This window comes from Pseudophryne corroboree, chromosome 1 (assembly GCF_028390025.1).
Source record: "Pseudophryne corroboree isolate aPseCor3 chromosome 1, aPseCor3.hap2, whole genome shotgun sequence".
Classification (NCBI taxonomy): domain Eukaryota; kingdom Metazoa; phylum Chordata; class Amphibia; order Anura; family Myobatrachidae; genus Pseudophryne; species Pseudophryne corroboree.
The window spans coordinates 1229237548-1229525905 of record NC_086444.1 but is presented as its reverse complement, the minus strand read 5'-3'; the positions used below and the strand labels follow the sequence as shown (position 1 = coordinate 1229525905).

Here is a 288358-nt window from a genome sequence, read left to right as displayed (position 1 = left end):
CCGCCCTCCCTGCTGTGTCCGTCCATCCCCCCCCGCCCTCCCTGCTGTGTCCGTCCATCCCCCCCCACCCTCCCTGCTGTGTCCGCCCGGCCGTGTCCGCCCGTCCTGCTGTGTCCGTCCTCCGATGCTGTGTCCGTCCTCCTCCCGCCCGTCCTGCTGTGTCCGTCCTCCGCCCTCCCTGCTGTGTACGCCCATCCCCCCCCACCCTCCCTGCTGTGTACGCCCACCCCCCCCACCCTCCTTGCTGTGTACGCCCATCCCTCCCTGCTGTGTACGCCCATCCCCCCCTGCTCTCCCTGCTGTGCACGCCCATCCCCCCCGCCCTCCCTGCTGTGTACGCCCACCCCCCCGCCCTCCCTGCTGTGTACGCCCATCCCCCCCCGCCCTCCCTGCTGTGTACGCCCATCCCGCCCGCCCTCCCTGCTGTGTACGCCCATCCCCCCCGCCCTCCCTGCTGTGTACGCCCATCCCCCCCGCCCTCCCTGCTGTGTACGCCCACCCCCCCGCCCTCCCTGCTGTGTACGCCCACCCCCCCCCCCGCCCTCCCTGCTGTGTACGCCCACCCCCCCGCCCTCCCTGCTGTGTACGCCCATCCCCCCCGCCCTCCCTGCTGTGTACGCCCATCCCCCCCGCCCTCCCTGCTGTGTACGCCCCCCCCGCCCTCCCTGCTGTGTACGCCCATCCCCCCCCGCCCTCCCTGCTGTGTACGCCCATCCCCCCCGCCCTCCCTGCTGTGTCCGCCCATCCCCCCCCGCCCTCCCTGCTGTGTCCGCCCATCCCCCCCGCCCTCCCTGCTGTGTACGCCCATTCCCCCCCCCCGCCCTCCCTGCTGTGTACGCCCATTCCCCCCCGCCCTCCCTGCTGTGTACGCCCATTCCCCCCCCGCCCTCCCTGCTGTGTACGCCCATTCCCCCCCGCCCTCCCTGCTGTGTACGTCCACCCCCCCCGCCCTCCCTGCTGTGTCCGTCCACCCCCCCCGCCCTCCCTGCTGTGTCCGTCCATCCCCCCCCACCCTCCCTGCTGTGTCCGTCCATCCCCCCCCACCCTCCCTGCTGTGTCCGTCCATCCCCCCCCCACCCTCCCTGCTGTGTCCGTCCATCCCCCCCCCCCGCCCTCCCTGCAGTGTCCGTCCATCCCCCCCGCCCTCCCTGCTGTGTCCGTCCATCCCCCCCGCCCTCCCTGCTGTGTCCGTCCATCCCCCCCCGCCCTCCCTGCTGTGTCCGTCCATCCCCCCCCGCCCTCCCTGCTGTGTCCGTCCATCCCCCCCCCGCCCTCCCTGCTGTGTCCGTCCAACCCCCCCCCGCCCTCCCTGCTGTGTCCGTCCATCCCCCCCGCCCTCCCTGCTGTGTCCGTCCATCCCCCCCGCCCTCCCTGCTGTGTCCGTCCATCCCTCCCCGCCGTCCCCAGACGCAGCACCTGACACTCACACGGACCTGACACACACGCACACATTCACACGCAGCGCCTGACACACACAGTCGCGCAGTGCCTGACACACACAGACGCGCAGCGCCTGACACACAGACGCGCAGCGCCTGACACACACAGACGCGCAGCGCCTGACACACACAGACGCGCAGCGCCTGACACACACAGACGCGCAGCGCCTGACACACACAGACGCGCAGCGCCTGACACACACAGACGCAGCACCTGACACACACACACACACACACACGCAGCACCTGACACACACACGCAGCACCTGACACACACACACGCAGCACCTGACACACACGCAGACACGCAGCACCTGACGCAGACACGCAGCACCTGACACACACACACATGCAGCACCTGACACACACACGCAGCACCTGACACACGCAGCACCTGACACACGCAGACACGCAGCACCTGACACACGCAGACACGCAGCACTTGACATGCAGCACCTGACACACACACGCAGCACTTGACACACACACACACACACACAGCACCTGACATTCAGACATGCAGCGCCTGACACACACACACACGCAGACATGCAGCGCCTGACATGCAGCACCTGACAGACACACACACACCCACACACACAGACATGCAGCACCTGACACACACACACACACACACACATACACACACAAATATGCAGCACTTGACACACCCACACACATACAGACATGCAGCACCTGACAAACACACACACACACACACAGGCAGCACCTGACACACACACACAGACGCAGCACATGACACTCACACGGACCTGACACACGCACACACTCACACGCAGCACCTGACACACACACACAGACGCACAGCGCATGACACACACACAGACGCGCAGCGCATGACACACACACAGACGCGCAGCAGCTGACACACACACACAGACGCGCAGCAGCTGACACACACACAGACGCGCAGCTCCTGACACACACACACACACAGACGCGCAGCGCCTGACACACACACACAGACGTGCAGCGCCTGACACACAGACACGCAGCGCCTGACACACGCAGCACCTGACAGACACGCGCACTCACACGCAGCGCCTGACAGACACGCGCGCACGCACTCACACGCAGCACCTGACAGGCACACGCACTCACACGCAGCGCCTGACAGACACGCGCACTCACAGGCAGCGCCTGTCACACACGCGCACTCACAGGCAGCGCCTGACACGCACACACACTCACACGCAGCGCCTGACACGCACACACACTCACATGCAGCGCCTGACACGCACACGCACATACTAGTGATGAGTGGGTTCGGTTCGTCGGAATCCGGACCCCCCGAACTTCACCCATTTTACACGAGGCAGGCTCGAACCTTCCCGTCTTGCTCGGCTAACCCAAGCGCGCCCGAACGTCATCATCCTGCTGTCGGATTCTCACGAGATTCGGATGTCTGCATTCGTGGAAAGGGGTCCCATGTGTAAACATGGGACCCCTTTCAGTCCGTCTGGTCCGGGTGTTCGGTTTTATTGTTTTGCCAAGTACGTGGATTTAATCTGGAACCTGGATCAGGTGAGTATAATTATCTTTTATTTTCAGGTACCCGTGGATTCTACTTGGAGAAGAGGACCGACTGCTTCGTGTCAACATAGGTAAGTATGTGTGTGTCGGCAGGTGTGAAATAAAGTTATACTTTCACGGTGTCTGTGTCCTGTTTTTATTTGGGTATTTTTTTTCCAGTAGAACTACAGGTACCAGCGGGCCCGTTTTTCTCCCGCATGCTGGTACTTCTGGTTCTCAAAGTACCAGCTTGCGGGGGAGGCTTGCTGGGACTTGTAGTACTACTGGAAAAAACTATATTATTTCAATTTTCTCAAGGCTATCAGCCTCCCATCCGCAGCCCTTGGATGGGGGGGACAGCCTCGGGCTTCACCCCTGGCCCTTGGGTGGCTGGGGGGGGGACCCCTTGATTGAAGGGGTCCCCACTCCCCCAGGGTACCCCGGCCAGGGGTGACTAGTTGGATATTTAATGCCACGGCTGCAGGGCACTGTATAAAAGTGACCCCCGGCTGTGGCATTATCTGTCCAGCTAGTGGAGCCCGATGCTGGTGTAAAAAATACGGGGGACCCCTACTCTTTTTGTCCCCCGTATTTTTTGCACCAGCACCAGGCGCAGAGCCCGGTGCTGGTTTTAAAAATACGGGGGATCCTCTGTCCGTTTTTCCCCCGGATTTTTAGAACCAGGACCGGCTCGAAGAGCCCGAGGCTGGTTATGCTTTGGAGGGGGGACCCCACGCAATTTTTTTTTCCGGGTTTTTTACATTCCATTTAAAAAAAAAAAATCTTTTAAAAAATATATAAATAATACTTGTGCCTCCAAAAAAGACAAACCAAGTACCTAATCCCTTCTAATATAGATATGCTATTACCAAAAAAAACAACAACTTTTATTTATTAGATTCCGCCTGCAAAGTGTGGCGGATTGAAAATGACGAATTTACTGTTTAAAAGAACTGTTGTCGAATTTACAAACTTCAATTGAATATACTTTTGTCGAATTGCTGCATTTGTACCATTGCAGAAAAGTCGAATTTGTCAAATGTCGAATTTTAAAAAGTCGAATTTTGAAAGCCTGTAAGAATAGGCCCCGTCCCCTTCTTCACATCAGCCGTCCCCTTCTACCCCTGTACCTTGCTCTCTCTCCTGTCTGTGTTCTCTCCCGTCTGTAGGACTAGGCCCCGCCCCCTTCTTACCCTCCAGTGACTGCTCTCTCCTGACAAGTGGACCAGGCCTGCCCCCTACACGCTGCTGGTGTCTTCATTGTTACTTGGTCTGGAGCTCCGTTGGGGAGAGAACTCACGTGAGCTCATTAAGAATGAGGAACTGGGATGTTTTAATTTTATTGTGAGTAGTGTAGTGTGGTGATGTAGTATGTTGTATGGGGGGTATAGTGTAATTATGAAGTGCAGCATATGGGAGGGCTATAGCATAGTGATGTAGTGTGGCATATGGGGGGTGGTAGCGCATAGGCGTGCGTACAGGGGGTGCCTGGTGCGCACAGGCACTCCCTAATGTCCAGCACCGCTACACGCCACGCTTGCTGTAGCACAGTGATCGCTGAGTGTGTGATCGGTGGAGCCTAGCCTGCAGCCGGCCACCCCCCTCCCTGCCGTGTGTCCGGCCACCCTCCCCTCCCTGCCGTGTGTCCGGCCACCCTCCCCTCCCTGCCGTGTGTCCGGCCACCCTCCCCTCCCTGCCGTGTGTCCGGCCACCCTCCCCTCCCTGCCGTGTGTCCGGCCTACCCCCCTCCTCCCTGCTGTGTGTCCGGTCACCCTCCCCTACCCTGCTGTGTATTCGCCCAGCCCCACTCCTCCCGCTATGTCCGCCCCTCCCCTCCCTGCTGTGTGTCCGGCCACCCTCTCCTCCCCTGCTGAGTGTCCGGCCACCTCCCCTGCTGAGTGTCCGGCCACCTCCCCTGCTGAGTGTCCGGCCACCTCCCCTGCTGAGTGTCCGGCCACCTCCCCTGCTGAGTGTCCGGCCACCTCCCCTGCTGAGTGTCCGGCCACCTCCCCTGCTGAGTGTCCGGCCACCTCCCCTGCTGAGTGTCCGGCCACCTCCCCTGCTGTGTGTCCGGCCACCCTCCCCTCCCCTGCTGTGTGTTAGGCCACCCTCCCTCCTCCCTGCTGTTTGTCTGGCCACCCTCCCCTGCTGTTTGTCCGGCCACCCTCCCCTCCCCTGCTGTGTGTTCGGCCACCCCCCCCCTCTTCCCGCTGTGTCTGGACACTCCCTACCCCCTCCCCTCCCTGCTGTGTGTCCGGTCACCCTCCCCTCCCTGCTGTGTGTCCAGCCGCCCCCCCTTCCCTCCCTGTTGTGTGTCCGGCCACCCCTCCCTGTTGTGTGTCCGGCCACCCCCTCCTCCCTGTTGTGTGTCCGGCCACCCCCCCCCCTCCCTGCTGTGTGTCCGGCCACCCCCCCCTCCCTGCTGTGTGTCCGGCCACCCCCCCCCCCCTCCCTGCTGCGTTTCCGGCCACCCCCCCAGACATGCAGCGCCTGACACACACGCAGCACCTGACACACACAGACACAGCACCTGACACTCACACGGACCTGACACACACGCACACGCAGCACCTGATGCACTCACATGCACCTGACACTCACACGCAGTACCTGACACACGCAGCACCTGACATAATCACACGCAGCACATGACACGCAGACACGCAGCACCTGACACACACGCAGCACCTGACACACACGCAGCACCTGACACACACGCAGCACCTGACACACACGCAGCACCTGACACACACGCAGCACCTGACACACACGCAGACACGCAGCACCTGACACACACGCAGACACGCAGCACCTGACACACACGCAGACACGCAACACCTGACACACACACACACGCAGCACCTGACACACACGCAGCACCTGACACACACGCAGACACGCAGCACCTGACACACACGCACACACGTAGCACCTGACACACACGCAGCACCTGACACACACGCAGACACGCAGCACCTGACACACACGCAGACACGCAGCACCTGACACACGCACACACGCAGCACCTGACACACACACGCAGCACCTGACACACACGCACACACGCAGCACCTGACACACACACACACACACAGCACCTGACACACAGACATGCAGCGCCTGACACACACACGCAGACATTCAGCGCCTGACACACACATGCAGCACCTGACAGACACACGCACACACAAAGACACCTAGCACCTGACACACACACACAGCACCTGACACACACACGCAGACATGCAGCACCTGACACAGACATGCAGCACCTGACAGACACACCCACACAGACATGCAGCACCTGACACACCCACACACACAGACATGCAGCACCTGACACACACACACAGGCAGCACCTGACATATATACATGTGGCATTTAACGCACACAAGCACAGCACCTGACACACAATCATATACACACGCAGCACCTGCTACTCACACATATATACACATGCAGCACCTGCCACTCCCACATACATGAACAGCACCTAACACACACATATATACATGCAGCACCTGACACACACATACACGCGCAGCACCTGACAGTCGCACACATACAGATGCGACACCTGACACAAACACATACACGCTCAACACCTGACACCCACGTGGCAGCTGACGCATACAAATGCAGCACCTGAGATACACACATATACACGTGCAGCACCTGAGACACACACACACACACACACATGTATGTACACGCGCGGCTCCATGCACACACATACGTACGTACGTACACACGTGGCACTTGATACACACACGTACACGCGCGGCACCTGACACACACACACACGTATGCACACGCGTGGCTCCTGACACACATACACACATGTACGTACACGCGCGGCTCCTGACACACACATATATGTACGTATACGCGCGGCACCTGACACCTACACGTATGTACGTACACGCGCGGCTCCTGACACCCACACACATGTACATGCGCGGCTCCTGGCACACACACACGTACACGTGCGGCACCTGACACATACTCGCGTGTACGTACACACATGCACAGCACCTGACATACACACATGTAGGTACGCGCCACCTGACACACACACGCATGACACCTGACACACGTACGTACACGCACGGCACCTGACACACACACGTACATGCATGCACGGCACCTGACGCACACGTACATACTAGTGATGAGTGGGTTCGGTTCGTTGGAATCCGAACCCCTCGAACTTCACCCATTTTACACGGGTCCGAGGCAGGTTCGAACCTTCTCGCCTTGCTCGGCTAACCCGAGCGCGCCCGAACATTGTCATCCCGCTGTCGGATTCTCGCGAGATTCGGATGTCTGCATTCGTGGACATGGGACCCCTTTCAGTCCGTCTGGTCCGGGTGTTCGGTTTGTTGTTTTGCCAAGTACGTGGATTTAATCTGGAACCTGGATCAGGTGAGTATAATTATCTGGATTCTACTTGGAGAAGAGGACCGACTGCTTCGTGTCAACATAGGTAAGTATGTGTGTGTCGGCAGGTGTGAAATAAAGTTATACTTTCACGGTGTCTGTGTCCTGTTTTTATTTGGGTATTTTTTTTCCAGTAGAACTACAGGTACCAGCGGGCCCGTTTTTCTCCAGCATGCTGGTACTTGTGGTTCTCAAAGTACCAGCTTGCGGGGGAGGCTTGCTGGGACTTGTAGTACTACTGGAAAAACCAATATTCTTTCCATTTTCTCAAGGCTATCAGCCTCCCATACGCAGCCCTTGGATGGGGGGGACAGCCTCGGGCTTCACCCCTGGCCCTTGGGTGGCTGGGGGGGGGACCCCTTGATTGAAGGGGTCCCCACTCCCCCAGGGTACCCTGGCCAGGTGTGACTAGTTGGATATTTAATGCCACGGCCGCAGGGCACTGTATAAAAGTGACCCCCGGCTGTGGCATTATCTGTCCAGCTAGTGGAGCCCGATGCTGGTGTAAAAAATACGGAGGACCCCTACTCTTTTTGTCCCCCGTATTTTTTGCACCAGGCGCAGAGCCCGGTGCTGGTTTTAAAAATACGGGGATCCCCTGTCCGTTTTTTCCCCGGATTTTTAGAACCAGGACCGGCTCGAAGAGCCCGAGGCTGGTTATGCTTTAAGGGGGGACCCCACGCAATTTTTTTTCCGGGTTTTTCACATTCCATTTAAAAAATAATAATAATCTTTTAAAAAATATATAAATAATACTTGTGCCTCAAAAAAGACAAACCAAGTACCTAATCCCTTCTAATATAAATAGATATGCTATTACCAAAAAAGGAAACTGCAAAAAAAACATGTTTTTAAATTTTTTTATTAGATTCCGCCAGCAAAGTGTGGCGGATTGAAAATGACGAATTTACTGTTTAAAAGCACTGATGTCGAATTTACAAACTTCAATTGAATATACTTTTGTCGAATTGCCGCATTTGTACCATTGCAGAAAAGTCGAATTTGTCAAATGTCGAATTTATAAAAAAATCGAATTTTGAAAGCCTGTAAGAATAGGCCCCGCCCCCTTCTACCCCTGTACCTTGCTCTCTCCTGTCTGTGCTCTCTCCCGTCTGTAGGACTAGGCCCCGCCCCCTTCTTATCCTCCAGTGACTGCTCTCTCCTGACAAGTGGACCAGGCCTGCCCCCTACACGCTGCTGGTGTCTTCATTGTTACTTGGTCTGGAGCTCCGTTGGGGAGAGAACTCACGTGAGCTCATTAAGAATGAGAAACTGGGATGTTTTAATTTTATTGTGAGTAGTGTAGTGTGGTGATGTAGTATGTTGTATGGGGGGTATAGTGTAATTATGAAGTGCAGCATATGGGAGGGCTATAGCATAGTGATGTAGTGTGGCATATGGGGGGTGGTAGCGCATAGGCGTGCGTACAGGGGGTGCCTGGTGCGCACAGGCACTCCCTAATGTCCAGCACCGCTGCACGCCACGATTGCTGTAGCACAGTGATCGCTGAGTGTGTGATCGGTGGAGCCTAGCCTGCAGCTCATTTCCGTACCTCCCACCACCGATGCACCCGCCCCCCCTCTGCCTGCTGCTAATACTATGCTGAGTGCATTCGTCGGCGGCCTCACTGGGGGGACTGGCATCACCTTGCAATGTGACGTGGTGATGTCCGCCCATGCTCTCCTCCCGCCCACCTGTGCTTTCCTCCCGCTGCGGTCTCTCAGTCCTAGTGTGCCGCGGCCGCCACACCACTGGGGACTGGGAGCCGCCGGCAGACACATTCTGCTGAGACTTACTTGTCAGTGCGGGTTCCGGACGGCAGGCGGCGGGTGGGAGGGCAGACGGGGAGCAGGTGTCACAAGGAGTGTGTGGGTAACTAATTCACAATACTTCCGCTCAACTTGGCACTGCTGGTCCTTCATCTCCCATGTCTCTTCACCAGATGGCGGGCGGCCCGGAAATTAAGTGATGTGTTGTGCAGCAGTCAGTGTGAAGTGACTGTGAGTAACACTGGTGGTGCTGATGATGCTGCTGCAGAATCGGGAAGCAATTAATTCATAAATATAATGTACTCTATCAATGTATTATACATACATAAACATGGACATACGTGTATTTGTGTATGCATGTATATACATGAGTGTGTGTGTGTGTGTGTGTATATATATATATATATATATATATATATATATGACTTGGGGTTTGTTTTATTAGATAGAGCATGTCCCAGTGAAGTGCCTTTTGGGGTTGTGGTTTTCCAGAAAGTTACAGGTTTTTAAAAAAAAAGAGAAATATGCCCCATTATAGAGATCGGGCATTTCAAATTGTTGCGCCTGCACAGTGGCCGCCAGCAGGGGGTGTATTAGAGTGCCTTCACTTGAGAGCCGCAATATGGCCCCCTTATCCCCGGTTATTCTGTAAATAGGAAAATAACCTCACAGGTTAACATAGGGCAGAGTTGCCACCACTAGTGCAGGGCTGTAACGTACAGTACTAAGGAAAAGCCATATACTAAAGCGGCACGGTGACCTCACCCCTCTCAGAGACACCAGGGCGCAGCACACTGTACGGGGTACACTTGGTACACACACCTGTTAGCTCAGGGCAGCACTATAGGACCCTCCTGTAATGCTGTGCTGGCGGCGTGTAGTGATCAGGGCACTGGGAGACTGGCAGGCTGGTCTCAGTCTCTGCTCCTGGCTGGCTGGTCTCAGTCTCTGCTGCCTATAGAACTTCCACCTCGTTATATATCAGGGCTGCTCTCCTGTGTGTTCTCTTCCTCTCCTACCTCACACTGGAACTGGCCGCCCAGAGAACGAGAGGGCAGCGGCTGACATCAGAGAGGGTGCAGCAATCTATGTGGGCAGAGCCCCTCACAGCAAGGTGTCCTTATGCTGTGCCCCATGTAATCACTGTGATCGATACAGACTCTCACCCTGGTATGCTCTCTATTTATTATTTATTTTTGTACACTGCAGCATGCTCGAGGGAAGGGAGCAGGCACCCCCCCCCCCCACCCCACCGCCACTACTCCTCCGTCAGCATCACTGCCGAGCCGGTCAGTGTTCCGGTGGCAATGAGCAGTGGGCAGCCACCAGCAACAACAGCCAGGAAGCTGTTACTCCTGGCAGCAGTAGCGTCAAGCTGCAATTCAGCCAGCGGCACGATGATCCGGGAGACAGTGGCAGCACAGGGAAGCAGTACCCCCTCCAATCGCAGCACCAACCTGGAGACTGAGGCAGCAACCCACCCCCAGCAGCAGCACCACCCTGATGATAGGTAAGATGCATTTTTGGTGTCAAAAGAAGGTGGCCGGAGTAGTGGCTGGCTGTGGTCACACCCCGGGCAAAAGTGATAGTGATTTCAGTGTTCCCTTGCGCGGGGATTGGATACGTAGATGTATGGAGGCTATGTTTGTATAGATGTGAGCGGCAGTGTGCGGATGTATGAGAGCGGCAATGTACGGCTGTAAGAGTGCGATGGTGTGCGGCTGTAAGAGTGCGATGGTGTGCGGCTGGAAGTGCAATGGTGTGCGGCTGGAAGTGCGATGGTGTGCGGCTGTAAGAGTGCGATGGTGTGCGGCTGTAAGAGCGATGGTGTGCGCCTGTATGAGAGCGGGGTTGTACGGATGTATGAGAGCGGCAGTGTATGGATGTATGAGAGCAGCAGTGTACAGTTGTGTGAGAGCGGCAGTGTATGGATGTATGAGAGCGGCAGTGTACAGTTGTGTGAGAGCGGCAGTGTATGGATGTATGAGAGCAGCAGTGTACAGTTGTGTGAGAGCGGCAGTGTGCGGATGTATGAGAGCGGCAGTGTGCGGATGTATGAGAGCGGCAGTGTGCGGATGTATGAGAGCGGCAGTGTGCGGATGTATGAGAGCGGCAGTGTATGGATGGCAGCGTCATAGGGAGGGATGTCGGAATGCTGTTATAGGGTTCCTAATACAAAATGGAATCCGTATAGTGGGCGGGGCTGGCACCATGGCACCACGTTGGGCTTGATGGGCAGGTAGTGCGGCAAGCACACCCAAATTGGCGTCTGACGTTGCCTGCAGTCCACACTGTTGTGAGGAGTCAGAGTTAATTTTGACTGTGTAGTGCACTCACAGAGGACCTACCGCCCGTCCCCTCCTCGCATCTGAGCAGCAGGTCAGTCTCTTATTTTCTTTTTAATCAGGAGAGGCCGAGTGAACTGTGAGCAGGGGGGCAGAGCTACATGGGACCCAGAGGGGCTGCTGTGCTGTCAGAGAGGAAGAGAGAGATGAAGCTACTGCAGATCCCCAGCTGATTGTGAGGTGCCGGGTTGAAGGGTGATGTGATCACCCTTCTCCCTCGCTGCCGCTGGGGACCGCATCTAGGCTTCCTCCATCGAGGGCATGCGGCGCAGCAGTGGGCAGCGTGTAATGAGTTTGTCTGACTCATTATACTGCTGCCTGTTGTGGACACCTCCGTCCGTACGGACTGGTGTACTTGCCCAGCACAGAGGTGACAGTGTTGGTAGAAGTGCTGCCCAGCTCTGACCCTGCAGGCCTCCCTGATCTGGCTGCGGCCGCTGCTGCTGTGGCCTGAAACCCCTGCCGGTCCCCTCCATAGACTTCCGCCTGGCCAGCGCTGAGGTGCTAGGGGTAGCCCAGCTGCGGGAAGGGTATGTCTCTTGCTTTCTCTCCGGCAGGGGAAGGTGACAGCGGCGGAGGAAGTGCTGCCCAACTCAGACACTACAGGCCTCCCCGATCCAGCTGCGGCCACAGCTGATGCTGCCAGAACCCCCTGCTGGTCTCCTTTGTTGACTGCCGCATGGCCAGTGCTGAAGTACTGGGGGTAGGCCAGCTACGGGAAGAGTGTCTCTGCCTCGGGCTCTCTCTCTCTGGCTGGGGAAGGAAGGGCTGATTCTCTGGCACAACAGGGAGGGCTGGGCTGCAGGAACACAGCACTGGAAGAAACAGGAGGCCGAACTCATGACCAAAAAGTGAGCAGTGCAGTGATCAGCCCCCTGGTCTTTCCCTCTCTCTGGGTGCAGAGCTGTATTCTATAGAGAGAGCTGGGATGGGAAGAAGGGGAACGGCACCTGACACACACATACACGCGCAGCACCTGACACACACACATATACACGTGCGGCACCTGACACACACACACGTAGCATCAGACACAATAAAATAAACATGCAGCACCTGACACATGCATATACACGCAGCACCTGACACATACATATACACGCACACCATCAGACACACACATACACATGCAGCACCTTACTCACACACACATAGACACGTGTAGCACCTGACGCACACACATGTACACGCGCAGCACCTGACGCACACTCATGTACACACGCAGCACCTGACGCACACTCATGTACACGCGCAGCACCTAATGCACACTCATGTACACACGCAGCACCCGACGCACACTCATGTACACGCGCAGCACCTAATGCACACTCATGTACACGCGCAGCACCTGATGCACACATGTACACGCGCAGCACCTGACACAGACATACGTATTCATGCACAGCACCAGACCTACACTTGTACACACGCGGAGCACCTGATACTCACACACATATACACCCGCAACACCTGACACACACATACGTGCGGCAGCTGACGCATACACACGCACCATCAGACACACTCATATATACACGCAGCACCTGACACACACATACACACACACACACAGGAGCTGATACACAGGCAGCACCTGACACACACACATACACACGCAGCACCTGACACCACGCACTCACACGTACAAGCAATGCATTTCACGCCTACCTCCAGCCTCAGTCACAGGCTGCTGCCACCTACCCCCCTCCCTGCATCATCTGCAAAGGCAGCAAAATATTTTGACCAAAGTCTAAAGGCCCATACACATTAAACGATGTCGCTCTGTGAGCGACATCGTCTAATGTTTCCCCCTCCCGGGCCGGCCGGCGGCCGACTGTACACACTGAGCGATATGACCGCTCATATCGCTCAGTGACGTCACGCCCCCGCCAGCCCTGCATGAAGGTCGTGGACGACAGTCCACATCCTTCATGCATGACCTACCGACAGCGACGATTGTTGCCGACCCGCGGGGCGGCGCATCGTTCGTCGCTGGCGGCATACACACTTAACGATAAAACGAGCGACGTCACTCAAGGAGGGGGAAAATGCTCATTAAATCGTTAAGTGTGTATGGACCTTAAACAATTCGGTTTGGTTAATAAAATAATTTTGCACAGAATAGTAATTTTATACGAACATTTTCATTAAACATTTAAAAAATCAAATGTTTATTCTTACAGTGAAATTTTAAATTTCTGAATAAAAAAAATAAATTAAAAAAAAGCGATGAAATTCCATAGACAAAAAACCTTACGGTTTCACATGTCCCATTAAGGCTTCTTAGACATGATCGAAATTTCAGAAACCTGTTGTAACTCTTCCACTCAAACTCCAAAAAGCAATGAAATTCCGATCATTAAGGCTGACGCCTTAATGGACGTGTCCCTTGCGCAATACAGATATGGTATGCCATCACAGCCTGTGGGTAAGTGCAGATTCAGCACTCTCACAGAGTGAGATTGCTGTCACTCACACAATGGTGGAGCTGCTAATTCACAGATTTGTGTGCTCATTGGAATACACACATGCAGTCTATGCAACTGAAGGTCTGAGCGGAAGACAAAGCTGCTCAGATGAGGTAAGAGTGTTGTTGATTGGAGGGAGGAGAGCGGTGTGGATGGGGGAACAGAAGTGTGTGGATAGAGTTGAACACTAAGCAGCACTGATGGGGGGGTCAAAGAAACACAGGGGGTAATTCAGACCGCAGCAGCAGCAATCGCAGTCTGAATTAGTTTGTGAGGTGCGCACGTGCAATGGCCGCACTGCGCGTGCGTACCCCAGGAGCCCAGAGAGATGCTATCAGCATCTCACTGGCTGCGATCACCCTGCCTGATTGATAGGCAGAGGTGGTTGCGGGGAAGGAGGGGGGCGTGCAAACAGCGTTAGCATGCCATTGGCAGGGCATGGTCTGCACAACGGAGGCGTTTCCGGACCACTGGGGGGTGGGCTGTAGCGGATATCCCCCTGCCAAGAGTGCATGATCCACAAAATTTACCTTCAGGATGTCCGCTACATGAATGGGGTAAGAGTGGTGTGGATAGGGGGTAGATTAAGTAGCAAGTATGGGAAGGGAGACAGAGCGGTGCAGATTGGTTGAAAACACTGGCATGGATGGGTAGAAAACTGGTGCAGATGGGAGAGAAGATAGTGTGCCATGTACTGAAGGAGGCAGAGTGACGTTGAACACTGAGCAGCACAGAGAGAAGTAAACGGTGGTACAGACAAGGCACAGGTGGGGAAAGACAGATGGTGCAGATAAGTTAGTACAGACTAGCACAGATGGGAGAACACAGAAGTAGGGATTGGGGAAGACAGGGCAGCATGGGGGTGTATAGGGGAAGTAAGTGTAGATGCATAGACCGTAGATAGGGTATTATAGTTTTAGCAATTAACCAAGATGTTTGAGGGAGCTAAATGTGTATACTATGTGAGATGGATGTATGGAGTCAGAAGGATGTTGTAACAAGGTGGGATGGTTGTGGTGACCGAATGGGATGGTTGTAGGCACTGTGTGGGATGGGAGCACCACAAAACTGCTCAGACCTTCAGTTGCATAGACTGCATGTGTGTATTCCAATGAGCACACAAATCTGTGAATTAGCAGCTCCACCATTGTGTGAGTGACAGCAATCTCACTCTGTGAGAGTGCTGAATCTGCACTTACCCACAGGCTGTGATGGCATACCATATCTGTATTGCGCAAGGGACACGTCCATTAAGGCGTCAGCCTTAATGATCGGAATTTCATTGCTTTTTGGAGTTTGAGTGGAAGAGTTACAACAGGTTTCTGAAATTTCGATCATGTCTAAGAAGCCTTAATGGGACATGTGAAACCGTAAGGTTTTTTGTCTATGGAATATATATATATATATATATAGCAATTTCAGACCGGCACTCCACGGAAAATTCAAATAACTGCGCCGGTGCCTCCACATATACCAAAAAGTATAGATATAGTCTTGCAATGGTGTGGCACTCGGCTTGATAAATAAGCAATAAACCAGTCAGGTCTTACAACGTTTCAGTGCTTTATTGCACTATCGTCAGGATACAAAGCAAATGAATAATGTTACATACCTTTATATTCCTACACCCAGAGTGAATTCGCGCCAGGAGGTCCGTTTGAACTTCCCACTCGCGTCAAATACGTCTTACCTCATCACGTTAGTGACACCCTAACTAACGTGATGAGGTAAGACGTATTTGACGCGAGTGGGAAGTTCAAACGGACCTCCTGGCGCGAATTCACTCTGGGTGTAGGAATATAAAGGTATGTAACATTATTCATTTGCTTTGTATCCTGACGATAGTGCAATAAAGCACTGAAACGTTGTAAGACCTGACTGGTTTATTGCTTATTTATCAAGCCGAGTGCCACACCATTGCAAGACTATATATATATATATATATATATATATATATATATATATATATATATATTTTACCACACTATAGACCTGTTATTTTACCTATATTATAGATGCAACATAAATTATGAATTTAAAAATGGTATTTATATTTTATTCATTTTATAATACCCATATATATTTATTATTAAATCTGATATTATATAGGATATATAATAATACATGGCTACACTTACATCAGGGGTGGGGAATGTCCGGCCCGCGGGCCTTATAAGACCTGCAAAGCCACTTGATCCGGCCCAGCCAGGCTCACCTAACCGAGGGAGATTCTGGGCACCCGCTGAGATTGTGTTATCAGCGGGCGCCAGCTCCTTCCCCTCAGCGGCAGCCGAAAGCCGGAGCGCTTTCGGCTCTGACAGTGTGCGGCTGTCCAGTGCTATGGGAGAGATGTCATGACGTCTCTTCCATAGTTCCGAGGAGCAGGCGGCCAGGCGGAGGGCAGCGGTCTAGAAGTAGGAGTGGGGTTGGTGAGTATTGTGTTTTAGTTTTTTTTAATGTGTGTGTGTAAGCGGCACTACTAGAGGGGGCATATCTAATTGGGCAAGACAAGTGACTGGGGGCATATCTAATGGGGCATAACAAGTGACTGGGGGCATATCTAATGGGGCATAACAAGTGACTGGGGGCATATCTACTGTGGCATAACAAGTAACTGGGGGCAAATCTACTGGGGCATAACAACTGACTGGGTATTTTTACTGGGGCATAACAACTGACTGGGGACATAACTACTGGGGGCAGGCTAATTTTTAAGTTGATACCTTTTGGATGGCCCCCGAAGGATTTGATAAATGGTGGTCATTCCGATTTGTTCGCTCGTTGCCGTTTTTCGCAACGCAGCGATTAGGTGGAAAATGCGCATGTGCATGGTACGCAGTGCGCATGCGCTTAGTAATTTAACACAAAACTTAGTAGATTTACTCAAGCTCGAGCGACGTTTTTTCCTCGCTCGAGTGATCGGAGTGTGATTGACAGGAAGTGGGTGTTTCTGGGCGGAAACTGGCCGTTTTCAGGGAGTGTGCTAAAAAACGCAGGCGTTCCAGGCAAAAACGCAGGAGTGACTGGAGAAATGGGGGAGTGGCTGGACGAACGCAGGGCGTGTTTGTGACGTTAAACCAGGAACTAAACGGACCGAGGTGATCACAATCTAGGAGTAGGTCTGGAGCTACTCAGAAACTGGAAGAAAATATTTAGTAGCAGTTCTGCTAATCTCTCGTTCGCTATTCTGCAAAGCTAAGATACACTCCCAGAGGGCGGCGGCCTAGCGTGTGCAATGCTGCTAAAATCAGCTAGCGAGCGAACAACTCGGAATGAGGGCCCTTATCCAAATGGCTCTTGGTAGAAAAAGGTTCCCCACCCCTGCCTTACATGAAACATAGTTAGCGTACATAGTTGGCGTAAGGTAAGCTAAAACATCAATGTAACTATTTGTAGCACGGACGTCTGTCAGGGAAATTATATTGTTTTTTGACATAAATAGAAAACACTACATTATAATTTCAATGTCTTTATTTAAAATTTCAGTTTACAACTTTCAGTTAGAGAAATGAGCCACAAGGTGGCGATAGAGCTCAACCAATCACAGCAACTCTTGTAAGGAATTTCTTTAATTGCTAAATGTGGTTAATGAACATTTGAGTGTAACATGCCACCTTCAAGCCTGCATCCTAAGCACGTCAGCTAACACATAAGGAGCAGGTTTTGTGTAAATGTTGGTATACAATCTAACCCATACTTACCGACCCCGAAGAGGAGACACTGCAGACACTTCAGGGGGCGTGGCTTCCTTATCTCTAAGGCCCGCCCTCACACAGCAAAAAGCCGTGATTCACTGGTCTGCGAGAAGGAATCAGCTTTGTGATTTCCCCACTGTGCTCTATATTACACTTCCGTGTATTGCTCATCATGACCAGTGTAGCTTCAGTAGTGCAACCAAGATGGCCGCCTCACCTGGTACTCTTGTGTATAGGCTGAACATTGCGTGGAAGTGATGATTATGTAAGGATCGTGTATTGTGCTTTAGTATTCTGTTGCTCCCCCATTACATGCAATCACTTGCAGACACAGCCTGTTCTGCCCACTGTCATCCATGTAGTACTCCCAAGATGGCTGACTCCCCAGGAAATGGCTGCATCAACCCCAGTATTATGTGATGGTTTCTATAAAGCATCTTAAGTTCCTTCTGGAGTAAAACGTTTGCTATATAAATAAAATAATTATTATCCTTCTGTGAAAAGGACTTCTCTCTGCATGTAACTCTTAAAACGGAATAGCTCCCATAATAATCTCACAAAGTGCAGGAACAAAACAAACGGACAATTATTTCCTATAGGTAACAAATGTCCTCACTTATATAAATGGAAATACAGCTTTATTCAGGTATTTTGGCAAGGCAAAAAAGCACACTAATGGGTAAAACCATGTGCACTGCAGGTGGGGCAGATGTAACATGTGCAGAGAGAGTTAGATTTGGGTGGGGTGTGTTCGAACTGAAATCTAAATTGCAGTGTAAAAATAAAGCAGCCAGTATTTACCCTGCACAGAAACAATACAACCCACCCAAATCTAACTCTCTCTGCACATGTTACATCTGCCCCCACCCCTCTGCAGTGCAGTTCTTCGCAGCGCAGCGATAAGGTCAGAACTGCGCATGCGCCGCAGCCACAGTGCGTGGGTGCATGGCTGACAGCCGACGGCTGTCATTGCCTATCGATCACCTCTGCCTGATTGACAGGCAGAGGCGGTCGCTGGGCGGGAGGGGGCAGCATTTGACCGCCGTATTGTGGGCGCGGTCCAGCCAATGCATGCGTGGCCAGACCGCTTGGGGTGGCGGGCCGCAGCGGCTGTGTGACGTCACACGCAGCCACTGTGACCCGGGCAGCGACAAGTAGCTCTTGGCCAGCACGCAAAAGCTGCGCTGGCCGGGAGCTGCCTCTGAAATGCAAAAACATCGCCGCTGTGCAATACTTTTGCAGTTCTGTGATGGGACAGGGACTGACATGTGGGGCGGGCTAGCCCTGTGCTGGGCCCCCCCCCCCCCCCCCCCCCCCCCCCCCTCCCCCGCATGTCTCTGTTCCTGATCGTAGCTGTGCTAAATTTATTGTTGGTTTTTTTACAGAACAAAACTGGGCAAAAACAGACAGATATAGAGGTAGGAAGGCCCTGCTCGCACGCTTACACTCTATAGGGAAATAGGCATTGATACACAAGGATAGATGCTACATATTGCATATTGGTCCACCAGATTGCTAGGTTCTTAATAGAGATGAGCGGGTTCAGTTTTATTCGGTTCTCAAAACGGCATCTTATTGGCTCACGGACGTCACGTGTTTTGGATAGCCAATAAGAAACATCCGGATAAAACCGAACTGGCGTTAATTCTGCCGTTACATTCGAACCCGCTCATCTCTAGTTCTTAATGGGTTGTATGATATGATCACCCAGCAATGTTGGCCAAGTGTCAGGAGGGTGTGAGAGTAAAGAAATACAAGATATGTGACTTAGGGTGACATTTACTAAGTAGTGATAAGAGCAGAGAAGTGAGCCAGTGGACCAACCAATCAGCAGCTCATTTTATAGTATGCAAATTATAGATGTTACTTCAGTGCTGACTGGTTGCCATGGGCAACTTCTCCACTGGCTCACTTCTCCGCTCTTATCACTGCTTAGTAAATGTCCCCCTTACTCCTACAGTGCGATGAGAAGAGGCTGACGTCAGACACTATCCCTGACAATGCTTGGACACGCCTGCGTTTTTCCAAACACTCCCTATAAACGGTCACTTACCACCCACAAATGGCTTCCTCCTTCAATCACTGTGCAAACGCCCGTGCGATCGGATTTTTTGCACCATTCTGTTGTTGACCAGAGATGCCCTTTGTTGTTGTCTGACACGCGTGCGAATTGCGCAGGGCCGGTCCTGGCGCTCTGTGCACCCCGGGCGGCAATAGGGGGCATGGCTTCGTACAGGGGGCGTGGTCATTTACGCCCCCTGTACAGACTGAAATGATGTGCGGTGTGCGATGGCGTCATCGCGCACCGCACAGCAAAGGACCTCTCCAGAAAGGGAACTAGACACTACGCGTCTAGTTTCCCTTCACAGCGGCAGCGGGGGGGCAGCTGGGGCACACAGCAGCAGCGGATCTTGCCCTGGTGCCCAAAAGTCCTGCTTGCCCGTGGCAAGATCCGCTACTGGAATTGCGGTGCATGCGCAGTTAGTACCTAATCGCCCGCTGTGCAGAAACGCACAGCAGCAAACAGGTCTGTATCATCCCCTTAGTATACATGGAAATCACTCATTTCATCAAGCACACAATGCCAGAAAATGACTTCTTATTTACAGCATAGAGAGGGAATGGAATGTCCAATTTTCTGCACAGCATTTTTCTTTAAAAAGTAAGGGAATTTGTCTTCAACGGCCCACTCATTTTCATGGGACTAAATGTACAAATGTTACTGAAATGAATGGTGCCATGTTTGGAGCAGTACAAAGTCAGTGTTAGGAGAGTGAGTCTCGGGGTTTAGTTGTGGGCAGACTCTCTCTACGTCCGCGTCAGCGATACTAACCTGCTCCAATCCAGCGACAGTGAAATGTTTTCCACACAGAACCCGTAAGAAAGTGCCGCAGCTATGAACAACTATTTTGTTGAATTTGTGTGACGTCAGCTCCGCCCCCGATCAGCCGGTGTGTATCGCTCTGTAGGAGTAGGTCCTGGGCTGCGCACAGACTGGAATAATCATGGGATGGTGAGTGAGGTGCAAATGGATTTGCAGATGTCCGCTGTCTGGTGAAGTTTTCGGACGGCGTACGCGTGCATTCGCACGCTTGCACGGGACGGGTTTTCACTCTCTGTGGGCGGACCTATCTGATCTCAGGAATATGGTTTTTTCTCTAACGTCCTAGTGGATGCTGGGGACTCCGTCAGGACCATGGGGAATAGCGGCTCCGCAGGAGACAGGGCACAAAAGCAAGCTTTTTAGGATCACATGGTGTGCACTGGCTCCTCCCCCTATGACCCTCCTCCAAGCCTCAGTTAGGTTTTTGTGCCCGTCCGAGTAGGGTGCAATCTAGGTGGCTCTCTTAAAGAGTTACTTAGAAAAAGTTTTTAGGTTCTTTATTTTCAGTGAGTCCTGCTGGCAACAGGCTCACTGCATCGAGGGACTTAGGGGAGAGATTTTCAACTCACCTGCGTGCAGGATGGATTGGATTCTTAGGCTACTGGACACCATTAGCTCCAGAGGGAGTCGGAACACAGGGCTCGCCCTGGGGTTCGTCCCGGAGCCGCGCCGCCGACCCCCCTTGCAGATGCTGAAGATGAAGAGGTCCGGAACCAGGCGGCAGAAGACTTTCAGTCTTCATCAGGTAGCGCACAGCACTGCAGCTGTGCGCCATTGTTGTCAGCACACTTCTCACAGCAGTCACGGAGGGTGCAGGGCGCTGGGGGGGGGGCGCCCTGGGCAGCAATGTATAATACCTGTATGGCGAAAAATACATCACATATAGCCCTTGAGGCTATATGGATGTATTTAACCCCTGCCAGATATCAAAAACTCCGGAGAAGAAGCCCGCCGAAAAGGGGGCGGGGCCTATTCTCCTCAGCACACAGCGCCATTTTCCCTCACAGAAATGCTGGTGGGAAGGCTCCCAGGCTCTCCCCTGCACTGCACTACAGAAACAGGGTTAAAACAGAGAGGGGGGGCACTGATTTGGCGATATGTACATATATTAAAATGCTATAAGGGAGGAACACTTATATAAAGGTTGTCCCTGGATAATTATAGCGTTTTGGTGTGTGCTGGCAAACTCTCCCTCTGTCTCCCCAAAGGGCTAGTGGGTCCTGTCCTCTATCAGAGCATTCCCTATGTGTGTGCTGTATGTCGGTACGTGTGTGTCGACATGTATGAGGTAAATGTTGGTGAGGAGGCGGAGCAAATTGCCTGTAATGGTGATGTCACTCTCTAGGGAGTCGACACCGGAATGGATGGCTTATTTATGGAATTACGTGATAATGTCAACACGCTGTAAGCCGGTTGACGACATGAGAGGGCCGGCGAACAAATTAGTATCTGTCCAGGCGTCTCAAACACCGTCAGGGGCTGTAAAATGCCCATTTACCTCAGTCGGTCGACACAGACCCAGACAAGGACACTGATTTCAGTGTCGACGGTGAAGAAACAAACGTATTTTCCTTTAGGGCCACACGTTAAGGGCAATGAAGGAGGTGTTACATATTTCTGATACTCCAAGTACCACAAAAAAGGGTATTATGTGTGAGGTGAAAAAACTACCTGTAGTTTTTCCTGAATCAGATAAATTATATGAAGTGTGTGATGATGCGTGGGTTTCCCCCGATAGAAAATTATTGGCGGTATACCTTTTCCCGCCAGAAGTTAAGGCGCATTGGGAAACACCCCTCAGGGTGGATAAGGCGCTCACACGCTTATCAGAACAAGTGGCGGTACCATCTACAGATAGGACCGTACTTAATGAGCCAGCTAATAGGAGGCTGAAAAATATCCTAAAATGTATACACACACATGCTGGTGTTATACTGTGACCAGCGATCGCCTCAGCCTGGATGTGCAGACCTGAGGTGGCTTGGTCGGATTCCCTGACTAAAAATATTGATACCCTTGACAGGGACAGTATTTTATTGACTATAGAGCATTTAAAGGATGCATTTCTATATATGCGAGATGCGCAGAGGGATATTGCACTCTGGCATCAAGAGTAAATGCGATGTCCATATCTGCAAGAAGATGTTATGGACACGACAGTGGTCAGGTGATGCAGATTCTAAACGGCACAAAGATGTATTGCCGTATAAAGGGGAGGAGTTATTTGGGGTCGGTCCATGGGACCTGGTGGCCACGGCAACTGCTGGAAAATCCACCGTTATTTACCCTAAGTCACATCTCTGCAGAAAAAGACACCGTCTTTTCAGCCTCAGTCTTTTCGTCCCTATAAGAGTCATATCTGCCCAGGGATAGAGAAAAGGGAAGAAGACTGCAGCAGGCAGCCCATTCCCAGGAATAGAAGCCCTTCGCCGCTTCTACTAAGTTCTCAGCATGACGCTGGGACCGTACAGGACCCCTGGATCCTACAAGTAGTATCCAAGGGGTACAGATTGGAATGTCGAGGCGTTTCCCCCCTCGCAGGTTCCTGTAGTCTGCTGTACCAATGTCTCCCTCCGACAGGGAGGCAGTATTGAAAATAATTCACAAGCTGTATTCCCAGCAGGTGATAATAAAAATACCCCTCCTACAACAAGGAAAGGGGTATTGTTCCACACTATATGGTGGTACTGAAGCCAGAAGGCTAGGTGAGACCGATTCTAAATCAAAAAATTTTTTTGAACACTTACAAAGGTTCAAATTCAGATGGAGTCACTCAGAGCAGTGATAGCAAACAAGGGGACTATATAGTGTCCCGGGACATCAGGGATGCTTACCTCCATGTCCCAAAAATTTGCTTTTCTCACCAAGGGTACCTCAGGTTCGTGGTACAGAACTGTCACTATCAGTTTCAGACGATGCCGTTGGATTGTCCAAGGCACCCCGGGTCCTTACCAAGGTAATGACCGAAATGAGGATTCGTCGTCAAAGAGAATGGACGACCTCCTGATAAGAACAAGGTCCAGAGAACAGTTGGAGGTCGGAGTAGCACTATCTCAAGTAGTTCTACGACAGCACGGGTGGATTCTAAATATTCCATAACCGCAGTTGTTCCGACGACACGTCTGCTGGTCCTAGGGATGATTCTGGACACAGTCCAGGAAAAGGTGTTTCTCCCAGAGGAGAAAGCCAGGGAGTTATCCGAGCTAATCGGGATCCTCCTAAAACCAGGAAAAGTGTCAGTGCATCATTGCACAAGAGTCCTGGTAAAAATGGTGGCTTATTACGAAGCGCTTCCATTCGGCAGATTTCACACAAGAACTCTTCAGTGGGATCTGCTGGACAAATGGTCCGGATCGCATCTTCAGATGCATCAGCGGATAACCCTATATCCAAGGACAAGGGTGTCTCTCCTGTGGTGATTACAGAGTGCTCATCTTCTAGAGGGCCGCAGATTCGGCATTCAGGATTGGATGCTGGTAACCACGGAGGCCAGCCTGAGAGGCTGGGGAGCAGTCACACAGGGAAAAAATTTCCAGGGAGTGTGATCAAGTCTGGAGAATTCTCTCCACATAAATATACTGGAGCTAAGAGCAAATTTATAATGCTCTAAGTTTAGCAAGGCCTCTGCTTCAAGGTCAGCCGGTATTGATCCAGTGGGATAACATCACGGCAGTCGCCCACGTAAACAGAAAGGGCGGCACAAGAAGCAGGAGGGCAGTGGTCAAAACTGCAAGGATTTTTCGCTAGGCGGAAAATCATGTGTTAGCACTGTCAGCAGTGTTCATTCCGGGAGTGGATGACTGGGAAGCAGACTTCCTCAGCAGGCACGACCTCCACCCGGGAGAGTGGGAACTTCATCGGGAAGTTTTCCGCATGATTGTGAACCGTTGGGAAAGACCAAAGGTGGACATGATGGCGTCCCGCCCGAACAAAAAACGTGACAGGTATTGCGCCAGGTCACGAGACCTTCAGGCGATAGCTGTGGACGTCCTGGTAACACCGTGGGTGTAACAGTCGGTGTATGTGTTCCCTCCTCTGTTTCTCATAACCAAGGTATTGAGAATTATAAGACGTAGAGGAGTAAGAACTATACTCGTGGCTCCGGATTGGCCAAGAGGGACTTGGTACCCGGAACTTCAAGAGATGCTCACAGAGGACTAATGGCCTCGGGAGCTAAGATGGGATTTGCTTTCAGCAAGAACCATGTCTGTTCCAAGAGGAACCGTGGCATCTGCCTCTAAGAAAGGACCTGCTCCAGCAGGGACCTTGTCTGTTCCAAGACTTACCGCGACTGCGTTTGACGGCATGGCGGTTGAACGCCGGATCCTAAGGGAAAAGGCATTCCGGAAGAAGTCATACCTACCCTGGTCAAAGCCAGGAAGGAGGTGACCGTACAACGTTATCACCACATGTGGTGAAAATATATTGCGTGGGTGAGGCCAGGAAGGCCCCACGGAAAAATTTCGACTAGGTCGATTTCTGCACTTCCTGAAAACAGGAGTGTCTATGAGCCTCAAATTGGGGTCCATTAAGGTTCAAGTTTCGGCCCTGTAGATTTTCTTCCAGAAAAAATTGGCTTCAATTCCTGAAGTCCAGACGTTTGTCAAGGGAGTATTGCATATACAGCCCCTTGTGTGCCTCCAGTGGCACCGTGGGATCTCAACGTAGTGTTGGGATTCCTAAAATCATATTGGTTTGAACCGCTCAAATCTGTGGATTTGAAATATCTCACATGGAAAGTGACCATGTTGTGGCCCTGGCCTCGGCCAGACGATTGTCAGAATTGGGGGCTTTGTCTTAAAAAAGCCCATATTTGTTTTTCCAGTCGGACAAGGCAGAACTGCGGACTCGTCCCCAGTTTCTTCCTAAGGTGGTGTCAGCGTTTCACCTGAAACAACATATTGTGGTGCCTGCGGCTACTAGGGACTTGGAGGACTCCAAGTTGCTAGACGTTGTCGGGGCCCTAAAAATATATATATATATATATATATATATTTCCAGGACGGCTGGAGTCAGAAATTCTGACTTGCTGTTTATATTGTATGCACCCAAAAAGCTGGGTGCTCCTGCTTCTAAGCAGACTATTGCTTGTTGGATTTGTAGTACAATTCAGCTTGCACATTCTGTGGCAGGCCTGCCACAGCCAAAATCTGTAAGTGCCCATTCCACAAGGAAGGTGGGCTCATCTTGGGCGGATGCCCGAGGGGGTCTCGGCTTTAAAATTTTGCCGAGCAGTTACGTGGTCAGGGGGGAACACGTTTGTAAAATTCTACAAATTTGATACCCTGGCTGAGGAGGACCTGGAGTTCTCTCATTCGGTGCTGCAGAGTCATCCGCACTCTCCCGCCCGTTTGGGAGCTTTGGTATAATCCCCATGGTCCTGACGGAGTCCCCAGCATCCACTAGGACGTTAGAGAAAATAAGATTTTACTTACCGATAAATCTATTTCTCGTAGTCCGTAGTGGATGCTGGGCGCCCATCCCAAGTGCGGATTGTCTGCATTACTTGTACATAGTTATTGTTACAAAAATCGGGTTATTATTGTTGTGAGCCATCTTTTTTAGAGGCTACTTCATTGTTATCATACTGTTAACTGGGTTCAGATCACAAGTTGTACGGTGTGATTGGTGTGGCTGGTATGAGTCTTACCCGGGATTCAAGATCCTTCCTTATTGTGTACGCTCGTCCGGGCACAGTACCTAACTGAGGCTTGGAGGAGGGTCATAGGGGGAGGAGCCAGTGCACACCATGTGATCCTAAAAAGCTTGCTTTTGTGCCCTGTCTCCTGCGGAGCCGCTATTCCCCATGGTCCTGACGGAGTCCCCAGCATCCACTACGGACTACGAGAAATAGATTTATCGGTAAGTAAAATCTTATTTTTTTGAGTATTACTTGGCGCTTCAATATACACGGTGGCAGCCTCTTTACTTCACGATCGGACTTATCCTAATGTAGTCCAATAGATTCTAGTGAAAAAGTGTAAAGGTTGTGAAGAAGTTGGCGCTACTGTGTCTGTGAGGAAAAAGGTAAAGGAAGAAAAGACCCAAGATATACTTATCTCTATTGCTGAGGGTCTTTTTTCCGGATGTAGTCTCTTCTCTGGATATTTGGATATGCTCAGAGATACATAAAGAGAATGATAAAAAAGAAAAAAAACGTGTAGGAATGTTTCAATTGGCGATGTGTGTTACAGTGACAATAAAACACTTTTCGAGTGCATGAATAAATTCTGAAGACCGTGTCTGATGATCTTTTGTGGTTATGAGGGCTGTATAATGATGCTAGTTGGTCATATGCGTACCTCACTTACATAGTGAGAAGCACATTGGAGCACATCAAGATATCTTTATATAACAAATTTGTTTTTTCATACACGAAATATGGGTATGGTATCTGACCACAGCGTACCTCACTTACTCAGTGAGAAGAGAATTAATGCACATAGCAGTTTCTTTATCATATTAGTAGGAACAGGTCGGAGCACATTCAGTTTTTCATATGAACACTATGGGTTTGATGTCTAACCACAGCGTACCTCACTTACTCAGTAAGAGGGAGGTAGGTGTATATAATGGTTTCTTTATCACATGCAATAAGGCGTACCATTACTCACAGTAAAAAAGATGGGGATCCTCATATCATGGTATCTTTACATCAACCACGTTGGTTTCACGATGTATAGCCAGAAAAATGTATTTTACAAAACACAATATAAAAGGTTAAAAATAAACATAAAATTCCAGCATTGAGCAGGGGAGATGTGCAGATCTGATATGGAGACCCTGGATTTGAAGAGCAAAGTTCCGGTTCTATGCTCTGGATCGAATTTCTAAATAAATATAAGATGGGGTCTTACCTTCTCAGAGGTGCACATAAAGTCCACCTGCACCAAGGCCTCCTGAGCCAACGCGTTTTGAGTAAAGAACTCTTTTTCAAGGCATCTGATCACAGACCTATCTGATCGCAAATTTGCCGCACAGCGATCAGGTCTGAATTAGGCCCATAGTTCACAGTCAGAAAGTTTGGGAAAATATGCAGCTTCATAAATTCTAATTGTGCTGATCCAGAGGAAGGTGGACTCCCGGTGGGACTCTCCAGTTTGTCCTCACAGTGTAATAAATGTTATTGACTCAAAAAGCAGCAATTAGATAAATTCACTGGATTACATAAATTTTCTCCTTTCGTTATACATTCAGTAACTTCTCATTGTCCAGTGTCCTCACACTCAGTGACTCCTCCTGCCCTCCCTCGTTGTCCACAAAGTCCTCACATTCAGTGACTCCTCCTGCCCCTCCTTCATTGTCCACAGAGTCCTCACACTCAGTGACTCCTCCTGCCCCTCCCTCATTGTCCACAGAGTCCTCACACTCAGGGACTCCTTCTGCCCCTCCCTCATTGTCCACAGAGTCCTCACACTCAGGGACTCCTTCTGCCCCTCCCTTGTTGTCCACAGAGTCCTCACACTCAGTGACTCCTCCTGCCCCTCCTTCATTGTCCACAGAGTCCTCACACTCAGTGACTCCTCCTGTCTCTCCCTCATTGTCCACAGAGTCCTCACACTCAGGGACTCCTCCTGCCCCTCCCTCGTTGCCCACAAAGTCCTCACACTCAGTGACTCCTCCAGTACCTCCCTTATTATCCAGAGAATCCTCACACTCAGAGACTCCTCCCGTGCCTCCATCATTACACATGAGGGTTTCTGGATGGACAATCAAGTGATCTGTCTCTTCTGATACTGTGTTGTTACTTTCTGCTTGTCCCTTATTTGATCCACTGTTATTTTCATCATTCTCCGGAGACTGTGATGAGGATCCTTTCTGCAGCTCTTGAGAAGGTGTTGCATTATTTGGTATCTCGCCTATAATGACATAATGCATTATAAGTTATTTTATTTTTATCAAATTTTATTTATGTAGCGCCAGCATAGTCTAATGTTCTCTACAATTGGAAACAAGCTCAGCAATATAACAATACTGGGTAATGAGAGGTGAGAGGACCCTGCTCGCTGGCTTGCACTCTGTAGGATAACAGAAGTTTTATACATGAGGATAAGTGCAATTTGGTCCGAACGATGGTAGAGGACCTTGGTGGGCTGATGTCACAAAGCAAAGTTGGCTTGGAGTCATTGACTATAGAAGAGAACACGTATGATTAGTGCAAACTATGTACAGAGTCAATCTGGAATAATAGAGGGGAGGTTATTAGGTAAGACAGCGTACGGAGGTTACAATCACGTAGTGGGTATTTTACAGGCTGTCAGAAGAGGTGGGTTTTCAATCAACGCTGTGAGGGATGGAGGCTAGAAGACACTCTCACAGACAGGGAGCCGCATCACAAATGTCCTGTAACCGGAATAGTATCAGTTCACAGATACTGGTGTTTCCTGATCTGGAGAGATCCATACAGATGTCCTGGTGTGAGTGCAAAGACCCTGCTACATGCCGCAACTAGTGGGCGTTCCACCAAAATACAGTACTATGGGACTTTATGTAGTACATCTGATTATGAATTTATAATGGGGGTCATAGGCAAATCTGTATGCAATGGTTAATCAAGACTTTTCTTCAAACATCTTATAAGAGAACCTGACCTCTCAGTATATAGCATCTAAACTGAAATATATTTAATTATGTTTACATTTAATTTTAGTAATACTCACATTGTGGAAGATAAAACTTTTATATACATTATTCCAAGTAACACCGAGAGGCATGATGGTGACCACTGAGGGAACATTGCCTAATGAAGGTTGAGAGCAGATGAGACTGGGAGAAATTATTGTGCATACTGAGGGAACATGGACTAATGAAGGGGGAGAAGGTGAGACGGAGAGGACTGATGGTGACTACTGAGGGAACATGGCCTAATGAAGGTGGAGAGCAGATGAGACTGGGAGAAATTATTGTGCATACTGAGGGAACATGGACTAATGAAGGGGAAGAGCAGGTGAGATGAGAGGACTGATGGTGACTACTGAAGAAACATGGGTTAATGAAGGGGGAGAGCAGGTGAGACAGAGAGGACTGATGGTGACCACTGAAGGAACATGGGTTAATGAAGGGGGAGAGCAGGTGAGACGGAGAGGACTGATGGCGACCACTGAGGGAACATGGGCTAATGAAGGTGGGGAGCAGGTGAGACGGAGAGGGCTGATGATGACCGCTGAAGGAACATGGGCTAATGAAGAGGGAGAGCAGGTGAGAGGGAGAGGACTGATGGTGACCACTGAAAGAACATGGGCTAATTAAGGGGAAAGCAGGTGAGACGGAGAGGACTGATGGTGACCACTGAGGGAACATGGCCTAATGAAGGTGGAGAGCAGATGAGACAGAGAGGACTGATGATGACCGCTGAAGGAACATGGGCTAATGAAGAGGGAGAGCAGGTGAGAGGGAGAGGACTGATGGTGACCACTGAAAGAACATGGGCTAATGAAGGGGAAAGCAGGTGAGACGGAGAGGACTGATGGTGACCACTGAGGGAACATGGCCTAATGAAGGTGGAGAGCAGATGAGACAGAGAGGACTGATGGTGACCACTGAAGGAACATGGGTTAATGAAGGGGGAGAGCAGGTGAGACAGAGAGGACTGATGGTGACCACTGAAGGAACATGGGTTAATGAAGGGGGAGAGCAGGTGAGACGAAGAGGACTGATGGCGACCATTGAAGGAACATGGGCTAATGAAGGTGGGGAGCAGGTGTGACTGAGAGGACTGGTGGCGACCACTGAGGGAACATGGGCTAATGAAGGTGGGGAGCAGGTGAGACGGAGAGGGCTGATGATGACCGCTGAAGGAACATGGGCTAATGAAGAGGGGGAGCAGGTGAGAGGGAGAGGACTGATGGTGACCACTGAAGGAACATGGGCTAATGAAGGGGAAAGCAGGTGAGACAGAGAGGACTGATGGTGACCACTGAGGGAACATGGACTAATGAAGGGGAGGAGCAGGGGAGACCGAGAGGACTGATGGTGACCACTGAGGGAACATGACCTAATGAAGGTGGAGAGCAGGTAAGACTGAGAGGAAAGGTGATGATCTCTGAGGGAACATGAACTAATGAAAGTTGGGAACAGGTGAGACTGAGAGAAGTGATGAGGACCACTGAGGATACATGGACTAATGAAGGTGGACAGCAGGTTAGACTGAGAGGACTGATGGTGACTGCTGAGTGAACATGGCCTAATGAAGAAGGAGAGCAGGTGAGACTGAGAGGACTGATCATCACCACTGAGGGAACATGGACTATTGAAGGTTGGGAGCAGGTGAGATTTAGTGGAGTGATGATGAAAACTGAGGGAACATGGACTAATGAAGGTTGGTAGCAGATGAAACTGAGAGGACTGATGGTAAACATACGCACAGAAATAATTCTTCCCCAAAATCACAGCCACCAGGACAGGCATGGCCATGGGAAGGTAGCAGAACACGCTCCATCTTCTCAGCATTTTTATCCCACACAAGTCAGATTCTGGAAGAAGCAGAGATGATCCTGAGTCAGTGAATACATTTCCCTGTGGCCCCAGAGCAATTACTTGGGCCACCAATCAAATCACTGATAATAGAAGGAGTGGCTTCATGGGATCTGGGACTCAGGGTCGACAGTGTCTAGGTTGACACACATTAGGTCAAAACCCATTGGTCATCAGTGAGTAGGTCAACACTGGAAATAGGTCGACATGGCATATAGGTCGACATGAACATGGTCAACATGGAAAAAGGTCAACAGGATTTTAAAATCTTTTTTGGTGTGGTTTTCTTTGTAAAGTGACTGGGAACCCCAATTAATGTACCGTCTCCCTTTGCATGGCGAGTGAATGCCTCACTCCACTCCCGCTGCGCTTGGCAAAGGTTACCGTTCCCAATTGTAGTCCACGTGGATCATAAAATTTATAAAAGTTCAAATAAAAGAATAAAATGTGAAAAACTCATGTCGACCCTTTTTCATGTCGACCTAATGGCAGTGTTGGCCTAGTTTCAGTGTCGACATACTCACTGTTGACCAATAGGTGTTGACCTAATGTGTGTTGACCTAGACACTGTTGACCCAGAGTCCAGATATGGTTTTATGCATGCACAGTATATAATGGTACACTTCTATACCTGCTCACATATTAACCCTATAATGTATACAGCCCATAAAGTGTTTATTCTAACTCATGCTCCTCAGGGGACATAACGTTACAGCTATGGGAATTAAAGTGAAGAATCCTTGAGAGTAAGGTGAAACGTGCGTAAGGTGAAACGTGCATAATTTTATAGCCAAACGCAGAACGGGGTGATTATGTAGAGAGGAATACAGCGCTGTGACTCATAAGAGGCATGAATAATACTCCCAACTGTACGATTAATGGGGGACAGCTTTGCCCAGATTGGCTGTATGCACGGGTGAATTTAGGGGGCAGTGCACCCCTAGGCACAATAGTAACCCCCCTGCTGCCCAATTGTATTTTTTCATGGGTTATAAGCCCTCATTTAATTATTTGCAACATATTATAGTAATAAAGAATGCATGAACTATGAAATGTTGTTTTATTTTTTAAAATGTATACATATTTACTAAGTAGGAGAACTTATAGGGACAGTCTCTGCATGTCCTCTCTGTTTCTACTCTTCACGATGGCTTATGGTACAGTAAAGTGGAAATATTTTGTAGTTACTGCTAAATTTCAGACATTACTGAAACAAGCATCAAAGTGCCAGCCCCCCCCCCCCCCCCCCAACAAGTGGTGTCATTGGGAGCTGCGCACACTGGCATGGTGTAGGATAGGCGGTACTGTTAGGGAAGGGAATGGGGTGTAGCTGTTCCAGAGCACTGGTCACACACCCTGAGGTGCTCACGCTGCTGTCCCGATTCTCGCAGACCATTTGCTGGGGGGTTATGAGGTACATGATGATGTACTGGGCCGGTAGCACATATTATTATAGTGGGTCAGGAACTCACCTTGGCAGTAGAGGACTATTTCTGTGATGAAAATCAGTGGGATAAACCCCATATCGGCACTAAGGAGCACAGACTCCACCACTGCGAGTAGCATCTTTGGAGGATCACCACCTGTCAGTAAATGTGTCGGTCAGTAAATCATTTTCTTGCTGCATTAGTTTATATTAAGATAACAACACCAGGAAAGATGGCCCCTGAGGTACAGAGGTTTAGGGGTATATTTACTAATGGTCGATTTAAAACTTGGGTAATATGGACACTGAGTCTTATTCCGAGAAGTACGCAAAAGCCAGTGTTTCACAGAACGCTGCCATTATCGGCAGTCCGCGCTTGTGCCGTGTTCATTTTGCGCATGCTTCAAGGTGCCGCTGCGATCCTGCCCGCAATGAGGATTCTGTCACAAAGTGACTGGAAGTGACTGTTAGGGGGTGTTAGCGGGGAGAGGATGCAAAAACACAGGCGTGTCATGGCTGTTTTCGGGATGTGTATCTGACGTCAGCTGTGAGCTCTAATGTACAGAAACATGGTGCCTGTATGACTACTGCAGGGTCCAGTCTGCGTAGCCATAGGTCAGAGCTGGCCCTAGGTAAAGGAAAACTAGGCAAATGTCTAGGGCATTTGGAATGCCATGGGGCACAAGCAGCTTCTGCTGATTAAAATGATATGCAGCATGCCTATATTCTGTGTGTGATTGCAGCTCTATCTGCATACGAAATGCATTACTAATGTGTGGCATTATGTGTATAAGGGGTACTACAGTACTTTGTGGAGAAACATAGAAAGGGCACTACTGTGTGGTCTAATGTGAATAAAGAGCAATATGGTGTGATGTAATGTGAATAAGGGGCACTACTGCATGATATACAGTAATGTGGATAAAGTTGCAGTACTGGGTGGCATAATTTCAACTGGGGGTATTATTGTGTGGCCATGTCCCTTCCCAACAAGCACACGTCCCATTTTGGGCTGCAGTCCGAATGTGCACACTGTTCCTATTTAAAATATAGGTGGTAGGAGCACCAAAATGAGGACTGCTACGGGTGAGGGGTGATGGTGATGGGAAAGGGGTGCAGGGTCAGAGGCGGAACTAGCGTCTGTGCAAGGGGGTGGGGTTGAACAATTTTATGCTACTGCGTCCGCGCAAAAATCCCTACACATTCTTGCGGCACATGTGCTACACAGAGTGTCCACACAGAGGCGCTATCGTAATGAGACACCCAGTATCAGAAATGTCTTGGAATAGTCTCTGGGTGTTCACTGGGAGATGGTCAATGCTATGGGCGTGCCGCAGGCGTGTCGCTGAAGTGTTTGCATACTCAGATGCTTAATCGTTCAATTTAGAGGCCATATCGCCTTATTCAGTGTTGGAAACAGCCGCTGGGTCTCCATGCAGCGTCCGTGTCCATAGGGGAGGGTCTTTGTAGTGCCATTTGCACAAAGTCGCAGACGTGCGCCCACTGACTCACCCACATCCCCGTCCGCCACTGAATCAGCCCCTTAGAGTATAAGCCTGTGAGCAGGGCCCTTCTCCCCCTTTGTCTCTTATTACCCAGTCTGCTTTATTACTCTTTCCTTCCCATTTGTGCAGCACAACAGAATATGATGGCACTATATATGTAAGTGTAAATAAATAAATAACACATTTATCCTTAGAAGCAATCCAATATCATTGATGACCCAGGGTCTGACTGTAAGGTGGATGCAGCGCTGGTGTCTGCTCAATTGTAACTGCGCAAGTGTAAATAATCCAGATAATCCAGATAATCCCTACGGCGCATGGGTTCTGCTGACCACGCAGAGAGCACTGCTGTATACGGAGCTGCTTGCCCTAGATCCAGCGGCGCACAGATATGGGCGTTTCTGGTCAGTGACCTGAAGTGTCCCCCCCCCAAAGAAAGCCTTTTCATGGGCGCATCATTGACGGGACACATCTGGACACATCTGGAAGGCCCCACCTGTCCATGAGGAGTTGAAACACTTCTGGATGGAGGCTCCACTCTCCAGCATGTACGTCCTAACGACTGAGAAAGTCCGCTTCCCAGTTTTGGACCCCCAGAATGAATACTGCCGATATGGCTGGCAGATGGCGTTCCACCCACTGAAGAATCCGTGATACTTCCCTCATTACTATGCGGCTTCAAGTGCCGCCTTGATGATTGATGTATGCCACCGTGGTGGCATTGTCCGACTGTACTTAAACAGGTCTGTTCTGTATTAAATGCTGGGCCAAGTTCAATGAGTTGAACACCGCCCGCAATTCAAGAATGTTTATCGGGAGGAGAGACTCCTCCTTGGTCCACCGACCCCGAAGGGAGTGTTGCTCCAACACCGCGCCACAACCTCTCAGACTGGCATCCGTCATCAGAAGGACCCAGTTCGAGATCCAGAAGGGATGACCCCCTGCTCAATCGTTGGTCCTGAAGCCACCAGCTCAGTGACAGGCGGACCTCCAGAGACAATGAGATAATTTGAGACCTGATACGGTGAGGCAGGCCATCCTACTTGGCAAGAATCAGCTTCTGCAGAGGGCAGGAATGGAATTGAGCGAACTCCACCATGTCGAAAGCCGACACCATGAGACTTGGATCTAGCACTTGCACATGAGACTAGCACTTGCATCGCTGAATGTATCGACACTTGCGGACGAGATAGGAAGCATTCAATCCTGTCCTGAAGATTCAGGACTTTCTCCAGAGACAAGAACAACCTCTGGTTGTGAGTGTCCAACAACGCCCCCAGGTGCACCATGCTCTGAGCAGGGAAGATTTCTTCCAGTTGATGAGCCACCCGTGGGCTTGCAGAAACTGCATGGTCAGATCCAGATGGCGTAGGAGAACTTCTGGGAAATTTGCCAGGATCAACAAGTCGTCCAAGTACGGTAGGATCATGATCCCTTGACGGCGGAGTAGAGCCGTCATTACCGCCATGACCTTGGTAAAGACTCGTGGAGCCGTGGTCAAACCAAAAGGTAACGCCCAAAATTGGTAATGGAGGTTGCCAATCGCAAACCTCAGGTACTGCTGATGCAACATTGGAATGGGACTATGCAGGTAAGCATCCTGTGCGTCCAGAGAGACCATATAATCCCCAGGTTCCAAGGCCAGAACAATAGAGCGAAGAGTTGCCATACGAAACTTGGAGACCCTCACAAATTTGTTCAAGGACTTGAGGTTGAGAATGGGCCGGGAGGACTAGGAACAGCGGTGAATAGTACCCCTTGCCTCTCTAAGCTAGAGGCACCTGTACTACCACTCCTGTGTCCAGGAGGGACTGTACCACTGAATTAATAGTTTTTGCCTTCACCTGATCCAAAGGGACGTCTGTCAGCCAAAATCGATGAGGGGGACGATTTTTGAAGGATACAGCGTAACCTCAAGTAACGACTTCCCGTACCCAGGCATCGGAAGTGGTCTTCAACCATTCCTGGGTATACCCTAGAAGTCGTCCCCCCACCCTGGGATCCCCCAGAGGGAGGCCTGCCCCGTCATGCGGCAGGCTTGTCAGTCTTGGAAGCAGGCTGATAGCCAGCCCTGACCCGTTTTGGGTTTGGGCTTATTGGGTTTGGAAGTGCGAGTCTGTTTCGGGTACGCCTGACTCTTTGCTTTCCCTGAAGTACGAAAGTAGCGAAAGGACGTACTCTTAGCCTTCGGTCATGTCAGTGTGAATGATCATAGCTGTGCTAAATTTAGCACAGCTACGATCATCTCGGAATGACCCCCTATACCTGCAAAACTACCACTGATTTGGGCTGCGGCGAGGTGAGATAAAGCTCTCTATTGATCTAGCCGGTCCGGCTCTCTGTCAGTGATTGCACTCTTTACTGAGATACCAGATGAGAGAAGCCAAATGGTGAGATAAATAGCCGGTTGCTTGTTATTACTTCCATCAGCCATTCAGTCTGGACATTTAAATTGGATCCAGAGACTTCATTGTCGCTACATACAGCCTTGTCTTCCGGACCTAAATTATGTTCTTATCAGTCCAAGCTGTCTGCATATGATTCTCAGCCTCACAAGGGAACATTAAAGCTGGACATTATCATTATTGGCTACACAGGTGGAAACATAAGGTGTCTGAGGTTAATACAGCTATAAAAGCGGTAACTAGGAATAGCTGTATAATTATGGGCTGTTATGCTTATATATTAATTGTCAATCATTCTACATAACAGCTAATTAGAAACTGCAGTGTTTCAATAGCACTTTTGTGTTCATTTGCATCTGTATGATTAAATAATGTTTAAAAAGCATTTTTAAAGAGTATTTTAATGTACAATAGATATGTTTAAAATTTTATGCGCTCTCTTATGTATATATATCTATTCTCGCCACACACCCTGCACCTGTTACAAATACACCTATGATTTCAAGACAGTAAGAAATGAGAAGAGCGTATGGAAGTATGTGAGAGTCTGGGACATATAAGAGATATAGGAGTGGTGCTATTACTCTCTATGCTGAGTACTGTATAGATACAGCTGGCACAGTACTTACACTGCCTCTGGACACAGAATGGGCCGATCCGGGCCAGCACAATGAGTGCATAAGTTATTTCCATTAATATCAGACCCGTCCTTTGCTCCTGGAAATAAACACCTGGAATTACAACAAAAATGCAGCATTAAGCGAACAAAACAGGAATGTTACTCACTGGAACCATTACCCAGATTGCTACAGGTATAGACATCCAGCAATTATCGTCACAGTGCTAATTCTGGGCACCTATAGCGCGATACAGACTCACGCTCCCACAAAGGCGCTCTCCTAGGTGCTGATCCTGAGTCATACACAATGAGAAGTGCTAATTTCCGGGACTTGATAAATAAACCATAAAATCCCTTGCCAGGGCGGGAAGTAACAGCTTGGTCGCCCCCTTGTGGGTGAGGCAGGTGATGCCTCTGTAAATCTCTACATCTTTATTTCATGCTGTCCTGTAAATGAGCATTTGCGGATAAGTGACTAAACACGTTGGGGGGTCCCAAAGTCCGGCGTATGACGACTTTAGATGCTGCGTCATAGATGCAAAATTCAGAACTAAGGGGCAGATGTACTAAGCTTTGGAGAGTGATAAAGTGGGGAGAGATAAAGTACCAACCAATCAGCTCCTTTCATTAATCAAGCACAGCCTGTAACATGGCAGTTATTAGCTAATTGGTTGGTACTTTATCTCCATCCACTTTATCACTCTGCAAGGCTTAGTACATATCCCCTGTAAGTATGAATGACCGGGAATCACGTCCCATGGCAAAGTGCCTGAGTTGTGCAATGTGTCCTGTGTCATATGGACCAAAGGTGTATAAGGACGGAGACATCTGTAATTCCCCGTATTGGCTCAGATACATGAGGTTCCCTATCTGCAGTACTGCAGGGGGATATTACCTGCAGCCATTTACTCCTGTACCTGTGCAATGTGTGTAATACAGGCACTTAGCAACACTCCTTCTCACCGTATAACAGCAAGATGGCCAGGGCTGCCGCTTCCAGGGCGTATCGGCAAAACGTTACAAGACCTGTTCATACAAATGAGAGAAATCCCAGTTATTTTCAGACAGATCCTAGTCACTGTGATTGCGATGTCGCCCCAGAAACACAGCATAGTATTCCTCTGAGTGCATAGGTCAGTGAGAGGCGTAACTATAACATAACAAGCATTGTTACCCCTGTCAGCCTCCCAATACTCCCAGGCCTCGCTGATATAGTGGATCCTGTATAAGCAGGGACTGGTCATCAAACACTACAATCCCTGGGTCTTCTATCACTGTCCTATCCCATTCTCATCCTACTAATAAAACGGCCCCTCCAGTGTTTATCTGTGGATCTGCCTCCTCTCCGCCAAGCCGGCCCTAACCAATATGATGTCCTAGGCAAGATTCTGGCTGGTGCCCCCCCAGCACTGCCACTAGCTCCAACTCTGACCCTGCACCTGTTTCCCAGCACCATCACTCCTCACCTATAGCAGTCCTCATTTTGGTGCTCCTACCCCCTATATTTTAAATAGGAACAGTGCGCACATTCAGCGCACAACTCAAACACAGATGTTGTTCTTGCTGGCAAGGGGCATGGCCACACAATAGTACCCCCAATTCAAATTACGCCACACAGTACTGCAGCTTTATTCACATTATATCATGAATAGTGTCCCTAATTCACGTTACATCACACAGTAGTACCAGTTTACCTTATGGCCCTCATTCCGAGTTGATCGGTCGCAAGGCGATTTTAGCAGAGTTACACACGCTAAGCCGCCGCCTACTGGGAGTGAATCTTAGCTTCTTAAAATTGCGAACGATGTATTCGCAATATTGCGATTACAAACTTCTTAGCAGTTTCAGAGTAGCTTCTGACTTACTCAGCATCTGCGATCAGTTCAGTGCTTGTCGTTCCTGGTTTGACGTCACAAACACACCCAGCGTTCGCCCAGACACTCCTCCGTTTCTCCAGCCACTCCCGCGTTTTTCCCAGAAACGGTAGCGTTTTTTCCCACACGCCCATAAAACGGCCAGTTTCCGCCCAGTAACACCCATTTCCTGTCAATCACACTACGATCGCCGAAGCGAAGAAAAAGCCGTGAGTAAAAATACTATCTTCATTGTAAAATTACTTGGCGCAGTCGCAGTGCGGACATTACGCATGCGCAATAAGCGGAAAATCACTGCGATGCGATGAAATTTACCGAGCGAACGACTCGGAATGAGGGTCAATATACATTACTCTCCACAGTAATGCCCCTTATTCACATTAGATCACACTGAATTGCTCCTTATTCACATTACACCACACCCTATTGCTCTTTATTCACATTGGACCACACAGTAGTGCCCTTTCTATATGTTACGCCACACAGTAGAGTACCTTATACTCATAATACCACACAGTAATGCCCCTTACACATATGGCACATTATTAATGTCTTTATAACTATAATGCACCTTAAAGATTATGCCAACCTTTATCAATTCCCTTATATAAATAAGCAGTAAGGGTTGGGGGTGGTTTCAGCGGCAGGTTTGATGTCCCGCGGGCGGTAGGGGGTGTTCTATCTTCCGCTCAGCATGTAGGTACTGGAGCAGTAATTTCTGCTCATTACTCCTTTACTGCACAGATGGTGGGAGATGGGGCGGGCGGGAGGGAGAGCATTGTAGGGGGCATTAGGCTAAAAGAAGGGGCCCTGGTACATAACTTCCAGGGTGGTAGGGAGTGTGTAATACGTAGGGGAGGGGTGTATACTGGAGTGGGCTTAAAATGTATAATTTTCTGGTGGGAGGGCAGCTTGTTTGACTGCAGATATCTCCAGTTCCTGGAAATAGATTTTGTTATCTTTCACTGGATAAAAATCTAGTGAGTCCTACATTTCAGGAGGTACTGGGGACACCTGTCATGAGGTACTGGGGAAACCTTTCAGGAGGTACTGGGGACACCTGTCAGGAAGTACTGGGGACACCTGTCAGGAAGTACTGGGGACACCTGTCAGGAGGTACTGGGGACACCTGTCAGGAAGTACTGGGGACACCTGTCAGGAGGTACTGCGGACGCCTTTCAGGAGGTACTGGGGAAGCCTGTCAGGAGGTACTGGGGACGCCTTTCAGGAGGTACTGGGGACACCTTTCATGAGGTACTGGGGAAACATTTCCGGAGCTACTGGGGACACCTTTCAAGAGGTACTGGGGACACCTGTCAGGAGGTACTGGGGACGCCTTTCAGGAGGTACTGGGGACACCTGTCAGGAAGTACTGGGGACACCTGTCAGGAGGTACTGGGGACGCCTTTCAGGAGGTACTGGGGACACCTGTCAGGAGGTACTGGGGACGCCTTTCAGGAGGTACTGGGGACACCTGTCAGGAGGTACTGGGGAAACATTTCCGGAGGTACTGTGGACACCTTTCAAGAGGTACTGGGGACACCTGTCAGGAGGTACTGGGGACGCCTTTCAGGAGGTACTGGGGACACCTTTCAGGAGGTACTGGGAACACCTTTCAGGAGGAACTGGGGACACCTGTCAGGAGGTACTGGGGACACCTGTCAGGAGGTACTGGGGACGCCTTTCAGGAGGTGCTGGGGACGCCTTTCAGGAGGTGCTGGGGACACCTTTCAGGCAGTACTGGGGACACCTTTCAGGAGGTACTGGGGACACCTTTCAGGAAGTGCTGGGGACACCATTCAGGAGGTGCTGGGGACACCTTTCAGGCGGTACTGGGGACGCCTTTCATGAGGTACTGGGGATACCTTTCAGGAGGTACTGGGACACCGTTCATGAGATGCTGGGGACACCTTTCAGGAGGTACTGGGGACACCTGTCAGGAGATGCTGGGGACACCTGTCAGGAGATGCTGGGGACACCTTTCAGGAGGTAGTGGGGACACCTTCCAGGAGGTAGTGGGGACACCTTTCAGGAGGTAGTGGGGACACCTTCCAGGAGGTAGTGGGGACACCTTTCAGGAGGTAGTGGGGACACTTTTCAGGAGGTAGTGGGGACACCTGTCAGGTGGTGCTTGGGACTTCGGGATCAGAGTTCAGGAGCCAGAGCAATCTACCAAGGAACATATAAAACTGCATACCAGGCGTGTGGAGCTGGAGCAGGGACCGGCTGCTGGAAGGCTGATGTCTCTGCTTCTGGGCATAGTAGAGACAAGCTGCCAGTGTCCAGTGAAAGGGGAGAGTTCTAGCTTTTGGAGTATACCCTCAGAAAAGCTCTAAGGGGGTAATTCAGACCTGATTGCTGGGCAGCGATTTTTTCACTGCTGCGATCAGATAGTTGCCGCCCATTGGGGAGTGTATTTTAGCTGTGCAAGTGTAAAAACGCATGTGTAGCAGAGCTGTAAAAGCAGATTTTCTGTAGTCTCTGCGCATCCCAGGACTTACTCAGCCGCTGCGATCACTTCAGCCTGTTCGGATCCTGATTTGACGTCAGACACCCGCCCTGCAAACGCTTGGACACGCCTGCATTTTTTCAACCACTCCCTGAAAACGCTCAGTTGCTCAATCTCCTTGCGATCGCCTGTGCGAATGGATCCGTCACACAAACCCGTCGTTGACTGGTGATCTGCTTTGCAGCCATGCAACATGCACGTGCATTGCGGTGCATAAGCATGCGCAGTTTGGGTCTGATCCCCGCTGTCCGAAAATGCACACCAGCGATCAGATCTGAATTACCCCCTAAGTCAGACAGAACCCGAGATATCTGGCTGTGAAGAGCAATTAACAGGCTTGGATGGGGACAACTGCTTTGAAATCAGTTATCTCCGGTTCCCCCAGGCAGATTTTCAAATTCTGGTAACACTGGAAAAAGGGGACTCTCAGCTATCAGCCTATGGCCTTCTGGGGCTCTTGGGCAACTGCCCACTGAGCCCATACGAAAAGACGGCCCTGATTTACATTGCTGTTGTGGCTAGGATGCACAAGCAGCTTCTGCTGATTAAAATGATATGCAGCGTGCCTATATTCTGTGTGTGACTGTGGATGTATCTGCATACAAAGTGCTACATTACAGTAATTTCCAGGAATACACTGTAACGTAGTATTTCGGCTGCAGATACAGCCGCAGTCACACACAGAATATAGGCATGCCGCATATCATTTTAATCAGCAGAAGCGGCTTGTGCCCGTCCGTATCATGTATCATCCACAGCTCTAACTTCCATCTATAGTGGAGGCTAATCCCCGCTAGCACTGATTCCATCATACTGTAGTATTATTATCCTTTATATACCGCCACAAGGGATCCGCAGCGCCCATTACTGTATAAGACAATTTCCAGGGATAACCTGCTGCTCGGCACTTTACACAAGATCCGTCTCTCCAGACCTCGCAGGCCCACATCCACCCTACGTCACTCTCTGCAGGATGTGATAATACCATCAGCCTTTTGTATTTTAAATACTTCTTCTACATATGTAATAACTAATAAACCCCAGAGGACAGGAACAGAGGGTAGAAATGTGGCACCTAGCGTACTGAGGGGTCATTCTGAGTTGATCGCTCAATAGCAACTTTTTGCTGCGCTGCAGAACTCGGCAAAACTACGCAGGCATCACAATGCGCAGGCGCGTCGTATGGGTACAAAGAGGATCGTTGCTCGGCGATGGGTTTTACGAAGAATCCATTCGCACAGCCGATCGCAAGGAGATTGACAGGAAGAAGGCGTTTGTGGGTGTCAACTGACAGTTTTCAGGGAGTGTTTGGAAAAACGCAGGCGTGTCCAAGCGTTTGCAGGGCAGGTGTCTGACGTCAATTCTTGGACCGGACAGGCTGAAGTGATCGCAGCGGCTGAGAAAGTCCAGAGCTACTCAGAAACTGCACTAACCGTTTTTGTAATGCTCGGCTGCACATGCGATCGCACACTTGCAAAGCAAAAATACACTCCCCCATAGGCAGCGACTATCTACTCGCAGCGCTGCAAAAAGTTGCTAGTGAGCTATCAACTCGGAATGACCCCCTGAGAGACAGCAGTTTCATGGCACAGATGATATTTATCAATAGGGTCCTTGTCAGGTCAAAGTTTGTGCATTCTCTGGAGAATTCAGGCAGGTGTCACATATAAATATATTTAAGGGAGACTGCGCTGATACATCCCAAACTGATTGTATAAGACAGATGTCGTATATGTCATAGACCAGCCACCGTATGCGTCTACATCAGCCAATTGCCCACAGAATGAGCCCTATCTGCTGAAGATCATTCTATAAATGTGAGGGTGATATGACCACTACTGATCCGTTATCCTCCTTTATATACTGTATAATAAGCCCCACAGACGCCAATAGAAAGCTGGTGGAACGAGTAGGAGGCCAACACTAGGGTGACCCAGTAGCCACTCACATCATAGACAAGGCATTACTAAAGGCGCTGGTAAAAGGACCGAGTTTAGTGGCAATTATGTATTCAAAATATTAATAGAAAAACACATTGTAAGCAATTGACTAAATAAAAATGATGTATTCAATAAGAAAACCATTAGACTAATAACATACACATTGACCTGTAAGCATTACACCACTATATCCTTATATAATACACATGGTGCTGAATTACTGTATCACACTCACATTTGCAGATACAGGTATAACCTTGTTTAAAGAAGCTGGATCTGTAGACACCAAGGGCTGGATGTATTGGAGAGCCAGGCGGCCAGAGCTTCGAGACTTCGGCTGAACTCGTACGTTTTTCAGACCTGATCGGTAGGCTGCGTTTTCTCACAGCCTGCGATCAGATTTGAACTGCACATGCGTATGCACAGCAGCAACGGGGATCGTCGGTCAGCGACTGCACCCATTCCAGCCACCCTCCAACATCTGCTTCCCACCACTAGAGGTAGAGCACCAGGAAAGAGGAGAACTTGTTCTTACCAATGAATCTGGTGACGATACTCATTACCTGGACACACGTTTCAGCATTCGGGCCAGCAGCACCTGAGCTTAGAAGAAGAGCAGAAGTTAGTGACAAATACAGGGACAGCTAGGCGAGTACAGGACAATCTACCAACTGCCCTGGTTCTGGTGGGACAGCCCCTACTTTGGATGACCGTGTTTTAGCCCTGAACTAGCAATACAGGTGCGTAACTAAAATATATACGAGGATTTATTTGTGTGGAAAAGATGCCATTGAACATCCTGACGTTTGATCACTGTTTTAGGGTTCTGTACCCGTAAGGGGGACACGTAGCCTACATCTAAATGCCCCTCTTCATAGGGGATCAAAGACATAACTGAACCCCCATCATCAGTTTCAGGTCTGAGGGGACGCATCCTGCACACTTTGGTGGCATGGTGTAGGAACCCCCTTTAGATATCCTGATACTCAGTCTCATTTTATCACTGACTTAGCAGCCTATTTATCAAATCATGTTTGCAGGATATCCTCGTAAACACCCATTTTCCAGGGGTACCAGCAAATAATATGTTTCGACCCCATGGAGGAACCACAAGAGATATCTCTTATCTCTGCCACAGTCCCTCCAATGGCAGGAACTTCCGGGGGCTACCAGGCTGTTGAATTATCAAGATTCACATTCTAGAGTTTGGCAGCGGTAACCAAAGCCATCTCCAGATGGCATTATCCGCTGTAGCCTTTGGGCTACTTATCACAGGAATTACCGGGAGCAGGTTCTGTAGGAACCTTACCTGGCCTCCGCACATCAGCGGGTCATGCTTGTGCAGTAGCCAGCCGGGTTCCCCATCCCTGCATATGATTAATAATACATTCAGGTGATCCTTAGCGAATAGCAGAGATGATAATTTATAATTACAAGGTCTAAAACCCAATAAATGGTAAATATGCTCCTTAAGTTGGCCGCGGGCCATACCCCAAACCAACATTCCGCAGACAAGCCATCTGGTTGGGTGGGTGGTTGGTTGGTTGGTTGGTGGGGTGGGTGGGTGGTTGGTTGGTTGGGTGAGTGGTTGGTTGGTTGGAATGAAAATCCAGTAATGTATGGGAGCAAAGAAGTCTACAATTTGCTCCCAAACCCCGAAAAAAGGACAAAACTGTCGCACAGAAAAGCTGTTAAACTCAAACAGATTTAATAAACTTGGATGGTTGGAGGAAAGTTGGTCTGGTGTATGGCCGGGAAGTTGATCTGGTGTATGGCCGGGAAGTTGGTCTGGTGTAAGGCTGTGAAGATGGTCTGGTGTATGGCCGGGAAGTTGGTCTGGTGTATGGCCGGGAAGTTGGTCTGGTGTATGGCCGGGAAGTTGGCCTGGAATATGGCCGGGAAGTTGGGTTGGTCTGGTGTATGGCCGGGAAGTTGGTCTGGTGTATGGCCGGGAAGTTGGGTTGGTCTGGTGTAGGAAGTTGGTCTGGTGTATGGCTGGGAAGTTGGTCTGGTGTATGGCCAGGAAATTGGGTTGGTCTGGTGTATGGCCGTGAAGTTGGTCTGGTGTATGGCCGGGAAGTTGGGTTGGTCTGGTGTATGGCCGGGAAGTTGGTCTGGTGTATGGCCGGGAAGTTGGTCTGGTGTATGGCTGGGAAGTTGGGTTGGTCTGGTGTATGGCCGGGAAGTTGGGTTGGTCTGGTGTATGGCCGGGAAGTTGGTCTGGTGTATGGCCGGGAAGTTGGTCTGGTGTATGGCCGGGAGGTTGGGTTGGTCTGGTGTATGGCCGTGAAGTTGGTCTGGTGTATGGCCGGGAAGTTGGTCTGGTGTATGGACGGGAAGTTGGGTTGGTCTGGTGTAGGAGGTTGGTCTGGTGTATGGCCGGGAAGTTGGTCTGGTGTATGGCCAGGAAGTTGGGTTGGTCTGTTGTATGGCCGTGAAGTTGGTCTGGTGTATGGCCGGGAAGTTGGTCTGGTGTATGGCCGGGAAGTTGGTCTGGTGTATGGCCGGGAAGTTGGTCTGGAGTATGGCCGGGAAGTTGATCTGGTGTATGGCCGGGAAGTTGGTCTGGTGTATGGCCGGGAAGTTGGGTTGGTCTGGTGTATGGCCATGAAGTTGGTCTGGTGTATGGCCGGGAAGTTGGTCTGGTGTATGGCCGGGAAGTTGGTCTGGTGTATGGCCGGGAAGTTGGGTTGGTCTGGTGTATGGCCGGGAAGTTGGTCTGGTGTATGGCCGGGAAGTTGGGTTGGTCTGGTGTATGGCCGTGAAGTTGGGTTGGTCTGGTGTATGGCCGGGAAGTTGGTCTGGTGTATGGCCGGGAAGTTGGTCTGGTGTATGGCCAGGAAGTTGGGTTGGTCTGCGGTATGGCCGGGAAGTTGGTCTGGTGTATGGCCGGGAAGTTGGTCTGGTGTATGGCCGGGAAGTTGGTCTGGTGTATGGCCGGGAAGTTGGGTTGGTCTGGTGTAGGAAGTTGGTCTGGTGTATGGCCGGGAAGTTGGTCTGGTGTATGGCCAGGAAGTTGGGTTGGTCTGTTGTATGGCCGTGAAGTTGGTCTGGTGTATGGCCGGGAAGTTGGTCTGGTGTATGGCCGGGAAGTTGGTCTGGTGTATGGCCGGGAAGTTGGTCTGGTGTATGGCCGGGAAGTTGGGTTGGTCTGGTGTATGGCTGGGAAGTTGGGTTGGTCTGGTGTATGGCCGGGAAGTTGGTCTGGTGTATGGCCGGGAAGTTGGTCTGGTGCATGGCCGGGAAGTTGGTCTGGTGTATGGCCAGGAAGTTGGGTTGGTCTGGTGTATGGCCGTGAAGTTGGTCTGGTGTATGGCTGGGAAGTTGGTCTGGTGTATGGCCGGGAAGTTGGTCTGGTGTATGGCCGGGAAGTTGGTCTGGTGTAAGGCTGGGAAGATGGTCTGGTGTATGGCCGGGAAGTTGGTCTGGTGTATGGCCGGGAAGTTTGTCTGGTGTATGGCCGGGAAGTTGGGTTGGTCTGGTGTATGGCCGTGAAGTTGGTCTCATGTATGGCCGGGAAGTTGGGTTGGTCTGGTGTAGGAAGTTGGTCTGGTGTATGGCTGGGAAGTTGGTCTGGTGTATGGCCAGGAAGTTGGGTTGGTCTGGTGTATGGCCGTGAATTTGGTCTGGTGTATGGCCGTGAGTTGGTCTGGTGTATGGCCGGGAAGTTGGTCTGGTGTATGGCCGGGAAGTTGGTCTGGTGTATGGCTGGGAAGTTGATCTGGTGTATGGCCGGGAAGTTGGTCTGGTGTATGGCCGGGAAGTTGGTCTGGTGTATGGCCGGGAAGTTGGTCTGGTGTATGGCCAGGAAGTTGGGTTGGTCTGGTGTATGGCCGTGAAGTTGGTCTGGTGTATGGCCGGGAAGTTGGTCTGGTGTATGGCCGGGAAGTTGGGTTGGTCTGGTGTATGGCCGGGAAGTTGGTCTGGTTTATGGCCGGGAAGTTGGGTTGGTCTGGTGTATGGCCGGGAAGTTGAGTTTGGTCTGGTGTATGGCCGGGAAGTTGGTCTGGTGTATGGCCGGGAAGTTGGGTTGGTCTGCGGTATGGCCGGGAAGTTGGTCTGGTGTATGGCCGGGAAGTTGGTCTGGTGTATGGCCGGGAAGTTGGTCTGGTGTATGGCTGGGAAGTTGGTCTGGTGTATGGCCGTCGTAGCTCCCAATAGAGTACAATGGCACTTGCTATAAATACATGTATAATAATAAACAGCGTGTGTGTGTGTGTGTGTGGGGGGGGGGGGTTGAGGAGGTCACACTAATCACTGTTCATGAATGATGGATTGTTGTACCTGTCAGACACCTAACACACCATTATGTCACTGTAATATTGTTACCCGTCCCTAGTACTTACCGTTAGTGCATTTTATTCTCTGGACAACAGCACATATGACTGGGACGAACCAGATGATTAGCCCGATGCAGCTGATACTGATGGACACATACTCTTGTGGGATTCCTGCAGGAGACATACATAGAGAGGTGAGAGGCTCCGCTGTACCTGCCGCTGCTGCCAGCTATCTCTCACTGGCTGTGGGACAACGCAGGGTGCAGGCCATGCACAGAGTAACCCCGAGGGATAGTGTGACTGGTGCAGGGGTTTCAGGGCCCCAGGAATCACAGCTCTGTACAGTAAGGGGTACATTTACTAAGAATCGTGTCTCACGTGTTTGTCTGAGGTTAAACACAGGTGGAATCGATCGAACACGGGAGCATTTTTTTAAATGAAATCTGGAAATTTACTTTGCTCCCGTGTTTTTTTTTGGGGGGGGGGATGTTTTCTGACGGTGTATGCAATCGTATTTTACAGGCGTGTTTCGGGCAAGAATCACCAAACACTCCTGTAAATGGTTGGTTTGAGTGCGGTCTGTGTTTTTCAACTGTGCCCGTCTTCTGGTCCGTGTTTGCAAAATGGTTACATGAGAAATTTTTGTTGTAAGTGATGAAATTATAATGGCCGATTTTGCAAACACGCTGCTGGTGAGGGGGTGCATTTGAAACTTCTATTTTGGGGGGCGTTTGGAGAATTCACGGCTGTGTTTACTGAGGAAGTTGTACTGACACAGGCGGCCATGGTCATACAGCGGTGTGCCGATAATGTGTCTTTGTGCGCACGTCAGCTGATTCGCACCTCAGACAGTGGGTGTCTGGAGAGGATGTACATTGGATGTATCATTAACGTAAAGATACTGTAGAGACACTTTAAGATGCATACAGCGTATAAAGCCTATGCCACTGATGTACCATCATATATCACCTTCAGGCCGCACCATGACGTGCTGGGAGATCTTCCAACTGACGGGGTTGGTCAGGTTACAGGTATAATTGCCCCAGGTTTGAGGATCAGCGCCGTCAAGAACCAAAACGCTGACACCGGAACTCCTGGAGACATTCCCATTTATTTCCATCCCATTATTCAAGAACGTTGCATTGAGAGGATCTCCGCCAAGGCCGGAGCATTGGAGAATAATCTGACAGCTTCCATTGTTGTCTTTTAGCCGAGTCAGCTCAGACTTCTCCACCGGGTCTGAAGTGAGAATGTGGAAACTTAATCTCTGTTTATTAAACACCAAACCCTGTTCTTCGCCAAATGACCACTCTCATGAAACAATGTATACACAGATATAGAAACGCAATCCAAATAGGCTGTAAAAGCCCTGGACATAGGGCGAGGTGTATCAAGCCTTGGAGGGAGAAAAAGTGGAGAAGTTGCCCAAAGCGGCTCATCGCTTTCTAATAGTCATTTATATAGCACTTGTCTATGATTGGTGTGGCCAATTTCTCTATGTATCACTACCCAAGGCTTGATACATCTCCCCTACAGAGTAAAAATTTGTAGACTGTTCTATAAACTCTCATCTTCCAGCAACTTGTTATATAACTTCACTGAGCTGCTTAGTGCGCCATCTTGAGCAGCTCAGTGAGGAAATAGGTGGCATGCTCAATAGGTAATGAAGGCATAGTGGTGCCAGGGAAGAGTGGTGGGGTCTTCTCTGCTCTTTGAGGAACTTTGAGTTGTTCTTGTTCTATTTAAGGAAGACACTGTAAGTATCAGCGGGTTACAAGGCATCAAGTGAAGCAGAAATTGTATCATTGCCTATTTCCAAAAACCAAAATTCTAGCCTACAGCTTATAATGGAACGTCTTCTGTTACCATCATCATCATCATCATGGTTTATATATACAGTATAAGGCACCACAGAATTGGCACAACTGTACAATCCACAAAATCTAAACAAAACAAAATACAAAAATATAAGGGTCAAAAGAATCATTAGTGTCAGCAATCGGCAATTTAAGACATGGTAATATAGAGGCTAACTACAGTATGACACAAATAGAACCAGCTAAAGAAGATGAGGAGACAGGAGGTAGGGGTGGCCATGGGTGGGAGAGCTTACAGTAGTGGTGAAGAGGATGGTGGCAACAGTGTTGGAGGGAAATGAGTGGAAAGGAAGATAGAGTGAGAGGGGGAAGTATCTTAGAATGGGAAAGGGAAGGGACATCAAGACAATGGCTGTGGAGAAAAAGGAGAGGAAGGGGCACAGAAATAAAGAGCGTAAAAAGGTAAATTTGGAGGCTGATATGATGAACTTTTATTGGGTACTTGCAATAAGTCCAGAAGTCGCTAATCAAGGATGGACACCATGTTTTTCTCTATGGTCATCAACAGTTGCAGCCAGCTATTCTGACACTTTGAGGTCTGATTTGTCAGTGTAATTTTGTTCCATTTTCCCATTATGGCAATCAAGAACATTGTATTGACAATCATTGAGCCACTGATAAGACTCATATGTCCTAAAATGTTTGTTACCTATGCGGTCAATAGAAATAGACATGAATATAGAGATGTGTAAATGTTACATGCCTTCTCTTCTTCATTACACCTGCAGGCAATGGTCCATGTACGATGCTGTGAGTGAACATATCACATAGGAAGAGGAATGGCAGGATTAGCAATACCCTACTGCCACAGATTGCAGGGGCACTGATGAATGACAGGCAGGCCTGGGAGGACAGTACAATAATCAAGGTAGGAGATGACATGAAAATGGACAATGGTCTTGGTAACAGCCACGGAAAGGAAAAGAGGAACCATGCTGTTGCAAACGTGGAGGTGACTGAATTGATTGAGAAACTAGATGTGGAGAGGAAAGTCAACAACGGAGTCAATAATGACATCCCAGCCATAGTAGTGACCATGGTGAAGAAGGTAGAGGGTGTGACACCATTAACCTTAAAGAAGATGGTTGGAGGGGAGGTGGCAGTTGTTTAAGTACAGTATTCTTGGCTTTGGATATGCTGAGCTTGAGGCAGCATTCAGCCATCCAAGTGGAGATGCTAGAGAGATAGCCATACAAGCTGGAGAGGAGAGAAGTACAAAGCTCAGGGGAGGAAAGATATATTTGGTAGAGGATGAATAGTCAAGAGAGAAGGTATAAAGAGAGAAAGGCATTGGGTAAAGAACACAGCTATGAGGAACCCTAATAAATAGGGCAAAAGAGGCGTGCAGATGCCAGAGGAAGAGAAGCTGAAGAAACATTCTGAGGACGTAGGAGATTAACCAGATTGGAAGGTAGGAGAGAGGTAGGAAAAGACAGTGCCGCAAAGGCCAATGGTGTGTAGTGTGTTAATGACAAGTCAGTGGTCAACTGTGTCCAAGAAGACATAGGGTTCAAGGAGCAAGAGTTGAAAGAGATGTCCTTTTTATTTACCCATAAGTAGATCATTTGTCACCATGGTGAGCGCAATCTTGGTGTAGTGGAGAGGGAAGAAGTCCAATTATAAGGGATCAAGTAGAGAATGAATAGTGAAAAACAGTTGTAGACTAGCCATTTGGTAGGTATCCAAAGGAATGGGAGTAGATATATAGGGCAATACAGTAGCTGGATAGAGAGGCAGGCTCAAGAGATGGTTTCGGGACAATAGTAGTGAGAATGCTTGCTCGAGGTGAAGATGCCAAAAGAGAGGGACAAGTGGAAAAAGTGGTCAACGTGCCTCTAAGTGTCAGAGCAGGGAGAGTGGAACAAGTGGGAAAGAGAACCTTTCTAAGACTACACAGAAGGAGGACCCCACTCACTGTCTAGCCTGGAATAATAATGTCCTGAGACAACACTCACCTGTTACACTCAGGATCACTCTGAGCTGAGGGTGGGGGATAATGAGAGCACTCATCTGTCACACTCAGGATCCCTCTGAGCTGAGTGCGGGGGATAATGATAGCACTCACCTGTCACACTCAGGATCCCTCTGAGCTGAGTGCGGAGGATAATGATAGCACTCACCTGTCACACTCAGGATCCCTCTGAGCTGAGGGTGGGGGATAATGAGAGCACTCATCTGTCACACTCAGGATCACTCTGAGCTGAGTGCGGGGGATAATAAGAGCACTCACCTGTCACACTCAGGATCACTCTGAGCTGAGTGCGGGGGATAATGAGAGCACTCACCTGCCACACTCAGGATCACTCTGAGCTGAGTGCGGGGGATAACGATAGCACTCACCTGTCACACTCAGGATCACTCTGAGCTGAGTGCAGGGGATAGTGAGAGAGCACTCACCTATCACACTCAGGATCACTCTGAGCTGAGTGGCGTAATTGACCTGTTGCTCATATATCCCGCTATCCTCCTTAGTCAGACCGTGTAGCAGAAAGGATTTATTCTCTGGGAAGAATTGCCCCCGCCTGACGTAGGCATCATGCACTTTGGGTCCACCGTGGTACTGAGCCAGCCACTTTGGGGTCCCATCCACTTTCTTCAACTCATGGAACATGTCATTGTCAAACTTCACTCCACCGGCTTCCACTCCAGGGATCAGCACTGAGGAACCGGTGCGCCGAAACATCCAGTGTATCTCAACGTCCACATCACCCACTGCAATCCACAGACAGAGGGACAGGAATTATTGTCAGCAGTCCATGGGAACAGTAATAACAGGACATTACACACAGCTGGTATATGAGAAACTGTCAGTAAATTTACTTACAAGCACTGGTCAGCAAGAGAACAATGAAAGTCTGGGAAAATCTGGCAATTTCCAGACCTTACTGCGCTGCGTACAGAAGTGACCCGTAAGCCCTCGCTACGTACACAACCCTTTCCTTATACAGCGCAAGGGAATTATTTTTTAATAGTCTGAGTATGTCTAGTGTCATTTGTGAGCTCAGTCATGTTGGGGCCCTATAGCAACATATGTAAGGGCCCCATGTATCGCACAGTGCTCCCCCACAAACAATAGGGGTCTAATTCTTATTGAATATTTGCAGCATATAGTCCACAAATTAGGTAGGCGCAATCGCATCATCACGGCACCACCCCTATACAAATACCTGGACCCTCCTGCGTTTTTCCAGACCCTTCCCTAAAACGGTCAGTTGCCACCCACTAACGGCCTCTTCCTGTCAATCTCCTTGCGATCGCTTTTTTCGCACCATCCCGTCGCTGCCTGGCGCTGCGGACTGACGCGTCTGCGCATTGCGGTGCATGCGCAGTTCAGACCTGATCACAGGCTGTATGAAAACGCAGTATGTATGAATTACCCCCAAAGTCACAGAAAAAATTTATAAAGCTCCCACAGGACAGAGCTGGATGAGGCCAGAGTATCAGAGACGCTGACACAACACGTCCTGTACCTGACTTTGCCATAAAATATCAGTGACCGAGCCAATGGGTTTGCAGAACTGAGAGCAGACATGACGTGTCCAGCAGGGGGCGCTGCTCTCCAGTCAGTAGTCTTGCATTACACTGCAAGTATCATATGTCACAGAGGCCCTCATTCCGAGTTGATCGGTCGCAAGGCGAATTTAGCAGAGTTGCTCACGCTAAGCCGCCGCCTACTGGGAGTGTATCTTAGCTTCTTAAATTTGCGACCGAAGTATTCGCAATATTGCGATTACAAACTACTTAGCAGTTTCAGAGTAGCTTCAGACTTACTCGGCATCTGCGATCAGTTCAGTGCTTGTCGTTCCTGGTTTGATGTCATAAACACTCCCAGCGTTCGCCCAGACAGTCACTCCCCCGTTTCTCCGGCCACTCCTGCGTTTTTTCCGGAAACGGTAGCGTTTTCAACCACACGCCCATAAAACGCCGTGTTTCCGCCCAGTAACACCCATTTCCTGTCAATCACACTACGATCGCCGGTGCGATGAAAAAGCCATGAGTAAAAATACTATCTTCATAGCAAAATAACTTGGCGCAGTCGCAGTGCGAATATTGCGCATGCGTACTAGACCCCGTAGGTACAAGGCAGTGTGCGCTGACACGCCTGTTGTGGTCGATGTGATTTCCTTAATGTGAGAATGTGACGTTAGCCCCGGGTTATATTGCTTTGCACAATTAGTGTACAGCGGACACAAAGGAACGTATTAATTAATGAGAGTGGAATTACTGTGCTGTATTGTACTGCCCTTATACAGGGGGTATAGCTGTATATATTGGGGGATAGAGCACCCGTCACTGTATATGTATCCTGTATTATTCCACACTTTGCACATCTCAGATCACTTACTGTATACAGTAGGTGGGTGTTTGGTGTTTACTTATTCCATGTATTTCATACAAAGGACCAGCGTCTAATCCAGGGATGGGGAACCTTCGGCTCTCCAGCTGTTGTTGAACTACACATACCAGCATGCCTTGCTACAGTTTTGCTATTTGGCCATGCTAAAACTGTTGCAAGGCATGCTGGGATGTGTAGTTCAACAGCAGCTGGAGGACCGAAGGTTCCCCATCCCTGGTCTAATCCGTCACTCATACACCACAATCCCATCCCCAACCCTGTGTATCCACCTTGTGTGTGCTGTAATGTAGCCTACATGTGATTTATCTCCTGTATAGAGATCCAGTACAGGCGTCAGCTCATTACAGTATACTGCAAATGACTATTTACACCACAGGAGCCATTAACTATAATTTTTATGAACCACATAAAATAATTTAAATGCACGTTTTGTTTTTTAAATGAATTTCATAACTTAAAACTGCCTGTGTTACCCCAGTTTCAGGCTCACCCCACCTAGGGGTAAATTTAATAAGACGGGAGTTCTATTTAAGATGTGATGTTGCCCATAGCAACCAATCAGATTCCAGGTATTATGTTCTAGAAGGTGCTAGATAAATGAGAACTAGAATCTGATTGGTTGCTATGGCCAACATCCCATCTTAAATAGAACTCCCATCTTAGTAAATTTACCCCCTAGACTCAACCCACCTGGAATCACACCCCCTGACTGTACTAACCTGATTATCAGTGCCTCCATGAGTGGATGTGGCAGCTGATAGAGAGAATATGGTGGTAGTCAGTCAGAGGGCCATTATTTGGGCAGGTGGGACTCACCTGTGGAGATGAGGAACGTGGATATGAGCAGAGACACGGGAGCGATCATCCTTCAGCTACACCTGGGCCAGGTGAGTAGAACACTGAGGACTCTGCTCCTCGGCTCATGTCTTGTGTGGGAATTCCAGGGGACTTTCTCCTGGCACCTCTCACCAGCCTGTACTCTGCAGACTGAGGACAGGTCCTGTGTGTGTGACATTACCCATCGTCTACATACCACACAGGGGGAGGGGAGTTTATACACAAGTACTGAGTCACAGGGAGGCTGAAGGAAGACAGCCAGGGAGAAACTAGGTGGGTGAGGAAATGTCAAAGCCTCAGGCTTGTGGTGAAGAGATGACATAAGGCAAAGAGACAGTAAGCAATGATACAGCTTACAGGACGTGGCGCTATGTAAGGGGGTGACAGAGGAAATGGCACAACAAACTATTTGCGGCGTGATTAATTTCTCAGCATGCACATCATCCATCTTCCCCAAACTGCGATATCGGCAGTGTTTGCCCTTGAACTCCCGGGAAATGCATAACGCTAACGATATCGTTCAGTGACGTCGTCCTGCCGCATCCCCAAACATGCAGCTTCTTACGCTATCGGGAGGTCACCGGCATTGTAAAGCAACCATCTTGCCCTTGCACTGCCCACCTATTTTGTGCCATACCCCCCACAGTGGCCACTTGGGGGGGGGGGGGGGGACAGACGGAAAGTTGGCAAGCAGTTTTGCTCCTGGAACAAACAATATTACACTACAAGGGGGCAAATACATTTATTATTCTATATGCAGGGTAAATACTGTCTGCTTTTGCATGTAGCCCACAGGTGCTGGACATATTTATTAATAGGCCTCAATCCCATTATGAGCGAGTGTTCTGAAGCAAATTTACATTAATAAACTCGCAAATTTTGCTCTAATGCGCCCACCCAAGAAATGCGCAATCCAGTTCCAGATGCAAGTTCTGAGGTTGCGTAAATTGTGTACAAAAAATTGTGTACAAAAAGCAAACTGGGAGAAGGGCATGAAAAAAGTGGTGGAAAGGGATGACACAGGGCCGATTCAGCATGGAACGCCGCTACAACAGCATTCGCGTGAATTCCAACCGCAGCGTGCGCACGCATCTCACATGTGCAAATGCCTCTGCCTGAATGACAAGCAAAGGCGTCCGCGGGAAGGCAGGGGCATTGCGGTGGCTTTTTAGGGGCGTGGTCTTGACAACACAGGCGTGTCCGGACATTTTCTGGGGCAGGCCGCGGTGGCCGCGTGACATCACAAGCAGCCGCTGCGAGACAAAAGATGGCGGCGGGTAGCCGTCATGTGATGCATGTTTGCAGGGAGGGTGTGTGTGATTTAGATCCAGTATGCAGGGCGGACTTTCCCTATGCTGGGCGTCCCCCGCACATGTAATGAGTTGTAGATGTGCGTTTTTTCTGAATCAGGCCCAGAGAGAGTAGGACCATGTATAAGGCTCTTAGTGGTCATTTGGAAAGTGTTAGAGGTTCTTAAAATATTTCCAAAAAATAAAAAACTTAAACAAAAACTAACCTTTTGCTTAAATACAAACAAAACAAAAACACCAAAAAAATAATAAAAAGGTGATTTTGGGGTAATTTGGCCCTCGTTCTTTTTTTTTTTTAAGTAATAAAACAATAAAAATAAATAGTTTCTTGCTTAAATAATTACTTTTATATTTTGGGTGCATAAAAATTTAAAAAAGTTAATTTTGGGGTAATTTGAGGACATATTTTTAACCCCAATAATGACAAGTAATTATTAGCCCAATTTAGATAATTGAAAACTGGCAATTGTCAAATTAGTCATTGGGGGGGATAGTCTCAAGGGGTCCTGAATCAGGGCCCTCATTCCGAGTTTATCACTCGCTAGCTGCTTTTAGCAGCATTGTACACGCTAAGCCGCCGCCCTCTGGGAGTGTATCTTAGCTTAGCAGAATAGCGAACGAAAGATTCGCAAAATAGCGAAAAGAAACTTCTTAGCAGTTTCTGAGTAGCTCCAGACTTACTCCTACACTGCGATCAGTTCAGTCCTTTTCGTTCCTGGTTTGACGTCACAAACACACCCAGCGTTCGCCCAGCCACTCCCCCGTTTCTGCAGCCACTCCTGCGTTTTTACACACACTCCCATAAAACGGCCAGTTTCCGCCCAGAAACACCCACTTCCTGTCAATCACATTACGATCAGCAGAACGATGAAAAAACCTTGTAACGCCGTGACTAAAATACCAAACTCTTGAGCAAATTTACTTGGCACAGCCGCACTGCGAACATTGCGCATGCGCACTTTGCGACTAATCGCTCTGAATCGAAGAAAGATAACGAGCGAACAACTCGGAATGAGGGCCCAAGTCCCAACATATTTACCTTACAATAAAGATATTTCCTACCTTTTCACCCGTTCAGAGGGTGCGCACATAAAAACGCGATTTTGCAGTGAGAATGGAAAGTGAATGTGCAATTAGATTGTCACTTGTATTTGCAGAGTGAGCTTGCTATGAAAATGACTCAGACATGCCAACGCGCACCTAACTGGTTTGACTGCCATTTAGATCTGAGCTAGGACACGCTCCTCCCAAATCTAATACCCGTTTTACACCGCAATCCCGGGTGCAGCCTGCGTCACTGGACACGGGTGGACCCAGACTTTTGCCTCGGCTTTTTCTGAGCCGGCGTTTGGAGATGACAATCTCTTCAAGAGCTGGTGAGCTGGGTCTCCATAGAGCTTGAACGGGATCCGGGTCAGACAGCCCAGGTTACCCGTTCACGCTGCCCTATAACACGGGTAACTCCTGTGTTAAACCCTGCAAGTGACCCGCATTGAAAAGATGCGGAACTCGACCCGGGTTATTTTACAAGACCAAAACCCAAACCAGGTCGACCCTGGAATAACCCGGGTCACAAGGGCGGTGTAAAAGGGGTATATTGCTCTCTCTGCACGTGTTACATCTACCCCACCTGCAGTGCAGCATGCTGTTACAAAAGTGCAACGTTACTGTACTGGTTCTTATTGTTCAGCTGTGCTCTAAACTCTGAATCAGCTCCTTAAGTTGGGGCAGCTCTGCGTGGGAGAGTCGGGGGCGGAGGGGACATAAAGGTTACAGAGTTCTTTCTCTTTCAGTTACAGTTTTGCATTGTGTGTAATTAGAGAAGTGCGTCTATTTTATTTGTTGTCTACTTTGGTTTTTGCATTTATTATTTTTTTCTTCAGATATCTTAGTTTCCAGAAGCCGCTTGCAGATGCCCCTAGGACCATCGGCCAACCACAGCGGAGCAGATTACCAGCCCCTTGTGCGGTGGTGTGACTGGGGCGCTGGGTTTACTCTCTCATCTGTGGCCCAAATCTGGTCCTGTACTGGCAATGTCATTATCCAGACTGGTGGGAAGCCGCAGCCAGGACAGTGCGTCAGTGGGATGAGATCTCCCTATGAGTGCAGGACAGGGTCTCTCTTCCAGCAAACACATCACAAGCGCTGACAACGATCGCCTTTCATCTCTAAGGGGTCTATTCATGAAGCAGTGAAAAGTGTGGAGAAGTTGCCCATGGCAACCAATCAGCATTGAAGTAACATTTATAATTTTCATACTATACAATTGTACGGAGCAGCTGATTGGTTGCCATGGCAGTGGCGCACCCAGGGGGGGTTTCCGAGTACCCAGAAACCCCCCTCCAATAAAAAATAAAAAAAATAAAAAAAATTTTTTGTTGTTGCTGCATGAGTATTATTAATGACTGTCTAGCGTCCTCTGCAGCCTGCTGTCTTCCTGGTGGCACTTGCAAGTGCAATAAAAGTTTACTTTATTTTACTTATAGTACATATATATCCATGTGCCTACATATATACACATGTATATTATACATACATACATATAAACACACACACACACACACACACACACACATGATAGATAGATATATATATATATATATATATATACACATGTGTATATATATATGTGTACTGTATGTGTGTGTGTATATATATATATATATATATATATATATATGTATGCATGTTTAATATGCTATGTATATGTGTATATGGGTTCACTATGATCTCCCGGCGGCCGGCCTCCCGGTAACCAGCATACCGGCGCCGGGAGGCCGTCCGCCGGCTTACCAACAGTGTGGCGAGCGCAAATGAGCCCCTTGCGGGCTCGCTGCGCTCGCCACGCTACGCGCGCCACACTATTCTATTCTCCCTCCAGGGGGGTCGTGGACCACCACGAGGGAGAATAAGTGTCGGTATGCCGGCGGTCAGGCTCCCGGCGCCGGTATGCTGGTCGCCGGGAGCCCGACCGCCGGCATACTGAAGACCACCCGTGTATATGTATGTGTGTGTGTATGTATATATATATGTGTGTGTAGATATATGTATATATATATATATATATATACACACACACACACACACACACACACACACACACACACAGACACACTAGTTTTACGGACCCAGCATATACTGGGTCACCTCAGTCCCCACACCCGTGATTGGCTCCGCCCAGTTCTGGAAACCCCCCCCATGCAAATCCTGCGTTTGCCACTGCATGGGCAACTTCTCCACTGGCTCACTTCTCCACACTTTTCACTGTTTCAAGAATAGACCCCCTAAGTCTCACACTGAAGAGTCTACCAACAGTAACTAGTGCGGCGCTGGGTGTGCGACCCTAGGGCGCAAGGTTGTGAATGAGTCAGGATGTTTTATAACTGACCGTATTTTGGTTTCGGATTCGTTTTCTCAGATAAACCTAGAAAACCACCAACACTCACCGGCTTCCTCCAGAAATCAGCAGCGTAGAAGGATCCTGAACTACTGTAGATAGATATAGACTCAAATTACTTCTGTATTAACATTGTGTGGTCTATTCATTATGCTAATTATCAGGGGACTCCTTATCCACTAATGTCCCGGGTCTGACCCAGGATTTGGAAAACAGGTCAGACCCTTTAACTTACCCCTTTGCCACTGCGGTGCCAACCCAGAATATTCCCTGGTTGGTGCCATTTACACTGCGCACGGGTACAGGGGGTCATTCTGAGTTGATCGCTAGCTGCCGTTGTTTGCAGCGCAGCGATCAGGCTAAAAATCGGCATTTCTGCGCATGCGTATGCACCGCAATGCGCACACATGATGTACTGGTACAAAGTCCTTTGTGGTTTTGCACAGGTTCTAGCGAAGCTTTCCGTCGCAAGGCACAACGTAAGAAGATTGACAGGAAAGGGGCGTTTCTGGGTGTCAACTGATCATTTTCAGGGAGTGCTTAGAAAAACGCAGGCGTGCCAGGGAAAACGCAGGCGTGGCTGGGCGAACGCTGGGCGGGTGTGTGACGTCAAAAGCCAATCCTCCAACGTTAGAATCAACGCACACGAAGAGTAAGTCCAGGGCTGGTCTTGTTTTGCACAAAATGTTTTTGCAGGCGCTCTGCTGCACAGGCGTTCGCACTTCTGTAAAGCAAAAATACACTCCCCAGTGGGCGGTGACTATGCGTTTGCACGGCTCCTAAAAGCTGCTAGCTAGCGATCAACTCGGAATGACCCCCACAGTCTCCTTAGGCCGGTGCTTAGAGAGGACTTAGAGAGGACGGTGCTTAGAGAGGAGGGTGCTTAGAGAGGACTTAGAGAGGATGGTGCTTAGAGAGGACTTAGAGAGTGCTTAGAGAGGACTTAGAGAGGACGGTGCTTAGAGAGGACTTAGAGAGGACGTTGCTTAGAGAGGACTTAGAGAGGATGGTGCTTAGAGAGGACGGTGCTTAGAGAGGACTTAGAGAGGATGGTGCTTAGAGAGGACGGTGCTTAGAGAGGACGGTGCTTAGAGAGGACGGTGCTTAGAGAGGACGGTGCTTAGAGAGGACTTAGAGAGGATGGTGCTTAGAGAGGACAGTGCTTAGAGAGGACTTAGAGAGGACGGTGCTTAGAGAGGATGGTGCTTAGAGAGGACGGTGCTTAGAGAGGACGGTGCTTAGAGAGGACGGTGCTTAGAGAGGACGGTGCTTAGAGAGGACAGTGCTTAGAGAGGACAGTGCTTAGAGAGGACTTAGAGAGGACGGTGCTTAGAGAGGACGGTGCTTAGAGAGGACTTAGAGAGGACGGTGCTTAGAGAGTACTTAGAGAGGACGGTGCTTAGAGAGGACTTAAAGAGGACGGTGCTTAGAGAGGACGGTGCTTAGAGAGGACGGTGCTTAGAGAGTACTTAGAGAGGATGGTGCTTAGAGAGGACGGTGCTTAGAGAGGACGGTGCTTAGAGAGTACTTAGAGAGGACGGTGCTTAGAGAGGACGGTGCTTAGAGAGGACTTAGAGAGGATGGTGCTTAGAGAGGACAGTGCTTAGAGAGGACTTAGAGAGGACGGTGCTTAGAGAGGACGGTGCTTAGAGAGGACGGTGCTTAGAGAGGACGGTGCTTAGAGAGGACGGTGCTTAGAGAGGACAGTGCTTAGAGAGGACAGTGCTTAGAGAGGACTTAGAGAGGACGGTGCTTAGAGAGGACAGTGCTTAGAGAGGACTTAGAGAGGACGGTGCTTAGAGAGTACTTAGAGAGGACGGTGCTTAGAGAGGACTTAAAGAGGACGGTGCTTAGAGAGGACGGTGCTTAGAGAGGACGGTGCTTAGAGAGGACGGTGCTTAGAGAGGACGGTGCTTAGAGAGGACAGTGCTTAGAGAGGACAGTGCTTAGGGAGGACTTAGAGAGGACGGTGCTTAGAGAGGACGGTGCTTAGAGAGGACTTAGAGAGGACGGTGCTTAGAGAGGACTTAGAGAGGACGTTGCTTAGAGAGGACTTAGAGAGGATGGTGCTTAGAGAGGACGGTGCTTAGAGAGGACTTAGAGAGGATGGTGCTTAGAGAGGACGGTGCTTAGAGAGGACGGTGCTTAGAGAGGACGGTGCTTAGAGAGGACGGTGCTTAGAGAGGACTTAGAGAGGATGGTGCTTAGAGAGGACAGTGCTTAGAGAGGACTTAGAGAGGACGGTGCTTAGAGAGGATGGTGCTTAGAGAGGACGGTGCTTAGAGAGGACGGTGCTTAGAGAGGACGGTGCTTAGAGAGGACGGTGCTTAGAGAGGACAGTGCTTAGAGAGGACAGTGCTTAGAGAGGACTTAGAGAGGACGGTGCTTAGAGAGGACGGTGCTTAGAGAGGACTTAGAGAGGACGGTGCTTAGAGAGTACTTAGAGAGGACGGTGCTTAGAGAGGACTTAAAGAGGACGGTGCTTAGAGAGGACGGTGCTTAGAGAGGACGGTGCTTAGAGAGTACTTAGAGAGGATGGTGCTTAGAGAGGACGGTGCTTAGAGAGGACGGTGCTTAGAGAGTACTTAGAGAGGACGGTGCTTAGAGAGGACGGTGCTTAGAGAGGACTTAGAGAGGATGGTGCTTAGAGAGGACAGTGCTTAGAGAGGACTTAGAGAGGACGGTGCTTAGAGAGGACGGTGCTTAGAGAGGACGGTGCTTAGAGAGGACGGTGCTTAGAGAGGACGGTGCTTAGAGAGGACAGTGCTTAGAGAGGACAGTGCTTAGAGAGGACTTAGAGAGGACGGTGCTTAGAGAGGACAGTGCTTAGAGAGGACTTAGAGAGGACGGTGCTTAGAGAGTACTTAGAGAGGACGGTGCTTAGAGAGGACTTAAAGAGGACGGTGCTTAGAGAGGACGGTGCTTAGAGAGGACGGTGCTTAGAGAGGACGGTGCTTAGAGAGGACGGTGCTTAGAGAGGACGGTGCTTAGAGAGGACAGTGCTTAGAGAGGACAGTGCTTAGGGAGGACTTAGAGAGGACGGTGCTTAGAGAGGACGGTGCTTAGAGAGGACTTAGAGAGGACGGTGCTTAGAGAGGACTTAAAGAGGACGGTGCTTAGAGAGGACTTAGAGAGGACGGTGCTTAGAGAGGACGGTGCTTAGAGAGGACGGTGCTTAGAGAGGACGGTGCTTAGAGAGGACAGTGCTTAGAGAGGACAGTGCTTAGAGAGGACTTAGAGAGGACGGTGCTTAGAGAGGACGGTGCTTAGAGAGGACTTAGAGAGGACGGTGCTTAGAGAGTACTTAGAGAGGACGGTGCTTAGAGAGGACTTAAAGAGGATGGTGCTTAGAGAGGACGGTGCTTAGAGAGGACGGTGCTTAGAGAGTACTTAGAGAGGATGGTGCTTAGAGAGGACGGTGCTTAGAGAGGACGGTGCTTAGAGAGTACTTAGAGAGGATGGTGCTTAGAGAGGACGGTGCTTAGAGAGGACTTAGAGAGGATGGTGCTTAGAGAGGACAGTGCTTAGAGAGGACTTAGAGAGGACGGTGCTTAGAGAGGACGGTGCTTAGAGAGGACGGTGCTTAGAGAGGACGGTGCTTAGAGAGGACGGTGCTTAGAGAGGACGGTGCTTAGAGAGGACGGTGCTTAGAGAGGACAGTGCTTAGAGAGGACTTAGAGAGGACGGTGCTTAGAGAGGACAGTGCTTAGAGAGGACTTAGAGAGGACGGTGCTTAGAGAGTACTTAGAGAGGACGGTGCTTAGAGAGGACTTAAAGAGGACGGTGCTTAGAGAGGACGGTGCTTAGAGAGGACGGTGCTTAGAGAGGACGGTGCTTAGAGAGGACGGTGCTTAGAGAGGACGGTGCTTAGAGAGGACAGTGCTTAGAGAGGACAGTGCTTAGGGAGGACTTAGAGAGGACGGTGCTTAGAGAGGACGGTGCTTAGAGAGGACTTAGAGAGGACGGTGCTTAGAGAGGACTTAAAGAGGACGGTGCTTAGAGAGGACGGTGCTTAGAGAGTACTTAGAGAGGACGGTGGTTAGAGAGAACTTAGAGAGGATGGTGCTTAGACAGGACAGTGCTTAGAGAGGACTTAGAGAGGATGGTGCTGAGAGAGGACGGTGCTTAGAGAGGACTTAGAGAGGATGGTGCTTAGAGAGGATGGTGCTTAGAGAGGACTTAGAGAGGATGGTGCTTAGAGAGGACAGTGTTTAGAGAGGACGGTGCTTAGAGAGAACTTAGAGAGGATGGTGCTTAGAGAGGACGGTGCTCAGAGAGAACTTAGAGAGGATGGTGCTTAGAGAGAACTTAGAGAGGATGGTGCTTAGAGAGGACTTAGAGAGGATGGTGCTTAGAGTGGACTTAGAGAGGATGGTGCTTAGAGTGGACTTAGAGAGGATGGTGCTTAGAGAGGACGGTGCTTAGAGAGAACTTAGAGAGGATGGTGCTTAGAGAGAACTTAGAGAGGATGGTGCTTAGAGAGGACTTAGAGAGGATGGTGCTTAGAGAGGACTTAGAGAGGATGGTGCTTAGAGTGGACTTAGAGAGGACGGTGTTTAGAGAGGACGGTGCTTAGAGAGAACTTAGAGAGGATGGTGCTTAGAGAGAACTTAGAGAGGATGGTGCTTAGAGAGGACAGTGCTTAGAGAGAACTTAGAGAGGACGGTGCTTAGAGAGAACTTAGAGAGGATGGTGCTTAGAGAGGACTTAGAGAGGATGGTGCTTAGAGAGGACTTAGAGAGGACGGTGTTTAGAGAGGACGGTGCTTAGAAAGGACTTAGAGAGGACTTAGAGAGGACGGTGCTTAGAGAGGACGGTGCTTAGAGAGGACGGTGCTTAGAGAGGACGGTGCTTAGAGAGGACTTAGAGAGGACTTAGTGTTATGCACACCAGTGCCAGCAGGAATGTACAGGTGTCTGAACGGAGAGGGATGCAAAACAAATGAACTCACAGACAGACTGGGGAATATGACATTACATACACAGAAGGTGATAGGGTAACAAAATAAACACAAAGTGAACAGAGAAGCCCAAAGGCTAAGAAACTGGGTGTCTCCCTAGTATTAGGAATGCTCAGATGGAAAGAAGCGAGATGTTGTGATTTAATACGTAGAGAACCCGAAATGCTGTTGCTAAGGGCAACAGCAAAACCCTAAAGGGTTACCAACGGGTGTGGCAGTAAACTCCTTGGTCAGAGATGGAATAATAGACACAAGGAGAGTCTCCACAATCCTAGTCCTCACTTGCAGTGCACTGGTTCAGCTTACTGCCACTAAACTGACACCTGAACACCTTGCACAGTGAGAAAGGATTTTGGCAGGCAAGTCTGAGAATACAGCCGCAAACTTGCTAGGTTCACAGAGTAGCAAAAGAACCCCAGCAGGTTAAACGACTGACTCCAGTCTTACTGCTAGGTCTGGATTGGCAAAGTGTAATACCAAATCCCAAGGCCTATTTGCAGTAAGCAACAAACAAATACAAAGTTTACACAGTACTAGCTAGCTTTCAGGAACTGACTAACCAACAAAGATTCAGCAGCATCTGCCTAACCTGAGAAGAGGGTTTATATAGCAGGTGCTGTCCACGCCCCACTCAGACTTCACAGACTGTGAGCACAAAAACCAGCACCGGATCCCCTGCCGTGCACAGAGCCTGTAACCACTGCACAGCAAAAGACCCGAACCGGAGTATCAGCTACGCTCAGGTTACTCCGCTAGCACTTGTCTCCCGGTTGCCATGACGACGTGGCAGCACAGAGCAGGAGACCCTAACACTTAGAGAGGACGGTGCTTAGAGAGGACGGTGCTTAGAGAGGACTTAGAGAGGACGGGACTTAGAGAGGACTTAGCGAGGATGGTGCTTAGAGAGGACTTAGAGAGGACAGTGTTTACAGACGACAGTGCTTAGAGAGGACGGTGCTTAGAGAGGCGGGTGCTCAGAGAGGACGGTGCGGGTTCGGGAGATAGTGCTTCTCCACATGCTGTAAACGGGAAGCAGTCAGTATCCCGGCAGTTAGAATACCTACAACAGAATACTGACCCTATTCTGAATGCCGACACCGGCATCCAGAATGGGTACCGACAACCGGAACCCCGAACGAACACACATCACGGCTCAACACAGGTAAGCCACCGGGAGGAGGTTAGGTTTAGGCTGCGTGGGGGAGGATTAGGGTTAGGATGCATCCTGGGGGGTTAGGGTTAGGCTACTGGGAGGTGGGGTTAGGGTTATGCACCCCCCTCGGAATGTTTGGGTTAGGCTGTGGGGAAGGTTAGGTTCAGGCAGCGGCGATGGGGGTTAGGTTTAGGCACCTCCGGGGGGTGGTTGTGGTTAGGCACCAAGGGGGGAGGTTAGGGTTAGGCTGCAGGTAGGTAGGGTTAGGGGGTTGGGGAGATGGGAGAACACCCCTTACACACCCCTGTTGGCTTTTTCAAATTCGGGTTACCGGGAATTGGTATTTCGAGCGCTGGGAACTTATACTGATCCCCTATAAACAGTTCCGAGGTCAGATGACCCGGGTTACCCATTTACACTGCCCCTTAACCCATCTGGAGATGGTAAAAGTTCCTGCAGTCAAGCTCCAAAAATGTTGTATTTTCAAAACTTGATGAATTTAGGTCCAGATCGGGAGTGATAGTTTCTCTCCTGTGTTACCTGTATAATGAATGGCCCTGACACTCCAATTATATAAAAGTAGGTGACAATGTTCATTTTTATCCTGCCTTTATATAACTGAAGTGACGATGATGATGGATCTATATTACGTATGTATAAAACTGCCTGTGTGCAAACTCATATATACTCCACGCGGCCTTATTTACACCCTGGAGTGCCGGGGACACAGCTATCGTCAGATTAGTGAAGTAACATCTGGAAAGAAAAAGGAAAAGAGGAGGACGCGCCCCAGTTGTACAATATCCTCAATAACACACCAAAGTGCCACAAATATGTCATCACTTGCAAATGAATCCTCACTGTGACCATAATCGTAATGCAATCACCGTGTGTGCGCTCAACTTAGTATACAACTATGAATGAGTCTCCATAATGCTTAGATGACCTCAAAATGTCTTGTTCTCCCGGGAACGCCTCCAGTGCACAAGCGTAAATCACTCAGAAATGGCCACGTCTGCCATTTTCCAAGTTTGTGTCCGCAGTGCGGTGCTGCCGCCACGGGACTCCGGAGGGCTAAGTATAATATATGGGTGCAGTGTGTACGGTGAACAAATACTGAGCTGCCATTTGCACTGCCCTGCTCATGGCATAGAGAGGGGGTAATGCTGAGGAAATGGGCAGAGAAACCGCTGACGAGTACCCGCTGTCCTCTAATCTCGCAGAGTTGTCACAGATCTCCAGTGCCCTTAATGTGAGGAATCGCTCTGAGAATCTGCCCCTGATCCACCATACACAGACCCTCGGAATCTGGGTCTGCACACAGGATAAAAGCCAACGTCTTTTTTTTCCTAGAATGAAACCTCGCCCTGCACTCCGACCAGTGTTGGACTGGGGCATGTAGGGCCCACCGGGGGAATGCAGTGGTGGGGGCCTGTGTTAGGGGTGTGGCCAGTCTGCAGAAGGGGTGTGGCCTGCCACCTCGTTGGTTTGACTAACCATTAGAGAGTGCAATGTCTGGGCCCCTTCATAAATATATACAGTAAATTCAATTAATATCAGATTAATTAACAGCAATGCACTGTAGAAAATACACCATAGTCCAGTATAAGGTAACATATGTATAATGTATAATTCAAGTGCACAGTCTGGAACCTGACCCTTAGAGCAGGAGGTGGGCCCCCAGGCAGTAGGGCCCACCGGTGGTTTCCCCTGCACACCTGTGGGCCAGTTCAAGCCTGGCCCCCGCCCATTTCTTCCTCCTGGTTGGAGTGATAAAGTACACAATACAGGAGGCAAACAAGAAAGATGTAGAATCCGTCTAGAGTGCGCAAACAGAAGCAGCTTGATAAGAATAGACACCTAGAGGTATCTCTCTAAAATACCTCTCACCTAAAAATTAGGAGTAAGTGCAAGAAGAGAAGTGGTGTCTATACATACAACCAAGCGCATGTTAAAGGAACCAATGTTGTCTGTAGTCCTATTTCCTGCAGATCTCCAGGGTAATGTTGTTAACCCCAGTAGGAAAAAGCAGATATAAAGTGCATATAGTGAAGCACTGTTTGGAAAATAAAGTGCAAGTGCTGGCACAATATCAAACAACAATTTAATAATTCATCAAAGTAACATATAAAATCTTGTAGCAGCATGTAAGAATATATCTCAAATAGCAGCACATAAAATCCTATAGCAGCATCACAACGTCCTTATGGAAGGTCCTATAAAGTGCAATTACCAGAAGCCAGTAGGTATGAGTGTATCTCAATCAGTCTCCCATAGGCACCTCCTGCTCTGCAACTGCTGGACCTCCGCAATGGATCTCCCAGTCCGGTCTCAGTGCTGGATAAGTCAAGGCTTGACTTATCCAGCACTGAGACCGGACTGGGAGATCCATTGCGGAGGTCCAGCAGTTGCAGAGCAGGAGGTGCCTATGGGAGACTGATTGAGATACACTCATACCTACTGGCTTCTGGTAATTGCACTTTATAGGACCTTCCATAAGGACGTTGTGATGCTGCTATAGGATTTTATGTGCTGCTATTTGAGATATATTCTTACATGCTGCTACAAGATTTTATATGTTACTTTGATGAATTATTAAATTGTTGTTTGATATTGTGCCAGCACTTGCACTTTATTTTCCAAACAGTGCTTCACTATATGCACTTTATATCTGCTTTTTCCTACTGGGGTTAACAACATTACCCTGGAGATCTGCAGGAAATAGGACTACAGACAACATTGGTTCCTTTAACATGCGCTTGGTTGTATGTATAGACACCACTTCTCTTCTTGCACAATACAGGAGGCGATCGTGTGATAACTCGGTGCCTCATTGGGAGTTAGACATAGATTCATCAGGAAGGTGCATTGTACAGGTGTACAGTTGGGAGGAGGCGCGACCTACCTCACCTCTATAACCCCGTGTAAGATAAAGCTGCATAGTACAGTGCATCCAGAAAGTATTCACAGTGCTTCACTTTTTCCACATTTTGTGAATACTTTCCGGATGCACTGTATGTGTGTTACATATAGAGCAGCCCGTACTCTCCCTGCTGGCACAATATAATGGGGCTCATTTATCAATAAATGATAATAGCCGCTGTGAGTGATAATAGTCGCTGTGAATGATAACTGTCGTGTTTGAAAAATGACAGTTGGGAGCTGATTGGCTGGAGCACCGTTTATCATACGCAACAACTTTTATCAATCACAGCGAGTTTTATTACTCGTTGATAAATAGGCCCCATAGTATTTACATACCATATGACAACGCAGGAGTAAATGTACTAAGATGGGAGTTCCGTTTAAGATGGGATGTTGCCCATAGCAACCAATCACATTCCAGGTATTATCTTCTAGAAGGTGCTAGATAAATGAGAAGTAAAATCTGATTGGTTGCTATGGGCAACAACCCATCTTAAATAGAACTCCCATCTTAGTAAATATGCCCCATAGTCTGTCCGGGTACAAATCCACACCCCTTACACCCGTTATCGTACGCTCCCCTATCTGTACTTTATACGTATACATCTGATGTCCCGTTAGACAGAGTGAAAGGAACATGTGACTGCCAGTACATACAGTTATGGTCACTGTGTGCAGTTTCTGTTCCCAGCAGTGAGGTCACTGGGGTTTACATTCTGTGTTCTCTTGTGAGGAGGTGAAACTTCCACATTCGGGAGACGCCCCATTTACAAACCTGACCCTTTTTTGTAGTAGAAGCAGCTGTTCCCTGCTCACAAAGGAATGCCACAAACGCTCGCCCTCAACACCTCAAGAGGGTTCTGCTGACAAATGTTCACCTGCTTTTGTAGAAATTTCTATTCATTATAAAGATGACGGATATCGCCTGCTGACCTTTCACTCCGGATCTGACCCTTTCTCCCCATACACTAAAGTATGGGGACCTAAATTCATCAAGCTCCGAAAATACAACACTGTTGGAGCTTGACAGCGGGAAACTTGGCACTGACGGCACTTTTCCATAAACTACTTTTACATACACTACTGAAACATGTCCGTCTGATATGTCGCAGGTGACCGCTGGCAGCCTCCCGGTGGGCAGGATCGCCCAAGATACATCGTATGCTGTCCTTTTGCATACGATATATCTTGGTCGATCCCAGCCACGCCTGTGGAGTCCGACATATCATGAGTGCAGCACATTCAATCTGGAGGATCCGATCCGATGCTCACGGGGCCGCGCATCGGATCGGATTAGATCGGATACACAGCCAAAATGCCCGATTTCACCTAATATATGGGGCCGAAAGCCCGAAATTGGGCATAATCGTTCTAGTGTTCTAGTTACTCCTGGCGTGGAGTCAGAGCCTCAGCTGTTATACTTCAGTATTCTCCAGGGTATAAAAAGGATTAGAATAATACAAAGAAGATATTTAATCCCTAGAAATATCATCTTTGTGTTATTCTAATAATTTTGAATCGCAGAGAGTTGGGTAATAAATAATTAGGGGCCACCAGGCCACTGAGAATGAATGAGCCCCTAAACATTTTCCTTACTCATTGAGATTAAAAGAGCCTCAATGACTTGGGCCCCTCTGTAGCCCTGGATGGTGGGAGGGGGGGCTGGGGGGAATATACTGATCCAGTTACAGACTAATACCCCTTTTCCACTAGCTGTTTTTACCCGTGTTTTTGCACGGGGGCGCGCATCGACACGGATTTTTAGTAGGTGGAAACGGGTCAACACGGGTTGAGTGACCCGGGAATCCAACCCGGCTATTTACCTGGGTAGAACACGGTAATGACACGGATAGCGGTGCAGTGGAAACGGTCATTACACGTGTTTTCAGACCCGAGTAACGCTCTGAGACGCTGATTGGCTGCTTCTGGGGCACTGGAAGATGATGTCATCCCTGGGAGACACGCTGGGCACATGCAGGCACCGCAGCAGCAAACAACACTACGCTGGGCACATGCAGGCATTGAGGCAGCAAACAAAACACTCTGAAGTCGCGCTGGGTACATACAGATATTTTTATTGCAGCAGCTTCCAAACAAACAGACAATATACAGCAGCAGAAGCTCCAGCACAGCAACATGGCTAGCCATACCTGGTCAGACACAGAGATCAAAGAGCTGCTTAATATTCGGGGAGAGGAAGAAATAAGAAGGCAGGTGACTGGAACAGTTAAGGATGCTATCGTCTACAAGAACATATCCCTTATGCTGGCAGAAAGGGGCATCCAAAAAAACCCAGCAACAAGTCGTTAACAAATTGAAGGCACTACGCAGACAATTCACCAAAGTACACGACCATAACCGCAAGAAAAGTGGTGCTGGGCGTATGGAATGGGCATATTATGACCTATGCTATAGTGTCTTCGGCAAAACTGCGATAACAAATCCCATAGCACTATCGTCATCCAGCTCTGCCAGTCGCCAGATGTCAGTCGACGAGGACTGTGACGAAACACAGCGCAGCCTTCCCAGCTCACAATGCAGCCCATCATCCCCGCTGCTTATATCGGACAGCAGTTTCGAAGACTCGACCGTCAATGATGATTCCATCAGTGCCACTATTGAGGACGTACCACAGTCTCAGGCGGAGACGTCGCAACCCCCCAAGACCACGACTTTGCGCTCAAATAGTAAGTATTACCATTACAAATACAGTTGCAGCAGTCCCTATATGTAAAGGCATGGTAATGTTGCAGAGTATAGCTAGTGTGCAGGTGGGAGAAGGCCACAAACACGTATATGCTACTACTGCTATTTTTATATTGTTGCTTACATTCTGTTTCATCTCCTTCACAGTCTACAACGTTCCACAGCGGAAAAAGAAACTGAACAAAACAGAACAAACGGTCAAAGCAATGAAGTCCATTATCGTGGATCACCTGCGTGAGGCAGATAGTGAGCTCAGGAAGATGCACGGCTTGAGAGATTTCTTGCGTCAGAAAAAGAAATGCATCAAACTTTTATGAGTCGGTTAATGACCATGCATGATAGGCAGATGACATTTTTTGAACGCACGTTTGCACGTACCATAGGGAATACCACACAAACACAACAGCAAGACACAGCCTACCCACAGCACCCATATGGTCCATTAGAGATGAGCGGGTTCGGTTTCTCTGAATCCGAACCCGCACGAACTTCATGTTTTTTTCACGGGTCCGAGCAGACTCGGATCCTCCCGCCTTGCTCGGTTAACCCGAGCGCGCCCGAACGTCATCATGACGCTGTCGGATTCTCGCGAGACTCGGATTCTATATAAGGAGCCGCGCGTCGCCGCCATTTTCACACGTGCATTGAGATTGATAGGGAGAGGACGTGGCTGGCGTCCTCTCCATTTAGATTAGGGTTGAGAGAGAGAGAGAGAGATTGACCTGAGGCTGTGATACTGTAGAAGAGAGTGCAGAGTTTAGTGACTGACGACCACAGTGACCACCAGACAGTGCAGTTGTTTGTTTTATTTAATATATCCGTTCTCTGCCTGAAAAAAACGATACACACAGTGACTCAGTCACATACCATATCTGTGTGCACTGCTCAGCCCAGTGTGCTGCATCAATGTATATATATATCTGACTGTGCTCAGCTCACACAGCTTATAATTGTGGGGGAGACTGGGGAGCACTGCAGGGCCAGTTATAGGTTATAGCAGGAGCCAGGAGTACATAATATTATATTAAAATTAAACAGTGCACACTTTTGCTGCAGGAGTGCCACTGCCAGTGTGACTAGTGACCAGTGACCTGACCACCAGTATATATAATATTAGTAGTATACTATCTCTTTATCAACCAGTCTATATTAGCAGCAGACACAGTACAGTGCGGTAGTTCACGGCTGTGGCTACCTCTGTGTTGGCACTCGGCAGCCCGTCCATAATTGTATATACCACCTAACCGTGGTTTTTTTTTCTTTCTTTATAGTCATACTAGTTACGAGTATACTATCTCTTTATCAACCAGTCTATATTAGCAGCAGACACAGTACAGTGCGGTAGTTCACGGCTGTGGCTACCTCTGTGTCGGCACTCGGCAGCCCGTCCATAATTGTATATACCACCTAACCGTGGTTTTTTTTTCTTTCTTTATACATACATACTAGTTACGAGTATACTATCTCTTTATCAACCAGTCTATATTAGCAGCAGACACAGTACAGTGCGGTAGTTCACGGCTGTGGCTACCTCTGTGTCGGCACTCGGCAGCCCGTCCATAATTGTATATACCACCTAACCGTGGTTTTTTTTTCTTTCTTTATACATACATACTAGTTACGAGTATACTATCTCTTTATCAACCAGTCTATATATTAGCAGCAGACACAGTACAGTGCGGTAGTTCACGGCTGTGGCTACCTCTGTGTCGGCACTCGGCAGCCCGTCCATAATTGTATATACCACCTAACCGTGGTTTTTTTTCCTTTCTTTATACATACATACTAGTTACGAGTATACTATCTCTTTATCAACCAGTCTATATATTAGCAGCAGACACAGTACAGTGCGGTAGTTCACGGCTGTGGCTACCTCTGTGTCGGCACTCGGCAGCCCGTCCATAATTGTATATACCACCTAACCGTGGTTTTTTTTTCTTTCTTTATACATACATACTAGTTACGAGTATACTATCTCTTTATCAACCAGTCTATATTAGCAGCAGACACAGTACAGTGCGGTAGTTCACGGCTGTGGCTACCTCTGTGTCGGCACTCGGCAGCCCGTCCATAATTGTATATACCACCTAACCGTGGTTTTTTTTTCTTTCTTTATACATACATACTAGTTACGAGTATACTATCTCTTTATCAACCAGTCTATATATTAGCAGCAGACACAGTACAGTGCGGTAGTTCACGGCTGTGGCTACCTCTGTGTCGGCACTCGGCAGCCCGTCCATAATTGTATATACCACCTAACCGTGGTTTTTTTTTCTTTCTTTATAGTCATACTAGTTACGAGTATACTATCTCTTTATCAACCAGTCTATATTAGCAGCAGACACAGTACAGTGCGGTAGTTCACGGCTGTGGCTACCTCTGTGTCGGCACTCGGCAGCCCGTCCATAATTGTATATACCACCTAACCGTGGTTTTTTTTTCTTTCTTTATACATACATACTAGTTACGAGTATACTATCTCTTTATCAACCAGTCTATATATTAGCAGCAGACACAGTACAGTGCGGTAGTTCACGGCTGTGGCTACCTCTGTGTCGGCACTCGGCAGCCCGTCCATAATTGTATATACCACCTAACCGTGGTTTTTTTTTCTTTCTTTATAGTCATACTAGTTACGAGTATACTATCTCTTTATCAACCAGTCTATATTAGCAGCAGACACAGTACAGTGCGGTAGTTCACGGCTGTGGCTACCTCTGTGTCGGCACTCGGCAGCCCGTCCATAATTGTATATACCACCTAACCGTGGTTTTTTTTTCTTTCTTTATACATACATACTAGTTACGAGTATACTATCTCTTTATCAACCAGTCTATATTAGCAGCAGACACAGTACAGTGCGGTAGTTCACGGCTGTGGCTACCTCTGTGTCGGCACTCGGCAGCCCGTCCATAATTGTATATACCACCTAACCGTGGTTTTTTTTTCTTTCTTTATACATACATACTAGTTACGAGTATACTATCTCTTTATCAACCAGTCTATATATTAGCAGCAGACACAGTACAGTGCGGTAGTTCACGGCTGTGGCTACCTCTGTGTCGGCACTCGGCAGCCCGTCCATAATTGTATACTAGTATCCAATCCATCCATCTCCATTGTTTACCTGAGGTGCCTTTTAGTTGTGCCTATTAAAATATGGAGAACAAAAATGTTGAGGTTCCAAAATTAGGGAAAGATCAAGATCCACTTCCACCTCGTGCTGACGCTGCTGCCACTAGTCATGGCCGAGACGATGAAATGCCAGCAACGTCGTCTGCCAAGGCCGATGCCCAATGTCATAGTACAGAGCATGTCAAATCCAAAACACCAAATATCAGTAAAAAAAGGACTCCAAAACCTAAAATAAAATTGTCGGAGGAGAAGCGTAAACTTGCCAATATGCCATTTACCACACGGAGTGGCAAGGAACGGCTGAGGCCCTGGCCTATGTTCATGGCTAGTGGTTCAGCTTCACATGAGGATGGAAGCACTCAGCCTCTCGCTAGAAAAATGAAAAGACTAAAGCTGGCAAAAGCAGTAGCACCGCAAAGAACTGTGCGTTCTTCGAAATCCCATATCCACAAGGAGAGTCCGACTCCAATTGTGTCGGTTGCGATGCCTGACCTTCCCAACACTGGACGTGAAGAGCATGCGCCTTTCACCATTTGCACGCCCCCTGCAAGTGATGGAAGGAGCACCCGCAGTCCAGTTCCTGATAGTCAGATTGAAGATGTCAGTGTTGAAGTACACCAGGATGAGGAGGATATGGGTGTTGCTGGCGCTGGGGAGGAAATTGACCAGGAGGATTCTGATGGTGAGGTGGTTTGTTTAAGTCAGGCACCCGGGGAGACACCTGTTGTCCGTGGTAGGAATATGGCCGTTGACATGCCTGGTGAAAATACCAAAAAAATCAGCTCTTCGGTGTGGAAGTATTTCATCAGAAATGCGGACAACAGGTGTCAAGCCGTGTGTTCCCTTTGTCAAGCTGTAATAAGTAGGGGTAAGGACGTTAACCACCTCGGAACATCCTCCCTTATACGTCACCTGCAGCGCATTCATAATAAGTCAGTGACAAGTTCAAAAACTTTGGGTGACAGCGGAAGCAGTCCACTGACCAGTAAATCCCTTCCTCTTGTAACCAAGCTCACGCAAACCACCCCACCAACTCCCTCAGTGTCAATTTCCTCCTTCCCCAGGAATGCCAATAGTCCTGCAGGCAATGTCACTGGCAATTCTGACGAGTCCTCTCCTGCCTGGGATTCCTCCGATGCATCCTTGCGTGTAACGCCTACTGCTGCTGGCGCTGCTGTTGTTGCTGCTGGGAGTCGATGGTCATCCCAGAAGGGAAGTCGTAAGCACACTTTTACTACTTCCACCAAGCAATTGACTGTCCAACAGTCCTTTGCGAGGAAGATGAAATATCACAGCAGTCATCCTGTTGCAAAGCGGATAACTGAGGCCTTGACAACTATGTTGGTGTTAGACGTGCGTCCGGTATCCGCCGTTAGTTCACAGGGAACTAGACAATTTCTTGAGGTAGTGTGCCCCCGTTACCAAATACCATCTAGGTTCCACTTCTCTAGGCAGGCGATACCGAGAATGTACACGGACGTCAGAAAAAGACTCACCAGTGTCCTAAAAAATGCAGTTGTACCCAATGTCCACTTAACCACGTACATGTGGACAAGTGGAGCAGGGCAGGGTCAGGACTATATGACTGTGACAGCCCACTGGGTAGATGTATGGACTCCCGCCGCAAGAACAGCAGCGGCGGCACCAGTAGCAGCATCTCGCAAACGCCAACTCTTTCCTAGGCAGGCTACGCTTTGTATCACCGGTTTCCAGAATACGCACACAGCTGAAAACCTCTTACGGCAACTGAGGAAGATCATCGCGGAATGGCTTACCCCAATTGGACTCTCCTGTGGATTTGTGGCATCGGACAACGCCAGCAATATTGTGTGTGCATTAAATCTGGGCCAATTCCAGCACGTCCCATGTTTTGCACATACCTTGAATTTGGTGGTGCAGAATTTTTTAAAAAACGACAGGGGCGTGCAAGAGATGCTGTCGGTGGCCAGAAGAATTGCGGGACACTTTCGGCGTACAGGCACCACGTACAGAAAACTGGAGCACCACCAAAAACTACTGAACCTGCCCTGCCATCATCTGAAGCAAGAAGTGGTAACGAGGTGGAATTCAACCCTGTATATGCTTCAGAGGTTGGAGGAGCAGCAAAAGGCCATTCAAGCCTATACAATTGAGCACGATATAGGAGGTGGGATGCACCTGTCTCAAGCGCAGTGGAGAATGATTTCAACGTTGTGCAAGGTTCTGATGCCCTTTGAACTTGCCACACGTGAAGTCAGTTCAGACACTGCCAGCCTGAGTCAGGTCATTCCCCTCATCAGGCTTTTGCAGAAGAAGCTGGAGACATTGAAGGAGGAGCTAACACGGAGCGATTCCGCTAGGCATGTGGGACTTGTGGATGGAGCCCTTAATTCGCTTAGCAAGGATTCACGGGTGGTCAATCTGTTGAAATCAGAGCACTACATTTTGGCCACCGTGCTCGATCCTAGATTTAAAGCCTACCTTGGATCTCTCTTTCCGGCAGACACAAGTCTGCTGGGGTTCAAACACCTGCTGATGAGTAAATTGTCAAGTCAAGCGGAACGCGACCTGTCAACAACATCTCCTCCTTCACATTCTCCCGCAACTGGGGGTGCGAGGAAAAGGCTCAGAATTCCGAGCCCACCCGCTGGCGGTGATGCAGGGCAGTCTGGAGCGACTGCTGATGCTGACATCTGGTCCGGACTGAAGGACCTGACAACGATTACGGACATGTCGTCTACTGTCACTGCATATGATTCTCTCCCCATTGAAAGAATGGTGGAGGATTATATGAGTGACCGCATCCAAGTAGGCACGTCACACAGTCCGTACTTATACTGGCAGGAAAAAGAGGCAATTTGGAGGCCCTTGCACAAACTGGCTTTATTCTACCTAAGTTGCCCTCCCACAAGTGTGTACTCCGAAAGAGTGTTTAGTGCCGCCGCTCACCTTGTCAGCAATCGGCGTACGAGGTTACATCCAGAAAATGTGGAGAAGATGATGTTCATTAAAATGAATTATAATCAATTCCTCCGCGGAGACATTGACCAGCAGCAATTGCCTCCACAAAGTACACAGGGAGCTGAGATGGTGGATTCCAGTGGGGACAAATTGATAATCTGTGAGGAGGGGGATGTACACGGTGATATATCGGAGGATGATGATGAGGTGGACATCTTGCCTCTGTAGAGCCAGTTTGTGCAAGGAGAGATTAATTGCTTCTTTTTTGGTGGGGGTCCAAACCAACCCGTCATATCAGTCACAGTCGTGTGGCAGACCCTGTCACTGAAATGATGGGTTGGTTAAAGTGTGCATGTCCTGTTTATACAACATAAGGGTGGGTGGGAGGGCCCAAGGACAATTCCATCTTGCACCTCTTTTTTCTTTTCTTTTTCTTTGCGTCATGTGCTGTTTGGGGAGGGTTTTTTGGAAGGGACATCCTGCGTGACACTGCAGTGCCACTCCTAGATGGGCCCGGTGTTTGTGTCGGCCACTAGGGTCGCTTATCTTACTCACACAGCTACCTCATTGCGCCTCTTTTTTTCTTTGCGTCATGTGCTGTTTGGGGAGGGTTTTTTGGAAGGGACATCCTGCGTGACACTGCAGTGACACTCCTAGATGGGCCCGGTGTTTGTGTCGGCCACTAGGGTCGCTTATCTTACTCACACAGCTACCTCATTGCGCCTCTTTTTTTCTTTGCGTCATGTGCTGTTTGGGGAGGGTTTTTTGGAAGGGACATCCTGCGTGACACTGCAGTGCCACTCCTAGATGGGCCCGGTGTTTGTGTCGGCCACTAGGGTCGCTAATCTTACTCACACAGCTACCTCATTGCGCCTCTTTTTTTCTTTGCGTCATGTGCTGTTTGGGGAGGGTTTTTTGGAAGGGCCATCCTGCGTGACACTGCAGTGCCACTCCTAGATGGGCCCGGTGTTTGTGTCGGCCACTAGGGTCGCTTATCTTACTCACACAGCGACCTCGGTGCAAATTTTAGGACTAAAAATAATATTGTGAGGTGTGAGGTATTCAGAATAGACTGAAAATGAGTGGAAATTATGGTTTTTGAGGTTAATAATACTTTGGGATCAAAATGACCGCCAAATTCTATGATTTAAGCTGTTTTTTAGGTTTTTTGGAAAAAAACACCCGAATCCAAAACACACCCGAATCCGACAAAAAAAATTCGGTGAGGTTTTGCCAAAACGCGGTCGAACCCAAAACACGGCCGCGGAACCGAACCGAACCCAAAACCAAAACACAAAACCCGAAAAATTTCCGGCGCTCATCTCTATGGTCCATACAACTATGAACCTCCCTCAAATCCCCCAACACAAATCCCGCAATCCTCAGAATTTCGGGTATATAGACAACTGCCTTAGAGCAGCGGGTTATAAAACAATGTTTGTGTTTTAAGGTTCTGTTTGCACTGTATCCTCAACCCTGATACATACAAATGCAAACATTATTTTGATTTTACAGAGTGCCCTTTAAACTTTTATATTGTTACCTCAGAAAATGGGCAGTGGGATCCAGATATTGGAGCTACCTTTTTATATTGTTACCTCAGGAAATGTGCGGCAGTGTGATCCAAATATTGGGGGTAACCCGATACCTGCCAAACCAAACATTAGGGGTTTTTTTTTACAGAGTGCCCTGTTTGCACTTTTCTCTTTTACCTCAGGGCAGGTGTCTTCACCATGTGGCCCTCTAGCTGTTGTGGAAACACATAGCAACACATGCTGGTACATGTTGTTCCACAACAGCTGGAGCTTGAACCAAATTTTTATAACTGAAAATCGAAATAAACAAAAATTGTTTGCACACAAAAACTTGTCTGTCTTCTCTACTGCAACATTGTTTGAAGATTAGCTGCAATGGTGGCCCTTATGCACTCGCTGGCAGCGTCATGCCCCCCCACCAAGCCTGGTGCATCATGTACAGCGACCCCCGCCCCATGATCATGTATATTCCACTCGGGGAGAAAGTTTTCCTTTTGAATCTCACATATGTTATGGAGAATGCAGCAGGCCGCTACTATATCTGGCATTATTTTCAAGTCCACATCATTCCTCTTCATGAGGCAGCGCCAGCGTCCTTTTAAACGCCCAAACGCATTCTCCACTGCCATACGGGCCGAACTTAGGGCATGGGTATATGATGTCTGTTCGGGGGATAAGTGAAGATGCTGGGTGTAGCCCTTCATTAGCCAGCGCTGTAATGGGTATGCTGCATCACCAATGAGATGGACCGGGATGTCCACACCATGTACGATCACCGATTTCTGTTAATAAAACATTAATATTATTACAGGGGTAAAACTTGACTATTGGTTTATGGGCAAACATTTCAGTTTAAGTAGTAAATAATCTTACCTCTCGAGGGAAAAGCCATCCACCAAGCTTGTCCTCAGCAATACTGTAAAGATCGGAGTTGGCGAGAACCCTTGCATCATGTGACCGTCCGGGCCACCCTATGAAGACATCTGTGAAACTAAAAATAAAGGTTTATGCATTATCATAAAACAGGCCAAGCCTATTTCAAACACATTAGTGAAACAGTACTTACCAGTATTTGTGGTCCACTACCGCTTGCAGAACAATGGAATGCCAACCCTTACGATTATAATAGTCTGCTGGGTTGTCACGGGGGGCGATGATGGGGATGTGGGTCCCATCTATGGCACCAGCACACTGTGGGTAGCCACGCTTCTTAAACCCTTTTATAGTCTCATCTAGCCGCTGTCCTTGTGGCAAGGAAATAAAGCGATGGTACATGGTATCCAGCAATGCCCGCGTGACCTGGTAGACAATCTTGCAGACCGTGCCAATCCCTACTCCAAATAAACTGGAAACTGTGCGATACTCTCCAGGGGTAGCATACCACCAGAGAGCAATCGCTAATCTCCTGGCTGGCTCAATGGGCTTACGGAACCTGGTGGTCTGCATGGTTATTGCGGGGGACAGTAGTTCCAAAACATACTCGAATGTAGCGCGAGACATCCTGAAGTTTGCCATCCACTGCTCCTCCTGATATGCTAGAATAGTCTGCATGAATGCTTCCCCATGTCTGCGATCTCTCATCCACATTCTTCGGCTTGGTGTAGAGTTCATTGTTATGAGAGAAATAACAACAGTGGATGATATACGCGCTCTCCTCCTTTTCAAATATTTGCGTCGATAGGTAGCCCTCTCTGCAAAGAATTGAGCTCTCCTTCTCCAGCTCTGCAGTAGGTAGCACAAGGTGAAAAGCTGCATCAAGCTGTCTGTAGCAGAAAGCAGCAGTAAACTGCAAACAGTCTGCGACTCCATGCTAAACACAGCTACTGCACCGGCGTCTATTGCTGCAATGCTGTGAGCAGGCCCCACCCCTCTGTTTTCATCCTTTTGATGACATCATCTTGATGAGACCGTAAAAAGTCCATTTGTAATGACAGCAATAGGCTTTTACAGAGCTTACCCGGGTTAGGTGGAAACAGATCAGACACGGGAATAACCCGTGTCGAAGTGTAGTGGAAACGGGGGAGCCGACACGGGTTGTAGCCGTGTTAAACATCCCGGATCGGACACGGTACGTAGGTGGAAAAGGGGTATTATACTGTTTCAGTACTCTGCAGAAGTTTCTCCAGCTCAGAAGGAAATGCTCCGGGTTTGCTCAGATTAGTCTGGTCAGGCAGGAAGCGTGACTTCCATTAACCAGCTCACTTACTGTACCTTTAATGTAAAGGCACAGGCTTCATGAATTTCAGTACAGCTGGGGTAACCCGATTAAGGTGATGGCACAGATGGGGTGGAGTGGGAGCAAGTTGGAGTTACCCCTCTGGTAGAACAACCTTCTGGCTCCTTTACTATCCAACTCAGAGCACACCCCCAGCAGAGAGGCAAGGGTTCTTCCCCCAGACACAGTAAATGCACGATCAGGCTAGCAAGCACAAGAATAATGGAATATTTAATGTAGCTGACCCCATGTGACAACTGGAAGATGGTTGTAATTAGTGATGAGCGGGTTCGGTTCGTCGGAATCCGTACCTGCCCGAACTTCACCTTTATTTGCACGGGTCCGAGCAACTCGGATTCTCCCGCCTTGCTCGGTTAACCCGAGCGCGCCCGAACATCATCATCCCGCGGTCGGATTCTCGCGAGATTCGTATTCTATATAAGGAGCCGTGCGTCGCCACCGTTTTTCACTCGTGCATTGGAGATGATCGTGAGAGGACGTGGCTGGCGTCCTCTCAGTTTCTATGTTCAGGGGGCTGCAAATATCTGTGCTCAGTGTGCTGCAAATATCTGTGCTCAGTGTGCTGCAAATATCTGTGCTCAGTGTGCTGCAAATATCTGTGCTCAGTGTGCTTTATTGTGGGGACTGGGGACCACCAGTATTATATAGGAGTACAGTGCAGAGTTTTGCTGACCAGTGACCACCAGTATTATACGTTCTCTGCCTGAAAAACGCTCCATATCTGTGCTGCATTGTAGTATATATGGTAGGAGTACATTGCATAATTTTGTTGACCACCAGTATATAATATATAGCAGAACGGTACAGTAGGCCACTGCTCTACCTACCTCTGTGTTGTCAAGTATACTATCCATCCATACCTGCGGTGCATTTCAGTTTTGCACAGTTTGCTGACCACCAGTATATAATATATAGCAGTACGGTACAGAAGGCCACTGCTTTACCTACCTCTGTGTTGTCAAGTATACTATCCATCCATACCTGTGGTGCATTTCAGTTTTGCACAGTTTGCTGACCACCAGTATATAATATATAGCAGTACGGTACAGGAGGCCACTGCTCTACCTACCACTGTGTCGTCAAGTATAATATCCATCCATACCTGTGGTGCATTTCAGTTTTGCACAGTTTGCTGACCACCAGTATAACTATATATAGAAGTACGGTACAGAAGGCCACTGCTCTACCTACCTCTGTGTCGTAAGGTATACTATCCATCCATACCTGTGGTGCATTTCAGTTTTGCACAGTTTGCTGACCACCAGTATATAATATATAGCAGTACGGTACATTAGGCCACTGCTCTACCTACCTCTGTGTCGTCAAGTATACTATCCATCCATACCTGCGGTGCATTTCAGTTTTGCACAGTTTGCTGACCACCAGTATATAATATATAGCAGTACGGTACAGAAGGCCACTGCTCTACCTACCTCTGTGTCGTCAAGTATACTATCCATCCATACCTGTGGTGCTTTCAGTTTTGCACAGTTTGCTGACCACCAGTATATAATATATAGCAGTACGGTACAGTAGGCCACTGCTCTACCTACCTCTGTGTCGTCAAGTATACTATCCATCCATACCTGCGGTGCATTTCAGTTTTGCACAGTTTGCTGACCAGTGACCACCAGTATATAACATATATAGCAGTACGGTACAGTAGGCCACTGCTCTACCTACCTCTGTGTCGTCAAGTATACTATCCATCCATACCTGTGGTGCATTTCAGTTTTGCACAGTTTGCGGACTACCAGTATATAATATATAGCAGTACGGTACAGTAGGCCACTGCTCTACCTACCTCTGTCGTCAAGTATACTATCCATCCATACCTGTGGTGCATTTCAGATGTGCGCAGTATATATAGTAGTAGGCCATTGCTATTGATACTGGAATATAATTCCACACATTAAAAAATGGAGAACAAAAATGTGGAGGGTAAAATAGGGAAAGATCAAGATCCACTACCACCTCGTGCTGAAGCTGCTGCCACTAGTCATGGCTGAGATGATGAAATGCCATCAACGTCGTCTGCCAAGGCTGATGCCCAATGTTATAGTAGAGAGCATGTAAAATCCAAAAAACAAAAGTTCAGTAAAATGACCCAAAAATCTAAATTAAAAGCATCTGATGAGAAACGTAAACTTGCCAATATGCCATTTACGACACGGAGTGGCAAGGAACGGCTGAGGCCCTGTCCTATGTTCATGGCTAGTGGTTCAGCTTCACATGAGGATGGAAGCATTCATCATCTCGCTAGAAAAATGAAAAGACTTAAGCTGGCAAAAGCACAGCAAAGAACTGTGCGTTCTTCTAAATCACAAATCCCCAAGGAGAGTCCAATTGTGTCGGTTGCGATGCCTGACCTTCCCAACACTGGACGGGAAGAGGTGGCGCCTTCCACCATTTGCACGCCCCCTGCAAGTGCTGGAAGGAGCACCCGCAGTCCAGTTCCTGATAGTCAAATTGAAGATGTCACTGTTGAAGTACACCAGGATGAGGATATGGGTGTTGCTGGCGCTGAGGAGGAAATTGACAAGGAGGATTCTGATGGTGAGGTGGTTTGTTTAAGTCAGGCACCCGGGGAGACACCTGTTGTCCATGGGACGAATATGGCCATTGACATGCCTGGTCAAATTACAAAAAAAATCACCTCTTCGGTGTGGAATTATTTAAACAGAAATGCGGACAACTGGTGTCAAGCCGTGTGTTGCCTTTGTCAAGCTGTAATAAGTAGGGGTAAGGACGTTAACCACCTAGGAACATCCTCCCTTATACGTCACATGGACCGCATTCATCAGAAGTCATTGACAAGTTCAAAAACTTTGGGTGACAGCGGAAGCAGTCCACTGCCAACTAAATCCCTTCCTCTTGTAACCAAGCTCCTGCAAACCACACCACCAACTCCCTCAGTGTCAATTTCCTCCTTACACAGGAAAGCCAATAGTCCTGCAGGCCATGTCACTGTCAAGTCTGACGAGTCCTCTCCTGCCTGGGATTCCTCCGATGAATCCTTGAGTGTAACACCTACTGCTGCTGGCGCTGCTGTTGTTGCTGCTGGGAGTCGATCGTCATCCCAGAGGGGAAGTCGGAAGACCACTTGTACTACTTCCAGTAAGCAATTGACTGTCCAACAGTCCTTTGCGAGGAAGATGAAATATCACAGCAGTCATCCTGCTGCAAAGCGGATAACTCAGGCCTTTGCAGCCTGGGTGGTGAAAAACGTGTTTCCGGTATCCACCGTTAATTCACAGGGAACTAGAGAATTTCTTGAGGTAGTGTGTCCCCGGTACCAAATACCATCTAGGTTCCATTTCTCTAGGCAGGTGATACAGAGAATGTACACAGACCTCAGAAAAAGAGTTACCAGTGTCCTAAAAAATGCAGTTGTACCCAATGTCCACTTAACCACGGACATGTGGACAAGTGGAGCAGGGCAGACTCAGGACTATATGAGTGTGACAGCCCACTGGGTAGATGTATTGCCTCCCGCAGCAAGAACAGCAGCGGCGGCACCAGTAGCAGCATCTCGCAAATGCCAACTCGTTCCTAGGCAGGCTACGCTTTGTATCACCGCTTTCCATAAGAGGCACACAGCTGACAACCTCTTACGGAAACTGAGGAACATCATCGCAGAATGGCTTACCCCAATTGGACTCTCCTGGGGATTTGTGACATCGGACAACGCCACCAATATTGTGCGTGCATTACATGTGGGCAAATTCCAGCACGTCCCATGTTTTGCACATACATTGAATTTGGTGGTGCAGAATTTTTAAAAAAACGACAGGGGCGTGCAAGAGATGCTGTCGGTGGACCGAAGAATTGCGGGCCACTTTCGGCGTTCAGCCACCGCGTGCCGAAGACTGGAGCACCAGCAAACACTCCTGAACCTGCCCTGCCATCATCTGAAGCAAGAGGTGGTAACGAGGTGGAATTCAACCCTCTATATGCTTCAGAGGATGGAGGAGCAGCAAAAGGCCATTCAAGCCTATACAGCTAGCTACGATATCGGCAAAGGAGGGGGAATGCACCTGACTCAAGCGCAGTGGTGAATGATTTCAACGTTGTGCAAGGTTCTGCAACCCTTTGAACTTGCCACACGTGAAGTCAGTTCAGACACTGCCAGCCTGAGTCAGGTCATTCCCCTCATCAGGCTTTTGCAGAAGAAGCTGGAGAGATTGAAGGAGGAGCTAAAACAGAGCGATTCCGCTAGGCATGTGGGACTTGTGGATGGAGCCCTTAATTCGCTTAACCAGGATCCACGGGTGGTCAATCTGTTGAAATCAGAGCACTACATTTTGGCCACCGTGCTCGATCCTAGATTTAAAACCTACGTTGTATCTCTCTTTCCGGCAGACACAAGTCTGCAGAGGTTCAAAGACCTGCTGGTGAGAAAATTGTCAAGTCAAGCGGAACGTGACCCGTCAACAGCTCCTCCTTCACATTCTCCCGCAACTGGGGTTGCGAGGAAAAGGCTAAGAATTCCGAGCCCACCCGCTGGCGGTGATGCAGGGCAGTCTGGAGCGAGTGCTGACATCTGGTCCGGACTGAAGGACCTGCCAACGATTACTGACATGTCGTCTACTGTCACTGCATATGATTCTGTCATCATTGAAAGAAAGGTGGAGGATTATATGAGTGACCGCATCCAAGTAGGCACGTCAGACAGTCCGAACGTATACTGGCAGGAAAAAGAGGCAATTTGGAGGCCCTTGCAGAAACTGGCTTTATTTTACCTAAGTTGCCCCCCCTCCAGTGTGTACTCCAAAAGAGTGTTTAGTGCAGCCGCTCACCTTGTCAGCAATCGGCGTACAAGGTTACTTCCAGAAAATGTGGAGAAGATAATGTTCATCAAAATGAATTATAATCAATTCCTCCGTGGAGACATTCACCAGCAATTGCACCCAGAAAGTACACAGGGACCTGAGATGATGGATTCCAGTGGGGACGAATTAATAATCTGTGAGGAGGGGGATGTACACAGTGAAAGGGGTGAGGAATCGGAGGATGAGGAGGAGGTGGACATCTTGCCTCTGTAGAGCCAGTTTGTGCAAGGAGAGATTGATTGCTTCTTTTTTGGTGGGGGCCCAAACCAACCAGTCATTTCAGTCACAGTCGTGTGGCAGACCCTGGGGCTGAAATGATGGGTTTGTTAAAGTGTGCATGTCCTGTTTATACAACATAAGGGTGGGTGGGAGGGCCCAAGGACAATTCCATCTTGCACCTCTTTTATCTTTAATTTTTCTGTGCATCATGTGCTGTTTGGGGACTATTTTTTGAAGTGCCATCCTGTCTGACACTGCAGTGCCACTCCTAGATGGGCCAGGTGTTTGTGTCGGCCACTTGGGTCGCTTAGCTTAGTCACACAGCTACCTCATTGCGCCTCTTTTTTTCTTCGCATCATGTGCTGTTTGGGGACTATTTTTTAAATCTGCCATCCTGTCTGACACTGCAGTGCCACTCCTAGATGGGCCAGATGTTTGTGTCGGCCACTTGGGTCGCTTAGCTTAGCCATCCAGCGACCTTGGTGCACCTCTTTTTTTCTTTGCATCATGTGCTGTTTGGGGACTATTTTTTTGAAGGGCCATCCTGCCTGACACTACAGTGCCACTCCTAGATGGGCCAGGTGTTTGTGTCCGCCACTTGGGTCGCTTAGCTTAGTCACACAGCGACCTCGGTGCAAATTTTAGGACTAAAAATAATATTGTGAGGTGTGAGGTGTTCAGAATAGACTGAAAATGAGTGTAAATTATGGTTATTGAGGTTAATAATACTATGGGATCAAAATGACCCCCAAATTCTATGATTTAAGCTGTTTTTGAGGGTTTTTTGTAAAAAAACACCCGAATCCAAAACACACCCGTATCCGACAAAAAAATTTCAGGGAGGTTTTGCCAAAACGCGTCCGAATCCAAAACACGGCCGCGGAACCGAATCCAAAACCAAAACACAAAACCCGAAAAATTTCCGGTGCACATCACTAGTTGTAATAAATAAAAGAAGATTTACATGTACATTACATTTACAATAAGAAATGCAGTCTCACAGTAACAGGTGACATGTACTATCACTATAAAACTACAGAATGTTTATTGAAGATAAATTCTCTATACATAAAATACACAAACTGGTTCTTCACATACCTGAATGTCCCTATCAGAAATGAAGGGTCCCGTACCCCAAATACGAATGTCCGCAACACTATGAAATCTGATAAAGACTCAAAATGACGCGAATACTGGTAATCTGGGTCACATTTGAGCCTTCATGGGCATGTTGGCACTCTTAGATTGTAAATACAACTAGCACTCAGATAGCAACGTTGCAGAACTGGTATGTATATAACAGTGACGTGCGGTGAGTTCCATCAGTAGCGGATCTTGACACGGGCAAGCAGGACTTTTGCCCGGGACGCCACCTTCTGGAGGGCGCTGGCGCCATCCAGAGGGCGCCGCACCATGGCAAGATCCGCTACTGTGCCCCCCCTGCCGCTGTGTGCCCCGCTGGTCCCCCCGCAGTGAAGGGAACTAGACGCTACCCGTCTAGTTTCCCTTAGTGGAGAGGACCTTTGCTGTGCGGTGCGCGATGACGTCATCGCGCACCGCAGAGCATTGTGGGACTGGCACAGACGCTAGGGGTCATGATTGACCTCTAGTGTCTATGCTGTGCTATGGGAGAGACGTCATGACGTCTCTCCCATAGATCCGAGGAGAGAATCGGTGCCGGCGGAGGTCTGCAATGGTCTCCAGTGGCGCTACTGGGGGCACAAATGCGGGCGCTACTGGGGGCACAAATGTGGGCGCTACTGGGGGCACAAATGAGGGCAAAACTCTACAGGGGGTGTAACTGACCACGCCCCTGTATGAAGCCACGCCCCTATTTTCCGCCTGGGGCGCCACAAGGGCTAGAACCATCCCTGAGTTCCATGGCTGGGGAAGTAATGGATAATTAACCCCAGCCCCCCAAATTAACAATAACCAGCACCAAGCTCAACCAGCCAGGGGGGGTAATGCCATAGCAGGGGGGACACTCAGTGTGGGGTCCCCCTTCATCACATTAACCACCCTCAAACTGGTCAGCCCTGGGTTGGAATTCCTCAGAAAGTGAGGACCCCCCAAAACACAAAATGAGGTCCCCCCTCTCAAGCAAAAATCAGCACTGGGTTGATAGCCCAGTTCTATGCCCCGCACCCATAGTGACGGTAAATTGCGGGGCCCGTGGGAAGTTAATATTGTTCTATACAGAAGGCCTACAGTTCCCAGCAAGCCTGTCCCAGCATGGGCCCTTGGAGAACCACAAGTGCCAGCATACCATGACATTAAGGGCACCCGCTACCTAACTCTGCAGAATGGCTGGCAGAAAGTGGATCCTCCAAGATCCAGACTTGCCACCCTGCCTTCTATATACACTGTTTCCCGTCGCCACATATGCCCGCTTTCCAACGGATCCAATCACATCTGCCTGACAGGGGCGTACCTTTATGTGGGCTGAAGGCACCTCCCTGTCATAGAGGCAGAGATACTGGTGCCGCTTTTCCCTATGTTTATAATGGACATTTACAGCCCATGGCTTGGCCCCACCTCCCGCTTTATACACTTTTATTACTGACTGCCTCCCAGCCTGATATGCGGGGAAATGATTCGCATAATACAAAGAAGATTTCTATGACACAGAATCGCCGGGTCCTCCATGTGCTGAGCTGTGACCCCCGTTTCATTAAAGTGACATTGCAAAACATGGGGGGTCACAGCAGCGCACAGGAGCCGGCGCCCGGCAGCCCAGCACCAGCAGCGATCACCAGCTCTCTGGACTGGTGAGTATATTTACCATGCTCGAGGGCGTCCGTGGCGTGGGGGGGTGGGGGGTTGACCCGGTGGCTATGGTAGCGGTGATGTCGGCGGTGGCAGTGCATGCGCATCAGGACATTGGGGTATTTTTCCACAGCCGCCAGCTTCTGGGTCCTTGCCTCCTCTGCCATTGACAGCCCTGGATGCCGGATCAGATGTCTCTGCCCTGCGCCCTCAGGAACTGCTACCTGGGGCGGACTCGGGCAGGAAGAAGAAGAGGAAATGCTTGCCAGCTGGTCATAGGTAAGTATAAGAACGCAAACTATGGATACAGCGTGCCCAATCCGTGTTTGCTTAAAATTGGAAGGCTGCTAACTCGGGGTTAAACCAGTTCCCCTTTAGAAAATTTTTATAAACCACTATCAGCAAAATAAGTAGCGCCTTAACCAATTCTATAGTTCAAAAATCCAACTCATGTATCAAAAATAACACTGTTTAATAGAATAAATAACAAATCAATTTACATAGACAATCAACAGTAAAATATTATTGGATAGAGCAGAATAAACATCGCTTGAAATTATAAACAGCATATAAATGCATAAAGTGCCCTTCTGTTTGTGAGCCAAGGGGTCTGGTCTGTGTTCCTTAGTGCCTCAGCGGGTCTGCTGGTGGCATGAACAGTCCACAATGCCAGATGATGATCTATTATATACCATTGCTATTGTTGTCATAATTTGAGCCACTTGCCAAGAGCAGTGGGTTTCTGGGCAACCAGAAACCCCCCCTGCGTTTGCCTATGGGGCAGATGTATTAAGCCTGGAGAAGTGATTAAGCAGTGATAAAGAAGTGGTAAGTGGAAAGTGATAACGCACCAACCAATCATTAAGGGTTTGAAAAATGACAGTTAGGAGCTGATTGGCTGGTGCTTTATCACCTTCCACTCATCACTGCATAATCACTTCTCCAGGCTTTATACATCTGCGCCCATTGAGGGTCACTCCGAGTTGATCGCTAGCTTCCGTTGTTCGCAGCACAGCGATCAGGCTAAAAATCGGCTGTTCTGCGCATGCGTATGGGCCGCAGTACGCACGCGCAAAGTACTTTCACACAAAACTATGCCGTTTTACACAAGGCCAAGCGACTCTTTTCAGTCGCTCGGCTGATCGGTGAGTGATTGACAGGAAAGGGGCGTTTCTGGGTGGTAACTGACCGTTTTCCGGGCGTGTCAGAAGATAACGCAGGCGTGGCTGGGGAAACGGGGGAGTGGCTGGCCGAACGCAGGGCGTGTATGTGACGTCAACACAGGAACTAAATAGTCTGCAGTGATCGCAAGGTAGGAGTAGGTCTGAAGCTGCTCAGAAACTGCCTGAAAAATTTTTCAAGCAGTTCTGCTAACCTTTTGTTCGCACTTCTGCTAAGCTAATATACACTCCCAGAGGGCGGCGGCCTAGCGTGTGCAATGCTGCTAAAAGCAGCTAGCGAGCGAACAACTCGGAGTAAGGGCCATTGGCCCTCATTCCGAGTTGATCGCTCGCAAGGCGATTTTAGCAGAGTTACACACGCTAAGCCGCCGCCTACTGGGAGTGAATCTTAGCTTCTTAAAATTGCGAACGATGTAATCGCAATATTGCGATTACAAACTACTTAGCAGTTTCAGAGTAGCTTCAGACTTACTCGGCATCTGCGATCAGTTCAGTGCTTGTCGTTCCTGGTTTGACGTCACAAACACACCCAGCGTTCGCCCAGACACTCCCCCGTTTCTCCGGCCACTCCTGCGTTTTTTCCGGAAACGGTAGCGTTTTTATCCACACGCCCATAAAACGCCGTGTTTCCGCCCAGTAACACCCATTTCCTGTCAATCACACTACGATCGCCGGAGCGAAGAAAAAGCCGTGAGTAAAAATACTATCTTCATTGTTAAATTACTTGGCGCAGTCGCAGTGCGAATATTGCGCATGCGTACTAAGCGGAATTTCACTGCGATGCGATGAAAATTACCGAGCGAACGACTCGGAATGAGGGCCATTGTCTCAAATATTCTTTAGAAAGTAACAACAGGTGTTTTTTCCGCAGAACCTTTCTTTATCACAGCAATCCCGGATATAAAATCACATCATATACTGTACATCTCATTTACATGATATGTGTTTTATAACTTTTAATTCATTTTTCTGTCTTCAAATTGCATTTTAAATGACTGTATTTTTATGTGTATAAATGATGCTTCATTAAATCTGTTTATCTGTCTATATTTTGCGCTCTCAGTCTTTAGCTGTTTCTTTCAGCAAACATAGCGCCTGCAGACAACAGAAGCAAATGCACCAAGATATATACGCCAGGAGGTGATGATAAGTCAGCACACAGTCCTTAAATGCTACAGTCACTGTCATTACTGACTGATAATGTCACCGGGATCATGGAAAACCCAAAACTGAACAAAACGTAAGTTTACTTTGACTACACATTAATAAATATGTCAGTCGCTTTCCCCGTGAATATCCGACCAGCAAACACGCTCTAGCCCTCATTACAGACCACTGTGCAAACATCCGCTTACTAAGATATCAGCAAAAATGGGTGGGACTTGGATGCATTCAGCCAATAAGATGCTTGTATCGGTTCATTATCAGTTTGCAACTTGCACCAGGGGACAAGAACCTGCAAGTGATCTGCCTACATATAGGCAGTGCCGTTTCTTGCGGCGGGCGAGCCGTGCAACCGCACGGGGCGCCCGCCGCGGCACTTTGCAGGTCCCGGTTTTCCTGTCCTCCGTCTTTCCGAGTACTCTTGCTCGGGGGTCGGAGTTTCGTGGAATGACGCGGTTGCGTCTTGACGTCACGACGCATTTGTGTCATTCCGCGAAACTCCGCCCCCCAAGCAGGAGTACTCGGGAAGACGGAGGAGGGCTGGAAGGAGGAGGCGCGAGGAAGCTGGAAGGAGGAGGCGCCGCGCAAGGAAGGAGAGACGGCCAACCCGAAGAGCGGGAAGAACCTTCATATGTAAAAGTTGTCTCTCTCTCCCTTCCTTCCCCCCCACTTGACACTTGCCTGCCACACTGTGTAAAATTTGGATTCTTGCCTGCGGCACTGTGTAATTGGGGACACTTGCCTACTGCACTGGGAATTGGGGACACTTGCCTGCTGCACTGTGTAATCGGGCACACTTACCTGCCGCATTGTGTAAATTAGGGACACTTGCCTGCCGCATTGTGTAAATTAGGGACACTTGCCTGCCGCATTGTGTAAATTAGGGACACTTGCCTGCCGCATTGTGTAAATTAGGGACACTTGCCTGCCGCATTGTGTAAATTAGGGACACTTGCCTGCTGCACTGTGTAAATTGGGGACACTTGCCTGCCATAATGTGTAAAATGGGGACACTTGCCTGCCGTACTGTGTAATTGGGGACACTTACCTGCTGCACTGTGTAAATTGGGGACACTTGCCTGCCGCATTGTGTAAATTAGGGACACTTGCCTGCCGTACTGTGTAATTGGGGACACTTACCTGCTGCACTGTGTAAATTGGGGACACTTGCCTGCCGCACTGTGTAAATTAGGGACACTTGCCTGCTGCACTGTGTAAATTGGGGACACTTGCTTGCCGCAATGTGTAAAATGGGGACACTTGCCTGCCGTACTGTGTAATTGGGGACACTTACCTGCTGCACTGTGTAAATTGGGGACACTTGCCTGCCATAATGTGTAAAATGGGGACACTTGCCTGCCGTACTGTGTAAATTGGGGACTCTTGCTTGCCGCAATGTGTAAAATGGGGACTCTTGTCTGCCGCAATATGTAAAATGGGGACTCTTGCCTGCATACTGTGTAAATTGGGGACTCTTGCTTGCCGCAATGTGTAAAATGGGGACACGTGCCTGCCGCAATGTGTAAAATGGGGACTCTTGCCTGCCTACTGTGTAAAATGGGGACATGTGCCTGCCGCACTAAGTAAAATGGGGACATGTGCCTGCGTAATGTGTAAAATGGGGACTCTTGCCTGCCATAGTGTGTAAAATGGGGCCTTTTTTTTCCCCCTGTGGTGGCCGTGATATCAGATGAGGCCACGCCCATTTTAATGAGACCACAACCCCTTGTCGGGAGAGTGCACGCCCTCGGCGCGCGCATTTTTTGTTTTTAGATCTATGGGGGGGGGGGGGGGCGCATTTTTAAATCTCGCACTGGGAGCCAAATTGGCTAGAAACAGCCCTGCATATAGGTGCATATGTGATTTGCATTGTGTGAAATCTTACTGTACTTTAGCTCATCCCCATCCTGTCCCTCACACATGTACAGTATATCAAGTGTGTCTCTGTAATTAAATCCTGCTGATTTAAATCTCATTGCTCATTAAACTCAAAATATAACTACTAAAGATGAGCGGACTGGATTTTAGGAAATCCGCAACCCACCGGATCTTCCAGAATTCAAGTCAATCCGTGCCGTGACAGGGTTTTCTGCCAGGCTCGGATTCCAAATCAAGGAAAAACGTCATCCTCCCGGCATTGGATTCTCGTGGGATTTGGACTCTATTTAAGGGTACCGCTGCCGAGACTCTGTGCTATTTGACTCCAGGCACGCTGCTGTGTGCTGCGCTGTATGCTGCTGGATAAATGGTTAAATTGGCTGTGCTGTGTCCAGACTCATAGTGGCTGTGCTGTGTATGCAAGTGGATGTGCCGTGTCCAGACTCATAGTGGCTGTACTGTGTATAGAAGTGGATGTGCCGTGTCCAGACTCATAGTGGCTGTGCTGTGTATGCAAGTGGCTGTGCCGTGTCCAGACTCATAGTGGCTGTGCTGTGTATACAAGTGGCTGTGCTGTGTCCAGACTTATAGTGGCTGTGCTGTGTATGCAAGTGGATGTGCCGTGTCCAGACTCATAGTGGCTGTGCTGTGTATGCAAGTGGATGTGCCGTGTCCAGACTCATAGTGGCTGTGCTGTGTATGCAAGTGGCTGTGCCGTGTCCAGACTCATAGTGGCTGTGCTGTGTATGCAAGTGGCTGTGCCGTGTCCAGAGACTCATAGTGGCTGTGCTGTGTATGCAAGTAGATGTGCTGTGTCCAGACTCATAGTGGCTGTGCTGTGTCTAGACTCATAGTGGATGTGCTGTGTCTAGACTCATAGTGACTGTGCTGTGTCTAGACTCATAGTGGCTGTGCTGTGTCTAGACTCATAGTGGATGTGCTGTGTCTAGACTCATAGTGGCTGTGCTGTGTCTAGACTCATAGTGGCTGTGCTGTGTATGCAAGTGGATGTGCTGTGTCCAGACTCATAGTGGCTGTGCTGTGTCCAGACTCATAGTGGCTGTGCTGTGTCTAGACTCATAGTGGATGTGCTGTGTCTAGACTCATAGTGGCTGTGCTGTGTCTAGACTCATAGTGGCTGTGCTGTGTATGCAAGTGGATGTGCTGTGTCCAGACTCATAGTGGATGTGCTGTGTCTAGACTCATAGTGGCTGTGCTGTGTATGCAAGTGGATGTGCTGTGTCCAGACTCATAGTGGATGTGCTATGTCTAGACTCATAGTGGATGTGCTATGTCTAGACTCATAGTGGCTGTGCTGTGTATGCAAGTGGCTGTGCTGTGGAATCCAGACTCCATACAAGTGGCTGTGCTATGTCCAGACTCATAGGGTTAAATTGACTAAGTTGGGAGATTTTTTTAGAACTGGTGATGTTGCCTATAGCAACCATCAGATTCTATCTTTTATCGTCTAGAAGCAACTAGATAAATGTTAAGTCAAATCTGATTGGTTGCTATGAGCAACTTCACCAATTCTAAAAAAAACTCCCGTCTTAGTAGATTTACCCCATAGTGGCTGTGCTGTGTCCAGACTCCATACAAGTGGCTGTGCTGGGTCCGGAATCATAGTGTCTGTGCTGTGTATACAAGTGGCTGTGCTGTGTCTAGACTCAGTGGCTGTGCTGTGTATGCAAGTGGTTGTGCTGTGTCCAGACTCGTAGTGGCTGTGCTGTGATCAGACTTATAGTGGCTGTGCTGTGTATACAAGTGGCTGTGCTGTGTCTAGACTCATAGTGGATGTGCTGTGTCCAGACTCATAGTGGCTGTGCTGTGTCTAGACTCATAGTGGATGTGCTGTGTCTAGACTCATAGTGGCTGTGCTGTGTCTAGACTCATAGTGGCTGTGCTGTGTCTAGACTCATAGTGGCTGTGCTGTGTCTAGACTCATAGTGGCTGTGCTGTGTCTAGACTCATAGTGGCTGTGCTGTGTCTAGACTCATAGTGGCTGTGCTGTGTCTAGACTCATAGTGGCTGTGCTGTGTATGCAAGTGGATGTGCTGTGTCCAGACTCATAGTGGCTGTGCTGTGTCCAGACTCATAGTGGATGTGCTGTGTCTAGACTCATAGTGGCTGTGCTGTGTCTAGACTCATAGTGGCTGTGCTGTGTATGCAAGTGGATGTGCTGTGTCCAGACTCATAGTGGATGTGCTGTGTCTAGACTCATAGTGGCTGTGCTGTGTATGCAAGTGGATGTGCTGTGTCCAGACTCATAGTGGATGTGCTGTGTCTAGACTCATAGTGGCTGTGCTGTGTATGCAAGTGGCTGTGCTGTGGAATCCAGACTCCATACAAGTGGCTGTGCTATGTCCAGACTCATAGGGTTAAATTGACTAAGTTGGGAGATTTTTTTAGAACTGGTGATGTTGCCTATAGCAACCATCAGATTCTATCTTTTATCGTCTAGAAGCAACTAGATAAATGTTAAGTCAAATCTGATTGGTTGCTATGAGCAACTTCACCAATTCTAAAAAAAACTCCCGTCTTAGTAGATTTACCCCATAGTGGCTGTGCTGTGTCCAGACTCCATACAAGTGGCTGTGCTGGGTCCGGAATCATAGTGTCTGTGCTGTGTATACAAGTGGCTGTGCTGTGTCTAGACTCAGTGGCTGTGCTGTGTATGCAAGTGGTTGTGCTGTGTCCAGACTCGTAGTGGCTGTGCTGTGATCAGACTTATAGTGGCTGTGCTGTGTATACAAGTGGCTGTGCTGTGTCCAGACTTATAGTGGCTGTGCTGTGTGTACAACTGGCTGTGCTGTTGAATCCAGACTCCATAAAAGTGTCTATGCTGTATCCAGACTCGTACAAGTGGCTGTGCCATAGTATACAAGTGGCTGTGCTGTGTCCAGACTCATAGTGGCTGTGCTGTGTATACAAGTGGCTGTGCTGTGGACTCCGGACTCCATATATGTGGCTGTGCTGTGTCCAGACTCATAGGGGTAAATTGACTAAGGTGGGAGGTGTTTTTTTAGAACTGGGTATGTTGCCTATAGCAACCATCAGATTCTTTTATCTTCTAGAAGCAACTAGATAAATGTTAAGTAAAATCTGATTGGTTGCTATGAGCAACTTCACCAATTCTAAAAAAAAACCCTCCTGTCTCAGTAGATTTACACCATAGTGGCTGTGCTGTGTCCAGACTCCATAAATTGGCTGTGCTGTGTCCAGACTCCATACAAGTGGCTGTGCTGTGTCCAGACTCATAGTTGCTGTGCTGTGTATACAAGTGGCTGGGCTGTGTACAGACTCATAGTGGCTGTGCTGTGTATACAAATGGATGTGCTGTGTCCAGAATCATAGTGGCTGTGCTGTGTATACAAGTTGCTGTGCTGTGTCTAGACTCATAGTGGATGTACTGTGTCTAGACTCATAGTGGCTGTGCTGTGTCCAGGCTCATAGTTGCTGTGCTGTGTATACAAGTGGCTGGGCTGTGTACAGACTCATAGTGGCTGTGCTGTGTATACAAATGGATGTGCTGTGTCCAGAATCATAGTGGCTGTGCTGTGTATACAAGTTGCTGTGCTGTGTCTAGACTCATAGTGGATGTACTGTGTCTAGACTCATAGTGGCTGTGCTGTGTATACAAGTTGCTGTGCTGTGTCTAGACTCATAGTGGCTGTGCTGTGTATGCAAGTGGATGTGCTGTGTCCAGACTCATAGTGGCTGTGCTGTGTCCAGACTCATAGTGGCTGTGCTGTGTATACAAATGGCTGTGCTGGGTCCGGAATCATAGTGTTTGTGCTGTGTATACAAGTGGCTGTGCTGTGTCTAGACTCATAGTGGCTGTGCCATGTATGCAAGTGGATGTGCTGTGTCCAGACTCATAGTGGCTGTGCTGTGTATGCAAGTGGATGTGCTGGGTCCGGAATCATAGTGTTTGTGCTGTGTATACAAGTGGCTGTGCTGTGTCTAGACTCATAGTGGCTGTGCCGTGTATGCAAGTGGATGTGCTGTGTCCAGACTCATAGTGGCTGTGCTGTGTATGCAAGTGGATGTGCTGTGTCCAGACTCATAGTGGCTGTGCCATGTCCAGACTCATAGTGGCAGTGCTGTGTATACAAGTGGCTGTGCTGTGTCCAGACTCATAGTGGCTGTGCTGTGTATACAAATGGCTGTGCTGGGTCCGGAATCATAGTGTTTGTGCTGTGTATACAAGTGGCTGTGCTGTGTCCAGAATCATAGTGGCTGTGCTGTGTATACAAGTTGCTGTGTCCAGACTCATAGTGGCTGTGCTGTGTCCAGACTAGACTCATAGTGGCTGTGCTGTGTATACAAGTGGCTGTGCTGTGGACTCCAGACTCCATGCAAGTGGCTGTGCTGTGTCCAGACTCATAGGGTTAAATTGACTAAGGTGGGAATTTTTTTTAGAACTGGTGATGTTGCCTATAGCAACCATCAGATTCTATTATCTTCTAGACGCAACTAGATAAATGTTAAGTCAAATCTGATTGGTTGCTATGAGCAACTTCACCAATTCTAAAAAAAATTCCCTGTCTTAGATTTACCCCATAGTGGCTGTGCTGTGTCTAGACTCCATACAAGTGGCTGTACTGTGTATACAAGTGGCTGTGCTGTGTCCAGACTCATAGTGGCTGTGCTGTGTCCAGACTCATAGTGGCTGTGCTGGGTCCGGAATCATAGTGGCTGTGCTGTGTATACAAATGGCTGTGCTGGGTCTGGAATCATAGTGTCTGTGCTGTGTATATAAGTGGATGTGCTGTGTCTAGACTCATAGTGGCTGTGCTGTGTATGCAAGTGGCTGTGCTGTGTCTATACTCATAGTGGCTGTGCTGTGTGTACAAGTGGCTGTGCTGTTGATTCCAGATTCCATACAAGTGGCTGTACCATAGTATACAAGTGGCTGTGCTGTGTCCAGACTCATAGTGGCTGTGCTGTGTCCAGACTCATAGTGGCTGTGCTGTGTATACAAGTGGCTGTTCTGTGTCCCGACTCATAGCGGCTGTTCTGTGTATACAAGTGGCTGTGCTGTTGAATCCAGACTCCATACAAGTGGCTGTGCCATATTACAGAAGTGGCTGTGCTGTGTCCAGACTCATAGGGTTAAATTGACTAAAGTGGGAGGTTTTCTTTTTTAGAACTAGTGATGTTGCCTATAGCACCCATCAGATTCTATCTATCATCTTATAGAAGCAATTCAAGCAACTAGATAAATGTTAAGTAAAATCTGATTGGTTGCTATGAGCAACTTCACCAATTCTAAAAAAAAACTCCAGTCTTAGTAGATTTACCCCATAGTTGCTGTGCTGTGTCCAGACTCCATACAAGTGTCTGTGCTGTGTATACAAGTGGATGTGCTGTGTCCAGACTCATAGTTGCTGTGCTGTATATACAGGTGACAAATGGCTGTGCTGTGTCCAGACTCCATACAAGTGGCTGTGCTGTGTCCAGACTCCATACAAGTGGCTGTGCTGTGTCCAGACGCCATACAAGTGGCTGTGCTGTGTCCAGACGCCATACAAGTGGCTGTGCTGTGTCCAGACTCCATACAAGTGGCTGTGCTGTGTCCAGACGCCATACAAGTGGCTGTGCTGTGTCCAGACTCCATACAAGTGGCTGTGCTGTGTCCAGACGCCATACAAGTGGCTGTGCTGTGTCCAGACGCCATACAAATGGCTGTGCTGTGTCCAGACGCCATACAAGTGGCTGTGCTGTGTCCAGACGCCATACAAGTGGCTGTGCTGTGTCCAGACGCCATACAAGTGGCTGTGCTGTGTCCAGACGCCATACAAGTGGCTGTGCTGTGTCCAGACTCCATACAAGTGGCTGTGCTGTGTCCAGACTCCATACAAGTGAATGTGTTGTACCCAGACTCCATACAAGTGGCTGTGCTGTGTCCAGACGCCATACAAGTGGCTGTGCTGTGTCCAGACTCCATACAAGTGGCTGTGCTGTGTGCAGACTCCATACAAATGACTGTGCTGTGTCCAGACGCCATACAAGTGGCTGTGCTGTGTATACAAGTGGATGTGCTGTGTCTAGACTCATAGTGGCTGTGCTGCGTATGCAAGTGGCTGTGCTGTGTCCAGACTCGTAGTGGCTGTGCTGTGTGTACAAGTGACTGTGCTGTATCCAGACTCATACAAGTGGCTCTGCTATAGTATACAAGTGTGTGTGCTGTGTATTCAAGTGGCTGTGCTGTGGACTCGACTCCATACAAGTGGCTGTGCTGTGGACTCCAGACTCCATACAAGTGGCTGTGCTATGTCCAGACTCATAGGGTTAAATTGACTAAAGTGGGAGTTTTTTTTAGAACTAGTGATGTTGCCTATAGCAACCATCAGATTCTATCTATCATCTTCTAGAAGCAACTAGATAAATGTTAAGTAAAATCTGATTGGTTGCTATGAGCAACTTCACCAATTCTAAAAAAAAACTCCCGTCTTAGATTTACCCCATAGTGGCTGTGCTGTGTCCAGACGCCATACAAGTGGCTGTGCTGTGTCCAGACGCCATACAAGTGGCTGTGCTGTGTCCAGACGCCATACAAGTGGCTGTGCTGTGTCCAGGCGCCATACAAGTGGCTGTGCTGTGTCCAGACGCCATACAAGTGGCTGTGCTGTGTCCAGACGCCATACAAGTGGCTGTGCTGTGTCCAGACTCCATACAAGTGGCTGTGCTGTGTCCAGACGCCATACAAGTGGCTGTGCTGTGTCCAGACTCCATACAAGTGGCTGTGCTGTGTCCAGACTCCATACAAGTGGCTGTGCGGTGTCCAGACTCCATACAAATGGCTGTGCTGTGTCCAGACGCCATACAAGTGGCTGTGCTGTGTATACAAGTGGATGTGCTGTGTCTAGACTCATAGTGGCTGTGCTGCGTATGCAAATGACTGTGTTGTGTCCAGACTTGTAGTGGCTGTGCTGTGTCAGACTCGTAGTGGCTGTGCTGTGTGTACAATTGACTGTGCTGTATCCAGACTCATACAAGTGGCTCTGCTATAGTATACAAGTGGCTGTGCTGTGTACAGACTCATAGTGGCTGTGCTGTGTATACAAGTGGTTGTGCTGTGGACTCCAGACTCCATACAAGTGGCTGTGCTATGTCCAGACTCATAGGGTTAAATTGACTAAAGTGGGAGGTTTTTTTAGAACTAGTGATGTTGCCTATAGCAACCATCAGATTCTATCTATCATCTTCTAGAAGCAACTAGATAAATGTTAAGTAAAATCTGATTGGTTGCTATGAGCAACTTCACCAATTCTAAAAAAAAACTCCCGTCTTAGATTTACCCCATAGTGGCTGTGCTGTGTCCAGACGCCATACAAGTGGCTGTGCTGTGTCCAGACTCATAGTGGCTGTGCTGTGTATACAAATGGCTGTGCTGTGACCAGAATCATAGTGGCTGTGCTGTGTATACAAGTGGTTGTGCTGTGGACTCCAGAGATGTGGCTGTGCTGTATCCAGGCTCATAGGGATAAATTGACTAACGTAGGAGGTTTTTTAAAACTGGTGATGTTGCCTATAGCAACCATCAGATTATATATTTTATCTTCTAGAAGCAACTAGATAAATGTTAAGTAAAATCTGATTGGTTGCTATGAGCAACTTTACCAATTCTAAAAAAAACTCCAGTCTTAGTAGATTTACCCCATAGTTGCTGTGCTGTGTCCAGACTCCATACAAGTGTCTGTGCTGTGTATACAAGTGGATGTGCTGTGTCCAGACTCCATACAAGTGTCTGTGCTGTGTATACAAGTGGATGTGCTGTGTCCAGACTCCATACAAGTGTCTGTGCTGTGTATACAAGTGGATGTGCTGTGTCCAGACTCCATACAAGTGGTTGTGCTGTGTCCAGACTCATAGTCGCTGTGCTGTGTATACAAGTGGATGTGCTGTGTCCAGACTCCATACAAGTGGCTGTGCTGTGTACAGACTCATAGTGGCTGTGCTGTGTATACAAGTGGTTGTGCTGTGGACTCCAGTCTCCATACAAGTGGCTGTGCTGTATCCAGACTCATAGGGATAAATTGACTAACGTGGGAGGTTTTTTAAAACTGGTGATGTTGCCTATAGCAACCATCAGATTATATCTATTATCTTCTAGAAGCAACTAGATAAATGTTAAGTAAAATCTGATTGGTTGCTATGAGCAACTTCACCAATTCTAAAAAAAACTCCAGTCTTAGTAGATTTACCCCATAGTTGCTGTGCTGTGTCCAGACTCCATATAAAGTGGCTGTGCTGTGTCCAGACTCCATATAAAGTGGCTGTGCTGTGTATACAAATGGCTGTGCTGTGTCCAGACTCCATACACGTGGCTGTGCTGTGTCCAGACTCCATACAAGTGTCTGTGCTGTGTATACAAGTGGATGTGCTGTGTCCAGACTCATAGTGGCAGTGCTGTGTGTACAGGTGACTGTACTGTGTATAGAAGTGGATGTGCCATGTCCACACTCATAGTGGCTGTGCTGTGGACTCCAGACTCATACAAGTAGCTGTGCTATAATATACAAGTGGCTGTGCTGTGTCCAGGACTCATAGTGGCTGTGCTGTGTATACAAGTGGCTGTGCTGTGTCCAGACTCATAGTGGCTGTGCTGTGTATACAAGTGGCTGTGCTGTGGAATACAGACTCCATACAAGTGGCTGTGCTGTGTCCATCTAAGTGGCTTTGTACCCACATATAAGCAGCACTACAGTGGGGTACATTTACTAAGCAGTGATAAGAGCGGAGAAGTGAGCCAGTGTAGAAGTTGCCCATGGCAACCAATCAGCACTGAAGTAACATCTATAATTTGCATACTATAAAATGATACAGAGATGCTGATTGGTTGATGGGGAAATATCTCCACTGGCTCACTTCTCCGCTCTTATCACTGCTTAGTAAATGTCCCCCAGTGTGTATTGTTGACACTGACTTGCAAAAAGAGTGAAAAGATTATTTTAAGTCTTACAACCTGTGTGCACTGTATCCCTGTGTTTATTATTCCCGTACATATAAAAGGAAGCCCTTTTAATTGCTGCAGTTGATTTGAGCTGCAAGGTGAAAATTAAGTATACTGTTCTATTGTTTGCACTGTTCTGGCACACTTTACCCCTGTGTGTTTATTATTCATACTGAATTGCCACAGTTTGAGTTAAGCTGTGAAGTGAAAAATACATATATTGTTCTATTGTTTGTACTGTCCTTGTGCACTGTACTCCAATTAATATGGTCACTATGGTCACCATGCAAAGAATGGTGGAGGATTATTTTAATGACAGCGTACAAACAGGCATGTCACAGAGTCCCTGTGACTACTGGAAGAAAAAAAAAGCAGTTTTGGAGGCCCTTATACAAACTGGCTTTGCATTAGTTAAGCTGCTCACCCTCCAGTGTAACCTAAGAGAGAGTTTTTATCACTGCCGGGAACCTTGTCAGCGATCGGTGTAGGAGGCCACTTCCTCAAAATTTAAAAAAGATGATGTTCATCAAAATTAACTTTAAATTCCATGAGGAAGGCCTTTCCCGTCAATTACACCATAGTACAGAGACTTCTGTAATGGTGGAAACCAGCGCGGATGATATTGTGTGAGGATGATGTACACACTGATGAGGGTGAGGATGGTAGTAATGATAACATCTTGCCACTGCAGAGCTGTAAGATTAGCTGCCTCAAGCCCATTGGAAGCTTGTTTTGTGGGGGCCCAAACAAACCAAGCACTTCAGCCACAAAAGTGGCAGTCTCTGTCACTGAAGGTCTGTTAAACTGTGCATGTCCTTTTTAATATTCCACATAAGGGTGGGTGGGAGAGCCCAAGAACAATTACATCTTGCACACCTTTCATTTCTGCCACTTCTGTATGGCAGTGATTCATAGATGTGCAATAAACTGCAATATGTTTGTGCCGCTGCTCTGTCACTTAGTAACTAGCCAGCTCACTTTGCCCTAAAGCAGATGAAAACAACATTGTGAGGTGGTCAAAATTGGCTGGAAATTAATGTTATTGAAGTTAATAATACTGTAAGAACAAAAAAGAAGCCCAAATTATGTGTTTTTTTGCTTAACTGTCTTTTTTTTTTAAATAATACAAAACCAGAACTAGTCACAGCGTTTAGGGAAAACCAAAACCAGCAATAATACACGCCAATTGTAGGAGGTCATTCAGGTGTGGTCGGATGTGCATCACTGCTGCTTCCATGGAAGCCTCAATTATAGCGCTGTATGGTGACGAGTAGGTGTCTATTACACGCAGGCGCCTCCTGCTGCACTAGGATCAAACCACCCACCATCGAGCGGCTTACAGCATCTATGGTGCAGCGCAAGCCACCCATCGCAGAGGTCAGGAAATCTCTGTCCTATGATGGAGATCCCTGGCCTCTTCCCACCACCAAAACGGCATCTCCGTTTTCACAAATGGTGACCACCGCCGCCCCCAAAATGGAATCAGACTGCGAATCAAAGACCGTCTGATGCTGGGCTGTGTCCTGTGCAGCAGGTCCTGCGCATGTGCAAAGAACCGAAAATTGGTACTTTGCGCAAATGGTTGCAGGAGCAACCACACCTGAATGTTCTCCGTAAGTATTACTTTATAAATACTGCCTTGGTTATCGGCTACAAGTATGATATATATATATATATTCATTTTATGGAATTTTGCAGATTATTTTTCCCCTGCAACGTAGAGAAAAATAGAAGTTGTTGGTTGAAAAAGAGCACAGGCGTGCGCCAGACAATGACGCCGTTATATCAGACATGCTTCCAGTACTCCTGCTGCTAAAGCATTATATATGGAGATGGCTCATCATCCCTACGTGTTGGGTAGACATTGCCAGGATCTCAGCCGCCAGAATGCCAGCAGGGGGGCGAGCACAATGAAGCCCCTTGTGGGCTCAGTGGCTCGCTGCAGGTTCTATTCCCACTCTACGGATGTCACGGACACCCACCAGTGGGAATAGCCCCATTACCTGGTATTCCGGGTGGCGGTATTGTGAGTGTTCGGGATCCCGGCGTCGGTATGCTGATCGCCAGGATCCCAGCCGACGGCAACGTGACCACATCCCCTCACTACAGTAGCTCCAGCTGGAGAAACGATGTAGCCGTAAAAGTATCCAATGCGTTGTTCTGCATTCATTTAATGTGTTTTTCTTTTCCTTTTTATATGTGAACTTTTAATGTATTCATACTTATTATTATTGTCTGTAAACTAAATGTTACTGTCACAGCTAACAATGGGAAACACGTCACCCATGCCACAGATTCTACCACTAATGGCGCTATGGTGGAACTTTACTAAGGTGCCGATTTTCATACAAAAATGCAACTCGGAAATTTACTAAAACTAAATCACGGTAGTGCTGGAGCAATTCGTATTGAGATACACTGCCGTCCACACAAATAAGGATCAGTATAACATCGGTCAAACACGGTTGTTTTTTTCACAAATACCTCATACAACATGTGTATTTACAAAGAATTTGTATTCTCAATCACTGCCGGCAATAACCAAACACTGCAGGAAAAGCATGGAATGCGTACAGAAATAGAACCTTCAAATAGACCTGCTTCTGGCTGGCGTGTTTGGAGAATCATGCATGGATCAGTGATATCTATGCATGCTTCTCTTTTAAAAAATGTAGTATGGGGCCCCCCCTCCTAAGCATAACTAGCCCCTGGCTCTTTGAGCCGGTCCTGGTTGTTAAAAATACCAGGAAAAAATACTTAGGGTCCCTAGTATTTAGATAACCAGCACTGGGCTCTTGGACTGGTCCTGGTTCCAAAAATACAGGGGGAAAAGGATATAGGGGTCCCTCATATTTTTGAAACCAGCACCGGGCTTCACTAGTCTAGAAGATAATGCCACAGCCGTGGGACACATTTATATAGGTGCCTGCGGACGTATCATTACCCCCCCGACTTGTCACACCTGACCGGGGTTACCCAGGGAAGTGGGGACCCCTATAATAAAGGTGTCTCCATCCTCCAGGCACCCAAGGGCCAATGATGAAGCCAGGTAATGTCCCTGCCACCCGTGGGCTGTGGATGGCAGGCTGATAGCTGGAAAATGTGTAAAAAAGAAGAAATAGTCTTTGAAGTGGAACTACAAGTCCCAGCAAGCCTTCCCCACATGTTGGTACTTGGAGAAGTTCATTGTCAGTGGTGGCCCCACCTGTACACCTCTACTAGTCCTGTTTCACTGAACAAAAGTATATTTGTCAGAAGAATAACAATAGTTTAGATGTAGATAAGAACACACTGATGTGAACATGACCTGTGCCCTCCTTCCATGGAGAAAGTCCCTGAGGGGAGTTCCAAGAAGCTGACACTGCTGAACAGGGGCTTTCTCCAGCCACAGAGCTCAGACGTGACGTGTAAAGGCTGCACGTTACAGAGCTACCAGTGCTGTCTGCTCCTCATTCCTGGTGTTACCCAGGGAACATAAGGGCCTGCCTCTGCTCTGGCCAGTTAGACAGGAATGGCAGTAAAACTCTAGTTGCCTCCGCGTTCAGACTTGCATGTGACTCAGATTCGGGGCATTATGTAGGGGTGTCAAATCTGTATCCGTTCATTTACATTATTAAATAAAGAAAGATAAGATATTGTACAGAGACACCTATAGCGCATTGCTGCTAGTGGACAGATTGTCTAGTAGGGCTTCTTGTTGAGTAGATGAGGGTTATGCTCCTTCTCTGCAACAACTGACGCATTTTGCCTCCAATCAAACTGCAGTTTCATCGGCTGGGAGATGACACTTATCATGCTGAAATTGGATTGAAATGCACTTTATAGACGACCAATGTTACGGTGGGAATGAAAGCGACATTCCTACAGAGATAACATCAAAGCAAATCCCATATGGGGAACAGTGGGAGCGGGGGATGGGGAAAAATAGTGAAAGACAGAAAGTGCAGTGAAGTAAAGTGATGCTGGGTACACACTGGCCGATACATCACAGGCCTAGGGTCAGATTAAGACTTGTGGGAGCCCTGGGCAATGAAGGTGGGGGCCCCTACTACTAAAATTGTTGTTAAAGCCCCCCCACACTCACCAACACACATACACACATAGTGCGCTGCGGGTGTCCCTGTCCGAGCGAAGAACCACACATGCAGTTACTCATCCTCCAGGAGCTGCTGCTGTTATGGGGGCACAACCAAGGGGGTAGTAATACTGTATCACTCACTGGGCACCAGGAGCCGGCGACAGGAAGCCACACCTCTGACACGCCGACAACTCCGGCAGCCGTTGTCAGGCTCAGCGCGATGGAGTCAGAGAGTACCCATGCAGCCTGGTGCCGTACTTACCTGCGTACTTTGCCTAATTGTCCCTGAAGACCCTCCCTTAATCCGACCCTGTGTGGGCCCATCGGCAGGTGTCTACCAGCGTTATGTCTGTGAACGGCGTCGTTCACAGACATATCACGGCAGCCCAGGAGCACAGTCGATGAGCGATATATATCCGCAGATCTATCAGCGCATCTAGCTGTGTGGACAGAGGTCACATGGTTGCCATAAATGATATGAATTAAAAATATATTTTTAATTTCCTCACACAGTGATGCCGCTTTTCTACTTTTAGGCATTTTGTGAGACATTGGGGCCTATAGTGTATTGAGTGTACATTCCCATATGTCACTGGACACACTCACACTACATTGGCCACACCTCCTCAACTTCTCACAATAGGCCCTTGATCATTTTCATCCCCGGGCCTATGTGGACCTTAATCCAGCTTGGACAATGGAAATATATTAAAGTGAATGGCCGAACTCAGTCTCGGACTAGGGCATGAAGTACCCACCAAGGGAATGCAGTAGTAGGGGCCCAAGCTTAGGGGTGTGGCTACTCTCCAGAGGGGGTGTGGCCATCTGCCACAGAAGCTTGGCTACCCATTAGAGAATGCATGGTCAAAGCCCCTTGATGTATATAGTAAATACTGCTAGTGCATGCAGGGTAATATACTAGATTAAGAACAGCAATATACTGTAGACAATACACCATAGTGCTGTGCAGTATAAGGTCAGATATGTATAACGTATATTTCAAGTGCACAGTCTGTAACCTGATCCCTAGAGGAGTGGGTGGGCCCCCAGACAGTGGGGCTCACTGGGCGTTTCCCAGTCCGCCCCCCACATGTCCTCTGCATCTGGCCAGCACCCTGACACCAGAAGACCTTTTCGGAGTATCCAAAGGATGTATTGGACAGCACCCCGCAGTGTGTACAGCTGTATAGAGGGTCCGGGCAGCTATCCACTGTCTAAAACAGGCGACCCGCAGCTAGTAAGTATACGAGTAAGGGGTGCAGGTATCAGCGATGCAGCTAGTACTGCGCTACGCGGCGCATGGTGCTAAAAGGGCACCCAGCTGGGCGGACTAGGCTGCAGGGCCATTCTCTGCATTCCAGCACAGTACAGGACACACGGATGATGAGAGAGCACAGTACAGGACACACGGATGATGAGAGAGCACAGTACAGGACACACGGATGATGGGAGAGCACAGTACAGGACACACGGATGATGGGAGAGCACAGTACAGGACACACAGATGGGGGAGAGCACAGTACAGGACACACAGATGGGGGAGAGCACAGTACAGGATACACAGATGGGGGAGAGCACAGTACAATACACATAGATGGGGGAGAGCACAGTACAGGACACACAGTTGGGGGAGAGCACAGTACAATACACATAGATGGGGGAGAGCACAGTACAGGATACAAAGTGGGGGGAGAGCACAGTACAATACACATAGATGGGGAGAGCACAGTACAGGATACAAAGTGGGGGGAGAGCACAGTACAATACACATAGATGGGGAGAGCACAGTACAGGACACACGGATGATGAGAGAGCACAGTACAGGACACACAGATGAGGGAGAGCACAGTACAGGACACACAGATGGGGGAGAGCACAGTACAGGACACACGGATGAGAGAGCACAGTACAGGGCACACAGATGGGGGGGGAGCACAGTACAGGACACACGGATGAGAGAGCACAGTACAGGACACACAGATGAGAGAGCACAGTACAGTACACACAGATGGAAGAGCACAGTACAGGTTACACGGATGGGGGAGAGCACAGTACAGGACACACGGATGGGAGAGCACAGTACAGGACACACAGATGAGAGAGCACAGTACAGGACACACAGATGAGAGAGCACAGTACAGGACACACGGCTGAGGGAGAGCACCAAACAGGACACACGGATGGAAGAGCACAGTACAGTACACACAGATGGAAGAGCACAGTACAGGTTACACGGATGGGGGAGAGCACAGTACAGGACACACGGATGGGAGAGCACAGTACAGGTTACACAGATGGTGGAGAGCACCGTACAGGACACACAGATGGGAGAGCACAGTACAGGACACACAGATGGGGGAGAGCACCGTACAGGACACACGGACGGGGGAGAGCTCCGTACAGGACACACGGAAGGGAGAGCACAGTACAGGACACACGGATGGAAGAGCACAGTACAGTACACACAGATGGGGAGAGCACAGTACAGGACACACAGATGGGGGGAGAGCACAGTACAGAATACACAGATGGAGGAGAGCACCATACAGGACACACGGATGGGGAGAGCACAGAACAGGATACACAGATGGGGGGAGAGCACAGTACAGGATACACGGATGGGGGAGAGCACAGTACAATACACACAGATGGAAGAGCACAGTACAGGTTACACGAATGGGGGAGAGCACAGTACAGGATACACGGATGGGGGGAGAGCACAGTACAGGACACACAGATGGGGGACAGCACCGTACAGGGCACACAGATGGGGTGAGAGCACAGTACAGGACACACAGATGGGGGGACAGCACAGTACAGGACACACAGATGGAGGAGAGTACAGTACAGGACACACAGATGGGGTGAGAGCACAGTACAGGACACACAGATGGGGGACAGCACCGTACAGGGCACACAGATGGGGTGAGAGCACAGTACAGGGCATATAGATAAGGGAGAGCACAGTACAGGACACACAGATGGGGGAGAGCACAGTACAGGACACACAGATAAGGGAGAGCACAGTACAGGACACACAGATGGGGAGAGAGCACAGTACAGGACACACAGATGAGGGAGAGCACAGTACAGGACACACAGATGAGGGAGAGCACAGTACAGGACACACAGATGGGGGGAGAGCACAGTACAGGACACACAGATGGGGAGAGAGCACAGTACAGGACACACAGATGAGGGAGAGCACAGTACAGGACACACAGATGGGGGGAGAGCACAGTACAGGACACACAGATGGGGAGAGCACAATACAGTACACACAGATGGGGGAGAGCACAGTACAGGACACACAGATGGGGAGAGCACAGTACAGGACACACAGATGGGGAGAGCACAGTACAGGACACACAGATGAGGGAGAGCACAGTACAGGACACACAGATGGGGAGAGCACAGTACAGGACACACAGATGGGGAGAGCACAATACAGTACACACAGATGGGGGAGAGCACAGTACAGGACACACAGATGGGGAGAGCACAGTACAGGACACACAGATGGGGGAGAGCACAGTACAGGACACACAGATGAGGGAGAGCACAGTACAGGACACACAGATGAGGGAGAGCACAGTACAGGACACACAGATGGGGGAGAGCACAGTACAGGACACACAGATGAGGGAGAGCACAGTACAGGACACACAGATGGGGGAGAGCACAGTACAGGACACACAGATTAGGGAGAGCACAGTACAGGACACACAGATGGGGGGAAAGCACAGTACAGGACACACATATGGGGAGAGCATAGTACAGGACACACAGATGGGGAGAGCACAATACAGTACACACAGATGGGGGAGAGCACAATACAGTACACACAGATGGGGGAGAGCACAGTACAGGGCACACAGATGATGGGAGAGCACAGTACAGGGCACACAGATGGGGAGGAGAGCACAGTACAGGACACAAAGATGGGGAGAGCACAGTACAGGACACACAGATGGGGAGAGCACAGTACAGGACACACAGATGAGGGAGAGCACAGTACAGGACACACAGATGGGGAGAGTACAGTACAGGACACACAGATGGGGAGAGCACAATACAGTACACACAGATGGGGGAGAGCACAGTACAGGAAACACAGATGGGGAGAGCACAGTACAGGACACACAGATGGGGGAGAGCACAGTACAGGACACACAGATGAGGGAGAGCACAGTACAGGACACACAGATGAGGGAGAGCACAGTACAGGACACACAGATGGGGGAGAGCACAGTACAGGACACACAGATAAGGGAGAGCACAGTACAGGACACACAGATGGGGGAGAGCACAGTACAGGACACACATATGGGGAGAGCACAGTACAGGACACACATATGGGGAGAGCACAGTACAGGACACACAGATAAGGGAGAGCACAGTACAGGACACACAGATGGGGGGAGAGCACAGTACAGGATACACACATGAGAGAGCACAGGACACACGGAAGGGAGAGCACCAAACAGGACGCACAGATGGGGGAGAGCACAGTACAGGACACACAGATGATGGGAGAGCACAGTACAGGGCACACAGATGGGGGGAGAGCACAGTACAGGACACACAGATGGGGGAGAGCACAGTACAGGACACACAGATGATGGGAGAGCACAGTACAGGATACACAGATGGGGAGAGCACAGTACAGGACACACAGATGGGGGAGAGCACAGTACAGGACACAGATGGGGAGAGCACAGTACAGTACACACAGATAAGGGAGAGCACAGTACAGGACACACGGATGGGGGGAGAGCACAGTACAGGACACACAGATGGGGGAGAGCACAGTACAGGACACACAGATGGGGGAGAGCACAGTATAGGACACACATATGGGGAGAGCACAGTACAGGACACACAGATGGGGGAGAGCACAGTACAGGACACACAGATAAGGGAGAGCACAGTACAGGACACACAGATGAGGGAGAGCACAATACAGGACACACAGATGGGGGGAGAGCACAGTACAGGATACACAGATGAGAGAGCACAGGACACACGGAAGAGAGAGCACCAAACAGGACACACAGATGGGGGGAGAGCACAGTACAGGATACACAGATGAGAGAGCACAGGACACACGGAAGGGAGAGCACCAAACAGGACACACAGATGGGGGAGAGCACAGTACAGGATACACAGATGGGGAGAGCACAGTACAGGATACACAGATGGGGAGAGCACAGTACAGGACACACAGATGGGGAGAGCACAGTACAGTACACACAGATAAGGGAGAGCACAGTACAGGACACACGGATAAGGGAGAGCACAGTACAGGACACACGGATAAGGGAGAGCACAGTACAGGACACACAGATGGGGGAGAGCACAGTACAGGACACACAGATGGGGGAGAGCACAGTACAGGACACACAGATAAGGGAGAGCACAGTACAGGACACACGGATAAGGGAGAGCACAGTACAGGACACACGGATGATGGGAGGGCACACAGTACAGGACACACAGATGGGGGAGAGCACAGTACAGGACACACAGATGGGGGGAGAGCACAGTACAGGACACACAGATGGGGGGAGAGCACAGTACAGGACACACAGATGGGGGAGAACACAGAACAGGACACACAGATGAGGGAGAGCACAGTACAGGACACACAGATGGGGGGAGAGCACAGTACAGGACACACAGATGGGGAAGAGCACAGTACAGGACACACAGACGGGGGGAGAGCACAGTACAGGACACACAGATGGGGTAGAGCACAGTACAGGACACACAGATAAGGGAGAGCACAGTACAGGACACACAGATGAGAGAGCACAGGACACACGGAAGGGAGAGCACAGTACACACAGATGGAAGAGCACAGTACAGGTTACACGGATGGGGGAAAGCACAGTACAGGACACACAGATGGGGAGAGCACAGTACAGGACACACAGATGGGGAGAGCACAGTACAGGACACACGGATGAGAGAGCACAGTACAGGACACACGGATGGGAGAGTACAGTACAGGTTACACAGATGGGGGAGAGCACAGTACAGGACACACAGATGGGGGGAGAGCACAGTACAGGACACAGATGAGAGAGCACAGTACAGGACACACGGATGGGAGAGCACAGTACAGGTTACACAGATGGGGAGAGCACAGTACAGGACACACAGATGGGGGAGAGCACAGTACAGGACACACAGATGGGGGAGAGCACAGTACAGTACACACAGATGGAAGAGCACAGTACAGGACACACAGATGGGGGAGAGCACAGTACAGGACACACAGATGGAAGAGCACAGTAAAGATTACACGGATGGGGGAGAGCACAGTACAGGACACACAGATGGGAGAGCACCATACAGGACACACGGATGGGGGAGAGCACCGTACAGGACACACAGATGGGGGAGAGCACCGTACAGGACACACAGATGGGAGAGCACCATACAGGACACACGGATGGGGGAGAGCACCGTACAGGACACACGGAAGGGAGAGCACCATACAGGACACACGGATGGAAGAGCACAGTACAGGTTACACGGATGGGGGAGAACACAGTACAGGATACACAGATGGGGAGAGCACAGTACAGGACACACAGATGGGGGGAAAGCACACTACAGAATACACGGACGGAGGAGAGCACCATACAGGACACACGGATGGGGAGAGCACAGAACAGGATACACGGATGGGGGAGAGCACAGTACAGTACACACAGATGGAAAAGCACAGTACAGGTTACACGGATGGGGGAGAGCACAGTACAGGACACACAGATGGGGGGAGAGCACAGTACAGGGCACACAGATGGGGGACAGCACCGTACAGGGCACACAGATGGGGGACAGCACCGTACAGGGCACACAGATGGGGGACAGCACCGTACAGGGCACACAGATGGGGTGAGAGCACAGTACAGGACACACAGATGGGGGAGAGCACAGTACAGGACACACAGATAAGGGAGAGCACAGTACAGGACACACAGATGGGGAGAGAGCACAGTACAGGACACACAGATGAGGGAGAGCACAGTACAGGACACACAGATGGGGAGAGCACAATACAGTACACACAGATGGGGGGAGAGCACAATACAGTACACACAGATGGGGGAGAGCACAGTACAGGACACACAGATGGGGAGAGCACAATACAGTACACACAGATGTGGGAGAGCACAATACAGTACACACAGATGGGGGAGAGCACAGTACAGGGCACACAGATGATGTGAGAGCACAGTACAGGGCACACAGATGGGGAGGAGAGCACAGTACAGTACACACAGATGGGGAGAGCACAGTACAGGACACACAGATGAGGGAGAGCACAGTACAGGACACACAGATGGGGAGAGCACAGTACAGGACACACAGATGGGGGAGAGCACAGTACAGGACACACAGATGGGGAGAGCACAGTACAGGACACACAGATGGGGAGAGCACAGTACAGGACACACAGATGAGGGAGAGCACAGTACAGGACACACAGATGGGGAGAGCACAATACAGTACACACAGATGGGGGAGAGCACAGTACAGGACACACAGATGGGGAGAGCACAGTACAGGACACACGGATGGGGAGAGCACAGTACAGGACACACAGATAAGGGAGAGCACAGTACAGGACACACAGATGGGGGAGAGCACAGTACAGGACACACAGATGAGGGAGAGCACAGAACAGGACACACAGATGAGGGAGAGCACAGTACAGGACACACAGATAAGGGAGAGCACAGTACAGGACACACGGATAAGGGAGAGCACAGTACAGGACACACAGATGGGGGGAGAGCACAGTACAGGATACACAGATGAGAGAGCACAGGACACACGGAAGGGAGAGCACCAAACAGGACGCACAGATGGGGGAGAGCACAGTACAGGACACACAGATGGGGGGAGAGCACAGTACAGGACACACAGATGGGGGAGAGCACAGTACAGGACACACAGATGATGGGAGAGCACAGTACAGGATACACAGATGGGGAGAGCACAGTACAGGACACACAGATGGGGAGAGCACAGTACAGTACACACAGATAAGGGAGAGCACAGTACAGGACACACGGATAAGGGAGAGCACAGTACAGGACACACACATGGGGGAGAGCACAGTACAGGACACACAGATGGAGGAGAGCACAGTACAGGACACACAGATGGGGGAGAGCACAGTACAGGACACACGGATGATGGGAGGGCACAGTACAGGACACACAGATGGGGGGAGAGCACAGTACAGGACACACAGATGGGGGGAGAGCACAGTACAGGACACACAGATGGGGGAAGAGCACAGTACAGGACACACAGATGGGGGAAGAGCACAGTACAGGACACACGGATGATGGGAGGGCACAGTACAGGACACACAGATGGGGGGAGAGCACAGTACAGGACACACAGATGGGGGAGAGCACAGTACAGGACACAAAGATGGGGGAGAGCACAGTACAGGACACAAAGATGGGGGAGAGCACAGTACAGGACACACAGATGAGGGAGAGCACAGTACAGGACACACAGATGGGGGGAGAGCACAGTACAGGACACACAGATGGGGGAGAGCACAGTACAGGACACACAGATGGGGGAGAGCACAGTATAGGACACACATATGGGGAGAGCACAGTACAGGACACACAGATGGGGGAGAGCACAGTACAGGACACACAGATAAGGGAGAGCACAGTACAGGACACACAGATGAGGGAGAGCACAATACAGGACACACAGATGGGGGAGAGCACAGTACAGGACACACAGATGGGGAGAGCACAGTACAGGACACACAGATGGGGGAGAGCACAGTACAGGACACACAGATGGGGAGAGCACAGTACAGGACACACAGATAAGGGAGAGCACAGTACAGGACACACGGATAAGGGAGAGCACAGTACAGGACACACAGATGGGGGAGAGCACAGTACAGGACACACAGATGGGGGAGAGCACAGTACAGGACACACAGATAAGGGAGAGCACAGTACAGGACACACAGATAAGGGAGAGCACAGTACAGGACACACGGATAAGGGAGAGCACAGTACAGGACACACGGATGATGGGAGGGCACAGTACAGGACACACAGATGAGGGAGAGCACAGTACAGGACACACAGATGGGGGAGAGCACAGTACAGGACACACAGATGGGGGAGAGCACAGTACAGGACACACAGACGGGGGGAGAGCACAGTACAGGACACACAGATGGGGTAGAGCACAGTACAGGTCACACAGATAAGGGAGAGCACAGTACAGGACACACAGATGGGGGGAGAGCACAGTACAGGACACACAGATGAGAGAGCACAGGACACACGGAAGGGAGAGCACAGTACAGTATACACAGATGGAAGAGCACAGTACAGGTTACACGGATGGGGGAGAGCACAGTACAGGACACACAGATGGGGAGAGCACAGTACAGGACACACAGATGGGGGGAGAGCACAGTACAGGACACACGGATGAGAGAGCACAGTACAGGACACACGGATGGGAGAGCACAGTACAGGTTACACAGATGGGGGAGAGCACAGTACAGGACACACAGATGGGGGGAGAGCACAGTACAGGACACACAGATGAGAGAGCACAGTACAGGACACACGGATGGGAGAGCACAGTACAGGTTACACAGATGGGGGAGAGCACAGTACAGGACACACAGATGGGGGAGAGCACAGTACAGTACACACAGATGGAAGAGCACAGTACAGGACACACAGATGGGGGAGAGCACAGTACAGTACACACAGATGGAAGAGCACAGTACAGGACACACAGATGGAAGAGCACAGTAAAGGTTACACGGATGGGGGAGAGCACCGTACAGGACACATGGATGGGGGAGAGCACAGTACAGGACACACAGATGGGAGAGCACCATACAGGACACACGGATGGGGGAGAGTACCGTACAGGACACACAGATGGGGGAAAGCACCGTACAGGACACACAGATGGGAGAGCACCATACAGGACACACGGATGGGGGAGAGCACCGTACAGGACACACGGAAGGGAGAGCACCATACAGGACACACGGATGGAAGAGCACAGTACAGGTTACACGGATGGGGGAGAACACAGTACAGGATACACAGATGGGGAGAGCACAGTACAGGACACACAGATGGGGGGAAAGCACAGTACAGAATACACGGACGGAGGAGAGCACCATACAGGACACACGGATGGGGAGAGCACAGAACAGGATACACGGATGGGGGAGAGCACAGTACAGTACACACAGATGGAAAAGCACAGTACAGGTTACACGGATGGGGGAGAGCACAGTACAAGACACACAGATGGGGGGAGAGCACAGTACAGGACACACAGATGGGGGACAGTACCGTACAGGGCACACAGATGGGGGGAGAGCACCGTACAGGACACACAGATGGGGGAGAGCACAGTACAGTACACACAGATGAGAGAGCACAGTACAGGACACACGGATGGGGGAGAGCACAGTACAGGACACACGGATGGGGAAGAGGACAGTACAGGACACACAGATGGGGGAGAGCACAGTACAGGACACACAGATGGGGGAGAGCACAGTACAGGACACACGGATGGGGGAGAGCACAGTACAGTACACACAGATGGGGGAGAGCACAGTACAGGACACACGGATGGGGGAGAGCACAGTACAGTACACACAGATGAGAGAGCACAGTACAGGACACACGGATGGGGAGAGCACAGTACAGGACACACAGATGGGGGAGAGCACAGTACAGGACACACGGATATGGGAGAGCACAGTACAGGACATGGATGAGAGAGTACAGTACACACAGATGGGGGAGAGCACAGTACAGGACACACAGATGGGTAGAGCACAGTACAGGACACACAGATGGGGGAGAGCACAGTACAGGACACACAGATGGGGGAGAGCACAGTACAGGACACACAGATGGGGGAGAGCACAGTACAGGACACACGGATGGGGGAGAGCACAGTACAGGACACGGATGAGAGAGCACAGTACAGTACACACAGATGGGGGAGAGCACAGTACAGGACACACAAATGGGTAGAGCACAGTACAGGACACACAGATGGGGAGAGCACAGTACAGGACACACAGATGGGGGAGAGCACAGTACAGGATACACAGATGGGGGAGAGCACAGTACAGTACACACAGATGAGAGAGCACAGTACAGGACACACGGATGGGAGAGCACCGTACAGGACACACGGATGAGAGAGCACAGTACAGGACACACAGATGGGGGAGAGCACAGTACAGGACACACAGATGGGAGAGCACAGTGCAGGACACACAGATGGGGGAGAGCACCGTACAGGACAGACAGATAAGGGAGAGCACAGTACAGGACACACAGATGGGGGAGAGCACAGTACAGGACACACAGATGAGAGAGCACCGTACAGGACACACGGATGAGAGAGCACAGTACAGGACACACAGATGGGGGAGAGCACAGTACAGGACACACAGATGGGAGAGCACAGTGCAGGACACACAGATGGGGGAGAGCACCGTACAGGACAGACAGATAAGGGAGAGCACAGTACAGGACACACAGATGGGGGAGAGCACAGTACAGGACACACAGATGGGGGAGAGCACAGTACAGGACACACAGATGAGAGAGCACAGTACAGGACACACAGATGGGGGAGAGCACAGTACAGGACACACAGATGGGGTAGAGCACAGTACAGGACACACAGATGGGGTAGAGCACAGTACAGGACACACAGATGGGGGAGAGCACCGTACAGGGCACACAGATGATGAGAGAGCACAGTACAGGACACACAGATGGGGGAGAGCACCGTACAGGACAGACAGATAAGGGAGAGCACAGTACAGGACACACAGATGGGGGAGAGCACAGTACAGGACACACAGATGAGAGAGCACAGTACAGGACACACGGATGGGGGAGAGCACCGTACAGGGCACACAGATGATGAGAGAGCACAGTACAGGATACACAGATGGTGAGAGCACAGTACAGGATACACGGATGGTGAGAGCACAGTACAGGATACACGGATGGGGGAGAGCACAGTACAGGATACACAGATGGGGGAGAGCACAGTACAATACACATAGATGGGGGAGAGCACAGTACAGGACACACAGATGGGGGGAGAGCACAGTACAGTACACACAGATGGGGAGAGCACAGTACAGGATACACAGTTGGGGGAAAGCACAGTACAATACACATAGATGGAGGAGAGTACAGTACAGGACACACAGTTGGGGGAGAGCACAGTACAATACACATAAATGGGGGAGAGCACAGTACAGGACACACAGATGAGGGAGAGCACAGTACAGTACACACGGATGAGAGAGCACAATACAGGGCACACAGATGGGGGAGAGCACAGTACAGGACACACGGATGGGAGAGCACAGTACAGGACACACGGATGAGAGAGCACAGTACAGGGCACACAGATGGGGGAGAGCACAGTACAGGGCACACAGATGGGGAGAGCACAGTACAGGACACACGGATGAGAGAGCACAGTACAGGGCACACAGATAAGGGAGAGCACAGTACAGGACACACGGATGGGAGAGCACAGTACAGGACACACGGATGGGGGAGAGTACAGTACAGGACACACAGATGGAGAGAGCACCGTACAGGACACACAGATGAGGGAGAGCACAGTACAGGATACACAGATGGGGGAGAGCACAGTACAGGATACACAGATGGGGGAGAGCACCGTACAGGATACACAGATGGAAGAGCAAAGTACAGGATACACAGATGGGGGAGAGCACAGTATAGGATACACAGATGGGGGAGAGCACCATACAGGATACACAGATGGGGGAGAGCACAGTACAGGATACACAGATGGGGGAGAGCACCGTACAGGATACACAGATGGAAGAGCACAGTACAGGATACACAGATGGGTGAGAGCACAGTACAGGATACACAGATGGGGGAGAGCACTGTACAGGACACACAGATGAGGGAGAGCACAGTACAGGACACACAGATGGGGGAGAGCACAGTACAGGACACACAGATGAGGGAGAGCACAGTACAGGACACACAGATGGGGAGAGCACCGTACAGGACACACAGATGGGGAGAGCACAGTACAGGACACACGGATGGGGGAGAGCACAGTACAGGACACACGGATGGGGGAGAGCACAGTACAGGACACACAGATGGGGGAGAGCACAGTACAGGACACACAGATGGGGGAGAGCACAGTACAGGATACACAGATGAGAGAGCACAGTACAGGACACACAGATGGGGGAGAGCACAGTACAGGACACACAGATGAGGGAGAGCACAGTACAGGACACACAGATGAGGGAGAGCACAGTACAGGACACACAGATGGGGAGAGCACCGTACAGGACACACAGATGGGGAGAGCACAGTACAGGACACACAGATGGGGGAGAGCACAGTACAGGACACACAGATGGGGGAGAGCACAGTACAGGGCACACAGATGGGGGATCACAGTACAGGACACACAGATGAGGGAGAGCACAGTACAGGACACACAGATGGGAGAGAGCACAGTACAGGACACACAGATGGGGGAGCACAGTACAGGACACACAGATGAGGGAGAGCACAGTACAGGACACACAGATGGGGGAGAGCACAGTACAGGACACACAGATGGGGAGAGCACAGTACAGGTTACACAGATGGGGGAGAGCACAGTACAGGACACACAGATGGAGGAGAGCACAGTACAGGACACACAGATGGGGGAGAGCACAGTACAGGACACACAGATGAGAGAGCACAGTACAGTACACACAGATGGGGGAGAGCACAGTACAGGACACACAGATGGGGGAGAGCACAGTACAGGACACACAGATAAGAGAGCACAGTACAGTACACACGGATGGGGAGAGCACAGTACAGGACACACAGATGGAGAGAGCACCGTACAGGACACACAGATGAGGGAGAGCACAGTACAGGATACACAGATGGGGGAGAGCACAGTACAGGACACACAGATGGGGGAGAGCACAGTACAGGACACACAGATGAGAGAGCACAGTACAGTACACACAGATGGGGGAGAGCACAGTACAGGACACACAGATGGGGGAGAGCACAGTACAGGACACACAGATAAGAGAGCACAGTACAGTACACACGGATGGGGAGAGCACAGTACAGGACACACAGATGGAGAGAGCACCGTACAGGACACACAGATGAGGGAGAGCACAGTACAGGATACACAGATGGGGGAGAGCACAGTACAGGACACACAGATGGGGGAGAGCACAGTACAGGACACACAGATGAGAGAGCACAGTACAGGACACACAGATGGGTGAGAGCACAGTACAGGATACACAGATGGGGGAGAGCACCGTACAGGATACACAGATGGAAGAGCACAGTACAGGATACACAGATGGGGGAGAGCACAGTACAGGATACACAGATGGGGGAGAGCACCGTACAGGACACACAGATGAGGGAGAGCACAGTACAGGACACACAGATGAGGGAGAGCACAGTACAGGACACACAGATGAGGGAGAGCACAGTACAGGACACAGATGGGGAGAGCACCGTACAGGACACACAGATGGGGAGAGCATAGTACAGGACACACAGATGGGGGGAGAGCACAGTACAGGACACACAGATGGGGGAGAGCACAGTACAGGACACACAGATGGGGGAGCACAGTACAGGACACACAGATGAGGGAGAGCACAGTACAGGACACACAGATGGGGGAGAGCACAGTACAGGACACACAGATGGGGGAGCACAGTACAGGACACACAGATGAGGAAGAGCACAGTACAGGACACACAGATGGGGGAGAGCACAGTACAGGACACACGGATGGGGGAGAGCACAGTACAGGACACACGGATGGGGAGAGCACAGTACAGGTTACACAGATGGGGGAGAGCACAGTACAGGACACACAGATGGGGGAGAGCACAGTACAGGACACACAGATGGGGGAGAGCACAGTACAGGACACACAGATGAGAGAGCACAGTACAGTACACACAGATGGGGGAGAGCACAGTACAGGACACACAGATGAGAGAGCACAGTACAGGACACACAGATGGGTGAGAGCACAGTACAGGACACACAGATGGGGGAGAGCACAGTACAGTACACACGGATGGGGAGAGCACAGTACAGGACACACAGATGGGGGACAGCACCGTACAGGGCACACAGATGGGGTGAGAGCACAGTACAGGACACACAGATGAGGGAGAGCACAGTAGAGGACACACAGATGGGTGAGAGCACAGTACAGGACACACAGATGGGGGAGAGCACAGTACAAGACACACGGATGGGGAGAGCACAGTACAGGACACACAGATGGGGGACAGCACCGTACAGGGCACACAGATGGGGTGAGAGCACAGTACAGGACACACAGATGAGATAGAGCACAGTACAGGACACACAGATGGGTGAGAGCACAGTACAGGACACACAGATGGGGGAGAGCACAGTACAGGACACACAGATGGGTGAGAGCACAGTACAGGACACACAGATGGGGGAGAGCACAGTACAGGACACACGGATGGGGGAGAGCACAGTACAAGACACACGGATGGGGAGAGCACAGTACAGGACACACAGATGGGTGAGAGCACAGTACAGGACACACAGATGGGGGAGAGCACAGTACAAGACACACGGATGGGGAGAGCACAGTACAGTACACACAGATGGGGGACAGCACCGTACAGGGCACACAGATGGGGTGAGAGCACAGTACAGGACACACAGATGAGGGAGAGCACAGTACAGGACACACAGATGGGTGAGAACACAGTACAGGACACACAGATGGGGGAGAGCACAGTACAGGACACACGGATGGGGAGAGCACAGTACAGGTTACAGGGATGGGGGAGAGCACAGTACAGGACACACAGATGGGGAGAGCACCGTACAGGACACACAGATGGGGGAGAGCACCGTACAGGAAACACGGATTGGGGAGAGCACCGTACAGGACACACGGAAGGGAGAGCATCATACAGGACACACGGATGGAAGAGCACAGTACAGTACACACAGATGGAAGAGCACAGTACAGGTTACACGGATGGGGGAGAGCACAGTACAGGATACACAGATGAGAGAGCACAGTACAGTACACACAGATGGGGGAGAGCACAGTACAGGACACACAGATGGGGGTGAGAACACAGTACAGGACACACAGATGGGGGAGAGCACAGTACAGGACACACAGATGGGGGTGAGAACACAGTACAGGACACACAGATGGGTGAGAACACAGTACAGGACACACGAATGGGGGAGAGCACAGTACAGGACACACGAATGGGGAGAGCACAGTACAGGACACACGAATGGGGAGAGCACAGTACAGGACACACAGATGGGTGAGAACACAGTACAGGACACACAGATGGGGGAGAGCACAGTACAGGACACACAGATGGAGGAGAGCACAGTACAGGACACACAGATGGGGGAGAGCACAGTACAGGACACACAGATGGGGGTGAGAACACAGTACAGGACACACAGATGGGTGAGAACACAGTACAGGACACACAGATGGGGGAGAGCACAGTACAGGACACACGGATGGGGAGAGCACAGTACAGGACACACAGATGAGAGAGCACAGTACAGGACACACGGATGGGGGAGAGCACAGTACAGGACACACGGATGGGGAAGAGCACAGTACAGGACACACAGATGGGGGAGAGCACAGTACAGGACACACAGATGGGGGAGAGCACAGTACAGGACACACAGATGGGGGAGAGCACAGTACAGGACACACAGATGGAGGAGAGCACAGTACAGGACACACAGATGGGGGAGAGCACAGTACAGGACACACAGATGGGGGTGAGAACACAGTACAGGACACACAGATGGGTGAGAACACAGTACAGGACACACAGATGGGGGAGAGCACAGTACAGGACACACGGATGGGGAGAGCACAGTACAGGACACACGGATGGGGAAGAGCACAGTACAGGACACACAGATGGGGGAGAGCACAGTACAGGACACACGGATGGGGAGAGCACAGTACAGGACACACAGATGGGAGAACTCAATACTTGATATACTGGACAGGTGGGCTGAGCAGACTACAGGACATACAGATGGGGAGCATAATACAGGACACAGATCGGAGTGTACAATACAGGACATATAGGCGGGGGTATAATAATACAGAACATATAGACAAAAGAGGGGGAAGCTTAGTGCAAAACATATAGATATGGATCGGTTAAGACAATACAGAACAAGCAAACATCGAGCAGCACATACAAATGGGGCCCAGAGCATATCCTGCACACGGGCCCAGCACTCGCTAGTTCCGCCACTGTTCTGATTGTATCACTAATAAACGTGCAGTCTTACCCAACTGCGCACAATCACTCTTTATTTCTGTAAAGTGACTTCTCAAACAGCGACCCTGCACTAGTCATGTATGTGAATAAATGGGGGAGGTTTTACTCATTTGCGACCAATCGGGACGCAATCATCATTAGCAGCTTCGCAGTCACCTCCAGGTGGTGGGGATTTAGCAGCCATGTTTTTCCTGAGACTACATTGGTTGTGACTGTACGCCACTTTCCTCTTTACACACCCATTCTAGCCCAGGTCTGGAGCCCCTACTGATTACTGGAAGCTGCGTCATGTATTCTGAATTCCTTGTGGTTATGTGACAGCTGGAAATCACCCTCAGTCACTCATTGTTAATGCTCCCTGATCACTCAGCATTCTCTCCCTGGTAATATTGTACAATAACATTCTATATCCTTCCAGGAAGCCAGCGATCAGCGGCTACTGGGCCTATTGTGCTCCCTAGAACAATGATGGGACATGTAGTGGCAACTAACTATACAGAAGGTGGGGCTCAGAGCAACCAATCAGATTGTCATTCAATTAGTACAGGTAAGAAAATAAAAGGCGACATCTCATTGGATGCTATGAGACACCCCTCCATTTTCACGGGTGTGGTATGGAGGGTTGACCACACTTAGGTCAAGTGTCTAGGTCGACCACTATTGGTCGACAGTAACTAGGTCGACAGGGATTCTAAGTCGACATGTTCTAGGTCAACAGGTCAAAGGGTCGACATGAGTTTTTTTTTTTTTAATTGGTGCCGTTTTCTTCATACAGTGACCGGGAACCCCAATTAGTGCACCGTGTTCGGCACAGGTTACTATTCCCAATCGTAATCCATGTGGATCATTAAGTACGAAAAAGTAAAAAAAAAAAAAAAAAAATTTGTGAAAAACTCTTATCGACCTTTTGACCTAGAACATGGCGACCTAGTTACTGTCAACCTAGACATTGTCGACCAAGAAATCTTTTATTTAATTACAAATGTTTTCCCCTTTTTTTAGCAAGACCACCCGACTAACTTTATTCCTAATTTACCAGACACCCGTTTTGGTCGCCCTGTGTCCCAGCGGCCATCATAGAATGGCGGAATGCATTGCCGTCCCTGTGACCTCCGCGGACCATCAGGGCGTTTTACTTGGGAGTCCATATATAAACAAATATACAGGATTGTGTCTGCGCTTATATCAACACCATATAAATTATATTAATATATGTATTTCATAAAACCTGTATTACATAAAAAGCATGACTGTAGTGACATACTTACAAAAGATCACTCTGATACGGTATAACACAATAACTCAGTCGCCAGTCCATAATTAAAAATAGGTCGCTAAATGAACGCAACGATCCATACATAAAGAAGCAATTATATACATTATCTGACAAACTGCTTCCAGCTCTCAGTGCGACACTAGGAAAACGACCAGCAAATGTATTAACGCAGAACAAATCGCCTCTTTGGACGCAGCAACTATGGCCCTCATTCCGAGTTGTTCGCTCGCTAGCTGCTTTTAGCAGCATTGCACACGCTAAGCCGCCGCCTACTGGGAGTGAATCTTAGCTTAGCAGAATTGCGAACGAAAGATTAGCAGAATTGCGAATAGAAATTTCTTAGCAGTTTCTGAGTAGCTCGAGACTTACTCCTACACTGCGATCAGTTCAGTCAGTTTCGTTCCTGGTTTGACGTCACACACACACCCAGCATTCGCCCAGCCACTCCCCCGTTTCTCCAGACACTCCCGCGTTTTTCCCTGAAACGCCTGCGTTTTTCCGCACTCCCATAAAACGTCCTGTTTCCGCCCAGAAACACCCACTTCCTGTCAATCACACTACGATTAGCAGAACGATGAATAAACCTTGTTACGCCATGAGTAAAATACCAAACTTTTGAGCAAATTTACTTGGCGCAGGCGCACTGCGCATGCGCAGTTTGCGACTAATCGCTCCGTAGCGGAAAAAAAAATAAGAATTTACTCACCGGTAATTCTATTTCTCGTAGTCCGTAGTGGATGCTTGGACTCCGTAAGGACCATGGGGAATAGCGGCTCCGCAGGAGACTGGGCACAACTATAAAGAAAGTTTTAGGTCTAACTGGTGTGCACTGGCTCCTCCCACTATGACCCTCCTCCAGACTTTAGTTAGGATACTGTGCCCGGAAGAGCTGACACAAGAAGGAAGGATTTTGAATCCCAGGTAAGACTCATACCAGCCACACCAATCACACCGTATAACTCGTGATACAATACCCAGTTAACAGTATGATAACAACTGAGCCTCTCAACAGATGGCTCAACAATAACCCTGTAGTTAAGCAACAACTATATACAAGTATTGCAGACAATCCGCACTTGGGATGGGCGCCCAGCATCCACTACGGACTACGAGAAATAGAATTACCGGTGAGTAAATTCTTATTTTCTCTGACGTCCTAAGTGGATGCTGGGACTCCGTAAGGACCATGGGGATTATACCAAAGCTCCCAAACGGGCGGGAGAGTGCGGATGACTCTGCAGCACCGAATGGGCAAACTCTAGGTCCTCCTCAGCCAGGGTGTCAAACTTGTAGAATTTTGCAAATGTGTTTGACCCCGACCAAGTAGCTGCTCGGCAAAGTTGTAGAGCCGAGACCCCTCGGGCAGCCGCCCAAGAAGAGCCCACCTTCCTTGTGGAATGGGCTTTCACTGATTTAGGATGCGGCAGTCCAGCCGCAGAATGTGCAAGCTGAATCGTACTACAGATCCAGCGAGCAATAGTCTGCTTTGAAGCAGGTGCACCCAACTTGTTAAGCGCATACAGGATAAATAGCGAGTCAGTCTTTCTGACTCCAGCTGTCCTGGAAACATATATTTTCAGGGCCCTGACTACGTCCAACAACTTGGAAGCCTCCAAGTCTTTTGTAGCCGCAGGCACCACGATAGGTTGGTTCAGATGAAACGCTGATACCACTTTAGGGAGAAACTGGGGACGAGTCCTCAATTCTGCCCTATCCATATGGAAAATCAGATAAGGGCTTTTACATGACAAAGCCGCCAATTCTGATACACGCCTGGCCGAAGCCAAGGCCAACAACATGACCACTTTCCACGTGAGATATTTAAAATCCACGGTTTTAAGTGGCTCAAACCAAATGTGACTTTAGGAAATCCAACACCACGTTGAAATCCCAAGGTGCCACTGGAGGCACAAAAGGGCGCTGAATATGCAGCACTCCCTTAACAAAAGTCTGAACTTCAGGTAGTGAAGCCAGTTCTCTCTGGAAGAAAATCGATAGAGCCGAAATCTGGACCTTAATGGAACCCAATTTAAGGCCCATAGTCACCCCTGACTGTAGGAAGTGCAGGAGACGGCCCAGCTGAAATTCCTCCGTTGGGGCCTTCCTAGCCTCACACCACGCAACATATTTTCGCCATATGCGGTTATAATGGTTTGCGGTTACTTCTTTCCTAGCCTTAATCAGCGTAGGAATGACTTCCTCCGGAATGCCCTTTTCCTTCAGGATCCGGTGTTCAACCGCCATGCCGTCAAACGCAGCCGCGGTAAGTCTTGGAACAGACAGGGCCCCTGCAGCAGCAGGTCCTGTCTGAGCGGTAGAGGCCATGGGTCCTCTGAGATCATTTCTTGAAGTTCCGGGTACCAAGCCCTTCTTGGCCAATCCGGAACAATGAGTATAGTTCTTACTCCTCTTCTCCAGATTATCCTCAGTACCTCTGGTATGAGAGGAAGAAGAGGGAACACATAAACCGACAGGTACACCCACGGTGTCACTAGAGCGTCCACAGCTATCGCCTGCGGGTCTCTTGACCTGGCGCAATACGTTTCTAGCTTTTTGTTTAGGCGGGACGCCATCATGTCCACCTGTGGCCTTTCCCAACGGTTTACAATCATTTGGAAGACTTCTGGATGAAGTCCCCACTCTGGAGGTCGTGCCTGCTGAGGAAGTCTGCTTCCCAGTTGTCCACTCCCGGAATGAACACTGCTGACAGTGCTAACACGTGATTTTCCGCCCATCGGAGAATGCTTGTGGCTTCTGCCATCGCCGTCCTGCTTCTCGTGCCGCCCTGTCGGTTTACATGGGCGACCGCCGTGATGTTGTCTGACTGGATCAGTACCGGCTGGTTTTGAAGCAGGGGTTTTGCCTGACTTAGGGCATTGTAAATGGCCCTTAGTTCCAGAATATTTATGTGCAGGCAAGTCTCCTGACTTGACCATAGTCCTTGGAAGTTTCTTCCCTGTGTGACTGCCCCCCAGCCTCGAAGGCTGGCATCCGTGGTCACCAGGACCCAGTCCTGTATGCCGAATCTGCGGCCCTCTTGAAGATGAGCACTCTGCAGCCACCACAGCAGAGACATCCTTGTCCTTGGAGACAGGGTTATCAGACGATGCATCTGAAGATGCGATCCAGACCACTTGTCCAACAGGTCCCACTGAAAGGTTCTTGCATGAAACCTGCCGAATGGAATCGCTTCGCAGGAAGCTACCATTTTTCCCAGGATCCGCGTGCAGTGATGCACCGACACCTGTTTTGGTTTTAGGAGGCCTCTGACTAGAGATGACAGCTCCTTGGCCTTCTCCTCCGGGAGAAACACTTTTCTCTGTTCTGTGTCCAGAACCATCCCCAGGAACAGTAGACGTGTCGTAGGGACCAGCTGTGACTTTGGAATGTTTAGAATCCAGCCGTGCTGTTGTAGCACTTCCCGAGATAGTGCTACCCCGACCAACAACTGCTCTCTGGACCTCGCCTTTATCAGGAGATCGTCCAAATACGGGATAATTAAAACTCCCTTCTTTCGAAGGAGTATCATCATTTCGGCCATTACCTTGGTAAAGACCCTCGGAGCCGTGGATAGACCGAACGGCAACGTCTGGAATTGGTAATGACAATCCTGTACCACAAATCTGAGGTACTCCTGGTGAGGATGGTAAATGGGGACATGCAGGTAAGCATCCTTGATGTCCAGTGATACCATGTAATCCCCCTCGTCCAGGCTTGCAATAACCGCCCTGAGCGATTCCATCTTGAACTTGAATTTTTTGATATATGTGTTCAAGGATTTCAAATTTAAAATGGGTCTCACTGAACCGTCCGGTTTCGGTACCACAAACATTGTGGAATAGTAACCCCTTCCTTGTTGAAGTAGGGGCACCTTTACTATCACTTGTTGTGAATACAGCTTGTGAATTGCCTGTAACACTGCCTCCCTGCCTGAGGGAGTGGTTGGCAAGGCAGATTTGAGGAAACGGCGGGGGGGAGACGTCTCGAATTCCAGCTTGTACCCCTGAGATACTACTTGAAGGATCCAGGGATCCACCCGTGAGCGAGCCCACTGATTGCTGAAATATTTGAGACGGGCCCCCACCGTACCTGGCTCCGCCTGTGAAGCCCCAGCGTCATGCTGTGGACTTAGAGGAAGCGGGGGAGGACTTTTGCTCCTGGGAACTGGCTGTATGCTGCAGCTTCTTTCCCCTACCTCTGCCTCTGGGCAGAAAGGACGCGCCTTTAACCCGCTTGCCCCTATTGGGCCGAAAGGACTGTACCTGATAATAGAGATGAGCGGGTTCGGTTTCTCTGAATCCGAACCCGCCCGAACTTCATGGTTTTTTTCACGGGTCCGAGCAGACTCGGATCCTCCCGCCTTGCTCGGTTAACCCGAGCGCGCCCGAACGTCATCATGACGCTGTCGGATTCTCGCGAGACTCGGATTCTATATAAGGAGCCGCGCGTCGCCGCCATTTTCACACGTGCATTGAGATTGATAGGGAGAGGACGTGGCTGGCGTCCTCTCCATTTAGATTATAAGAGAGAGAGATTTACTGGAGCTTAGGACTAGGAGGAGTACTGTAGAAGTGTAGAGAGTGCAGAGAGTTTACTAGTGAGTGACCACCAGACAGTGCAGTTTATTTAATATATCCGTTCTCTGCCTGAAAAAAGCGATACACACAGTGACTCAGTCACATACCATATCTGTGTGCACTGCTCAGGCTCAGCCCAGTGTGCTGCATCATCTATATATATTATATATCTGTCTGACTGCTCAGCTCACACAGCTTATAATTGTGGGGGAGACTGGGGAGCACTGCAGTGCCAGTTATAGGTTATAGCAGGAGCCAGGAGTACATAATATTATATTAAAATTAAACAGTGCACACTTTTGCTGCAGGAGTGCCACTGCCAGTGTGACTGACCAGTGACCTGACCACACTGACCACCAGTATAGTTAGTAGTATACTTATATTGTGATTGCCTGAAAAAGTTAAACACTCGTCGTGTGACTTCACTTGTGTGTTGTTGTTTTTTTTATTCTATAAAAATAAAACTCATTCTGCTGACAGACAGTGTCCAGCAGGTCCGTCATTATATAATATATAATATATACCTGTCCGGCTGCAGTAGTGATATATATATATTTTTTATATCATTTATCATCCAGTCGCAGCAGACACAGTACGGTAGTTCACGGCTGTGGCTACCTCTGTGTCTGCACTCGGCAGGCAGTCCGTCCATAATTGTATAACCACCTAACCGTGGTTTTTTTTTTCTTCTTTATACATACATACTACTACGACATCTCTTTATCAACCAGTCTATATTAGCAGCAGACACAGTACAGTACAGTAGTTCACGGCTGTGGCTACCTCTGTGTCTGCACTCGGCAGGCAGTCCGTCCATAATTGTATACCACCTAACCGTGGTTTTTTTTTCTTTCTTCTTTATACATACATAGTTACATAGACATCTCTTTATCAACCAGTCTATATTAGCAGCAGACACAGTACAGTACGGTAGTTCACGGCTGTGGCTACCTCTGTGTCTGCACTCGGCAGGCAGTCCGTCCATAATTGTATACCACCTAACCGTGGTTTTTTTTTCTTTCTTCTTTATACATACATAGTTACATAGACATCTCTTTATCAACCAGTCTATATTAGCAGCAGACACAGTACAGTACGGTAGTTCACGGCTGTGGCTACCTCTGTGTCTGCACTCGGCAGGCAGTCCGTCCATAATTGTATACCACCTAACCGTGGTTTTTTTTTCTTTCTTCTTTATACATAAATAGTTACATAGACATCTCTTTATCAACCAGTCTATATTAGCAGCAGACACAGTACAGTACGGTAGTTCACGGCTGTGGCTACCTCTGTGTCTGCACTCGGCAGGCAGTCCGTCCATAATTGTATACCACCTAACCGTGGTTTTTTTTTCTTTCTTCTTTATACATAAATAGTTACATAGACATCTCTTTATCAACCAGTCTATATTAGCAGCAGACACAGTACAGTACGGTAGTTCACGGCTGTGGCTACCTCTGTGTCTGCACTCGGCAGGCAGTCCATAATTGTATACTAGTATCCATCTCCATTGTTTACCTGAGGTGCCTTTTAGTTGTGCCTATTAAAATATGGAGAACAAAAATGTTGAGGTTCCAAAATTAGGGAAAGATCAAGATCCACTTCCACCTCGTGCTGAAGCTGCTGCCACTAGTCATGGCCGAGACGATGAAATGCCAGCAACGTCGTCTGCCAAGGCCGATGCCCAATGTCATAGTACAGAGCATGTCAAATCCAAAACACCAAATATCAGAAAAAAAAGGACTCCAAAACCTAAAATAAAATTGTCGGAGGAGAAGCGTAAACTTGCCAATATGCCATTTACGACACGGAGTGGCAAGGAACGGCTGAGGCCCTGGCCTATGTTCATGGCTAGTGGTTCAGCTTCACATGAGGATGGAAGCACTCAGCCTCTCGCTAGAAAAATGAAAAGACTCAAGCTGGCAAAAGCAGCACAGCAAAGAACTGTGCATTCTTCGAAATCCCAAATCCACAAGGAGAGTCCAATTGTGTCGGTTGCGATGCCTGACCTTCCCAACACTGGACGTGAAGAGCATGCGCCTTCCACCATTTGCACGCCCCCTGCAAGTGCTGGAAGGAGCACCCGCAGTCCAGTTCCTGATAGTCAGATTGAAGATGTCAGTGTTGAAGTACACCAGGATGAGGAGGATATGGGTGTTGCTGGCGCTGGGGAGGAAATTGACCAGGAGGATTCTGATGGTGAGGTGGTTTGTTTAAGTCAGGCACCCGGGGAGACACCTGTTGTCCGTGGTAGGAATATGGCCGTTGACATGCCAGGTGAAAATACCAAAAAAATCAGCTCTTCGGTGTGGAGGTATTTCAACAGAAATGCGGACAACAGGTGTCAAGCCGTGTGTTCCCTTTGTCAAGCTGTAATAAGTAGGGGTAAGGACGTTAACCACCTCGGAACATCCTCCCTTATACGTCACCTGCAGCGCATTCATAATAAGTCAGTGACAAGTTCAAAAACTTTGGGTGACAGCGGAAGCAGTCCACTGACCAGTAAATCCCTTCCTCTTGTAACCAAGCTCACGCAAACCACCCCACCAACTCCCTCAGTGTCAATTTCCTCCTTCCCCAGGAATGCCAATAGTCCTGCAGGCCATGTCACTGGCAATTCTGACGATTCCTCTCCTGCCTGGGATTCCTCCGATGCATCCTTGCGTGTAACGCCTACTGCTGCTGGCGCTGCTGTTGTTGCTGCTGGGAGTCGATGGTCATCCCAGAGGGGAAGTCGTAAGCCCACTTGTACTACTTCCAGTAAGCAATTGACTGTTCAACAGTCCTTTGCGAGGAAGATGAAATATCACAGCAGTCATCCTGCTGCAAAGCGGATAACTGAGGCCTTGACAACTATGTTGGTGTTAGACGTGCGTCCGGTATCCGCCGTTAGTTCACAGGGAACTAGACAATTTATTGAGGCAGTGTGCCCCCGTTACCAAATACCATCTAGGTTCCACTTCTCTAGGCAGGCGATACCGAGAATGTACACGGACGTCAGAAAAAGACTCACCAGTGTCCTAAAAAATGCAGTTGTACCCAATGTCCACTTAACCACGGACATGTGGACAAGTGGAGCAGGGCAGGGTCAGGACTATATGACTGTGACAGCCCACTGGGTAGATGTATGGACTCCCGCCGCAAGAACAGCAGCGGCGGCACCAGTAGCAGCATCTCGCAAACGCCAACTCTTTCCTAGGCAGGCTACGCTTTGTATCACCGCTTTCCAGAATACGCACACAGCTGAAAACCTCTTACGGCAACTGAGGAAGATCATCGCGGAATGGCTTACCCCAATTGGACTCTCCTGTGGATTTGTGGCATCGGACAACGCCAGCAATATTGTGTGTGCATTAAATATGGGCAAATTCCAGCACGTCCCATGTTTTGCACATACCTTGAATTTGGTGGTGCAGAATTTTTTAAAAAACGACAGGGGCGTGCAAGAGATGCTGTCGGTGGCCAGAAGAATTGCGGGACACTTTCGGCGTACAGGCACCACGTACAGAAGACTGGAGCACCACCAAAAACTACTGAACCTGCCCTGCCATCATCTGAAGCAAGAAGTGGTAACGAGGTGGAATTCAACCCTCTATATGCTTCAGAGGTTGGAGGAGCAGCAAAAGGCCATTCAAGCCTATACAATTGAGCACCATATAGTAGGTGGAATGCACCTGTCTCAAGCGCAGTGGAGAATGATTTCAACGTTGTGCAAGGTTCTGATGCCCTTTGAACTTGCCACACGTGAAGTCAGTTCAGACACTGCCAGCCTGAGTCAGGTCATTCCCCTCATCAGGCTTTTGCAGAAGAAGCTGGAGACATTGAAGGAGGAGCTAACACGGAGCGATTCCGCTAGGCATGTGGGACTTGTGGATGGAGCCCTTAATTCGCTTAACAAGGATTCACGGGTGGTCAATCTGTTGAAATCAGAGCACTACATTTTGGCCACCGTGCTCGATCCTAGATTTAAAGCCTACCTTGGATCTCTCTTTCCGGCAGACACAAGTCTGCTGGGGTTGAAAGACCTGCTGGTGACAAAATTGTCAAGTCAAGCGGAACGCGACCTGTCAACATCTCCTCCTTCACATTCTCCCGCAACTGGGGGTGCGAGGAAAAGGCTCAGAATTCCGAGCCCACCCGCTGGCGGTGATGCAGGGCAGTCTGGAGCGACTGCTGATGCCGACATCTGGTCCGGACTGAAGGACCTGACAACGATTACGGACATGTCGTCTACTGTCACTGCATATGATTCTCTCAACATTGATAGAATGGTGGAGGATTATATGAGTGACCGCATCCAAGTAGGCACGTCACACAGTCCGTACTTATACTGGCAGGAAAAAGAGGCAATTTGGAGGCCCTTGCACAAACTGGCTTTATTCTACCTAAGTTGCCCTCCCACAAGTGTGTACTCCGAAAGAGTGTTTAGTGCCGCCGCTCACCTTGTCAGCAATCGGCGTACGAGGTTACATCCAGAAAATGTGGAGAAGATGAATGAATTATAATCAATTCCTCCGCGGAGACATTGACCAGCAGCAATTGCCTCCACAAAGTACACAGGGAGCTGAGATGGTGGATTCCAGTGGGGACGAATTGATAATCTGTGAGGAGGGGGATGTACACGGTGATATATCGGAGGGTGATGATGAGGTGGACATCTTGCCTCTGTAGAGCCAGTTTGTGCAAGGAGAGATTAATTGCTTCTTTTTTGGGGGGGGTCCAAACCAACCCGTCATATCAGTCACAGTCGTGTGGCAGACCCTGTCACTGAAATGATGGGTTGGTTAAAGTGTGCATGTCCTGTTTTGTTTATACAACATAAGGGTGGGTGGGAGGGCCCAAGGACAATTCCATCTTGCACCTCTTTTTTCTTTTCTTTTTCTTTGCATCATGTGCTGATTGGGGAGGGTTTTTTGGAAGGGACATCCTGCGTGACACTGCAGTGCCACTCCTAAATGGGCCCGGTGTTTGTGTCGGCCACTAGGGTCGCTAATCTTACTCACACAGTCAGCTACCTCATTGCGCCTCTTTTTTTCTTTGCGTCATGTGCTGTTTGGGGAGGGTTTTTTGGAAGGGACATCCTGCGTGACACTGCAGTGCCACTCCTAGATGGGCCCGGTGTTTGTGTCGGCCACTAGGGTCGCTAATCTTACTCACACAGCTACCTCATTGCGCCTCTTTTTTTCTTTGCGTCATGTGCTGTTTGGGGAGGGTTTTTTGGAAGGGCCATCCTGCGTGACACTGCAGTGCCACTCCTAGATGGGCCCGGTGTTTGTGTCGGCCACTAGGGTCGCTAATCTTACTCACACAGCTACCTCATTGCGCCTCTTTTTTTCTTTGCGTCATGTGCTGTTTGGGGAGGGTTTTTTGGAAGGGCCATCCTGCGTGACACTGCAGTGCCACTCCTAGATGGGCCCGGTGTTTGTGTCGGCCACTAGGGTCGCTAATCTTACTCACACAGCTACCTCATTGCGCCTCTTTTTTTCTTTGCGTCATGTGCTGTTTGGGGAGGGTTTTTTGGAAGGGACATCCTGCGTGACACTGCAGTGCCACTCCTAGATGGGCCCGGTGTTTGTGTCGGCCACTAGGGTCGCTTATCTTACTCACACAGCGACCTCGGTGCAAATTTTAGGACTAAAAATAATATTGTGAGGTGTGAGGTATTCAGAATAGACTGAAAATGAGTGTAAATTATGGTTTTTGAGGTTAATAATACTTTGGGATCAAAATGACCCCCAAATTCTATGATTTAAGCTGTTTTTTAGTGTTTTTTGAAAAAAACACCCGAATCCAAAACACACCCGAATCCGACAAAAAAAATTCGGTGAGGTTTTGCCAAAACGCGTTCGAACCCAAAACACGGCCGCGGAACCGAACCCAAAACCAAAACACAGAACCCGAAAAATTTCAGGCGCTCATCTCTACCTGATAATACATGGGGTAAAAATGTAGACTTCCCAGCTGTTGCTGTGGAAACGAGGTCCGAGAGACCATCCCCGAACAACTCCTCACCCTTATAAGGCAGAACTTCCATGTGTCGTTTGGAATCTGCATCTCCTGTCCACTGCTGAGTCCATAACCCTCTCCTGGCAGAAATGGACATTGCACTAAATTTGGATGCCAGCCGGCAAATATCCCTCTGTGCATCCCTCATGTATAAAAGTGCGTCTTTTATATGCTCTACGTTTAGCAATATAGTGTCCCTGTCTAGGTTATCTATATTTTCTGACAGGGAATCTGACCACGCAGCAGCAGCACTGCACATCCAGGCTGAAGCAATAGCCGGTCTCAGTATAACACCTGTGTGTGTATATATAGATTTCAGGATAGCCTCCTGCTTTCTATCAGCAGATTCCTTCAGGGCGGCCGTATCCGGAGACGGTAGTGCCACCTTTTTTGACAAGCGTGTGAGCGCTTTATCCACCCTAGGGGATGTTTCCCAGCGTGACCTATCCTCTGGCGGGAAAGGGTACGCCATTAGTAACCTCTTAGAAATTACCATCTTTTTATCAGGGGAAGCCCACGCTTCTTCACACACTTCATTTAACTCTTCAGATGGAGGAAAAGCTACTGGTAGTTTTTTCTCTCCAAACATAATACCCTTTTTTGTGGTACCGGGGGTAACATCAGAAATGTGCAACACATTTTTCATTGCCTCAATCATGTAACGTGTGGCCCTACTGGAAGTTACATTAGTCTCATCGTCGTCGACACTGGAGTCAGTATCCGTGTCGACATCTGTGTCTGTCATCTGAGGTAGCGGGCGTTTTAGAGCCCCTGATGACTTTTGAGACGCCTGGGCAGGCACAGGCTGAGAAGCCGGCTGTCCCACATTAGGTATGTCGTCAAACCATTTATGCAAGGAGTCGACACTGTCGCGTAATTCCTTCCACAGCACCATCCACTCAGGTGTCGACCCCGCAGGGGGTGACATCACGTTTACAGGCATTTGCTCCGCCTCCACATAAGCCTCCTCATCAAACATGTCGACACAGCCGTACCGACACACCGCAAACACACAGGGAATGCTCTGACAGAGGACAGGACCCCACAAAGCCCTTTGGGGAGACAGAGAGAGAGTATGCCAGCACACACCAGAGCGCTATATAACACAGGGATCCCACTATAAATGAGTGTTTTCCCTTATAGCTGCTTTTTTATATATCATATATATCTATATATCTATATATCTATACTGCACCTAAATTTAGTGCCCCCCCTCTCTTTTTTACCCTTCTGTAGTGTTCAGACTGCAGGGGAGAGCCAGGGAGCTTCCTTCCAGCGGAGCTGTGAGGGAAAAATGGCGCCAGTGTGCTGAGGGAGATGGCCCGCCCCTTTTTCGGCGGACTTTCTCCCGCTTTTTCTGGAATACTGGCAGGGGTAATTTTACATCTATATAGCCTCTAGGACTATATATGATGTAGATTTGCCAGCCAAGGTGTCATATATTGCCCTCAGGACGCCCCCCCCCCCCCCCCCCCCCAGCGCCCTGCACCCATCAGTGACCGGAGTGTGAGGTGTACATGAGGAGCAATGGCGCACAGCTGCAGTGCTGTGCGCTACCTTGGTGAAGACCGAAGTCTTCTGCCGCCGATTTTCCGGAACTCTTCGTTGCTTCTGGCTCTGTAAGGGGGACGGCGGCGCGGCTCCGGGAACGAACACCAAGGTCGGGTCCTGCGGTCGATCCCTCTGGAGCTAATGGTGTCCAGTAGCCTAAGAAGCCCAAACTACCACCTGTTAGGTAGGTTCGCTTCTTCTCCCCTTAGTCCCTCGCTGCAGTGAGTCTGTTGCCAGCAGATCTCACTGTAAAATAAAAAACCTAAATATACTTTCTTTCTAGGAGCTCAGGAGAGCCCCTAGTGTGCATCCAGCTCAGCCGGGCACAAGATTCTAACTGAAGTCTGGAGGAGGGACATAGTGGGAGGAGCCAGTGCACACCAATTAGACCTAAAACTTTCTTTATAGTTGTGCCCAGTCTCCTGCGGAGCCGCTATTCCCCATGGTCCTTACGGAGTCCCAGCATCCGTCAGAGAAATAACGAGCGAACTCCTCGGAATGACCCCCTATGTGTAAGACATGGTAATGCAACAGGAGGCATCTGTCGGAAAAGACAGCTCCTGCCGGCATCTGCTATCCGTGTGCTGCGTCTGAATATGCAGCATCAGATCACCGTCGAGTTCGCAGGAATGATCATATGAGTAGGCTGAAGTATTACTTAGAATGTCCACCAGAACTACTCGGCCAGGCCCAGGAAATCTTGGCTGGAAGACACAGTCACTAGTACGCCCACAAAACGGGTGACACCCGCTGTGTTCGGTAAAGCTTACCCGCTCCACCCATCCCACACCCCCATACGCTGGCAGCCTGCCAATCAGATTGTGGATTAGGGGGCACTACGTGTGATCATATAGGACCCACTCACCATCGGAGATATGCACAAACCATCAGACACAATACTGTGGTCTCAGGTACCTGCAAGTTTGCTATAGGTGGGACCTAGGCAGCCATGTTGTGGTAAAAGACATGCTATAGCGTAAGCGCAGTCACTGCCCTACCAGATACAGGTGAAAATCAGAAAATTAGAATATCGTACAAAAGTTCATTTATTTCAGTCATTTTACTTAAAAGGTGAAACTAATATATGATATAGACTCATATGCAAAGTGAGAATCAGATGGAGTCGCGCTCATCTGAGGCTGTTCCATTGCAAACGTGCACTCCCAGCGTGACTAGGCAATCCGTCCGCCTAGTCACGCCGGGCGTGCACAGAGACACTCTCCATTCAAGTGCGCGTGCCCAGCCGGGGCAGGGACGGTCTCGGCGATATGCTCTGTATTTCAAGCCTTAATTTGTTATAATTTTGATGATTGGGGCTAACAGCTTTAGAAAACCCCAAATCCAAAATCTCAGAAAATTAGAATATTGTGAAAAGGTTCAATTGTAGGCGCAGAGTGTCACACTCTAATCAGCTAAGTAATCCATACCACCTGCAAAGGGTTCCTGAGCCTTTAAATGGTCTCTCGGTCTGGTTCAGTACAAATCACAATCATAGGGAAGACTGCAGACCTGACAGTTGTGCAGAAAACCATCACTGACACCCTCCACAAGGAGGGAAAGTCTCAAAAGAAAATTGCAAAAGGAGTTGGATGTTCTCAAAGTGCTGTATCAAATCACATCAATAGAAAGTTAAGTGGAAGGGAAAAGTGTTGAAGAAAAAAGTGCACAAGCAGCATGGATGACTGTAGCCTGGAGAGAATTGTCAGGAAAAGGCCATTCAAAAGGGTGGGGAAGCTTCACAAGGAGTGGACTGAGGCTGGAGTTAGTGCATCAAGAGCCACCACACACAGACGGATCCTGGACATGGGCTTCAAATGTTGTATTCATCTTGTCAAGCCGCTCCTAAACAACAAACAATGTCAGAAGCATCTTACCTGGGCTAAAGAAAAAAATAACTGGTCTGTTGCTCAGTGGTCCAAAGTCCTCTTTTCTGATGAGAGCAAATTTTGCATCGCATTTGGAAACCAAGGTCCCAGAGTATGGAGGAAATAAGAGAGGCATACAATCCAAGATGCTTGAAGTCCAGTGTGAAGTTTCCGGTCTGTGTTGATTTGGGGAACCATGTCATCTGCTGGTGTTGGTACACTGTGCTTTATTAAGTCCACAGTCTACGCAGCCATCTACCAGGACATTTTAGAGCACTTCATGCTTCCTTCAGCAGACAAGCTTTATGGAGATGCTGACTTTATTTTCCAGCAGGACTTGGCCCCTGCCCACACTGCCGAAAGTACCAAAACCTGGTTCAATGACCGTGGGATTACTGTTCTGGATTGGGAAGCAAACTCGTCTGACCTGAACCCCATAGAGAGTCTATGGGGCATTACCAAGGGAAAGATGAGAGACATGAGACGGAACAATGCAGAAGAACTGAAGGCCGCTATTGAAGCATCCTGGTCTTCCATAACACCTCAGCAGTGCCACAGGCTGATAGAATCCATGCCACGCCGCATTGAGACAGTAATTCATGCAAAAGGGGCCCAAACCAAGTACTGAGTACATATGCATAGTTATACTTTTCAGAGGGCCGACATTTCTGTATTTCAAATCTTTTTTTATTGATTTAATGTAATATTCAAATTTTCTGAGATTTTGGATTTTCTTAAGCTGTAAGCCACAATCATCAAAATTATAACAAATAAAGACTTGAAATATCTCACTTTGCATGTAATGAGTCTATATATTATATTAGTTTCACCTTTTCAGTTGAATTACTGAAATAAGTGAACTATTGCACAATATTCTAATTTTCTGAGTCTCACCTGTATATTGTTTGTCAGGAGCAATGATCCTACCAGTGTATTTGTGGATTGTGGGAGGAAGCTGGACCCCTGGAGGAAGGCCACGTAAGTATAGGGAGCGCATACAAACTCCACATGGTTAGGGTTGAGATGGGAGTTGAACCAAAGACCTCAATTCTGTGGGGCAGTAATGCTAACCACTACGTCAACTGTGTTGGGCATTTATTCCACAGTAGCAGATAATAAGATTTTACTTACCGGTAAATCTATTTCTCGTAGTCCGTAGTGGATGCTGGGGACTCCGTAAGGACCATGGGGAATAGACGGGCTCCGCAGGAGACATGGGCACTTTAAGAAAGAATTTAGATTCTGGTGTGCTCTGGCTCCTCCCTCTATGTCCCTCCTCCAGACCTCAGTTAGAGAAACTGTGCCCGGAAGAGCTGACAGTACAAGGAAAGGATTTTGGGAATCCAGGGTAAGACTCATACCAGCCACACCAATCACACCGTATAACTTGTGATAACTTTACCCTGTTATACCCCGTATAACTTGTGATTGTTCATAACAGTATGAACAATCACAGAGCATCAGATAAACTCTGATGCAACTATAACATAACCCTTATTTAAGCAATAACTATATACAAGCATTGCAGAAGAAGTCCGCACTTGGGACGGGCGCCCAGCATCCACTACGGACTACGAGAAATAGATTTACCGGTAAGTAAAATCTTATTTTCTCTAACGTCCTAGTGGATGCTGGGGACTCCGTAAAGACCATGGGGATTATACCAAAGCTCCCAAACGGGCAGGAGAGTGCGGATGACTCTGCAGCACCGAATGAGCAAACACAAGGTCCTCCTCAGCCAGGGTGTCAAACTTGTAGAACTTTGCAAAGGTGTTTGAACCTGACCAAGTAGCCGCTCGGCAAAGCTGTAATGCCGAGACCCCTCGGGCAGCCGCCCAAGAAGAGCCCACCTTCCTTGTGGAATGGGCCTTAACTGATTTAGGCAGTGGCAATCCAGCCGCAGAATGAGCCTGCTGAATTGTGTTACAGATCCAGCGAGCAATAGTTTGCTTTGAAGCAGGCACCCCAAGCTTGATGGAAGCATACAGGATAAACAAAGATTCTGTTTTCTTGACCTTAGCCGTTCTGGCTACATAAACCTTCAAAGCCCCGACCTCATCCAGTGACTCGGAATCCTCCAAGTCAGTAGTAGCCACAGGCACCACAATAGGTTGGTTTATATGAAAGGATGAAACCACTTTCGGCAGAAATTGTGGCCGGGTCCGCAATTCTGCTCTATCCGCATGGAAAACCAGATAAGGGCTTTTATGTGACAAAGCCGCCAATTCTGACACACGCCTAGCCGAAGCCAAGGCTAATAGCATGACCACCTTCCACGTGAGATATTTTACTTCCATCGTTTTGAGTGGTTCAAACCAGTGTGATTTCAGGAAACTCAACACCACGTTAAGATCCCAAGGTGCCACTGGAGGCACAAAAGGGGGTTGAATATGCAGCACTCCCTTTACAAACGTCTGAACTTCAGACAGAGAAGCCAGTTCTTTTTGAAAGAAAATGGATAAGGCCGAAATCTGAACCTTAATGGAACCCAATTTAAGGCCCAAAGTCACTCCCGACTGTAGGAAGTGAAGGAAACGGCCCAGCTGGAATTCCTCCGTAGGGGCATTCCTGGCCTCACACCAAGCCACATATTTTCACCATATACGGTGATAATGTTGAGCCGTCACATCCTTCCTAGCCGCTATCAGCGTAGGAATGACCTCATCAGGAATGCCTTTGTCTGCTAGGATCCGGCGTTCAACCGCCATGCCGTCAAACGCAGCCGCGGTAAGTCTTGGAACAGACAGGGCCCCTGTTGCACAAGTCCTGTCTTAGAGCCAGAGGCCACGGGTCCTCTGTGAGCATTTCTTGCAGATCTGGATACCAAGTCCTTCTTGGCCAATACGGAACAATGAGTATTGTTCTCACTCCTCTTTTTCTTATGATTCTCAGCACCTTGGGTGTGAGAGGAAGAGGAGGAAATACATAGACCAACTGGAACACCCACGGTGTCACCAGTGCGTCCACAGCTATCGCCTGATGGTCTCTTGACCTGGCGCAATATCTCTGCAGCTTTTTGTTGAGGCGGGATGCCATCCTGTCCACCTGTGACAGTTCCCACCGACTTGCAATCTGCGTGAAGACTTCTTGATGAAGTCCCCACTCTCCCGGGTGGAGGTCATGCCTGCTGAGGAAGTCTGCTTCCCAGTTGTCCACTCCCGGAATGAACACTGCTGACAGTGCGCTTACGTGATTCTCCGCCCAGCGAAGAATTCTGGTGGCTTCTACCATCGCCACCCTGCTCCTTGTGCCGCCTTGGCGGTTTACATGAGCCACTGCAGTGATGTTGTCTGACTGAATCAGAACCGGTTGGTCGCGAATCAGGGACTCCGCTTGACGTAGGGCGTTGTATATGGCCCTTAGTTCCAGGATGTTGATGTGAAGGCAAGTCTCCTGACTTGACCACAGCCCTTGGAAATTTCTTCCCTGTGTGACTGCCCCCCACCCTCGGAGGCTTGCATCCGTGGTCACCAGGACCCAGTCCTGAATGCCGAATCTGCGACCTTCGAGAAGGTGAGCACTCTGCAGCCACCACAGTAGAGACACCCTGGCCCTGGGGGATAGGGTGATTAACCGATGCATCTGAAGATGTGATCTGGATCACTTGTCCAGTAAGTCCCATTGGAAGGTCCTCGCATGGAACCTGCCGAAGGGAATGGTCTCGTATGATGCCACCATCCTTCCCAGGACTCGAGTGCAGTGATGCACTGACACCTGTTTTGGTTTTAATAGATTCCTGACCAGTGTCATGAGCTCCTGAGCTCTCTCTATCGGGAGATAAACCCTTTTCTGGTCTGTGTCTAGGATCATGCCTAGGAGAGGCAGATGAGCTGTAGGAACCAACTGCGACTTTGGAATATATAGAATCCAGCCGTGTTGCCGTTACACTTCCAGAGAAAGTGATACGCTGTTCAGTAACTGCTCTCTTGATCTTGCTTTTATGATGAGATCGTCCAAGTACGGGATAATAGTGACACCTTGCTTCCGCAGGAGCACCATCATTTCCGCCATTACCTTGGTGAATATTCTCGGGGCCGTGGAGAGACCAAACGGCAACGTCTGAAATTGGTAAGGACAATCCCGTACCGCAATTCTGAGGTACGCCTGATGAGGTGGATAAATGGGGACATGAAGGTACGCATCCTTTATGTCCAGCGTCACCATAAAATCTCCCCCTTTCAGGCTTGCAATGACCGCTCTTAGCGATTCCATCTTGAACTTGAACCTTTTCAGGTATATGTTCAGGGATTTTAAATTCAATATGGGTCTGACCGAACCGTCCGGTTTCGGGACTACAACATGGTCGAATAATAACCCCCTCCTTGTTGAAGGAGGGGAACCTTGACCACCACCTGTTGAAGATACAATTTGTGAATTGCAGTTAACACTGTTTCCCTCTCGTGGGGGGAAGCAGGCAGGGCCGTCGGTGAGGGGGCATCTCCTCAAAGTCCAGCTTGTACCCTTGAGACACAATATCTATTGCCCAGGGATCTAACAGGGAGTGAACCCACTTGTGGCTGAACTTACGAAGGCGTGCCCCCACCGGTCCTAGCTCCGCCTGTGGAGCCCCAGCGACATGCGGTGGATTTTGTAGAGGCCGGGGAGGACTTCTGTTCCTGGGAACTAGCTGTGTTGTGCAGCTTCTTTCCTCTGCCCCCGCCTTAGTGATAGTGTAGGACCTGCATGAAGGTGGGGTACCTTGGCGAGCGGTGTGCAGGCTTCGGTGCATTGGCCAATTCACTAACTAAACCCCCATCATTTATTCCTAGATGTTGTGAGGATAAGTGAGCTTATTTTGGTGAGTGCTGAACTTTCTGTTTCTATATTTTTGAGTAGGTGGCCATGGGCTTCTGGGGTGGCGAGTGCTGTGGTTTTCTATTTGTTTGTATATCTCTATATATATATATATATCTCTATATACATATATATATCTCTATATATCTCTATATATATATATATATATATATACATACTAGGGTCTCAATCTCTGCTGATAAGGTACCTGTCCACGCTGCCACAGCGCTATAAACCCATGCCGACACAATCGCCAGTCTGAGTAGTGTACTAGAATGTGCACGTTATCTGCAGGATCCCTGAGAATAGCTGTTACGTCAGGGCTACCTTTTGAGCAAACATGACACCCTAGGGGAAGATTCCCATCATATCCTGGCCCTAGTGGGGAAAGGATACTCCCTGAGAATTCTTTTTGGGAATCTGCAGTCTCTTGTCTGGAGATTCCCGCTCTTTTCTTCATGAGAGGAGGGAAATTTACCTCCGCTTTCTTCCCCTTAAACATGTGTACCCTTGTGTCAGGGACAGATGAGTCATCAGTGATATGCAAATCATCTTTTATTACAATAATCATATATTGAATACTTTTCTGCCATTTTGGCTGTAACTTTGCATTATCGTAGTCGACACTGGAGTCAGACTCCGTGTCGATATCAGTGTCTATTATTTTGGATAGTGAGCATTGTGAGACTCTGAAGGTCCCTGCGACATAGGGACAGACATGGGTAGATTTCCTGTCTGTTCTCTAATCTTTTGTGCAATAAATTTACCTCAGCACTTAATTCCACATATCCAAACAGGTGTCGGCGTGGTCGACGGAGACACTCTCTCACACACATTTGCTCCATCTCCTCCTTAGGGGAGCCTTTTACCTCAGACGTGTCGACACACACGTACAGACACACCACACACTCAGGGAATGCTCATCTGAAGACAATTCCCCCACAAGGCCCTTTGGAGAGACAGAGAGAGAGTATGCCAGCACACACCACAGCGCTATATAATACAGGAATAACACAGTAACTTAATGTTAACCCAGTAGCTGCTGTTTATATTGATTTTTGCGCCTAATTATGTGCCCCCCCCCCCTCTCTTTTTACCCTCTTCTACCGTGTAACTGCAGGGGGGAGAGACTGGGGAGCTTCCTCGCAGCGGTGCTGTGGAGAAAAAACATGGCGCTGGCGAGTGCTGAGGAAGAAGCCCCGCCCCGCCCCCTCGACCCGCTTTCATGTACAATTTTTTGGCGGGGGCTCATACATATATACAGTGCCCAACTGTATATATGCAAACTTTTGCCAGGGAGGTCTCTAATTGCTGCCCAGGGCGCCCCCCCCCCCCTGCGCCCTTACAGTGACCGGAGTATGTGGGTGTAGTGTGGGAGCAATGGCGCACAGCTGCAGTGCTGTGCGCTACCTCAGTGAATACTGGAGTCTTCTGCCGCCGATTTCGAAGTCTTCTTGCTTCTTTCACCCGGCTTCTGTCTTCCGGCTCTGCGAGGGGGACGGCGGCGCGGCTCCGGGATCGGACGACGAGGGTGAGATCCTGTGTACGATCCCTTTGGAGCTAATGGTGTCCAGTAGCCTAAGAAGCAGGACCTATCTGCAGAGAGTAGGGCTGCTTCTCTCCCCTCAGTCCCACGATGCAGGGAGTCTGTTGCCAGCAGAGATCCCTGAAAATAAAAAACCTAACAAAATACTTTCTTACAGCAAGCTCAGGAGAGCTCACTAAACAGCACCCAGCTTGTCCGGGCACAGATTCAAACTGAGGTCTGGAGGAGGGACATAGAGAGAGGAGCCAGTGCACACCAGAATCTAAATTCTTTCTTAAAGTGCCCATGTCTCCTGCGGAGCCCGTCTATTCCCCATGGTCCTTACGGAGTCCCCAGCATCCACTAGGACGTTAGAGAAAAACTATTGGCTATATATTGTCCCCCAGCATCAGCTGCAGGTTTTGTCCTGTGTGATTTGGAAAACCTTATGTGGCACAACAGTGCGGAAAGCAACTTCAGCAGCCGTGTATAAGTGTTTGGTTTACTGTCCCAGCTGTATTTCATGCAGTAATAGAAGTATCTGGTGCCCCCTGGTGGAGGATGGAGTATAACAAACCACTTTCCCTGTCACAATCAAAACCAGATTCACTCATCCAAATGCCTGTGGAAATTTAATAAAGGGTCAGCTTGGTGGCGTTTCTCACATCCAAACCTTCAGATTTACTACTCTGCATTTGCAGTGTTGATTGAAGCCCAGGGAGGCGCCAGGGCCAGATGGCGTGTCTCCATCCTTCCTAAAAACATGTCCCGATGAGCTGGCCCCAATCTTCACAGCCATTTTTCAACAAGTCGCTTGAAAATGGTGTGGTCCCAGCTTGTTTCAAGCGCTTGCTTATTATTCCAGAAACTTGAATTACAGGCCAGTTGCGCTGACTTCGGTGGTGATGAAGACCCTGGAGCGTCTAGTGTTGACTCATCTGAGGTCCTCTGCAGTTAGCCTACAGGGCGAACAGATCAGCAAAGGATGCAGTGAAACTGGGTCTGCACTTCATTATGCAGCATCTGGATTGCCAGGTGTCTATGTGAGGGTTCAGTTTGTGGACTTCAGCTCTGCATTCAATGCTATTATCCCTGGTATTCTACAATCTAAACTGCGCAGCTCAGGGGTTTCAGAAACGCTACGTTACTGGGTGGTGAATTGTTTAACGGATAGTGAGGATGGGAAAATTCCCCTCTGGTGTTCGGACAAGAAGCACGCTGCAGGGATGTGTCCTTTCCCCCTTCATTGTCTCACTGTACACCAACGACTGCACTTCTGACGACAAATCTGTGCAACTCCTTAAATTTGCAGATGACATCACGCTCATTGGTCTCATTAGAGACAGTGACGAGAAAAGAGGGAAGCAGTGCGGCTGACCACCTAGTGCAGAGAAAACAATCTAGAACCAAATACGCTAAAAACAGTTGAGATGATTGTCGATTTTAGGAAGCACCCCCCTGCACTCCACCCACTCACAACTGCAGACAATGTAGTAACTGTGGTGAAATCCTTCAGATTCCTGGGCTCTACGATCTCCAAGGATCTGAGGTGGAAGTCTAATATTGAGGGCATTGTGGGGAAGCCCAGCAGAGATTGTACATTTTACGCCAACTTAGGAAATTTAGGGGTACATTTACTAAGCAGTGATAAGAGCGGAGAAGTGAGCCAGTGGAGAAGTTGCCCATGGCAACCAATCAGCACTGGAGTAACATCTATAATTTGCATACTATAAAATCATACAGAGCTGCTGATTGGTTGCTGGGGAAATTTCTCCAATGACTCACTTCTCTGCTCCTATCACTGCTTAGTAAATGTTCCCCTATAACTGCCAGAGGAACTTCTGATCCTTTTCTACTCGGCAATCATCCAATCTGTTCTCTGCTCCTCGATCATAGTGTGGTTTGGCTCTGCCTCATCCCACGACAGAATTAGGCTACGAATTGTAAGGGTAGCGGAAAAAAATCATAGGGTCAAATCTTCCTGCAATCAAGGAGATCTATCTGGCAACGAGGATTATGGACGACCATTCTCACCCTGCCCAAGACCAGTTCCGGCTACTGCCGTCTGGTAGACGGCACAGATCGCAGCTCGGGTGAGGGAGGGGGTTTGGAGCCACCGCAGGGGGTGTGGAGGTGCCGCCGATGGGACCTGGAGGTACTGCGAGTGCGAGAAGGGCGGGTAATGATTCTCCTCCTGGAAGCAGCTAAGCTGATGTCCTCCATTTGGCAGTGGCTCTCCCGGAGACTCGCGCAGCAGGCAAGCAGCCAGTCACTATTGTTAGCGCGAGTGTCCCATCGCGCCGCATTACAGGGAAGATGCACTCAATAAACTACAGCTCCCAGCAGCCCTAAGGGCCGGAATGCTTTGGCGCTAAGGGCTGCTGGGAGCTGTAGTTTATTTAGTGCATTTACTTCCCTGTAATGTAGCACGTTGGGACACCGGCGCTAGCAATAGTGACTGGCTGGCAGAACTGACTGACTTGCTTAATCAATGTAAAAGGTGAGAGTGCTGTGCAGTGTCAGTGACACTGCACTGCACAGCACAGTCACCTTTTACATTCATTCAGCGTCCAGACATTACCCTCGGCGATATCACCCACTCTATCCGTTACATTAGCCATCTCGGGGCTTCCAGGCCGGCAGCCCAGGTGCTGTGTTGCAGAGTCAGGGCCTCTGGGGATCTGGGCGCGGCTGTGGCAGGGAGGCAGTTCTGTGACCACGCGCAGAGGAGGCTCAGAGTATGCGGCGCAGGGACAGCTACGAAAGCCTTCCGCTGTGCCGCTTTCATACACATCTATGCCGGTGGCTGCAGCAGCTTTTGTTCCACCTGCGCCGCGGCTAGGGAGTGGGCATTGTTGATGCCGGATGGGGGCAGGTGGACTGGCAGCAGGACATAGGACGCTGCAGTAAAAGGATGTTTTTTTCCCTATCTACAGCGCAGAGACTTGCTGCAGATGCAGTGGCATACCCTCCAGCTGCACCTTTTTGGCAGGTACAGTCCCTTTTTTTTATGGTCTGTACCGATTTTTGGCTCTCCAAACTTCCATTGAAAGTATAGGAAAAGGGGCATGGCCACACCACTGTACCCGTAGCCACACACCCTTTGAGTTTGTAGCGATGTTTATGTGTAAATTGTTGGGAGGGTGTGTTGCTGCAGATGCAGGGGGCCTATTTTGGGGTGTGGAGCTGGAGCTCCATCAGCCCCATTGCTAATCCTGCTCTGGGAACACACAGCAGCCAAAGGGCAGAGCCTCCCATTGGATGTAACCTGTGTGGGAGAGTGTTTCCCACCCAATCAGCTGTGGACTGGGTGTGATAGACCTGTTGCTAACCCAATGAGAGCTTCTAGCCACGCCCAGCGTTATGCACACAGTCACAGATCTGGGCTATTATATGGGAGATAAACACACTCTGGCAAAATGTGTTATTTTATGGCTCTATAAATGGTGCTCGCATCATAAAATAATCCTGTTGATCTCATCATAAACATTTTAACACCAATTAATATCACCCCTTCAATATAATGAATAAATATTGCCCCATAAAAAGTATGTATTAATGTTCCTCCATCAACACCCAATGAGTGCACAAACAGCAGGCTGTCAAGTCCTCTCACTTGCCACAACCACTACTGTTGTCCCATAGGCTGTTCTGTGGCTTTTTCGGCTTTGAAAACTGCTGCTTGATAAATCCTGCATTTCTACTTTGTATTAATGAAAAGTCAGGACGGCGATGTTTTCTCACGGCGGTTTCCAAACTTTCATATTTCTGGCAAAATGCTGTACAATGCTGACACACCACATTTTAGTACATTTCCTGTGGAGGGTCATTTGCACCTTCTCTATGTGCATTCTGAGATAGACACACACACACACACACACACACACACACACATCACTGCAGAGCCTGGTTAAGACTACACTTGGCACCAAGCACAATACTGGTTAGGGCAACCTCCTACCATTGAGAAATAAAAAAAACGTGTAAACAAATGAGATGATCTGGCTCTGCTTCACGGACTATGTCATGCTACCAGCCTGCACTCAGATACCGCAATTTAATACAGCTGGGTCGTGACGTTTGTGCGCTTCGGTCACTTAGGATAAATACAAAATATTCTCTGCCACCACCAAAGACTTTAACAGGGTCTTTACATTTCCTGCCCAAATATTAATATTTCACATTTACTTACACATAGCTTTGACCTCACAGGTTTGCGAGTACCACAAGAGACATTGAGAATACGCTAGATTAAAGTGAGTTTTATTCCGAAAAATGTTTCCAAGGGTTTGGCACAGAAAAGAATATTACAAATATAGACAAACAGATTATAGTGCAATAGTTTCAATGAAAATAACAGGGAAATAAAAGAAAAATAGCATTCCCTAACTTGCATGATGTTAAAGAGTCGGTTGTGAAAGGAGTCACAAAAGAAACATTTGGTTCATTACAAGTCTCAAGACTCACCTTAAGGCAATGGACACATTGGGGCTGCGAGCAGAGCAGCTCAAGCTTATCCTCTGATAGCTTTTAGGACATAGAAACATAGAATGTGACGGCAGATAAGAACCACTTTGCCCATCTAGTCTGCCCCTTTTTCTTTTTTTTTTTTATCCTTTAGGCAATCTCAACCCTTTTTGAACCTTAAATTCTTTTGTAAGGATATTCATATGCCTATCCCAAGCATGTTTAAATTGCTCTACAGTCTTAGCCTCTACCACCTCTGATGGGAGGCTATTCCACTTATCCACTACCCTTTCTGTGAAGTAATTTTTCCTTAAATTTCCCCTGAACCTCCCCCCCTCCAGTCTCCGTGTATGTCCTCGAGTTCTAATACTGCTTTTCCTTTGAAGAATGCTTCCCTCCTGAACTTTAAGACCCTTGATATATTTGAAAGTTTCTATCATGTCCCCCCTTTCCCTTCTCTCCTCCAAACTATACATAAGATCTTTTAGCCTTTCCGGGTAAGTTTTGTGATGTAGGCCATGCACCATTTTAGTTGTCCTTCTTTGTACACTCTCTAATGTATTTCTTTCTTTCTTTCTGGAGATATGGTCTCCAAAACTGGACACAGTATTCCAGATGGGGCCGCACCAATGACCTATACAGTGGCATTATCACTTCTTTTTTCCTGCTACTGATTGCTCTCCCTATGCAACCAAGCATCTGACTTGCCTTTCTCATTGCTTTGTTGCATTGCTTTCCTGCCTTCTCGTCACTTGAAATAGTGACTCCTAAATCCCTTTCCTCCTCAGTAGTTTCCATTATAGTACCCTTGATACTATATTTAGTCTTTGGGTTTTTGAGACCCAAGTGCATGATTTTGCATTTTTTAGCATTAAACTGTAGTTGCCACATTCTTGACCATTTCTCAAGCCTACCTAGGTCATCAATCATTTGTTTTACCCCTCCCGGTGTGTCTACCCTGTTGCATATCTTTGTATCATCTGCAAAAAGGCATACCTTCCCTTCAATACCATCTGCAATGTCACCAACAAAGATATTAAAGAGAACTGGACCAAGTACAGATCCCTGGGGTACTCCACTGGTAACATTTCCCTCCATAGATTGCACTCCATTAACTACAACTGTCTGTTTCCTATCCTGTAACCAGGTTCTTATCCATTTAACTGTTTTATAATCCACCCCCACGATTTCAAGTTTATTTAGCAGTCTGCGATGTGGGACAGTGTCAAATGCCTTACTAAAGTCTAGATATGCTACATCTACAGCTCCCCCTTGATCTATTATTTTCGTCACAGAGTCAAAAAAGTCAATAAGATTTGTTTGGCATAATCTCCCACCAGTAAATCCATGCTGTTTTGGATCCTGTAAGTTGTTTGATTTAAGATATTCCACAACTCTTTCTTTTAATAGTTTTTCCATTACTTTCCCTACTACTGATGTAAGGCTTACTGGTCTGTAGTTACTTGCTTCCACTATGTGCAGTGGAACTACATTTGCTCTTTTCCAGTCCTCTGGAATAGCACCTGTATTTAGTGACTGGTTAAATAATTCTGTTAAAGGTGTAACCAGCACATCTTTTAGCTCTTTGAGTATCCTTGGGTGTATCCCATCTGGTCCCATTGATTTATCCACTTTTAGTTTTGAAAGGACCCCCACCCTTGGGTTATTTAACTCTGGTCGCTGGAGGTTAATGAATCAGTCAATCACTTCCAAATAACTGTTCCTCAGAAGATAAGGAGAGGGTTGGTACATGGAAACAAAATTCCTTTTAGAGGCTATTATCATACCATTTCTCAATATTTATTTCTTCCCAGGATGTCCTGAAAAGACCTGGTCAATTGGGACTTCGGTATATAGTTTGAACATACAACCCTTTTATGACTGGTGCCAGATCTTTCTTGTTTCTGGTCTCCCAGAAGAACATAAAATGATCCTTCTTCCAGGCTTGTAGAAAGGTCACATACAGGACACAGCATCAACCATTTTTATATACAAAAACCTGTCACACCTACAGTAGGTCAATAAAATACAATTGTTTTATACAAACACTTACATGCAACTATAATTTCTGGTGATTACTTCCGAGTCTAACCAATACAGCCAACAACAATAACAACAATCTGGTAGAAGAAATGGTTCCTCAGTGTTACGGACTGGTGGCTAGTCTGGAAAATGTGCAAGATGTCAAAGTCCACCCGCCTACAACTTTAGCATCACCGCTTTTATCAATTTACACTTTTCCATTAGGTCTCCTAAAATATTGAGCTCACTCTCAGGTATTTAATTGCTCACAAGAGCGAGGAGACATCAGGACCATCCTGGACACATTTTGGTGTTTAAGATCTTTATAACATTGCCATGAAGAATACAACAGGAGATGGGGCGTAATGCATCCCAATGTGCATACAGTATGCACCTGTAATGTTTATGGTTTTGATAAAGCGCCTTGTGTCTTTATTGGAGAAAAGAGCTATAGAAATTATTATTATGCAGAGTCAACATGTTCTGTACACCAGCTTCCCCTTACTCATTTCCCGACCAGTGAATGTGTGATTTTTGCAGAATGCACAATGACAGTAGCCAGGCACAAAATAATTACTACACGTTTCTCAATTTGGGGTCATTTCTGCAAATCGGCGCATATATCACCAGCTGCGCACATTTAGTGCCTTGCGTGGAAATACAGTATACTGCTTAAGCAAACAAACAGAACAGTTAGTATATGTCAGATATGAAACTTTATTCCAAATGTAGAAAAAATAGATTCATCTGAACATCAAAATTTACACCAAACACACGAAGATTAAACAAAACAAACTCAAGAGGATGCCATCTTCTTCAGCGGGGCCATTTCATGGTCAGAGTACTGACACAGTGAGGGGTAAGGTCAGTACGTAGGTCATGTAAATATAAAGAGGAATTTAATACCTACCGGTAATTTTCTCATGGTAATTTTCTCATAGTCCATAGTGGATACTGGGGATCTGTACTTTAGTACCATGGGGTATAGATCGGGTCCACTGGAGCCTAGCACTTTAAAAACCTTTAGTGTGTGTATGTGTGTGCTTGCTCCTCCCCTCTATTCCTCTCCTACCAGACTCAGTCTAGGAAACTGTGCCCGAGGAGATGGACATACCACGAGAGAAGAAAAACAGGTACAACAGCGGTGAGGCACTAAGCCAACACAACCATAAATCGAAAAAGGAGGGCGCTAACCAGAACAGAGAATAGCAACACCTACTTAACCAGGATAGCAAAACTATCCCAACAACATAAGGGGATAGCAACGGCGGGCCAACGAAACACTTAACCAGGTAAGCAGGATCGAAGCACTGAGGCGGGTGCCCAGTATCCACTACGGACTACGAGAAAAGGAATTACCGGTAGGTATTAAATTCCTATTTTCTCTTACGTCCTAGTGGATACTGGGGATCTGTACTTTAGTACCATGTGGAAGTCCCAAAGCTCCCAAATGGGTGGCAGAGTGCTGAGACCCCTGTAACACAGTCTGGCCAAACTGAAGGTCATCCTTGGCCAAGGTGTCAAACTGACAGAACTTAACAAAAGTGTTCGAACCAGACCAAGTAGCAGCTCGGCACAACTGCAAGGCCAAGACACCCCAGGCAGCCGCCCAGGAAGAGCCCACAGATCTCATCGAGCAGGCCTGAATAGATGTCGGCAAGGGCAGAGCCGCCGAAGTATAGACTTGTTGAATGGTCAACCTGAGCCAACGAGCAATTGATTGCTTAGAAGCTGGACGACCAATCTTGGTGGCATCACAAAGGACAAGTTGCGAAACAGATTTCCGATGACGAGCAGTCCATTTGACATAAACTTTCAGAGCCCTCACCACATCCAAGTACTCTGGACCAATGGAAGGATCAGACAACACCGCAACCACAGTGGGTTGATTCACATGAAAAGCTGATACCACTTTTGGCAAAAACCGAGGTCGGGTCCTGAGTACTGCCCTGTCTTCATGAAAAATCAAATAAGGGCTCTTACAGGATAAGGCAACTAATTCAGAGACACGTCTGGCAGACGCCAATGCTAATAACATTACTGTCTTCCAGGTGAGAAATTTTTAACTCCACCCTATGAAAGGGTTCAAACCAGTCCGATTGGAGAAAGGTCAGAACCACAATGAGATCCCATGGAGGCGTGGGAGGTACGAAGGGTGGTTGCATATGAAGAACTCCTTTTAGGAAAGCTTGTACTCCCGGCAACATGGCAAGTTGTTTCTGGAAGAAAATAGAGAGCGCCGAAATCTTTACTTTGAGGGAGCTTAAAACGTAGGCCCATATCCACTCCCGCTTGCAGGAAAAGTAGAAAACAACCAATTCTAAATTCCACGTGAGAAACCTTTCTACTTTCACACCAGGAAACATACTTTTTGCAGATACGATGATAATGTTTAGACGTAATTATCTTCCAGGTCTAGACCATGGTGGAAGTAACCCGGGAGGGAAGACCTTTTCTAGCTAGAATCTCCCTCTCAACATCCAAGCCATCAAACGTAGCCCCTGTAAGTCTGGATAGATAAACGGACCTTGTTGAAGATCCTTCTGAGGGTGCAGAGGCCAGGGATCCTCCAGAGCCATGGTTAGGAGTTTCGAGTACCACTCCCGTCAAGGCCAATCCAGGGCAATTAGAATTGCTTGAACGCTTTCCCTTCTTAGTCTTTTTAGAACCCTTAGTAATAGAGGTAGAGGTACACAAACTGGTACGTCCATGGAGTCGTTAGCGCGTCCACTGCTACAACCTGCGGTTCCCTCGTTCTGGAACAGTAACGGCATAGCTTCTTGTTGAGACAAGAAGCCATCAGATCTACCTGCGGACAGTCCCACTGGTGAATTAACTGTTGAAACACCTGAGGATGTAGGCCCCATTCCCCCGGATGGAGGTCGTGTCTGCTGAGGAAGTCCGCATCCCAGTTGTTCACTCGTGGAATGAATATGGCTGAGATGGCCCTTGCGTTGGCCTCCGCCCAGACGAGTATTCTTGACACTTCTCGCATCGCCGCTCTGCTTTTGGTTCCCCCTTGTCTGTTTATGTACACCACCGCCGTGGCATTGTCCGATTGAACCTGAATCGCCTGATCCTTCAGGAGATGGGAAGCTTGCAGAAGAGCACTGTAAATTGCTCTGAGTTCCAGGATGTTTATCGGCAGAGCAGATTCCTGAACTGACCACATCCCCTGGAACTGGGCCCCTTGGGTCACAGCCCCCCAACAACTGAGGCTGGCATCCATTGTCAATAGAATCCACGAGTGGATATTGAAATTCCTGCCTTCTACTAGGTGAGGAACTTTTAGACACCATAACAGAGAAATCCTGGCTTTCAGAGTCAAGGCTCTCCTGATGCATGTGAAAGTGAGACCCCGACCATTTGTTCAGCAGATCCAGCTGAAATGGCCGGGCATGAAATTTGCCGTATTGGATTGCCGCGTAAGCAGCAACCATCCTGCCCACCAAGCGTATGCAAATATGTATGGGATACCTTGCGAGGACGGAGCACTGAGCGGCCATAGCCTGGATAGCCAAGGCCTTGTCCATCAGAAGTAACACCTTTTGAGACACTGTATCCAGTAACACTCCCAGGAACTGAAGACGTTGGGTCGGTTCCAGGTGAGATCTCTGGAAATTTAGGATCCACCCATGATCTGTAAGCAGGCAACTCGTCAGATCAATGCTGTGCAGTAGGCGCTCCATGGACATAGTCCTCTATTTGGATGATCTCCTGATAAAGGCTATGTCGACTCCCATCATGAGCAGTTGCAGCATCATCGCCATGACTTTGGTGAAGACCCTCGAAGCTGTGGACAGGCCAAAAGGCAAGGCCTGAAACTGGAAGTGGTCGTCCAAGATGGCGAACCTGAGATAAGCCTGAAGTGAGGTCCACATGGGAATGTGTAGGTAAGCATCCTTGACATCTAGGGATACCAGGAATTCACCCTCCTCCAGATCGGACACCACTGCCCGCAGGGATTCCATCTTGAATTTGAACACCCGCAGATACGGGTTTAGAGACTTCAGGTTTAAGATGGGTCGCACCGATCCGTCTGGTTTTGGAACGACAAAAAGACTGGAGTAAAAAAACCTGTTGTGTAACGGAGGAGGTACCGGAACCACCACACCTGTCCGCAGAAGTTTTTGAATAGCCTCTTGCAAGGTAACTTTTGCTGTGGGCAAAACTGGTAAGCACGATTTGAAAAATCTGCGAGGAGGAAGTGCTTGGAATTCCAGCCTGTATCCCTGGGAAATGAGGTCCCTCATCCAAGGATCCTGGCAGGACTTCGCCCACACGTGGGCGAAGCGTTGAAGGCGAGCACCTACCTGAAAGTCACCTTGGGGCCAACCGTCACGCTGAAGGATTAGCGGCAGGGGATCCGGTGGTCTGGTCCAGGGAAGCAGCAGTAGCAGGTTTACAGATCCTCTCGGAGTGGTGGAGACCCCTTTCCCCCTGCCTCTTAACCTTGCCACAGGAAAGGACTGCAAGGAGGGTCCTGTGTGTAAAATGTCTAGTAGGTGGTGCAGCTGACGGCAGATAGGTAGAGTTACCCGCCATTGCCTGGGAGATTCATTTATTTAATTCGTCCCCAAACAAGGCATCACCTGTAAAGGGAAGATTTTCTACACCCTTCTTGGAATCAGCATCCACTGACCATTGACGTAACCACAGAGCTCTGTGTGTCGAAACTGCAATAGCCGTAGTGCGGCCATTTATCTTACACAATTCCTTAATAGCCTCGCTCATAAAATCTGCAGCATCCTGTATGTGTTGGAGAGTAATGACCTCATCCTGGGGCAGAGAGTTTAATCCAGTAATAATAGTATCGGACCACTTGACTACTGCCCTGGAAATCCAACCGCAAACTATTGTGGGGCGCTGTGCTACGCCCGCTGCCGTATATATTGCCTTGAGAGTGTTCTCAATTTTACGGTCAGCAGGGTCTTTAAGAGACAAAGCCCCTGGCACCGGCAGTACCAATTTCTTAGACAGTCTGGACACAGACGTATCGACTGATGGGGGGTTTTCCCATACCTTCCTGTCCTCAGCTGGGAGGGAAAAAGTAGATGGAAACCTGAGGAATTTTAATTTTCTTGTCAAGGTTTACCCATACCTCCCTGGCCAGGGAGTTTAATTCCTTCGACACAGGAAAAGTGGCTGAAGTCTTGGGTCTAACATTAAAGTACAACTCCTCATCTGGTTCTGCCTCCTGATCCGGTCTGTGAAGAACCTCTCTTACAGCATAAATGAGGGCCTCCACCACAGGGGACAGAGAGCTGTCCTCATCCATATCATCATCTTCCACATCAGGCTTATCAGAATCAGACTGGAGCACCTGTGGCAGTGAGCGTTTATGTGAAACCAACAGAGGGGGCTGAGAAGCCTTTCTGTTATATGCTGCCTTTGCCATACAATCAATAGACTGTTTTAACACCTGTCTCTCCTTTTTAGCTGCAGCTAATTCTGAATTTACATTCTGAATCATGCTTTTAAAATTATCCAGCCAGTCAGGTGCCTGTGAACTGTGTGCCTGTGGAGATAAAGAACACTGTTCACACATGAGGGACCCCGCTGATGAAGGGGTAGAGTTACAAGCAGCACACATAACCATGTCAGACATATTTACACAACTGTAATACAGCGCAGCTCACTGACAAACACCTCCACACAGACCCTAGAGAGCCCCTGGAGTGACACTGAGGAACGGAGACCAGCACACAAAACACAGCAGCACAGTGTGTGAAATTATGTGTATAACCTATAGACGTGCAGCGGCGCTACTGCTGGTGTGCTCCGCCTCCTGAGGGTTAATGGTTTGTAATCCTAGCTGACAGGACACTGAGCTCCTGAGGTGCCACGAAGCAGGTAGACTGGTTGCCAACCAAGTACTACCTGAAAATAAATAACTCAAATAAAAAATAAAGGAAACTCTCTAGGGCTCCAGAGAAATGCACCCAGCTCCTTGGGCACATTTTTCTAAACAGAGTCAGGTAGGAGGGGCATAGAGGGAAGGAGCCAGCCCACACATACACACACTAATGGTTTTTAAAGTGACAGGATCCAGTGGATCTGATCTATACCCCATGGTACTAAGGTACAGATCCCCAGTATCCACTAGGACATAAGAGAAATGAATACGAGTTTTCCCCTCTGACCTCACAAGGGGACAGTGGCCACACCACGGGACCAGGTACAGAAACAGCTGTGGGATTACTTCACGTCAGCAGCTCATTTCTATAAAACCATGGGTAGTTACGCACACTGGAGGCAGACATTTTGTGAGCTGGACTTTATCCTTCTGCTCGGATATCCGGCCCCCAGCAAGTTCAGCCCACAAAATGGCTGCCGCACAGTGTGAGAGACGCTATGTCCCAAGACCCAGTTTCCCTCACCTCCCAGTAGAATCACAGGATCTTACTAAAGTTCACAAATGACAGAAGTTTATTTTGCCCAATCAATATTAACCTTGCAGAAATATGAAAGTGCATCAAAATTTTTAACACTTTAAAGTAACATTATCCACAGACAATAAAGAGATATTTAACAAAATTAGCAGCAAAATGGTGGAGGGCAGAGGTCAGGCCCGTAGCCCATAACAAACGTGGCCTAAAGTGGCTCCCATTCACATTAAGTCATACATTCATAATACTGGGTTCTCCAGGAATGGGTACCAATTACAGCCACAAAGGAGCCAATGAAAACGTGACGGACCCTTCATCCAGCGACCCGGACAGTACAAAAACACACACACACAACACAAATAAAAAAAGGAAACTACTATAACTAGTGAGAAAGTGCAAATAGAAAAATAGAAAAAAGTGCCATCGCTAGGAAGCGTCAACGAGGAGATGGACCAGGCCGCCCCCTCCCGGTACCCAGCAGTCAGAGTATTCTGTGTGGAAAAGACGGAGGCTGGTAAAACGGGTGAGACCGCTCCTCCTGCTGTCTCGACGGTCTCTTCATTTTGAGCCTGTGATGACCATTCCAGGGCTCCAGCGGAACGCGATCCGGGAGAACGCCATGGCGCTGGGGAAGCATTCCCATTCCGGAGAACGGGTAGTTCTTATATATGGGAACTGGACAGGAGAAAGAGGAGAGAGAGAGAGAGTCAGACACTGATCATTACACAGAGCTCATGCACAGCGGGGCTCCGGCCTAGGAAGCCCTCACGTCAGCACGAGCTCCCAGCTGTCCTAACCGCAGCCGCACAGACGGGATTAGCCAGGGTTCATGACAGGGAGCACTGGAGCACGTATTAGTGTAAGTGATGAGATTAATGACTAGATGGAAACGCAGTCTCCTCGCTCAAGTGGAATTAATTAAAAATATAAAATGATTTGAACATATACAGGGTGGACCGATTGTGTGGAAACACCCTTATAAAAATTAGCAAGGAAACATTAATACAACGTCTACACATTTGATACGGGAGTGGGGAAAAACTTTGTGGGGTATGTCACCAGTATGGCGGCCATCTTGAAGTCAGCCATCTTGGATGCAACTATTTTTTATTTATTTTTGAATGGAAAGGTAGTCATGTGACATATCAAATATACTTTTATAAGAAACTTCTTTTAAAGGAACCTATTAATTATTGAGTTTTAACATAGTTTTCTTTAGCAGGTAGTGACATTAATGACGATGGCACTAACACAAACAGAACACGCCGAGAACGTCTTGATAACGAAGCGCACGTGTTATTGCAAATGACGTCAACCGTCGTCATCCAAATAGGCAACCCATTACTTACAGTGCAATCTGCCAAGGAGTTTGGCAACTGTAGTGTGAGTAATGGGAGGCCTATTTGGCAAAATGAAAACTTACAAACGCAGAATGCAATTATTGCCCCCCTTAATAGTGATGCAGAAGCGGAAATTGGGGACTGTATCACAGGAACTTCAAGCCGCTGCTGAAACCACTTAATATTACATTAAATAAATAAATCTATATGCGCACATTTACAGTAAAACTGGAAATAAACCAATAAGTAGTTCCCTCCCTCATGCCCACCCTCCCTCCACAAATAAAACCAATAAGGCATCTGACACTGAGGGACCCACCAGCAATACTTTTATAACCCAACCAGCCATTTCCAGGGGAGATGGAGCGTAATTTATTTCAGCAATATTTGATTTACTGTGGTACCCCATAGAGACCCCAGCCCCTGCGCTACATGAAGACCCTCCCGCATAATATATCATAAAATGAAGTCTGATGATCTGCGCATACAGGGGGGCGAGCTGGACCGGAACACAGTAACACACTGGTGCAGACCTACAGGCACCAATACACACTCCACCTGCACCATATGCCACACACGTCACCCAGCAACTAATTCTCCAGGTACAGTCCTTGAGGGGCCACGTAACAGGGTCTGCCACATTATGCAGGGACGTTATTTGAAGATAAAATAATAAGACTATAAACACAGTATAGCAGCATTTCTTCTATAGAAAAACAAGCAAAAGCTACGCCTTAATGTAGAATTACTCACACCCCGTTCTGTCCATCCTGTCCCCTTCTAAACATACCAAATCCGTTACATCATTACCTGAGACTGCTGTTCTATTCCCGCCAGCACTGCAGTACCCCGGAGTTACGTTTCTGACCAACACCGGACTATCATCCACAAAGGACGGGGCAGCTGGAAGGCAGAAATATCGCTATATAATGTACAGAAATAACAGCACCAGCCGGGGGTGGAACAGAGGCCGGACACGTTGCGGGGTGAGGGGGGAACAGAGTAAGGATGAAAACACAGGGAAAACCAGAAGCAACGTATGGCACAGGTGGAAACAGTATCATCATAGGGGGAGCAGGGAACAGGAAGAGAACAACGCTTTAGTCACACATGGGTGAGGAGGAAAATGAGAAGCTACCGGAGCAGGGCACAGGGGAGGGGAGGAAAACGAGAAGCTACCGGAGCAGGACACAGGGGTGAGGAGGAAAACGAGAAGCTACCGGAGCAGGACACAGGGGTGAGGAGGAAAACGAGAAGCTACCGGAGCAGGGTACAAGGGAAGGGAGGGGAGGAAAACGAGAAGCTACCGGAGCAGGGCACAGGGATTAGGAGGAAAACGAGAAGCTACCGGAGCAGAGCACAGGGGTGAGGAGGAAAACGAGAAACTACCGGAGCAGGGCACAGGGATGAGGAGGAAAACGAGAAGCTACCGGAGCAGGGCACAGGGGTGAGGAGGAAAACGAGAAACTACCGGAGCAGTGTACAGGGGTGAGGAGGAAAACGAGAAGCTACCGGAGCAGGGCACAGGGGAGGGGAGGAAAACGAGAAACTACCGGAGCAGGGCACAGGGGTGAGGAGGAAAACGAGAAACTACCGGAGCAGTGTACAGGGGTGAGGAGGAAAACGAGAAACTACCGGAGCAGTGTACAGGGGTGAGGAGGAAAACGAGAAACTACTGGAGCAGGGCACAGGCGTGGGGAGGAAAACGAGAAACTACCGGAGCAGGACACAGGGGTGAGGAGGAAAACGAGAAACTACTGGAGCAGGGCACAGGGGTGAGGAGGAAAACGAGAAGCTACCGGAGCAGGGCACAGGCGTGGGGAGGAAAACGAGAAACTACCGGAGCAGAGCACAGGGGTGAGGAGGAAAACGAGAAGCTACCGGAGCAGGACACAGGGGTGAGGAGGAAAACGAGAAGCTACCGGAGCAGAGCACAGAGGTGAGGAGGAAAACGAGAAGCTACCGGAGCAGAGCACAGGGGTGAGGAGGAAAACGAGAAGCTACCGGAGCAGGAAACAGGGGTGAGGAGGAAAATAAGAATTTACTTACCGATAATTCTATTTCTCGTAGTCCGTAGTGGATGCTGGGAACTCCGTAAGGACCATGGGGAATAGCGGCTCCGCAGGAGACTGGGCACATCTAAAGAAAGCTTTAGGACTATCTGGTGTCTGGTGTGCACTGGCTCCTCCCCCTATGACCCTCCTCCAAGCCTCAGTTAGGATACTGTGCCCGGACGAGCGTACACAATAAGGAAGGATTTTGAATCCCGGGTAAGACTCATACCAGCCACACCAATCACACCGTACAACTTGTGATATGAAACCCAGTTAACAGCATGATAACAGAGGAGCCTCTGAATAGATGGCTCACAACAAGAACCAGATTAGTTAACAATAACTATGTACAAGTATTGCAGACAATCCGCACTTGGGATGGGCGCCCAGCATCCACTACGGACTACGAGAAATAGAATTATCGGTAAGTAAATTCTTATTTTCTCTGACGTCCTAGTGGATGCTGGGAACTCCGTAAGGACCATGGGGATTATACCAAAGCTCCCAAACGGGCGGGAGAGTGCGGATGACTCTGCAGCACCGAATGAGAGAACTCCAGGTCCTCCTCAGCCAGGGTATCAAATTCGTAGAATTTTGCAAACGTGTTTGCCCCTGACCAAGTAGCTGCTCGGCAAAGTTGTAAAGCCGAGACCCCTCGGGCAGCCGCCCAAGATGAGCCCACCGTCCTTGTGGAATGGGCTTTTATTGATTTAGGCTGCGGTAATCCTACCGGAGAATGCGCCAGCTGAATAGTGCTACAAATCCAGCGCGCAATAGACTGCTTAGAAGCAGGAGCACCCAGCTTGTTGGGTGCCATCAGGATAAACAGCGAGTCAGTTTTCCTGACTCCAGCCGTCCTGGAAAAATAAAATTTTCAGGGCCCTGACTACGTCCAGCAACTTGGAATCCTCCAAGTCCCCAGTAGCCGCAGGTACCACAATAGGTTGGTTCAAGTGAAAACCTGAGACCACCTTCGGGAGAAACTGAGGACGAGTCCTCAACTCTGCCCTATCCATACAGAAAATCAGATAAGGGCTTTTACATGACAAAGCCGCCAATTCTGACACATGCCTGGCCAAGGCCAACAGCATGACCACTTTCCACGCGAGATACTTTAGCTCCATGGTTTTAAGTGGCTCAACCAATGCGACTTTAGGAAATCCAACACCACGTTGAGATCCAAAAAGTGCCACAGGAGGCACAAAAGGAGGCTGAATATGTAGTACTCCTTTAACCAAAGTCTGAACTTCAGGCAGTGAAGCCAGTTCTTTCTGGAAGAAAATCGACAGAGCCGAAATCTGGACCTTGATGGACCCCAATTTGAGGCCCAAACGTCACCCCTGCTTGCAGGAAGTGCAGGAATCGACATAGTTGAAATTCCTCCGTCGGGGCCTTCATAGCCTCCCACCAAGCAACAAATTTTCGCCAAACGCGGCGATAATGTCTTGCGGTGACATCCTTCCTGGCTATGATCAGGGTAGGGATGACTTCCTTCGGAATACCCTTTTCCTTTAGGATCCGGTGTTCTACCGCCATGCCGTCAAACGCAGCCGCGGTAAGTCTTGGAACAGACCGGGTCCCTGCTGCAGCAGGTCTTGTCTGAGCGGCAGAGGCCAAGGGTCCTCTGCCAGCATCTCTTGAAGTTCCGGGTACCAAGCTCTTCATGGCCAATCCGGAACCCCGAGTATGGTTTTCACTCCTCGCCTTCTTATTATTCTCAGTACCTTGGGTATGAGAGGTAGAGGAGGGGAGACATAAACCGACTGGTACACCCACGGTGTCACTAGAGCGTCCCCAGCGATCGCCTGAGGGTCCCTTGACCTGGCGCAATATCTTTTCAACTTCTTGTTGAGGCGGGATGCCATCATGTCCACCCGTGGTCATTCCCAACGGTTTACCCGCATTTGGAAAACTTCTGGATGAAGTCCCCATTCTCCTGGGTGTAGGTCGCCCATCGGAGAATCCTTGTGGCTTCTGCCATCGCCCTCCTGCTTCTTGCGCCGCCCTGTCTGTTTACATGGGCGACCGCCGTGATGTCGTCTGATTGGATCAGTACCGGCTGGTTCTGAAGCAGGGGCCTTGCTTGGCATAGGGCATTGTAAATGGCCCTTAGCTGCAGAATATTTATGTGAAGCGAAATCTCCTTGGAAATTTCTTCCCTGTGTGACTGCACCCCAGCCCCGAAGGCTGGCATCCGTGGTCACCAGGACCCAGTCCTGTATTCCGAATCTGCGGCCCTCTGCAGCCACCACAGCAGCGACACCCTGTTTCTTGCTGACAGGGTTATCCGCTGTTGTATCTGTACATGGGACCCGGACCATTAGTCGCACAGGTCCCACTGGAACGTCCTTGCGTGGAGTCTTCCGAATGGAATTATGCTTCGTACGAAGCTACCATTTTTTCCCAGGACTCGTGTGCATTGATGTACCGACACCTGTCCTGGTTTTAGGATGTCTCTGACTAGAGATGACAACTCCTCGGCTTTTTCCACTGGAAGAAACACTCTTTTCTGGTCTGCGTTCAGAAACATTCCCAGGAACAGAAGACGTGTCGTCGGGACCAGCTGTGACTTTGGAATATTGAGAATCCAGTCGTGCTGTTGTAGCACTTCCCGAGAGAGTGCTACCCCCACTACCAAATGTTCTTTGGACCTCACCTTTATCAGGAGATCGTCCAAGTACGGGATAATAAAAACTTCCTTCTTGCGAAGGAGTATCATCACTTCGGCCATTACCTAGGTAAAGACCTTCGGTGCCGTGGACAATTCCAACGGCCGCGTCTGGAACAGATAGTGACAGTCCTGTACCACATATCTGAGGTACTCCTGGTGAGGGGGGTAAATGGGGACATCCAGGTACGCATCCTTGATGTCCAGGGAGACCCTGTAATCCCCCTCGTCCAGGCTCGTAATAACCGCCCTGAGCGATTCCATCTTGAACTTGAATCTTCTGATATAAAAGTTCAAGTATTTTAATTTCAAGATGGGTCTCACCGAACCGTTGCGGTACCACAACCACTGTGGAATAGTAACCCCTTCCTTGCTGAAGGAGGGGCACCTTGACAATCACTTGTTGTGATTATAGTGTTGAATATCCACCAACACCGTCTCCCTGGCAGAGGGAGGTGCCGGTAAGGCAGATTTTAGGAAACGGCGGGGGGAAGAACGTCTCGAACTCCAGCCTGTACCCCTGAGATACTACTTGAAGGACCCAGGGATCCATGTGAGAGAGCCCACTGTCCGCTGAAATATCTGAGACGGGCCCCCACCGTACCCGGGTCCGCCTGAGCAGCCCCAGCACCATGCTGTGGACCTACCGGACGCAGGGAGGACTTCTGCTCTTGGGAACTAGCTGTGTGTTGCAGCTTTTTCCTCTACCTTTGCCTCTCGGCAGAAAGGATGAGCCTCTAGCCCTCTTGCTTTTCTGGGGCCGAAAGGACTGTACTTGATGATACGGTGCTTTCTTTTGTTGTGGGGTAGCCTGTGGCAAAAAAATTAATTTCCCAGCAGTAGCTGTGGAAACGAGGTCTGAAAAACTAGCCCCAAACAGTTTTACCCCCTTATAGGGCAACTTCCATATGCCGATTCGAGTCGGCATCGCCTGACCATTGCCAAGTCCATAACCCCCGTCTGGCGGCAATGGACCTAGCGCTTATTTTTGATGCCAGCCGGCAAATATCCCTCTGAGCATCACGCATGTATAAGACCACGTCTTTTATACGCTCTATTTTCAGCAAAATATTGTCCCTATCCATAGTTATTTTCCGACAGGGAATCTGACCACGCAGCGGGAGCACTGCACATCCATGCCGAAGCAACGGCTGGTCGCAATATAATGCCCTAGTGTGTGACCATATCTTATAGGGTAACCTCCTGCTTTCTATCAGCAGGTTCCTTCAGGGCGGCCGTACCCGGTAGTGCCACCTTTTCTGATAAGCATGTAAGCGCTGTATCTACCCTATGGGGTGTTTCCCCGCGTGACCTATCCTCTGGCGGGAAAGGGTACGCTGCCAATAACCGTTGTAGAAATTATCAATTTCTTACCGGGGGAAGACCACTCTTCCTCACACACCTCATTTAATTTCTCAGATGCAGGAAAAACTACTAATCGTTTTCTCTCACCAAACACAATACCCTTTTATGTGGTACCTGGGGTATAATCATAAATGTGTAATACATTTTTCATTGTCTCAATCCTGTAACGGGTGGACCTATTTGGAGGGTACACCAGTCTCATCGATGTCGACACTGGAGTCAGTATCCGTGTCGACATCTGTGTCTGTTATCTGAGGTAGCGGGCGATTTTAGAGCCCCCCATGACATTTGAGACGCTGGAACAGGCACAAGCTGAGTAGCCGGCTGTTCCGTGTCGTCGACCTTTTATGTAAGGAGTTGACACTTTCACGTAATCCTTCCATAAGTTCAACCACACCGGTGTCGACCCCGCAGGGGGTGACAACCTATTTACAGGCATTCGCTCCGCCTCCACCTCATTATCCTCCACATACCTGTCGACACAGCCGTACCGACACACAGCACACACACAGGGAATGCTCTGATAGAGGACAGGACCCCACAAAGCCCTTTGGGGAGACAGAGGGAGAGTATGCCAGCACACACCAGGGCGCTATATATCACAGGGATAGCACCTATAAAAAAGTGTTTTCCCTTATAGCTGCATATATATTGTATACTGCGCCTAAATTGTGCCCCCCCCCCCCCCCCTCTCTTTTTAACCCTTTCTGTAGTGTATTAACTGCAGGGGAGAGCCAGGGAGCTTCCCTCCAACGGAGCTGTGAGGGAAAAATGGCGCCAGTGTGCTGAAGGAGATAGCTCCGCCCCTTTTTCGCAGACTTTTCTCCCGCATTTTTATGGATTCTGGCAGGGGTTAATGTACATCCATATAGCCCTGGGGATTATATGTGATGTATTTTTGCCAGCCAAGGTGTTAATATTGCTGCTCAGGGCGCCCCCCCCCAGCGCCCTGCACCCATCAGTGACCGCAGTGTGAGGTGTGCATGAGGAGCAATGGCGCACAGCTGCAGTGCTGTGCGCTACCTTGATGAAGACTGATGTCTTCTGCCGCCGATTTTCCGGACCTCTTCTTGCTTCTGGCTCTGTAAGGGGGCCGGCGGCGCGGCTCTGGGACCGGACTCCGAGGCTGGGCCTGTGTTCGATCCCTCTGGAGCTAATGGTGTCCAGTAGCCTAAGAAGCCCAAGCTGGCTGCAAGCAGGCAGGTTCGCTTCTTCTCCCCTTAGTCCCTCGATGCAGTGAGCCTGTTGCCAGCAGGTCTCACTGAAAATAAAAAACCTAAAACTAACTTTTATCTAAGAAGCTCAGGAGAGCCCCCTAGATTGCACCCTGCTCGGTCGGGCACAAATATCTAACTGAGGCTTGGAGGAGGGTCATAGGGGGAGGAGCCAGTGCACACCAGATAGTCCTAAAGCTTTCTTTAGATGTGCCCAGTCTCCTGCGGAGCCGCTATTCCCCATGGTCCTTACGGAGTTCCCAGCATCCACTAGGACGTCATAGAAAACGAGAAACTACCGGAGCAGGGCACAGGGGTGAGGAGGAAAACAAGAAACTACTGGAGCAGAACACAGGGGTGAGGAGGAAAACGAGAAGCTACCGGAGCAGGACACAGGGGTGAGGAGGAAAACGAGAAGCTACCGGAGCAGGGCACAGGGGAGGGGAAGAAAACGAGAAACTACCGGAGCAGGGCACAGGGGAGGGGAAGAAAACGAGAAACTACCGGAGCAGTGCACAGGGGAGGGGAAGAAAACGAGAAACTACCGGAGCAGGGCACAGGGGAGGGGAAGAAAATGAGAAGCTACCGGAGCAGGGCACAGGGGTGAGGAGGAAAACAAGAAACTACTGGAGCAGAACACAGGGGTGAGGAGGAAAACGAGAAGCTACCGGAGCAGAACACAGGGGTGAGGAGGAAAACGAGAAGCTACCGGAGCAGAACACAGGGGTGAGGAGGAAAACGAGAAGCTACCGGAGCAGAACACAGGGGTGAGGAGGAAAACGAGAAGCTACCGGAGCAGAACACAGGGGTGAGGAGGAAAACGAGAAGCTACCGGAGCAGAACACAGGGGTGAGGAGGAAAACGAGAAGCTACCGGAGCAGGGCACAGGGGTGAGGAGGAAAACGAGAAGCTACCGGAGCAGGGCACAGGCGTGGGGAGGAAAACGAGAAACTACCGGAGCAGGGCACAGGGGTGAGGAGGAAAACGAGAAGCTACCGGAGCAGAGCACAGGGGAGGGGAAGAAAACGAGAAACTACCGGAGCAGGGCACAGGGGAGAGGAAGAAAACGAGAAACTACCGGAGCAGGGCACAGGGGAGGGGAAGAAAATGAGAAGCTACCGGAGCAGGGCACATGGGTGAGGAGGAAAATGAGAAGCTACCGGAGCAGGGCACAGGGGAGGGGAAGAAAACGAGAAACTACCGGAGCAGGGCACAGGCGTGGGGAGGAAAACTAGCGATTACTGGAACAGGGCACCGAAATAAAATGGAAGAAGAGCGAAACACGACAACATAACAGCACAGACATTCTGCTTCTCACCATTTCCTTGAACGTAATTGTTTTCAAAACTGAAATACCCGGGAAGGAACCTCTCTGTCAGGTGTAAGAGAAACAGACGCCGGTTACTAACCGGTTATTGTATAATAGTAACAGACACCAAAGCACCAATACTAACCAGCTGCAAAGTTCTCTGCATCCAATCCTATGTATCCAGGAATGTACGGCGCTCCTGCAGCGGGAGACACTGAACCTCAGTATAGGGTGAAGGAGCGCATCGCAAATGTCTGACATTCCACTGTGCAACCTGCTACACCCTTGCACCCCATCACAAACAGCAATGCAAAACGACCAGACACAAGCGACCATTCCACCCCGCCAACCAGATACAAGTGACCCTATCACCCCGTCCAACCAGATACACGTGACCATTCCACCCCGCCAACCAAATACACGTGATCCTTCCACCCCGCCAACCAAATATACGTTATGGTAAGAACTTACCGTTGATAACGTGATTTCTCTTATGTCCACAGGTATCCACAGGATAACATTGGGATATTGTCGAGCGACAGTGAAAATGACTCACGAGCTTTCTGGCCTCCCAGGATGCATTGGGGCCTCCACTATATAGTCCCGCCCACTGACTCAGTCAGATCCGTTCTTTCCACAGCGATTATAGGCAGGAACATTAGGTAGAGACCTGTACAGGCGATAAGAACACACATGCACACCCTTCCATACAAGAAGGAAGAGGTTTTAGTGATTGTCTAGATCCTCAAATCAGATGCGTCCGGGTGGGATCCCTGTGGACATAAGAGAAATCACGTTATCAACGGTAAATTCTTACCATAACGTATATTTCTCTGGCTGGGTCCACAGGATAACATTGGGATTCCCAAAGCCATTTAGTGGTGGGGACGCTCCCGATTGCACAGGAGGACCTTTCGCCCGAAGTCTGCGTCATGAGAGGCAAAAGTATCCAAGGCATAATGTCTGATGAATGTGTTTATGGAAGACCATGTGGCTGCCTTACATATCTGTTCTGCTGATGCACCCTGTTGTGCTGCCCAAGAAGGACCTACCTTACGTGTAGAGTGTGCAGAGACATTAGCCGGAATAGGGAGATCTGCATGAGAATAAGCTTCTGATATTACCATTCGGAGCCATCTCGCCAGCGTCTGTTTACTAGCAGGTCAACCTCTCCTATGGAATCCGTAGAGGATGAAGAGGGAATCTGTTTTCCTGATGGCACTAGTACGATCTATGTAGATTTTTAAAGCCCGGACCACGTCCAGCGACGCTTCTCCCGCAGATAGTCCCGATACCTGAAAGGCTGGGACTACAATCTCTTCATTCAGGTGAAACTTTGACACCACCTTTGGAAGATAACTAGATCTCGTTCTGAGAACTGCTCTGTCTGGAAAAAAACTTAGGAAAGGAGACTTACGCGATAATGCTCCCAAATCTGACACTCTTCTGGCTGACGCCAATTGCCAGTAAAAAAAGAACTTGAACCGTTAACCACTTAAGATCTGCTCTCTCAAGTGGTTCAAACAGAGGACCCTGGAGAAATTTAAGAACTAAATTCAAATCCCAGGGAGCTGCAGGAGGAACAAATGGAGGTTGAATATGTACTACTCCTTGGAAAAACGTACGTACATCCTGTAGGTCAGCAATCTTTTGCTGAAACCATACAGTCAACGCTGAGACTTGCACCCTCAAGGAAGCAACTTTCAACCCTTTATCCAATCCTGCCTGAAGGCAATCCAAAATCCTAGCTACTTTAAAAGATCTCGGATTAAAAAAAATTCCAGTACACCAGTGAATATAGGCTTGCCATATTCTATGATACACACGGGCCGAAGAAGGCTTTCTTGCTCTAAGCATGGTTTGGATTACTTGTTTCGAAAATCCTTTAGCCTCTAAGATAGAGGTTTCAACAGCCACGCCGTCAAAGATAGGCGATCCAGATGACTGACAAGGACCCTGTATTAACAGATCTGGACGTTGAGGGAGCAGTATCGGTGCTTCCACGGACATTCTCAACAGATCTGTGTACCAATGCCTTCTTGGCCAAGCTGGAGCTATTAGAATGATTGCTCCTTTTGCCTGTTTTATCTTTCTCACTACTCTGGGTAACAGAGATATTGGAGGGAACAGATATGCCAGCTGAAACCTCCATTCTACTGACAGTGCGTCTATCAGGACCGCTCCTGGGTCCCTTGTTCTCGATCCGTACCTCGGAACTTTGTTGTTTAGACGAGACGCCATAAGGTCTATCTCTGGTAGACCCCATCTGTTCACCAGTGTCTGAAACACTTCTGGGTGTAGTGCCCATTCGGTTTCCTGAATGGTGTGCCGACTGAGAAAATCTGCTTCCCAATTTAGTACACCCGGGACAAATACTGCTGACAATGCCGGGAGATGGAGTTCTGCCCATCTTAGAATGGGAGTTACGTCCTCCATCAGACTCTTGGTGTGAGTTCCTCCTTGATGATTGAGGTGCGCTACTGCCGTCGCATTGTCTGAGCGGATCTGGACTGGTCTTCCTTGTAGATTGTCCTTTGCCTGAACTAGAGCCAAGTAAACGGCCCTTATCTCCAACAGATTTATCGGCAGGCGACTTTCCCTTGCGGTCCATTTTCCCTGGAACCATAGGCTTCCGAGTACCGCCCCCAAGCCTTGCAGGCTGGCATCTGTTGTTAGGACTTGCCACTCTTTTATCCAAAAGGGTCTCCCCTTGTTTAAATGGTCTGTCTGTAGCTACCACGCTAGAGACCTTTTTACATTTACTGGAATCTTGATCATCTGTTTCTTTATCGTTTGATGATTTCCGTTCCATTTGGTCAAAATGAGATGCTGCAACGGTCTGGAGTGGAATTGCGCATATTCCACCATGTCGAAGGTTGATACCATCAGACCCAACAGTCGCATTGCTGCATGGACTGACATTGTCTGGGCTTGCAACGCTTCCTGAGCCATGACCTGCGCTTTGACTATCTTTTTCTCTGGTAAGAGAACTTTCTGTAGGTCTGAATCCAATATGGCTCCCAAATGAACCATCCGCTGTGACGGATTCAGAGACGACTTTTCCCAATTTATGAGCCACCCGTGTCTCTGTAAACAAACTATCGTCTGTTGGAGATGGCTCAACAGTAAATCTTGCGACTGTGCTAAGATTAACAGGTCGTCTAGGTATGGGAATATTCTTATTCCTTGTTTGCGCAGACAAGCTGCCATAACCATCATGATCTTGGTAAACACCCTGGGTGCTGTAGCTAGTCTGAAAGGCAGAGCTTGGAACTGGAAATGTTCCTGGAGGATGGCAAACCTTAGGTAACGCCGATGTGAAAGTGCTATAGGCACATGTAGGTAAGCATCCCGTATATCCAGAGATACCATGTAATCTCCCGGTTCCATAGCCAACATTATGGAGCATAACGTCTCCATGTGGAACTTCGGGATCCATATGTATCTGTTCAACATCTTCAGATTTAGAATTGGTCGATATGACCCATTTGGTTTCTGGATTAGAAATAGATTGGAGTAAAACCCCTGTCCCTTTTGTGATGGAGGTACTGGGACAATCACACCTGACTGCAGTAATTTTAGGACTGCTTCTTGCAGGTCATTGGCCTTCGACTCTATACAAGACGGGCTGGTGCAAAAAAATCTTTGAGGAGGCTGCCTCCTGAATGGGAACCCATACCCCTGAGATACCACCTTCTGCACCCAGGCATCTGTTGTTGACTGTTGCCATATGGGTGCAAATTGAAGGAGTCGGCCCCCAACCCTGGAATCCTCCAGGCGGAGGCCCGTCTCTTCAGGCTGAGGGTTTCTGTTCAGGTTTGGAAGCTGGCTTTTTGCTAGCCCACTGCTTCCTACCCCTGGATTTAAACTGGGGTTGCTTACGCTCCTCTTTTGCTTTTGCTTTGCCAACGAAAAGAGCGAAATTTTAAACCCTTGGATTTAGGGTTATAAGCAGCCGGAAATCTGACCTTTCAATTCAGCCTCTGATTCTAGGATATCCGATAAAGGTTTTCCAAAAAATATATTACCCACGAAAGGCAATGCTTCCAATTCTTTCTTGGACTCCGCATCTGCCTTCCAGGTCCGTAGCCAAACTGCTCTGCGAGCGACTACTGTCAAGGCTGAAGCTTTAGAAGCAACTGTACCTACATCAATGGCTGCTTCTTCTAAATACTGGGCAGATTGTCTTAAACGGCAAAACGATCCTCTTGCTCCCTAGTAGGAGAGGGGATGTCATTCTCTAGTTCCTCTATCCATTCGCCCATTGCCTTTGCTACCCAGGCCGAAGCCATAGCAGGTCTTACCACTGCTCCTACTAGAGAAAATATATTTTTCCATAGGCTCTTTACCCTTCTGTCTGACATCATTCAATGAGGTAGATGACAGTGGTAAAGCAGATTTATGCACGAGTCGCAGAACATGTGCATCTACTTTTGGAGGAACTTCTCTCTTCGAACAATCCCCAGCAGGAAATGGATAATAAGAATCCCATCTTTTAGGAATCTTATACTTTTTACTGGGCGCTGCCCAAGACTCATCCATCATTTCCGTCAACTCATCTGACGCTCGAAATTCAGCTTTCACTGATTTTGTTCGTTTGAATACAGGTGCTTTTGCTTTTAAAGCTGTCTTGGCTGGCTCTTCCAGAGAAAGCACAACCTTTACTGCATTAATGAGTTCAGCTACATCTTCTGAACTAAAGCTCTGCGACTGATCATCATACGGAGTTGAATCTATTGTTTCCGCATCATCATCCGATGTATCCTCTTGTGTAGTCTGCCATACAGACGTATCCGTCTGCCCCTTGGTTACTTGTAGAGGCTACTGGAACCAAACCATAGGAAGGGAGCTGCATGTATGGGTTCATAGTGTAACCTAATCCTTGAGGTGGTGCTACTGGAGCTAACCTGTCCGCTATTGAAGACAGAGTCTTTGCGAACATATTCCATGGTGGCTCTACTGGAGGTTGAACTAACTGCTGTTTTTTACTTCGCTGAAAAGCGAAACAGTTTGCACACAAACCCTCATAAGTTACCAATTGATTCATATCAATTACCCCTGACTTACAAGATAAGCATGTTAGGGTTATAGGAGTGCTTGGTAAATTCTCCTCATCACTTTTGCCGCTCATAGACATGGTATTAACCTGTTATCGACTACACACTTTGTGACTGAAAAACACCCTATATGTCAGTATATAGAGGCGAGATCAATCTGACCACAGTGCACCTGATTTGAGGGTCAGAACAGGACTGACATTACACAGAAAAGTCAGCACACATACTAGCAGTCAGTCACATGTTAAAGCATTAGACATTGTCATATGAGAATACAACCTCCATAATAACTTAAACATAAGTAGGAAAATTGTACTTCTGTTTTAACTGGTTCTAATTTCAACATAACATGCAGAAAACACAGTAATATACAGGTCTCATATGCAATAGGTACTAAAAAATTAACAATGCATACTAAGAAGTAGAGAGAATTTTTAGTACTGTATACCCTGCCTCCAGAGAGCGGGATACAGGGAGACTCACCACACTTCCATATCCAAGCAAATACGCTCGTAAGACGCTGAGTGGATTCAGACGCTACTGGTGTACACTGCCGCTCTTGGTAACTGATAACGGACACGGACGCTCACCAACGGACACGGACGCTAAGCGACTTCCACGTGTATGCAGACGCAAAAGGCCTGCAACTCAGTCTGGGCGGGTTTATACAGTGTACACAACCGCAGCGTCTAAGCTGCGACCGAGTACCCTCGTGGTAGCGTCTGAGCCGGAAGTGAGGTCATTCAGTTCATGAAACGAGAGACACGCGGGAACTGGCCATGAACTCGGAGGAGGGGCGGCCATCAGAGCGTCTGAATCCTCCTGTTGACTTAAACTCCCAGGATCGCGGCCTCTACCTAGTCCTGGCGCCTATGATCCCCGGAGCGTAGCGCTGTCACACTCGAGATGTTCGGCGCATCAACACGCTGTTTGTAGTCTCCACCAAATCAGTGTAGCTGTGTCCTGACCCCTCTAGTAAGAGGAAGTCCATAGACTCACCGTCACCCCATGCTCCGGCCACAGCCTGGTTACGTCTGCTGGACCTGCTAGAACATCCGACACAGACGCCCGTCAAGACAGCACTGTACCGCGAAGGTAAGCGTTGTTGCGACCCGGTGGGGAGTTGTTGGAGCGACTCTTTCTAGTGTGCGTTTAAGACGCTATTAAGAAAAGTCACTCAAAAAACATAGTAAGACTATAAAAATAAGAAGAATTTACTTACCGATAATTCTATTTCTCGTAGTCCGTAGTGGATGCTGGGAACTCCGTAAGGACCATGGGGAATAGCGGCTCCGCAGGAGACTGGGCACAAAAGTAAAAGCTTTAGGACTACCTGGTGTGCACTGGCTCCTCCCCCTATGACCCTCCTCCAAGCTTCAGTTAGGATACTGTGCCCGGACGAGCGTACACAATAAGGAAGGATTTTGAATCCCGGGTAAGACTCATACCAGCCACACCAATCACACCGTACAACCTGTGATCTGAACCCAGTTAACAGCATGATAACAGAGGAGCCTCTGAAAAGATGGCTCACAACAATAATAACCCGATTTTTGTAACAATAACTATGTACAAGTATTGCAGACAATCCGCACTTGGGATGGGCGCCCAGCATCCACTACGGACTACGAGAAATAGAATTATTGGTAAGTAAATTCTTATTTTCTCTGACGTCCTAGTGGATGCTGGGAACTCCGTAAGGACCATGGGGATTATACCAAAGCTCCCAAACGGGCGGGAGAGTGCGGATGACTCTGCAGCACCGAATATGAGAACTCCAGGTCCTCCTCAGCCAGGGTATCAAATTTGTAGAATTTAGCAAACGTGTTTGCCCCTGACCAAGTAGCTGCTCGGCAAAGTTGTAAAGCCGAGACCCCTCGGGCAGCCGCCCAAGATGAGCCCACTTTCCTTGTGGAATGGGCTTTTACAGATTTTGGCTGTGGCAGGCCTGCCACAGAATGTGCAAGCTGAATTGTACTACAAATCCAACGAGCAATACAGGATAAACAGGATAAACAGCGAGTCAGATTTTCTGACTCCAGCCGTCCTGGAAACATATTTTCAGGGCCCTGACTACGTCCAGCAACTTGGAGTCCTCCAAGTCCCTAGTAGCCGCAGGTACCACAATAGGCTGGTTCAAGTGAAACGCTGAAACCACCTTAGGGAGAAATTGAGGACCAGTCCTCAATTCTGCCCTGTCCGTATGAAAAATTAGGTAAGGGCTTTTATAGGATAAAGCCGCCAATTCTGAGACACGCCTGGCTGAAGCCAGGGCTAACAGCATTACCACTTTCCATGTGAGATATTTTAAGTCCACAGTGGTGAGTGGTTCAAACCAATGTGATTTTAGGAACCCCAAAACTACATTGAGATCCCAAGGTGCCACTGGAGGCACAAAAGGAGGCTGTATATGCAGTACCCCCTTGAGAAACGTCTGAACTTCAGGAACTGAAGCCAGTTCTTTCTGGAAAAAAATTGACAGGGCCGAAATTTGAACCTTAATGGACCCTAATTTTAGGCCCATAGACCGTCCTGTTTTCAGGAAATGCAGGAAACAACCCAGTTGAAATTCCTCTGTAGGGGCCTTCCTGGCCTCACACCACGCAACATATTTACGCCAAATACGGTGATAATGTTGCACGGTTACATCCTTCCTGGCTTTGATCAGGGTAGGGATGACTTCATCCGGAATGCCTTTTTCCTTCAGGATCCGGCGTTCAACCGCCATGCCGTCAAACGCAGCCGCGGTAAGTCTTGGAACAGACAGGGTCCCTGCTGGAGCAGGTCCTTTCTTAGAGGTAGAGGCCACGGGTCCTCCGTGAGCATCTCTTGAAGTTCCGGGTACCAAGTCCTTCTTGGCCAATCCGGAGCCACGAGTATAGTCCTTACTCCTCTCCTTCTTATGATTCTCAGTACCTTGAGTATGAGAGGCAGAGGAGGGAACACATACACCGACTGGTACACCCACGGTGTTACCAGAGCGTCCACAGCTATTGCCTGAGGGTCCCTTGACCTGGCGCAATATCTGTCTAGTTTTTTTGTTGAGGCGGGACGCCATCATGTCCACCTTTGGTTTATCCCAACGGTTCACAATCATGTGGAAGACTTCTGGGTGAAGTCCCCACTCCCCCGGGTGGAGGTCGTGTCTGCTGAGGAAGTCTGCTTCCCAGTTGTCCACTCCCGGAATGAACACTGCTGACAGTGCTATCACATGATTTTCCGCCCAGCGAAGAATCCTTGCAACTTCTGCCATTGCCCTCCTGCTTCTTGTGCCGCCCTGTCTGTTTACGTGGGCGACTGCCGTGATGTTGTCCGATTGGATCAACACCGGCTGACCCTGAAGCAGAGGCCTTGCTTGACTTAGGGCATTGTAAATGGCCCTTAGTTCCAGGATATTTATGTGAAATGACGTTTCCATGCTTGACCACAAGCCCTGGAAATTTCTTCCCTGTGTGACTGCTCCCCAGCCTCTCAGGCTGGCATCCGTGGTCACCAAGGACCCAGTCCTGAATGCCGAATCTGCGGCCCTCTAGAAGATGAGCACTCTGCAACCACCACAGGAGAGACACCCTTGTCCTTGGAGACAGGGTTATCCGCTGATGCATCTGAAGATGCGATCCGGACCATTTGTCCAGCAGATCCCACTGAAAAGTTCTTGCGTGGAATCTGCCGAATGGAATCGCTTCGTAAGAAGCCACCATTTTTCCCAGGACCCTTGTGCATTGATGCACTGACACTTGGCCTGGTTTTAGGAGGTTCCTGACTAGCTCGGATAACTCCCTGGCTTTCTCCTCCGGGAGAAACACCTTTTTCTGGACTGTGTCCAGAATCATCCCTAGGAACAGCAGACGTGTCGTCGGAATCAGCTGCGATTTTGGAATATTTAGAATCCACCCGTGCTGTCGTAGTACTACTTGAGATAGTGCTACTCCGACCTCTAACTGTTCTCTGGACCTTGCCCTTATCAGGAGATCGTCCAAGTAAGGGATAATTAAGACGCCTTTTCTTCGAAGAAGAATCATCATTTCGGCCATTACCTTGGTAAAGACCCGGGGTGCCGTGGACAATCCAAACGGCAGCGTCTGAAACTGATAGTGACAGTTCTGTACCACAAACCTGAGGTACCCTTGGTGAGAAGGGCAAATTGGGACATGGAGGTAAGCATCCTTGATGTCCAGAGACACCATATAGTCCCCTTCTTCCAGGTTCGCTATCACTGCTCTGAGTGACTCCATCTTGAATTTGAACCTTTGTATGTAAGTGTTCAAGGATTTCAGATTTAAAATAGGTCTCACCGAGCCGTCCGGCTTCGGTACCACAAACAGCGTGGAATAATACCCCTTTCCCTGTTGTAGGAGGGGTACCTTGATTATCACCTGCTGGGAATACAGCTTGTGAATGGCTTCCAATACCGCCTCCCTGTCGGAGGGAGACGTTGGTAAAGCAGACTTCAGGAACCGGCGAGGGGGAGACGTCTCAAATTCCAATTTGTACCCCTGATATACTGCCTGCAGGATCCAGGGGTCCACTTGCGAGTGAGCCCACTGCGCGCTGAAATTCTTGAGACGACCCCCCACCGTACCCGAGTCCGCTTGTACGGCCCCAGCGTCATGCTGAGGACTTGGCAGAAGCGGGGGAGGGCTTCTGTTCCTGGGAAGAGGCTGCCTGCTGCAGTCTTTTTCCCCTTCCTCTGCCCCGGGGCAGATATGAGTGGCCTTTTGCCCGCTTGCCCTTATGGGGACGAAAGGACTGAGCCTGAAAAGACGGTGTCTTTTTCTGCTGAGAGGTGACCTGGGGTAAAAAGGTGGATTTCCCAGCCGTTGCCGTGGCCACCAGGTCCGATAGACCGACCCCAAATAACTCCTCCCCTTGATACGGCAATACTTCCATATGCCGTTTGGAATCCGCATCACCTGACCACTGTCGCGTCCATAACCCTCTTCTGGCAGAAATGGACAGCGCACTTACTCTTGATGCCAGAGTGCAAATATCCCTCTGTGCATCTCGCATATATAGAAATGCATCCTTTAAATGCTCTATAGTCAATAATATACTGTCCCTGTCCAGGGTATCAATATTTTCAGTCAGGGAATCCGACCAAGCCACCCCAGCACTGCACATCCAGGCTGAGGCGATTGCTGGTCGCAGTATAACACCAGTATGTGTGTATATACTTTTTAGGATATTTTCCAGCTTCCTATCAGCTGGCTCCTTGAGGGCGGCCGTATCAGGAGACGGTAACGCCACTTGTTTTGATAAGCGTGTGAGCGCCTTATCTACCCTAGGGGGTGTTTCCCAACGCGCCCTAACCTCTGGCGGGAAAGGGTATAATGCCAATAATTTTTTAGAAATTAGCAGTTTTTTATCGGGGGAAACCCACGCTTCATCACACACCTCATTTAATTCATCTGATTCAGGAAAAACTACGGGTAGTTTTTTCACACCCCACATAATACCCTTTTTTGTGGTACTTGTAGTATCAGAAATGTTCAAAACCTCCTTCATTGCCGTGATCATGTAACGTGTGGCCCTACTGGAAAACACGTTTGTTTCCTCACCGTCGACACTGGAGTCAGTGTCCGGGTCTGTGTCGACCATCTGAGGTAACGGGCGCTTTAGAGCCCCTGACGGTGTTTGAGACGCCTGAACAGGTACTAACTGACTTGCCGGCTGTCTCATGTCGTCAACAGTCTTTTGTAAAGTGCTGACGCTATCACGTAATTCCTTCCATAAGACCATCCAGTCAGGTGTCGACTCCCTAGGGGGTGACATCACTATTACAGGCAATTGCTCCGCCTCCATACCATTTTCCTCCTCATACATGTCGACACAACGTACCGACACACAGCACACACACAGGGAATGCTCTGATAGAGGACAGGACCCCACTAGCCCTTTGGGGAGACAGAGGGAGAGTTTGCCAGCACACACCAGAGCGCTATATATATATATATACAGGGATAACCTTATATAAGTGTTTTTCCCTTATATAGCTGCTGTATTGATTAATCTGCCAAATTAGTGCCCCCCCTCTCTTGTTTTACCCTGTTTCTGTAGTGCAGGACTGCAGGGGAGAGTCAGGGAGACGTCCTTCTAGCGGAGCTGTGAGGGAAAATGGCGCTTGTGTGCTGAGGAGATAGGCTCCGCCCCCTTCTCGGCGGCCTTTCTCCCGCTTTTTTAAGGAAAAACTGGCAGGGGTTAAATGCATCCATATAGCCCAGGAGCTATATGTGATGTATTTTTCGCCATCTAAGGTGTTTTTATTGCGTCTCGGCCCCCCCCCCCAGCGCCCTGCACCCTCAGTGACCGGAGTGTGAAGTGTGCTGAGAGCAATGGCGCACAGCTGCGGTGCTGTGCGCTACCTTATTGAAGACGGGACGTCTTCTGCCGCCGATTTCCCGGACCTCTTCTGTCTTCTGGCTCTGTAAGGGGGCCGGCGGCGCGGCTCTGGGACCCATCCATGGCTGGGCCTGTGATCGTCCCTCTGGAGCTAATGTCCAGTAGCCTAAGAAGCCCAATCCACTCTGCACGCAGGTGAGTTCGCTTCTTCTCCCCTTAGTCCCTCGGTGCAGTGAACCTGTTGCCAGCAGGACTCACTGAAAATAAAAAACCTATACTTAAACTTTTTCACTAAGCAGCTCAGGAGAGCCACCTAGTGTGCACCCTTCTCGTTCGGGCACAAAAATCTAACTGAGGCTTGGAGGAGGGTCATAGGGGGAGGAGCCAGTGCACACCAGGTAGTCCTAAAGCTTTTACTTTTGTGCCCAGTCTCCTGCGGAGCCGCTATTCCCCATGGTCCTTACGGAGTTCCCAGCATCCACTAGGACGTCAGAGAAAAAATAATAAAAGCTTCAGGCTGCTTTACTAATAGCAGCCCTGTGACCATGGTCCGGCTCCTGCCACACCAAACAAAAAACTGATTGGACTGAGTCAGTGGGCGGGATTATATGGTGAAGCTCCGATGCATCCTGGGAGGCCAGAAAGCTTGTGACCGTGTTGGTGCCATTTTCGCTGTCGCTCGACAATATCCCAATGTTATCCTGTGGATAATCCTGTGGACCCAGCCAGAGAAATACACGTGACCCTTCCACCCTGCCAACCAGAGACATGTGACCATTCCACCGACACCAACCAGATACACGTGACCATTCCACCTCCGCCAACCAGACACGTGACCATTCCACCCCACCAACCAGATACACGTGACCCTTCTACCCCCGCCAACCAGAGACATGTGACCATTCCACCGACACCAACCAGATACACGTGACCCTTCCACCCCGCCAACCAGATACACGTGACTCCACATCCCGGCCACAGCGTGCCAGTATCAGTTTACCATTGCGGGAGCGCTGTCTCTCCTGGTCGCTGGGCTGTATGGGGGGACAGTGATGGTTTCTGGGATGAGGAACAGCAGCAATGTTCTGACCTAAGAGGAAATGCAGGAAATGGAGCAGGTTAAACATTTTATTTATTTATTACCAGTTATTTATATAGCGCACACATATTCCGCAGCGCTGTACAGAGAATATTTGGCCATTCACATCAGTCCCTGCCCCAGTGGAGTTTACACTCTATATTCCCTACCACATGTACACGAGCACACACACACACAATTTTTTATTGGGATCCAATTAACCTACCAGTATATTTTTGGATTGCGGGAGGAAACCGGAGTACCCGGAGGAAACCCACGCAAGTACCAGGAGAATATACAAACTCCGCACAGGTAGAGCCATGGTGGGAATCGAACCCATGACCTCAGTGCTGTGATACAGTAACCGTGCTGCCCCATACATCAGGTTACACCGGGAGTGAACACGTTATATATTCGGGCAGAGCGATCAGCAATGAGTGATAGAGTAGGATAGAACTCCCGCCGGTTACACGGTGTATGGATAGGAGCGGTGGCATAGTGTGTGTGTGTGTGTGTGTGTGTGTGTGTGTGTGTGTGTGTGTGTGTGTGTGTGTGTGTGTGTGTGTGTGTGTAGGGGGAGGGGGGGGGGTTGCAGCGAGGAGGGAGCCTGGGCACAACTAATATCCAGACATAGAGAGCAGGCGGGAGGTGGTAGATGTGCGCAGGAGGTCAGGATAGTGAGGGGAGGAAGGAGGGACCTGCTCGTGACAGATTACAATGCACATACCCATTTACCATTTGCTTCTGATTATCATTGGTGCTGCACTATGCTGCCTCCTGTCTGACATGCTGTAATAATGATCAGCCTGACCCAGGGTCTAAACATTATTATAAGAGTATAGCACAGCGCGTACACGGCGCCCGGGGCAGATTATAGCACAGCGTGTACACGGCGCCCGGGGCAGATTATAGCACAGCGCGTACACGGCGCCCGGGGCAGATTATAGCACAGCGCGTACACAGCGCCCGGGGCAGATTATAGCACAGCGCGTACACGGCGCCCGGGGCAGATTATAGCACAGCGCGTACACGGCGCCCGGGGCAGATTATAGCACAGCGCATACACGGCGCCCGGGGCAGATTATAGCACAGCGCGTACACGGCGCCCGGGGCAGATTATAGCACAGCGCCCAGGGCAGATTATAGCACAGCGCGTACACGGCGCCCGGGGCAGATTATAGCACAGCACCCAGGGCAGATTATAGCACAGTGCGTACACGGCGCCCGGGGCAGATTATAGCACAGCGCCCAGGGCATATTATAGCACAGTGCGTACACGGCGCCCGGGGCAGAGTATAGCACAGCACTCAGGGCAGATTATAGCACAGCGCGTACACGGCGCCCGGGGCAGATTATAGCACAGCACTCAGGGCAGATTATAGCACAGCGCGTACACGGCGCCCGGGGCAGATTATAGCACAGTGCGTACACGGCGCCCGGGGCAGATTATAGCACAGCGCCCAGGGCAGATTATAGCACCCCCCTGCAATCACCCATTATCCTTACGAACTACAATGATCAATGGCGGATTTGTGTTCTGTTATATACAAGATAGAGTTTTAGGATTAAGAAGGCATTTATATGACGACCATTATGATGGTTCGTTAGTAACACTTTAAAAGTTGATCGATAATTATACATTTTACAGTAAGTTAGAATTAGGAATCTTATCTTGCTTAGAACAGATGTATTGGTGTAAGAGCATGTTACAAGATGTATAGCGTCACCCAGACAGACAGATGTGACATGTTTGTGGTTAGAAAACGTAGTCTGAAGGCTAAAATGTATTTGGCAATGGTACAATTTATTTTTAACGAAGGTCAGTTCTCTAGATGGGACATGTTATTCTGAGTTCACAGATAACGGTGTCTGGTAACAGTCTCTGAGGAGAACAAAGTATCAGTCTCCAGCCAGAAATACAGTCTCAGCCTTGGAACAGTCTTCAGAAACATCTGCAGATTATGGGAATGGACCAGGGACGGTGGGCTGTCGTCTCCCCGGGACGGTGGGCTGTCATCTCCCCGGGACGGTGGGCTGTCGTCTCCCCGGGACGGTGGGCTGTCGTCTCCCCGGGACGGTGGGCTGTCGTCTCCCCGGGAAGGTGGGCTGTCGTCTCCCCGGGACGGTGGGCTGTCGTCTCCCCGGGAAGGTGGGCTGTCGTCTCCCCGGGACGGTGGGCTGTCGTCTCCGAGAGATGACAAATGCCAATGACCAATTGTATTTGAACTAATCCATGTGATGAACTCTTTCAACCAATGATAACATTTTAGTTTAAGGGATGCTATCTGCGTATCTCTTATAATAAGGTGCTATGTATAAAACTGAATACTCGGGAACCTGTGAAAAGTCTTCTATACATTCGTTGTAAGAAGTCTTTTGGATTGAAAGCTATTGTGAATGCATTTACTCTGTATTGGCTGGAATACTTTTTCTTGGAATATGAAATTTACTTTTTTTTTTTTTTTCATTACTTCAAACAAATGTATCATTTGGGCAAACCAGGAGCAGCGTACAGTACGGCAAAGGCGGAAACAGGGGAGTATCAGATAAATACACAAAAAGAGAACGGCAAAAGAACGCCACGACAGTATCTCAGCAGCACAGGGGAACAGGAAGAGCACAGCGATCGACTCCCGGAGCGGGGCACATGGGTTGGGAGGGCAACGAGAGACTCCCGGGGCAGAGAAAATGGGTGGGGCGGGCAACGAGAGACTCCCAGAGCAGGGCACATTGGTGGGGAGGGCAACGAGAGACTCCCGGAGCAGAGCAAATGGGCGGGGAGGGCAACGAGAGACTCCCGGGGGGAGGGAAACGAGAGACTCCCAGAGCAGAGCAAATGGGTAGGGAGGGCAACGAGAGACTCCCGGAGCAGGGCACATTGGTGGGGAGGGCAACGAGAGACTCCCGCAGCAGAGCAAATGGGTGGGGAGGGCAACGAGAAACTCCCGGGGCAGGGCACATGGGTGGGGAGGACAACGAGAGACTCCCGGGGGGAGGGAAACGAGAGACTCCCGCAGCAGAGCAAATGGGTGGGGAGGGCAACGAGAAACTCCCGGGGCAGGGCACATGGGTGGGGAGGACAACGAGAGACTCCCGGGGGGAGGGAAACGAGAGACTCCCGCAGCAGAGCAAATGGGTGGGGAGGGCAACGAGAGACTACTGGAGCAGGGCACATGGGTGGGGAGGGCAATGAGAGACTCCCGGAGCAGAGCAAATGGGTGGGGAGGTCAACGAGAGACTCCCGCAGCAGAGCAAATGGGTGGGGAGGGCAACGAGAAACTCCCGGGGCAGGGCACATGGGTGGGGAGGACAACGAGAGACTCCCGGAGCAGAGCAAATGGGTGGGGAGGGCAACGAGAGACTACTGGAGCAGGGCACATGGGTGGGGAGGGCAACGAGAGACTCCCGGAGCAGAGCAAATGGGTGGGGAGGGCAACGAGAGACTTCCGGAGCAGAGCAAATGGGTGGGGAGGACAACGAGAGACTCCCGGGGCAGGGCACATGGGTGGGGAGGACAACGAGACTCTCCCGGGGGGAGGGAAACGAGACACTCCCAGAGCAGAGCAAATGGGTAGGGAGGGCAACGAGAGACTCCCGGAGCAGGGCAAATGGGTGGGGAGGTCAGCAAGAGACTCCCGGAGCAGAGCAAATGGGTGGGGAGGTCAGCGAGAGACTCCTGGAGCAGGGCACATGGGTGGGGAGGGCAACGAGAGACTCCCGGAGCAGAGCAAATGGGCGGGGAGGGCAACGAGAGACTCCCGGAGCAGAGCAAATGGGCGGGGAGGGCAACGAGAGACTCCCGGAGCAGAGCAAATGGGCGGGGAGGGCAACGAGAGACTCCCGGAGCGGAGCAAATGGGTGGGGAGGTCAACGAGAGACTACTGGAGCAGGGCACATGGGTGGGGAGGGCAACGAGAGACTCCCGGGGCAGGGCACATGGGTGGGGAGGGCAACGAGAGACTCCCGGGGGGAGGACAACGAGAGACTCCCGGGGGGAGGACAACGAGAGACTCCCGGGGGGAGGACAACGAGAGACTCCCGGGGGGAGGACAACGAGAGACTCCCTTGGCAGGGCACATGGGTGGGGAGGACAACGAGAGACTCCCGGGGGGAGGGCGACGAGAGACTCCCAGAGCAGAGCAAATGGGTGGGGAGGGCAACGAGAGACTCCCGGAGCAGAGCAAATGGGTGGGGAGGGCAACAAGAGACTACTGGAGAAGGGCACATGGGTGGGAAGGGCAACGAGAGACTACTATAGCAAGGCACATGGGTGGGGAGGGCGACTAGAGACTCCCGGAGCAGAGCAAATGGGTGGGGAGGGCGACGAGAGACTCCCGGAGCAGAGCAAATGGGTGGGTAGGGCGACGAGAGACTCCCGGAGCAGAGCAAATGGGTGGGGAGGGCAACAAGAGACTACTGGAGCAGGGCACATGGGTGGGGAGGGCAGCGAGACTCCCGAAGCAGAGCAAATGGGTAGGGAGGGCAACGCGAAACTCCTGTAACAGGGCACATGGGTGGGGAGGTCAGCAGAGCAAATGGGTGGGGAGGGCAACGAGACTCTACTGGAGCAGGGCACATGGGTGGGGAGGACAACAAGAGACTCCCGGGGCAGAGAAAATGGGTGGGTAGGGCAACGAGAGACTCCCGGAGCAGAGCAAATGGGCGGGGAGGGCAACGAGAGACTCCCAGAGCAGGGCAAATGTGTGGGGTGGTCAGCAAGAGACTCCCAGAGCAGAGCAAATGGGTGGGGAGGTCAGCAAGAGGGATCCGGTCTGAAGATCGACAGTGTCTAGGTCGACAGTGTCTAGGTCGACAATGTTTAGGTCGACCACTATAGGTCGACAGTCACTAGGTCGACATGGATGGAAGGTCGACAGGGTTTCTAGGTCGACATGTGCTAGGTCGACAGGTCTAAAGGTCGACATGAGTTTTTCACTTTTTTTTTTTCATACTTAACGATCCACGTGGACTACGATTGGAACGGTAAAGTGTGCCGAGCGAAGCGGTAGCGGAGCGAAGGCACCATGCCCGAAGCATGGCGAGCGAAGCGAGCCATGCGAGGGGACGCGGTGCACTAATTTGGGATCCCAGTCACTTTACGAAGAAAACGACACACAAAAAAAAATATCCTCATGTCGACCTTTAGACCTGTCGACCTTCCATCCATGTCGACCTAGTGACTGTCGACCTAAACATTGTCGACCTAGATACTGTCGATAAAACGAACCACACCCCAGCAAGAGACTCCCGGAGCAGGGCACATGGGTGGGGAGGGCAACGAGAGACTCCCAGGTGAAGGGCAACGAGAGACTCCCGGAGCAGAGCAAAATGGATGGGGAGGTCAGCAAGAGACTCCCGGAGCAGAGCAAATGGGTGGGGAGGTCAGCAAGAGACTCCCGTAGCAGGGCACATGGGTGGAAAGGGCAACGAGAGACTCCCGAAGAAGGGCAAATGGGTAGGGAGGGCAACGAGAAACTCCTGGAGCAGGGCACATGGGTGGGGAGGTCAGCAGAGCAAATGGGTGGGGAGGGCAACGAGAGACTACCGGAGAATAGCACATGGGGAGGGGGCACAGTAAGCAACTACTGGAACAGGACACATGGGGAGGGGGGCACAGTAAGAGACTACCGGAGCAGGACACATGGGGAGGGGGGCACAGTAAGAGACTACCGAAGCAGGGCACATGGGGAGGGGGGGCACAGTAAGCGACTACCGGAACAGGGCACAGAAATAAAATGGAAGAAGAGCGAAACACGACAACATAACAGCACAGACATTCTGCTTCTCACCATTTCCTTGAACGTAATTGTTTTCAAAACTGAAATTCTCGGTGTCAGGTGTAAGAGAAACAGCCGCCGGTTACTAACCGGTTATTGTATAATGGTAACAGTACACCAAAGCATTAATACTAACCAGCTGCAACGTTACCCCCATCAAATCCTGCGTATCCAGGAATGTACGGCGCTCCTGCAGCGGGAGACACAGAACCTCAGTACAGGGCGAAGGAGCGCATCGCAAATGTCTGACATTCCACTGTGCAACCTGCTACACCCTTTCCCCCCATCACCGGCAACATCCAGCAACACGTCACCCTTCAATCCCGCTGTACGCGACCCTTCATCCCACCAACATGTGATGTTCAACCCAACCAACTTAGCAACGCGTGACCCTTCAACCCTGCACATGACCTTTAAACCCAGCCAAACAACACATGACCCTTCAACCCAAACAAGCAACACGTGACCCTTCAACCCTGCACATGACCTTTAAACCCAGCCATCCAACACATGACCCTTCAACCCAACAAGCAACACGTGACTCTTCAACCCTGCACATGACCTTTAAAAACCCGTCTAACCAACACATGACCCTTCAACCCAACAAACAAGCAACACGTGACCCTTCAACCCTGCACATGACCTTTAAACCCAGCCATCCAACACATGACCCTTCAACCCAACAAGCAACACGTGACTCTTCAACCCTGCACATGACCTTTAAACCCAGCCAACCAACACATGACCCTTCAACACAACAAGCAACACGTGACCCTTCAACCCAGCACATGACCTTTAAACCCAGCCATCCAACACATGACCCTTCAACCCAACAAGCAACACGTGACCCTTCAACCCTGCACATGACCTTTAAACCCAGCCATCCAACAACACATGACCCTTCAACCCAACAAGCAACACGTGACTCTTCAACCCTGCACATGACCTTTAAAAACCCAGCCAACCAACACATGACCCTTCAACCCAACAAGCAACACGTGACCCTTCAACCATGCACATGACCTTTAAACCCAGCCAACCAACAACACGTGAGACTCTTCAACAAGCTCTCGTGACATTTCATCCCAGGCCATCACCTACACATGACCTTTTAACCCAACCAACCAACAAAAGAACCTTCACCCCAGGTACCCCTTAAACCCAACCAACCAGCCACAGCGTGCCAGTATCAGTTTACCATTGTGGGAGCGATCTCTCTCCTGGTCACTGGGCTGTATGGGGGGACAGTGATGTTTTCTGGGATGGGGAACAGCAGCAATGTTGTGACCTAAGAGGAGATGCAGGAAATGGAGCAGGTAAAGCATCAGGTTACACCGGGAGTGAACACGTTATCTATTCGGGCAGAGCGATCAGCAATGAGTGATAGAGTAGGACAGAACTCCCGCCGGTTACACAGTGTATGGATAGGAGCGGTGGCATAGTGGGGGGGAGGTTGGGGTATTACAGCGAGGAGGAAGCCTGGGCTCAGGAGTGTGGGCACAACTAATATCCAGACAGAGACCAAGCAGGAGGTGGTAGATGTGCGCAGGAGGTCAGGATAGTGAGGGGAAGAAGGAGGGCCCTGCTCGTGACAGATTACAATGCACATACCCATTTACTTCTGATTATCATTGGTGCTGCACTATGCTGCCTCCTGTCTGACATGCTGTAATAATGATCAGCCTGACCCAGGGTCTAAACATTATTATAAGAGTATAGCACAGCGCGTACACAGCACCCGGGGCGGATTGTAGCACAGCACGTACACAGCACCCGGGGCGGATTGTAGCACAGCACATACACAGCACCCGGGGCGGATTGTAGCACAGCGCGTACACAACGCCCGGGGCAGAATGTAGCACAGCGCGTACACAGCACCCGGGGCAGATTGTAGCACAGCGCGTACACAACGCCCGGGGCAGATTATAGCACAGCGCGTACACAACGCCCGGGGCGGATTGTAGCACAGCGCGTACACAATGCCCGGGGCAGATTATAGCACAGCGCGTACACAATGCCCGGGGCAGATTACAGCACAGGGCGTACACGGCACCCGGGGCAGATTATAGCACAGCGCGTACACAACGCCCGAGCAGATTATAGCACAGCGCGTACACAATGGCCGGGACAGATTATAGCACAGCGCGTACACTACGCCCGAGCAGATTATAGCACAGCGCGTACACAACGCCCGGGGCAGATTATAGCACAGCGCGTACACAACGCCCGGGGCAGATTATAGCACAGCGCGTACACAACGCCCGGGGCGGATTGTAGCACAGCGCGTACACAATGCCCGGGGCAGATTATAGCACAGCGCGTACACAATGCCCGGGGCAGATTACAGCACAGGGCGTACACGGCACCCGGGGCAGATTATAGCACAGCACGTACACAACGCCCGAGCAGATTATAGCACAGCGCGTACACAATGGCCGGGACAGATTATAGCACAGCGCGTACACTACGCCCGAGCAGATTATAGCACAGCGCGTACACAATGGCCGGGGCAGATTATAGCACAGCGCGTACACAACGCCCGGGGCAGATTATAGCACAGCGCGTACACAACGCCCAGGGCAGATTATAGTACAGCGTGTACACAAAGCCCAGGGCAGATTATAGCACAGCGTGTACACAATGCCCGGGGCAGATTATAGCACAGCGCGTACACAGCACCCGGGGCAGATTATAGCACAGTGCGTACACGGCGCCCGGGGCAGATTATAGCACAGCGCGTACACGGCGCCCGGGGCAGATTATAGCACAGCGCGTACACGGCGCCCGGGGCAGATTATAGCACAGCGCGTACACGGCCCGGGGCAGATTATAGCACAGCGCGTACACGGCACCGGGGCAGATTATAGCAGCGCGTACACGGCACCGGGGCAGATTATAGCACAGCACGTACACGGCACCCGGGGCAGATTATAGCACAGCGCGTACACGGCGCCCGGGGCAGATTATAGCACAGCGCATATACAACTCTGGCCATTTAATCATCCAGATAGAAGACATAATTCAGTAATGTGGACAATTGAAATCGGATCTTATCAAAATCTTTTCAATTCTCAGGAATAGTGTATTGTGAGTCAGTCGGGTGTGTACCAGGCATTAGTGTGTACTGGATGAGACACACTGGCGTATCGCAGGTATCTGCAACAGGAAACATATTACCCAATGTAGCAGTGTGGTCTGGGAGTTGGGGCAAGAGGGGAACAGAGGGCGGACACATCGCAGAGTGAGGGGGAAACAGATGGAAAACCAGGAGCAGCATATGGCAAAGGTGGAAACAGCGAGTATCAGATAAAACACAAAAAGGAAGAGAATGGCAAAAGGAATAAAAATAAATAAATAAAAGTATTACAGCAACACATGGGGAGCAGAGGACAGAAAGAGGGAAGGGACTACCAAGGAGGACACACGGGTGGGGAAACAACGAGTAATTGCTGCAGCAGAGCACACGGGTGGGGAAGACAACAGGCGACTACTGAAGCAGGGCACACGGGTGGGGAAACAACGAGTAATTACTGGAGCAGGGCACATGGGTGGGGAAGACAACAGGAGACTACTGAAGCAGGGCACACGGGTGGGGAAACAACGAGTAATTACTGGAGCAGGGCACACGGGTGGGGAAAACAACAGGCGACTACTGAAGCAGGGCACACGGGTGGGGAAACAACGAGTAATTACTGGAGCAGGGCACATGGGTGGGGAAACAACGAGTAATTACTGAAGCAGGGCACATGGGTGGGGAAGACAACAGGAGACTACTGAAGCAGGGCACACGGGTGGGGAAACAACGAGTAATTACTGGAGCAGGGCACATGGGTGGGGAAACAACGAGTAATTACTGGAGCAGGGCACATGGGTGGGGAAACAACGAGTAATTACTGAAGCAGGGCACATGGGTGGGGAAGACAACAGGAGACTACTGAAGCAGGGCACACGGGTGGGGAAACAACGAGTAATTACTGGAGCAGGGCACATGGGTGGGGAAGACAACAGGAGACTACTGAAGCAGGGCACACGGGTGGGGAAACAACGAGTAATTACTGGAGCAGGGCACACGGGTGGGGAAAACAACGAGTAATTGCTGGAGCAGAGCACACAGGTGGGGAAGACAACAGGCGACTACTGAAGCAGGGCACACAGGTGGGGAAACAAAGAGTAATTACTGGAGCAGGGCACACGGGTGGGGAAAACAACGAGTAATTACTGGAGCAGGGCACACGGGTGGGGAAAACAACGAGTAATTACTGAAGCAGGGTACACGGGTGGGGAAAACAACAGGCGACTACTGGAGCAGAGCACACGGGTGGGGAAACAACGAGTAATTACTGGAGCAGGGCACATGGGTGGGGAAGACAACAGGAGACTACTGAAGCAGGGTACACGGGTGGGGAAAACAACAAGTAATTACTGGAGCAAAGCACACGGGTGGGGAAACAACGAGTAATTGCTGGAGCAGAGCACACGGGTGGGGAAAACAACGAGTAATTACTGGAGCAGCGCACACGGGTGGGGAAACAACGAGTAATTGCTGGAGCAGAGCACACGGGTGGGGAAAACAACGAGTAATTGCTGGAGCAGGGCACACGGGTGGGGAAACAACGAGTAATTGCTGGAGCAGAGCACACGGGTGGGGAAACAACGAGTAATTGCTGGAGCAGAGCACACGGGTGGGGAAAACAACGAGTAATTGCTGGAGCAGGGCACACGGGTGGGGAAAACAACGAGTAATTACTGGAGCAGGGCACACGGGTGGGGAAACAACGAGTAATTGCTGGAGCAGGGCACACGGGTGGGGAAAACAACGAGTAATTACTGGAGTAGAGCACACGGGTGGGGAAGCCTATAGATTGTAAGCTTGCAAGCAGGGCCTTCCTACCTCTATGTCTGTCTGTTTTTACCCAGTTTTGTTCTATTACTGTTGTTCTAATTGTAAAGCGCAACGGAATATGCTGCGCTATATAAGAAACTGTTAATAAATAAATAAATAAGACAACAAGTAATTACTGGAGCAGGGCACACGGGTGGGGAAGACAACGAGTAATTACTGGAGCAGGGCACATGGGTGGGGAAAATCAGGATTTTGGTACTTACCGATAAATCCCTTTCTCCGATTCCACAGGGGCCACTGGAGTACAGTTACAATGGGGAAATAGTAGGCAGTAATTGGGAGCTGGCACTTTAAAAAATTCTAACACTGTGGCTAGCTCCTCCCCTACTATGTCCCCTCCAAGCCAGTCTACGTAAAACTTTGCCCGAGGAGAGCTGTAACAAACAAACTTGAATGTAGAGGAGGTTAACGCCGCCATGTAAACCAGGATAACACAAAAAACCAACTCTGGAACCTAACCTAACCTAACCAAAAAAGGTTAAACTGTACCAAACAAACAGTCACATAGTGATCTGTAAACCGTTAAACCAGAAAGGAGGAACAGCGCTGGGGGGGCGTCCAGTGGCCCCTGTGGAATCGGAGAAAGGGATTTATCGGTAAGTACCAAAATCCTGATTTCTCCTTCATCCACTAGGGGCCACTGGAGTACAGTTACAATGGGGACGTCCCAGAGCTCCCAGAACGGGTGGGAGAGCGCTGAGAGTCCTGTAAGACCGCTCGGCCAAACTGCGATGCAGAGGCCGCAAACGTGTCAAACTTGTAGAATTTGACAAAGGTATGTCGGCCCGACCAAGTAGCCGCCCGACATAAAGTAGTGATGGAGACCCCCACGGGCAGCCGCCCACGAAGGTCCCACCGAGCGCGTAGAGTGCGCCGAAATTGAAGATGGAGGTTCCCGAGAAGCCGCCAAATAAGCTTGTCTGATGGTTAGTCGAATCCATCGAGACAAAGTCTGTTTAGAAGCCGGCCAACCCCGGCGAGCAGCATCGTAGAGAACAAAATAAGAATTTACTTACCGATAATTCTATTTCTCGTAGTCCGTAGTGGATGCTGGGGACTCCGTAAGGACCATGGGGAACAGCGGCTCCGCAGGAGACAGGGCACAAAAGTAAAAGCTTTAGGATCAGGTGGTGTGCACTGGCTCCTCCCCCTATGACCCTCCTCCAAGCCTCAGTTAGGATACTGTGCCCGGACGAGCGTACACAATAAAGAAGGATTTTGAATCCCGGGTAAGACTCATACCAGCCACACCAATCACACTGTACAACCCGTGATCTGAACCCAGTTAATAGCATGATAACAGCGGAGCCTCTGAAAAGATGGCTCACAACAATAATAACCCGTTTTAGTTAACAATAACTATGTACAAGTATTGCAGACAATCCGCACTTGGGATGGGCGCCCAGCATCCACTACGGACTACGAGAAATAGAATTATCGGTAAGTAAATTCTTATTTTCTCTGACGTCCTAAGTGGATGCTGGGGACTCCGTAAGAACCATGGGGATTATACCAAAGCTCCCAAACGGGCGGGAGAGTGCGGATGACTCTGCAGCACCGAATGAGAGAACTCCAGGTCCTCCTCAGCCAGGGTATCAAATTTGTAGAATTTTGCAAACGTGTTTGCCCCTGACCAAGTAGCAGCTCGGCAAAGTTGTAAAGCCGAGACCCCTCGGGCAGCCGCCAAAGATGAGCCCACCTTCCTTGTGGAATGGGCATTTACATATTTTGACTGTGGCAGGCCTGCCACAGAATGTGCAAGCTGAATTGTACTACACATCCAACTAGCAATCGTCTGCTTAGAAACAAGAGCACCCAGTTTGTTGGGTGCATACAGGATAACAGCAAGTCAGTTTTCCTGACTCCAGCCGTCCTGGAAACATATATTTTCAGGGCCCTGACAACATCTAGCAACTTGGAGTCCTCCAAGTCCCTAGTAGCCGCAGGTACCACAATAAGCTGGTTCAGGTGAAACGCTGACACCACCTTAGGGAGAAACTGGGGACGAGTCCGCAGCTCTGCCCTGTCCGAATGGACAATCAGATATGGGCTTTTGTGAGACAAAGCCGCCAATTCTGACACTCGCCTGGCCGAGGCCAGGGCCAACAGCATGGTCACTTTCCATGTGAGATATTTCAAATCCACAGATTTGAGCGGTTTAAACCAATGTGATTTGAGGAATCCCAGAACTATGTTGAGATCCCACAGTGCCACTGGAGGCACAAAAGGGGGTTGTATATGCAGTACTCCCTTGACAAACTTCTGGACTTCAGGAACTGAAGCCAATTCTTTCTGGAAGAAAATCGACAGGGCCGAAATTTGAACCTTAATGGACCCCAATTTGAGGCCCATAGACACTCCTGTTTGCAGGAAATGCAGGAATCGACCGAGTTGAAATTCCTCCGTGGGGCCTTCCTGGCCTCACACCATGCAACATATTTTCGCCAAATGTGGTGATAATGTTGTGTGGTCACCTCCTTCCTGGCTCTGACCAGGGTAGGGATGACCTTTTCCGGAATGCCTTTTTCCCTTAGGATCCGGCGTTCAACCGCCATGCCGTCAAACGCAGCCGCGGTAAGACTTGGAACAGACATGATCCTTGCTGAAGCAAGTCCCTTCTTAGTATCTCTTGAAGTTCCGGGTACCAAGTCCTTCTTGGCCAATCCGGAGCCACGAGTATAGTTCTTACTCCTCTCCGTCTTATAATTCTCAGTACCTTGGGTATGAGAGGCAGAGGAGGGAACACATACACCGACTGGTACACCCACGGTGTTACCAGAGCGTCCCTGCTATTGCCTGAGGGTCTCTTGACCTGGCGCAATACCTGTCCAGTTTTTTGTTCAGACGGGACGCCATCATGTCCACCTTTGGTCTTTCCCAACGGTTCACAATCATGTGGAAGACTTCCAGATGAAGTCCCCACTCTCCCGGGTGGAGGTCGTGCCTGCTGAGGAAGTCTGCTTCCCAGTTGTCCACTCCCGGAATGAACACCGCTGACAGTGTTATCACATGATTTTTCGCCCAGCGAAGAATCCTTGCTGCCATTGCCCTCCTGCTTCTTGTGCCGCCCTGTCTGTTTACGTGGGCGACTGCCGTGATGTTGTCCGACTGGATCAGCACCGGTTGACTTTGAAGCAGAGGTCTTCCTAGGCTCAGAGCATTGTAAATTGCCCTTAGCTCCAGTATATTTATGTGGAGAGAAGTCTCCAGACTTGACCACACTCCTTGGAAATTTCTTCCCTGTGTGACTGCTCCCCAGCCTCTCAGGCTGGCATCCGTGGTCACCAGGACCCGGTCCTGAATGCCGAATCTGCTGCCCTCTAGTAGATGAGCACTCTGCAGCCACCACAGAAGAGACACCCTTGTCCTTGGAGACAGGATTATCCGCTGATGCATCTGAAGATGCGATCCGGACCATTCGTCCAGCAGATCCCACTGAAAAATTCTTGCGTGAAATCTGCCGAATGGAATCGCTTCGTAAGAAGCCACCATTTTTCCCAGGACTCTTGTGCATTGATGCACTGACACTTGGCCTGGTTCTAGGAGGTTCCTAACTAGCTCGGATAACTCCCTGGCTTTCTCCTCCGGGAGAAACACCTTTTTCTGGACTGTGTCCAGAATCATCCCTAGGAACAGCAGACGTGTTGTCGGAATCAGCTGCGATTTTGGAATATTTATAATCCACCCGTGCTGTCGTAGAACTACTTGAGATAGTGCTACTCCGACCTCCAACTGTTCTCTGGACCTTGCCCTTATCAGGAGATCGTCCAAGTAAGGGATAATTAAGACGCCTTTTCTTTGAAGAAGAATCATCATTTCGGCCATTACCTTGGTAAAGACCCGGGTTGCCGTGGACAATCCAAACGGCAGCGTCTGAAACTGATAGTGACAGTTCTGTACCATGAACCTGAGGTACCCTTGGTGAGAAAGGCAAATTGGGACATGGAGGTAAGCATCCTTGATGTCCAGGGACACCATATAGTCCCCTTCTTCCTGGTTCGCTATCACTGCTCTGAGTGACTCCATCTTGATTTGAACCTTTGTATGTAAGTGTTCAAAGATTTCAGATTTAGAATAGGTCTCACCGAGCCGTCTGGCTTCAGTACCACAAATAGTGTGGAATAATACCCCTTTCCTTGTTGTAGGAGGGGTACTTTGATTATCACCTGCTGGGAATACAGCTTGTGAATTGTTTCCAATACTGCCTCCCTGTCGGAGGGAGACGTTGGTAAAGCAGACTTCAGGAACCTGCGAGGGGGAGACGTCTCGAACTTCCAATCTGTACCCCTGGGATACTACTTGTAGGATCCAGGGGTCCACTTGCGAGTGAGCCCACTGCGCGCTGAAACTCTTGAGACGACCCCCCCACCGCACCTGAGTCCGCTTGTACGGCCCCAGCGTCATGCTGAGGACTTGGCAGAAGCGGTGGAGGGCTTCTGTTCCTGGGAAGGAGCTGCCTGCTGCAGTCTTCTTCCCTTTCCTCTACCCCTGGGCAGATATGACTGGCCTTTTGCCCGCTTGCCCTTATGGGGACGAAAGGACTGAGGCTGAAAAGACGGTGTCTTTTTCTGCTGAGATGTGACTTGGGGTAAAAAAGGTGGATTTTCCAGCTGTTGCCGTGGCCACCAGGTCCGATGGACCGACCCCAAATAACTCCTCCCCTTTATACGGCAATACTTCCATGTGCCGTTTGGAATCTGCATCACCTGACCACTGTCGTGTCCATAAACATCTTCTGGCAGACATGGACATCGCACTTACTCTTGATGCCAGAGTGCAAATATCCCTCTGTGCATCTCGCATATATAGAAATGCATCTTTTAAATGCTCTATAGTCAATAAAATACTGTCCCTGTCAAGGGTATCAATATTTTCAGTCAGGGAATCCGACCAAGCCACCCCAGCGCTGCACATCCAGGCTGAGGCGATCGCTGGTCGCAGTATAACACCAGTATGTGTGTATATACTTTTTAGGATATTTTTCAGCCTCCTATCAGCTGGCTCCTTGAGGGCGGCCGTATCTGGAGACGGTAACGCCACTTGTTTTGATAAGCGTGTGAGCGCCTTATCCACCCTAGGGGGTGTTTCCCAACGCGCCCTAACTTCTGGCGGGAAAGGGTATAACGCCAATAATTTTCTATCGGGGGAAACCCACGCATCATCACACACTTCATTTAATTTATCTGATTCAGGAAAAACTACAGGTAGTTTTTTCACACCCCACATAATACCCTTTTTTTGTGGTACTTGTAGTATCAGAAATATGTAACACCTCCTTCATTGCCCTTAACATGTAACGTGTGGCCCTAATGGAAAATACGTTTGTTTCTTCACCGTCGACACTGGAGTCAGTGTCCGTGTCTGTGTCGACCGACTGAGGTAATGGGCGTTTTAAAGCCCCTGACGGTGTTTGAGACGCCTGGACAGGTACTAATTGGTTTGCCGGCCGTCTCATGTCGTCAACCGACCTTGCAGCGTGTTGACATTATCACGTAATTCCCTAAATAAGCCATCCATTCCGGTGTCGACTCCCTAGAGAGTGACATCACCATTACAGGCAATTGCTCCGCCTCCTCACCAACATCGTCCTCATACATGTCGACACACACAGGGAATGCTCTGATAGAGGACAGGACCCCACTAGCCCTTTGGGGAGACAGAGGGAGAGTTTGCCAGCACACACCAAAACGCTATAATTATACAGGGACAACCTTATATAAGTGTTTTCCCTTATAGCATCTTAATATATTATAATATCGCCACACAAAATGCCCCCCCTCTCTGTTTTAACCCTGTTTCTGTAGTGCAGTGCAGGGGAGAGCCTGGGAGCCTTCCTAGCAGCGGAGCTGTGTAGGAAAATGGCGCTGTGTGCTGAGGAGAATAGGCCCCGCCCCCTTTTCGGCTGGCTTCTTCTCCCGTTTTTCTGACAACCTGGCAGGGGTTAAATACATCCATATAGCCCCAGAGGCTATATGTGATGTATTTTTAGCCAGCATAGGTACTTTCATTGCTGCCCAGGGCGCCCCCCCCAGCGCCCTGCACCCTCAGTGACCGTTGGTGTGAAGTGTGCTGAGAGCAATGGCGCACAGCTGCCGTGCTGTGCGCTACCTTAAGAAGACTGGGAAGTCTTCAGCCGCCGATTTCTGGACCTCTTCTCTCTTCAGCATCTGCAAGGGGGTCGGCGGCGCGGCTCCGGTGACCCATCCAGGCTGTACCTGTGATCGTCCTTCTGGAGCTAGTGTCCAGTAGCCTAAGAAGCCAATCCATCCTGCACGCAGGTGAGTTCACTTCTTCTCCCCTAAGTCCCTCGTTGCAGTGAGCCTGTTGCCAGCAGGACTCACTGAAAATAAAAAACCTAACAAAACTTTTACTCTAAGCAGCTCTTTAGGAGAGCCACCTAGATTGCACCCTTCTCGGCCGGGCACAAAAACCTAACTGAGGCTTGGAGGAGGGTCATAGGGGGAGGAGCCAGTGCACACCACCTGATCCTAAAGCTTTTACTTTTGTGCCCTGTCTCCTGCGGAGCCGCTGTTCCCCATGGTCCTTACGGAGTCCCCAGCATCCACTTAGGACGTCAGAGAAATAAGGAATCTGACTTCCGAATAGCTGAAGTCCTATCCACATAGATCTTGAGCGCCCTGACAACGTCCAATGATCTCGAATCCGGAGAGTCCCCCGAGAGTGCCGGAACCACAATAGGCTGATTGATGTGAAAATCAGACACCACCTTAGGTAGAAAAGACATACGAGTACGAAGCTCGGCCCTATCCGTATGAAACACCAGGTAAGGCGACCTACAAGAGAGAGCCCCGAGTTCCGACACACGTCTAGCTGAAGCCAGCGCCAGGAGAAGAACCACCTTCCAAGTGGGATATTTGATCTCCACTGATTCCAGGGGCTCAAACAATGAGGACTGCAGAAAGGAGAGGACCAGAGTGAGGTCCCATGGTGCTGTCGGAGGGCGGAAAGGAGGCTGTATTCGAAGCACCCCCTGAAAGAAAGTCTGAACTTCCGGCAGCAGGGCTAACTTTTTCTGAAAGAAAACCGAAAGAGCAGAGACCTGCACCTTTAGTGAACCCAATCGTAAGCCTGCTGAAAAACCCGCCTGCAAAAACCGAACAGAAGGAGAACATTCTCGATGTTCACACCAGGCTACATAAGCCTTCCAAATTCGGTAGTAGTGCGAAGATGTGACTGACTTCCTAGCCTGAAGCATAGTAGGTATAACCGTACGAGGAATCCCCTTCCTTTTCAAGATGGCTTTCTCAACAGCCACGCCGTCAAACATAGCCTGCGTAAGTCTGGATAAAGAAAAGGACCCTGCTGTAGAAGATCGTCTCGTAGTGGCAGGGGCCAAGGCTCGGCTACCAACAACAGGTGTAGGGTGGAGTACCAAACCCTGCGTGGCCAATCCGGAGCCACCAGGACGACCAGAGCATCTTCTCTCTTGATGCGCTGCAGAACCCGCGGTAACAGTGGGAACGGAGGAAAGAGGTAAACGAACTGGAAATTCCAAGGAGCCGTGAGAGCATCCACGCCCGCCGCCGCCGGGTCCCTCGTCCGAGAGTAGTAAAGAGGCAACTGATGGTTCAAGCGGGATCTGTGGTTTTCCCCACCGGCGGACCAGTTGCCAAAACACCTGGGGATGTAGTGACCATTCTCCCGGGTGCATGTCCTGCAGGCTTAGATAGTCGGCTTCCCAATTGTCCACTCCCGGAATGAATATTGCCGAGAAGGACAGAGCATATCTCTCTGCCCAGAGGAGGATGTTGGTGACCTCCCTCATTGCTGCGCGGCTGCGAGTGCCGCCCTGACGGTTGATGTACGCCACCGTCGTGGCGTTGTCGGACTGAACTCTGACCGCTCAACCGCGGAGTAGGTGATGTGCCTGAAGCAGAGCATTGTACACCGCCCTTAGTTCGAGAATGTTTATGGGGAGAGCGGATTAGTCTATTGACCAGCGCCCCTGAAACTGATGTTCCAGGGTCACTGCCCCCCAGCCTCTCAGACTGGCGTCCGTGGTGAGGAGAGTCCAATCCCATACCCCGAACCGCCTTCCTTCCAACAGATGCGTCGACTGGAGCCACCAGAGAAGCGACGACCGGGCCTTTGGTGATAGTGTCACCCTTTGATGAAGGAACAGATGAGATCCTGACCACTGATGTAGAAGACACAGCTGAAACGGTCGAGAATGGAAGCGACCGTACGGGAGAGCTTCGAATGCTGCTACCAATTTTCCCAGAAGGCGAATGCACAGATACACTGACACCCGACGGTGTCGAAGAACCGACCTTACCAGAGTCTGCAGAGACAGGATCTTGTCCTGAGGCAGGAAAACCTTCTGAAGGACCGTGTCGAGAATCATCCCCAGAAACAAAAGCCGTTGTGAGGGGTATAAGTGAGACTTTGGGAAATTCAGGATCCACCCGTGACGAACCAGAAGGTCCTGTGTCATCCGGATATTCTGAAGCAACAGTTCTGCCGAGCTCGCTTTTATCAGTAGATCGTCCAGATAGGGAACAATCGTCACACCCTGCTTCTGAAGTAGGGCCATCATGACCGCCATGACCTTTGTGAACACTCTGGGAGCAGAAGAGAGACCGAAAGGAAGGGCCTGGAACTGGAAATGAGCGTCCCGTATTGCGAACCGGAGAAACGCCTGATGAGGAGGCCAAATGGGAACATGTAAGTATGCATCCTTGATGTCTAGGGATGCCAGAAACTCGTTTCTTTCCAACCCCGCAATAACAGACTGAAGGGACTCCATCTTGAACTTGAATACCCTCAAATACGGATTGAGATCCTTCAAGTTCAGGATTGGCCTGACTGAGCCGTCCGGCTTCGGTACAAGAAACAGGCTTGAGTAATAGCCCTGCTTCTGAAGATGAGAGGGAACAGGGATCACCACCCTTGCGGATAGAAGCTTCTGGACCGCTGCCTGTAAGGCAACTCCTCGGTTGTCGGAAACTGGCAAACCCGTGGTAAAAAACCGCTGGGGCGGTTGTTCCTGAAACACGAGCTTGTAACCGCAAGAGATTAGATCCCGGACCCAAGCGTCTGGGCAGGACTGTATCCAGACCTCTTTGAAATCCACAGACGAGCTCCCACCCTGTGATCCCCCAGGTGGGAGGGAAGCCCGTCATGCGGTGGTAGTGGCAGAGGACTTAACCTCTGACTGGGCTGAGGTTGCGGAGCCTCTACCCCTGCCGCCGCCTCTACCTCTATGGCCACGGAAGGCAGAAGCTCCACCCCTGGCCTGGCCTCGAAACCTGGAAGGGGCACGAAAGGATCGAAAAGAGGGACCCCTATATGGCCTACGAGTAGTTGGAGCAGCAGAAGGAAGATAAGTTGACTTACCTCCGGTGGCCTGAGAGATCCAGGCATCCAGATCCTTACCAAACAGATACTCACCCGCAAAGAGCAACGCTTCTGCCGCCCTTTTGGATTCCGTATCTGCTTGCCACTGCCGGAGCCAGAGAGCTCTGCAGGCCGCAATTGCTGAAGCGGAAATTCTAGCTCCTAGAATACCTATGTCCTTGGACGCCTCGCAAAGGTAAAGGGCTGATTCGCGGATGTGTTCCGCCAACTCTATCAATTGATCCGCTGGTAACTCGTCACGAATTCCAGAGGACAAATGCTCCGCCCAAGCTTCGATCGCCTTGTTGACCCAACAACCTACCTGCGCCGGGCGATGTAATACCCCTGCCGCAGAGTAAATATTCTTTAAGGTAGATTCTAACTTCCTATCTGACGCCTCCTTAAGCGAAGTTGCCCCCGGAACCGGTAGGACCGTCTTTTTGGACAGATGAGACACCGAAGGATCCACAATCGGAGAGGTCTCATAACGTGTCCTGCTACCTGTGGGAAAAGGGTAGGAAGACAACAGCTTTCTTGATACCTGAAATTTTGCGTCTGGATGTTTCCAGGCAGCCGTTATGAGCGCATCCAGCTCCTCCGAAACTGGAAAGGTCACCGGCAGGCCTTGGTTGGTGCCAAACCTTGAAGGGCATAAGGTGTCTTGCTCCGTCTCCTTCACCTGTAATACTGAGCGAATAGCAGTAATAAGAGCCTCTATACCCTGAGCTACTGGTTCAGAGTCTCCGTACACCTGATCCTCGTCAGTATCCTGTATATCAGCATCCTGTATATCCTGTACATCTAACCCCGCCTCATCTAATTGAGGCATATCATCGTCAAAGTCCTGTAACACAGAGGCTAGCAATCTCTTTTTAGAAGCCTGTTGAGGGGGGCTAAAGGACGGGGCTTGGGAAGGGATCACAGCCCTAGAAAGCCCTTCTACGGACTTTGCTAATGAGACAGCCCATGCAGGTTCTGGCTCTGGTACCTGGACAAGCTGTCGGAACCGGGCCGCCTCCCTGTCTTCCCGAGAGGCTTTAAGTTCCCCAGTCAGCAGGGACATCACCTCTGTTAGTTGTGTCGTCCATGTTGGGACGCTTTGGGGTTCTGAGGAGGGCTGAGCCGATGACTCCTCACCTAAAACCAGAATTTGCTTTTGTGTTGCCTTGGAGCCTTTATTGGCCATGGCAGCACCTACCCTTGAGACCCTTCCCCCACAGGGAAACAGCAATAGTAGAATGGGTGGGAGGGGGGGGGAGCCGGGAAAAAACGCAGCCACAGCAGCCCAATCTGTCCTGCACGATACTCTGTGCAGTGACAGGCTAACTGTAAGTTATACTAGTGCCTGCAGTGCCCCCGAGTGCCCCCCTTCCCCACTGTAACAGCTCACTGTGTCCGTGGCCTCCGTACGTCCCGCGCTGTTGATACAGGAAATGCTCCGGAGCGCGCGCTACATCCGGGCGCGCAGAGCGGGACTAAGCCCCGCCCCCCTGCTCAAAGGCGCCAAGTTCAAACATGCTGTGCGCCGCTTTGCCGGATCCCCGTAGCGGCTGTGAGCCGCGCTGGCGGGGATCCGAGCAGGGAGGGAGGAGGGGGGGAGCGGCGGGCGGACGGGCAGCGGGTTTTTTTTTTTAAATAAATAATAATAAAATTAATAATAAAAATCCTATTGTGAGAGGTAGGGGTGCGCTGTGTCAGTCACCCCCTTACAATCCCATTCAAACCCCCCCTTGTCACCATCATGGGGGGAAGAGGTACACACTCACCTTTCAGTGGTGGAGGGTGGCCCCGACACACGCCGCACGCAGCGGTGTCCGGCCGCTGATACTCACCGCTGCCGTGCTGCCGGAAATCTTCTGCTGGATGGAGTGGCCCCGACACGCGCCGCACGCAGCGGTGTCCGGCCATCTCAGGAGAGCTCAGTGTCTCCCTCAGCCGGGGCCCATCCCGAGCCGCACGCAGCTGCGATGGGACCCCGCCGGCAGCTCCCGCGGTGCAGACTGGCAGTGGCAGAGCTGCCAGTCTGTGAGTGTAAGAAAAAGAAAAATAATAAAGAAAAAATAAAAATTCTTTCAGCTAAACCCAAATGAACCAGCTCCCTTGGGCACAAATTAAAGACTGGCTTGGAGGGGACATAGTAGGGGAGGAGCTAGCCACAGTGTTAGAATTTTTAAAGTGCCAGCTCCCAATTACTGCCTACTATTTCCCCATTGTAACTGTACTCCAGTGGCCCCTAGTGGATGAAGGAGAAATAACGAGTAATTACTGGAGCAGGGCACACGGGTGGGGAAGACAACGAGTAATTACTAGAGCAGGGCACACGGGTGGGGAAAACAACGAGTAATTACTGGAGCAGAGCACACGAGTGGGGAAGACAACGAGTCATTACTGGAGCAGGGCACACAGGTGGGGAAACAACGAGTAATTGCTGGAGCAGAGCACACGGGTGGGGCAGACAACAGGCGACTACTGAAGCTGGGCACACGGGTGGGGAAGACAACGAGCGACTACCGGAGCAGGGCATGAGTGACAACGACCACAAGCAATTACTGGAGCAGAGCACATGGGTGGGGAAGACCACGAGCAATTACTGGAGCATAGCACATTGGTGGGGGAAGACAACGAGCGATTACTGGAGCAGGGCACATGGGTGGGGAAGACCACGAGCGACTACTGAAGCAGGGCACACGGGTGGGGAAGACGAGCGACTACCGGAGCAGGGCATGAGTGACGACGACAACAAGCAATTACTGGAGCAGAGCACGTGGGTGGGGTAGACCACGAGCAATCACTGGAGCATAGCACATTGGTGGGGGAAGACAACAAGTGACTACTGAAGCAGCGCACATGGGTGGGGGAAGACCACGAGTGACTACTGAAGCAGCGCACATGGGTGGGGAAGACAAAAGGCAACTACTGGAGCAGGGAACATGGGTGGGGTACACCACGAGAGATTACTGGACCAGGGCACATGGGTGGGGTAGACCATTAGAGATTACTGGAGCAGGGCACATGGGTGGGTAATACAACGAGCGATTACTGGAGCAGGGAACATGGGTGGGGTAGACCACGAGCGATTACTGGAGCAGGGAACATGGGTGGGGTAGACCACGAGAGATTACTGGAGCAGGGAACATGGGTGGGGTAGACCACGAGAGATTACTGGAGCAGGGCACATGGATGGGGAAGACCACGAGCGGCTACCGGGGCAGGGCACATGGGTGGGGAAGACCACGAGCGGCTGTCGGAGGACGGCACAGTAAGTGACTAGGGGAGCAGGGCACAAGAATAAAACAGAAGAGGAGCGACACACGACAACACACTAACATAACAGCACAGACATCTTGGTTCTCACCATTTGCTTGAATGTTATCATTTTCAAAATTAAAATATTCAGGAAGGAACATTTCTGTCAGGTGTAAAAGAAACAACTGCCGGTTACTAACCGGTTATTGTGTAACATTCAGAGTACACCAATACATCAATACTAACCAGCTGCAAAGTTATCCCCATCCAATCCTATGTGTCCAGGAATGTATGGCCCACCTGCAGAGGAATAAACAGAACCTCAGAATAGAACAGAGAATCGCATCGCAAATGCCTAACATTCCACTCTGCAACCTGTTACACTATTTCACCCCATTACAGACAGCACTGCAAAACGACCAGTGACATATGACCCTTCATCCCAGCCAAACAGATACAGGTGACACTTCAATCCAGTCAACCTCAAAAACGTGACCCTTCTACCCAGCAACAAGACACCCTTCATATCAGCCAATCAGATACAGGTGACCTTTCAACCCTGCCAACCACCAACACGAGACCCTTCATCCTGGCCAATCAGATACAGGTGACCCTTCAACCCTGTCAAGCACAAACACGAGACCCTTCATCCTGGCCAATCAGATACAGGTGACCCTTCAACCCTGTCAACCACCAACACGAGACCCTTGATCCAGGCCAATCAGATACAGGTGACCCTTCAACCCTGTTAACCACCAACACAAGACCCTTGATCCAGGCCAATCAGATACAGGTGACCCTTCAACCCTGTCAACCACCAACACGAGACCCTTCATCCTGGCCAATCAGATACAGGTGACCCTTCAACCCTGTCAACCTCCAACACGTGAACCTTCAACCCAGTTAACCAGCAACATGTGACCCTTCTAGCCAGCCAACCAGCAATAAGAGACCCTTTATGCCACGTGAGCCTTCAACTCAGCTAGCCAATCACATGACAAGACATCCCAACCACAGTGTGCCAATATGAGTAGCAGTTTACGGTTGCATTCTCTCTCCCGGTAACTAGGCTGTATGAAAGGATACCGATGGTTTCTGCGATTGGGAACAGCGCCAATGTTCTGACCTAAGAGGAGATGCCAGGAAATGGGTTCGGTTATGGCACGACCAACACTAGTAACACAGGATTTCCTTTCTCCCTAGCAGCAAAGTATGGAACGCACAGTGGAGGAAGCCATGCTGTTTGCTGAAGATATAGTCATGGTGTCGCAGCCTTTATATACACTAGGGCACTTTGTGGCCCCCAAAAAGGTCTAACACACAAGTGAAATCCCTGAACACTTGGGGAATGAAGCTGTAGTCTTCAAGACTCTTCCCCACCGACTCTTTGATTATGACTAGGAGATGCCCCCTGCCATGGAGGGTCCAAAAAGCCCCTCCCCAGGCATAATTCTTGACCTGGCACCTTAAGGCTGGAGAGCTTGAGCTGCCCTTTCCGCCATGTTACCATGGTTCTGGGCTCAGTGGTCCTCTGGTTGGGAGGGGACAGAAGGTAGGGGGGCAGGGGAAGTTGTAGTGTTTGCGAGAGGTGGTAGATGTGTGCGCAGGAGGTCAGGATAGTGAGGGGAGGAAGGAGGGCCCTGCTTGTGACATATAAATGCACTTACCCATTCACTATTTGCTTCTGATTATCATGCGAGCCGCATAATACTGCCTCCTGTCTGACATGCTGTGATAATGACCCAAATTCTAAACATTATTACAGGATTACAGCACGTACACAGCACCTGGGGCAGATTACAGCACTGCGCTTGGGGCAGATTACAGCACAGCGCCTGGGGCAGATTACAGCACAGCGCCTGGGGCAGATTACAGCACAGCACATATTCTACTTTGAGCGTATAATCATACAGATAGGAAGATATAGTTCAGTAATGTGTACACTTGAAATCGGATTTTATCAAGAGCGTTTTACCTCTCAGGAATTGTGTGCTGTGGGTGTCAGGTGTGTACTGTATGAGAGACGCTGGGGTATAACAGGAAACGTATTACACAATGTAGCAGTGTGGTCTGGGAGATGGAGCGACAGGGGAGCAGCGGCCGGACACATTGCAGGGGGAATATAGGAACGTGCTCAGCCACACGTAATGCTATACATAATGATTATTACACACGAGTAGCCTCCTAACAGTCCCTGCTGCTTATTCCACACACATCCTATAGGTGAGAGGAGCGCCACGTTCCCAACAAGTCCTGTATCTGCTGAGAGTGAATAAGGGAGGTGTTACCACCCCCTCCCCCCTCGCAATCACCCATCATCCCTACTAATTACAATGATCAATGGCGGATTTGTGTTCTGTTATATACAAGCATGTTATGTCTGAGAGACCTCCAACCCTGAGCCAGCAACATTACTGCCCAGCGCCAACCCTCCAACCAGGGCAGATTACTGCCCAGCGCCACACTCCACCCGGGCCAGATCACTGCCCAGCGCCAACCCTCCACCCGGGTCAGATCACTGCCCAGCGCCAACCCTCCACCCAGGCCATATCACTGCCCAGCGCCAACCCTTCACCCAGGCCATATCACTGCCCAGCGCCAACCCTCCACCCAGGTCATGTCACTGCCCAGCGCCAACCCTCCACCCGGGCCAGATCACTGCCCAGCGCCAACCCTCCACCCGGGCCAGATCACTGCCCAGCGCCAACCCTCCACCCGGGCCAGATCACTGCCCAGCGCCAACCCTCCACCCGGGCCAGATCACTGCCCAGCGCCAACCCTCCACCCGGGCCAGATCACTGCCCAGCGCCAACCCTCCACCCGGGCCAGATCACTGCCCAGCGCCAACCCCTTCACCCGGGGCAGATCACTGCCCAGCGCCAACCCCTTCACCCGGGGCAGATCACTGCCCAGCGCCAACCCCTTCACCCGGGGCAGATCACTGCCCAGCGCCAACCCCTTCACCGGGGCAGATCACTGCCCAGCGCCAACCCCTTCACCCGGGGCAGATCACTGCCCAGCGCCAACCCCTTCACCGGGGCAGATCACTGCCCAGCGCCAACCCCTTCACCCGGGGCAGATCACTGCCCAGCGCCAACCCCTTCACCCGGGGCAGATCACTGCCCAGCGCCAACCCCTTCACCCGGGGCAGATCACTGCCCAGCGCCAACCCCTTCACCCGGGGCAGATCACTGCCCAGCGCCAACCCCTTCACCCGGGGCAGATCACTGCCCAGCGCCAACCCCTTCACCCGCGGCAGATCACTGCCCAGCGCCAACCCTCCACCCGGGGCAGATCACTGCCCAGCGCCAACCCTCCACCCGGGGCAGATCACTGCCCAGCGCCAACCCTCCACCCAGGTCAGATCACTGCCCAGCGCCAACCCCTCCACCCAGGTCAGATCACTGCCCAGCGCCAACCCCTCCACCCGGGGGCAGATCACTGCCCAGCGCCAACCCCTCCACCCGGGGGCAGATCACTGCCCAGCGCCAACCCCTCCACCCGGGGGCAGATCACTGCCCAGCGCCAACCCCTCCACCCGGGGCAGATCACTGCCCAGCGCCAACACTCCACCCAGGGCAGATCACTGCCCAGCGCCAACACTCCACCCAGGGCAGATCACTGCCCAGCGCCAACACTCCACCCAGGGCAGATCACTGCCCAGCGCCAACCCTCCACCCAGGCCAGATCACTGCCCAGCGCCAACCCTCCACCCAGTCCAGATCACTGCCCAGCGCCAACCCCTTCACCCAGGCCAGATCACCGCCCAGCGCCAACCCCTTCACCCGGGCCAGATCACTGCCCAGCGCCAACCCTCCACCCAGTCCAGATCACTGCCCAGCGCCAACCCCTTCACCCAGGCCAGATCACCGCCCAGCGCCAACCCTCCACCCAGGCCAGATCACTGCCCAGCGCCAACCCTCCACCCAGGCAAGATCACTGCCCAGCGCCAACCCTCCACCCAGGCCAGATTACTGCACACACAGCGCCGGGGGACGATTACGGCACAGCGCGTGCACTGCCCCCGGGGACGATTACGGCACAGTGCGGGCACATCGCCCGTGGACGATTACGGCACAGCGCCCAGGGACGATTACGGCACAGTGCGTGCACAGCCCCCAGGGACGATCTTTTCGTGGCCTGCGAGTCCGTCAGGTGTGAGTCTCGCTTTAGTCTGTTCAGGATGAAGGACACTGGAATATAACAGGACACGTGTATTACCCAATGCTGCAGTGCGGTTTGGAGTTGCTGAAGGCTCTCTGCACATTACACATACATCTCCACAATCTCCACGGCTCACCTTCTGCCCGATTACTCTCCGGAACCTCCACACCCCAAGCCTGGGCGATGTGTGTCAGTAGGATCTGGGAGTACTTCCGATGTGCCAGCTGGTTCCAGTGGGTGGCGTCGCCGCATCTGGAACGTAGGTCGAAGCGGAAGTGATAATGCATGTCCAGCACGTCCATCTTGTAGAAGTCTGCCAGAGTGGCGCTGTAGAAGTTCCCCGCCATAACGTCCCCTCGCACGTTAATTGTGGTGTTCTGGAAGTAGATGCAGGAGAGACATAGGCTGCTGAGGTACACACTGACCTGGCCCAAAGTGGGGGGATGGGGTAAGAGGGAGCACTCTGCAGGGGGGAAAGGGGGTATGATGGGGTTAGGGACAGCACACTGCAGGGGGGGGGGGGGGGGAGATGGGGTCAGAGACAGCACACTGCAGGGGGGGGGGGGGATGGGGTCAGAGACAGCACACTGCAGAGGGGGGGGGTGGGATCAGAGACAGCACACCGCAGGGGGGGGGGGATGGGGTCAGAGACAGCACACTGCAGGGGGGGGGGATGGGGGTTAGAGAAACCACACGGCAGAGGGGGGGGGGGAGCTTTCAGAGAAACCACACTACATAGGGCAGGGCTGGCCAAACCAGTCCTCGAGATCTACCAACAGTACACATTTTCCAGACCACCTAGCTGGTGCACAGGTGTAGTCATTACTAATTAAGATGTGCTGCATTCATTCCTAACTGACAATTCTACAGATCTCCAGGAGGTCTGGAAAACATGAACTGTTGGTAGATCTCGAGGACCAGTTTGGCCAGCCCTGGTATAGGGGGTCAGAGAAAGGATACTGCAAGTGTGTGTGTGTGTGTGTGGGGGGGGGTCATAGAATGCATACCACACAGGGGGAGGGTGGTCCAGAGTAGGCACGCTGCAGGGGGGGGGGGGGGGGGGGGGTCAGAGAAACCACACTGCGGGGGAGGGGTTGTCAGAGGTATGACGCTGCAGGGGCAGAGTAGGCACGCTGCAGGGGCGGGGGGCGGGGGGGGGGGGTAGGGGGGCAGAGTAGGCATGCCACAGGGGCAGGGGGCCAGAGTAGGCACGCTGTGGGGGGGTGACGATACACACAGAGTAGACCCGTTGCAGAGGAGACACACAGAGTAGACACGCTGCAGGGGCAGGGGCGGTGCCAGAGTAGGCACGTGCTTATTGATCACCTCTGGCATTTCTTCAGCTTTGAACCCCACAGGCATGGTCATGTTCCATATAACGAGGCACTCAGGCCTCAGCACTTGTGTCAGTCGGTGGAACAGATTGTACAGGTTGGTTTTGTAAGCTTCCAAGCGTGTGTCTCCGTACCTGCAGGAGAGATAGGGGCAAAGGGTGAGGCCCTGCCGAGACCACATCCAGAGACCACGCCCCCTGCGACGTTACCTCCTCACATCCCAGATGCAGGAGCTAATGATAAGCACGTCCGGTTGGGGCCCGCTCTGGAAATCTGCCAGCACGCTCTCCAGGTAGGTAGAGTAGGCGCGGGTCAGGAAGTAGAAGCGCACAAGATGGAAGCCGGTGCGGTACTGACGCACTTCCCGGAACGTTGTGCCGTTGTGCATCTCATTCAGCAGACCTCCCTCCACCAACGTATCATTCTCAAATGAAAATTCCCCCTGCAGGAAACACACACATGTAATATGCGGAGACAGAGGACACACAATATCTCCACCCCCCATATAACCAGCGTCAGATTGTGCCGCTTCATCCAGAGTCTAAAAACGAATGCAGCTGGCAGTATATAGATATGGAGCACGCTGTTTGAGGGTTGTCCCCGTGTGTATTATCTAGCGCAGTCGTTCTCAAACTCAGTCCTCAGGACCCCAAACAGGTCACCCGGCAGCTGCACTGTGTATCACCAACTGTCTCTGTGGACAGAGACCCGACCCACGTGTAGAAAATGGCCGCCACAGCATTGAAGGGCGTAACACTCTTGCTGTGGCGCCATTTTCAAGAGTAACAATAGGCGCTAGGTGCTCTGTTCAATTGTACCAACGGCGCCGGGCGGCGAGTGTTTATAAATGTTTTAATGAGTTATATCACTGCGCTGTGCGGAATGATGGACTGCGCGGTTATAGAACTGCATGGACAAAGCACTTGTGAGAAAAGTATGAGGTATTTGGTTTCTAAAAGGCCTTGACAATTCTTCCTGAGACACTTTTACATAGAAAGTCGTATGGTAATTGTCCTAGCTCCAGCAGGGGATAGGTGGCGATTAGCAGGCCTTTTTGGTGGGAAACATTTTCTTTGAGATACAAACAAAGTTTGAGGTCCAGATTTATCAAGCCTTGGAGAGTGATACCTTGCACGGTGATAAAGTTCCAACCAATCAGCTCCTAATTGTCATGTTACAGGCTGTGTTTGAAAAATGACAGCTAGGAGCTGAAAAGGTGCAGAAATTTGCTTTATCCAATTCTTAACTCTTTTGAAATGGCGCGTGTATTTATATTTTGTGAGATAACCTGACTGGATAAAAAGACTCAGGGTGGGACTACCCTCCTGTGGTACTGTGTGTTGGTTTGGGATAAAAAAAAAGGAGGCCTGCGTGCCTCAGTGTATACCATCTTACTTCATTCTGCTGTGAACATCTTGTTGTATGCGGTATCCCCTAGCAACAGGGAAGAGACTACGATTGCCTTCCATCTTGCTACATCCAGGAATGCCAAATAGCAGTCCCGTTCTCCAGCTGTCCAGATAACGAGCCTAGCGTCTCTCAGTTCCGCCACGCTACCGTACAGAGGCCTCATCGGTGACCAGTGGGGGTCAGCCAACACCAACCAAAAGGGGTGGCGAAAGCGTGTTGACGCAGACACAGCAGTGAGTGGTTATTCAAGTGCTGGCGGTAGGAGCCTGAGCAGAACTGTGGTTCCAGACGACATGGGAAGAAGGGGTCTAGTGGTGGCAGTGTCATAACACCCACTGCGCAGAGGGCGGAGTCAGTAACAGGCAGGAATCCCCTAACTGCCCAGCTCCCATGTGACCCAAACCCATTCTGTGATCGCAGGACGCAGCCAGTGAGGGTGGGAAGGCGTCCGGTCACAGTCACATCTTACAAAGCTACAGGTGACCTGGACAACATGACCTGTGTGGGGTCCTGAGGACGGAGTTTGAGAACCTGTGATCTAAGTGTGATAGATGGATCAGTAATGTACAGCGTGATCTCCCCCTGCCTAGTCGCAGGTGTGCACTCCCGGCACGGCTAGGCGATCCGTCCGCCTAGTCACACCAGGAGCGCGCGAGCCGCTTCCCATTCAGAGCGTCTGTCCGGGCACGAGGGCGCTCTCCATTAAAGTGAATGGGGAGCATCTCCATCTGGCTGCGCACGCCCGTCCAGACGGAGACGCTCAGTGACTAGGTGCGCACACATAGCAGAGACAACGGAGGCTCCATCTGAGGTGGTGAGGATCTCCTGTAGGATGGAGGAAATTATATTACGCCCAAACAGATACTTGGTAAAGTGTGGTAACATGGCACAGATACATAACAGAGGTGGGGGGGAATCGTGTCTTCATTACACATCTGACTGTGTATAACCCACCCTCACGTCTGTGACCGGAGCATAACTGCTTTACAGAGCCTGGGGGCTGCCAGTGTGTGTATGTAAGTATATATGTGTATGTATATGTATGTGTGTATATATGTATGTGTGCATGTGGGTGTATATGTATATGTGCATGAGTATTTATATGTATGTGTGTACGGGTGTATATATATGTGAGTGTATATGTATGTGTCTGTGTACGGGTGTATGTATGTATGTATGTATGTATGCATGTATGTATGTATGTTTATATGTATGAGTGTACGGGTGTGTGTATGAATGTATATGTGCGAGTGTGTGAGTATGTGTGTGTATATGTATGTGTACAGTATGTATGTATGTGTGTGAGTATGTGTGTATATGTATGTGTGTATGCGAGTGTATATGTACAGTATGTATGTATATATGTATGTGTGTGAGTATGTGTGTGTTGTATATATATGTGAGCGGCCAGGGCAGATTGCCGCACATACACAGCACCCGGGGAAGATTATCACCCAGACAGGAAGAAATCATTCAGCAATGTGTGTTGGAAAGATTCTATGAACACTGGAGTATAACCGGTGTCTGCAGCACCACAGGAAACGCATTAACCAGTGTTGCTGGTGACGGTGGCAGCGTGCGGTGTGCAACCTATCACTCAGGAGTCTGGAGCACGGCGGGTAGAGTGTCTCGTTTTGCAATGTGGCAGCGGGGTCTTTTTCAATTAACTCCAGTTTAAATCCCACCTTTGGAAGGCGGGCAGAGCTCGGTGCGGACCGGCTACAGGCGCCGTAGCGGCGGACTCACCTTCTTCTTCAGCTGCTTCTCGGACAGATACTGGTCAGTCTGCAGCAGCTTCACCAGGTCTTTGTACACAGACCTCTGAACTGAAAGACAGAACGAGGGTGAAAACAGCGGTGAGCGATTATGTCCTGTCAGGCCTTATGCTGCCCCATAGACCACAAGGTTACATGTGAGGAACAATGAGACACTACGCCCTCTGTGGTCTGTGCTATGTTGGGCTGAGCGGCTTCCTCTGCAGCGCCAGTACCGGTGGTCTGCTCTATATGCAGGGAGACTACAGACTGAGGAATGTCTGAACCGAAAGGTTATTTCCCATCACATGATTATGTAATGTCACCACAGAAGTATAATACTGCGTCATATACCGGATGTAGGGAAACACAGACCGACTATTGCAGAGACGCCGCACCGCAAACATTACCATCTGACCCGCTCACTACAGAACCATTGATATCTTATAGCTGCTTATTCAGTGGTAGGTCAGCGCTCACAGAGCACACTGCTCCGCATACAGGGAAATCCCTAAAGCCTTGTAGGGCGCGTGTTACCGTGTGTACGCACCAGTTGTCTAGGCATTTGTGCCGGGATTACTGGGCAGAGGCTATAGAGCGCAGGTAGAGGTGCTGTCTTATGGGTGTGTCGCTAGTGTGACTACACAGACGCTTCATCCTTCACATAGGAGGCCATACTCTGGCGTTACTAGTGCACCTGCCATAGGGCTGCCGCAAGTTCCAATGGTGCGTCCGATGGTGGCATCTACAGACGCAGCAGGCGGCATTATAGCGTCTATAGACGCTGGCAGCGGGCGTTTCAGCCCTGGCACATTCATCCGCATGGATCTACACCAGAGAGCGATCTTTCCATAAGGTCACAGCGGCTGTACCAGAACCTAGAGGACTGCCCCCATACTACACCTGGCTCATACTGATAAGGCCCATCAGCGGGTGACCCGGGAGAGCAGGAGATGATTATGGAGGAGCTGTACCAGAACCTAGAGGACTGCCCCCATACTACACCTGGCTCATACTGATAAGGCCCATCAGCGGGTGACCCGGGAAAGCAGGAGATGACTATGGAGGAGCAGCTGTACCAGAACCTAGAGGACTGCCCCCATACTACACCTGGCATATACTGATAAAGACCTATCAGCGGGTGACCCGGGAAAGCAGGAGATGACTATGGAGGAGCAGCTGTACCAGAACCTAGAGGACTGCCCCCATACTACACCTGGCTTATACTGATAAGACCTATCAGCGGGTGACCCGGGAAAGCAGGAGATGGCTATGGAGGAGCAGCTGTACCAGAACCTAGAGGACTGCCCCCATACTACACCTGGCATATACTGATAAGGCCTATCAGCGGGTGACCCGGGAAAGCAGGAGATGACTATGGAGGAGCAGCTTTACCAGAACCTAGAGGACTGCCCCCATACTACACCTGGCTTATACTGATAAGACCTATCAGCGGGTGACCTGGGAAAGCAGGAGAGGACTATGGAGGAGCAGCTGTACCAGAACCTAGAGGACTGCCCCCATACTACACCTGGCTAATACTGATAAGGCCTGGTGACCTGGGAAAGCAGGAGATGACTATGGAGGAGCATCTGTACCAGAACCTAGAGGACTGCTCCCATACCACACCTGGCTTATACTGATAAGGCCTATCAGCGGGTGACCCGGGAAAGCAGGAGATGACTATGGAGGAGCAGCTGTACCAGAACCTAGAGGACTGCCCCCATACTACACCTGGCATATACTGATAAGGCCTATCAGCGGGTGACCCGGGAAAGCAGGAGATGACAATGGAGGAGCAGCTGTACCAGAACCTAGAGGACTGCCCCCATACTACACCTGGCTTATACTGATAAGACCTATCAGCGGGTGACCTGGGAAAGCAGGAGATGACTATGGAGGAGCAGCTGTACCAGAACCTAGAGGACTGCCCCCATACTACACCTGGCTTATACTGATAAGACCTATCAGCGGGTGACCTGGGAAAGCAGGAGATGACTATGGAGGAGCAGCTGTACCAGAACCTAGAGGACTGCCCCCATACTACACCTGGCTAATACTGATAAGGCCTGGTGACCTGGGAAAGCAGGAGATGACTATGGAGGAGCATCTGTACCAGAACCTAGAGGACTGCTCCCATACCACACCTGGCTTATACTGATAAGGCCCATCAGCGGGTGACCCGGGAAAGCAGGAGATGACTATGGAGGAGCGGGTGTACCAGAACCTAGAGGACTGCCCCCATACTACACCTGGCTTATACTGATAAGACCTATCAGCGGGTGACCCGGGAAAGCAGGAGATGACTATGGAGGAGCGGGTGTACCAGAACCTAGAGGACTGCTCCATACTACGCCAGGCTTATACTGATAAGGCCTATCAGCGGGTGACCCGGGAAAGCAGGAGATGACTATGGAGGAGCGGGTGTACCAGAACCTAGAGGACTGCCCCCATACTACACCTGGCTTATACTGATAAGGCCTATCAGCGGGTGACCCGGGAAAGCAGGAGATGACTATGGAGGAGCGGGTGTACCAGAACCTAGAGGACTGCTCCATACTACGCCAGGCTTATACTGATAAGGCCTATCAGCTGGTCACACATAGTCTTTCTTTTCATACATCTGTACGACTCTGCAGGTCACATGACACACAGTACAGTCTCCCATCTTATGTAACTGCTCACGTGACCGCTACACTTCTCACACAAAATGGCTTCTGATCCTGTATTATGCAGCGATAGCGCTACGCTCCCTCGAATACCTAGTATGTTCTCCCAGCAGCTTGTTAGTGTGTTTGCCAGTTACACATCACTGTAATAACATCACTTACTGGAGTCTCCCATGATGACCACGAACTTGTTGTGAAGCAGCTGGCGCACCTCCGCCGAGCCGAGGCACCCCATGATTCTGGCACGCCTTCCAGCCCTAATGTTACACACAGAGATACGGCATTAGAGGATACGCAACACACAGCCTGATCGGCGCATGTAGCTACATAGGAAAAGAAAAGCAGAAGTTGCTCACTGGCCGCTGCCAAGTTTCCCTGACAGTCAATCCCATTTCCCATATATTAATAAAGAGACCTGCTGCCAGCCATGATGTATGTATGACACAGCACACGGAAGCACAGAATGAGCTTTCCTCTCGGCACCTGTCCCGCATACACCCACACGCCTGTTACCTGGGTTTCCTGATCTGGGATTCTGTAGAATTTGCACACAGTGCACTATAAAAACAAGAAGTGCCCAAACACATAATAATAGCACTAAGAATGCCGGATTTCATCCGATATATTGGCCCAAATGCTCAAAATCGGATGTAATTGGGTATTATCGTCCTAGTGTATGGGGCCCTTAAGAGCACACAGGCTCAGAGAGACAACTGGGCTACAGAGCTTACAGTTAATATAGCATGCATTACATCAGAAGTGGTTACGTGACAGAGAACACAATCCATCTTTATTACTGACATCCAGACACAATATTCTTAATTAAGAGCATGCAAAGACCTCCGGGTGCTCATATAGGGCCATAAGTCAGGATGAGAGCACTATCCGCCACTCCTGGCCTCCTAATGCCCTGCATAGAGGCCCGGCCTCCTACTAGAAAGTACATTAACAGGAACAGCTGCAGGGGGAGAGGAGAAGCTGTATATACTGTTCAGAACACGTTTCCTGCAAACAGATAACAGCCATACACAAAGTGTAACCCTATAAGCATGCAGTCCCATCATGTGCGATCCAGATTTCTGACAATAGAAATAATACAGACACAGAGACTGATATTATACAGAACAGGTGAAGTGGGACTGTGCAATTATCCATACACACACAGAGCAGACAGTGACATACACACCGGGAAGTGGGACTGTGCAATTATCCATACACACACAGAACAGAAGTGGGACTGTGCACTTTTCCATACACACGCAGAACAGACCATGAAGTGGGACTGTGCAATTGTCCACATACACACACACACACAGTGACAAACACCGGGAAGTGGGACTGTGCAATTATCCACACACACACAGAACAGACAGTAACGTACACACCGGGAAGTGGGACTGTGCAATTATCCATTCACACACAAAACAGACCCCAACATACAGACCAGGAAGTGGGACTGTGCAATTATACACACACAGAACAGACAGTGACATACACACCGGGAAGTGGGACTGTGCAATTATCCATACACATGCAGAACAGGCAGTAACATACACACCGGGAAGTGGGACTATGCAACTATCCATACACACACACACACCAGAAGTGGCACTGTGCACTTGTCCATACACATACAGAACAGACCAGGAAGTGGGACTGTGCAATTATACACACACAGAACAGGCAGTAACATACACACCGGGAAGTGGGACTATGCAACTATCCATACACACACAGGACAGACACGGACATACAGAGCAGGAAGTGGGACTATGCAATTATCTCAGATAACAGGGAGGGGGGGCACTCTCGTTTTGGGAATGAAGTACGGGTCCACCCACAGCCTGTCATTCCGGCTGCGGCTTGGGGGCACACTGCGTGCAAGGACACAGAACGGGTCCCTGCACACGCGCAGCCGTCCCACCATCGGAGATGAACATAAACCAACTGCGCGCCACAGTTTTTACCCACTGATGCCGAGACTGCTGAGTACATAAATGGTGTTTCAGCTATCCCTTCATTACCAATTACACATTGTAATTAAACAACCAATGTCTGATTTGTGCCGTTATAATGTAACAAGATAAATACAATATAGACGGTTATATACAAAATAAAGATACACTGTGTCACGGACCCCAGCCGCCACACACTCCGGATACAGCAATCCGAGAGTTGCGCCAGCGCCGTGAGAATCTCCGCTGCCACCAGCAAAGACTTTTCAATGTATTACGGACGTTGCAGGCGTCTTTAGCTTCACCTGTAACCACCAATCTCAATATCTCATGAAAAAAAATAGGTACCGTACCTCACTTGGCGCTGGGTTCAAGAACACAGCAGTCAGAACTAGAGCGGATTCGGATTTACTCGGTTCTCAAAACGGCATCTTATTGGCTATTCAAAACACTTGACATCCGTGAGCCAATAAAATGCCGTTTTGAGAACAGAGTAAATCCGAGTAAAACTGAATCCGCTCATCTCTAGTCAGAACTAAAATGATATTTTTATTATAATTAAGACATATCTTTGGGTTTACAAGGGTAAAAAGATTACAAAGAATATAAGGAGTTTAAGAAAATATATACAAGTTACTAGCAGTATCAAACAAAAAGGGAATAAAGAAAATCAGAACCTAAATACTCTTACACGGTGCATTAAGTTCTGTGTGAGGAAGCTTCACAGGAATATAGACATCCATCCAGGCACGGCCACTTCCACCAAAATGAACACCTTCCAGCCCGTGTTCCTGATATTGCTTGTTTGATGCTTAGAGAGTTTATACAGGCCCTCCTGGTCACATGATCAGGGATTATTTAATTACCCATCTCATTTTGTTTGAAGGTATGAAGCGGGCTTATCCATTATACTGGGACAGTTTTTACAACTGGCTAAGGGGACATTTATCACCTCTTGTAGCCAAAACGTCTTTGCTGACCCATAAAAATGCACCCCCGGTTGGGTAAATAAACAACTTGTTTGAAATGACCCAAGTCAGGCCTGACCCTAGGCCTCTGAAATGCTGTTCCTTTGCAATGTTAATTGCCACAATATACAGATAAGCTCAGGAAGATCATTGAAGCTCCTCGCCTTTCCACATAGCACAAACCTTTGAATTGTTTACTATTGTTGCCTTATAGGTAATTGTCTGCACTTAGTATAATATTAGGGCAATGGATATTGTCTGAATCAAAATATAATTCATTATAAATAGGCGATGTTACCATAGTGGACAGTATACTGGATATATATAGTAAGGAATAGATATGAAATAAGTTTGAATGTATGAGGTAATGTTTAGCTGATTTAAGAGATTAGGTTTGTGTATGTGTTTATATAGATATACTGTATATTTGTGTTTTACAGCAAGATGGTAAAAAATAGTGTAGGGAACAGGTTTATTCTGCTCTAGTCATAAATAAGGCCAGAGAGGTTACAGTAAGATCAAGAGTCATTGTAGAGAAAAGGTATTAGGCCATAAATGATAATAGGTATGTGACAGAGCTCTGTTGGTCATTGGAATTCACAGGTGTGCTTACAGTAGATCAGAATCTACTGGTTTGTCTATTGTCCAGTGAAGGTTAAAAGCTAGGGAGTATAAATTAACTACTATGAAAAGAGATCACATCCATTGATAAAACATTGTGTAACCGACCCCAGGAAAACTTGTCAATACAACAGAACTTTGGATGAAAAGACATTCCAGATTTTACAATACTATACTTGCTTAAGGCAGTGTGGACACCACACTTTTATGACACCATGCCTCCGTGAACAGGACACGACAGCCCAGTTCAATGTTTGTTTTATTACACCTTGGAATCTGACAAACCTATAATTACCTATTCCATTGGAAACTATGAGAATATGATAGTTTGAATTGGTAAAATATGAGATAAAAGGACCAGACTTGTAGTTAGGAGTTAGAAGGAAGAGGGAGAGGGAGAAGAAGAAGGAGAAGGAAGGAAGTCAGTCAGGAGGAGAAGTCATGGAGAACATGCAGAAGGAATGATTCTTGGGATGGCAATCTTTAACTTGCAAGTATACATTTTATGTTAGCAATTGAAACTGTTTGTGAAACTTATGTCATGTTGTTTTATGTTATGTAACGAAGGAAGCATATATAATTATAATTAGTATATATATCACTACTGTGTATATCTTATTCTGTACGATTTGATCTGCCTGTAAATAAAGAATCATATAAAAAGAGCGGTAATATTCAAGCTTGAACTCTCTTTAAGGAATCTTAACTTAATAACTTCATAAGTCATATGTATAAGGACTGCATATATGTATCAGCCAATTAGTTTGTAAGCCTGACATAATATATTTGCAGATATATATGATAAATGCATATTAATTGAAATATATCCATATATTAAATACCATATATGATATATTAAATATTAATATTCATAAATATGATTCCATAAATCAATATTGGCGACCACGAATTGGACTTGTTATTACTGAATCTGATTATCTGATCTATAATATTTATGAGGAGTAGCAGATGCTATAAGCTGGCTACCAAATCTGCAGAATCACGGTGGGGATGTATCTATGAAAATTTATTACCATTGTGTAATGTCAATTTTGTATTCTGTATAACCTAGGATAAATGTGTTAGTGCAATATACGTTATTTTAACTAACATAATATCTATTAGGAAGCAGCACCAAAGGATATAAGCCTGCTGGCAAAATACAAGATCACAGTGGAATAGGTTACAAATGAGAATAAAGAATTTAAAGGCCTAGAATAGAAAATGTGCACAGTGGAAAAGAGTATTTCCAAATAAATGTATAAATGTACCAGGTATTAGAGTTTAACCTTAAGACACCGGTCAATCTTAAGGAGAGGATACCTTCAGTACTAAAAACAAAGAATATATAAATTTAGCATTGAAATGTTAAAAATGCAAAAGTTTTCTGTAGCATTTAGAAAAATGCGCAGAACTGCGGCTCTAGAAGCCAAACAGAAATGTAAAGAAGAATCAGGTTCACGTCTTCGTAAGGCGTGCCTGACCATTAATGCAAAAATGCATTCGTTATTTAAGTCCCTTAAACAGAAAAATAAACAGAAAAAGTTTGGGGCAGAAGCGAAAAGCCTGACAGTTTGTAATCAAATTGTCAAGATCTCTGATGAAGAGATAACATCCAGCAAGCAAGCTGAGATAGAAACACCAAACAGGAATAGTGTTGAGGTATGTGAAACTCTGTACACAGAGTCTACAGGAGTCAGAAATGACTTAATCAGTCAAGATCCTAAAATTAAGGAAAGTTACATGTTGCAGGACTGCATCAATGTGCAGCGCATGGAGTCTGCTATGGTCACACAGACCACCAGCAGAACAGCCTCTGTGGTAAAGGAAGAAAGTAGCAATGTGCCGGATGTGTCTATCATCAGACAGCACATTAATGTAAAGGAGGTAGCAGCAATAGGAGATGTCCCCTATACTGTGTCTAGTAAGGGGGAAGATCATTGTAACTCAGATTATGAGTATTCTGCTGAATACACTCTCAGAGTTCCCAATGTAAATGAAGAATTTGTTATGCCCTTAGGCAAAGGTGAATTGTCAGCAGATTTAAACACTGATAGCAGCAGTACAGTGCACACAGGGGTGGGGAAGTTCCCCATGGTGAAAACTCCCATGGCAACCAGAGTTGCAAACCTTGAAATGTATTCACCTGGAAACATGTTTAAAGGGAAAATCCATGAAATTAATTCAGGAATGCATGTTTACAAACAAAGTTCCCAAACTTATGTAACCCCCACAGAGCACTCAGAGACTTCTAGTGATGGTGCAAATGTTTGCATGCTCTCAGAGAGACCACATGCAGAGTGTCATTCTGCAAACCACACACCAATTAACAATGACAAAAAGGATCACCAGGATGAAAATGTTTTTATGCCCTGGTGCCATAACCATTTTATTACAGGTGTGGAAAGACAGAAAGCCCTGGGACCTGCAATACATATTTGGCAAAGTTTAACAAGTTTCTCTCCCCACAAAAGTAGGTTTTTTCAGAAGCTCCAAGATTCTTCCAAACTAAGGAGCCACACCAAGCAGCAAACGCTATGGTTAAAGACAGTCTGGGACCAGGCTGCATCACAAGGGAGTATGGTCACAAGTGAATACGGTAGTATCATTCCTTTACTTGTTAGATCCAATGAAGCCATTGTTTGCTTTGATGTTCAAACAGCCACAGTTTCCAAATTAAACCTGCATCATATCTGCAGCGACAATTGTGCTGTCATTGACACACAATGTGACAGGAAAGATTGGCACAGGCCAGAAACAATTGTTTGTTTGTTATTCAATCGTTAAAAGACACATTTGTAAATTCTGTACCTGATAACATGCAGCAGATAGGACAGAATGCATAGCAAGCTATGTTAAATCACTGTATAAATATCTGTGATAGTCATTGTATGTATTTTTGTTTGATTCATAGTAATCCTGGCAACCTGTATACAGAATGGTGCAAGACTCCAAAAAGACTCCAATTTACAAGGGAAAAGGTCTTCATTAACCCTTTCATCGCTGCTATCCAGCAAAATCTACATAGCATCCCTAAAGACTGATATATGGACAAATCCTCAAGGATTTTTCCAGTTTCACAAGAAAGGGGAAGGTTTTCATTAACCCTTTCATCACAAGTAATCATTACTTGTCTTTCAAACTACATGTACACTCCCACAACAGTGTACAGCACATCTCATCACTGTGATTATACAGAACTGTCTCATCCCTTCATATACCTTAATCACATATATGTAAACATTTGTCTGAGATATATTTTATATCATTGCATATATACCTTGTAAATATTTTATGTTTTTTTTATATATTACACAATAGATACTACCTATGCTTCCTTCGTAAAAGCTTCAAAAGTAATTAAATATCTAATACAGGATGGTATACCACGTTATAACAAATTGGGCCGAGATTATTAAGTGGGATGAATAATTCTCTTAATAAAGACTGTCACAAGTCTAAGATAATTATTTGTAGCATAACAGGGTCACTGTATATGCACATGGCTGCATATAAAATAATATTGGATGGAATTAGATATATTTAAAGCCATTCCTAAATGATATTTAATATCTGTTTGAAGCAAAATTATATTCATTTATTGTATTGATAGGATGTTACTATATACACATCAAAAGCATTTTAAATAATTATTAGTCAAAATATAGGTAGGATAGAAAACGCCTTTATATGGGTTAAACTGGTATAAGTTTATGTAAGATTGAGATGTATAAATAGGTACAAGGTAGAATAAGGAGATTTAAGACTGCATGGTAATTTATTCAGTGAGGAAATACAGAACAGAGTAGGTGTACTACTCACAGCCATTTGTGGTACTATTGCCCGAAGACAATTAAGACCTACTATTAACAAGCAAGGAAAGAAAGAAAGAAAGAAAAAAAAAAAAAAAAGACTGTTTCATATATGCCTGTTCTATTCAAAATCACAACCTGTTTGTGCAAAAGCAATATGGACACTGGTCACAACTGCGGCATTGGATAAACGCAAAGGAAACAGAACTGCTAAAGACTGTATAAAGACTATTACTATTACTGAGGGTCGTCACAAGTACTGAATGTTCAAGACACAGCACTCGACGTACACAGCCCTCTGCCTCAAACAGCGAAATGGCAAGCAAAGGAGCAGCTGCTACGAAGAATTCTACTTCTAGTAATGGTGCAAATGTTGCAAACGCAAGGCCATAATGCAAACGCAAGGCATCTCCAATTGCAAGCAAACCACGCAGATGACAGTCTTATCCCAGTAAATTGCTACATACAAGAACAGCAAAAATGTCCAAACGTACTGATCCAGATACAGAAAAAAAGGTCTACAATTGGGCTATGGTATTCCAAATGTCTGTAGAAATTAGTTTTCCTCATGAATACTGAATAAAAACCTCAGTTTTGTCTGCTTTAGTTAAAAAGTAGAATAAGGTTAGGTAAGCTAAGAATTTTTAGAGATTTTTAAAATCATAATGGTTATTATTATTACACTTATGGTATATATTATGGTTACAACGAAAGTTATGTTTGAAGGAATATTTTGAAATGTATTTGGAAGCAATTACGCTAGTTTAATGTGTGGCCAATCAAAAGAATTTCTCATGGCCACAAGGGGGCGACTGTTGCCTTATAGGTAATTGTCTGCACTTAGTATAATATTAGGGCAATGGATATTGTCTGAATCAAAATATAATTCATTATAAATAGGCGATGTTACCATAGTGGACAGTATACTGGATATATATAGTAAGGAATAGATATGAAATAAGTTTGAATGTATGAGGTAATGTTTAGCTGATTTAAGAGATTAGGTTTGTGTATGTGTTTATATAGATATACTGTATATTTGTGTTTTACAGCAAGATGGTAAAAAATAGTGTAGGGAACAGGTTTATTCTGCTCTAGTCATAAATAAGGCCAGAGAGGTTACAGTAAGATCAAGAGTCATTGTAGAGAAAAGGTATTAGGCCATAAATGATAATAGGTATGTGACAGAGCTCTGTTGGTCATTGGAATTCACAGGTGTGCTTACAGTAGATCAGAATCTACTGGTTTGTCTATTGTCCAGTGAAGGTTAAAAGCTAGGGAGTATAAATTAACTACTATGAAAAGAGATCACATCCATTGATAAAACATTGTGTAACCGACCCCAGGAAAACTTGTCAATACAACAGAACTTTGGATGAAAAGACATTCCAGATTTTACAATACTATACTTGCTTAAGGCAGTGTGGACACCACACTTTTATGACACCATGCCTCCGTGAACAGGACACGACAGCCCAGTTCAATGTTTGTTTTATTACACCTTGGAATCTGACAAACCTATAATTACCTATTCCATTGGAAACTATGAGAATATGATAGTTTGAATTGGTAAAATATGAGATAAAAGGACCAGACTTGTAGTTAGGAGTTAGAAGGAAGAGGGAGAGGGAGAAGAAGAAGGAGAAGGAAGGAAGTCAGTCAGGAGGAGAAGTCATGGAGAACATGCAGAAGGAATGATTCTTGGGATGGCAATCTTTAACTTGCAAGTATACATTTTATGTTAGCAATTGAAACTGTTTGTGAAACTTATGTCATGTTGTTTTATGTTATGTAACGAAGGAAGCATATATAATTATAATTAGTATATATATCACTACTGTGTATATCTTATTCTGTACGATTTGATCTGCCTGTAAATAAAGAATCATATAAAAAGAGCGGTAATATTCAAGCTTGAACTCTCTTTAAGGAATCTTAACTTAATAACTTCATAAGTCATATGTATAAGGACTGCATATATGTATCAGCCAATTAGTTTGTAAGCCTGACATAATATATTTGCAGATATATATGATAAATGCATATTAATTGAAATATATCCATATATTAAATACCATATATGATATATTAAATATTAATATTCATAAATATGATTCCATAAAGCAATACTATTTCTGGACCCCTGATGAGTAAACACTAAAAGGCAATTACCTCTCAAACCAGGTATCATCCACAGACATCGTTCTCAATACAAAATACATTGATACAGCAATCAGATATCTTGATATCACATACATTGACATTACCAGGCCTATTCCTACTTGAAATAGCCTGGATCATGACACATTGTATGATACTCCTTAAATAAGTTTTATAGATATAAATTTCTACTGAAGACCATTCAAAAGTCAGGTATGGAGTGTAGTACCTGTCTCCATATTGTACCCGTCTCTGTGAGCTATATGTGACTAGTCCCTGGATTATAGTAATCTGTGTAAGACAGGAACGCGTATATTTACTTTAGCTCTGTATTCAATGCAGCTAAATGTCGTTATCCACGCGTCTCATTGCGTCCACATAACTATGCGGTCTAAATTGCGGATACCAATAGCAGGCGTTAGTCCTTGAAGATTTAGCGTATATGTAATTAGTTGAGAAGACCAGCCAACAGAAACTGGTAACGGACCAGAGTAAAAAACAGATGAGGAGCTGACAATTTCTGAGGCGAAGATCAATGGAAAAACGTAATATTATAGAGGATTAGAATCTATGGTATAAGGACGGCATTTGTGTAGAGTCAATATAACATACTGTAAGAATACAGATTAGAAGAGAAGAGTATATATTAATAATTACAAATAACTCTGTGCTGAACATCGGAGCTGACGCAATGGTTCTGGAGATAGAACGGCAGGCCGGCTCCTGCAGCCAATTTACCGTCATCTTTCTCCGCACCACGGACGGTTATTGTCCATAAGATCCAAGGTTTCAAACCGCTAAAAGCTGGCAACTATGAAGCACAATGTGAGGAGCTAGAGAGGACGCCGGAGCCACTTCCAGGACAGTGAAAGGACTCCCATCACAGGGAGACCGCTCATATAATGACTTCTCACATCCAAACTCTCTCCTCTAACCGTCCAACGACCAGCAGCAATGCTATATCCCAATCACCCACAGAGAACAGGAGAAGTGGGACTGTGCAACTACCCATACATACAGAGAACGGGAGAAGTGGGACTGTGCAACTACCCATACATAGAGAACAGACGCTCACACAGAGAACGGGAGAAGTGGGACTGTGCAACTACCCATACATACAGAGAACAGACACTCACACAAAGAACAGGAGAAGTGGGACTGTGTAATTATCCATACATACATAGAACAGACACTCACACAGAGAACAGGAGAAGTGGGACTGTGTAACTACCCACACATACAAAGAACAGACACATACAGAACAGGAGAAGTGGGACTGTGCAACTACCCATACATACAGAGAACAGGCACTCACACAGAGAACAGGCACTCACACAGAGAACAGGAGAAGTGGGACTGTGCAACTACCCACACATACAGAGAACAGGCACTCAACACAGAGAACAGGAGAAGTGGGACTGTGCAACTACCCACACATACAGAGAACAGACACATACAGAACAGGAGAAGTGGGACTGTGCAACTACCCACACATACAGAGAACAGACGCTCACACAGAGAACAGGAGAAGTGGGACTGTGCAACTACCCACACATCTGTATATGCAAAGCTAACTCTGCTATGTAATAACAATTGAAACATTATTGCATAGTATGTGATTCTGAAGTACTTTTTTTTTTGTTTAGTTTTGAATGATATAGACCCAGTTTAATCTTTGTGGAATGCCGAGTTGTTTTTGTAAGGTAATTTACTGCTTGGCATTTGAGGGGGTGGGGTGTGGCTACAGATTTCAATTATTGGTTTCACTTGTAGTAGTCCTCTAGTTAAGTTCAATGGTGTAGGCTGTGCAAAGCCGTTTGGCTGTGCATTTATTTATCAAAGCGTGATAAAATTTACACAACTGCAGCGTTTAATCAGCATTCAATCGAAGTGAAAAAGAAGGAAAACAGAAGCACACCAATCTAACAAAACAAAGAAACCTGAAGAACTTATAACAAATGCGAGTCACTTCTCAGATCACTCACCTCCTGATTGTCCCATCTGATGAAATAGCACGGAACTGCCTTACTCGGACATTTCACAAACCGTCCATTTCACCTACAAATGCTTGTATCTGTATTATTGTAATTTTGTTTTTTTAAGCACAGCTGCACCAATGCAATTTTACCTGCAAACACTTACAAAATCTTACATAATTACCATTGCTTCTTAAACCTCACAATCTTTTCATTTCTTACACTCCTGATACATTTCTGCACCCACTTTATCTACGCTTTTGATTCATTTCATACTAAATCTACACACATTGAGCCTACACTGCTTTTCTCACCTGCATTTCTGCAATTCTTCTGGTCCGATTCCCTTAGAGCCTCCACTCCTACTTTCCCTCAACCTATTCACCTACTTAACACTATGTCAAGGCTTTCTTATACTCCCCACATCACTCAGTGTCTACCTAATAATGTATCTTTATCCTTCCCCCCCTAGTCTCCTACACCTCCTCCTCTGTCTCCCCTCCATCCCTATTTCCTTCCCCCTCCTTTCCTGTTACCCCACTTTCATTCACCTCTGCCCCATGGTCCTGCTACCCCACAACTCAGCCCTGCTCCCTCTCTCCCTTCCCTGTCACCTCCCCACACCCCCATCCACATCACACTGACCTCCCTCCCTGCCCACCTCCTGCAGTTTCCCCTCCTAGCTCAGGCACCCGCACCATCACTACTCTCTCATCATCCCTGCCCTCAATGTTACTCACCTCATTGCTACAGCAACACTGATAATCTCATTCACATCTCTCACACTAACTCATACCCCCTATCCTGTGCCCTCTAGAATGCCAGATCTGTTTGTAACAAACTGGTCCCCACTCATGACCTTTTCATTTCCAACTCCCTACACCTACTAGCCATTACTGACACCTGGATTACTCCCTCCGACACTACTTCTGCTGCTGCTCTCTCTGCTGGGGGCCTCACATTCACACACACACCCCAAGCTGGGGGTCGCCATGGGGGTGGTGTTGGGGTCATTTTACCTTCTAGTTACTCCTACCAACTCATACCACCAGAACCATCCCATACATTCTCTACATTTGAGGTCCATACTATACGCCTCTTCCAACCAGTCCATCTTAGAGTAGCTGTCATTTACCGCCCCCCTGGCACTGCTTCCAAATTCATCGACAACTTTGCTTCCTGGCTTCCTCACTTCCTCTCTTCTGACATTCCCACCATTATCCTAGGTGATTTCAACACCCCTATTGACATCCCCACACAATCCCCTGCCTCTAAACTCCTTAACCTCACCTCTTCACTTGGTCTCTCCCAGTGGACCTCCTCACCCTCCCATGTGAATGGGAGCTCACTGGATCTGGTCTTCACTCACCGCTGTGATATTTCTGATTTTTCCAACTCCCCATTTCCCCTCTCTGACCACCACCTGCTCTCCTTTAACCTATCTCTCTCGATTTCCCCATCTCTACCTCCTAAGGCTACCATCACTAAGCGTAACATTGAAGCTATTGACACCACATTCCTTTCCTCCCTGTTTGACTCCCTTCTCTCTCCTATTCTCTCTCTCTCATGCCCTGAACAAGCCACTTCCACATACAATGCATCCATTACTTCTGCTCTTGACTGTTGCTCCACCAACCACTATTCACCCTTGCAAATCCCTGGCACACCAAATGCACCAGATATCTGCAAAAATGCTCACGTACTGCTGAGCGACACTGGAGGAAATCACGCTCTAAGGCAGACTTCCTCCATTTCAAACTTATGCTCTCATCCTTCAGTGCTGCCCTTTCTCTTGCTAAACAGTCATACTTCAAGAACCTCATCTCCTCCCAGTCTTCCAACCCCCGGCGCCTCTTTTCCACTCTTAACTCACTCCTCTGCCCACCTTGTCTCCCTTCCTCACTCTCTGCTCTTGACTTTGCCACTTACGTCACATCCAAAATTGACTCCATACGTCAGGACATCACATCAGACCATCAGTAACCATCCTCCTCCCATCCCTTACCAACCCTCGCACCAACTCTGACATCTTTCTCCCATGCATCTGGAGAGGAAGTCATGGCCCTCATTCGTTCCTGTCCCCTCACCACCTCCCTACTAGACCCTATCCCCTCCCGCCTCCTCCGCTACCTCTCTCCTTCTGCTTGTTCCCATCTTTCCCACCTTCTCAATCTCTCCCTCTCATCAGGCACTGTCCCCTCTGCCTTCAAGCATGCACTCATCTCTCCTATTCTTAAAAAAACTTACCCTTGATCCAAACACTCTCTCCAACTACCGACCCATCTCTCTCCTCCCTTTTGCCTCCAAACTCCTTTAGCGTATGGTCTACAACCGCCTTACTTCCTTTCTTTCCTCAACTCACTGCTTGACACATTCCAGTCTGGCTTCCGTCCTCTCCACTCCATTAAAACTGACCTTACAAAAGTATGCAATGACCTCCATGCTGCTAAATCTAAGGGACACTACTCTCTACTTATGCTACTTGATCTCTCTGCTGCTTTTGACACTGTGGACCATCCTCTCCTACTGCAAATCCTTCACTCCATTGGTCTGCGTGGCACTACCCTCTCTTGGCTGTCTTCCTACCTCTCTGACCATTCATTCTCTGTCTCCTCTCATGATCCAACCAACCCCCTCACTTCCACTAACTGTAGGTGTACCCCAAGGTTCTGTCCTTGGTCCTCTTCTCTCTCTATACGTCCTCACTAGGTAAGCTCATTAGTTCTTTTGGCTTCCAATATCATCTCTATGCGGATGACACCCAAATCTATCTTTCCTCTCCAGACCTCTCCCCTACTCTCCTCACTCGTATCTCCAATTGTCTCTCTGCTACCTCTTCCTGGATGTCCCAGCGCTTTCTTAAACTTAACAAGTCTAAGACCGAGCTGATCATCTTCCCTCCCTCCCTCCCACATAACCTCACCTCCTACAATCTCATTATCTATTGATGGCACTACTATCTCCTTTAGCCCCCAAGTGCGCTGTCTTGGAGTAATCCTCGACTCCTCCCTCTCCTTCAAACCACACATTCAGCACCTCTCACAAACCTGCCGTTTTCATCTAAAAAACATTTCCAGGATCAGACCCTTTCTCACCCAGGATGCTACTAAGACTCTTATCCACTCACTGGTCATCTCCAGACTGGACTACTGTAATCTCCTCCCGACTGGCCTCCCTGATAAATACCTCTCTCCACTCCAATCTATCCTCAATGCTGCTGCCCGGCTCATCTTCCTCACCAAACGCACTACGTCCACCTCTCCTCTCTTACTAGACCTTCACTGGCTCCCCTTCCCTTTCAGAATCCATTTCAAGCTTCTCACACTTGCTTACAAAGCCCTCACCCACTCCTCTCCCATCTACATCTCTGACCTTATCTCCCTTTACACTCTCACCTGTCCTCTTCGCTCTGCTAATGCACGCCGACTCTCCTGCCTACAGATTACTTCCTCCCACTCCTACCTCCAAGATTTTTCACGTGCTGCACCAGTTCTCTGGAATTCCCTACCTCTCCCCCTCAGACTCTCCACCTCTCTACAAAACTTCAAACGGGCTCTCAAGACCCACTTCACCAAACCCAGCCAAATCTCATCCTAACCCTCTGTTCTACGCTCTCTATGTACCCCATCTGTGTCACCCCTGTCTGTCTACCCCTCCCCTTTAGAATGTAAGCTCTCACGAGCAGGGCCCTCTTCCCTCATGTGCTTATCATTTCTTACTTTAATAATCTTCAACTGCATCACATCCAGCAGTCTTCTGCCACCTGATACTTATTCCAGTGTCATCTGCTGATGTAGCTATGTTTATCTACCCTGTACTTGTCCTATATTGTCGTCAACTGCAAGTTGCTGTTTTCCTACTTGATTATTTGTTTATGTACTCTGTAATTGGGCGCTGCGGAACCCTTGTGGCGCCATATAAATAAAGGATAATAATACAGAGGACAGAAGCTAACACAGAGAACAAGAGAAGTGGGACTGTGCAATTACCCATACATACAGAGAACAGACACATACAGAACAGGATAAGTGGGACTGTGCAACTACCCACACATACAGAGGACAAACGCTAACACAGAGAACAAGAGAAGTGGGACTGTGCAAATACCCATACATATAGAGAACAGACGCTAGCACAGAGAACAAGAGAAGTGGGACTGTGTAACTACCCATACATATAGAGAACAGACGCTTACACAGAGAACAGAAGAAGTGGGACTGTGCAATTACCCACACATACAGGACAGACGCTAACACAGAGAACAAGAGAAGTGGGACTGTGCAAATACCCATACATATAGAGAACAGACGCTAGCACAGAGAACAAGAGAAGTGGGACTGTGTAACTACCCATACATATAGAGAACAGACGCTTACACAGAGAACAGAAGAAGTGGGACTGTGCAATTACCCACACATACAGGACAGACGCTAACACAGAGAACAAGAGAAGTGGGACTGTGCAATTACCCATACATACACAGAGAACAGGCACTCACACAGAGAACAAGACAAGTGGGACTGTGTAACTACCCATACATAGAGAACAGGCACTCACACAGAGAACAGGAGAAGTGGGACTGTGCAACTACCCATACATACAGAGAACAGACACTGACACAGAGAACAAGAGAAGTGGGACTGTGCAACTACCCATACATACAGAGAACAGGCACTCACACAGAGAACAGGAGAAGTGGGACTGTGCAACTACCCATACATACAGAGAACAGGCACTCACACAGAGAACAGGAGAAGTGGGACTGTGTAATTATCCATACATACAGACAGACACACACACACACACACACACACACAACAGGAGAAATGGGACTGTGCATTTACCCATACATACAGAGAACAGACATGCACATAGAAAACAGGAGAAGTGGGACTGTGCATTTGCACATATTAAACTGCTCAGGAGATGTAACAGTTTGCAGGGGCGTGTTAAACATTTATCATTCAACGCTCCCGCACACACCCCTATATTATCAGGCTGATCGGCCATACACGTGTGTACCTAGCTTTACCGTCCTAGGAAGGTGATGCTACACAGACACTCTCTCCTCCCCCCTCCCCCCCCCCATATGTACAAGTCCTGTGCTACATCATAACAGTGCGACTCAGGGAGTAATGGAGCCTGTACCACCCTCTTATATAGTACACAGCACCAGCATGTACAATAAGAGCCAGCGGGGGTATACGGGAGTGTGCACCTGTAATAGTGACACTAGCCGGGACACAGCCTTTGTACCCGCAAATCAGGAGGAATTCTCCGAGGGCCCATGAAGAAAGGATCTAATATGGGGGAAACGACCGCATGCCGCCATCATTTAGGATCAATATAGACTTTTCCAGCAAGACTGCGAAGTACAAGGTCAGTGCTTATAAAGAGGAAGGAGAAATAAAAGCCACACAAAAGGTCACTGGTTCTGTCCTGCGACGACACAGGAAGCCAGCGTCACCGTATCTGTATAACCGCCAGCGTTAGGCAGTAATGAAGTATTGGTGTAATAACTGCACGACCCGGAGAAGCGGTAATTTAACGTTTGCTGTATCAGGCCAACCGCCTGAGTGACAAGTGTCTTTGTTTTTTTATACGTGCCAACTCTGAAATAAAAATAGGACATTTGGTCACTTTCCGTTGAATCGTTTTCTCTTAAGCACTGGGGGCCACTGAGTCATGGGGGGGATTGTAGGCCCCTTGCACCCCTATATTGCCAGTACTTCTTTAAAAGAGTCCCGAAAGAAGCAGCGGGAACCCAGTGAGATTGTTAGGACAAACAATCCAGCAGGGAACAGACGGTCAAGAACCAAATCCTCGTACATGTGAGTGAGGAAACGCAGTGTCGCCCAACCTGCTTAAGAGCGGTCAAAAATCCTATTTTCTCTTGCAGCAAGGAGAGACACTAGACCAGGGGACGTTCAACAGCCACCCCCCGCAGGAGGGAGCGCTCAAGGCTGCATGAACGAAGAACTGTACGCCCAATGTGGGCATCCCCTGAGGCAAAAACATAAAACAATGTGAAAAAGGTGCACGACAGACCTGTTCTGCCGAAGCCCCCCGACGCGCTGCCCAGGAAGTCACCACAGCCCTAATGGAATGCGTAGACACTCGGTCTGGTGCCAGTCGCCCCGCACTGCTATAGGCTCGAGTGCTGCCTGGGCGGCTCTAACACGCAATGTTCTGCTTTGCGGCCGGCCAACGATGTCACAAAGAACGAGAAGAGAATCTGTGCGGCGGATAGAAGATGTCTTCCGCAGAACTCGGACTACATCTAGCAGAGGCAGATCATCCCAGTCCCTGGGTAGTTGTTGAAGGAGTAATAAACAGAAAAAACTATTTCATGGTTTAAGTGGAAAGAGGAAACAACTTTCAGCTGGAATGTAGGAACCGTACGGAGAGCAAGAGAAGGTGGCTTGCAAGTCAAGGCCCCTAACTCAGAAACAGGCAAAGCTGAGGTAATGAAACCAGTTTCTAAGTAACGAACTGATAGAACTAGATTAAGAACCCACGGTGATACTAGCGGATGGTGATTGAATACACCACACCCTATTAAAATGTTCGGACCTCCGGAAGAAAGGCCAAATGGAAAGAGACTGACAGGGCTGAAATCTGTACTTACAAAGAACAAAGCTTTAAAATCAGCTTCCAAACCCACATGATGTAGCATTTCCATACTCTGTGGTAATTGCGTGACGAAACCGGTTTCACTACAGACGGCAAAAAAAACTTTCGCTTTCAAAAGCTCATCTGCAAAGCCAGGCCTTTAAAGTCATCCGGAGAAGGTCCTCATGTAGAAATGGACCTTGTTGTAGCAGGTCTGCAAGTAGCGGAAGACGCCACAGGGGACCTGGCAACATTTTGAGAAAGCCGGCTCACCACGACCTGCGAGATGAAAGTCCCACGTAACTTCCGTCATTGTTGCCGCGCTCTTCGTGCCCAGTGATTTACTTACGAACTGGTTAGATGGCCAGGACTGACAGGAGCTCAAGCACATGGATTGGGAGAGCCGTCTCGGACGGCCTTGGAGCCAAAGATGTAATGTTATGGAATTTCATCCTAGTAGATTCACGTCCTTGGTCACAATGACCCAATCCACAGCGGCCAAGGACCGTCCCTGGAGGGGAGAGGGAACAAGCCACCAATGGAGAGATTGACAAGTACAGTCAGACAGAACAAGAAACGGAGACGAGAGGGATTTCTAAGCATCCCGTCCAATGTTGGTGAATTTTCCACTGGAATTCCCGCAAATGGAACCTGACTTACTGAAAGGTCTAAGATGTAGACCAGTGGTTGTCAACGCAGTCCTCAAGTACCCCCAACAGTTCATGTTTTCCAGGTCTCCTCACAGGATTGCAAGTTAAATAATTTGCTCCACCTGTGGGTCTTTTAATATGTGTCAGTGAGTAATGAATATACCTGTTCAACTGGTAGGTGACCAGGAAACATGAACTGTTGGGGGTACTTGAGGACAGAGGTTGAGAACCACTGATGTAGACCATGGTGCCCAACAGCTTCATGCTCAACAAGTTCAACGGACGAGGCACTGACATTACCATCAAGACCAAGATCTGCTTTGGATTCCAGCAAGAAAACGTACTGGAGAGAAACTGAAGGTGTTATAGCATTAGGTGAGACTTCTCGAAATTCAGGACCCAGCTGTGATCAAGTACTTGGTGCAATCCAGGTACTTTTGTAACTGCGAAGCTAAAAATCGGCCTTCACGAGCAGATCATCCAAATGAAGTATGGCCGTGACACCTGCTTTGCGCAGTAAGCTCGCCATCACCATCATGATCAAGGTGAAAACTCACGAAGCAGTTTCTGTTGTGAATGGTAAGGCCTGGGATAGATAGTGATCGGATCCGACGGCAAAACAGAGGAGAGAATAAGGACATGGCCAAACTGGAGTGTTAAGATACGCGGCCCTAACGTCCAGCGAGGCCAAAAATGTGTTGGCCTCCATGCTGTGGAAAACGGACCACAGAGATTTCGTGAAATGATCTACCGATAACCTGGTGTTCAAGGCACTAAAAGTTAAAATTGGCCGGGATGACCCGTTCAGACCACTTGCAGTGGTCCAGGGAAATGTAAAAGGCCTATTCAACACAACTGAAATGTCTATCCACATGGAGTATCTTTCCACTTAAGTTTGTGCGCCAGCACAGAAGTGGGAGCAGGCACTGTCTGTAGAGTCTTATCCCCTAACACCTGAAGAGGAACGTGCATTCCTCTTTTGTAGTGAATTGGAAAAAAATGATTGCTTTGTTGATTTTTAAATACAATTTTCATGAACACTAAAAAATGAAAGCTCTTATTGCAAGTGATCCCAAAATAAAACTTTGGGGATTTATTAATAACAGTACGAACAATATAACAGTACAAACAATATTCAGTTGACTTAAAAAAAAAAAAAATTTGGCTTTTTGGGAAAATCTAAATTTTGAAAACTTTTTTTTTTTTATGGAAACATACTGGGGTGTTATATATCATATGAAAGCCAATAAAGAGAGGTTTGAAATTAGACCTTGTACAACTCTCTAGCTCAATTAGATGAGCTGCAAGTGTAAATTGAGAAAAAGAAAAAAAGTTAATAGCCAATTTTTTGGTGAAAAAATTGCAGCTTGAAAGGCAAATAACTTCAAAACCAGTGTGCAGATCAGCCTTAGATGTGGGGGGTTTCTTTACACCCATAACAGCATTTATTATACCAAATATAATTATAATCAGAAACGGTCAGTTTGAAACCCGTCTTGATTTGATGTGGAATAACCCTACACACACACACACACAGAACGCCCCAGTGTCCACCTGTGCACACAGGAATGTAAGATTACACCGAGTGCAAGTGAAATGCAATGCCACAGTAGCGCTTTTTGCTATGATGGTTTTGTCCGTCGTAGTCCTCACGCGGCAACGCTATGTATAGCGGACACAAGGCAGACAAATTTAGAGACAAAAATGAAAGCCACAGACCGAGCAACTGCACAATTCCCTAGAGCTGCAGAGGCAAAAATAGATAATGAAATATACCTTATCCCTCCTGAGAGGAGAGACCTGCATCAGCCACAGCCGAGTAACTTTCACTTTCCATTTCTCAGCAGGAATGACTGTACACGACAAGTTAGAGCAGGAAACACCAGCAAGCCGCCCTGATGAAAACACGGCAAGATGGAGGCACCATCCGGGACAGCGCTGCTGCCTGGCACCCTCTAAAAGGGTGAGGGCATGCACTGTCCTGTGTGCAAGTGGTTTGCACATAGACCGGAGCACTGTGCGGGGTCCCCACCAGCAATGCACACCCGCCCTTTTCCGCGGCTGCGACTCGGCGGGCCGAGTACACAAGCACTTAAGCAGTACACAGCACCTAACCATAAAGTAAAATAAAATAACAAATAAAACAAAATAAATTAAAACATGCCCTACTCTTGGAGGCACCAAAAGAACACTGGCATGACGGGGTGGCAGGGGGAGGAGCTCGGGATTTAGGGGTCTATTCATGAAGCAGTGGAAAGTGTGGAGACGTGAGCCAGTGGAGAAGTTGCCCATGGCAACCAATCAGCACTGAAGTAACATTTATCATTCGCATACATTACAATTTTATGGAGCTGCTGATTGGTTGCCATGGGCAACTTCTCCACACGTTTCACCGCTTCATATATAAACCTCACTATCTCTTCAATCGTCTCCGCTTATACCTTACATCAACATCTGCAGCACGATACTGGAAAACCCGCGTGGTGCAATACCAGAAATACAAGTTTGGTATATTAAAAAAAAAAATAGGATTTTAATACCTACCGGTAAATCCTTTTCTCTTAGTCCGTAGAGGATGCTGGGATCACCTTTAGAACCATGGGGTATAGACAGGATCCGCAGGAGACATGGGCACTTTAAGACTTTGAAAGGGTGTGAACTGGCTCCTCCCTCTATGCCCCTCCTCCAGACTCCAGTTATAGGAACTGTGCCCAGGGAGACGAACATTACGAGGAAAGGATTTATTGTTAAACTAAGGTGAGATTCATACCAGCTCACACCTCAAGCATGCCGCAGAACGTAGCATTCAACAGAACACAAGCCAACGGCATGAACAATTTGCAGCAACATGCTGACAATAAACATAACACAACATATGTGTAACCATAACTATTAACTGCAGATACAGTACGCACTGGGACGGGTGCCCAGCATCCTCTACGGACTAAGAGAAAAGGATTTACCGGTAGGTATTAAAATCCTATTTTCTCATACGTCCTAGAGGATGCTGGGCTCACCATTAGAACCATGGGGTTATACCAAAGCTCTAGAACGACTCTGCAGCACCGGTTGACCGAACTTAAGGTCTTCATCGGCCAAGGTGTCAAACTTGTAGAACTTTGCAAAAGTGTTTGACCCCGACCAAGTAGCTGGTCTGCAAAGTTGCAATGCCGAGACCCCCCCGGGCAGCCGCCCAGGATGAGCCCACCTTCCTAGTGGAATGGGCCTTTACTGATTCCGGTAATGGTAATGCAGCCTTGGAATGGGTCTGCTGAATTGTGTTACAGATCCAGCGCGCAATGGTCTGCTTGGAAGCAGGATACCCAACCTTGTTGGGAGCATACAGGACAAACAGAGCCTCTGTTTTCCTAATCTGAGCCGTTCTGGTGACATAAATCTTCAAAGCTCTGACCACATCCAGAGATTTTGACTCAACGAAGGCGTCAGTAGCCACAGGAACCACGATAGGTTGGTTTATGTGGAAAGAGGAAACCACCTTTGGTAAAAATTGCTGACATGTCCTCAATTCAGCTCTATCTTCATGGAAGATCAATTAAGGGCTCTTGTGAGACAAGGCCGCTAACTTAGACACCCGCCTTGCAGATGCCAAGGTCAACAGGATGACCACTTTCCAAGTGAGGAATTTTAACTCCACCTTCCGTAAAGGTTCAAACCACTGTGATTGAAGGAACGGCAACACCACATTAAGATCCCATGGTGCCACTGGAGGCACAAATGGAGGTTGGATGTGCAACACGCCTTTCACGAAAGTCTGAACTTCTGGAAGGGAGGCCAATTGTTTCTGAAAGAAAACCGACAAGGCTGAAATCTGAACCTTAATTGAGCCAAATTTTAGGCCCGCATCCACACCTGCTTGTAGAAAATGGAGAAACCGTCCTAGCTGAAACTCTTCCGTAGGAGCCTTCTGGGATTCACACCAAGAAACATATTTCCTCCAAATACGGTGGTAATGTATGGACGTTACCCCTTTCCTGGCCTGAATGAGTGTGGGAATGAGTGTGGGAATGACTTCACTGGGAATACCCTTACGGGCTAGGATTTTGCGTTCAACCGCCACGAAGTCAAATGTAGCCGCGGTAAGTCCTGATACATGCACGGCCCCTGTTGTAACAGGTCCTCGCGCAGAGGAAGAGGCCAGGGATCTCTGATGAGTAATTCCTGAAGATCTGGATACCAAGCCCTCCGTGGCCAGTCTGGAACAATGAGGATCTTCGGACCTTTGTTCTTCTTATGATCTTTAGAACTTTTGGAATGAGAGGAAGTGGAGGGAACACATACACTGACTGAAACACCCACGGTGTCACCAGAGCATCCACTGCAATCGCTTTAGGGTCCCTTGACCTGGAACAATATCTCTGAAGCTTCTTGTTGAGACGAGAAGCCATCATGTCCACTTGAGGAACTCCCCAACGACCTGTCACCTCTGCGAAGACTTCTTGGTGGAGTCCCCACTCTCCTGGATGGAGATCGTGTCTGCTGAGGAAGTCTGCTTCCCAGTTGTCCACTCCTGGAATGAAGATTGCTGACAGAGCGCTTGTATGCTTTTCCGCCCAGCGGAAAATCCTTGTGGCTTCTGCCATCGCCGCTCTGCTTTTTGTTCCGCCCTGACGGTTTAAGTACGCTACTGCTGTTACATTGTCCGACTGGATCAGTACAGGCAGACCTCGAAGATGATGTTCCGCTTGTAGTAGGCCGTTGTAAATGGCCCTTAAATCCAGAACATTTATGTGGAGACAAGTTTCCTGGTTTGACCATCTTCCTTGTAAGTTTTCCCCCTGTGTGACTGCTCCCCAGCCTCGGAGACTTGCATCCGTGGTTACTAGGATCCAGTCCTGGATCCCGAACCTGCGCTCCTCTAGGAGGTGAGAGCTGTGCAGCCACCACAGGAGTGATACCCTGGTCTTGGAAGACAGGATTATCCTCTGGTGCATGTGTAGATGGGACCTGGACCACTTGTCCAACAGGTCCCACTGGAACACCCTGGCATGGAACCTGCCAAACTGAATGGCCTCATAGGCCGCAACCATCTTCCCCAGCAACCGAATGCATTGATGGATTGACACTTGCTGGTTTCAGAATTTGTTTGACAAGACTCTGAAGATCCAGAGCCTTTTCCACAGGAAGAAAGACTCTCTGTAGTTCTGTGTCCAATATCATTCCCAAAAACGACAACCGCATCGTCGGAATCAACTGTGATTTTGGCAAGTTTAGGAGCCAACCATGTTGTTGAAGAACGGTCATGGAGTGTGCAACGTTTTGGACCAACTGGTCCCTGGATCTCGCCTTTATCAGGAGATCGTCCAAGTATGGGATAATTGTGACTCCTTGCTTGCGAAGGAGAACCATAATCTCCGCCATCACTTTGGTGAAAATCCTCAGACCCGTGGATAGACCAAACGGCAACGTTGAAATTGGTAATGACAATCCTGAATTGCAAATCTCAGGTAAGCCCGATGCGGAGGATAAATGGGAACATGTAAATAGGCATCTTTTATGTCCACCGACACCATAAAATCCCCTTTCTCCAAGCAGTGATCTCCAGTCTGGAGGGACTAAATCTTGAATTTCTCTCTCTTTAGGTAGAAATTCAGGGATTTCAGGTTTAGGATTGGTCTGACCGAGCCGTCCGGCTTCGGGACCACAAACAGGCTCAAATAAAAACCTTCTCCCTGTTGTGACAGGGGAACCTTTATAATGACCTGATTTTGACAAAATCTTTGTATTGCGTCACAAACTACCTCCCTGTCCGGAAGAAAAGCTGGTAAGGCTGATTTGAAAAACCGGCGAGGGGGGACATCTTGAAACTCCAGCTTGTACCCTTGGGATACTATTTGTAAAATCCAAGGGTCTAGGTTCGAACGAACCCAAAAATGACTGAAGAGTTTTAGACGGGCACCCACCGGTGCGGACTCCCGCACAGGAGCCCCAACGTCATGCGGTGTAATTGGCAGAAGCCGGGGAGGACTTCTGCTCCTGGGAGCCTGACAAGGCTGGAGATCGTTTACCTCTTCCCCTTCCTCTAGTAGCAAGGAAGGAAGAACCTCGGCCCTTTCTGAATTTATTGGGCCGAAAGGACTGCAATCTGATAATGGTGCGGTTTCTTTTGTTGTGGAGGAACATAAGGTAAAAAGGATGACTTACCCGTGGTAGCCGTAGATACCAAATCATCGAGGCCGTCTCCAAATAAGGCCTTACCTTTATATGGTAAAGATTCCATACTTTTCTTGGAGTCCGCATCAGCATTCCATTGGCGAATCCACAACGCACGCCTAGTTGAGACTGCCATGGCATTGGCCTTTGATCCCAAAAGACCAATATCTCTCGCAGCTTCCTTAAGGTATGCTGCAGCGTCCCTGATATAACCCAGCGTCAAGAGGATGCCATCCCTATCTAGCGTATCTATATCAGATGACAAGTTATCTGCCCACTTTACGATAGCACTACTTACCCACGCAGACGCAATGACAGGTCAGAGTAGTGTACCCGTGGTCACATAAATGGACTTCAACGTAGTTTCTTGTTTACAATCCGCAGGATCCTTAAGGGCCGCCGTGTCAGGTGATGGGAGAGCCACCTTTTTAGACAAAGGTCGAGGGAAACTGATAAGCTGCCATAATTCTTTTGGGAATCTGAGATTTTCTGTCAGGACCTTCCCAAACTTTTTCAAATAGCGTGTTCAGTTCATGAGAGGGAGGAAACGTTTTCTCAGGTTTCCTTTCCTTATACATACAGACCCTTTTAACAGGGACAGCCGAGTCCTCAGTGATATGTAATAATAAGATTTTACTTACCGATAAATCTATTTCTCGTAGTCCGTAGTGGATGCTGGGGACTCCGTCAGGACCATGGGGAATAGCGGCTCCGCAGGAGACAGGGCACAAAAAGTAAGCTTTTAGGATCACATGGTGTGTACTGGCTCCTCCCCCTATGACCCTCCTCCAAGCCTCAGTTAGGTACTGTGCCCGGACGAGCGTACACAATAAGGAAGGATCTTGAATCCCGGGTAAGACTCATACCAGCCACACCAATCACACCGTACAACCTGTGATCTGAACCCAGTTAACAGTATGATAACAACGAAGGAGCCTCTGAAAAGATGGCCCACAACAATAACAACCCGATTTTTGTAACAATAATTATGTACAAGTAATGCAGACAATCCGCACTTGGGATGGGCGCCCAGCATCCACTACGGACTACGAGAAATAGATTTATCGGTAAGTAAAATCTTATTTTCTCTAACGTCCTAGTGGATGCTGGGGACTCCGTCAGGACCATGGGGATTATACCAAAGCTCCCAAACGGGCGGGAGAGTGCGGATGACTCTGCAGCACCGGATGAGAGAAACTCCAGGTCCTCCTCAGCCAGGGTATCAAATTTGTAGAATTTTACAAACGTGTTCCCCCCTGACCACGTAGCTGCTCGGCAAAGTTGTAAAGCCGAGACCCCTCGGGCAGCCGCCCAAGATGAGCCCACCTTCCTTGTGGAATGGGCATTTACAGATTTTGGCTGTGGCAGGCCTGCCACAGAATGTGCAAGCTGAATTGTACTACAAATCCAACGAGCAATAGTCTGCTTAGAAGCAGGAGCACCCAGCTTTTTGGGTGCATACAATATAAACAGCAAGTCAGACTTTCTGACTCCAGCCGTCCTGGAATTATATATATATATATATATATATATATATATATATATATATATATATATATATATATATATATTTTTTTTTTTTCAGGGCCCTGACAACGTCTAGCAACTTGGAGTCCTCCAAGTCCCTAGTAGCCGCAGGCACCACAATAGGTTGTTTCAGGTGAAACGCTGACACCACCTTAGGAAGAAACTGGGGACAAGTCCGCAGTTCTGCCCAGTCCGAATGGAAAATTAAATATGGGCTTTTGTAAGACAAAGCCGCCAATTCTGACAATCGCCTGGCCGAGGCCAGGGCCAACAGCATGGTCACTTTCCATGTGAGATATTTCAAATCCACAGATTTGAGCGGTTCAAACCAATATGATTTGAGGAATCCCAACACTACGTTGAGATCCCACGGTGCCACTGGAGGCACAAAAGGGGCTGTATATGCAATACTCCCTTGACAAACGTCTGGACTTCAGGAACCGAAGCCAATTCTTTCTGGAAGAAAATCTACAGGGCCGAAACTTGAACCTTAATGGACCCCAATTTGAGGCTCATAGACACTCCTGTTTGCAGGAAGTGCAGAAATCGACCTAGTTGAAATTTCTTCGTGGGGCCTTCCTGGCCTCACCCACGCAACATATTTTTACCACATGTGGTGATAACGTTGTGCGGTCACCTCCTTCCTGGCTTTGACTAGGGTAGGTATGACCTCTTCCGAAATGCCTTTTCCCTTAGGATCCGGCGTTCAACCGCCATGCCGTCAAACGCAGCCGCGGTAAGTCTTGGAACAGACATGGTACTTGCTGAAGCAAGTCCCTTCTTAGCTCCCGAGGCCATTAGTCCTCTGTGAGCATCTCTTGAAGTTCCGGGTACCAAGTCCCTCTTGGCCAATCCGGAGCCACGAGTATAGTTCTTACTCCTCTACGTCTTATAATTCTCAATACCTTGGTTATGAGAAGCAGAGGAGGGAACACATACACCGACTGTTACACCCACGGTGTTACCAGGACGTCCACAGCTATCGCCTGAAGGTCTCGTGACCTGGCGCAATACCTGTCCCGTTTTTTGTTCGGGCGGGACGCCATCATGTCCACCTTTGGTCTTTCCCAACGGTTCACAATCATGCGGAAAACTTCCCGATGAAGTTCCCACTCTCCCGGGTGGAGGTCGTGCCTGCTGAGGAAGTCTGCTTCCCAGTCGTCCACTCCCGGGATGAACACTGCTGACAGTGCTATCACATGATTTTCCGCCTAGTGAAAAATCCTTGCAGTTTTGCCACTGCCCTCCTGCTTCTTGTGCCGCCCTTTCTGTTTACGTGGGCGACTGCCGTGATGTTATCCCACTGGATCAATACCGGCTGACCTTGAAGCAGAGGTCTTGTTAAGCTTAGAGCATTATAAATTTGCTCTTAGCTCCAGTATATTTATGTGGAGAGAATTCTCCAGACTTGATCACACTCCCTGGAAATTTTTTCCCTGTGTGACTGCTCCCCAGCCTCTCAGGCTGGCCTCCGTGGTCACCAGCATCCAATCCTGAATGCCGAATCTGCGGCCCTCTAGAAGATGAGCACTCTGTAATCACCACAGGAGAGACACCCTTGTTCTTGGATATAGGGTTATCCGCTGATGCATCTGAAGATGCGATCCGGACCATTTGTCCAGCAGATCCCACTGAAGAGTTCTTGCGTGAAATCTGCCGAATGGAATCGCTTCGTAATAAGCCACCATTTTTACCAGGACTCTTGTGCAATGATGCACTGACACTTTTCCTGGTTTTAGGAGGATCCCGATTAGCTCGGATAACTCCCTGGCTTTCTCCTCTGGGAGAAACACCTTTTTCTGGACTGTGTCCAGAATCATCCCTAGGACCAGCAGACGTGTCGTCGGAACAACTGCGGTTTTGGAATATTTAGAATCCACCCGTGCTGTCGTAGAACTACTTGAGATAGTGCTACTCCGACCTCCAACTGTTCTCTGGACCTTGTTCTTATCAGGAGGTCGTCCATTTTCTTTGAAGACGAATCCTCATTTCGGTCATTACCTTGGTAAGGACCCGGGGTGCCTTGGACAATCCAACGGCATCGTCTGAAACTGATAGTGACAGTTCTGTACCACGAACCTGAGGTACCCTTGGTGAGAAAGGCAAATTTTGGGACATGGAGGTAAGCATCCCTGATGTCCCGGGACACCATATAGTCCCCTTCTTCCCGGTTCGCTATCACTGCTCTGAGTGACTGCATCTGGATTTGAACCTTTGTAAGTGTTCAAATATTTCAGATTTAGAATAGGTCTCACCTAGCCTTCTGGCTTCAGTACCACCATATAGTGTGGAATAATACCCCTTTCCTTGTTGTAGGAGGGGTAATTTTATTATCACCTGCTGGGAATACAGCTTGTGAATTGTTTTCAATACTGCCTCCCTGTCGGAGGGAGACATTGGTACAGCAGACTACAGGAACCTGCGAGGGGGAAACGTCTCGACATTCCAATCTGTACCCCTTGGATACTACTTGTAGGATCCAGGGGTCCTGTACGGTCCCAGCGTCATGCTGAGAACTTGGTAGAAGCGGTGGAGGGCTTCTGTTCCTGGGAATGGGCTGCCTGCTGCAGTCTTCTTCCCTTTCCTCTATCCCTGGGCAGATATGACTCTTATAGGGACGAAAGGACTGAGGCTGAAAAGACGGTGTCTTTTTCTGCAGAGATGTGACTTAGGGTAAAAAACGGTGGATTTTCCAGCAGTCGCCGTGGCCACCAGGTCCCATGGACCGACCCCAAATAATTCCTCCCCTTTATACGGCAATACATCTTTGTGCCGTTTGGAATCTGCATCACCTGACCACTGTCGTGTCCATAAACATCTTCTTGCAGATATGGACATCGCATTTACTCTTGATGCCAGAGTGCAAATATCCCTCTGCGCATCTCGCATATATAGAAATGCATCCTTTAAATGCTCTATAGTCAATAAAATACTGTCCCTGTCAAGGGTATCAATATTTTTAGTCAGGGAATCCGACCAAGCCACCTCAGCTCTGCACATCCAGGCTGAGGCGATCGCTGGTCGCAGTATAACACCAGCATGTGTGTGTATACTTTTTAGGATATTTTTCAGCCTCCTATCAGCTGGCTCCTTAAGTACGGCCCTATCTGTAGATGGTACCGCCACTTGTTCTGATAAGCATGTGAGCGCCTTATCCACCCTAAGGGGTGTTTCCCAACGCGCCCTAACTTCTGGCGGGAAAGGGTATACCGCCAATAATTTTCTATCGGGGGAAACCCACGCATCATCACACACTTCATTTAATTTATCTGATTCAGGAAAAACTACAGGTAGTTTTTTCACATCCCACATAATACCCTTTTTTGTGGTACTTGTAGTATCAGAAATATGCAACACCTCCTTCATTGCCCTTAACGTGTGGCCCTAAAGGAAAATACGTTTGTTTCTTCACCGTCGACACTGAAATCAGTGTCCGTGTCTGAGTCTGTGTCGACCGACTGAGGTAAATGGGCGTTTTAAAGCCCCTGACGGTGTTTGAGACGCCTGGACAGGTACTAATTTGTTCGCCGGCCGTCTCATGTCGTCAACCGGCTTGCAGCGTGTTGACATTATCACGTAATTCCATAAATAAGCCATCCATTCCGGTGTCGACTCCCTAGAGAGTGACATCACCATTACAGGCAATTTGCTCCGCCTCCTCACCAACATTTTCCTCATACATGTCGACACACACGTACCGACATACAGCACACACATAGGGAATGCTCTGATAGAGGACAGGACCCACTAGCCCTTTGGAGAGACAGAGGGAGAGTTTGCCAGCACACACCAAAACGCTATAATTATACAGGGACAACCTTTATATAAGTGTTCCTCCCTTATAGCATTTTAATATATATTCATATCGCCAAATCAGTGCCCCCCCTCTCTGTTTTAACCCCGTTTCTGTAGTGCAGTGCAGGGGAGAGCATGGGAGCCTTCCCACCAGCATTTCTGTGAGGGAAAATGGCGCTGTGTGCTGAGGAGAATAGGCCCCGCCCCCTTTTCGGCGGGCTTCTTCTCCGGAGTCTGTGATATCTGGCAGGGGTTAAATACATCCATATAGCCTCAAGGGCTATATGTGATGTATTTTTCGCCATACAGGTATTATACATTGCTGCCCAGGGCGCCCCCAGCAACGCCCTGCACCCTCCGTGACCGCTGTGTGAAGTGTGCTGACAACAATGGCGCACAGCTGCAGTGCTGTGCGCTACCTGATGAAGACTGAAAGTCTTCTGCCGCCTGGTTCCGGACCTCTTCAATCTTCAGCATCTGCAAGGGGGGTCGGCGGCGCGGCTCCGGGACGAACCCCAGGGCGAGACCTGTGTTCCGACTCCCTCTGGAGCTAATGGTGTCCAGTAGCCTAAGAAGCCAATCCATCCTGCACGCAGGTGAGTTCACTTCTCTCCCCTAAGTCCCTCGATGCAGTGAGCCTGTTGCCAGCAGGACTCACTGAAAATAAAGAACCTAAAAACTTTTTCTAAGCAACTCTTTAAGAGAGCCACCTAGATTGCACCCTGTTCGGACGGGCACAAAAACCTAACTGAGGCTTGGAGGAGGGTCATAGGGGGAGGAGCCAGTACACACCATGTGATCCTAAAAGCTTACTTTTTGTGCCCTGTCTCCTGCGGAGCCGCTATTCCCCATGGTCCTGACGGAGTCCCCAGCATCCACTAGGACGTTAGAGAAATATCTTTAACCACCACAATCATGTATTGAATGCTTTTAGCCAATTTTGGGTCTAACCTGGAATCGCTATAGTCGACACTGGAATCAGTGTCCGTGTCGGTATCAGTGTCTGCCAACTGGGCCAACGTATGTTTTTGTGACCCTGAGAGGACCTGACTTTGGAACAACATATCTTCCACAGATTTCTTCCATGCCTGGATCTGCGACTCAGACTTATCTAGCCTCTTACTAATAAGAGCCACATTAGCATTCAAAGCGCTCAACACATTTACCCAATAAGGTGTCGGCGGTGCCGACAGGGTCACCCCCGCAGCCGCCTGTGTCCCTAATACAGCCTCAACCTGGGAAGAGCCTTCAGCCTCAGACATGTCAACACTTGTGCACCAAACACCCACACACACACCGGGCATATAGGGGACAGACCCACAGTAAAGTCTGTCAGAGAAACCCAGAGGGGATTTGCCAGCTCACAACCCTGCGCTGAGAAAACGGGTCTGAAAGCGCCAAGACAATGCTTCAGACCTATAGCGCTTTTATCACATATATACATTGCACCAATTATATGCCTCCCCCCGCCCCCGTTTTGTACCCCTGGTACTTGTCTGAGAAGGACCAGCGTCTCTGCTGTGGAGAGGAAATGGCGCCGTCAGCTGTGAGGAAGAAGCTCCGCCCCCTTAATGGCACGCTTCTATCCCGCGTTTCTCAATATTTATACTGGCGGGGGTTGGGACAGTGCCGCGGCACTAATGTCCCCTCTTGCCAGCGGGCTTAATGAGGATGTTTTTCAGCTGCCCTGCAGTGCTGTGTGAGTAGGAGCTTGGCGCGCAGCGTCTGCCCGCTGCGTGGTACCTCATAAAATGCCGTCACTGAAGTTGAAGTCTTTTCTTCGGTTACTCACCTGTCTTCTGACTTCTGGCTCTGAAAGAGGGGTGACGGCAGGCTGTGGGAGCGAGCATCTGAGCGTACCCAGCAATCATCACCCTCAGGAGCTAATGGTGTCTTGTAGCCAGAAGCAGAGCCCTTGAACTCACTGGAAGTGGGTCATACTCCTCTCCCCTAAGTCCCACGAAGCAGGGAGACTGTTGCCAGCAGCCTCCCTGAAAATAAAAAACCTAACAAAAAAGTATTTTCAGAGAAACTCAGTAGAGCTGCCTGTAGTGCGTCCAGTCTCACTGGGCACAATTCTAAAACTGGAGTCTGGAGGAGGGGCATAGAGGGAGGAGCCAGTTCACACCCTTTCAAAGTCTTAAAGTGCCCACGTCTCCTGCGGATCCCGTCTATACCCCATGGTTCTAATGGTGACCCCAGCATCCTCTAGAACGTATGAGAAATAAAAAAAAATACAGCACCTTAAATCGTAAACGCACTTCCAATAACCGTTCCAAGATGACCTAATAAATTGTCTTCACTGGATCACATCACCAAACTGGAGTCCCACGGGTATATTTACTAAAGTGCAGGATTTCAGAATTGGGAGATGTTACCCATAGCGCTATTCTTGTAGTTATTATCTTGCAGCAGGTGCTAGATAAAATAAGTAGAATCTGGTTGGTAGCCATGGGCAACAACTCCACTTCTGAAAACCCGTACTTTAGTAAATTCCCACAACTGAACTGGGGGCAGCATCCACAAGACATACCAGATAAAATCCACCCACAGTGTGATACAATACACACGGGAGATCACCCTACCCATTTCATCAGGGTAATCCCCCCCGGCAATAGTCCCGCACTAATCTCCAATAGCAACAGCGGGGTGCGCTACACCAGACACGTGCACTCCATCACATCAAAGTGCTCAGCATAATACGGCAGGAGGATAAACCTACCCCCGTACCAGAGGTGCCCCTTAAATGCCCCATACAGCATGCAGTCACGTGCCATCCCAGCGCACGTTCCACCACCATTAAAGCGCAGTCTATTTCCTGTTTCCCCGCCTCACCGACAGCTACCCATCCCCCGCCCCACCGGCAGACACATTTCTGACAGAAAAACGAAACCGTTTCATTCCCTGACGCTGTTTTCCAGTTACAGGTTTATTCATTAAAAAATAAGATTTTACTTACCGATAAATCTATTTCTCGTAGTCCGTAGTGGATGCTGGGGACTCCGTCAGGACCATGGGGATTAGCGGCTCCGCAGGAGACAGGGCACAAAAATAAAGCTTTAGGATCAGGTGGTGTGCACTGGCTCCTCCCCCTATGACCCTCCTCCAAGCCTCAGTTAGGATACTGTGCCCGGACGAGCGTACACAATAAGGAAGGATTTTGAATCCCGGGTAAGACTCATACCAGCCACACCAATCACACCGTACAACTTGTGATCTGAACCCAGTTAACAGTATGACAACGTAGGAGCCTCTGAACAGACGGCTCACAACAATAATAACCCGATTTTTGTACCAATAACTATGTACAAGTATTGCAGACAATCCGCACTTGGGATGGGCGCCCAGCATCCACTACGGACTACGAGAAATAGATTTATCGGTAAGTAAAATCTTATTTTCTCTAACGTCCTAGTGGATGCTGGGGACTCCGTCAGGACCATGGGGATTATACCAAAGCTCCCAAACGGGCGGGAGAGTGCGGATGACTCTGCAGCACCGAATGAGAGAACTCCAGGTCCTCTTTAGCCAGGGTATCAAATTTGTAGAATTTTACAAACGTGTTCTCCCCCCGACCACGTAGCTGCTCGGCAGAGTTGTAATGCCGAGACCCCTCGGGCAGCCGCCCAGGATGAGCCCACCTTCCTTGTGGAATGGGCATTTACATATTTTGGCTGTGGCAGGCCTGCCACATAATGTGCAAGCTGAATTGTACTACACATCCAACTAGCAATCGTCTGCTTAGAAGCAAGAGCACCCAGTTTGTTGGGTGCATACAGGATAACAGCAAGTCAGTTTTCCTGACTCCAGCCGTCCTGGAAACCGATATTTTCAGGGCCCTGACAACATCTAGCAACTTGGAGTCCTCCAAGTCCCTAGTAGCCGCAGGTACCACAATAAGCTGGTTCAGGTGAAACGCTGACACCACCTTAGGGAGAAACTGGGGACGAGTCCACAGCTCTGCCCTGTCCGAATGGACAATCAGATATGGGCTTTTGTGAGACAAAGCCGCCAATTCTGACACTCGCCTGGCCGAGGCCAGGGCCAACATCATGGTCACTTTCCATGTGAGATATTTCAAATCCACAGATTTGAGCGGTTTAAACCAATGTGATTTGAGGAATCCCAGCACTACGTTGAGATCCCACAGTGCCACTGGAGGCACAAAAGGGGGTTGTATATGCAGTACTCCCTTGACAAACTTCTGGACTTCAGGAACTGAAGCCAATTCTTTTTGGAAGAAAATCGACAGGGCCGAAATTTGAACCTTAATGGACCCCAATCTGAGGCCCATAGACACTCCTGTTTGCAGGAAATGCAGGAATCGACCGAGTTGAAATTTCTTCGTGGAGCCTTCCTGGCCTCACACCACGCAACATATTTTCGCCACATGTGGTGATAATGTTGTGCGGTCACGTCCTTCCTGGCTTTGACCATGGTAGGAAAGACCTCTTCCGGAATGCCTTTTTCCCTTAGGATCCGGCGTTCAACCGCCATGCCGTCAAACGCAGCCGCGGTAAGTCTTGGAACAGACATGGTATGTGCTGAAGCAAGTCCCTTCTTAGCGGCAGAGGTCATGAGTCCTCTGTGAGTATCTCTTGAAGTTCCGGGTACCAAGTCCTTCTTGGCCAATCCGGAGCCACGAGTATAGTTCTTACTCCTCTACGTCTTATAATTCTCAATACCTTGGGTATGAGAAGCAGAGGAGGAAACACATACACCGACTGGTACGCCCACGGTGTTACCAGAACGTCCACAGCTATTGCCTGAAAGTCTCTTGACCTGGCGCAATACCTGTCCAGTTTTTTGTTCAGGCGGGACGCCATCATGTACACCTTTGGTCTTTCCCAACGGTTCACAATCATGTGGAAAACTTCCCGATGAAGTCCCCACTCTCCCGGGTGGAGGTCGTGCCTGCTGAGGAAGTCTGATTCCCAGTTGTCCACTCCCGGAATGAACACTGCTGACAGTGCTATCACATGATTTTTCGCCCAGCGAAAAATCCTTGCAGTTTTTGCCATTGCCCTCCTGCTTCTTGTGCCGCCCTGTCTGTTTACGTGGGCGACTGCCGTGATGTTGTCCCACTGGATCAATACCGGCTGACCTTGAAGCAGAGGTCTTGCTAAGCTTAGAGCATTATAAATTGCCCCTAGCTCCAGTATATTTATGTGGAGAAAAGTCTCCAGACTTGATCACACTCCCTGGAAATTTTTTCCTTGTGTGACTGCTCCCCAGCCTCTCAGGCTGGCCTCCGTGGTCACCAGCATCCAATCCTGAATGCCGAATCTGCGGCCCTCTAGAAGATGAGCCCTCTGTAACCACCACAGGAGAGACACCCTTGTCCTTGGAGATAGGGTTATCCGCTGATGCATCTGAAGATGCGATCCGGACCATTTGTCCAGCAGATCCCACTGAAAAGTTCTTGCGTGGAATCTGCCGAATGGAATCGCTTCGTAATAAGCCACCATTTTTCCCAGGACTCTTGTGCAATGATGCACTGACACTTTTCCTGGTTTTAGGAGGTTCCTGACTAGCTCGGATAACTCCCTGGCTTTCTCCTCCGGGAGAAACACCTTTTTCTGGACTGTGTCCAGAATCATCCCTAGGAACAGCAGACGTGTCGTCGGAACAACTGCGGTTTTGGAATATTTAGAATCCACCCGTGCTGTCGTAGAACTACTTGAGATAGTGCTACTCCGACCTCCAACTGTTCTCTGGACCTTGCTCTTATCTGGAGGTCGTCCATTTTCTTCGAAGAAGAATCATCATTTCGGGCATTACCTTGGTAAAGACCCGGAGTGCCGTGGACAATCCAAACGGCAGCGTCTGAAACTGATAGTGACAGTTCTGTACCACGAACCTGAGATACCCTTGGTGAGAAGGGCAAATTGGGACATGGAGGTAAGCATCCCTGATGTCCCGGGACACCATATAGTCCCCTTCTTCCTGGTTCGCTATCACTGCTCTGAGTGACTCCATCTTGATCTGAACCTTTGTAAGTGTTCAAATATTTCAGATTTAGAATAGGTCTCACCGAGCCTTCTGGTTTCAGTACCACAATATAGTGTGGAATAATAACCCTTTCCTTGTTGTAGGAGGGGTACTTTGATTATCACCTGCTGGGAATACAGCTTGTGAATTGTTTCCAATACTGGCTCCCTGTCGGAGGGAGACGTTGGTAAAGCAGACTTCAGGAACCTGCGAGGGGAAACGTCTCGACTTTCCAATCTGTACCCCTGGGATACTACTTGTAGGATCCAGGGGTCCTGTACGGCTCCAGCGTCATGCTGAGAACTTGGCAGAAGCGGTGGAAGGCTTCTGTTCCTGGGAATGGGCTGCCTGCTGCAGTCTTCTTCCCTTTCCTCTATCCCTGGGCAGATATGCTTATGGGGACGAAAGGACTGAGGCTGAAAAGACGGTGTCTTTTTCTGCATAGATGTGACTTAGGGTAAAAACTGTGGATTTCCCAGCAGTTGCCGTGGCCACCAGGTCCGATGGACCGACCCCAAATAACTCCTCCCCTTTATACGGCAATACATCTTTGTGCCGTTTGGAATCTGCATCACCTGACCACTGTCGTGTCCATAAACATCTTTTGGCAGATATGGACATCGCACTTACTCTTGATGCCAGAGTGCAAATATCCCTCTGTGCATCTCGCATATATAGAAATGCATTCTTTAAATGCTCTATAGTAAATAAAATACTGTCCCTGTCAAGGGTATCAATATTTTCAGTCAGGGAATCCGACCAAGCCACCCCCGCGCTGCACATCCAGGCTGAGGCGATCGCTGGTCGCAGTATAACACCAGTATGTGTGTATATACTTTTTAGGATATTTTCCAGCCTCCTATCAGCTGGCTCCTTGAGGGCGGCCGTATCTGGAGACGGTACCGCCACTTGTTTTGATAAGCGTGTGAGCGCCTTATCCACCCTAAGGGGTGTTTCCCAACGCGCCCTAACTTCTGGCGGGAAAGGGTATACCGCCAATAATTTTCTATCGGGGGAACCTCATCACACACTTCATTTAATTTATCTGATTCAGGAAAAATTATAGGTAGTTTTTCCACACCCCACATAATACCCTTTTTTGTGGTACTTGTAGTATCAGAAATATGTAACACCTCCTTCATTGCCCTTAACAAGTAACGTGTGGCCCTAAAGGAAAATACGTTTGTTTCTTCACCGTCGACACTGGAGTCAGTGTCCGTGTCTGTGTCGACAGACTGAGGTAAAAATAAGAATTTACTTACCGATAATTCTATTTCTCGTAGTCCGTAGTGGATGCTGGGGACTCCGTCAGGACCATGGGGAATAGCGGGCTCCGCAGGAGACAGGGCACATCTAAAAAAGCTTTTTAGGTCACATGGTGTGTACTGGCTCCTCCCCCTATGACCCTCCTCCAAGCCTCAGTTAGGTACTGTGCCCGGACGAGCGTACACAATAAGGAAGGATCTTGAATCCCGGGTAAGACTCATACCAGCCACACCAATCACACCGTACAACTTGTGATCTGAACCCAGTTAACAGTATGATAACAAAACGAAGTAGCCTCCGAAAAGATGGCTCACAACAATAGTAATAACCCGATTTTTGTAACAATAACTATGTACAAGCATTGCAGACAATCCGCACTTGGGATGGGCGCCCAGCATCCACTACGGACTACGAGAAATAGAATTATCGGTAAGTAAATTCTTATTTTCTCTAACGTCCTAGTGGATGCTGGGGACTCCGTCAGGACCATGGGGATTATACCAAAGCTCCCAAACGGGCGGGAGAGTGCGGATGACTCTGCAGCACCGAATGAGAGAACTCCAGGTCCTCCTTAGCCAGAGTATCAAAATTTGTAAAATTTTACAAACGTGTTCTCCCCTGACCACGTAGCTGCTCGGCAAAGTTGTAATGCCGAGACTCCTCGGGCAGCCGCCCAGGATGAGCCCACCTTCCTTGTGGAATGGGCATCTACATATTTCGTCTGTGGCAGGCCTGCCACAGAATGTGCAAGCTGAATTGTACTACAAATCCAGCGTGCAATAGACTGCTTAGAAGCATGAGCACCCAGCTTGTTGGGTGTATACAGTATAAACAGCAAGTCAGACTTTCTGACTCCAGCCGTCCTAACTATATATATATATATATATTTTTAGGGCCCTGACCACGTCTAGTAACTTGGAGTCCTCCAAGTCCCTAGAAGCCCCAGGCACCACAAGAGGTTGTTTCAGGTGAAAACGCTGACACCCCTTTATGAAGAAACTGGAGACGAGTCCCAGTTCTGTCCTGTTCAAATGGAAAATTTTAATATGGGCTTTTGTAAGACAAAGCCGCCCATTCTGACAATCGCCTGGCCGAGGCCAGGGCTAACAACATGGTCACTTCCCATGTGAGATATTTGTCAACAGCATGGTCACTTTCCATGTGAGATATTTCAAATCCACAGATTTGAGCGGTTCAAACCAATATGATTTTAAGAAATCCCAACACTATGTTGAGATCTCACGGTGCCCCTAGGGGCACAAAAAAGCTGTATATGCAATACATCCTTTACAATCTGGACTTCAGGAACTGAAGTCAATTCTTTCTGGAAGAAAATCTACAGGGCCGAAATTTAAATGTTAATGAACCCCAATTTGAGGTCCAAAACACTCCTGTTTTCAGGAAGTGTAGAAATCGACCTAGTTGAATTTCCGTCGTGGAGCCTTCCTGGCCTCACCCACGCAACATATTTTCACCACATGTGGTGATGACGTTGTGCGGTCACCTCCTTCCTGGCTTTGACCAGGGTAGGTATGACCTCTTATGGAATGCCTTTTCCCCTCAGGATCCGGCATTCAACCGCCATGCCGTCAAACGCAGCCGCGGTAAGTCTTGGAATAGACATGGTACTTGCTGAATCAAGTCCCTTCTTAGCTCCCCAGGCCCTTAGTCCTCTGTGAGCATTTCTTGAAGTTCCGGGTACCAAGTCCCTCTTGGCCAATCCGGAGCCACTAGTATAGTTCATACTCCTCTATGTCTTATAATTCTCAATACCCTGGTTATGAGAAACAGAGGAGGGAACACATACACAGACTGGTACACCCACGGTGTTACCAGAACATCCACAGCTATCGCCTGAAGGTCTCATGACCTGGCGGAATACCTGTCCCGTTTTTTGTTCGGGCGGGACGCCATCATGTCCACCTTTGGTCTTTGCCAACGGTCCACAATCATGTTGAAAAACTTCCCTATGAAGTTTCCACTCTCCCGGGTGGAGGTCATGCCTGCTGAGGAAGTCTGCTTCCCAGTCGTCCACTCCCGGAAAGAACACTGCTGACAGTGCTATCACATGATTTTCCGCCTAGCGAAAAATCCTTGCAGTTTTCACTGCCCTCCTGCTTCTTGTGCCGCCCTTCTGTTTACGTGGGCGACTGCCGTGATGTTATCCCACTGGATCAATACCGGCTGACCTTGAAGCAGAGGTCTAGCTAAGTTTAGAGCATTATAAATTTGCTCTAAGCTTATTTATGCGGAGAGAATTCTCCAGACTTAATCACACTTCCCTGGAAATTTTTTCCTTGTGTGACTGTTCCCCAGCCTCTCAGGCTGGCCTCCGTGGTCACCGGCATCCAATCCTGAATGCCGAATCTGCGGCCCTCTAGAAGATGAGCACTCTGTAATCACCACAGGAGAGACACCCTTTTCCTTGGATATAGGGTTATCCGCTGATGCATCTGAGGATGCGATCCGGACCATTTGTCCAGCAGATCCCACTGAAGAGTTCTTGCGGGAAATCTGCCGAATGGAATTGCTTCGTAATAAGCCACCATTTTTACCAGGACTCTTGTGCAATGATGCACTGACACTTTTCCTGGTTTTAGGAGGATCCCGATTAGCTCGGATAACTCCCTGGTTTTCTCCACTGGGAGAAACACGTTTTTCTGGACTGTGTCCAGAATCTTCCCTAGGAACAGTAGACGTGTCGTCGGAAAAAGCTGCGATTTTGGAATATTTAGAATCCACTCGTGCTGTCGTAGAACTACTTAAGATAGTGCTACTCCGACCTCCAACTGTTCTCTGGACCTTGCCCTTATCAGGAAAGCGTCCATGTTTCTTTTAAGAAAAATCATCATTCCGGCCATTACCTTGGTAAAGACCCGGGGCGCCGTGGACAATCCAAACGGCAGCGTCTGAACTGATAGTGACAGTTCTGTACCAGGAACCTGAAGTACCCTTGGTGAGAAGGGCAAATTTGGACCTGTAGGTAAACGTCCCTGATATCCAGTGACATCATATCGTCCCCTTCTTCCTGGTTCGCTATCACTGCTCCGAGTGACTCCATCTTGATTTGAACGCTTGTATGTAAGTGTTCAAATATTTCAGATCTCACCGAGCCGGTTGGCTTCAGTACCACAATATAGTGTGGAATACTACCCCCTTCCTTGTTGTAAGAAGGGTACTTTGATTATCACCTGCTGGGAATACAGCCTGTGAATTGTGTGAGGGGGAGACGTCTCGAATTTCCAATGTACACCTGGGATATTACATGTAGGATCCCGGAGTTCCCTTGCGAGTGTTGCTGAAACTCTTGAGATGACCCCCTACCGCACCTGAGTCCGCTTGTACGGCCCCAGCGTTATGCTGCGGACTTGGCAGAAGCCGTGAGGAGCTTCTGTTCCTGGGAATGAGCTGCTTGCTGCAGTCTTCTTCCCTTTCCTCTCCCCCTGGGCAGATATGACTGGCCTTCGCCCGCCTGCCCGTATGGGGACGAAAGGACTGAGACTGAAAAGACTGTGTCCTTTTCTGCCAATATGTGACTCGGGGTAACAAAAGGTGGATTTTTCAGCTGTTGCCATGGCCACCAGGTCCAATGGACCGCCCCTTTATACGGCAATACTTCCATATGCCGTCTGGAATCTGCCTCACCTGACCACTGTCGTGTCTTCGTCTGGCAGATATGTACATCACATTTACTCTTGATGCCAGAATGCAAATATGCCTCTGCGCATCACACATATATAGAAATGCATCCTTAAAATGCTCTATAGACAATAAAATCCTGTCCCTGTCAAGGGTATCAAAATTTTCAGTCAGGAAATCCGACCAAGCCCCCTCAGCGCTGCACATCCAGGCTGAGGCGATTGCTGGTCGTAGTATAACACCAGTATGTGTGTATATACTGTTATGATATTTTCCAGCTTCCTATCAGCTGGCTCCTTGAGGGCGGCCGTATCTGGAAACGGTAACGCCATGTTTTTTATAAGCGTGTGAGCGCCTTGTCCACCCTAAGGTGTGTTTTCCAACTCGCCCTTACTACTGGCGGGAAAAAGGGTATACCGCCCATAACTTTCTGTCGGAGGAACCCCACGTATCATCACACACTTCATTTAATTTATCTGATTCAGGCAAAACTACAAGTAGTTTATTCCCACCCTACAAATTACCCTTATTTGTGGTACTTGTGGTATCAGAAATACGTAACACCTCCTTCATTGCCCTTAACATGTAACTTGTGGCCCTAAAGGAAAACTACGTTTGTTTCTTCACCGTCGACACTGGGGTCAGTGTCCGTGTCAGTGTCTGTCGACCGACTGAGGTAAATGGGCGTTTTTACAAGCCCCTGACGGTGTCTGAGACGCCTGGACCGATACTAATTTGTCCGCCGGCTGTCTCATGTCGTCAACCGGCTTGCAGCGTGTTGACATTATCACGTAATTCCATAAGTAAGCCATCCATTCTGGTGTCGACTCCCTAGAGAGTGACATCACCATTACAGGCAATTTTCTCCGTCTCCTCACCAACATTTTCCTCATACATGTCGACACACACGTACCGACCTACAGCACACACATACAGGGAATGCTCTGATAGAGGACAGGACCCACTAGCCCTTTGGGGAGACAGAGGGAGAGTTTGCCAGCACACACCAAAAGCGCCATAATGTATATAACAACCCTAGAAGGTGTTGTTTCTATATATGGGCTCTTAATATATAATTATATCGCCAATTTATGCCCCCCTTCTCTTTAACCCTGTTTCTGTAGTGCAGGGGAGAGTGGGAGCCTTCCTCACCAGCGGAGCTGGTCAGGAAAATGGCGCTGAGTGCTGAGGAGAATAAGCTCCGCCCCTTTCACGGCGGGCTTTTCTCCCGGTTATTAGGAAAACTGGCCTGGGTTAAATACATACATATAGCCTTAATGGCTATATGTGATGTATTTATTTGCCTCTAAGGTAATCTATATTGTTGCCCAGGGCGCCCCCAGCAGCGCCCTGCACCCTCCGTGACCGAGATCAGTGAGCCGTGTAGCAACAATGGCGCACAGCTGCAGTGCTGTGCGCTACCTTCATGAAGACTGAGGAGTCTTCTGCCGCCTGTTTCCGGACCTCCGTTCTGCCGTTCTTCAGCGTCTGTAAGGGGGATCGGCGGCGCGGCTCCGGGACGAACCCCAGGCTGACCTGTGTTCCGACTCCCTCTGGAGCTCAGTGTCCAGTAGCCTAAAACTTCAATCCTCCTGCACGCAGGTGAGTTGCAAGTCTCTCCCCTAAGTCCCTCGTTGCAGTGATCCTGTCGCCAGCAGGAATCACTGATTAGAAACCTAAAAAAAAACTTTTCTAAACAGCTCTTTAAGAGAGCCACCTAGATTGCACCCTCTCGGACGGGCACAAAAACCTAACTGAGGCTTGGAGGAGGGTCATAGGGGGAGGAGCCAGTACACACCATGTGACCTAAAAAGCTTTTTTAGATGTGCCCTGTCTCCTGCGGAGCCCGCTATTCCCCATGGTCCTGACGGAGTCCCCAGCATCCACTAGGACGTTAGAGAAATGGGCATTATAACGTCCCTGACGGTGTTTTAGACGCCTGGACAGATACTAATATGTTTGCCGGCCGTCTCATGTCGTCAACCGACTTGCAGCGTGTTGACATTTATCACGTAATTCCTTAAATAAGCCATCTATTCCGGTGTCGACTCCCTAGAGAGTGACATCACCATTACAGGCAATTTGCTCCGCCTCCCAACATCGTCCTCATACATGTCGACACACACGTACCGACACACAGCTCACACACAGGGAATGCTCTGATAGAGGACAGGACCCACTAGCCCTTTGGGGAGACAGAGGGAGAGTTTGCCAGCACACGCCAAAAACGCTATAATTATACAGGGACAACCTTTATATAAGTGCTTTTCCCTTATAGCATTTTAATATATGTAGTCATATCGCCAAATCAGTGCCCCCCCTCTCTGTTTTAACCCTGTTTCTGTAGTGCAGTGCAGGGGAGAGCCTGGGAGCCTTCCCACCAGCATTTCTGTGAGGGAAAATGGCGCTGTGTGCTGAGGAGAATAGGCCCCGCCCCCTTTTCGGCGGGCTTCTTCTCCCGTTTTTCTGAGACCTGGCAGGGGTTAAATACATCCATATAGCCCCCAGGGGCTATATGCTATGTATTTTTAGCCATAAAAAAGGTATTATACATTGCTGCCCAGGGCGCCCCCCCAGCGCCCTGCACCCTCCGTGACCGCTGTGTGAAGTGTGCTGACAACAATGGCGCACAGCTGCAGTGCTGTGCGCTACCTCAGGAAGACTGAAAAGTCTTCTGCCGCCTGCTTCTGGACCTCTTCCATCTTCGGCATCTGCAAGGGGGGTCGGCGGCGCGGCTCCGGGACGAACCCCAGGGTGAGACCTGTGTTCCGATTCCCTCTGGAGCTAATGGTGTCCAGTAGCCTAAGAAGCCAATCCATCCTGCACGCAGGTGAGTTCACTTCTCTCCCCTAAGTCCCTCGATGCAGTGAGCCTGTTGCCAGCAGGACTCACTGAAAATAAAAAACCTAAAAACTTTTTCTAAGCAGCTCTTTAGGAGAGCCACCTAGATTGCACCCTGCTCGGACGGGCACAAAAACCTAACTGAGGCTTGGAGGAGGGTCATAGGGGGAGGAGCCAGTGCACACCACCTGATCCTAAAGCTTTATTTTTGTGCCCTGTCTCCTGCGGAGCCGCTAATCCCCATGGTCCTGACGGAGTCCCCAGCATCCACTAGGACGTTAGAGAAATAACTGAAATAAAAACAGCGTATTCTGAAGTATTTTTTTCCTCCTATAGTTTATTCGCCTCACCCTATTATGCCACAATAGGGCCCATTTTATAAGATAGATATACCACGCTTGGGTGTGCGGGCGTGCTCTTATATACACTAGAGATGAGCGGGTTCGGTTTCTCTGAATCCGAACCCGCCAGAACTTCATGTTTTTTTTCACGGGTCCGAGCGACTCGGATCTTCCCGCCTTGCTCGGTTAACCCGAGCGCGCCCGAACGTCATCATGACGCTGTCGGATTCTCGCGAGACTCGGATTCTATATAAGGAGCCGCGCGTCGCCGCCATTTTCACACGTGCATTGAGATTGATAGGGAGAGGACGTGGCTGGCGTCCTCTCCGTTTAGAATAGATTAGAGAGACACTTGATTTACTAATTTTGGGGAGCATTAGGAGTACTCAGTACAGTGCAGAGTTTTGCTGATAGTGACCACCAGTTTTATTTATAATCCGTTCTCTGCCTGAAAAAAGCGATACACAGCACACAGTGACTCAGTCACATACCATATCTGTGTGCACTGCTCAGGCTCAGGCCAGTGTGCTGCATCATCTATTATCTATATATAATATTCTATATATCTGTCTGACTGCTCAGCTCACACAGCTTATAATTGTGGGGGAGACTGGGGAGCACTACTGCAGTGCCAGTTATAGGTTATAGCAGGAGCCAGGAGTACATAATATATTATATAGTGAGTGACCACCAGACACACAGTGCAGTTTATTTAATATATCCGTTCTCTGCCTGAAAAAAGCGATACACACAGTGACTCAGTCACATACCATATCTGTGTGCACTGCTCAGGCTCAGGCCAGTGTGCTGCATCATCTATATATATTATATATCTGTCTGACTGCTCAGCTCACACAGCTTATAATTGTGGGGGAGACTGGGAAGCACTACTGCAGTGCCAGTTATAGGTTATAGCAGGAGCCAGGAGTACATAATATTATATTAAAATTAAACAGTGCACACTTTTGCTGCAGGAGTGCCACTGCCAGTGTGACTAGTGACCAGTGACCTGACCACCAGTATATATAATATTAGTAGTATACTATCTCTTTATCAACCAGTCTATATTAGCAGCAGACACAGTACAGTGCGGTAGTTCACGGCTGTGGCTACCTCTGTGTCGGCACTCGGCAGCCCGTCCATAATTGTATATACCACCTAACCGTGGTTTTTTTTTCTTTCTTTATACATACATACTAGTTACGAGTATACTATCTCTTTATCAACCAGTCTATATATTAGCAGCAGACACAGTACAGTGCGGTAGTTCACGGCTGTGGTTACCTCTGTGTCGGCACTCGGCAGCCCGTCCATAATTGTATATACCACCTGTGACAGGACGATACCGTACGAAAGCACTCGCAGCTTCCGCGTCCCGTTGACTGCGCACAGAATGGAAGGTCAAGCCGCACGAGGCCTGACCACATAGGGGATTCCCGCTTACCGTCAGTAACCGCCTGTTACTGACTCCACCCACTGCGCTGTGGGCGGGTTCTCGCTGCCACCACCAAACTCCTAACCTGCCGTGGCGTTTGGAACCACGGTTCTGCTCTGTATGTGCCGACGCACTGCTTTACCACACCTGTGTGGTGTCGACGAATCCCCACTAGCCACTTGCTGGGCCTCTACCGGTAGCTGGCGGAAGGTGGAGCTTGGAGACGTCAGGTGCTTCCCTGGACAGCCGGAGGACGGGGCTAGGTTTGGCCTAACCCTGTTGGTCACAAGATGAAGCAGTCTTCTTGAGGCAAAGGTGTTTATTGCTCAAATAACCTTTAAAAAGGCTCCTCCCTATTGCTAGGGGCAACAGCATACAATTAAGATGTTTCAGCAGAAGAAGATGTTACAATACACCATCCTATGGGCCAACTGCCCTTCTTTTATCCCTCTCCAAGACCCCTTACCACAGGGGGTAAGCCCGCCCTGTGGTGCACAACCAATCAATGTTTACCCATGAGCTGTGCATGCTCTGGTCTCATGCACACCCAACATTGGTCCCTATGGACAGTGGGGAGTGGTCGGTCTCCTTGGACTCTCCCATCTGGGAGAGCAGGGTACTCCCACGGTGCCGTTCAGTCTGGCTGGGGGGAGGTTTTCCCTCCTAAACTGACTTCCAGAAACCTGCCCGGGACCCCTCTCACTGCCTGCAGCCTGGATTTGGGCTCCAGAGCTGGGCAGCCTGGCTCCCCGGTCCAGGTTTCCTGGCCACAACGGCTGATCTCCATGGAGCTCCAAGAAACCACTCAGCTTGTTTTATAGCTAAGCTGCTTCTCTTTCTCCCTGTGCCCATTGGAACTGTGAGGCTGGATGGGAAAGCATTCCGTTTTTAGGGAAAAGGTCTGGGAGAATCCATCAGCCTGCACAGCCATGGATTCCCCCCTCCTGGGACACACAATCAAGTAAGTGCAATTTCTCTTTAAATACATTACATTTTAAATCACACTGTACATTTCCCTGTAACTATACACTGAGCCTGTGCCCTGCAGACTCTACATACTCAGGCACTGCAGTGCCTTCCCTAGCCCTGCAGCCTGGCTGCTAGGGCTCTCCCTCTCAGTGCTGGAGGTATGGGGCTGGCTTCCCCCATCCTCCAGCCTGCCTCCCTGCCTCTGGGGTTCCAGGGAGCTGGCTCTCCCTGTCCCCCCAGTGTGGCACTACTCAGTGGCCTCGCCGCACGCAGCGGCGCACCCCCCTGTACCTAAGCCCGGCGGCCCGGGACTCTGGTCCCGGCCGCCGTGACCCTGGCTTTTTTCAGCGCTGAGGTGCCAGGAGCGTAGCTCCCGGACCCCAGCGCTTCACCATCCTGCTAGGCAGCCTAATGTGCCCACGCCGCTAGGGAGCCGGCTAGCCCGGTCCCCCATGCGCGGCGCTGACTGGTAGCCTCGCTGCAGCGTCCGGCGGGGAGCCGAGCTGCAGCGCACCCCCCTCGCCGGCTAGCAGCCCGGGACGTCCGTCCCGGCTGCTGCGGCTGGCCACCCGTGCTGGGCTGAGGCGCTGGGAGCAGAGCTCCCGGCCCCCAGCGGCGGCTCTCACATAGAGCACTGCAGCGGGAGCCGAGCTCCCAGCCGCAGCGCTCACCCTTCTCCCCGGCGCGCACACTCCAGTGCGCCCGGGGCTACACTGACCGCTGCCGGGAGCGGAGCTCCCGGACTCCGGCGGTCAGCGGCTGCCCTCTCCCCCGGCGTGCACACTCTGCTGAGCGCGCCGGGGGCTGTCCTCCCTGCCGTGGTCTCCGGAGGGGTCCGGGACCACGGCACAGTTAAAATACAGCATGTAAAACATTTAATACAACCCGGCGCCTAGCGCCCAATACATTTTCAAATCTGGCGCCAAGCGCCCATTGTCCTGTAGAATGGCGCCGGGCACTAGGGGTTAACCCCTTCAGTGCCGCAGGCGGCCATTCTCCTCGTGGCTGGGGTCCCTCCGGCCACACTCCTCCCCCCCCATTCAAGCGGGTCAACCAGGGACCCATGTCCCAACGATTTGGGTCCTGGTCCCGCAGTCCGTTGGGGTGAAGGGGACGCTACCTGGGGGGTGCAGGCTCTGGCCTAGACAGTTCATCCATAGTGTAGTGGGCCCCTCTTCGTGGGTGCACAATGTTCAAATAGTCCACCTGAAGTCCAAGTTCAAGGCTCCACCACAAAAGTCTGTCCAATTCCCCCAAGGTAGGTTCCAGCCACCTAACAGGTAGGTGGTAAGTCACCACTGTGGGGGGCCGGTTACAAACAAGTGCCACCCACGGTGTCCCAACTGTGGCATACCCCACCTCCCACAATAGCAGTTTTCTGCTCAAACAGGCCACAGGGTGCTCCTGCCCATATGGCTCTTTCTGGCTCGGTACTGCTCCCAGTCCGTGCAGTGGCGCAATAGTTCGTAACACACAGTCCTGGTCAAGAATGTGCGCCATCAGCACTGGAGCGGGTACCCGAGCCTCCTTCAATGACTGGAATGCCAACTCGCGAGCGGGTGCAAAGTCCACTGACTTGGGAATGCCCTTCCTAGCCATCTCTGTCAAGGGGTTCACTACAGGACTAAAGTCAATGACAACATGTCCGTAGGGCCTTACAGGTTCTAAGGTCAGTACCGGTCTGGGTGATGTGGGTCGGGGACAGCCTCTGGTTGCCTCCACCCCCTCTGGGTTGGGCCTACCCCTGTCTCCTCCCACATGGTGCCCCAGGCACTGCACCTCCGTCATACCTATCTGGCAACTGTCTGCCCTAACTGTCAGACCCGCCCTCCAATCCTCTTCTGTCGACATATGACTCGGGAAACCTACCCTGTCACCTAGGCCTACTCTTTCCTCCTCGTCCGCTACCTGTGCCGCAGTGATGGCGGCCAGACCACCAGCCTCTGGATCCTGTGTGGCAACCACTACAGTGAGGCTGCGTGTCTTCCCCGATCTACTGCGCACAGGCAGGGGTCCTGCTATGTCCACAGCAACTTGCTGCAAGGGTTCTCCTATGGGCAGAGGCCCAGAGACAACACAACCGCGGTAGTGCCCCGGCTGCCAACGCATGGCACCAGCCTTACATGTGGTCTGGGCGTCATCAGACATTCCAGACCAGGGTAAGCTCTGTGTCAGGCACTTCAGGGTACGGTCTATCTCCGGGTTGCTGTCCAAAGGGGTTTCGCTGGCAACCGACACCGGTTGCGCAGGAAAGTTCCCTGAGGGGACCAGTTGGACACATTCCCTATCTGGTCTATCCCCTCCCACTTTCCTGGCTACCCTGTACCTTAACCCTTCCCGCCAGGTCAAACTTCCCGCCCCAACCCGGTCAAGGCCGCTGCCAGAGTGGCGCCTCATGCCTTTCGGGGATGGGTCGGAGAGTTGAACCTCCCTAAACTCCTGCCTGTGGCCCTCAATCTCTCCTAAATTGGGACACTCTACAGGGGGATCTAGGTGGGGACTACTAGGGTCAGTCTGGTAGGGGTCAGTCATGGAAAAGTCAGTGTGGTTTCTCATACTCACCGCCGGAGTTGGCAAACCACTTGGGTCAGGAGCATCATTGGGCACCCCCACAGGATCAAACGAGCTGGAACCGACATCCTCTGCGTTGCTAGTGGACGTGGGCATACCAGAGGCAAAAGGCATGCGGGGTAGATGTGCTGATCTAGCCGCTGTAATCTTTTCCTCTGGGCTGGTTGATGCTGTGGTTGGCTGTGCTGGCAGTTGTCTAGCAGCTGTAGTCTTTTCCTCTGGGCTGGGCTGTGCTGGAGTAGCTGATGTCAACGGTGGGTTTGGAACTTGACTCCGGGGAATGGCGCCAACAAACGTAGTGACGATCCCACCACCCAGATCATTTCCTAGGACCACATCAGTTGGGAGACCATCCATGACGGCAACTTCTCGCAACTCTGGTCCAGCTCCCCAGTCCAGGTAGACTCTTGCCATGGGAACCGCTTTTTCTGTTCCTTCTGCCAGGGTGATCGTGGCAGTGCGACCCTGCAATACTGCAGCAGGATCTATAAGGTGGGGGCTCACCACAGTGATTGAGGCCCCAGAGTCTCTTAGGCCTTCTCCCTGCAGGGGTCCCACGTGGACTGGCTGCAGGTGCCTCCACATGTTGTGTAGGGGCTGTTTGGCCATGCAGGTGACTCTCTCCGCAGAGTGCACCTGTCTCTCGCCACACTCCATCGGACTGACTGGAGGGGGAATAGTCTCTGTAGGCTCATCTCCTCTCGTCAAACAAGCGATCCGGGCTCCAGCACTCGGATTTGGGGCACGAGTCTGGGGTGCTTGGGATGCAGGGCAGTTCATCCTCAGATGTCCGATTTTCCCACAGCCGTAGCACTTCTTCTCCAGTCGTGGCACCGATGATCTCTGATCAGTTGCAGGGACGCTGCGGTGCGGTTGCTGGCCAAGAGCACCCGGGTTGGAAGATGCTTGTCTTTGGGGTTGATGAGCTGAAGAGGGTGGTTCCCTTGGTGGTACAGTCTGTTGGAGCTGGCTGCTGGCGGGGCGCTTCTGCCCCCGTGGCCGAATTGCCACATACTTGTCTGCTAATTGGGCAGCCATCTTTAAGCTGGGTGGCTCCCGATCTAGCACCCACTCCTTCACTTCTTGGGCGCACCGGCGGTAGAACTGCTCCCTGCAGATCAGGTCGATCAGTGCGTCCCATGTAGTGGCTTCCGAATCCTTCACCCACTTCACCACGTACTGCCGCAGCTGGGTGGCGAACTGCTCATGGGTGCTGCTAGGATTCTTGGGCAAGTCTCTGAACTTCTTCCTGTAAGACTCTGGAGTGATGAAGAATCGCTGGAGGAGGGCCTTCGCGACTTCGTCGTAGTTCCCACAGTCCTCCGTCGCCACTCCTCGATAGGCCTCCAAGGCCTCTCCATGCAGAGTGGGCACAAGGTGTCTCACCCACTCTGACTTGGGTAGATCGTGTAGTTTACAAGTCCTTTCAAAAACTTGCAAATGTCCATCAATGTCCCCATCACTGTCTGCAAACTTGGCAAACTGAATACGTCCTGATCTGTGAACAACAGCTGACAACGGCTCCCGGGGTACCACGGCCTGTGGTGCCCGCTCATCACGCCACATCTGGATGATGATCAAGCGCTCTTGCTCCGTTGCCCTTTCCCCCAATTCCGCTAGCCGATCTGCTAGGGTATCCGGGCCGCCCCCCCTGGGACGTTGGGATCCTGGCCCTGCTAGGGATTGCCGGGAAACATTGCTGCTGTGAGAGAGGGCGGGGCTTGTGGTTCTCACCGGTTCCTTACGAAGGTCCACTGGTGGGCCGTCCTCTGCGATGCTGACGCCGTCAGTGCTTTCCACCTCCGCCCGATGAGACTCCTCCCAGCTCCTGAGCGCCGCCTGCATGACGCTCCTGGACGCGTTGGAAGGGATTTCCACACCCTTCCCCTGGCATACGATCTCCAGATCCTCCTTGGACATTCCGCTGAATTCCGTCATCTTGTGCGTTCTCCAGCGCTGCAGTTACTCCTCTCCTGAGTAACTCGGCTTCTCCAATCGGGTGATGAAAAGCCGCCTGGGATTATCCCACCACTATGCCACCAATTTCTGTGACAGGACGATACCGTACGAAAGCACTCGCAGCTTCCGCGTCCCGTTGACTGCGCACAGAATGGAAGGTCAAGCCGCACGAGGCCTGACCACATAGGGGATTCCCGCTTACCGTCAGTAACCGCCTGTTACTGACTCCACCCACTGCGCTGTGGGCGGGTTCTCGCTGCCACCACCAAACTCCTAACCTGCCGTGGCGTTTGGAACCACGGTTCTGCTCTGTATGTGCCGACGCACTGCTTTACCACACCTGTGTGGTGTCGACGAATCCCCACTAGCCACTTGCTAGGCCTCTACCGGTAGCTGGCGGAAGGTGGAGCTTGGAGACGTCAGGTGCTTCCCTGGACAGCCGGAGGACGGGGCTAGGTTTGGCCTAACCCTGTTGGTCACAAGATGAAGCAGTCTTCTTGAGGCAAAGGTGTTTATTGCTCAAATAACCTTTAAAAAGGCTCCTCCCTATTGCTAGGGGCAACAGCATACAATTAAGATGTTTCAGCAGAAGAAGATGTTACAATACACCATCCTATGGGCCAACTGCCCTTCTTTTATCCCTCTCCAAGACCCCTTACCACAGGGGGTAAGCCCGCCCTGTGGTGCACAACCAATCAATGTTTACCCATGAGCTGTGCATGCTCTGGTCTCATGCACACCCAACATTGGTCCCTATGGACAGTGGGGAGTGGTCGGTCTCCTTGGACTCTCCCATCTGGGAGAGCAGCGTACTCCCACGGTGCCGTTCAGTCTGGCTGGGGGGAGGTTTTCCCTCCTAAACTGACTTCCAGAAACCTGCCCGGGACCCCTCTCACTGCCTGCAGCCTGGATTTGGGCTCCAGAGCTGGGCAGCCTGGCTCCCCGGTCCAGGTTTCCTGGCCACTACGGCTGATCTCCATGGAGCTCCAAGAAACCACTCAGCTTGTTTTATAGCTAAGCTGCTTCTCTTTCTCCCTGTGCCCATTGGAACTGTGAGGCTGGATGGGAAAGCATTCCGTTTTTAGGGAAAAGGTCTGGGAGAATCCATCAGCCTGCACAGCCATGGATTCCCCCCTCCTGGGACACACAATCAAGTAAGTGCAATTTCTCTTTAAATACATTACATTTTAAATCACACTGTACATTTCCCTGTAACTATACACTGAGCCTGTGCCCTGCACAGACTCTACATACTCAGGCACTGCAGTGCCTTCCCTAGCCCTGCAGCCTGGCTGCTAGGGCTCTCCCTCTCAGTGCTGGAGGTATGGGGCTGGCTTCCCCCATCCTCCAGCCTGCCTCCCTGCCTCTGGGGTTCCAGGGAGCTGGCTCTCCCTGTCCCCCCAGTGTGGCACTACTCAGTGGCCTCGCCGCACGCAGCGGCGCACCCCCCTGTACCTAAGCCCGGCGGCCCGGGACACTGGTCCCGGCCGCCGTGACCCTGGCTTTTTTCAGCGCTGAGGTGCCAGGAGCGTAGCTCCCGGACCCCAGCGCTTCACCATCCTGCTAGGCAGCCTAATGTGCCCACGCCGCTAGGGAGCCGGCTAGCCCGGTCCCCCATGCGCGGCGCTGACTGGTAGCCTCGCTGCAGCGTCCGGCGGGGAGCCGAGCTGCAGCGCACCCCCCTCGCCGGCTAGCAGCCCGGGACGTCCGTCCCGGCTGCTGCGGCTGGCCACCCGTGCTGGGCTGAGGCGCTGGGAGCAGAGCTCCCGGCCCCCAGCGGCGGCTCTCACATAGAGCACTGCAGCGGGAGCCGAGCTCCCAGCCGCAGCGCTCACCCTTCTCCCCGGCGCGCACACTCCAGTGCGCCCGGGGCTACACTGACCGCTGCCGGGAGCGGAGCTCCCGGACTCCGGCGGTCAGCGGCTGCCCTCTCCCCCGGCGTGCACACTCTGCTGAGCGCGCCGGGGGCTGTCCTCCCTGCCGTGGTCTCCGGAGGGGTCCGGGACCACGGCACAGTTAAAATACAGCATGTAAAACATTTAATACAACCCGGCGCCTAGCGCCCAATACATTTTCAAATCTGGCGCCAAGCGCCCATTGTCCTGTAGAATGGCGCCGGGCACTAGGGGTTAACCCCTTCAGTGCCGCAGGCGGCCATTCTCCTCGTGGCTGGGGTCCCTCCGGCCACACCACCTAACCGTGGTTTTTTTTTCTTTCTTTATACATACATACTAGTTACGAGTATACTATCTCTTTATCAACCAGTCTATATATTAGCAGCAGACACAGTACAGTGCGGTAGTTCACGGCTGTGGCTACCTCTGTGTCGGCACTCGGCAGCCCGTCCATAATTGTATATACCACCTAACCGTGGTTTTTTTTTCTCTCTTTATACATACATACTAGTTACGAGTATACTATCTCTTTATCAACCAGTCTATATATTAGCAGCAGACACAGTACAGTGCGGTAGTTCACGGCTGTGGCTACCTCTGTGTCGGCACTCGGCAGCCCGTCCATAATTGTATATACCACCTAACCGTGGTTTTTTTTTCTTTCTTTATACATACATACATACTAGTTACGAGTATACTATCTCTTTATCAACCAGTCTATATATTAGCAGCAGACACAGTACAGTGCGGTAGTTCACGGCTGTGGCTACCTCTGTGTCGGCACTCGGCAGCCCGTCCATAATTGTATATACCACCTAACCGTGGTTTTTTTTTCTTTCTTTATACATACATACTAGTTACGAGTATACTATCTCTTTATCAACCAGTCTATATATTAGCAGCAGACACAGTACAGTGCGGTAGTTCACGGCTGTGGCTACCTCTGTGTCGGCACTCGGCAGCCCGTCCATAATTGTATACTAGTATCCAATCCATCCATCTCCATTGTTTACCTGAGGTGCCTTTTAGTTGTGCCTATTAAAATATGGAGAACAAAAATGTTGAGGTTCCAAAATTAGGGAAAGATCAAGATCCACTTCCACCTCGTGCTGAAGCTGCTGCCACTAGTCATGGCCGAGACGATGAAATGCCAGCAACGTCGTCTGCCAAGGCCGATGCCCAATGTCATAGTACAGAGCATGTCAAATCCAAAACACCAAATATCAGTAAAAAAAGGACTCCAAAACCTAAAATAAAATTGTCGGAGGAGAAGCGTAAACTTGCCAATATGCCATTTACCACACGGAGTGGCAAGGAACGGCTGAGGCCCTGGCCTATGTTCATGGCTAGTGGTTCAGCTTCACATGAGGATGGAAGCACTCAGCCTCTCGCTAGAAAAATGAAAAGACTCAAGCTGGCAAAAGCAGCACAGCAAAGAACTGTGCATTCTTCGAAATCCCAAATCCACAAGGAGAGTCCAATTGTGTCGGTTGCGATGCCTGACCTTCCCAACACTGGACGTGAAGAGCATGCGCCTTCCACCATTTGCACGCCCCCTGCAAGTGCTGGAAGGAGCACCCGCAGTCCAGTTCCTGATAGTGAGATTGAAGATGTCAGTGTTGAAGTACACCAGGATGAGGAGGATATGGGTGTTGCTGGCGCTGGGGAGGAAATTGACCAGGAGGATTCTGATGGTGAGGTGGTTTGTTTAAGTCAGGCACCCGGGGAGACACCTGTTGTCCGTGGGAGGAATATGGCCGTTGACATGCCAGGTGAAAATACCCAAAAAATCAGCTCTTCGGTGTGGAGGTATTTCACCAGAAATGCGGACAACAGGTGTCAAGCCGTGTGTTCCCTTTGTCAAGCTGTAATAAGCAGGGGTAAGGACGTTAACCACCTCGGAACATCCTCCCTTATACGTCACCTGCAGCGCATTCATAATAAGTCAGTGACAAGTTCAAAAACTTTGGGTGACAGCGGAAGCAGTCCACTGACCAGTAAATCCCTTCCTCTTGTAACCAAGCTCACGCAAACCACCCCACCAACTCCCTCAGTGTCAATTTCCTCCTTCCCCAGGAATGCCAATAGTCCTGCAGGCCATGTCACTGGCAATTCTGACGAGTCCTCTCCTGCCTGGGATTCCTCCGATGCATCCTTGCGTGTAACGCCTACTGCTGCTGGCGCTGCTGTTGTTGCCGCTGGGAGTCGATGGTTATCCCAGAGGGGAAGTCGTAAGCCCACTTGTACTACTTCCAGTAAGCAATTGACTGTTCAACAGTCCTTTGCGAGGAAGATGAAATATCACAGCAGTCATCCTACTGCAAAGCGGATAACTGAGGCCTTGGCATCCTGGGTGGTGAGAAACGTGGTTCCGGTATCCATCATTACTGCAGAGCCAACTAGAGACTTGTTGGAGGTACTGTGTCCCCGGTACCAACGACCATCTAGGTTCCATTTCTCTAGGCAGGCGATACCGAAAATGTACACAGACCTCAGAAAAAGAGTCACCAGTGTCCTAAAAAATGCAGCTGTACCCAATGTCCACTTAACCACGGACATGTGGACAAGTGGAGCAGGGCAGGGTCAGGACTATATGACTGTGACAGCCCACTGGGTAGATGTATGGACTCCCGCCGCAAGAACAGCAGCGGCGGCACCAGTAGCAGCATCTCGCAAACGCCAACTATTTCCTAGGCAGGCTACGCTTTGTATCACCGCTTTCCAGAATACGCACACAGCTGAAAACCTCTTACGGCAACTGAGGAAGATCATCGCGGAATGGCTTACCCCAATTGGACTCTCCTGTGGATTTGTGGCATCGGACAACGCCAGCAATATTGTGTGTGCATTAAATCTGGGCCAATTCCAGCACGTCCCATGTTTTGCACATACCTTGAATTTGGTGGTGCAGAATTTTTTAAAAAACGACAGGGGCGTGCAAGAGATGCTGTCGGTGGCCAGAAGAATTGCGGGACACTTTCGGCGTACAGGCACCACGTACAGAAAACTGGAGCACCACCAAAAACTACTGAACCTGCCCTGCCATCATCTGAAGCAAGAAGTGGTAACGAGGTGGAATTCAACCCTCTATATGCTTCAGAGGTTGGAGGAGCAGCAAAAGGCCATTCAAGCCTATACAATTGAGCACGATATAGGAGGTGGAATGCACCTGTCTCAAGCGCAGTGGAGAATGATTTCAACGTTGTGCAAGGTTCTGATGCCCTTTGAACTTGCCACACGTGAAGTCAGTTCAGACACTGCCAGCCTGAGTCAGGTCATTCCCCTCATCAGGCTTTTGCAGAAGAAGCTGGAGGCATTGAAGAAGGAGCTAAAAGGGAGCGATTCCGCTAGGCATGTGGGACTTGTGGATGCAGCCCTTAATTCGCTTAACAAGGATTCACGGGTGGTCAATCTGTTGAAATCAGAGCACTACATTTTGGCCACCGTGCTCGATCCTAGATTTAAAGCCTACCTTGGATCTCTCTTTCCGGCAGACACAGGTCTGCTGGGGTTGAAAGACCTGCTGGTGACAAAATTGTCAAGTCAAGCGGAACGCGACCTGTCAACATCTCCTCCTTCACATTCTCCCGCAACTGGGGGTGCGAGGAAAAGGCTCAGAATTCCGAGCCCACCCGCTGGCGGTGATGCAGGGCAGTCTGGAGCGACTGCTGATGCTGACATCTGGTCCGGACTGAAGGACCTGACAACGATTACGGACATGTCGTCTACTGTCACTGCATATGATTCTCTCAACATTGATAGAATGGTGGAGGATTATATGAGTGACCGCATCCAAGTAGGCACGTCACACAGTCCGTACTTATACTGGCAGGAAAAAGAGGCAATTTGGAGGCCCTTGCACAAACTGGCTTTATTCTACCTAAGTTGCCCTCCCACAAGTGTGTACTCCGAAAGAGTGTTTAGTGCCGCCGCTCACCTTGTCAGCAATCGGCGTACGAGGTTACATCCAGAAAATGTGGAGAAGATGATGTTCATTAAAATGAATTATAATCAATTCCTCCGCGGAGACATTGACCAGCAGCAATTGCCTCCACAAAGTACACAGGGAGCTGAGATGGTGGATTCCAGTGGGGACGAATTGATAATCTGTGAGGAGGGGGATGTACACGGTGATATATCGGAGGGTGATGATGAGGTGGACATCTTGCCTCTGTAGAGCCAGTTTGTGCAAGGAGAGATTAATTGCTTCTTTTTTGGGGGGGGTCCAAACCAACCCGTCATATCAGTCACAGTCGTGTGGCAGACCCTGTCACTGAAATGATGGGTTGGTTAAAGTGTGCATGTCCTGTTTTGTTTATACAACATAAGGGTGGGTGGGAGGGCCCAAGGACAATTCCATCTTGCACCTCTTTTTTCTTTTATTTTTCTTTGCATCATGTGCTGATTGGGGAGGGTTTTTTGGAAGGGACATCCTGCGTGACACTGCAGTGCCACTCCTAGATGGGCCCGGTGTTTGTGTCGGCCACTAGGGTCGCTAATCTTACTCACACAGCTACCTCACTGCGCCTCTTTTTTTCTTTGCGTCATGTGCTGTTTGGGGAGGGTTTTTTGGAAGGGACATCCTGCGTGACACTGCAGTGCCACTCCTAGATGGGCCCGGTGTTTGTGTCGGCCACTAGGGTCGCTTATCTTACTCACTCAGCTACCTCATTGCGCCTCTTTTTTTCTTTGCGTCATGTGCTGTTTGGGGAGGGTTTTTTGGAAGGGACATCCTGCGTGACACTGCAGTGCCACTCCTAGATGGGCCCGGTGTTTGTGTCGGCCACTAGGGTCGCTTATCTTACTCACACAGCGACCTCGGTGCAAATTTTAGGACTAAAAATAATATTGTGAGGTGTGAGGTATTCAGAATAGACTGAAAATGAGTGTAAATTATGGTTTTTGAGGTTAATAATACTTTGGGATCAAAATGACCCCCAAATTCTATGATTTAAGCTGTTTTTTAGTGTTTTTTGAAAAAACACCCGAATCCAAAACACACCCGAATCCGACAAAAAAAATTCGGTGAGGTTTTGCCAAAACGCGTTCGAACCCAAAACACGGCCGCGGAACCGAACCCAAAACCAAAACACAAAACCCGAAAAATTTCAGGCGCTCATCTCTAATATACACACTGCAATGCGGTGTGTATATCGGACTGCGCCCGCACACCCAAGAGTGGTATATGTATTACTATATATGTGCATACACACACATACATATTACCAGCTGTGTGCGTTACTGACCGAGTGTGACAGGTGCTCAGTGTATAACATTAGCCCCTGACGGCAGCTAGTGGTCACTGCAGTGGTCTGCATCGGTAATGTAAGGAGAGGTAATGGGAGTAATTCAGAGTTGATCGTAGCAGCAAAATTGTTAGCAGTTGGGCAAAACCATGCTGCACTGCAGGTGGGGCAGATGTAACATGTGCAGAGAGAGTTAGACTTGGGTGGGTTATTTTGTTTCTGTGCAGGGTAAATACTGGCTGCTTTATTTTTACGCCACCATCTCCTTAGTTACCAGAGAACACAAAATGGCTGCCACCACAGTCTGCGGATACACTGTACCGGAGCATTAAATACAGACACAGCAGCCAATCCACCCCTACAGCTACCAATCCCAGTAACTCCTAGCGTAATAATGAACCAGAGGCAAATACACAACCCCGTCCATGTATACTGCTATACAACAGAGCCGTGTCATATCCTGTCAGCAGAGCCCTGCCTATACCCCAGCACTTACAGTCCCTAAATCGGCGCAGGGTGGGAGGTCATTGTTAGGGGTGTGGACACATTCACAATGGGGGTGGCGTTTCTTCCTATGCAGACTTACTAGGGACACCACAAAGAACACAGGAGGGAGCGTTACAGAGCCTAAAATGGCTGCTCACGGGACATGCAATGTCAGACTTCTCACAGTGAGCCTGTCAGCCAATCAGCGCAGTGTCCGCCATCTTGTCACCCAATATCCATGAGCATATCCTATACAGGAACTTGTGCTTCAGGATATCTACTCTGAAGGAACAGATTGCATTAACATACAGTGGCAAAATGTCCGCCTTCTAGGCGAAGAGAGCACTGTACTGAGCTCAGGGGTAATAGCAGCGGCCCAGGTATATACCGGGAATGCAACAGGCCAGTCCCTAGTGTGAGGACGAAGACGGCGTGACGCTAGAAGTATGGTGTGCTCACCATTATGCGTGGCGCAGACTCAATGAGGAACTTGGAGTGGGAAGAGAAATCCGAAGATGTCCCCAAATCATGGGGGACGCTAAGTACTGCAACACACAGAGAGCTGAGGGGATGACGGAGGCACAGACACCCCCACACACACGCTACATGGAGGCACAGAGACCCCCACACACACGCTACATGGAGGCACAGAGACCCCCACACACACGCTACATGGAGGCACAGAGACCCCCACACACACGCTACATGGAGGCACAGACACCCCCACACACACGCTGCATGGAGGCACAGACACCCCCCACACACACGCTGCATGGAGGCACAGACACCCCCCACACACACGCTACATGGAGGCACAGACACCGCCACACACGCTACATGAGGCACAGACACCGCCACACACACGCTACATGGAGTCACAGACACCCCCACACACACGCACTACATGGAGTCACAGACACCCCCACACACACACTACATGGAGGCACGGACACCCCCACACACGCTACATGGAGGCACAGACACCCCCCCCCACATGGAGGCACAGACACCCCCCCCCACATGGAGGCACAGACACGCTACATGGAGTCACAGACACGCTACATGGAGACACAGACACGCTACATGGAGTCAGACACCCCCACACACACTACATGGAGTCACAGACACACTAAATGGAGTCACAGACACCCCCACACACACTACATGGAGTCACAGACACCCCCACACACGCACTACATGGAGTCACAGACACCCCCACACACACGCACTACATGGAGTCACAGACACCCCCACACACACACTACATGGAGGGACAGACACCCCCACACACACACGCACTATATGGAGTCACAGACACCCCCACACACGCACTACATGGAGTCACAGACATCCCGCACTACATGGAGTCACGGACACCCCGCACTACATGGAGTCACAGACACACTAAATGGAGTCACAGACACCCCCACACACGCACTACATGGAGTCACAGACACCCCCACACACACGCACTACATGGAGTCACAGACACCCCCACACACACGCACTACATGGAGTCACAGACACCCCCACACACACACTACATGGAGGGACAGACACCCCCACACACACAAACTACATGGGAGTCACAGACACCCCCACACACACGCACTACATGGAGTCACAGACACCCCCACACACACACGCACTACATGGAGTCACAGACACACACCCACATGCGCCCTACATGGAGTCACAGACAAGCACACACGCACTACATGGAGTCACAGACACCCCCACACACACGCACTACATGGAGTCACAGACACCCCCACACACACGCACTACATGGAGTCACAGACACCCCCACACACACGCACTACATGGAGTCACAGACACCCCCACACACACGCACTACATGGAGTCACAGACACCCCCACACACACGCACTACATGGAGTCACAGACACCCCCACACACGCACTACATGGAGTCACAGACATCCCGCACTACATGGAGTCACAGACACCCTGCACACAAGCACTACATGGAGTCACAGACACCCCCACACACACACGCACTACATGGAGTCACAGACACCCCCACACACACGCACTACATGGAGTCACAGACACCCCCACACACGCACTACATGGAGTCACAGACATCCCGCACTACATGGAGTCACAGACACCCTGCACACAAGCACTACATGGAGTCACAGACACCCCCACACGCACTACATGGAGTCACAGACATCCCCACACACATGCACTACATGGAGTCACAGACATCCCCACACACACACACACGCACTACATGGAGTCACAGACATCCCCACACACACACACACACACTACATGGAGTCACAGACATCCACACACACACACTACATGGAGTCACAGACATCCCCACACACACACGCACTACATGGAGTCACAGACATCCCCACACACACACACGCACTACATGGAGTCACAGACATCCCCACACACACACACGCACTACATGGAGTCACAGACATCCACACACACACACACACGCACTACATGGAGTCACAGACATCCCCCCACACACACACACACACACTACATGGAGTCACAGACATCCCCCCACACACACACACACACACGCACTACATGGAGTCACAGACATCCCCACACACACACACTACATGGAGTCACAGACATCCCCACACACACGCACTACATGGAGTCACAGACATCCCCACACACACGCACTACATGGAGTCACAGACATCCCCACACACACACACTACATGGAGTCACAGACATCCCCACACACACGCACTACATGGAGTCACAGACATCCCCACACACACACACACACACTACATGGAGTCACAGACATCCCCACACACACACACACACACACACACGCACTACATGGAGTCACAGACATCCCCACACACACACGCACTACATGGAGTCACAGACGCACACACACACACTACATGGGAGTCAGACACCCCCACACGCACTACATGGAGTCACAGACACACATACATGCACTATATGGAGTCACAGACACGCATACACGCACTATATGGAGGCACAGACACGCACAGGAATACATACACTACATGGAGGCACAGATACACCCACACATACACACCACATAGAGACACAGAGAAACACACACACGAGGCACAGACACCCAGAAATGGCCCCCAGATACGCACAGACACTTGGCGCTCTGCGCGGCTGGCCACCAAAGAGCCACATAAGCGTAATACTCTGCATGACTGACCACTAGACATGTACAGGGGGTGGGGGTAGGACATCCTCTGACTGGGTGCAGCTATGGGGGGATCCCACACAGCGGATGGGCATGGGTAGGCAATATGCTCTGCACGGCTGGCCACCACTGATGCACAACTGCTTAATACTCTGCATGACTGACCTCCAGACATGCACAGTAGACACACCCAGCACTATACATGGGGAAACTATACATAGATCCAAACAACGCTCTGCATGGGGAAACCTCTATATAGACATATACTGCTCTGCAAAGGGGGAACCTGTACATAGACACACGCAATGCTCTGCAAAGGGGGAACCTGTATAGACCACACGCAATGCTCTGCAAAGGGGGAACCTGTATAGACCACACGCAATGCTCTGCAAAGGGGGAACCTGTATAGACCACACGCAATGCTCTGCAAAGGGGGAACCTGTATAGACCACACGCAATGCTCTGCAAAGGGGGAACCTGTATAGACCACACGCAATGCTCTGCAAAGGGGGAACCTGTATAGACCACACGCAATGCTCTGCAAAGGGGGAACCTGTATAGACCACACGCAATGCTCTGCAAAGGGGGAACCTGTATAGACCACACGCAATGCTCTGCAAAGGGGGAACCTGTATAGACCACACGCAATGCTCTGCAAAGGGGGAACCTGTATAGACCACACGCAATGCTCTGCAAAGTGGGAACCTGTATAGACCACACGCAATGCTCTGCAAAGGGGGAACCTGTATAGACAACACGCAATGCTCTGCAAAGGGGGAACCTGTATAGACAACACGCAATGCTCTGCAAAGGGGGACCCTGTATAGACAACACGCAATGCTCTGCAAAGGGGAACCTGCACATACACAATGCTCTGCAAATGTGAACCTGTACATATACACACTGCTCTGCAAAGGGGAATCCGTACAAACGAATACACAAAATGATCTGCATGGGTAAACTACATACTCACACAAACTCTACATGCGGAAACTGCATAACCACATTGCTCATCACAGGGATCCTCTGCACACACACACACATACAATGCTCTGCACTGGGAACTTCTGCATGCTCTGCTCTGGGAGCTTCTACATGCTGTATACATACACAATGCTCTGCACTGGGAGCTTCTACATGCTGTATACATACACACAATGTTCTGCACTGGGAACTTCTACATGCTGTATACATACACACAATGCTCTGCACAGGGAACTTCTACATGCTGTATACACACACAATGCTCTGCACTGGGAACTTCTACATGCTGTATACATACACACAATGCTCTGCACTGGGAACTTCTACATGCTGTATACATACACACAATGCTCTGCACTGGGAACTTCTACATGCTGTATACATACACAATGCTCTGCACTGGGAGCTTCTACATGCTGTATACATACACAATGCTCTGCACTGGGAACTTCTACATGCTGTATACATACACACAATGCTCTGCACTGGGAGCTTCTACATGCTGTATACACACAATGTTCTGCACTGGGAACTTCTACATGCTGTATGTATACACACACAATGCTCTGCACTGGGAGCTTCTACATGCTGTATACACAATGTTCTGCACTGGGAACTTCTACATGCTGTATGTATACACACACAATGCTCTGCACTGGGAGCTTCTACATGCCGTATACATACACACAATGCTCTGCACTGGGAACTTCTACATGCTGTATACATACACAATGCTCTGCACTGGGAGCTTCTACATGCTGTATACACACACAATGCTCTGCACTGGGAACTTCTACATGCTGTATATACACACAATGCTCTGCACTGGGAACTTCTACATGCTGTATATACACACAATGCTCTGCACTGGGAGCTTCTACATGCTGTATACACACACAATGCTCTGCACTGGGAACTTCTACATGCTGTATACATACACACAATGCTCTGCACTGGGAGCTTCTACATGCTGTACACAATGCTCTGCACTGGGAACTTCTACATGCTGTATACACACACAATGCTCTGCACTGGGAGCTTCTACATGCTGTATACATACACACAATGCTCTGCACTGTGAACTTCTACATGCTGTATACATACACACAATGCTCTGCACTGAGAACTTCTACATGCTGTATACATACACACAATGCTCTGCACTGGGAGCTTCTACATGCTGTATACATACACACAATGCTCTGCACTGGGAACTTCTACATGCTGTATACATACACAATGCTTGCACTGGGAGCTTCTACATGCTGTATACATACACACAATGTTCTGCACTGGGAGCTTCTACATGCCGTATACATACACACAATGCTCTGCACTGGGAACTTCTACATGCCGTATGCATACACACAATGCTCTGCACTGGGAACTTCTACATGCTGTATACATACACAATGCTTGCACTGGGAGCTTCTACATGCTGTATACATACACACAATGCTCTGCACTGGGAGCTTCTACATGCCGTATACATACACACAATGCTCTGCACTGGGAACTTCTACATGCTGTATACATACACACAATGCTCTGCACTGAGAGCTTCTACATGCTGTATACACACAATGCTCTGCACTGGGAACTTCTACATGCTGTATATACACACAATGCTCTGCACTGGGAACTTCTACATGCTGTATACATACACAATGCTCTGCACTGGGAGCTTCTACATGCTGTATACATACACACAATGCTCTGCACTGGGAACTTCTACATGCTGTATACACACACACAATGCTCTGCACTGGGAACTTCTACATGCTGTATACATACACACAATGCTCTGCACTGGGAACTTCTACATGCTGTATAATACATACACAATGCTCTGCACTGGGAACTTCTACATGCTGTATACACACAATCTCTGCACTGGGAACTTCTACATGCTGTATACACACAATCTCTGCACTGGGAACTTCTACATGCTGTATACATACACACAATGCTCTGCACTGGGAACTTCTACATGCTGTATACATACACAATGCTCTGCACTGGGAGCTTCTACATGCTGTATACATACAAACAATGCTCTGCACAGGGAACTTCTACATGCTGTATACATACACAATGCTCTGCACTGGGAGCTTCTACATGCTGTATACATACAAACAATGCTCTGCACTGGGAACTTCTACATGCTGTATACATACACACAATGCTCTGCACAGGGAACTTCTACATGCTGTATACATACACACAATGCTCGGCACTGGGAGCTTCTACATGCTGTATACATACACACAATGCTCTGCACTGGGAACTTCTACATGCCGTATACATACACACAATGCTCTGCACTGGGAACTTCTACATGCCGTATACATACACACAATGCTCTGCACTGGGAACTTCTACATGCTGTATACACACAATCTCTGCACTGGGAACTTCTACATGCCGTATACATACACACAATGCTCTGCACTGGGAACTTCTACATGCCGTATACATACACACAATGCTCTGCACTGGGAACTTCTACATGCTGTATACACACAATCTCTGCACTGGGAACTTCTACATGCCGTATACATACACACAATGCTCTGCACTGGGAACTTCTACATGCCGTATACATACACACAATGCTCTGCACTGGGAGCTTCTACATGCTGTATACATACACACAATGCTCTGCACTGGGAACTTCTACATGCTGTATACATACACACAATGCTCTGCACTGGGAACTTCTACATGCTGTATACATACACACAATGCTCTGCACTGGGAGCTTCTACATGCTGTATACATACACAATGCTCTGCACTGGGAGCTTCTACATGCTGTATACATACAAACAATGCTCTGCACTGGGAACTTCTACATGCTGTATACATACACACAATGCTCTGCACTGGGAACTTCTACATGCCGTATACATACACACAATGCTCTGCACTGGGAACTTCTACATGCTGTATACATACACACAATGCTCTGCACTGGGAACTTCTACATGCTGTATACATACACACAATGCTCTGCACTGGGAACTTCTACATGCTGTATACATACACACAATGCTCTGCACTGGGAACTTCTACATGCTGTATACATACACACAATGCTCTGCACTGGGAACTTCTACATGCTGTATACATACACACAATGCTCTGCACTGGGAACTTCTACATGCTGTATACATACACACAATGCTCTGCACTGGGAACTTCTACATGCTGTATACATACACACAATGCTCTGCACTGGGAACTTCTACATGCTGTATACATACACACAATGCTCTGCACTGGGAACTTCTACATGCTGTATACATACACAATGCTCTGCACTGGGAACTTCTACATGCCGTATACATACACACAATGCTCTGCACTGGGAACTTCTACATGCCGTATACATACACACAATGCTCTGCACTGGGAACTTCTACATGCTGTATACATACACACAATGCTCTGCACTGGGAACTTCTACATGCTGTATACATACACACAATGCTCTGCACTGGGAACTTCTACATGCCGTATACATACACACAATGCTCTGCACTGGGAACTTCTACATGCTGTATACACACAATGCTCTGCACTGGGAACTTCTACATGCTGTATACACACAATGCTCTGCACTGGGAACTTCTACATGCTGTATACATACACACAATGCTCTGCACTGGGAACTTCTACATGCTGTATACATACACACAATGCTCTGCACAGGGAACTTCTACATGCCGTATACATACACACAATGCTCTGCACTGGGAACTTCTACATGCTGTATACATACACACAATGCTCTGCACTGGGAACTTCTACATGCTGTATACATACACACAATGCTCTGCACTGGGAACTTCTACATGCCGTATACATACACACAATGCTCTGCACTGGGAACTTCTACATGCTGTATACATACACACAATGCTCTGCACTGGGAACTTCTACATGCCGTATACATACACACAATGCTCTGCACTGGGAACTTCTACATGCCGTATACATACACACAATGCTCTGCACTGGGAACTTCTACATGCCGTATACATACACACAATGCTCTGCACTGGGAACTTCTACATGCTGTATACACACACAATGCTCTGCCCCGGGATCCGCTACAGAGTCACACACTGCTCCGCACAGCACACGGGTGAGACACCCGGCGCCGCTGCCGCCCGTTACTCACCGCCCCGAGCACAGGAACTCTGTAACTGTTACTGCACTGCGCTCGTGATGCCCGCCCGTCCCGCCGCCAGGGACCCCGCCCACATACCCTGACCACGCCCATACAATGTGACCACGCCCACTCTCCCCGCTCATCGCCGTTACGGTTCGCACCCGCCCACACAGCCTGGCGACGCCCAGCACACGTGTGACACCCGCCCCCGTGTGTTATGGTCTGGTGCCGGGCATCACGCTGGGGATTGGCCGTTGGGGTACCTACCTGGCAGGTCGCCGTATTATGCAGTACATGGCCATCGGTGGTTTCATATGACACACACCGATGGTCGTTCCTGAACTTTCGCTGACTGACCTGTGGGCGGGGCCTCGTGGGTGTTGGGGGCGGAGCTATGGTCTGTGTGTCCCTACACTCTAGAAAAAAACAAAACAGTCATCTGATCTGTGGTTCAACTTCTCCCCCATCAATGGCCAAAGTATATTCCCCATCCGCCATATACCACGCCGTGCCTTCACCATCCGCCATATACCACGCCGTGCCTTCACCATCCGCCATATACCACGCCGTGCCTTCACCATCCGCTATATACCACGCCGTGCCTTCACCATCCGCCATATACCACGCCGTGCCTTCACCATCCGCCATATACCGCGCCGTGCCTTCACCATCCGCCATATACCACGCCGTGCCTTCACCATCCGCCATATACCACACCGTACCTTCACCATCCGCCATATACCACGCCATGCCTTCACCATCCACCATATACCACACCTTGGCTTCACCATCCGCCATATACCACGCCGTGCCTTCACCATCCGCCATATACCGCGCCGTGCCTTCACCATCCGCCATATACCACGCCGTGCCTTCACCATCCGCCATATACCACACCGTACCTTCACCATCCGCCATATACCACGCCATGCCTTCACCATCCACCATATACCACACCTTGGCTTCACCATCCGCCATATACCACGCCGTGCCTTCACCATCCGCCATATACCACGCCGTGGCTTCACCATCTGCCATATGCCACACCTTGGCTTCACCATTCGCCATATACCACGCCGTGCCTTCACCATCCGCCATATAACACGCCGTGGATTCACCATTCGCCATATGCCACGCCGTAGCTTCACCATCCGCCATATACCACACCTTGACTTCACCATCCGCCATATGCCACACCGTGGCTTCACCATCCGCCATATACCACGCCGTGGATTCACCATCCGCCATATAATACGCCGTGGCTTCACCATCCGCCATATACCACGCCGTGGCTTTACCATCCGCCATATACCACCAGCGCCACACAATTTACAGGAGCCACCCGTCTGTTCCAGAAGAGTAAGCAATATCTGATGTATGCTGACTGCAGGGACTGACGACATTGCTGCGGTAACTGACGACACGGCTGCAGGGACTGATGACACTGCTGCGGGGACTGACAACATGGCTGCGTGGACTGACGACACGGCTGCGGGGGCTGATGACACGGCTACGTGGATTGATGACACAGCTGCGGGGACTAACGACACGGCTGCTGGAACTGACATCACGGCTGCAGGGGCTGACGACACGGCTGCGGGTGCTGACGACACGGCTGCGGGAGCTGACGACACGGCTGCGGGAGCTGACGACACGGCGGACTGATGTCATGGCTGCAGAAACTGACGACAGGCTGCAGGGGCTGACGACACGGCTGCTGGGACTGACGCTGCTGCTGGAACTGATGACATGGTTGCAGGGGCTGAATAACACAGCTGCGGGACTGATGTTGCGGCTGCGGAGACTGACGACACGGCTGCGGGGACTGGCGCGGCTGCTGGGACTGACAACACAGCTGCGGGACTGATGTCACGGCTGCAGGGACTGACGACACAGCTGCAGGACTGATGTTGCAGCTGCGGAGACTGGCGACACGGCTGCAGGGACTGACAACACGGCTGCAGGGGCTGACAACAAGGCTGCGAGGACTGACGACATGGCTGCAGGGACTGACAACATGGCTGCAGGGACTGATGTAATGGCTGCGGGGACTGACGACATGGCTGCAGGGACTGACAACATGGCTGCAGGGACTGATGTAATGGCTGCGGGGACTGACGACATGGCTGCATGGGCTGACAACATCTGCAGGGACTAACGACATGGCTGCAGGGACTGACAACATGGCTGCATGGGCTGACAACATCTGCAGGGACTGATGTCATGGCTGCAGGGACTGACGTCACAGCTGCTCGGGCAAATTCACATGCCTACCCAGCTGTGACATCAGGAGTGTGACATTGCAGGTGTATGTGCTTACCTGAATCAGCGTGACTAAAGGGCTCCATACACTAACATGACATGTCGCAGGCGATCACCCTGGTGCTGTCTTTTTGCATACAAAGTATCCTGGGCGCTCCCAGCCATGCCTGCGGGGTCGGACCTGATAGGAATGTGCAGCACCTTCAATCTGGAGGATCCGATCCGATGCTCACGGGGCCGTGCATCGGATCGGATTGGAAACACCTTCATAATGGGTGCTTACATACAGGAACGGAGGGGGTGCTTATACACAGGAACGGAGGGGGTGCTTATTCTACCGTATTAAATATAAAATACTTTTACTCACATACAAGGCTATTAACCAAACTGCACCAACATACATCTCTTCACTCATCTCAAAATATCTCCCTACCCGACCTCTCCGCTCTGCACAAGATCTACGTCTCTCATCCACACGCATTACTTGTTCACACTCAAAATTACAGGACTTTATCCGGGCTTCACCCACTCTGTGGAATGCCCTCCCACGCACAGTAAGACTCGCCTCTAGTCTCCAAACCTTTAAATGTTCCCTGAAAACTCACCTATTCAGACAAGCCTATCAAATTCCAGACCCACCCACATAACCTTCAGTGCTTCCCTATCTAATTACATCCTCCGTAGAGTATTCATAACATCACATATCTTGTCTTTCTTTAGTCTCACACCCTCCTGACACTTGGATAACTTTGTGGGGTATCATCATACAACCCCATAAAGAACCTAGCAATCTGGTGGACCATTATGCAATAGGTAGCATCTCTCCTTGTGTATCTATGCCTATTTCCCAATAGATTGTAAGCTTGCGAGCAGGGCCTTCCTACCTCTATGTCTGTTTTTACCCAGTTTTGTTCTATTACTGTTGTTCTAATTGTAAAGCGCAACGGAATATGCTGCGCTATATAAGAAACTGTTAATAAATAAATAAATAAATAAAAAAATACACAGGAACGGAGGTGGTGCTTATATACAGGAACGGAGGTGGTGCTTACATAGAGGAACGGAGGGGATGCTTATATACAAGAACGGAGGGGGTGCTTATATACAGGAACGGAGGTGGTGCTTATATACAGGAACGGAGGGGGTGCTTATATACAGGAACGGAGGTGGTGCTTATATACAGGAACGGAGGTGGTGCTTATATACAGGAACGAGGTGGTGCTTACATAGAGGAACGGAGGTGGTGCTTATATAGAGGAACGGAGGTGGTGCTTATATAGAGGAACGGAGCGGGTGCTTATATACAGGAACGGAGGTGGTGCTTACATAGAGGAACGGAGGGGGTGCTTATATACAGGAACGCACGTGGTGCTTACATAGAGGAACGGAGGGGATGCTTATACACAGGAACGGAGGGGGTGCTTATATACAGGAACGGAGGTGGTGCTTACATAGAGGAACGGAGGTGGTGCTTATATACAGGAACGGAGGGGGTGCTTATATACAGGAACGGAGGGGGTGCTTACATACAGGAACGGAGGTGGTGCTTACATAGAGGAACGGAGGGGGTGCTTATATACAGGAACGGAGGTGGTGCTTATATACAGGAACGGAGGTGGTGCTTACATAGGGAACGGAGGGGGTGCTTATACACAGGAACGGAGGGGGTGCTTATACACAGGAACGGAGGTGGTGCTTACATAGAGGAACGGAGGGGATGCTTATATACAGGAATGGAGGGGGTGCTTATATACAGGAACGGAGGTGGTGCTTACATAGAGGAACGGAGGGGGTGCTTATACACAGGAACGGAGGTGGTGCTTATATACAGGAACGGAGATGGTGCTTACATAGAGGAACGGAGGGGATGATTATATACAGGAACGGAGGGGGTGCTTATATACAGGAACGGAGCTGGTGCTTACATAGAGGAACGGAGGGGATGCTTATACACAGGAATGGAGGGGGTGCTTATATACAGGAACGGAGGTGGTGCTTACATAGAGGAACGGAGGTGGTGCTTATATACAGGAACGGAGGGGGTGCTTATATACAGGAACGGAGGTGGTGCTTACATACAGGAACGGAGGTGGTGCTTACATAGAGGAACGGAGGGGGTGCTTATATACAGGAACGGAGGTGGTGCTTATATACAGGAACGGAGGTGGTGCTTACATAGAGGAACGGAGGGGGTGCTTATACACAGGAACGGAGGTGGTGCTTATATATAGGAACGGAGGTGGTGCTTACATAGAGGAACGGAGGGGATGCTTATATACAGGAACGGAGGGGGTGCTTATATACAGGAACGGAGGTGGTGCTTACATAGAGGAACGGAGGGGGTGCTTATACACAGGAACGGAGGTGGTGCTTATATACAGGAACGGAGGGGGTGCTTATATACAGGAACGGAGGGGGTGCTTATATACAGGAATGGAGGGGGTGCTTATATACAGGAATGGAGGTGGTGCTTATATACAGGAACGGAGGTGGTGCTTATATACTGGAACGGAGGTGGTGCTTATATACAGGAACGGAGGGGGTGCTTATATACAGGAACGGAGGTGGTGCTTATATACAGGGACGGAGGTGGTGCTTATATACAGGAATGTAGGGGGTGCTTATACACAGGAACGGAGGGGGTGCTTATACACAGGAACGGAGGGGGTACTTATACACAGGAACGGAGGGGGTGCTTATATACAGGAAAGGAGGGGGTGCTTATATACAGGAACGGAGGGGGTGCTTATACACAGGAACGGAGGGGGTGCTTATATACAGGAACGGAGGGGGTGCTTATATACAGGAACGGAGGTGGTGCTTATACACAGGTACGGAGGGGGTGCTTATATACAGGAACGGAGGTGGTGCTTACATAGAGGAACGGAGGGGGTGCTTATACACAGGAACGGAGGGGGTGCTTATATACAGGAACGGAGGTGGTGCTTATATAGAGGAATGGGGGGGTGCTTATACACAGGAACGGAGGTGGTGCTTATACACAGGAACGGAGGGAGTGTTTATACACAGGAACAGAGGTGGTGCTTATACACAGGAACGGAGAAGGTGCTTATACACTTGAACGGAGAAGGTGCTTATATACAGGAACGGAGGGGGTGCTTGCATAGAGGAACGGAGGGGGTGCTTATATACAGGAACGGAGGTGGTGCTTACATAGAGGAACGGAGGTGGTGCTTATATACAGGAACGAAGGTGGTGCTTATATACAGGAACGGAGGTGGTGCTTGCATAGAGGAACGGAGGGGGTGCTTATACACAGGAGCGGAGGTGGTGCTTATATACAGGAACGGAGGTGGTGCTTACATACAGGAACGGAGGGGATGCTTATATACAGGAACGGAGGGGGTGCTTATATACAGGAACGGAGGTGGTGCTTATATACAGGAACGGAGGTGGTGCTTATATAGAGGAACGGAGGTGGTGCTTATATACAGGAACGGAGGTGGTGCTTATACACAGGAACGGAGGTGGTGCATATATACAGGAACAGAGGTGGTGCTTACATAGAGGAACGGAGGGGGTGCTTATACACAGGAACGGAGGTGGTGCTTATATACAGGAACGGAGGTGGTGCTTACATAGAGGAACGGAGGGGATGCTTATATACAGGAACGGAGGGGGTGCTTATATACAGGAACGGAGGTGGAGCTTACATAGAGGAACGGAGGGGGTGCTTATACACAGGAACGGAGGTGGTGCTTATATACAGGAACGGAGGGGGTGCTTATATACAGGAACGGAGGGGGTGCTTATATACAGGAACGGAGGTGGTGCTTACATAGAGGAACGGAGGGGGTGCTTATATACAGGAACG

The 288358-nt window shown here is 49.5% G+C and overlaps 1 protein-coding gene across 12 annotated transcripts; it reads right to left on the bottom strand.

Moving 5' to 3' along the window:
* Window positions 1–157997: 157997 nt before the first annotated feature.
* LOC134931284 (PC-esterase domain-containing protein 1A-like) lies at window positions 157998–282364 on the bottom strand. 12 transcript variants are annotated; one of them, XM_063925400.1, is made up of 15 exons: window positions 282271–282364; window positions 215181–215275; window positions 212342–212421; window positions 209395–209627; window positions 209178–209319; window positions 207988–208228; window positions 203934–203987; window positions 203797–203850; window positions 187380–187469; window positions 186318–186371; window positions 180327–180416; window positions 168076–168129; window positions 167940–167993; window positions 160131–160223; window positions 157998–158655 (listed from the first exon to the last, which is right to left on the bottom strand). In XM_063925400.1, exons 2-15 carry the CDS (start codon window positions 215251–215253, stop codon window positions 158462–158464), a joined length of 1506 nt encoding a protein of 501 aa, XP_063781470.1. In that variant the 5' UTR covers window positions 215254–215275; window positions 282271–282364; the 3' UTR covers window positions 157998–158461. The 12 variants fall into 12 exon arrangements, with proteins under 12 accessions (XP_063781470.1, XP_063781476.1, XP_063781477.1 ...); XM_063925406.1 differs by lacking the exon at window positions 282271–282364 and adding an exon at window positions 282179–282263; XM_063925407.1 differs by lacking the exon at window positions 282271–282364 and adding an exon at window positions 282133–282262.
* Between the last annotated feature and the right edge of the window lie 5994 nt (window positions 282365–288358).

Bases quoted from the DNA above. Each gene is read 5' to 3' on its own strand.
- LOC134931284 (XM_063925400.1), bottom strand. From the start codon at position 215,253: ATGGGGTGCCTCGGCTCGGCGGAGGTGCGCCAGCTGCTTCACAACAAG. The intron at 187,470-203,796 runs GTGAGAACCAAG...ATCTCCTCTTAG, and splicing joins TGATAACATTCAAGCAAATG to GTCACAACATTGCTGCTGTT. The intron at 160,224-167,939 runs GTGAGAAGCAGA...TCTGCCTTCCAG, and splicing joins CAATTACGTTCAAGGAAATG to CTGCCCCGTCCTTTGTGGAT.